Source organism: Pagrus major, chromosome 10 (assembly GCF_040436345.1).
Source record: "Pagrus major chromosome 10, Pma_NU_1.0".
In the NCBI taxonomy this organism is placed as follows: Eukaryota; Metazoa; Chordata; class Actinopteri; order Spariformes; family Sparidae; genus Pagrus; species Pagrus major.
In genome coordinates this window covers 19,481,567-19,769,924 of record NC_133224.1, presented here as the reverse complement: position 1 = coordinate 19,769,924, position 288,358 = coordinate 19,481,567, and the positions used below count along the sequence as shown (strand labels likewise).

The 288,358-nt window shown below is 41.3% G+C and overlaps 4 protein-coding genes, 1 long non-coding RNA gene and 1 pseudogene across 15 annotated transcripts; 5 read left to right on the top strand and 1 right to left on the bottom strand.

Moving 5' to 3' along the window:
* The first annotated feature begins 4,700 nt into the window (after positions 1-4,700).
* Positions 4,701-25,904, top strand: LOC141003371 (interferon-induced very large GTPase 1-like). Its single transcript, XM_073474695.1, has 12 exons — positions 4,701-4,731; positions 4,824-5,084; positions 5,404-5,664; positions 7,382-7,642; positions 7,961-8,221; positions 10,407-10,567; positions 10,842-11,028; positions 11,475-11,633; positions 12,894-12,971; positions 17,172-17,432; positions 17,751-18,011; positions 21,132-25,904. Exons 1-12 carry the CDS (start codon positions 4,701-4,703, stop codon positions 25,808-25,810), a joined length of 6,861 nt encoding a protein of 2,286 aa, XP_073330796.1. The 3' UTR covers positions 25,811-25,904.
* An 8,345-nt stretch (positions 25,905-34,249) lies between these two features.
* Positions 34,250-56,852, top strand: LOC141003370 (up-regulator of cell proliferation-like; annotated as a pseudogene).
* An 11-nt stretch (positions 56,853-56,863) lies between these two features.
* LOC141003227 (uncharacterized) lies at positions 56,864-99,067 on the top strand. Its single transcript, XR_012179699.1, has 2 exons — positions 56,864-57,840; positions 98,862-99,067. It is a non-coding gene; the product is annotated as an uncharacterized lncRNA (long non-coding RNA).
* LOC141003979 (interferon-induced very large GTPase 1-like) lies at positions 79,243-99,067 on the top strand. Its single transcript, XM_073475481.1, has 7 exons — positions 79,243-79,273; positions 79,366-79,626; positions 79,945-80,209; positions 81,924-81,953; positions 82,063-82,184; positions 82,503-82,763; positions 92,625-99,067. Exons 1-7 carry the CDS (start codon positions 79,243-79,245, stop codon positions 97,304-97,306), a joined length of 5,652 nt encoding a protein of 1,883 aa, XP_073331582.1. The 3' UTR covers positions 97,307-99,067.
* Positions 99,068-104,909: 5,842 nt separating this feature from the next.
* Positions 104,910-112,672, top strand: LOC141003225 (up-regulator of cell proliferation-like). Its single transcript, XM_073474512.1, has 2 exons — positions 104,910-105,068; positions 107,057-112,672. The coding sequence occupies exons 1-2, from the start codon at positions 105,026-105,028 to the stop codon at positions 111,730-111,732; spliced, it is 4,719 nt and encodes a 1,572-aa protein (XP_073330613.1). The 5' UTR covers positions 104,910-105,025; the 3' UTR covers positions 111,733-112,672.
* Positions 112,673-117,116: 4,444 nt separating this feature from the next.
* nlgn2a (neuroligin 2a) lies at positions 117,117-238,645 on the bottom strand. 11 transcript variants are annotated; one of them, XM_073475033.1, is made up of 10 exons: positions 238,138-238,471; positions 234,142-234,165; positions 211,698-211,746; positions 208,709-208,718; positions 182,297-182,423; positions 124,870-125,055; positions 121,003-121,268; positions 119,711-119,864; positions 118,323-118,689; positions 117,117-117,954 (listed from the first exon to the last, which is right to left on the bottom strand). In XM_073475033.1, the coding sequence occupies exons 1-10, from the start codon at positions 238,241-238,243 to the stop codon at positions 117,117-117,119; spliced, it is 2,127 nt and encodes a 708-aa protein (XP_073331134.1). In that variant the 5' UTR covers positions 238,244-238,471. The 11 variants fall into 11 exon arrangements, with proteins under 11 accessions (XP_073331134.1, XP_073331139.1, XP_073331132.1 ...); XM_073475038.1 differs by lacking the exons at positions 208,709-208,718; positions 211,698-211,746; positions 234,142-234,165 and adding exons at positions 201,916-201,932; positions 218,098-218,113; positions 235,376-235,392 and having other exon boundaries at positions 182,297-182,446; positions 238,134-238,444; XM_073475031.1 differs by lacking the exons at positions 208,709-208,718; positions 211,698-211,746; positions 234,142-234,165 and adding exons at positions 198,925-198,965; positions 214,632-214,641 and having other exon boundaries at positions 182,297-182,446; positions 238,138-238,507.
* Between the last annotated feature and the right edge of the window lie 49,713 nt (positions 238,646-288,358).

Below are 288,358 nucleotides of genomic sequence, written 5' to 3'. Positions count from 1 at the left end.
TTAAGAGCGGATTTACAAAAGTTTAGTGTTTTAATAAAGACAAAGTTATCAGAGCTCGCGCGAACATGTCTTACTCTTCCATCGCTCAACAGCGCCCCCTCCACTCATCTTTTTAACCATTGCCCAAATATCATTAAGTTTCATTTCTCTGCCTATGGAGGAGCAGAATCGTGAACACTCCCTATATTAGTATCAGTTATTACATTCCATTCACATAGGGTGACAAACAAGAGCTCTCTCCTCAATTAATTCTTTCATCACTTCTCCGTTAGTATCTGTATGTTCACTTCCCCAAAGAGTATTGTGGGCATTGAAGTCTCCACACCAAATTTCTCTCGTGTCCTTCCTGATATCTCCTGAAATGTTTGCATCGTTTAGTTCTTGCAAGGGTTGTAAATATTTATGACTTTAACATCTCCTCTGGGACTACACATTTCTGTCACTATGCATTCATACTCATTTGATACATTGATTCTTCTATAGGCTAAAGTGTCCTTAATAAATGTTACACATCCTCCACCTTGCCTTCCAACTCTATCATATCACACAAAACTATATCCTGGCATGACAAAGTCCAAGTGTGGTCTTAACCATGTTTCTTGTATGCAAATAACATTGGGTACCACTTTCAAATCAGCCACAACTTTCTTGAACTCTTGCCCATTGGCATTTAAGCTCCTGGCATTCTATTGTAGAATATGGATTACCATAAGGATGATACCAATTACCTTGAGACAGTCCATCATAATTTCATGTATCAGTTCAGCTGTAATTTCTTTAAACCCCAGGATCTCTACAGCTGCCTCAACAATTGTCTTGATTTTATTTGTCTTACAGATGAAAGCAACAAAGCAAATTTTGTCCACAATCAGTGTTTCTTCGTTAATCTCCTCTGTATGGATTTGGTGCAGGAAGCAGAAGCTCTTTTTGTTGGTTCTCAGAAAGCCTTGCGCTATTTATCATGTGCACAGCACTGGGTCTGGCTAGCTCACTTTCCTTTACTTTTTTAACTGCGTCGGCATAAGAGACCTGGTTTGTTACTTTATATTTTTGTGCCTCTCTGGCTTGCCTTTGAACAGGGCACCCTCCATAAGCAGCACTATGTTCACCACCACAGTTACAGGATCTGATTTTTTCATCTTGGCCACACTTTCCATATTCATGTTCACCTGCACGTCTTAGTTTTCCTTTAAATTGTCCTGCAGTGTGTCCCATTCTCTGACACTTGGAACATCGCAATGGTGCCTGGATAAACTCTCTCACATCATAGCTCAAATATCCCATTCTTACTTTCTTAGGCAAACTTTTTTCAAACTTGAGGACTACTGACAGGCTGTCTGATTTCACGCCCTTTCTTTGTGTTTGCAGCCTTGTAGTTTTCACCACCTTTCCCCCTTTTACTTCTTGAGCTATCTCATCCATCGACATTGCCAAAGGTACATCGTAAATAACACCTCTTAGTTTTGCTCTTTTTCCTGGGACGTGAGCACTGATCTTTTCTCCATTTAATGTATCTGCTCTGAGGAACTTATCTCTTTGCATCTGATCTTTTGCAAAGACCAACAGCCTCCTGTTACTCAAGTATGTACCATCTTTCTACTGACATCCTGCCACGGCATAGTATCACTATCTCCATCTGATGGTTGCAGTCACGGTACAGTTCGTGCTAATCCGCCCATACTCCGTTCACCATCACCATCACCATCATTTTGCTGCTATTTACAGCAACCTGACGCAAATTCAGATAAACAGATACAGGACAAGTTTATGTATATTAGTATAGAAATAACTTGGCCTATATTTTTAGTAATTTATGTAGCATGGAGCAGTTGAACTTTCATTTTGTTATGCAACCCTGTGTTGTATAATGACGATGAAATTATCTTGTACCCATCAGCTAATTTTTTATGAATGTCCTGTGTACAGCACTTTGTTAGTGGCCATTCAGGACAGGTGTGGCTCCTAAGTGATGAATCCATGTGACTCCAGATCAAAGGAAGAAGATTTCTCTACAATGGGTTGTCCTTAATTTCTCTAAATTCTCAGCTTTGGTACATCTGGCTTGGTACATCTAACAGTACCAACTCTCCTTGGAATCCTGCCAGGTCAGGCAAAGGGGACAAAATGCACAAAACTATTGGGATGGGGAAGGCTTGACTGAAAAACTTCCCCCATCTCAATATTTTTGGAAATAGATGAATCTGTAATACATCTGAAATGTATTTTTCAAATGTAGGCTTTCCATACACTAAAACAGAAATATGACTCAGCATATTTTATATGCCCTTGAATCTCTCATAGTGGGTTGATTACAGTAATTATTTTTGTTTTGGTCAAAATTGTAGTCTGGCAGGCTGCAGAGTGCAATTAACTGTTAATTTATACAATTAATTTTTGTGTAAAGGGTTGTTGGGTGTTTAATAATAATAAACTTTATTTATATAGCACTTTTTAAAAACACAGTTTGCAAAGTGCTTTGACAAAACAAAGCAAAATTGTAATGGACAAACGAAGTGATAGTTAAGCAATTTGAAACAAATAACTGAAGAACAGAAGTAATGAGAAAATTAATAAAATAAACAAAATAAAGAAATGGAAATGAATCAAATAGGTAAAATAAACAAAACAAATAAATTAGTATAATAAACTGAAATGGTAGGAGCAAAAGCAAAAGGACGACATCACATAAAGGCAAGTCTATAAAAATGGGTTTTAAGAAGTGATTTAAAAAAAGTTACCGATCCTGCTAGCCTTATTTAAATTTATCTCCTCAGGCAGGGCATCCAAAGCCGAGGGGCCCTGATGGCGAAGGTTTGGTTTTTAGCCTCGACTTTGGAATGGTTAGAAGGGCCCCGCCTGAGGATCTAAGGCAGCGAGCTGGCTCGTAGGGAATTAAAATGTCTGTTATATAGGTCGGAGCCAGGCCTGAGTGCTTTAAAAGTGATCAGTAAAATCTTAAAATCAATTCTAAAATGGACGGGGAGCCAATGAAGGGAAGCTAGGACTGGGGTAATGTGATGTTGTCTGTTAAAACCAGTTAGAAGCCTAGCTGCTGAATTCTCTACCAGTTGGAGGTGAGAGAGTGACTTTTGATTGATACCGGAGAGAAGGGAGTTGCAGTAATCTAATCTGGAAAAGATGAATGTATGAATGATTTTTTCCAGGTCGGGGGGTGAGAGCACATGTTTGATTTTTGAAATGGATCTTAGTTGGTAAAAACAGGACTGGACCAGTTTGCAGACATGAGTGAGCTATGAATCAAATTGGACACCAAGATTTCGTGCAGTGGGTTTTATGTTGACAGACAGGGGACCATGGGCTAGCTGAAAGAGGCTGATATGATTTGGGGGGCTGAACAGTATGATTTCAGTTTTTGAGTTATTGAGTTGTAGGAAATTTAGAGACATCCAACGGTTTATATCTTTAAGACAGTCTAACACAGCAGCTAGGCTTGTTGGGTCACCGGGCCTCAGCGGAAGGTATATTTGTGTGTCATCTGCAAAGCAGTGGAAAGAAACATTATGGTGTTCGATAATCTGGTCGAGTGGGAGCATATAAATAGAAAATAAAATCGGACCTAAAATAGAACCTTGCGGTACATCACAGGTAATGGGCGTTGTAGTTGAAGAGTAATTACCTGTGGTGACCGAGAAGGTTCTGTCTAAAAGGTAAGAATAAAACCAACTAAAAGCAGTACCCTTGATGCCGACCCAGGTTTTCAGGCGGTCTAGTAAAATGGCATGATTAACAGTGTCAAAAGCTGCAGTTAAATCTAAAAGGATTAAAATTGCGCTCTCTCCCCCGTCCGCTGCTAAAAGAAGGTCGTTGGTGACCTTGAGGAGGGCAGTTTCTGTGCTGTGTAGAGCTCTAAAACCAGACTGGAACTTCTCAAAGATATTGTTGTGAGACATAAAAGCTAAAAGTTGAGTAGAAACTACTTTCTCTAAAACCTTGGATAAAAACGGAAGCTTAGAAATTGGCCTAAAATTGTTAAGAACCGAAGGGTCAAGGTTTGGTTTCTTTAAAAGGGGTTAGACCACAGCATGTTTAAAGGAGTGCGGGAAAGTGCCACTTTTTAGGGAGCTGTTAATAATAAATAAAATACTGGGTCCAACTGTGTCAATAACCTATTTAAGAAACTTCGTAGGGATAAAATCAAGGCTGCAAGTAGTTTGTTTCATGTGTGACATGAGTTTAGTTAAAAAGGGCAGTAAAACCGGTTCAAAGCAGCTAAAATAACTATGAATGTCCCTACTGGTCTGTAAAATTCGGTCCAGGGTGGTAATGTTTTGCCTAATATTGTTGACTCTGTTTCTAAAATAGTTTAAAAAGTCCTCACACCTTTCTTGAGAGGCATCAATAAGAGGAGGGGACGAGGGGGTGGTTACTGACTCTATGACTTTAAATAAAATTCTGGGGTTTAAGGGTTCTTTCTTCTTACTTTCAGGAAGAGGAAGTTTGAATTATCTGGACCATGTGTGAGGTGCCTGACTGTCCCCACAATGGAGTAATCTGATGAGGAGGTAAACAGTTATAAAATATAATATAATAATAAAATTATATGCCAAATATGTGTTTTCAACTATTGTGAATGGGTTATGCTACCAATATTGTCTATACTACACTGCCATTATTTTTCATTTAATAAGGACATCCATGGTGCACCTGATTCCTTCTCTGAGCCATGCTGTGAGGCAGGAATGGACGCTTCACCAACACCACAGTCTGACTGTAAGTGTGTCAATAACTGATCCAATTTAATGACTAAGTACATGCTGTAGTGTGGAGATATACTGATATTAATTTCTCCTCTCTTTTGACAGATGTCCCTCCCCCAGAAATAACAGTTCTCAGTGTTGGTCAGGAGACTGTTTCCTTTGGTATACCACTCACCGATGACTCTGTTAAGTATACACTGGAATTAGACTACTCCTGCGACACACAGAGAGACAGTTTGATCAGAGACAACTCCAGCACTGTGGAGGTTGAGGGACTGATTCCTGGGACTGAGTATACTTTCAGCATCACAAAGATTGCAGACAATGGAAATCGAAGCAAAGCAACCTCGCTGTCTGTCTTCACAGGTAAATCTGAAAAACAAATGAATACAAGGAAAATCAAACAGAGCTAAAACTACAAAGTGTTGTCTGAATGGTCTTTGTACTCAACATATGCAAATGTGCTTCTTACTAAGAGGTAAGCTCTGAATTTATGTTATGAAGGTTAATTTCAGAATAAAGAGGTGGTAAAATGTTCTTCAAAGTGCATGAAGTGATTATATGTGTCATTGTCTTTTACCACACCTCTTGTGCTTGGCAGTCAAACTGCACCTCAAAGTGCAGGCAAACACTGACAGAACATGAATTTTCAGTTATAAGTGAAACTATGACATTATTCCCACAGAGCCCAGCCCTCCTGTGCAGATTGCAGTCTATCAGGTCAGCAGTGAGTCACTCTCTCTGCGATGGGATCCCCCTGCTGGTGAAGTGGAGAGTTACCTTGTAACGTGTTGCCATGAGGGAGAAGTTGTGCAAGAGATGACAACGGACACAAACGACCGGACTCTCAGCGGCCTGAGTCCAGGGGTGTGTTACTCTCTGCAGGTTTCTGCACAATTTAGGAATGGAAGAAGAAGCAAGCCAGCTGTAACATCTGCTAACACAAGTAAGTTAAAGGAAATCACAAATGCATTAAAAATTAAGAATTATTTTTCAAAATAAATTCAGGAAAAAGACTCCTGCACACTGTCCACTTCACTTTCAATTAAGTTCATTAACAACGTTTCGGTACTTAGACCTTCATCGGGTTATCTTACAAGAGATTATCTTTTTTTCTAGGCAGTTCCTACAGTACATTTTCTTTGAAGCTGTAACCTACTTTTGTATTATATTTATACTGTTATATTATTTGTATTGTGTACATACGTGCATTGATTGATATATGAACTTTACCTGTTAGGATGTTTTTTTTAAAAAAAAACTTTTGTCATTCAGTGGCGTAGATTTGTTATTCCAGGTGTGTTTGATGGCATATTGAGGCACGTCTTTCTGCGGTGAGGCCTGATTGGGCCACGCGAATCCACAACCCTACTTAAGACAGCCTCCCCCATTGTCTTGTAAGACAACCTGATGAAGGTCTAAGAACCGAAACGTTGTTATTAGACTTAATTGCAAGTGAAGTGGACAGTGTGCGCAAGTCTTTTTCCTGATTTTGTTGGCCCTCGGTCTTCTCCTACGCACCTGTTGACCTTAAGGTGTGCAAAAGCTGCACTTTAAAAATAAATCCAGTTGGCTTTCTTCGTAAACCACTGGGTGTAGAGGTCCTCCATGGATGGTGGCTGGTGATGTGCTGTGCAGATTTCACCAACCTCTGTAGAGCCTTACTGTTGAAAGTGGTGCAACTGCAAAACCAGGTGATGAAGCAGCCAGTCAGGATAATGTTAGTGGTGCCCCTATAGAAGTTGGAGAGTATGTTGGATTCCATTTTGAACCTCCTCAGTCTGCGGAGGGAGAAGAGCCATTGTCTTGCTGTCTTTGTGTTAGTGTTGATGTGATTGGTCCAGGTCAGATCCTCACTAATGTGAAACCAAAGGAACCTGAAGCTGCTGACTCTCTTTACCATCTCCCATTGAAGGTGACGGGAGCATGTACAACTCCCCGTCATTTTCTGTAGTCCACAATCAACCTCTCTGTTTTGCTGATGTTAAGATGGAGGTTATCAGGGGCATCAAGAGTTCGGGGCTCAGAGTGATTCATGATGGTGGATTTAGTGATAATGGACAGTAGCTGCTCAGGCAGAGGGATCTAGTCTTTTTAGGGACAGGGACACTGGTGTTTTTTTTTTTTTAAAGGTGTGGACTACAAACAGGAGCAGTCACAGGTTGGAAATGACTGTGAAGCCATCCACTATCACACAAATTAGGGTTTGTGCAAGAAAAATGTTTAACTCACTTTGGAATGGATGATGGCATGACTTGTAATCTTACTTATGACACAATTACTTCCATGTAGTGATGGCAAAAAAGTTAACAAGCAATTTTTTTCTACTGATATTTTTGGGAGTTCAAAATGTACCAGGTCTACACTGGTACATACTGCTTCCAGGAAACAGCCACAGCTTGGCAAGCTGAGTCTGACATTAACAAAGGTTCTCGTCCTCTCCTGCATTCTCATTACCAAAGAAACTGCCAGAGATGTAAACAGAAGATTTCCAATTCATATCGGTGATTTGTTGTACCCCTACTTAACTGTATAACAATATCAGTTATAATACTGTGTGACAAGTTCAAGTTCCAAGTTCAGCAAATGGCTGATCCAAGTTAATGCTTATTAAGACATGCTATAATGTGGAGATATATTGAGATGCACTTCTCTTTTGACAGATGTCCCTCCACCAGAAATAACAATTCTCAGTGTTGGTCAGGAGACTGTTTCCTTTGGTATACCACTCACCGATGACTCTGTTAAGTATACACTGGAATTAGACTACTCCTGCGACACACAGAGAGACAGTTTGATCAGAGACGACTCCAGCACTGTGGAGGTTGAGGGACTGATTCCTGGGACTGAGTATACTTTCAGCATCACAAGGATTGCAGACAATGGAAATCGTAGCACAGCAACCTCGCTGTCTGTCTTCACAGGTAAATCTGAAAAACAAATGAATACAAGAAAAATCAAACAGAGCTAAAACTACAAAGTGTTGTCTGAATGGTCTTTGTACTCAACATATGCACATGTACTTCTTACTAAGAGGTTAGCTCTGAATTTATGTTATGAAGGTTAATTTCAGAATAAAGAGGTGGTAAAATGTTCTTCAAAGTGCATGAAGTGATTATGTGTGTCATTGTCTTTTACCACACCTCTTGTGCTTGGCAGTTAAACTGCACCTCAAAGTGCAGGCAAACTCTGACAGAACATGAATTATCAGTTATAGTGAAACTATGACATTATTCCCACAGAGCCCAGCCCTCCTGTGCAGATTGCAGTCTATCAGGTCAGCAGTGAGTCACTCTCTCTGCGATGGGATCCCCCTGCTGGTGATGTGGAGAGTTACATTGTAACGTGTTGCCATGAGGGAGAAATTGTGCAAGAGAAGACAACGGACACAAACGACCTGACTCTCAGCGGCCTGAGTCCAGGGGTGTGTTACTCTCTGCAGGTTTCTGCACAATTTAGGAATGGAAGAAGAAGCAAGCCAGCTGTAACATCTGCCAACACAAGTAAGTTAAAGGAAATCACAAGTGCATTAAAAATTAAGAATTATTTTTTTAAAATAAATTCAGGAAAAAGACTCCCGCACACTGTCCACTTCACTTTCAATTAAGTTTATTAACAACATTTTGGTACTTGGTACTGATGAAGGTCTCATCAGGTTATCTTACAAGAGATCATCTTTTTTTCTAGGCAGTTCCTACAGTACATTTTCTTTGAAGCTCTAACCTACTTTTGTATTATATTTATACTGTTATATTATTTGTATTGTGTACATACGTGCATTGATTGATATATGAACTTTACCTGTTAGGATGTTTTTAAAAAAAAAAACTTTTGTCATTCAGTGGCGTAGATTTGTTATTCCAGGTGTGTTTGATGGCATATTGAGGCACGTCTTTCTGCGGTGTAGCCTGAATGGGCCACGCGAGTCCACAACCCTACTTAAGACAGCCTCCCCCATTGTCTTGTAAGACAACCTGATGACGGTCTAAGAACCGAAACGTTGTTAATAAACTCAATTGCAAGTGAAGTGGACAGTGTGCGCAAGTCTTTTTCCTGATTTTGTCGGCCCTCGGTCTTCTCCTACGCACCTGTTGACCTTAAGGTGTGCAAAAGCTGCACTTTAAAAATAAATCCAGTTGGCTTTCTTCGTAAACCACTGGGTGTCAGGCCAGGACCAAATGAGGACTCAGAAGCAGAGGATAAAGATATCAAGCACACTTTATTGAGGTCAAATTCTTCTTTCAAAGAGAGATTAAATAAACAGGCTATGAAACACTGTCTATCTGTAAGTAATCTGACTATAATGACAGAAGTCAAAATGAATATCCCAAAGAGGGAAAAACACATCAAGGAAGGGGAACACTAAATAGAAACAAACAAAACAGAATACTAGACTAAAAATAAAAACTCTCACAATGAGGAAAACAAGGAACTAGGTAAATAACAGAAAACGCTCCCGAAGGAGGAAAACCAAATCTAATCAAAAGGGTCAAAAGAAAAAGGCTCACCTCAACAGGGGCTCTACAATATCTAAACTCTCTAAACAAAAATCACTCCACAAGCGGGAGGAAAAACGGTGACAACAGAACACAAAAACGAAGCACTAAACTTAGAAATTATTAATAAACAAAAAATCACTCTTTAAAGAGGAAAATGACAACAACTTACGTGGCAAGATAATTCTTTCTATGGAAATTGCGGACTATGACGAGGAAACAAGGCTTAGGTGCACGGACAAAAACGAAACACTTCGGCACAAGACAAAGGGAAGATGCCGACTAAATACACATGAGGGAAATGGGGAACAGGTGGAAACGATCAGGGATCAGGTGAGACAATCAGACCGGTGACACATGAGGAAGGGCAAGTGACCTGAAACGAGAGGAGAGGTAGATTTCAAAATAAAACAGGAAGTAAAGAGACAAAAAACCCAAGACGAGACAAACCTCACCGCGGTGTGACAGTACCCCCCCTCTAGGGCCGACTCCTGACGGCCCAGGCTGGTCAGGGTGGTCCCTGTGAAAATCCGTGATGAGAGTCTCATCCAGAATGTGTCTAGGCGGGACCCACTGCCTCTCCTCGGGGCCATATCCTACCCAGTCCACCAGATACTGTTTACCACGGCCCCGGTTGCGAACTGCTAGTAACTGCTTGACCTTGTACACCGGACCGCCATCTATCACTTCTGGGGGCGGCGGCGGGGCAGCGGCTGGGACCATCGGGCTCTCCTTAGCGGGCTTGACTCGGCTTACATGGAAGGTCGGGTGAACACGGAGGGATCGGGGCAGGCGAAGGCGGTCTGCTGCAGGACCGATGAGCTTTGTGATCGGAAATGGACCCACGAACCGCGGCGCCAGCTTTCTGGAAGGGACTTTGAGATGCAAATCTTTCGCCGATAGCCACACTCTCTGTCCTGGCTCGTAGGCAGGGGCGGGCCGTCTCTTTCGGTCCGCAGCTCTTTTGACCCTGTCTCCTTGGCGGATCAATACCTGCTTAGCAGCGGCCCAGATGCGGTGACAGCGGCGAACCATAGCATGGGCGGAGGGTACCGACACCTCCAGCTCGTTGTCTGCGAAAACAGGAGGCTGATAACCAAACACACACTTGAATGGTGAAATACCTGTGGCCGAGGTGGGCAGGATATTGTGGGCATACTCGACCCAGACCAGGTGTTTGCTCCATGTTGAGGGGTTCTGAGAGACCAGGCACCGGAGGCCGGTTTCCAGTTGCTGGTTGATGCGTTCGGTCTGGCCGTTGGCCTCCGGGTGATAACCCGAAGTCAGGCTGGTCTTCGCTCCGATGAGCCGGCAGAACTCCCTCCAGAACCGAGAGATGAACTGGGGGCCCCGGTCTGAAACGATGTCCTTGGGAAATCCGTGAATCTTAAAAACATTGTTCATCATAATCTCCGCCGTTTCTTTGGCGGAGGGCAGTTTAGGTAAAGCAATGAACCTAGCCATTTTGGAAAACCTGTCCACCACTGTGAGGACAGTGGTGTTACCTTGAGAGACCGGGAGCCCCGTGACGAAGTCCACCGAGATGTCGGACCACGGTCTGGAGGGAATGGGAAGAGGCTGCAGGAGACCCATGCGTGACCCGGAGGACGTCTTGTTGCGGGCGTAGACCGAACATGCCTCTACGTACTCCCGGACCTCCGGCTCCATGGAGGGCCACCAGAACCTCCGGGCGATAGCGAACATTGTTCTTCGAACACCCGGATGGCAGGAAAGCAGCGAGGTGTGGGCCCAGTGGATCACCTGTGGGCGCAATTCAACCGGGACAAACAAACGATTCTCTGGGCACCCACTAGGTGACGGAGCCTCACCATTAGCCTGCTTAACCTCATTTTCTATCTGCCAGGTCAGTGCTCCAACCACACATAAAAGTGGGAGGATCGTTTCTGGGTCCTTGGCAGCAGGCTCGGGGTCAAAGAGACGGGACAGTGCGTCTGGTTTGACGTTTCGGGACCCCGGCCTGTATGAAAGAGAAAAAGAGAATCGGTTAAAAAATAGCGCCCACCTGGCCTGGCGAGAGTTGAGTCTCTTGGCTTTCTTGATGTATTCTAAATTCTTATGATCTGTCCATACGATGAATGGATGGTCAGCCCCCTCGAGCCAGTGTCTCCACTCCTCCAAGGCGAGTTTGACCGCCAGCAACTCCCTGTTGCCAACATCGTAGTTTCGCTCCGCCTTGGATAGCCGCCGTGATAGAAAGGCACAAGGATGCATCTTACCGTCCTGCTCTGATCGCTGTGAGAGAATTGCCCCGACCCCTTCGTTGGAGGCGTCCACCTCGACCACGAACTGCCGTTGAGGATCTGGCAGGGTGAGAATGGGAGCCGAGGTAAAGCGTTGCTTGAGGATCCGAAAAGCCGCATCCGCGTCTGGAGACCAGTGGAACTGCACCTGTGTGGAGGTAAGAGCATGGAGAGGAGCAGCTATTGCGCTGAAGCCTCTGATAAACCGCCTGTAAAAGTTAGCAAACCCAAGGAATTGCTGAACCTTCTTGCGGCTATCAGGTGTGGGCCACTCGACCACAGCGCTAATTTTAGCCGGGTCCATCTGTACTCTTCCAGGGGCTACAATGAAGCCCAGGAAGGAGACAGTATCGGCATGAAATTCACTCTTTTCAGCCTTGACAAAGAGTTGGTTGTCTAATAGTCTCTTTAACACCTGAGTTACGTGGTCTTGGTGTTTAGTCAGGTTCGGGGAGTAGATAAGTATGTCGTCTAAATAAACATACACGAAGTGGTCAAGAAAGTCTCTCAGTACGTCATTTATCATGGCCTGGAATACGGCAGGAGCGTTTGTGAGACCAAATGGCATGACTTGGTACTCATAGTGGCCACTGGGGGTGTTAAAACCGGTCTTCCACTCATCCCCTTCTCTGATCCGCACCAAGTGATAGGCGTTGCGAAGATCCAACTTGGTGAAGACCTTGGCCTGTTGAAGCTGGTCAAACACAGATGACATGAGAGGAAGTGGGTAGCGGTTTTTAATTGTTATGTCGTTGAGTGGGCTGTAGTCAATGCAGGGTCGTAGTGAGCCATCTTTTTTGCCCACGAAGAAAAAACCGGCTCCGGCTGGTGATGATGAGTGGCGAATCAGCCTGGCTTTCAGGGAGGTCTCGATGTACTCCCGCATAGCTTTCCTCTCAGGCCCAGAGACCGCGTACAGGCGGCCTTTGGGGATGGTGGAGCCTGGAATTAGCTCTATGGCACAGTCATAGGAGCGGTGAGGAGGAAGTGATAGGGCTTTGGCTTTGTTAAAAACCTCTTTGAGGTGGTGGTAGCAGGATGGCACAGAGCTCAGGTCCGGGTAGTTGGGATCTGTGGCGGGATTAACAGAGACCATATTAATGTCTGCGTCTTCCTCCTCCCGAACTGAAAGGTTCATACAGTCGCGCGCACAGTCCCCTCCCCATCCCAAGATCTCTCCCGTTCTCCAATCTATATGGGGATTGTGACGTGATAGCCATGGCTGTCCCAAAATTAGAGTCTGTGATGGTGAAGTGAATACATAAAAACGAATGTTCTCCTGGTGATCGTTAATGCACAATTTGAGAGGGGTTGTGATGTGGGTGATTGTAAAAAGTTCATGTCCATTAAGAGCCTTAGCTCTGATGGGCCTAGCTAGAAGTTCCGTGTTAATGTCCAGTCGTTTTGCTAATTCCCAGTCCATCAAGCTTTCATCAGCCCCCGAGTCTATGAGTGCCTTGAGTTCAGTGGTGGTGTGGTGCATTACCTGGACTGTCGTGAGAATACGTGAGGGAGTGCCTGCGGTCTTGAATTCACTCACCACCGTGGTCCTTTTGGCCGGGCAGGTGGAGACGAGATGCCCGGGTTCACCGCAGTAGAAACAGCGACCCTCCTGTAGACGCCTCTGTCTTTCCTCCGGTGATAGTCTGGCTCTCCCCAGCTGCATGGGCTCTCCCTCTCTTTCTGGGAGAGGATAATGAGGCTGTTCTGGTGGAGATCGCCGGGTGGTCGGCCAGCCAGGTGTTTGCGTGCGTAGGGGTCTCTCCATCGTTGTGGGTCTCAAGGTGCGCTGCTGCCTGAGTTGGCGAGTTCGGTTATCCGTCCGGATCGCGAGGGCGATGAGTGAGTCAAGGTCCGGGGGAAGATCCAAAGGAACCAGAAGGTCCTGAATAGGAGCCGCCAATCCCTTTAAGAACACGTCGTATAGAGCCGTTGTATTCCAGCCAATTTCCGGCGATAATGTGCGAAATTGGATGGCGTAGTCACACACAGAGTTGTTGCCCTGTTTCAGTCTGCTCAGCTCCCGAGCCTTTTCCCGGTTGGTAGTTACCGGGTCAAAGATTTTCTGCAGCGCCGTCTCAAACCCGGTGAGGGATCTGCAAACAGGTGAATCTTGGGCCCACTCTGCCGAGGCCCAGGCTTTGGCTCTGCCGGCAAGGTGGGAAATCATGAAGGCAATCTTTGATCGGTCAGTGGGAAAAGCTTGGGGATTTAGCTCATAGTGTATGGAGCAGTCTATGAGGAAGGCTTTACATAAGCCCAGTTCACCAGAGAATCGTGTAGGTGGAGCTAACTTACATGTTGCTCCCATGACGGTCATAGTAGGAACGGGATTTACTGGTGGGGTGGCTGCTACTGCCGGAGGCTCAGGTGCTGCATTCGTCTGCACTAGATGATCGTGCAGGCCCTGGAGTTGAGAGGATAGAAGCCCAAATCTAATCAAAAGGGTCAAAAGAAAAAGGCTCACCTCAACAGGGGCTCTACAATATCTAAACTCTCCAAACAAAAATCACTCCACAAGCGGGAGGAAAAACGGTGACAACAGAACACAAAAACGAAGCACTAAACTTAGAAATTATTAATAAACAAAAAATCACTCTTTAAAGAGGAAAATGACAACAACTTACGTGGCAAGATAATTCTTTCTATGGAAATTGCGGACTATGACGAGGAAACAAGGCTTAGGTGCACGGACAAAAACGAAACACTTCGGCACAAGACAAAGGGAAGACGCCGACTAAATACACATGAGGGAAATGGGGAACAGGTGGAAACGATCAGGGATCAGGTGAGACAATCAGACCGGTGACACATGAGGAAGGGCAAGTGACCTGAAACGAGAGGAGAGTTAGATTTCAAAATAAAACAGGAAGTAACGAGACAAAAAACCCAAGACGAGACAAACCTCACCGCGGTGTGACACTGGGTGTAGAGGTCCTCCATGGATGGTGGCTGGTGAGGTGCTGTGCAGATTTCACCAACCTCTGTAGAGCCTTACTGTTGTAAGTGGTGCAACTGCAAAACCAGGTGCTGAAGCAGCCAGTCAGGATAATGTTAGTGGTGCCCCTATAGAAGTTGGACAGTATGTTGGATTCCATTTTGAACCTCCTCAGTCTGCGGAGGAAGAAGAGCCATTGTCTTGCTGTCTTTGTGTTAGTGTTGATGTGATTGGTCCAGGTCAGATCCTCACTATTGTGAAACCAAAGGAACCTGAAGCTGCTGACTCTCTCTACCGTCTCCCATTGAAGGTGACGGGAGCATGTACAACTCCCCGTCATTTTCTGTAGTCCACAATCAACCTCTCTGTTTTGCTGATGTTAAGATGGAGGTTATCAGGGGCATCAAGAGTTCAGGGCTCAAAGTGATTCATGATGGTGGATTTAGTGATAATGGACAGTAGCTGCTCAGGCAGAGGGATCTAGTCTTTTTAGGGACAGGGACACTGGTGTTTTTTTTAAAGGTGTGGACTACAAACAGGAGCAGTCACAGGTTGGAAATGACTGTGAAGCCATCCACTATCACACAAATTAGGGTTTGTGCAAGAAAAATGTTTAACTCATTTTGGAATGGATGATGGCATGACTTGGTTGTATTAAAACCATCTATTTTAGTACTTCTTGATTTAAGTGCAGCCTTTGATACAGTAGACCATTCAATTCTTTTAGACAGACTGCACAACCAGGTTGGAATCTCTGGTACTGTTTTTAACTGGTTTAAATCTTATCTCACTGACAGAACATTTTTTGTGAGTATGGAGGGATACTCATCAAAGAGCCACAAAATTACCTGTGGTGTCCCCCAAGGCTCAATTTTAGGTCCAACACTTTTTAACCTATACATGCTGCCACTTGGGAATGTCATCAGGAAGCACGGCATAAACTTCCACAGTTATGCTGATGACACACAGCTGTATATCGCCGTGTCTCCTGATGACCCAGGGCCAATTGATGCCCTTTTTAACTGTATTTTAGATATCAAGTCATGGATGGCAAAACATTTTCTTCAGCTCAACCAGGACAAAAACCGAGGTCTTATTTATTGGTTCTGAAGCTCAAAGACAGATGATTAATACAAAATTGAACGCCCTGGCATTACAACCAACTAACCAAGTAAAAAACCTTGGAGTTATTTTTGATTCAGACCTCAGTTTTAACCCACACATCAGAAACATAACTAAGACAGCTTTTTATCATCTAAAAAACATTGCCAGAGTGAGACCATTCCTTTCCAAAGCCAGTACAGAGACATTAATGCATGCTTTTATCACCAGCCGCATTGATTATTGCAACGCTCTACTTTCTGGTCTCCCAAAAAAGAACTTGGCTCAATTACAACTACTGCAAAACTCTGCAGCACGGGTGTTGACTAAGACCAGAAAGAGAGCACACATCACACCCATTTTAAAGTCTCTGCACTGGCTACCTGTCTGCTTCAGGATTGATTTTAAGATCCTTTTATTAGTTTTTAAAGCTCTTAATGGCCTTGGCCCAACTTATTTATCAGATTTGCTTTTATCGTATGAACCCTCCAGAACCCTCAGGTCCTCTGGTAACAACCTTTTAACCATTCCAAAAGTGAGAACAAAAACTCACGGGGAGGCTGCCTTTCAATACCGTGGTCCACGTTTGTGGAAGAGCCTCCCAGAGGACCTGAGGGCACTGGAGAATGTTGATACTTTTAAGAGCAACCTTGAGACCTTCCTTTTTAGGCTGGCTTTTAGCTGAATTTTATTTATGTATTTATTGGTTTTTTATCCTGTTTAAACCTTGTTTTATTTGATTTATCTATTCACGTTTTATTCATTTATTTATTTTAATAATCTTGTTTTATCTTGTTTTACTTTATTTATGATTATTTTTTATTTCTTTGCTTATAAACAGTTATAGACTTTTAAACCTATTTTAGTATTTTATCATTCTTAGTTAGTTTTAGAGTTTTATTATTTTGTCTTTATTTTATTTATTTTACTTCCTCTAGTGTCTCCTCAGTGAAATACATCGATGATAGCGTTTCCTCGGTTCCACAATACCTGTTGTTAGTGCCCTGTTTCATTTATCACTGTTTAGTTATTTATTATTACTCACTTTTTATTTTGTCCTGTTGGGTTTTAAGTAGCTGGGTGTGGCTGTGTATGTGTGTGTGTGTGTGTGCGCGTGTGTGTGTGTGGGGGGGGGCTGTTGTTTTTTTTAATTGTTGCTGCTGCTGTTTTTAATTTCTGTAAAGCACTTTGAGCTACATTACCATGTATGAAAAGCGCTCTACAAATAAAGTTTGATTGATTGATTGATTGTACATCTTATTTATGACACAATTACTTCCATGTAGTGATGGCAAAAAAGTTAACAAGCAATTTTTTTCTACTGATATTTTTGGGAGTTCAAAATGTACCAGGTCTACACTGGTACATACTGCTTCCAGGAAACAGCCACAGCTTGGCAAGCTGAGTCTGACACTAACAAAGGTTCTCGTCCTCTCCTGCATTCTCATTACCAAAGAAACTGCCAGAGATGTAAACAGAAGATTTCCAATTCATATCCGTGATTTGTTCTACCCCTACTTAATTGTATCACAATATCAGTTATAATACTGTGTGACAAGTTCAAGTTCCAAGTTCAGCAAATGACTGATCCAATTTAATGCTTATTAAGACATGCTATAATGTGGAGATATATTGAGATGCACTTCTCTTTTGACAGATGTCCCTCCACCAGAAATAACAGTTCTCAGTGTTGGTCAGGAGACTATTTCCTTTGGTATACCACTCACCGATGACTCTGTTAAGTATACACTGGAATTAGACTACTCCTGCGACACACAGAGAGGCAGTTTGATCAGAGACGACTCCAGCACTGTGGAGGTTGAGGGACTGATTCCTGGGACTGAGTATACTTTCAGCATCACAAGGATTGCAGACAATGGAAATCGTAGCACAGGAACCTCGCTGTCTGTCTTCACAGGTAAATCTGAAAAACAAATGAATACAAGAAAAATCAAACAGAGCTAAAACTACAAAGTGTTGTCTGAATGGTCTTTGTACTCAACATGTGCACATGTACTTCTTACTAAGAGGTAAGCTCTGAATTTATGTTATGAAGGTTAATTTTAGAATAAAGAGGTGGTAAAATGTTCTTCAAAGTGCATGAAGTGATTATATGTGTCATTGTCTTTTACCACACCTCTTGTGCTTGGCAGTCAAACTGCACCTCAAAGTGCAGGCAAACACTGACAGAACATGAATTATCAGTTATAGTGAAACTATTACATTATTCCCACAGAGCCCAGCCCTCCTGTGCAGATTGCAGTCTATCAGGTCAGCAGTGAGTCACTCTCTCTGCGATGGGATCCCCCTGCTGGTGATGTGGAGAGTTACATTGTAACGTGTTGCCATGAGGGAGAAATTTTGCAAGAGAAAACAACGGACACAAACAACCTGACTCTCAGCAACCTGAGTCCAGGGGTGTGTTACTCTCTGCAGGTTTCTGCACAATTTAGGAATGGAAGAAGAAGCAAGCCAGCTGTAACATCTGCTGACACAAGTAAGTTAAAGAAAATCACAAGTGCATTCAAAATGAAGAATTATTTTTCAAAATAAATTTAGACACGTAGGGGCAACAAGAGGATTGTATTAGATTAAATCAAATACAATCTTATAGAAATAAAACTCTAAAAGTGAAATTAAAGTAATATTAAGACCCCTGCACTCCAGTAGTGCACCAACACAAAGACCTTCTCAGGGCGATGTGGGTTTGTAGAGACATTGATTGATGGTCACTAAAGTATGGGTGACTGCCATCATGTAAAACCATGAACATCCAAAAATCCTAAAAATTAAGTTCTTATTTCAGTTTCCTTGACAGCCAAAGATGGTAAGTTATACCTCAATGATATGTAGCAGCAATGTCATGAGCAGGTCTGTAGTGGTACTGAAAAGTAAAGGCTGAGCAAACCCTTACATTAGCTATTTCATTAAAGAGAGCCTTCATTGATAGATGGATTTTTTACTTTTTATTATTGTTTAAGTGTGATACTGTCCTTTGGCTGCTGTGACTAAGGACTTTCCCCATTTGTGGGACAAATAAAGGATTTCTGATTCTGATTCTGATATTTTTCCCAGGAAGTCCATTATTCAATTAGACTTGAAACAATTGTGTGTTAAGCCTATGCAAATCCACTCAGACAGACTTGAGAGTGAGGTCTGTACTGATCCAGTTGGCTTTCTTCGTAAACCACTGGGTGTAGAGGTCCTCCATGGATGGTGGCTGGTGATGTGCTGTGCAGATTTCACCAACCTCTGTAGCCTTACTGTTGAAAGTGGTGCAACTGCAAAACCAGGTGATGAAGCAGCCAGTCAGGATAATGTTAGTGGTGCCCCTATAGAAGTTGGACAGTATGTTGGATTCCATTTTGAACCTCCTCAGTCTGCGGAGGAAGAAGAGCCATTGTCTTGCTGTCTTTGTGTTAGTGTTGATGTGTTTGGTCCAGGTCAGATCCTCACTATTGTGAAACCAAAGGAACCTGAAGCTGCTGACTCTCTCTACCGTATCTCATTGAAGGTGACGGGAGCATGTACAACTCCCCGTCATTTTCTGTAGTCCACAATCAACCTCTTTGTTTTGCTGATGTTAAGATGGAGGTTATCAGGGGCATCAAGAGTTCAGGGCTCAGAGTGATTCATGATGGTGGATTTAGTGATAATGGACAGTAGCTGCTCAGGCAGAGGGATCTAGTCTTTTTATGGACAGGGACACTGGTGCTTTTTTTTAAAGGTGTGGACTACAAACAGGAGCAGTCACAGGTTGGAAATGACTGTGAAGCCATCCACTATCACACAAATTAGGGTTTGCGCAAGAAAAATTTTAACTCACTTTGGAATGGATAATGGCATGACTTGTACATCTTATTTATGACACAATTAGTTCCATGTCATGATGGCAAATTCAAAATGTAGCAGGTCAACACTGGTACATACTGCTTCCAGGAAATAGCCACAGCTTTGCAAGCTGAGTCTGGATCTCCATGAGCAGGGTCTCTCTGAGCTAGGTCTGTCTGCATTGGACCTCTCTGAACTGGATGTCCCTGACTGTATCCTCTGCTTCCTAGTAATAATCAATGTATAAAATCACAGCTATGATTAACATTCAGACAAATGTTTTGTACCGATAACAAACTCAAAAGTTGGATTAACTTAACAGTGTGCATCGTGTCAGTAAACAGTAAACTGTGTGCAGTATGGTTCAATTCAGCACATCATTTCAGTAGACAATGACAGTTAACAGTGTGCAGTACTACCAGCAGTCACAGAATACAGCTAATGATAGCAATACGTACAAAAGCAGACAGGTTGTAAGTCCTTAGCACTAAAACGGACTATAGATACTGTGATTACCTTAGACCTCGCCAAGTGGTTCCTGGAAAAAGTGTTCACTCTCTGTGTCTTTGTCTTGTGTGTTCTTCCTAGTGCAGGGGTCTGCAACCTGCGGCTCTGGAGCCACATGCGTCTCTTTTGCCCCATATATATATGTATATATACATATATATATGTATATATATATATATACATATATATATATATATATGTATATATATATATATATATATATATATATATATACATATATATATGTATATATATACATATATATATATATATATACATATATATATATACACACACATATCTATACATATATATATATTTTATCATCATCACTGCTTTAGGCCGACAGTGATTCTTGAATTCTCCTTAAGTAAAAATGCGTAGCCTACACACAGAATTGTATCTGTTCAAAAGGTTGTTCAAAGTTACACTGACAAAAAACCTTTAAATCCAATTAAATATTTTGTTTCCTAATAAATTACAATAATTGGTGATGTCAATGTTCATCACAACTGTTTAATGACAAAATAGTAGAATTTCATGGAAAAAAACAGCCATGGAAATAAACTCAAAATAACTTTTTATTGGTTGTACAAAGGATAAATATCATACTTTTAAATGGTATCACCCCTTATCACACTCTGCCTATAACAATATGCGGTGTTTATTCCCAAATATACTTACAGTATATTTGATTATGATAACACATTTTCCTTACATTAATACATTTTTAAAAATTGCAAGGATCTCATTTTATTATAAAATTGGATTTATTGTCTTAACATAGAACTAGATTTAATATAATAATAATTGCTCTGGACCCAAGTGTTACATGGATGGGCAGATTTATTACAAAGATTCAACAAGAAAGTATTTGAGTAATTTGGTGCTTTTACGTTTGAATTTCTTTTGTAATCCTATTTTGACGTATCTAGCATACTTCAGCTCCAATGAAAAGACGAGATGCAAAATTGTGCAGCAGGCAGAATTTCCTAACATCTCAGCATGCAAAGATGCATTCATTCAAGTGTCAATAAAACTGGACACCTATAACATAATAATTTATTTTATTTGAAGCAAACTTCATGAATGTTTTTTTGTGAGAAAGTAGAATGTGTTCCACTCATTCCATCACAGAGAGATGAGAGCTGTAGAAATCATTGGAACTGAAAACTGCTGTGATGTACATGTTCTTTAAACTTTTGCCTGCAACTGTATGTTTCATGAAATCATCTACTGTATGACTGGTTTTAAGGAACAAACATCTTCATATCCACAGAGACACAAATGAAGAGCTTATTGGAGGATCTGGGGTTGGAGCAGCTCTACAAAAAGAAGCTGTCGCTGAGCACAGTACTTCAGATTGAGGAGAAGACCATCACTGATGAACCTGCCAAGTGCAATTCAGACCTTCCATGGTATTTTCTGAAGAAACTGATGATGGTTAATGTGACAGCTAGGAATGTGAAATGTGTATCTGGTTGTGAGTCTGCCTGTGATGGTGCATCAGGAAAGACAGAATTAGATCTTGATAATCTGTTCAGTAGTCAGCAATCAGATGATATGTTGAACCCCCTCGACATAATCACTGCTCTCTTCCTGTGCTCTGATAGTTTTGTACAGCAGGAAATGGCTCTAAAAATGTCCATGTGTCAGTTTTCTGTGCCTCTGCTGCTCCCTGATTGTGACACAAAGCAGTGCACACTCATGCTTTGGGCCATGAGAGACATTGTTAAAAAGCACAGACCTCAGTCACTTTCAGAATCCAGGGGCTTTATTGAAGACAGAATTGTTGTCTCTGAACTTCCAATGATATCTTTTGTGAGACTGGGTGAGTGCTCCTTGTCCAAGTCAGAGATCCTCAACAAGCTTCTGAGCAATTCTCAGCAGTACCATGACACCTTTGTTCATTCTAACATGGAGTGTGGTGACAGTCCAAGGAAAATATCCAATGGATTGGCTGAAATTTCTTGGTACCTTCCTTGTGGGAACAAAAACATGGACATTTTCAGTGAGCCAGTAGCTGTAGCTAACCTTCGTGGGGACATTGCTTCATTTGAAACACAATTTTCTTTTTTGTGTCAGACATCTGCAGCAGTATTTGTGTTCTTTGACAGTCTGGACTCTGACTGTGAGCTGCTTATGAACCAACAACACAAGGCAGAGATCTTCTTGGTGGGTAACCATCAAAGCAATCACTCCAGTAAGGATGCTCTTAAAAAGGTAGCTACCAAGTTGAGCTTGACTAACAACAATATCCTTCTGAAAGCTAAGCACATGAATGACGCAGACTTTGTCAAAAAATTGCGAATCACAGTTAGAGATGTATTTCAAAGCTCAAAGAGGAAGATGAGAATCGAGCAGATGGCTGACATTGCCCGTGATCTGAAAATCCGGGTTGATGAAGACTGTTCAGAGTGCCAGACTGCCAAGAACAATGCTGATGCCATCACTGCAGAAATTCAAGACATCCCGAAATATAAAGAAACTCAGCTACCCTTGCAAGGCCAAATATGGAAAGAATTGACTGGTTTAGAGAAGGAAGAATTTCGGCTTCGAAAAGTTGGGTCAGAAAACGTAGAAAAGTACAAAAGTGATCTTCAAGTACAGAAAGAAAAACTTCGGAAAGAACAGAACTCTTATGACATGTCAAATGCAATGACATGTTTCATCAATGCAATATCAAGCTCAGGGACAGAGAGATCCTATTTCCTGAAATGGATGCGAATGAACCTCGATAACTTGTCTCGGGAAAAACTGTCTGACCTCAGGGAGCAGTACAAAAAGAAATACCAAAATTCTGAGAACAAAGAGGAAATCAAAGAGATTGACAGACAGCTTTCCAACAGCTCACTGGGGACTGAACACTTCTTCCGTGAAATGGGTCAGATCTATGAAGCTTCACTTTCCCTTCCAGAAACTGACCAATCACGTCAACAGTTACAGCATCTGCCTAAACTATGTGCAGGATTGTTGCTTGATGGATTTCCCCTTGAGCTTGTAGATGGAGATGCATCCAACATACCTCTCAGATGGGTGAGTGATGTTCTCTCTCAGCTCAATGACCTGGTGTCTCCTAAGAACAAGATACTGGTGGTCACAGTTCTTGGAGTTCAGAGCACAGGGAAGTCCACTCTCCTCAACACCATGTTTGGAGTGCAGTTTGCAGTCAGCAGTGGTCGATGCACTCGAGGTGCCTTCATGTTGCTCATCAGAGTCAATGATGATGTTAAAAAAGTTCTCAACTGTGACTTCATGGTGATCATTGACACTGAGGGCTTAAAGTCACCAGAACTCGCACAACTGGACAACAGCTATGAGCACGACAATGAGCTTGCAACACTTGTTGTGGGGCTGAGTGATATCACCATTATCAATATTGCAATGGAGAACTCAACAGAAATGAAAGACATCCTACAAATAGTGGTGCATGCTTTTCTCAGGATGACAGAGGTGGGCAAAAAGCCCAAATGTCAGTTTGTTCACCAGAATGTGTCAGATGTTTCAGCCCATGAGAAGAACTTACGAGACAGGAAACTACTCTTGCAGCAGTTAAACGAGATGACGCAGGCAGCAGCCAAAATGGAAAAGAAAGAGGAGAACAAGAGCTTCACTGATGTGATGGAGTACAGTCCAGACACTGGGAACTGGTACGTTCCTGGTCTCTGGACTGGAAACCCACCAATGGCACCAGTCAATGCAGGGTACAGTGAGGCTGTTTATGAGCTCAAGAAAAACATTATCCAAATGTTAGGAAGTTGTGAGTCGTCTGCTAATAATATCTTGGAGTTTACAGAGTGGGTGAAAAGCCTGTGGAATGCAGTGAAGCATGAAAACTTCATCTTCAGCTTCAGAAACAGCCTGGTGGCTGATGCATACATGAGGCTGTGCACAGAATTCAACAAATGGGAATGGGAATTCAAAAAAGAGATGTACATCTGGGTTACAGAAGCTGAAACAAGAATTTCCAACTTTGGCACAGTTGCTGGAAAATCTGAGACATCTGACATGTCAGATTTTCTCACTCAGTTAAAAAGTGAAGCTTGTGTTGTGTTGTCTAAATGGGAAACAAAGACTCTTGAAAAGCTGGCAGAGTACTTCAAGCAAACAGAGGGTCACGTCTATCTAGTTGAAGGATACAGAGAAGACTTTGCAAACAGTGCAAAGAGCCTTCGACGAGAAATGGAGAACTCTGTAATCAATCAGCTCACAGCTGCAGCTGACATCAGACAGGGAATGGCAGAAATTGACAGAATCAAGGAGAAGCACACAAAACAGATAGAGGAGAGAGTATGTGCATTGATTGAAGAATGTCGGCAAAAAAAAGTCAAGATGACAGACAAAGAGCTGGATGAAAAATTTGATAAGATGTGGAATAAAACACTGAATGAACTATCATTTCCGAAGCAAAAGGTCACAGATGTCATCGCAAGAGTGACCTCCGACTTGAGAACAAATCTATCACACAGGGGTGGTGCATCTAAACTGTTGTGTCAAAAAAGTCTGCAAGATTGTGGACAGGGGCCTTTCAAATATACTGTGGAAGGATTGTACGAACAGTTTAAACACGGAGTCAGAAAATTCTTCAATGTTGAAGATCACGTAATGGCTTTACAAAAGATAGCTGACTGCATCATCACGGACTGCACAGAGATTGTGAATGACAAAGTGAAAAGAAAAAACAATTACCACGACACTTACATCCAGGAGATCCTACACATGATTGATGAGAAGCTGCAAAACAATCAGAATGTGAAGATAGAGATCGAGTTTGAAGTTCCTCTCAAACAGCACATCTGTGGATTTGCAGCCAGACAGTTTCAGGAAATGCATGAAGATTTCCTGTGTGAGAATGATCCCTACAGATGTCTGAATCAAAACAAAAAAAAGTTTTGTGATGATTTTAAAGATGTGTTCCATGAACGAGACCAGTGCCAGAAGAAAGCAGAAGAATTCACAGAATGCTGCTTGAGGCCTGCAGTGGAAGACTTTATCAACCGTTCCTTGGGTCCTGATATCATTGGTGAAATGAAGACAAAGTTTGAGTTCAGCACACGGATGTTCTTCCAGTATTCAATTTTACTGGATTTGCTCTCAAAGCAGAACTTTATGAAGTATCAGAGGTACATTCGCTCATATGAGAGTTATGCAAACAAATGGGTTCTTGATTGCATCTTGAAACATTTCTCAAATAGGTCTAAAATGTTTGAGTTTGAAGATCAACATCTCCAGTCAAGAATCAACAGCATAAATATTGCTATCAACAAAGCTAAAACAGAAAAGAGTGGCAGCCTGAAGACATTTGTTGAGAATGTCTGTCAGAAACTTGGTGATAAACTGGTCATTTCCCAGGATGCTCTTGGTGCTTTCATGATCCTGAACAATGCTGACCAGGAACAGTTTGCTCACTGGCTCACTGAGTGTGTGAAGGACATGGAACAAGCTCTTAGGAAGAAGTTCAAAGAAACAAGCATCCAAATGAAACTAGAATCTCTTCATGTGAATCCTCAGAACGAGCTTTTTTCAGAAATGATCGGCTGTGGTAAACAGTGTCCATTCTGCAAAGCACCTTGTGAGGCAGGAGGAAGAGAACATACAGAGCACCACACTTCTCTACATCGACCAAAGGGTCTGGGTGAAACTACCTGGCATGGAACAGAAAAACTTGTCATTGACGTTTGCTCTTCTTCGGTGGTCAGTGACACGCATTTTCGCTGCAATGCCACAAATGGTGAATCGCACCCTTACAAGCGTTACAGAGAAATTTTCCCAGACTGGAAAATTGCTCCAGATGCAAGCCTTCAGGCATCAGACTACTGGAAATATGTGCTGGCAAAGTTCAATGACAAGTTTGCAGAAGCATATTATGCAAAGCCTGCTAATATTCCATTAATTTGGGAAAATATCACATACGAGCAGGCAGAGGAGAGTCTGAAAAAGACATTCAACATCAAATGAGAGTACAAACATTCCTCACATGTACAAAGGTATTCATTTACCTTTCATAGATATTTAGAAGAGTAGAGAATCAGAAACAGTCACATACTGTATATAAGATGACAAGCTTGAAGATATTGTCAGTACACGCAGACATTTTGCCACTATGTCTTACAATGTGGATATAAGAGGAAATCATTGCAATACTGCTTAACTTTAGCTGAGGTTGCAATAAACATGTTTAATCAAAATAATCTGCTGTAATAATCACTGTTTGTATGTAATGCTGACTGCATCAACATTTTCAAGAGCTATTTTACACGCTGAGTCATTTAACATGTGAAGAACATACAAATATTTCCAGTTTGATCTGAGTTTGAATCTATAATCTTTGTGTGATCGATGAATGTCATTGTATTGCCACTGAAAAAGATGTGCACAGTTAACCAAGTCAACAGAGTGACAGAAAATTGTTTTTCTTTTTGTCAAATATCTGATATATAGTCTTTCACTGTTTATGTGGAATTCCTGATGTCAAATATTTACACTTAGTGCACTTTGTTTTAAAGTCAGTCTTTACACGGTCGGACAGAAAGTTGTTTTGCTGATTAAGGATGATAAGTTTGTTTTTGTTTCTGTGATATTTCTGACGTCAAATATTAAATTTTTTCATTATACACGAGTCAGTGGTATTACATACTACTGCATATTGCATTGCTGTAATCAGACAGAAAGTTGTGTTTTTAAAGTTAATGTGATTATTTACTCCATTCATTCAATTTGTTTGTGTCTTTTATTTTATTTTTTTTAAATCTAATTGCATATGTGATTTTCTTCACTCAAAATCAGAAATAGTCACAGTGTATACAAGATGACAAGGTTGAAGATATTGTCAGTACATGTAGACATTTTGCCACTATGGCTTACAATGTGGATATAAGAGAAAGTCATTGCAAATATTGGTCATCTTTCACTGAGATTGCAACAAACATAGTAGATAATAATAATCTGCTTTCACTGTATGTTAAGGTTGACCTCATCAATATTTTAAGAGCTTTTTGTGTACTTGGAGTTTATGTAATAGTTAAGAACATACAAAATATTTCCAGTTTGATCTGAGTCTGAATTTGTTACCTTTGTGTGAAAGGCAACAAAATGACAGAAGCAAGTTTGTTTTTCTTTTTTCAAATATCTGATATGTTTACTGTTATTGTTTATTTCTGTGAATTATCTGATGTCAAATATTTACTTTTACAGTGACAGTAAGTCAGTCTTTATGTGGTATTGTCAAAAAAGGACAGGAAGTTGTTTTTATAAAGAGTGATTTATTTTTTGTTTCTGTGATGTATCTGATTTCAAATATTTACTTTATTTTATACATCACTCGGTTTGCATGTGGTATTAATTATTAGAACTTAAAAAAACATGGTATGGGACTAATCTGATGCAAAATATTTCAATGTGTTAAACGATCATTCAGTCAACATGTAGCTTTCACATGACAGGGTCAGGGTTAATTTGTAGTGGGTTAAGATTAGGGTTAGTTTGTTCCTTATCTAATACAAGGTACAAGATAGATTTGTCATGTTTTAAACAGCATTTAATGAATGATTTTCCTAAATCTGAATTCAGAATCTCTTTGTTTATGTTTCTGTGAAGTATCTGATTCTGAATATTTACATTGTTTAAAGAATTAAAATGTCACTCATTCTCTATGTGATAGTTAGCATGTATACGTTACTCACTCCTGTTAACTGATTCAATAAAGAGACAAAATTGTCAGACTGGCTATGAATGTCTTTAATGTTTCCCAGATCAGAATCACAGCATACAGTGTATAATAACTTCTAAAGTAAACAGAATATCATCACCTCATTTATTTATATAGTTTTACTATACTTTTTTAAAAAAATCATCTTTTTATATATTTATACATTGTACATATACAACATTTATTTATGTTGAGTGTGTCACTGTCTTCATGTGTGTTTGCCACTGTGGGATATTAACCATGTACTTCCATTCACCACTGACTTGACACAGGATCTCTGAATAACCTCAGTGATACGGAGTCATCTTGTTTTGCTTGGCTGACTGCAGGTTTGGTTCATGTTGAAATGAGAATAAACAGAAATTCAGCCTCAACAGTGCAGTGAGTCACTTTATACCATAGACCAGGCTAAGTGTGAGTCCACATACATTTAGTCTGATCATGCTCAGAGTCTGAAAGTGTGCAGGACATTTCAGATTTACTCAACATTTAATCCATCTCTAGACTCTCATGAAACTCTTCACTGCTACATCACATCACTGTGAGGTGGACACAACCTCCATAACCACAATGCAACACAGTGTGTGGAAGGGAAAAGTCAGAGCATCTGTGTGATCTCATTACTCTATGAGGATGTGAGGCATCTTATGGTATCAAAGCCCTCGTGTCTGTCCCACATGTGATTAAGTGGCTACATGCAAACACTGCTACATGTGAGGTGAGCTAACATTTAATTGACTGCACTTGTGTTTAGTGTCTGAATTTAGAAATCCTGACCATGAATCACTGGCCAGTTCCCTCCACCATCTTCACATTAGTTAGCTGTTAAAGGTTGGCTTTTATCAGTGCTCTTAGTCTCTGAGATGTTTCCATAAATACTCTGAAGTCACACAGATCAAACAGTAGATTCATCAGGAGTATAGTTGGATCAAGATATATTTCAAAATAAAAGTGTGCTAAAGCTTAAAAAAAGGTCACAAAGCCACCGAGTAGTTGATCCTTCTCCACCCCAGAACAAAGAGCAATGACACCACAGACTTTAGCTTTAGTGTTCTAATTAGAAAATGTAATATTCATTGGAAACTAGCAAATGCTAACTACAGCATTTAGGCCATCTGCAGTGGAGATGAATGTCTGCTACAGTCACTTTCTTGGTTCAGAATCATGGTGCTACAGGATGCTCAGACAAAGTCTAATAAAAGTAATTTCTAATGGCATGAAAAGTGATCTGCAGCAAGTATTTTCTTTTACTCACTAATGAATTTCAAACCTCACGCTAGTGGCCATTTTTTGGCAAACTGCACCTGTTGTCTTTTGTTGTCACAAAAAAGCATTTCATTCATTCCCTCAAAAAAAAAGAAAAGAAAAGAAAAAAGGAAAACAAAGAAGAAACTTAATATTTACAAATATTTTGTCTGTTTGATTCTTACACTTAAAAATGTACAGTTTTGATCCTCTTCCAGATGTTCTGTCTGTCTCTGTCCTGCCACCCAGTTTGGTATTTTTCTTCACACATCCATTTTCCTCAGAGTGGGCAGACCACAGTGAATCTGTCACAATAGCGCCCTCCAGTGTTAGCTTATAAAATAGACAAGGAAAAAGAACAGGGCAAACTTAATACCTTTGTTTCTGTTCTCACCTCCAGTGGTGTCATTGTAGCTGTGTTGTGGTGAGGTTTACTTCACAAGCCCTCACTGCCCCCTTACCTTCAGGAGTGAGTACAAAAGGGTTCACATGGATCTGATCAGACATGTCAGATCATCCGTAGCAAGGTGTCCTCCTGGCAAACATTGTGGGTAGAAAGATGGCCGTGCCTTTTAATGTCCTAATTTACTAGAGATCAGTTCATCCTCCCTTTTGATTTCTACATTTAAGGCTGTGAGTCTTTCCACTCTCTTCCCAGAGTCTCATTTCCACAGTGCGCACCTGTTCTTGTGCTGCTGTCCATCATCTGTTCCACAGCATTTATCCACCTGCAGCACAACCAAGTCAGTTGTTTTGTGTTTTACATTGTACATCTCCCTTCCAGTGGGAAGTGCTACATCACATCACTGTGAGGTCGACATGGCTGCCTCTATTAGTGTGGGCTGGTAGAAATAATAGGTGGGCAACTTAGGCGGTGTTGCTTACTTCTAAACTGAGGCTGAAATGGATCTGTGCCATGAAGCGTGTTTGACATAGCCAGGATGTGTCTCTGTTACCTGGCCTCAGCGACCTAGACATAGGGTGATGTAGTTTGTAGTCCTAAAACCCAGAAATCGGTTAGCATTTTTGCACATCTGGTTCCTCCTTCTTAAAGTCAGTGGGGTTTTTTGAATTGGTTTTTGCTTAAATGCCTGAAATAATGTCTGTGGTTCCCACAGGCTTAAGACATTTACAGGTTTTGTTCTATTACATAAAATACATTATTAAATGTCCCACAAGTTAATTGTAACGTTTTTATGTGTCTTAAAAAATGTCGGTTGCTAACAAGTGGCTATATGAGACTACAGAGGATGTCACTGACGGACTATAATACTATGGACACATTCCTATTTCAAGCTCCAGGTGCTGGCCACTGCACACGACTCACGGACCGAGTCGGGGAAGGTACAAGTTATCAGAGGATAACGAAAGGGAGGGGGATAGGGGGTTTGTTTGTTTATCTTCAGGGCAGATGTTTTTTCTTTTTCTACCTATGTCTATTGTTATTTTTTATGTGAAATCAGTGTTATGGTTTGTGCAGAGTGTTCTTTGCAGTTTTGGTTCTTGATTGGTTTGGCAGTCGGACAGCACCCTGAATGCTTATACAAGAGTAGGAGTATGGCTAACTTTATAAGGTTCATCAGTTATAACATAAATGGATTGCAGAACCCAGTAAAACAGAAAAAATGCTTGACTTATCTTAAATCTCAACAATCTTTTTACAGGAGACCCATCAGGTTGACTCAGAGTTAATTAATTTTAAGAGAGACTGGGTTGGCCAGATATTTCATAGCTCTGACTCCAGCAAAAATCGTGGGGAGGCGATACTTGTACACAAAAAACTAAAGTTTGTAATGATGAAGCAACATAAAGATAATGAAGGCAGATAATATGTGAGGTAAATGGACATTAAATGGAATTAAGATTAATTAAAGAATTAAAGAAGAGCCATACATTTTCTATAAGATAAACAAAATGCTGGGGGATATATTGGATGGACATTTAATCATCGCAGAGATCCTCTTAGTCCTCTGCTTTTTGTTTCATTTGTAGAACCACTCGCTGCAGCAATAAGAGCAGACAGACATTATGGGGGTCTGGGCTGTGGGTTATGAACACATTATTTTTGTACACAGATTATATTTTATTACTGATATCAGACCCTGGTAAATCTAAACCTCTAGTTTTAAGCAGGATTGAGTCATTTTCAGAAATTTCTGGGTACAAAATTAATTGTCACAAGTTGGAGGCCATGCCTGTCTCTAGAACATGTTTTTCATCAGTTGTTTCTGCTTTCCAATTCCAGTGGATTCCAGAGGGAGTGAAGTACTTGGTGATGAAATTGAGTGCAGATTTAGGGAATATAGTTGAAATTAATATGCAACCTACATGCACCAATCTGGACAGGTGGAAAATGATAAATCTTACCCCCCCCCCCCCCCAAAAAAAACAGCAAAACTATATATTATTTGTATTATTTTATTATATATAATCTTAAATACAAAGGTAACAAGAACAGAGAAAAAAACAAGATAAATAAATGAAATACAGTTTATAAACACCAATGTACATTGCACAAGTCCTTCATCACAGGATCTAATAACCATGCTTGAAAAATCCCTGAAGAAAGCTTAAAAAAAATATTGTATTGTATAGCACTATTAGTATACATGTTATTCACAGCATTTACAAAAGTAAATGGCTCCTCATCAGACTCCAGGACCATGTCTGTGGCTGCTGTGGAAGTATCTGACTCCTCATTTTGGCCAGTGGGTGCTCCAGCTCCAAAATATTTCAGAGGTGCCCCTGAATTTACAATTAAGATACAATGTGTAAGTTAGATCACACTTACATCACACATGCATCAGTTACCCAATTAAAATGACCATAATGCACATTTTATTAACATTTGTTAACATCAGGGCTGGTTTTTGCTATGGGCAATGTGGGCGACCGCCCAGGGCGCAATCTATGTGAGGGCACACGAGCGCCCTCAAAAAAAAAAAAAAAGACAAAACAAAACTCGCCAGTTTTCTAGACTACCGCTCATTTCCATGTCAAGTTAGTGGAGTGGGCGCTGGGGCGCCCTCATTGTCACGTCAACTTGCTGCTGAGAGTCACACAGGTTGTGTGTGTCAGAAGAGGTGAGGGGGAGAGGGATCAACTTGCGACTGCAGAGGTTGGATCAAAGCAAGGGGGAGGGGGGAGGGATAGACTGATGATCCCAGGCCACACAACACAAACTGCTTCCAAATAAATTGTATTTCTTTCCTAAAATTAATATAGACCCATATACCTACATGTAATTAATTGGGTTATGTGAAAAATGTAAAAAAAAAAAAAAATCTGTGCATGCATCTACTTGAATTTGTTTACATCACGTGACTCTGGTTGTTTGACGGGCGAACGGACGGTGTTGGCAAAAGGTAATGATGTCGAGTCTTCATCTTCATCATGGATCAAAGTAAAAGAGCAAAGAAGCCATCAGGTGCCCAGTTCGCCCAGGGCGTAAATCTAGCCAGGACCGCCCCTGGACAGGATGCTGGCAAAACTGCTGGCAATCATGGACAGTGTCTCTCACCCCCACACAAAACTCTGGACAAACTTAAGAGCAACTTCAGCAACAGACTCATTCAGCCCTGCTGCCTAAAGGAACAGCACAGGAAATCATTCCTACCTGGTGCCATCAGACTTTATAACGCTCACTCCATAACACACAAATAATGCTGTTTAAATTATTATTACCGTAAATACCGCACCTTGTCCTCTTGCACTGTATGTTCCACTTAACTTTTCACTTCGGTACCTCAGTATTTTATTTTATTTACCTCAGTATTTTATTTTATTTTAAAGCTACTTAAGCATTTTATTGTAAATTGTATTGTATTGTTTTTTGTATATTGTATATAGAACTTTATTGTTTCTATATTTGCCCTTGTATTTTGTTTGTATTTGTACTTGAATTTACAAGCTGCTATGATAACCTAATTTCCCCTCAGGATTAATAAAGCTATCCATCTATCCATGACTGAAATGTGCTTTATTTGGAAGCAATTCGTGACGTGATTGGCTTTGGCCTGCTAATTGCATTAGTTGTGCACTATTAGATGAATCCCCTGTTTCACCCCCTGTTTCTCTTGGCCACACTTTCCGTATTCATGTTCACCTGCACGTCTTGCACATCTTAGTTTTCGGACCAATTCAGGGCAGAGTAATACCGGGTTCTGGGAACGCCGGAGCTAATAGGAAGAAAAGGTGTTTTTTCCTATTATGCTGTTTTACCGCTGGATTGGGGGCCAACTCAGGGCCGAGTGGAACCAAGTGGAGACAAGGGGTCTCTTAAGGTGCTGCTTTTTCAGAATTTGTAGCGTAAACAAACTGAATTCACGGTGACGACCTTAAGGATAAATATAAAGTGCACTGGGACGAGTGACAATGGGAGGTAAATCCAGTAAAAACCAGGAAGCTGGCATAGGAAACCTATTCTATTTTAGCATACTTTCCTATTTCTTAACTTGTTTTAATGTTTTGTTTTAATGTTTTTTAAATGCTTTTACTGTAATTGTATGCGCCTGTAAAGCACTTTGAGTTGCCTTGTGTCTGAATTGTGCTATACAAATAAACTTGCCTTGCCTTTTCCTTTACATTGTCCCGCAGTGTGTCCCATTCTCTGACACTTGGAACATCGCAATGGTGCCCAGATAAACTCTCTCACATTATAGCTCAAATATCCCATTCTTACTTTCTTAGGCAAACTTTTTTCAAACTTGAGGACTACTGACAGGCTGTCTGATTTCACATCCCTTCTTTGACATCCTGACACGGCATAATATCACTATCTCCATCTGATGGTTTCAGTCACGGTACAGTTCGTGCTAATCTGCCCATACTCCGTTCACTTCTCTCGCGCGATCTCGTGCTCCAAACAATAATAATAATAATAAACTTTATTTATATAGCACTTTGTAAAAACAAAGTTTACAAAGTGCTTTGACAAAACAAAGCAAAATTGCAGAGGACAAACGAAATAAATGGCATTTATAGTTAAACATTTTGAAACAAATAACTGAAGAACAGAAAAAATGATAAAAATGAATAAAATAAGCAAAATGAAGAAATGGAATAAATCAAATAGGTAAAATAAACAAAACAAATACATTAATTTAATAAACTCAAACAGGAGCAAAAGCAAAAGGATGACAAAAGGACGACATCACCCTATAAAAATGGGTTTTAAGAAGTGATTTAAAAAAAGTTACCGATCCTGCTAGCCTTATTTAAATTTATCTCCTCAGGCGGGGGTTCCAAAGCTGAGGGGCCCTGATGGCAAAGGCACGATCACCTTTGGTTTTAAGCCTCGACTTTGGAATGGTTAGAAGGGCCCCGTCTGAGGATCTAAGGCTGCGAGCTGGCTCGTAGGGAATTAAAATGTCTGCTATATAGGTCGGAACCAGACCCACGAGTGTTTTAAAAGTGATCAGTAAAATCTTAAAATCAATTCTAAAATGGACGGGGAGCCAATGAAGCAAAGCTTGGACTGGGGTAATGTGATGTTGTCTGTTAAAACCAGTTAAAAGCCTAGCTGCTGAATTCTGTACCAGTTGGCGCCTCAATGTTCACTTCACAACTCAATGCTCAACACACCCAAATCAAAGCTGATGCACAGTGTTTCCCATTTGTCTAACTTTTAATATGAAAACACATTATCATCACCATCATCTTGCTGCTATTTGCAGCAACCTGACACAAATTCAGATAAACAGAAACAGGACAAGTATATGTATATTAGTATAGAAATAACTTGGCCTATATTTTCTGTACTCTATGTAGCATGGAGCACTTGAACTTCCATGACCTTCCATTTCGTTATGCAACCCTGTGTTGTATAATCATGATTAAATGACCTTTTACCCATCATCCATTTTTTTTATGACTTAATGTTGTCACACCGCGGTGAGGTTTGTCTTGTCTTGGGTTTTTGTCTCGTTACTTCCTGTTTTATTTTGAAATCTAACTCCCCTCTCGTTTCAGGTCACTTGCCCTTCCTCATGTGTCACCGGTCTGATTGTCTCACCTGATCCCTGATCGTTTCCACCTGTTCCCCATTTCCCTCATGTGTTTAAAGTCGGCGTCTTCCCTTTGTCTTGTGCCAAAGTGTTTCGTCCTTGTCCGTGCACCCAAGCCCTTAATCATCGTCATAGTCCGTTTTGCCAAAGAGAATTTATTTGCCACGTAAGTTGTTTTCTGCTTCCTCTTTAAGAGTGATTTTTTGTTGATAATCTTTTCTAGTATAGTGTTCATTTTGTATTTTGTTGTTACTGCTTTTTGTCCTCCCGCTTGCGGAGTGATTTTTTGTTAGATAGTTTTAGATAGTAGTAGAGCCCCTGTTTAGGTGAGCCTTTTCTTTTGTCCTGTTTTCTTAGATTCGGTTTTCCTCCTTCGGGAGCGTTGTGTGTTATTAATCTAGCCTTTTTGTTTTCCTCCTTGTGAGAGTTTTGATTTCTAGTCTAGTCTTCTGTTTTCCTTGTTTCTAGTGTTATTGTCCCTCCCTTTTTATGTGTGTTTTCCCTCTTTTGGGAAGTGTTATTCCTCCCCGATATTTTAGCCAGGTTTCGAAAGGATAGTAAGTGTTTCATAGCTCATTCATTTGTCACTCTTCAAAGAAGGAGCCGATTTCAATAAAGTGTGCTTAAAGTTATATCCTCTGCATCTGAGTCCTCATTTTCGTCCAGGCCTGACAAATGTCCTGTGTACAGCACTTTATTAGTGGCCATTCAGGACAGGTGTGGCTGATAAGTGATGAATCCATGTGACTCCAGATCAAAGGAAGAAGATTTCTCTATCAGACTTTTTAGAGACTTTAATTTAATTTACATACATTTACATCTGGCTTGGTAAATCCAACAGTACCAACGGCAACGCTCCTTGGAATCCTGCTAGGCTAGTGTTGGTCAGGAGACTGTTTCCTTTGGTATACCACTCACTGATGACTCTGTTAAGTATACTATAATTTATGTTATGAAGGTTAATTTCAGAATAAAGAGGTGGTAAAATGTTCTTCAAAGTGCATGAAGTGATTATATGTGTCATTGTCTTTTACCACACCTCTTGTGCTTGGCAGTCAAGCTGCACCTCAAAGTGCAGGCAAACACTTATAGAACATGAATTATCAGTTATAAGTGAAACTATTACATTATTCCCACAGAGCCCAGCCCTCCTGTGCAGATTGCAGTCTATCAGGTCAGCAGCGAGTCACTCTCCTTGCGATGGGATCCCCCTGCTGGTAAAGTGGAGAGTTTCCTTGTAACTTGTTGCAGCGAGGGAGAAATTATGCAAGAGATGACAACGGACACAAACAACCTGACTCTCAGCGGCCTGAGTCCAGGGGTGTGTTACTCTCTGCAGGTTTCTGCACAACTTAGGAATGGAAGAAGAAGCAAGCCAGCTGTAACATCTGCCAACACAAGTAAGTTAAAGAAAATCACAGTTGAAATAATAATGAAGAATGCATTTTTTAAATAAAGTCACAGGCTTTGTAGTGTAGGAGATACACTAATAATAAATGTAATTTATTAATCACTGGCGATTAATAAAACACTCGTTAATGGGGCACCACCTCCGTTGTTTTGTCTATTTGAATAATCCGGAGGTAATTAATCAAATTCGACTGGACAAGTTTAACTTGTATCAATTCTAATCAATTTCAGATCAATTTATTCAATCTCATAAATGAAGTAGTGAATTCTACACATATCCATCGGTTCTCCACATTAAAAACAAACCTGCACAGACAACGACATACGGTTAAATATATTTATTGACTAAATAATTCAGGTAAAATAAATGAAATGGCACTTTAAATGAATAACAACAGGTAACAGGAAATGTGAAATAACTAAGTAATGGGTTATTAGTGGAATATGGGCTGATGGTGAGATCACGAGTTAGGTTGAAGCATTTAAATATTACGGTAGTAATTTTAATACTAGCGAGACCCTAACCGAATTTCTCTTAAGCTACAAGATCAGAACCAGAGCATTAGACACCATCTCATGTATCATGTGTGAATCCAGCTGTTGTGAGTGATGGAGAGCCTACTTTCTTAGCAGAGTTGCGGAGTCCGCGGCAGCGGATTCCCTCGGGTGATTTGCGGCTCTAGCTGGCAGTCCCGGTCCAATGGCCGGGGGTCAGCTCGTCCGGTATCAGTCGGTTGGGCACCTCGGTCCGTTGTCTTAGGAAGAGGGCAGCTGGTCCCGTACCGATCCGGTGCAGATCTTGGCTCAATGCCCAGCGGGATGGTACCGCTAGCGAGTGATGGGGGCTTGTCAAAGAGTCTGTCTTTCGTTGGAAACCGCTTGCACAGTCTCGGACACAGCAAGTTGCTGTAGTGTCGTGATGATGATTTTGATAAAGATGTTCTTCTTCGTTTCTTCGAGTGGTTCTCAGGCTCTGACTTTGTAAACTAAATCTAACTTCTTGAATAAAATAACTGAGGATGATACGTTGATCAGGCGGATCTTCCGTTGTTAGTTAATGCAAGATAATCTAAATTAAGTTCACTTCTTCAAAAGCAGGTTACGATACTTAACTGTATAAAACAAATTAAAACAGAACTTCGTTCTGGTACAAACTTAATAAAAGAAGCTAATCAATACTGCGAAAAATATAAAAGTGAGAAAAATCAACGCGTGAGCACTTCTGCTGAGATCGCTGTCTTGGAGCGTGTTTCAAAGTAAAGTAAAGAGCTTAAAAAATAAGTTACAAAAGAAAAACTTAAAACAAAAACTTAAACTAAAAACTCAAACTCAAACTGGACTAAAAACTAAAAACTGGACTCGAGAGAAGCGATGTCTCCCTGTTTTTCTATCTCCAAACGGCAGGCATGTCGTGGGCGGGGCTTACCGGCTTTTGTCTCCAAGATTTAGTGGAGGTGTGAAGATTCACAGAAACTCACTAAACTAAACCGTGCTTCACCTTTCACAGAATCCCACCATGGCTTAATAGATGTACTTTGTCTATCATGAAAAGGATTATGACGTGATTAAAATTATGTATACATATTTCTAGCTTAATACTTGTTAAACAAAGACATATCAGAGACATTTACTGGTTATAACCATGAACATATTAAACAGAATATTTCTCGTCCAACTGTACCAGGACTCACCATCAGGAGGTGCTGTGGTTCCACCGAACACAGTACAGATTAAACATTAAAACTTGATCTCAGTCAATCTTAATCGTAGAGAAACGGAAAAAAGATCAGTTTTATGAACGTCTTTTACTGTTTCTTAATTGGTTAGAATTAAGAGAGTGAGATACTGACTTAATGGTTAATTAGAAATGGTCTGAAATCTGGCAGAATACAGAGGCCATTTGAATGGAATGTCCCACAGATAGTATCCAGATGTGTCGTAAATAACAGACATGGGAGTGTTGGCATAGAACAACAAGTCAGAAGGTTTCCAGTGTCCTCTCTTCTAACGTGTGGATTAGAAGTTAGAGAGGAAGAGAGAGACAAAAGGGGGAGAGAAATACAGTAAAACAAAGGGGATGAGAGCCATTCGATGTGTTACTTAATTTCCACATGTAAAGACTCTATATTGACACCTTCTGATGACCAGTTCGTTCGTCCCTCCTGGTGAACTGGCAGAGGACTCAACATGACCTGTGGGAAGAATTTATCTGTTTGGAAGGGAGAGAAAGTTCATCCAAAGGCTTTGGGTTGTAAATTAATTGAAAGTGTCCTCATCTGAAGTATATATGAACAAAGAAAAACACTGTCCTCTCTGCCAGGAGATAAGATGGCAGGCTTCTTCCTGTGAATAATCTTCATCCAGATGAAAAGAGTTAACAAGAAAAACAGGGCCTCAGTGTAATGCAGAGGCGATGGACATGTGTTCCTACAGTAGCAATAAACACGTTTCTATCACGAGGATCAAATGACAGGAATATATTGCATGAAAGCAAATACAGTCCTACAGAAAAAACTCAAAAAGTGACATTATTGATATCAAACACATAAGTAGTCCACAACAAAGAACTTCTCAGGGCGATGTGGGTTTGTATAGACATTGATCGATGGTCACTGAATTCTGTATGACAGCATGTGGTACCATGAACATCCAGAATGTATAAAAATTAAGTGTATTCTTATTTCTTCCTGACAACCAGAGATGGTATGTAATACCTTAGTGACATTTACCAATACTGTCACTAGTAGGTGTGTAGTGCTACTGTAAAGTAAAGGATGAGTAAACCCATATTTTAATATCACAGATCCATGAGGGCCTTTATTGATGGATAGAAGTCCCTATTTCATAACAAATGTCAAGCTACACCTGCATGATCCTTGATGTAGATCAATGTTAGAAATACTATAGAAAACTCAAAACCATAATTAAAGCTGCAAGCAGCATTGAGTGGGCCCTCCCACCTTTGTACACGTTAGGGTGCGTGGCAGTCGTGGCCTCATTGCTGGCTCTCAGTATTCATGTGCTTTGGACACCGCACAAATGAGTCCTTGAAACGAAATAGCCAGGGACATGGGTGAAGGCTACTTCCTGCCTATCAAATTTCAGTTACATCAGTAAAACTCAGAGTGAGAGCTACTTTGTTAAATTTTTGTAGGGGGCGCTATCAAGGTATTTGTCCATTTGTCATTTGTCCAAATGCAAAGACCCACATCAAACATTAGTGTTTCTACTGTTGACATGTGTTCCAAGTTTTGCAAGTTTTCAAACATCCCAAGCCCCTCAGCGATAACTGTCATGGCCAATAATACATTGCCATGACAATGCTGTTTGATGAAAAAAACAAACAAAAAAAAAGATTTTTGAACAGAAACATTGTTAGGCTCTCGAGTCTTCTCTGACCATATCTGAGGTGAATCTGTTTAATCTGCCTGGAGTCATTTGTAAGAGTATAGCACCTGCAATGTCCTGTTACCAGCAAAAATATGCATGAAGTTGTCTTCATAACTCTAAACAAACACATGAAGTTTGAGGCAGATTGGATAAAGCATGTATAAGATACAACAACTTCCTGTTTCATAAGGAAAACCTCGAAATGTGCCATGTTGCTACGGCCATGCTGTCCAACAAAAGTCAGTTTTTGGCGTGATGCATCATCATTGGTTTTCTGACCAAATTTGAGGTGGATCTGGTCAAAGGGCCACGAGGCTGCTGCGTTGCTTCATCCAGAGACAGTCTTGCCTTTCTATTTTACTGTGCACTATCTTTTACTTTCCATCCCTCCCTCCCTCTCTTTCACACTTGAGGTGTCTGCTGTTAGATGCAACATATTTATATAGATGGTTTGTATTAGGAGAGTATATTGGAATGTTAGCTGTTGTTTGGGCCTTCCTGATTTAGAGCTGGTCAAGGTAAACATATACCAAATGGTAGGTCAGCAAGGTCCTGGAAGTCCTGGGTCAGAGTTGGAGAGACATATGGTGGCTTCGTAAAAGAGGTGTTTCTATTCTTATTTGTCCCTCTCTTAAACCATATGTGGTAACTAAGTGATTGACCAGAACAAACTCGGTATTTAAGGAGCTGTCTGTATACGTTCGGGAGAGTCTCATTATTCGGCTGGAGGCTCTCCAAGTAAAGTGTTACTTGTATACGATACTGAACTTATTGTAATAAATTTGTTATACAACTAAGACAGTGTCGGCGGAGTTTCTCTTCAAACATCTTCAACTGCATCACCACAGAAGATACGACACACTCCTGCTTTCTTGCTCTTTCATTGGGGGTAAAGGTAAATCATGTCATCATATTTATTGATAATTAGCAAAGGCAAACTCCATGTAAACAGATTCAGCAGGCAGGAGCTGCACTGCAGGAGCAACACTGCCTATGTGGACACAAACATGCAAATGAGCAGCAGCAGCTGAGCAACACCGCTGCATCTCCATGTCATGTCCTGTAGTCCACAGTCATCTGCTTTGTTTTGCTGACACTGAGATGGAGGGTATTGTGGTGGTATCAAAAGGCTGAGGGCTATAAAGCTCTATGATGGTGGAGTTGAGTGCTACTAGACTCTCATGCCGATGGATTTAGTCTTTTCAGAGAAAGGGATAACGGTTGTCTTTTTGAAACGTGTGGACTACAGACTGGAGCAGTGACAGGTTGAAAATTACTGTGTTGGCATCCACAGAGTTCAGTTTGAGATCAACAATGAATGGATTCCTCTGGAGACCACATGCCTTTGCCCCATTAGAGAGCAAAGCTATGGACTCAAGCTCCCACAATCCTTAATGTCTTGGCACCTAGGTGTCCACTCCACTGTCTCTCCTCCGGTCCGTAACCTACCCAGTCCACTAGGTACTGTCTGCCCCGGCCCCGGTTGCGTACCGCCAACAACTGCTTAACCTTGTACACCGGGCCCCCATCAACTACCTCGGGTGGCGCGGGGGGGCGTGGCGGCTGGAACCATAGGACTCTCTTTGAATGGTTTCACCTGGCTGACATGGAAGGTCGGGTGTACGCGGAGGGACCGAGGCAGACGGAGGCGTACTGCTGCGGGGCCAATGACTCTGGTGACAGGAAACGGACCCACGAACCATGGTGCCAGCTTCTTGGAGGGAACTTTCAGGTGCAAGTCCTTGGCTGAGAGCCACACTCTCTGTCCGGGCTGTTACGACCTTAAGCAAAGGGGTATGAGGAAGTAACATAAGAACCAGATTTCAAGGTTTAACAACAAAGGATTTTTATTAAATGAAGCTTCAGATCGTCTTAACTAAAGGAGGTGGGCACACCTAGAGGTACAGGGGATAAACACAGACCCACCGCGCCGGGACGTAACGGCGGGGGCCGTAACACCCCTCCCCTTAAGACAAATAATATATACTTTTTTTTTTTTTGTTAATCACAAAATTACCCCTTTTTTTCACAAAAACCCGCCAGTGTTCAAAATCTCGACAGTGTATCCGCTAACACGTTGTCCACCCCCTTTCGGTGTTGAATTAAACCCACCCCTTTTGGCAGAGTGTTACTCTTAGGACCCTGCTGTTGTTCTTTTCAACATTACACAATTCGCTATTATATGGCCCGGCTTACGGCAATAGAAACACTCTCTCTCTTCGTTCTTGGCACCTGGCCCATCAGATACACTATTCGGCCTGGGCCGGGTACCGCGCGACGCCTCCACGGGAGCCGCCGAGTATAAGGTTTTGTGAGTCAGCACAAACTCATCAGCTAATACAGCAGCGGAGGACAATGACACGACTTTTTGTTCATTCAAATAAGTAACGATACGCTCAGGCAAACACTTCTTGAACTCTTCTAAAAGCACCAACTCACGCAGAGAGACGAAATCGTTAGCTTTACATGCTGCAATCCACTTATCAAATAGTGTGCTTTTCTCACGAGCAAACTCCACAAATGTGTGCTGACTAGATTTTTTATGGTTTCTAAACCGTTGGCGGTAGGCTTCAGGGACCAATTCATAGGCTCTTAATATGGCAGACTTTATAGATTCATAATTTAAGCTCTCCTCTAAGGAGAGCGCAGATATAACCTCCTGTGCCTTGCCGTGAACTTTACACTGAAGCAGCAGTGGCCAAACCTCAACGGGCCACTGCAGCGCAGAGGCTATGCGCTCAAAAGCACCGAAATAGTTATCCACTTCGGCCTCCCGAAAAAGAGGCACTAAAGCAATATGCTTACTGATGTCAAATTGCTTATCTGAACTGGTGGAGGGTGGGAACGTACCTGGACTAGCACCGGCAGAGTCACGCAGCGCGTGCGCCTCCAGCTCCAGCTGGCGCAGCCTCACGGCTTTGTCAGCCTCTATCTCCAGCTTTCGCACTTCAAGCTGGTATTGTAGCTGTGCCTTCCTCTCTTGGGCCTCTAATTGGAGACGAGCAATACGGACTTTCACCCTTGCCTCGTCTCTAGACCCCGAGCTAACTGAGGAGAGAGGATCATAGCGAGGCAGGGTGAACGGCGTCTTCAGCCGCTCACCTGCCCCTGTCTCTCCTCCTCCAGCAGCCACAGCACCCTGAGGCTCCACCTCAGGCTTCGGGTCACCCTCGCTTTCGCTCAGGGCACCCTCCTCAGACAAGGCCCGGCCAACTGATCCGGGTGCCACCAGGACACCCAACTCCACCAATTTCCCAACTAACAGAGCCTTCAGCTCCTTCTTAAGTGCCTCGCAGACAAGATACCGAAGTGGAGCGCTATCTGTGCCAACTCATTCTTCTTACATTTATCAATCTGATCGAGCGAGGGGTTGGTCAGAAAAGCCTCCACGTCAAACGCCGCCATCCTTTATTTATTTTTTTTTACCAACATGACAAACACAAAACAATCTGAAAGTTTAAATAATATTTTCCTTTGTTTTCTCGGGTAGTTAAATGTATCCCGGACGAGTCCCCATTTATGTTACGACCTTAAGCAAAGGGGTATGAGGAAGTAACATAAGAACCAGATTTCAAGGTTTAACAACAAAGGATTTTTATTAAATGAAGCTTCAGATCGTCTTAACTAAAGGAGGTGAGGTAAAAGGGAACTGAGGGCGCACGAGTGCTGTTCAAAATAACAAACAAATATAACAAAAAGAGAACTCTAAACAGAGCCTATAATCTTCTAACTGGAAAACCAAAACGGGAAAGAAAAACCTCACTAACTAATCTACTATTAAACAACAAAATACACATCAAACAGCACCCCTAACTAGTGAATGTAACAAAGGAATATCTTCGTGATGAAAATCAGTGAACAGAATAAACAACTAAACCCTGCCCAGTCCCAATACATCAAACTACCAACCTCCACCGTTTTCCACGATCTAACACACGAGAGTAGTTTTAACCGAGGCAAGCTCATCACCGAGACACCACAACAAAGCCGCCTCGATGCTCAGGCAGCTGCCATTTAAATGCCCGCGCCACGGCAATTGTCTCCCGCTGATTGGTCGGCCCGAGCGAGGGTGCAGCACGGGTCGCACCAATCACAGTCCGGTTCCCAGGCTCCAGCGTCACCTGCCGCACGTCCCCAGCTGGCAGCCACACCTAGAGGTACAGGGGATAAACACAGACCCACCCGCGCCGGGACGTAACGGCGGGGGCTGTAACAGGGCTGATATGCGGGAGCCGGCCGTCTATTTCGGTCTGCCGCCTTCTTGACCCGATCTCCCTGTCGGATCAGCACCTGGCGGGCCGCTGCCCAGATGCGGCGGCAACGTCGGACCATGGCATGGGCGGAGGGGACCGATACCTCCAACTCATTGTCTGGAAAGACTGGGGGTTGAAAACCATAAGCACATTTAAAGGGAGAGAAACCTGTGGCAGGTGTTGGCAATGAATTATGCGCATACTCAACCCAGACCAGGTGTTTGCTCCATGTTGAGGGGTTCTGGGAGACCAGGCACCGGAGGCCGGTTTCCAGTTGTTGGTTTAGGCGTTCGGTCTGGCCGTTGGCCTCCGGGTGGTACCCCGAGGTCATGCTGGCCTTAGCTCTGATGAGCCCGCAAGACTCCCTCCAGAACCGGGACACGAACTGGGGCCCCCAGTCAGAGACGATGTCCTTAGGGAATCCATGAACCCTGAAAACACTGGTCATCATGATTTCTGCCATCTCCTTGGCGGAGGGCAGCTTAGGCAGGGCAATGAATCTGACCATCTTGGAAAACCGGTCCACCACTGTGAGGACCGTGGTATTACCTTGGGATACCGGGAGCCCCGTGACGAAGTCCATGGATATGTCGGACCACGGTCTGGAGGGGATAGGGAGTGGCTGCAGTAGGCCCATGCGGGACCCGGAGGACGTCTTGTTCCGAGCACAGACTGAACATGCCTCCACGTACTCCCGAACCTCCGGCTCCATGGATGGCCACCAGAACCGCCGAGAGATGGCGAACATCGTCCTCCGAACTCCCGGATGGCATGAAAGCAGTGAGGTGTGAGCCCAGTGGATCACCTGTGGGCGCAAGTCAACGGGAACAAACAAGCGATTATCTGGGCACCCACTAGGTGACGGGTCTCCACCATTAGCCTGCTTCACCTCATCTTCTATCTGCCAAGTCACCGCTCCAACCACACGGGTTAGTGGGAGGATGTTCTCAGGTTTCTTGGCAACAGGCTCGGGGTCAAATAGTCGAGAGAGGACGTCTGGCTTGACGTTCCGGGACCCCGGCCTGTAAGAGAGGGAAAAGGAAAAACGGTTAAAGAATAGCGCCCACCTGGCCTGGCGAGAATTGAGTCTCTTAGCTTTTCTGATATACTCTAAGTTCTTATGGTCAGTCCAGACTATGAATGGATGGTTGGCCCCCTCCAGCCAATGTCTCCACTCCTCTAGGGCGAGTGTACTGCCAACAGCTCCCGATTACCGACATCATAGTTTCGTTCAGCCTTGGACAGTCGACGTGACAGGAAGGCGCAGGGGTGCATTTTACCATCCTGTTCCGAGCGTTGAGAGAGGATGGCTCCGACCCCTTCATTGGAGGCGTCCACTTCTACCACAAACTGGCGTTGTGGATCTGGCATGGTGAGGATGGGAGCAGAAGTGAAACGCTTCTTGAGATCCTGGAAAGCCCTCTCTGCCTCTGGCGACCAGCGGAACTGCACCTGGGTGGAGGTAAGAGCATGGAGGGGAGCAGCTATTGCGCTAAAGCCTCTGATAAACCGCCTGTAAAAGTTAGCAAATCCCAAGAACTGCTGAACCTTCTTGTGGCTATCTGGTGTAGGCCACTCAGCTACAGCGCTAATTTTAGCCGGGTCCATCTGTACTCTTCCAGGGGCTACAATGAAGCCCAGGAAGGAGACGGTGTCGGCATGAAACACACTTTTCTCTGCTTTGACATACAGACTGTTCTCTAACAGTCTTTTCAGAACCCTGGTCACGTGGTCTTGGTGTGTGTCAATGTCTGGGGAGTAAATTAAAATGTCGTCTAAATACACGTAGACAAAAAGGTCAAGGAAATCTCTCAATACATCATTAATCATGGCTTGGAAAACGGCAGGGGCGTTGGTGAGTCCAAATGGCATGACCAGATACTCATAGTGACCACTAGGGGTGTTAAATCCAGTCTTCCACTCGTTCCCCTCTCTTATGCGAATCAGGTGACAGTCTTTGATACAATCCTCCCCCCATCCTTGGATTTCTCCAGACCTCCAGTGTACCTGGGGGTTGTGGCGAAAAAGCCACGGTTGTCCCAATATCAGAGTGTGAGTGGATGCTTTGAATAAATAGAAGCGAATATGCTCCTTGTGGTCCTTAATCTGCATGTGGAGTGGCTCAGTGATATGGGTGATGGAAAACAGTTCATTCCCATCTAGAGCTCGGGCCCTGATGGGCTTAGCTAAAAGTTCAGATTTTATGTCCAATTCTTCTGCTAAACCCCAGTCCATCAAACTCTCATCGGCTCCTGAGTCTATGAGTGCCCCAAGATTGGTGACAGTGTGATGCAATAACTTGACTTTGGTGAGAGTGCGTGTGACGGGGCCTGAAGCCGTGATTTGACTCACCGTCTTGGATCGCTTGGCTGGGCAGGCTATGACGAGGTGACCCGCCTCTCCGCAGTAGAAGCACCTTCCTTCCAGTTGTCGTCTCTGTCGCTCCTCTTGTATCAGTCTGGCTCTGCCCAGCTGCATGGGGTCCCCCTCTTCCTCCGCAGGGGGGTGATTACGCGGCTCCGACGGGGAGCGGTGGAGAGCTGGCCAGCTCTGTGTTTTTGCGAGGGCGGGGCTCCTCCGGTCATCACAGTCCTGTCGCTCCGGTGTCGTCTGAGCTGTCTGAGTCGGTTGTCCGTCCGGATTGCGAGAGCGATAAGATCGTCCAAGCCTGCGGGTAGATCTAGAGGGACCAGGAGATCTTGGATCGGGGCTGCCAGCCCCTTTAAAAACACATCATAGAGAGCCGTGGAGTTCCACCCGCTTTCTGCCGAAAGAGTGCGGAAACGGATGGCGTAGTCACACACGGAGTCGCTGCCTTGTCTCAGCCCACTCAGCTCCTGTGCTTTCTCCCGGTCGTCCGTCACGGGATCAAAGGTCCGTTTTAATGCCGCCTGGAAATCTGTGAGGGAGTTGCAGATCGGAGAACGTCGGCCCCACTCTGCCGATGCCCAGGCTTTGGCTCGCCCAGTCAGGTGCGAGATCATGAATGCAATCTTCGACCGATCAGTAGGGAAAGCATGGGGGGTTAATACGAAGTGAATTGAGCAGTCTATGAGAAATGTCTTACATAGTCCTGGTTCACCTGAATACTGCGCTGGTGGAGCCAACTTACTTCCTGCTCCGGCATGGGGCGTGGGCGGAGCGGTTACGGGAGCCGGGTTGGTGGGTCGAGGAAGTTGCGCAATCAGCTCGTGTAGTTGGGACGTGAGTTGACCCATATGCGCAGCCATCGCCGTCTGGAACTCTTCCTGTCGGGAGATGCGGGCTTCCTGAGCTTGCAAGAGCCCTGTCAGCTGTTCTGCCTCTGCTGAGTCCATACTGGCCAGAGTATACTGTCAGGCCTGGACTAAAAGGAGGACTCAGATGCAGAGGAATATGCAGATCAAGCAGGTTTTATTTCTATGATTTGCTTCTCGGCTCTTAAGATCGAGTGATACACAAACAGGCTATCAACTCTAATTTCTCTGGGAGAAGGACAGGGAGAACAAAAAAATAAAACAACAGAAAATCACTCCAAAGAGGAAACAAAAAAGGCTGAAAACTGATCTACTCTGACGAGGATACTTAGCTATGAAAATTTAAACAACAAAAGGCGCTCCACACAAAGGGAGGTTCAGGGATTACAAAATTAGGCTACACTACTTCTAGGAAACAAATATAAACTATCAACAAAAAACCACTCCAACAGAGGGAAACAAAAGGCTATAAATCAAGACTAGCTTTAACACTGCTCTGGAAAAATTACAACTCAAAATCACTCTTCTTAAGAGGAGAAAAGAAAAACAAGAATACCAACTTAGACACTGCTGTAGAACACTTGACGAAAACATGGACCATGGGAGCTGGAGACACACGAACGAACATGATACTCTGGCACAAGACAACGGGCAGACGCAGACTTTAAGCACAAGAGGATAATTGGGGACCAGGTGAAAACAATCAGGGATCAGGGGAGACGTCAGACCGGTGACACAAGAGGAAGGGCAAGTGACCTGAAACGAGAGGAGAGTTACTTTTCAAAATAAAACATGAAATTCACAAGACAAAAATTCCCAAGACGTGTGTGACACTTCCAGTGCGTTCATGATGACAAACATGACACGAGGAACAAAAGAAACACAAAGGCAAACTCGCCTCCTGGCAATGTGAAAGGAGTTAATCGGCTAATTTTAGCAGGTTTTCCCGCATTTAAAAACGCTTGTACTTGTGCTTGTAGTGTTACGGTGGGGGTTTTCTTAGGAGATCAGAGGCAGGAAGTCAGGGAGTAAGGATTTTATTTTGCAATAGAGTTCTCTTTGAGGGAAACATAGATGAGATGGCCGGGCGGGCAGGCAGGTACCGTACGGAACGGAACAATCTGGCACCGGAGTAGTGGAGAGACCAGGGTAATATAGCAGAGGATGTGATGAGCTGATGAGAGACAGGTGTGCCTCTCCACTGCACACACAGACACACACAGGGAAAGGAGCAGGTGAGGGAGAAGGGAGGTGGAAAAAACACAGAACAACAGAAAAATAACCTGACTGCCACAGTAGCACCGTGACATGTAGTCTATTAATGTGGAGTATGAATTAAAGTTCTTTGTGGGTTGTTCAAAGTTACAGTTTGCAAAACTTTTAGCTAAAATAAATCCTTTTGTTTCACAATAAATTGCAATGATTGGCAACATAAATGGTCATTTCAGCTGTTTAAATTACTACTGGCTCTATTGGCCGTACCAAGTCTACAAGTCCAATAGTTTTAAATGGTGTCACCCTTAATTACACTTGTTATATATAAAAACATAAATATAAAAAAAACAAGCAAGCAACATTGAGCGGGCCCTCGCAATTTTTGGTCACGTTGGGGTGTACAGCAGTTGTGAATTTGGATGGAAAGTTTTCACCTCAAATATTTGAGAAATTGTGGAACCCTGATGAGAATACAGTGATCGATTCAGATTCTCTCAGTTGTTTGTAGACATTTTCAAATATAGCTACTAGTTTCAATAGAAGGTTTGTGGTAACTAAGTCTTTATTTATGTGGGGTCTGTCTCTTTTAAAAGATGTTTTATTTGCCATAAAACTTGGGGCTGTTTGAATATCTTTTTCCTTTCCTCTCTTTCTTAATAGCATTCCTTTTTTTGTTGATTGGATTTCAATTTGACTCTACAAAGTGGCTCCAAAAATGACTTTACTCTCTTTAATTTTAGTTAGTGTGTTTCCACCCGTTTTCCACCTGTAAATCTGAAAATGTCTCTGCCGACAGTTTATAATCATATGGATTCTCTTATATATTGTGTTGTGACTGAGAGCCTGACTCACCGTGCATCATGGAAAGTGACAAAGATATCTATTTTGCTCGAAATTACATCACATAATCACCATCAGTGAATAGCGGACCCTGTCTGGCTCTCACTTGTGGAGAGGGGTGCTGTTTACTGGGGGGAAGTTCACCAAAGACTCCAAAGTAGGGTGGGCTGACTGGGTCGGTGACTTTTCTACATTCATTTTGATTAATTTATTTTCTATATAAGTTGTCAAAGACAGTGACTGCAACAACACAATAGTGGAAGGCAACGAAGACATATGAGTTTAAGTTTTTTGCTCAGAATTGCGTCACATAATCACTGCCAGTAAACTGTGGGAGCTGCCGGGGACAGACGGAAGTGTGACGAAGAGTCAGTAGGACAGATAGAGTGACAGGTAAAAATTTGGTCATTTTTCCTCATGTAAGTTGCCAAAGACACTACCTGCAACCACATTACTGTTGTTTGGTCTTGTACTGTTGCTTTAGTGGGTTGAAGTGTGGGACACTTCTCTTTTATTATGAGAGCTATCCAGTGAAGGATGTTTTGTTGTCAGACTGTGTACGCCATCAAAACGTCACACCCCTGTCCTGTGCTGCCAGCTTACCCTTACACACAGGCATCGATTGCGGCTCTCTCCACTGGTGGATCAGAGTTGGAACAAAACTGTCCCCCCATTCCACCTCTGTAACTTTCATACAGACAGCGAGGCGGAACAACGGTGCAATATTCCCGCCTTGAAAATCAGTGTGAATGGGGCTTCTTGAGTAACTGAAAGCAGAGAGTGATGGTTTTAAAAAATCAACACACATCATCTTACTGGTTTCAGGTATACTGTCAGACATTTTGGTGAAGTTTCTTTAAAAAGTAAATGGAATAAAAAAAATATGCAAACATTACAAATCACAGCAAGATATTTAATATTACTGCCGACATACCGTCTGATCAGTCTGAACAAAGATCAAATCACAATTACCATCTAGAGAATGTCTATGTCCATTTTGGTAATATTTAAAGACAGACTTGTGGAGATATAGACAGTCACCTCTTCAGTTCAGTTCATGCAAGATTTTTAATGATTTTTTTAAGTTTGCTAAATTTTGTTGGGGGTGCTATCAGGCCATTTTGCCCAATTCTGAAACTCATCAGATATTTTCAGGCCGGGACTGTGATCAAGCATGTGAAATTGGGAAGAGTCAACCATGTACAACAAGTTACAACAATTTCCGATCTACAGTCAAAAGCTTACAGAAAGTGTATATCATGGTAGTTTTCAGTTCTATGATTTCTACAGCTCTAATTTTTCTGTGATTGAATGAGTGGCACACATACTACGTTGTCACTAAAAACATTCATGAAGTTTGCTTCAAATCTAAATTTATTATGGGTCTTCTGAAAATGTTACCAAATCCGCTGGTTCAAAAATATACATACAGCAACTTCAACAATTCATTTTGGTGATTATAGAAAGTTGTGTGAATCAAATGTTCTTTGTAGCATGGCCTCTTAACTTCTTCTGACTGATTATGATTGATAATGGCTGGTGACTTTTCTGAGACCATTTTAATAGGACATGTTTGATATACTCACTAGACTCAGCCACAAACAGTACAATGCGGAAGTCTAAGGAGATCTGAAAGAGCACATTATTAGTTTGAACAAGTCAGGAAAGTAATTTGGAGCCATTTCAAAGCAGTTACAGGTCCCAAGATCAACTGTGCAAAAAACTGATTGTAAATATAAAGTGCATGGCACAGCCACGATCAGGAAGAAAATGCAAACTGCCGACTGCTGCTGACAGAAAACTGGTCAGGTTAAGAGTCAACGAAAAACCACCAAAAAGCAAGTCTGAAATGAAGCGAAAAGGCAGGTGACAGTGTCCAAAGTCAATTATGTTTTGCATCAACATGGGCTGAGAGGCTGCCGTGCAAGAGAGAAGCCCTTGATCCAAACGTGGCACCTTAAGGCTCAACTGAAGTTTGCTGCTGATCACATGCACAAAGAAAATCCCTTCTGGAGGAAAACTCTGTGGTCAGATGAAACAAAAAGAGTTGTTTGGCCACAGTGACCTGCAATATGTTTGGAGGCCTTTCTCCCCAAGAACACCATACCTACTGTAAAGCAAGGTGGTGGTAGTATTATGTTGTTGGGCTGTTTTGCTGCCTGTGGATCTGGCGCTCTAAAAAAAGTAAACGGAATAATGACAAGGGAAGATTATCTCCAAATTATTCAGGAAAAACATAAAATCATCAGCCAGAAGATTGGGTCTTGGGTGCAGTTGGGTGGTTCAACAGGACAATGATCCCAAACACGCGTCAAAAGTGTTAAATGAAATGGCTATGTATATTTTTGAGCCAGTAGATTTGGTCATATTTTCAGAAGACGCATAATAAATTTATTTTATTTGAAGCAAACTTCATGAATGTTTTTTGTGACGAAGTAGAATGTGTTCCACTCATTCCATCACAGAGAGATGAGAGCTGTAGAAATCATTGGAACTGAAAACTGCTGTGATATGAGAGATGTTCTTTAAACTTTTGCCTGCAACTGTATGTTTCATGAAATCATCTACTGTATGACTGGTTTTAAGTAACAAACATCTTCATATCCACAGAGACACAAATGAAGAGCTTATTGGAGTATCTGGGGTTGGAGCAGCTCTACACAGAGAAGCTGTCGCTGAGCACAATACTTCAGATTGAGGAGAAGACCATCACTGATGAACCTGCCAAGTGCAATTCAGACCTTCCATGGTATTTTCTGAAGAAACTGATGATGGTTAATGTGACAGCTAGGAATGTGAAATGTGTATCTGGTTGTGTGTCAACCTGTGAGGCTGCATCAGGAAAGACAGAATTGAATGTTGATAATCTGTTTAATAATCAGCATTCAGATGATATGTTGAACCCCCTCGACATAATCACTGCTCTCTTCCTGTGCTCTGATGGTTTTGTACAGCAGGAAATGACTCTCAAAATGTCCATGTGTCAGTTTTCTGTGCCTCTGCTGCTCCCTGATTGTGACACAAAGCAGTGCACACTCATGCTTTGGGCCATGAGAGACATTGTTAAAAAGCACAGACCTCAGTCACTTTCAGAATCCAAAGGCTTTATTGAAGACAGAATTGTTGTCTCTGAACTTCCAATGATATCTTTTGTGAGACTGGGTGAGTGCTCCTTGTCCAAGTCAGAGATCCTCAATAAGCTTCTGAGCAATTCTCAGCAGTACCATGACACCTTTGTTCACCGTGATATGGAGTGTGGTGACAGTCCAAGGAAAATATCCAATGGATTGGCTGAAATTTCTTGGTACCTTCCTTGTGGGAACAAAAACATGGACATTTTCAGTGAGCCAGTAGCTGTAGCTAACCTTCGTGGGGACATTGCTTTATTTGTAACACAATTTTCTTTTTTGTGTCAGACATCTGCAGCAGTATTTGTGTTCTTTGACAATTTGGACGCTGACTGTGAACTGCTTATGAACAAACACCACAAGGCACAGATCTTCTTGGTGGGAAACCAGCAAAGCAATTGCTTCAGTAAGGATGCTCTAACGAAGGTAGCAACCAAGTTGAGCTTGACTAACAACAACATCCTTCTGAAAGCTAAGCGCATGAATGACGCAGACTTTGTCAAAAAATTGCGAATCACAGTCAGAGTTGTAGTTGAGAGCTCAGAGATGAAGATGGGAATCGAGCAGATGGCTGACATTGCCCATGAACTGGAAATCTGGGTTGATGAAGACTGTCCAGAGTGCCAGACTGCCAAGAACAATGCTGATGCCATCACTGCAGAAATTCAAGACATCCTGAAATATAAAGAAACTCAGCTACCCTTGCAAGGCCAAATATGGAAAGAACTGACTAATTTAGAGAAGGAAGAATTTCGGCTTCGAAAAGTTGGGTCTGAAAACATAGAAAAGTACAAAAATGATCTTCAGGTAGAGAAAGAAAAACTAAGGAAAAAACAGAACTCTTATGAAATGTCAAATGCAATGACATGTTTCATCCAAGCAATATCAAGCTCAGGGACAGAGAGATGCTATTTCCTGACATGGATGCGAATGAACCTCGATAACTTGTCATGGGAAAAACTGTCAGACCTCAGGGAGCAGTACAAAGAAAAATCCAAAAATTCTGAGAACAAAGAGGAAATCAAAGAGATTGACAGACAGCTTTCCAACAGCTCACTGGGGACTGAACACTTCTTCCGTGAAATGGGTCAGATCTATGAAGCTTCACTTTCCCTTCCAGAAACTGACCCATCACGTCAACAGTTACAGCATCTGCCTAAACTATGTGCAGGATTGTTGCTTGATGGATTTCCCCTTGAGCTTGTAGATGGAGATGCATCCAACATACCTCTCAGATGGGTGAGTGATGTTCTCTCTCAGCTCAATGACCTGGTGTCTCCTAAGAACAAGATACTGGTGGTCACAGTTCTTGGAGTTCAGAGCACAGGGAAGTCCACTCTCCTCAACACCATGTTTGGAGTGCAGTTTGCAGTCAGCAGTGGTCGATGCACTCGAGGTGCCTTCATGTTGCTCATCAGAGTCAATGACGATGTTAAAAAAGTTCTCAACTGTGACTTCATGGTGATCATTGACACTGAGGGCTTAAAGTCACCAGAACTCGCACAACTGGACAACAGCCACGAGCACGACAATGAGCTTGCAACACTTGTTGTGGGGCTGAGTGATATCACCATTATCAATATTGCAATGGAGAACTCAACAGAAATGAAAGACATCCTACAAATAGTGGTGCATGCTTTTCTCAGGATGACAGAGGTGGGCAAAAAGCCCAAATGTCAGTTTGTTCACCAGAATGTGACAGATGTTTCAGCCCATGAGAAGAACTTACGAGACAGGAAACTGCTCTTGCAGCAGTTAAACGAGATGACGCAGGCAGCAGCCAAAATGGAAAAGAAAGAGGAGGACAAGAGCTTCACTGATGTGATGGAGTACAGTCCAGACACTGGGAACTGGTACGTTCCTGGTCTCTGGAATGGAAGCCCACCAATGGCACCAGTCAATGCAGGGTACAGTGAGGCCGTTTATGAGCTCAAGAAAAACATTATCCAAATGTTAGGAAGTTGTGAGTCGTCTGCTAATAATATCTTGGAGTTTACAGAGTGGGTGAAAAGCCTGTGGAATGCAGTGAAGCATGAAAACTTCATCTTCAGCTTCAGAAACAGCCTGGTGGCTGATGCATACATGAGGCTGTGCACAGAATTCAACAAATGGGAATGGGAATTCAAAAAAGAGATGTACATCTGGGTTACAGAAGCTGAAACAAAAATTTCCAACTTTGGCACAGTTGCTGGAAAATCGGAGACATCTGACATGTCAGATTTTCTCACTCAGTTAAAAAGTGAAGCTTGTGTTGTGTTGTCCAAATGGGAGACAAAGCTTCTTGAAAATCTGGCAGAGTACTTCAAGCAAACAGAGGGTCACGTCTATCTAGTTGAAGGATACGGAGAAGACTTTGTGAACAGTGCAAAGAGCCTTCGACGAGAAATGGAGAACTCTGTAATCAATCAGCTCACAGCAGCAGCTGACATCAGACAGGGAATGACAGAAATTGACAGAATCAAGAAGAATCACAAAAAACAGTTAGAGGGAAGAGTATATGCATTGATTGAAGAATGTCGGCAAAAAAAAGTCAAGATGACAGACAAAGAGCTGGATGACAAATTTGATAAGATGTGGAATAAAACACTGAATGAACTATCATTTCCGAAGCAAAAGGTCACAGATGTCATCGCAAGAGTGACCGCTGACTTGAGAATCTATCTGTCACACAGGGGCGGTGGTGCATCTAAACTGTTAAGTCAAAAAAGTCTGCAAGATTGTGGACAGGTGCCTTTCAAATATACTGTGGAAGGATTTATCAAGCAGTTTAAACACCAACTCAGCAGATTCTTTAATGTTGAAGATCACGTAGTGGCTTCACAAAAGATAGCTTCCTCTCAAACAGCACATCTGTGAATTTGCAGCCAGCCAGTTTCAGAAAATGCATGAAGATTTCCTGCGTGAGAATGATCCCTACACATGTCTGAATCAAAACAAAAAAAAGTTTTGTGATGATTTTAAAGATGTGTTCCATGAACGAGACCAGTGCCAGAAGAAGGCAAAAGAATTCACAGAACGCTGCTTGAGGCCTGCAATCGAAGACTTTGTCAACCGTTCCTTGGGTCCTGATATCATTGGTGAAATGAAGACAAAGTTTGAGTTCAGCACACGGATGTTCTTCCAGTATTAAATTTTACTGGATTTGCTCTCAAAGAAGGACTTTGATAAGTATCAGAGCTTTATTTGCTCATATGAGGAGTATGCCAATGAATGGGTTTATGATTGCATCTTGAAACATTTCTCAAATGGGTCTAAAATGTTTGAGTTTGAAGATCAACATCTCCAGTCAAGAATCAACAGCATAAATATTGCTATCAACAAAGCTAAAACAGAAAAGAGTGGCAACCTGAAGACATTTGTTGAGAATGTCTGTCAGGAACTTGGTGATAAACTGGTCATTTCCCAGGATGCTCTTGGTGCTTTCATGATCCTGAACAATGCTGACCAGGAACAGTTTGCTCACTGGCTCACTGAGTGTGTGAAGGACCTGGAACAAGCTCTTAGGAAGAAGTTCAAAGAGGCAAGAGTCCAAATGAAACTAGAATCTCTTCATGTGAATCCTCAGAGGGAGCTTTTGTCACAAATGATCGGCTGTGGTAAACAGTGTCCATTCTGCACAGCGCCTTGTGAGGCAGGAGGAAGAGACCATACAGAGCACCACACTTCACTACATCGACCAGAGGGTCTGGGTAGAGTCAAATGGGCTGGAACAAAAAACTTGTCATTGACATCTGCTCTTCTTTGGTGATCAGTGAGGCTTGTTTTTTCTCCATTGCCACAAAATTCGAATGGCACCCTTACAAGCGTTACACAGAAATTTACCCAGACTGGAAAATTCCTCCAGATGCAAGCCTTCAGGCATCAGACTACTGGAAATATGTGCTGGCAAAGTTCAATGACAAGTTTGCAGAAGCATATTATGCAAAGCCTGCTGATATTCCAATAACTTGGAGAATTATCACATACGAGCAGGCAGAGGAGAGTCTGAAAAAGACATTCAACATCAAATGAGAGTACTAACATTCCTCACATGTACAAAGGTACACATCTACCTTTCATAGATATTTAGAAGAGTAGAGAATCAGAAACAGTAACATACTGTATATAAGATGACAAGGTTGAAGATATTGTCTGTACATGTAGACATTTTGCCACTATGGCTTACAATGTGGACATAAGAGAAAATCATTGCAATACTGCTTAACTTTAGCTGAGGTTGCAATAAACATGTTTAATCAAAATATTCAGCTGTAATAATCACTTTGTATGTAATGTTGACTGCATCAACATCTTCAAGAGCTATTTTATGCGCTGAGTCATTTAACATGTGAAGAACATACAAATATTCCCAGTTTGATCTGAGTTTGAATCTATAATCTTTGTGTGATCGATGAATGTCATTGTATTGCCACTGAAAAAGATGTGCACAGTTAACCAAGTCAACAGAGTGACAGAAAATTGTTTTTCTTTTCGTCAAATATCTGATATATAGTCTTTCATTGTTTATGTGGAATTCCTGATGTCAAATATTTACACTTAGTGTACTTTTTTTTAAAGTCAGTCTTTACACGGTAGGTTTTGCTGATTAAGGATGATAAGTTTGTTTTTGTTTCTGTGATATTTCTGACGTCAAATATTAAATTTTTTCATTATACACGAGTCAGTGGTATTACATACTACTGCATATTGCATTGCTGTAATCAGACAGAAAGTTGTGTTTTTAAAGTTAATGTGATTATTTACTCCATTCATTCAATTTGTTTGTGTCTTTTATTTTATTTTTTTTAAATCTAATTGCATATGTGATTTTCTTCACTCAAAATCAGAAATAGTCACAGTGTATACAAGATGACAAGGTTGAAGATATTGTCAGTACATGTAGACATTTTGCCACTATGGCTTACAATGTGGATATAAGAGAAAGTCATTGCAAATATTGGTCATCTTTCACTGAGATTGCAACAAACATAGTAGATAATAATAATCTGCTTTCACTGTATGTTAAGGTTGACCTCATCAATATTTTAAGAGCTTTTTGTGTACTTGGAGTTTATGTAATAGTTAAGAACATACAAAATATTTCCAGTTTGATCTGAGTCTGAATTTGTTACCTTTGTGTGAAAGGCAACAAAATGACAGAAGCAAGTTTGTTTTTCTTTTTTCAAATATCTGATATGTTTACTGTTATTGTTTATTTCTGTGAATTATCTGATGTCAAATATTTACTTTTACAGTGACAGTAAGTCAGTCTTTATGTGGTATTGTCAAAAAAGGACAGGAAGTTGTTTTTATAAAGAGTGATTTATTTTTTGTTTCTGTGACGTATCTGATTTCAAATATTTACTTTATTTTATTCATCACTCGGTTTGCATGTGGTATTAATTATTAGAACTTTAAAAAACATGGTATGGGACGTATCTGATGCAAAATATTTCAATGTGTTAAACGATCATTCAGTCAACATGTAGTTTTCACATGACAGGGTCAGGGTTAGTTTGTAGTGGGTTAGGATTAAGGTTAGTTTGTTCCTTATCTAATACAAGGTACAAGATAGATTTGTCATGTTTTAAACAGCATTTAATGAATGATTTTCCTAAATCTGAATTCAGAATCTCTTTGTTTTTGTTTCTGTGAAGTATCTGATTCTGAATATTTACATTTTTTTAAAGAATTAAAATGTCACTCATTCTCTATGTGATAGTTAACATGTATACGTTACTCACTCCTTTAACTGATTCAATAAAGACACAAAATTGTCAGACTGGCTATGAATGTCTTTAATGTTTCCCAGATCAGAATCACAGCATACAGTGTATAATAACTTCTAAAGTAAACAGAACTATCATCACCTCATTTATTTATTTAGTTTTACTATACTTTTTTCATCTTTTTTAAAATCCATTATTTAACATTTTTCTTCATCTCAAGTCTTGGGTTTCTGAATTCAACAAAGAATGTAAAAACAAGACAACAGGTGCAACTTTGCAATGGAGACCAAGCTGAAGGTTTATGTTGAGTGTGTCACTGTCTTCATGTGTGTTTGCCACTGTGGGATGTTAACCATGTACTTCCATTCACCACTGACCTGACACAGGATCTCTGAATAACCTCAGTGATATGGAGTCATCTTGTTTTGCTTGGCTGACTGCAGGTTTGGTTCATGTTGAAATGAGAATAAACAGAAATTCAGCCTCAACAGTGCAGTGAGTCACTTTATACCATAGACCAGGCTAAGTGTGAGTCCACATACATTTAGTCTGATCATGCTCAGAGTCTGAAAGTGTGCAGGACATTTCAGATTTACTCAACATTTAATCCATCTCTAGACTCTCGAACATGAAACTCTTCACTGCTACATCACATCACTGTGAGGTGGACACAAACTCCATAACCACAATGCAACACAGTGTGTGGAAGGGAAAAGTCAGAGCATCTGTGTGATCTCATTACTCTATGAGGATGTGAGGCATCTTATGGTATCAAAGCCCTCGTGTCTGTCCCACATGTGATTAAGTGGCTACATGTAAACACTGCTACATGTGAGGTGAGCTAACATTTAATTGACTGCACTTGTGTTTAGTGTCTGAGTTTAGAAATCCTGACCATGAATCACTGGCCAGTTCCCTCCACCATCTTAACATTAGTTAGCTGCTAAAGGTTGGCTTTTATCAGTGCTCTTAGTCTCTGAGATGTTTCCATAAATACTCTGAAGTCACACAGATCAAGCAGTAGATTCATCAGGAGTATAGTTGGATCAAGATATATTTCAAAATAAAAGTGTGCTAAAGCTTAAAAAAATCTCCCAAAGCCACCGAGTAGTTGATCCTTCTCCACCCCAGAACAAAGAGCAATGACACCACAGACTTTAGCTTTAGTGTTCTAATTAGAAAATGTAATATTCATTGGAAACTAGCGAATGCTAACTACAGCATTTAGGCCATCAGCAGTGGAGATGAATGTCTGCTACAGTCACTTTCTTGGTTCAGAATCATGGTGCTACAGGATGCTCAGACAAAGTCTAAAAAAAGTCATTTCTAATGGCATGAAAAGTGATCTGCAGCAAGCATCTTCTGTTACTCACTAATGAATTTCAAACCTCACGCTAGTGGCCATTTTTTGGCAAACTGCACCTATTGTCTTTTGTTGTCACAAAAAAGCATTTCATTCATTCCCTCAAAAAAAAAGAAAAGAAAAGAAAAAAGGAAAACAAAGAAGAAACTTAATATTTACAAATATTTTGTCTGTTTGATTCTTACACTTAAAAATGTACAGTTTTGATCCTCTTCCAGATGTTCTGTCTGTCTCTGTCCTGCCACCCAGTTTGGTATTTTTCTTCACACATCCATTTTCCTCAGAGTGGGCAGACCGCAGTGAATCTGTCACAATAGCGCCCTCCAGTGTTAGCTTATAAAATAGACAAGGAAAAAGAACAGAGCAAACTAAATACCTTTGTTTCTGTTCTCACCTCCAGTGGTGTCATTGTAGCTGTGTTGTGGTGAGGTTTACTTCACAAGCCCTCACTGCCCCCTTACCTTCAGGAGTGAGTACAAAAGGGTTCACATGGATCTGATCAGACATGTCAGATCATCTGTAGCAAGGTGTCCTCCTGGCAAACATTGTGGGTAGAAAGATGGCCGTGCCTTTTAATGTCCTAATTTACTAGAGATCAGTTTTTCCTCCCTTTTGATTTCTACATTTAAGGCTGTGAGTCTTTCCACTCTCTTCCCAGAGTCTCATTTCCACAGTGCGCACCTGTTCTTGTGCTGCTGTCCATCATCTGTTCCACAGCATTTATCCACCTGCAGCACAACCAAGTCAGTTGTTTTGTGTTTTACATTGTGCACATCTCCCTTCGAGCGGGCTTACACAATCTCTGACAGGAGCAGCCAGGCAGAGGTCCTTTTATACCTGACCTTATCAGGAAAATGTGTGATTCTAATAAACATTATGTATTTCAAACTAATTGATGAACTGAATTCTGCATCACAGCAGGGAACACAACTTTGTACTGTGTAATATGCCATGTGAGAAAAGTTGCAGCAGGTCTTATGGGGATAATTCCTGGAAGCTGAACTTTCATTTCCGAGAAAGCACATGATCATTCAACTGTTGATGTAAACCGAAAGTGAAAGAATCTTCACCCATCCCTATAAAAAGAGCAGTCCGCACTGCGGAGAGAATTTCATCACTGGCCCATCTCTTGTACAAGTGAGTTTATACATGTTTGTTTTCAGTGATTTTTCTGTCATGTGTCTGATGGGAGGATGTGAACAGACTATTATTATGTAGATAATATACAGTAGTAGTCTACTGTAGGGTTTTCAGGGCTTCCACTCTTATTCAAACTTGGCATGCAGCAATTTCAGTGTTTTAACCGATTTCTAGTATCAGAGGCTCAGAGATGAGCCAGCGTCTGTGTGAATGGATCAGCTGGAGGCGCGGAGCGGGGCGTGTCGATCTGATGGTGTTCACTGTCTGATAACTAAACAGGTCCTTCACTCATCACATAAAAGAGAAATGACCCGCAAAGCAACGTTACAGGACCAAACAGTAACGTGTTAACTGGTCGTGTCTTTGGCAACTTAAATGAGGAAAAAAATAGCCTACCGCAGTTATAGTGGAGAAGTGTCTGTCATCCTGTCTGTCATCCTGTCTGTCCTACCGACTCTTCGTCACATTTCTGCCTAAAAAACAGCGTCTGTCCCCGGCAATAAGCTTTAACTCAGTTTTAACCCAATAAGCTTTAACTCAGTTAAAGCTTATTGCCGGGGACAGACGGCAGAAATGTGAGTATTGTTTTCCTCTTATGAGTTACCAAAGACACTATCAGTTACCACATTACTGTTGTTTGGTCCTGTAATGTTGCTTTGTGGGTCATTTCTCTTTTATTTGATGAGTGAAGGATCTGTAAACACCATCAGATCCACACGCCAGCTCCGCCCCTGACTTTTTCCATTTTTTTGTTTCTCTCAGTGATTTTTTGTTGCACCGCATGTTTCTCACTGTCAATATAGTGATCACTTCCATCACGCTAAGAATTACACTTAATACATTTTTTTTCTCAAATTTTGTCAAAGTTCTCACTACTTATCAGTCTCGTAAGACACGGATGTAAAGTGCAACTTGACTGGTGCGTGGAAGCATCCAGCCGCAAAGTGGTTATTCTGGTTTAAACTAAGATGTACAATCTGGTACTGTGGACCACATAAAATGCGATGCAAAGTCCTTTGAACAGCTGCTCTTCCTGAGAGCATGCACAGCTAAAATCGAAAACTGAAATCTGGACCTGTAGCCTTTTACAAGTTCAGCAGACAGGGCAGGCGTGTTTTAGAAAAAATGTATATTCTGTTTTGTCCCTCATGAGTTTGTTAGAGTTCAAAAACGTTCCGTAGTCTCGAGGGGGAAAATTCTGAGTATTATGCATTGAGAACATTGCTTGACATTTGGGGCATTTCCAACAGGGCTGCAGGTTGGTGGAGTACCTGAAATGCAAAATCTTTCCATGAAACCATAAACAATACTGTCTGCACAGGACAAAAGTATTTTTGCAATGTAGTGTTACTGATTTATGGCCATGTATGGTTAACCAAATCTTTTTTGTAGGATGTGGGTCTGTATTTGCAAGAATAGGTCAAGTGATGCAAGAGGGGAGGGGGTGGGGGTCTTTTCATAAAGCGACACATATATCTAATCACCAAAGCGATTCATTTTCAAACCCATACAGGACTTGTATGATGACTGGGTGTGATTAAATCAATGCAGTCAAATAGGCTGCATGGTATTTTAAAGTTTGTGTTGTATTTATAGTAATATTGTATCTCATTACTTTCAGTGAGAAGCTGTTTGAATAATCTGGAGCAAGCGTGGGATGACCAACACTGTGAGTTGCCCTCTTTTGACGACAACAGTCTTGTCATGTCAGCATAAGGCAAGTGTCTCTGCATTTGGACACGACTAGAGCAACAGTGTGACCAAAAGCAGAGAGGGAGAAGTTCTGCAAGAGACCATGGACACAGACAGCATGAAGACACGCAATTCTGCACATGCATGAAAACATAGTCATAGAAAACTAAGCAGTAAGCAGCAGTGGAAAGAGTATTTCTCTATCCTCTAGTGAAATCATTGTCATTTTAAAGAAAAAATGAGTCAAGTAAAAGTAAAATAATTTTGTAAAAATATTTGAGAAAAAGTAAGTCAGTTAAAATGTACTCTGAACATAACGGCATCACATATTTAAAAAACAGAAAGGTAAAGAAGGTACAAATTAAATAACTTTTAAGCTACAAATCCAGCAACTGTGGATTGTGGACACCTGTGGAGCTCTTCAGGCAGTTCCAGTGAAACTGACCTTGGTCACCGTTCTAAATTAACGTGCTATATCCTGTATCTACAGAGAGCTGGCTGCAGACACCTTGACATTAGAAATAAACAAAAACCAAAAAATCTTTTTTACAACACAAAATGTAGTCCTTCAGTGCATCATCCACTGAACACCACAGGGTGGCATTTGTAACACATAAGCAGCAAGAAGTAGCCTACACTCAGGGCTGTGGTAAATTATTAAGTGTCCACTGGCTAAACGGTCTGTAATAAGTGATGGATAACACATAGAAGCTGGGTAAACCCTATGTTGGATTTAAAAAAGCTGGTTAAACCGACTTATTGTGTGTTTACTCCCCATGTCAGCCCTGATACACTGTCCCTCTAAGCTCTAGTATGAAGTGATCCTCCCACCTCCCATGCGCTATGACATGTGACAGTGACATGGCTGGTTAGTTATATCAACTGTTTGTCTACCGTATGCAATGTTATTGACTTTGAATCTCGCTAGCATAACGTTAGCTTTTCAATGAGCTGAGCTGAGCTGAATAATTTATCTCTTGTTGCTAAGTGGTATCTAAGGTCATGGCCGTACCCAGCATTGAGGTCACCGAGGTCTGGACCTCGGTATTTTTTTCCAAGTACACATCATAAAAGTCCAATAATTACCTAAACGTAACTCTACTTGAAAGATGCAAAAATATTGTACCGCACTAAGATAACCAATTTTATCATCTGACCAGCGGCACCGGAATAACAAAGGTTAAGGTTAAGGTTACTTTATTGGTCTCCACCAGGGAGAAATTTGTCTCGGAGATAGGGAAGAAGTTGCAGCACAAAAATGACATACAATAAAAACAACATGCAACATGCAACTTGTAAGGTGACAAAGTAATACTTTGTCACTTCTATGTTTCACTGACCGCAGCATTTAATTCGGAGACTACTAAAATGATTCTCTCTATGTATGTAGGCTAATAAACCACCATTCAGTACTTAGAAGTATATGTTGTATATCTAGTAGTGTGCCAGAGTTAAATCCTAACTCAGAGGATGAGTCAGAGTCTGAAGACACAAGTGTGGTGAAAAAGGGCAGAAAATACTGTTTTCATGAAGAATGGCTGGTTAAGGTATTTGAGTGGTTAAGGTATCTCAGAGAGACGAATTCCATGAACTGCAAATTTTGCAGTCGATACCCGCACCCGGGGAACACGAAATTTGCAGGTAATGCTGGCACTACACAGTTAAAACATAACACATTGGTCAAACACAGTGCTAGTCTAAGGCATAAAATATGCTGTGACCTGTACTCCAATGAAAATGCAACTCCACTGTCAGTTGCATTTAGAAGGCAAGAGGCTGTTAATCAGTTCGCTGAGGAGGCCGAATTAATATTTAAGTTTAACACAGCCTTTTTCATTGCCAAGGAAGAACTACCCTTTACCAAATATAAAGGCCAACTCGACCTGCAAAGAAAGAACGGCTTGAAACTGAACTCAACATATAATAATGACACAGCATGCGCACAATTTATTGGAACAATCGCAGAATGTTGTATGAATGAATGTATGTTTGTTAATATTGTACTGTAATGACAGTAATGGTACTGTCTGTACTGGTACTGTCTACTTTATTTCTCTTATGTTGCTTCTTAAAAAGTTCACAATAAAATGTGACAGAGAATTTAAAACAAGACAAAGTATTATCAGTAATACAGTAAAAATGAGAGGAAATGTGAATATTTGCTTTGCATGTTGATTTACGGTGTGCGCCCCTAAATTTTGTGATTGTGCTCCTAAAATTTTCAGTTAGGGGCCACTGTGCTCCTAGAAAAAAACATTAGTCTGGAGCCCTGCATCTACTGTAGATCTTCCTTTACGAAAACCACTTTGATATGTGCTTAGCAGGCCTCTTTGTTCTAAATAGTATGTCAGTCTATAAACAATGACCTTTTCCATCCATTTACTCATGTGAGACGTTAACGCTACAGGTCTGTAATTTCCTGCGTTGGCTGGGTCTTTACCAGGCTTAGCAAATGGCAGTATCAGAGCATTTTTCCAGCTGTTAGGCATTACACCTTCCCTCCATATCTTATTAACCAGGTTTAGTATAATTTCCAGCACTTCATCTGGGAGTTGTCTGAACATAGCATAGCATAGTTCTTGATCTTGATCTTGTCCTGGAGCTGTATATCCACTTCTCTCTGATGCCATTTTCAACTCATGTAATGTAATATCCATATCAAGACATGATCCATTACCATCCGTCTTCTTTGTAACATCATTATTTTCTGTTTATGGATTTCATCTAAGTGGCTTCCATTATGTACATTTGCAAACGTCTCACCAAATAGCTGAGCTTGTTTGAAATTGCCAGATATTCTCCATGGGATTTTAACAGATTTCATTTTTCCACTCATCTTTTTTTTTTTTTTTTCCCCATGTATTTTTAGTGGGCATTTATAATACAATCATACAGACATAATAATTACAGAACACGTAAACAGAGACAACAGAAACAGAACATAACAGGTTGACAAAAAACACCCCCCACCCCCTGGTGAAGACCCACATGGAAAATATCACGAGAACCCTGCTATGCATAGGAGACCGATTGTTGAGTTGGGTTCGTATTAGCAAGGTACTGTATAAGAGGTTGCCAAGTTGCGTCAAAATGTTGGAGTGTGTCTTTCAGAACAAATCTTATTCTTTCCAGATGGAGTGTATTAGTTGATTCCTCTAGCCACATCTTAGATGTTGGTGTATTTACACTCTTCCATAATGTAAGAATCATTTTTTGCAATGGAAGATTTGCATTTATCACATATAGGTGATACTTCTGGATATATATTATGTAATTTTTCCTTTGAGAAGTGGAGTATGTGTATAATTTTAAATTGAATAAGACAATGTCTTGCACTGTGTGAACAGGTGTTGATCTTCTCAAGGGCTCTGTCCCATAGATCATCTGTGATCGGTTTGCCAAATTCTTTCTCCCATTTGCGTCTATGCGTGTGGGCAGGGGGGGGACTTAATGACAGGAGAGTATTATAGATACGTGTTATCAACTTTGGTTCATTTATTGGCAATTTTAAACAGTCATCTATTAATGAATTTGATTCGGTCTGAAAATCCTCCAAATGTCTACGTATGTAGTCCCTGATTTGCATATATTGAAAGAAATTATTATTTCTGTAGGAGATACACTAATAATAAATGTAATTTATCAATCACTGGCGATTAATAAAACACTCGTTAATGGGGCACCACCTCCGATGTTTTATCTATTTGAATAATCCGGAGGTAATTAATCAAATTCGACTAAACAAGATTAACTTGTATCAATTCTAATCAATTTCAAATCAATTTATTCAATCTCACAAATGAAGTAGTGAATTCTACACATATCCATCGGTTCTCCACATTAAAACAAACCTGCACAGACAACGACGTACGGTTAAATATGTTTATTTACTAAATAAATCAAGGTGAATAAATGAAAGGATGATTCAAACAAACAATAATGATAACATAAAATGTAGAGACTAAATGATCATGGTAATGAATGGATGGAGATGAGCGTATGGTAAAATCGCGAGTCTGGGAAGCATTCAAAGATTACGGAGTAATTATGACACTAACGAGACCCTAACCGGATTTCTTATTAATTAAAGATTACTATGAATCAAAAGAAAAGAGACACCACCAACTAAAGAACGTGCGTGTGACTCCAGCAGTGTGCATGGGTGTTTAGCCTACTTTGCCTGAAGACTGGGAGACGTTCACCACCTTGGACCTCTCCGGAGCTGATAGCTTGACCTCGGCTTGAGGTGCCGGTCCAAGAGCAGGAGTTGAGTCGCGGATCGTCTGCGGCTTGCAGATGCCGGTCCAAGAGCCGGAGGGATGTCGCAGCTCGTCCGGTCTCCCAGTGGGTTTCTCTCGTCCTCTGCCCAGCGGGATGGCACCGCTTGTGAGCGTTGAAGGCAGGCCGGTCTCGGCAAAAGTCACTCGTTGCAAACCGTCACACGGTTTGTTGATGCAGGCAATTACTGCACAACGCTGGTGGTCGGAATAAAGTCTTCTTCTTGCATGGAGTGATGACTCTGAACTTTTGATCGAACTAATTCAACTTTCTTGACGAAAATAACTAGAGAATAACGCTGGCCGGGCGAGTTCTCAGTTATTACTCAAAACAAGACGAATTAAGTCAAATTAACTTCTACTGAGTAAAATAATGATACTTAACAAAAACGAAAGCACTTCACACAACATCAGTGCGTCCTCAAATTAGGATATTGAGGTAAAAATCGCACGTGGTCAATTGTGCGGAGATTTCTGCCTAAGAGCATGTCGCAAAAATACAAAAGGTAAAGATTTAAAAGTGAAGTGAAGAAAAATTTTAGAAGAGAGAGACAGAATGGCTGTCTCTTGGTTTTTGTAGTCCGAATCAGCAGGCGGTCCGAAAGGGGAGGGCTGACGATTTTCACTGTGGATCATATCAATCGCCTACACTTACGAAACTTGAATTAATTAAACCGATTCAATGTTTAGCGATCGTGCTTCACCTTTCTCAGGACCTTACCATGGCAAAATAAATGGACTTAATGAAATAATATGACCTGATTAAATTCGCTGAACGACTAAAAGAAATTAACACTGGATCAAACATGAAAACACTTAAAGATACAGTAGAACTGATAGAATCTGACCACATATAAGCATTTCTTATAGTTCTAATACCTGTAAATGAAGAAACATATTACAGACTTTTAATCAGGAAAACGTATTAAACCATAGATATCTTTCCGACAGTCTAATTCCTTTGTACCCGGACTCACCACTGGAGGGCACTGTGGTTCCACCAAACACAAGACACATTTAAACATTAAATTTGATTTCAGTCAAATTTCATCACAGAGAAACGGGAGAAAGATCAGTTTTATAAGCTTCTCTTACTGACCCTTAATCTGTTGGAATTAAGAGAATGAGATCCTGACTTAATGGTTAATTAGAAATGGTCTGAAATCTGGAGGAACACAGAGACCATTTGGGTGGAATGTGACCACAGATAGCATCCAGATGAGTCGTAAATCCCAGACCTGGGAGTGTTGGCCTGGGACACATCAGAAGGTTTCCAGTGTTCTCTCAAGCTAATGTGTGCTTTAGAAGTTAGAGGGGAGGAGAGAGACACAGGTAGAGAGAGATACTCTAAAACAAAGGGGAAAAGAACCATTTGATGTGTGAATTAATTTACATATGTAAAGACTCTGTATTGACACCTTCTGATGACCAGTTCGTTCGTCCCTCCTGGTGAACTGGCAGAGGACTCAACATGACCTGTGAAGAGGATTTATCTGTTTTGCCAGGGAGAGAAAGTTCATCCAAAGGCTTTGGGTTGTAAATTAATTAAAAGTGTCTTCATACGAAGTATTTATGAGCAAAGAAAACACTGTCCTCTCTGCCAGGCGATAAGATGGCGCCCCTCTCCAGAAAAACAGAGTTGATAAGAAAAACAGGGCCTCAGCATCAAAGAGAAAGGAACACAGGCATGTGTTCCTACATTTCCCAATACAAATTTCTGCTGTATTTGAGAAAACGAGGCAAATACACCTTGTATATACAGATCTCTAACACATTTAATACCTTTCTGATTCCACTTAGAAAAGGCCCCACCCAAACCAGACGGGGCAAAAGAGGGGTTTCTATCTATGGGTAATGCAGAGGATATGGATTTAAGATTATATTATCTGCACCAACCCCCGCCCAACGGTGACTACAGGCCAGGTAAAGAGGCAGCTGGAAAGACTACATCAGCGAAAGGCTGCAGGCCCTGATGGCACTACACCCAGGATCCTGAAGACCTGTGCCAGCCAGCTGTCTCTTGTACTGGGACATCTGTACAACCTGAGCCTGAGTCTGGAGAAAGTCCCAATGCTGTGGAAGACATCCTGCTTGGTTCCAGTCCCCAAGAAGTCGAGACCATCCGACCCGGCAGACTACAGACCAGTCGCCCTCACATCTCATGTGATGAAGGTCCTGGAGAGACTGGTCTTAGCCCAGCTGAGGCCACAGGTGAGGACGTATCTGGACCCTTTGCAATTTGCCTATCAGCCTCATTTAGGAGTCGATGATGCTGTCATCTACCTGCTGCAACGAGCCCATCTGCACGAGCATCTGGATGGTGGAGGAAGCACTGTGAGGATCACATTCTTTGATTTCTCCAGTGCTTTCAACACCATTCAACCTCTGCTACTGGGTGAGAAGCTGCAGGTGATGGGTGTTGACAACACATGGATCTCCTGGATTACTGACTACTTGACAGGCAGGCCACAGTTTGTCCGTCTGGGCAGTGTCCTGTCTGATGTGGTGGTCAGTGATACAGGAGCTCCACAGATGCCTTCACAGCCACTACGGATCAGGGGGGAGGTGGTGGAAGAGGTGGACGACTACAAGTACCTGGGAGTGGTGATTGACAACAGACTGGACTGGAAAACTAATACCGAGGCTGTGTACAAGAAGGGGATGAGCAGACTCTATTTCCTGAGGAAGCTGAGAGCCTTCAACATGTGCAGCAAGATGTTGGAGATCTTCTACCAGTCTGTTGTTGCTGGCCAATTTTCTTTGCTGCTGTGTGTTGGGGCAGCAGCATCAGAGTCAGTGACACTAACAGACTTGATAAAATCATCAAGAAGGCTGGCTCTGTACTCGGTCTCAGGCTGGACTCTTTTGAGACCGTGGTGGAGAGGAGAACGCTGAAGAAACTTTTATCCATCATGGACAATGATCAGCACCCTCTCCATCACACAGTAGACAGACAGCGGAGTACCTTCTCTCACAGGCTGCTTCAGCTCCGCTGTCGAAGGGATAGATACAGGAAATCTTTCCTGCCACATGCCATCACACTGTATAATAACAGCTAAAACTCTGGTCATAACATACAGTCTCTACGCACTTTATACGTTTTTACACTGTTCTGCACCTCATCTGTTCACTGCACCTTATAGTTTATTTTGCACTACAATTAATACTGCTTATCAACACTGCTCATTTATACATTTTTATACATATTTTTTATATATATACATTTTTTATATTACATTTTATATTGCTATGTTAATATGTCTAGGTTGTTCTTTTTGTTTTGACATTTTATATTGCTATGTTAATATGTTAATATGTCTAGGTTGTTCTTTTTATTTCACTGTGTTGTCATTTGTCTCTGTGTGTAATGCTGCTGCTACGCCTCAATTTCCCAGCTTGGGATCATTTAAGTATATCTATTCTATTCTATTCTATTCTATTCTATAATAGAATTGCAGCCAGTGAATATGGATGGCATTCCTCCTGTTCCATCAGTAGCCAATTAGGTGGGGACTTTGTGGTGTTTAGCCAGAAAATAAAAGTCTTAATCGCTGAGGCCCAGTAGTAAAACAAAAAATTTGGAAGTGCTAATCCTCCTGTAGATTTAGGTCTGCAGAGATACTTCTTACCTATTCTGGGAGCTTTGTGTCCCCACAAAAAAGGAGTCTAATTGTTTAAAAAAGTTTTTTTTAAGGAATATTGGGATATTTTGAAACAGATATAACAACTGTGGGAGTAAGACCATCTTAACCGCATTTATTCTTCCGATCATCGAAATTGGGAGTGCATTCCAAAACAATAACCTAGAGCACAGTTTTTCTATTAAAGGAGGAAAGTTTTCTTGAAAGAGAGAAGTATACTGAGAGAGAAGAGAGAGAGAGAAGTATCTGTATACTGTCTTGTCACTTCTATTCCTAAATAGGTGAATTTTTCCGAGGAGATTTTAAATGGGAGATTAATCAGGAATGCCAGATCATCCCTGTGAACTGGCATTAAGACACTTTTTGTCCAGTAAATCCGATATCCTGCGAAAGTACCGAATTGATTTTTATCTAAAAGTACCAGAATAGTCATTTGTGGAAGTGTTAAATAAAGAGGAATATCATCTGCATACAATGATATTTTACTAATTGTTTCTTTAGTGGTGTATCTATGTATCTGAGGGTCAAGTCTGATACTTTGAGCAAACGGCTCGATAGCAAGAGCAAAGATTAAAGGGGAGAGGGGGCATCCCTGCCTCGTCCCTCTACATAACTTAAACGGAGAGGATAGTGTTCGGTTGGTTAGGATTTGGGCTGTAGGGTTTTTGTAGATAAGTTCAATTAGTGACAAAAAACCATCTCCGAGATTGAATCTACTGAGAACTTCAAATAAGTATCGCCACTCAATCTGATCAAACGCCTTTTCGGCATCAAGCGCAAGTATAACGAGATCAGAGTGTGGTTCTCTTCTTGTATACATGATATTAAAGAGGCGTCTCAGATTGAAAGTAGAGTTTCTGTTAGGTACAAAACCTGTCTGGTCCGGGTGAACTAACCTCTCCAACAGGGGGCCCAGTCTATTAGCTAGTATTTTGGCAAATAGCTTCCCGTCAACATTCAGGAGTGAAATAGGGCGATAAGCACCTACTTTCTGTGGGTCTTTTCCTTTCTTATGAATTACCGTGATCACAGCTTCAGTTAAAGTCGGTGGTAGAGCACCGCTTTCCTGAGCGTGTTTGAATACTTTTAATAAATAAGGAGATAACTTTTCACCATACATTTTATATAATTCTCCAGGAAGTCTGTCAGGACCTGGTGATTTATTACCTTTTAACGAGTTAACAGCAGACTGAACCTCTTTAATTGTGAGCTCAGCATTTAGCGATTTACAATCTTCAACACCTAACCTGGGTAGGTCACATTTGTCTAAAAATGTATTAGTAACCTCAGACTCGGAAGTGGATTTAGAAGTAGTCAGTGTAAAATTTGAGGAAACTGTTATTAATATCTTTGGGTTTTGTGAGTATTGTGTTATCACTTTGATCTGTTCTTCCAGGTCTTTTAATTTGGACATGTTTTCTTTTCTCCTTGATGCTTCAAATGAGATTATGCTACCTCTAATATAGGCTTTAAACGCCTCCCAGAGAGTGGAGGGAGATGTCTCTGGAATATCTTTCATCTCAAAATACAATGAGATTTGATCTTTTAGATAATCACGAAATCTTTTATCTGTAAGCAGGTGAGGATTTAGTCTCCAAGAGGTATGCGGTTTGTCTATGTGGTCTAACCATACTGAAAAGGGAAGTGGGCTGTGATCTGAAATCACAATACTATGATACCGAAAATCCACTACAAAAGGTGCCAGTTTGGCATCAACTAGGAAGTAGTCTATCCTACTATAAGAATTATGCACAGGTGAATAAAATGAATAGTCCCGGCCTGAGGGGTTCATCATCCTCCATATGTCTAGGATATTTGTATTATTTATATATGTATTTAGGAATTCACTTGAGGCATTTTTGGGAGGTTTCTTTGTGGAGGATCTATCTAGATATGCATCCAAAACGGTGTTAAAATCTCCTCCGATTATTAAATTAGTCTGTGACATATCTGGCATTAATGCAAAGATTTTCTGAAAAAATACAGGGTTATCTGTGTTAGGTGCGTACATATTTACTAGGGTGAGGGAGATTTTCTGAATCACTCCAATCACTATAACATAGCGACCCTCTTTGTCGGTTATTGTTTTTTTCTGCAAAAAAGGTACACCTTTTCTAATTAAGATTGCCACGCCTCTTGCTTTGGAAGAAAAAGCCGAGTGATAGATCTCTCCTATCTACTTTGTCCTGAGCCTGCCATGTGATTTATTAATCAGATGGGTCTCTTATAAAAATACAATATCCGAGGCTAGTGCCTTAAGATGGGACAAAACCCTCCCTCTTTTGACTGGATTATTTACTCCACGCACATTCCAACTGGAAAAAGCGAGACTTTTTTTCACCTTGGTGTTATCATTCATAGTATCCCGCGTATCGGTAATACGTTTTTGTAAGGGTTTCTTGTCCCTCCCATCCCACTGCAGCGTTAACTACTGCAGCTTCCTTCCCCGACCCAAATCTCCCTCCCCATGTCAACCTAAACCACATATTAACAAAGAAACCAGATAAACTACTCTAGCCAATTCAAAGTGAATGGCGCGAGCCTTCTTAGGGAAGCCGGAAAAAAAAAAAAAAAAAAAGCTGATAACTAAGATTACTTCCACACCTACTGGTGGCTTGATGTTAGCTTCAAAATTGGACCATTAGCTCTGAAACTTAATAATAAAGAAATTTCAATATGAGAAAGGGAACGAAGGACCACACAGGGGTATACATGCGCACACACACCCCCATTTATACAAGCGCATCTATCATCATATATCACATGTACCTGGGAGACGCAGAGTAAAACACAAATGCAGTCCCCAAACCTGAACGTCAATTGTACATTTCAAAGTGTTTTTTAAAAATTTTTCTTTAACCAGCACATCTTATGCAGCATATACACAGAAAAAAACTTTGGAAATTATTAAAGTCAAATGAACACATCTCTCTCTATTTTTTTTTCTTCCCTTCTTTCTCCTTTTTCCCCCTCCGCCATCTAAAATTGAAATCACCTTTGTTTATAATTTGACGGGGTAAGCATCCAAAGATTAAACAACGTCTTAAGTCCTAGAAATTAACATATAGCTGTTTAAACATAGCTGTAGTTTTAGAAACAAGAGGTAAGAGTAGGTCACACTGGGCAACACACTTAGACATTAAGCTGAATCTAATCATAGAACTAAATAAAATGGATAAATGAATAACGCCTATACTGACAAAGAGAGATTCTTGTCGGATAATAATAATACAGTATCTAGATTATAAAGGATATATAGTGTAGTAACCCACGACTTTCACACCTTGCATGTTTGTTCTTACCGTCATGTAGTAAGACACCAGTTGTGTGTGTATGCGTGTGTATCTTGGCAGTTTTTTTTTGGCAGGTAACAGTTGTTGTGCTAATGTTAGCCACCGAGGCTAACTAGCATTCCTGAGATCCATGATTTATCAGTCCGCAGCAGCTGTAGATGACCCTGGACCAAAGAGTCGCTCCGCGTATTCTTCAGCTTTTTTAGGGTCTGTGAAGGATGTCTGTGTACCATTGTGTGTGACCAGGAGTCTTGCGGGGTAAAGTAGGCCATACCTGAAGCCGGGCTTGTTGCGCAATAGCTCCCTGGCACGGTTGAATAGAGCCCTTCGCTTAGCCACAGCCGGAGGGTAGTCGGGGAAAATTTGAATCCTCTTGCCTCTGAAGTAAAGTTGCTTTGCCGCGCTGACTTTCCGTAGAATGTCCTCAAGCACATGATAATAGTGTAGTCTCAGGATGAAGGGCCTGGGGGACTCTCGAGGGTCAGGGCTTCTCCGGAGGGTCCGATGCACTCGGTCAATAAGTGGCTTCTCGTCCAGAGATAGCACATCTTTTAGAAGGTCAGCTACAAAGTCGCGCGGCCTGGATCCTTCTACCCCCCCGGGAACTCCGATGATTCCAATGTTGTGCCTCCTAGATCTGCCTTCTAAATCCTCACATTTTTCAGTCAGTTTCCCCACTTCGGAGTTCAGTCGCGTTACCTGGCATTGGAGAACAGTAACATCGTCGGAGTGATGTGAGGCTGACTTCTCCAGCTCTTTAATAGTCTTCTCGTGCGAGGCTGTGGCTCCTTCAAGTGTTGTAATGGATGTCCGAATTTCCTTTTTAGTTGTAGCCAGCTCCTCTCTCAGCTCAGTGCAAACAGTTTGTATGCGTACATCTATGGAGGCACATATATCGTTCTTGATCTGAGTGACTTCATTTCGCAGGTCAGCGATAGCAGCTAGCATTGCACGGTTAGGTGGGTCCGCCTCGTCACTCATATCATCAGGCAGAGGTGTGTCACTCGGGTCCGAGGGCTGGTCGGGGCCTGCTTCTTGTTGGTCGTTTTTTCTAGTTTTCCCCTTTTTAGACATAGTTTCCTTACATTTGTCTTTATAATGCACTTGTGTGTATCTTCTTGCGTCGTTCCGAGGATCTTAAGAGCGGATTTACAAAAGTTTAGTGTTTTAATAAAGACAAAGTTATCAGAGCTCGCGCGAACATGTCTTACTCTTCCATCGCTCAACAGCGCCCCCTCCACTCATCTTTTTAACCATTGCCCAAATATCATTAAGTTTCATTTCTCTGCCTATGGAGGAGCAGAATCGTGAACACTCCCTATATTAGTATCAGTTATTACATTCCATTCACATAGGGTGACAAACAAGAGCTCTCTCCTCAATTAATTCTTCCACCACTTCTCCGTTAGTATCTGTATGTTCACTTCCCCAAAGAGTATTGTGGGCATTGAAGTCTCCACACCAAATTTCTCTCGTGTCCTTCCTGATATCTCCTGAAATGTTTGCATCGTTTAGTTCTTGCAAGGGTTGTAAATATTTATGACTTTAACATCTCCTCTGGGACTACACATTTCTGTCACTATGCATTCATACTCATTTGATACATTGATTCTTCTATAGGCTAAAGTGTCCTTAATAAATGTTACACATCCTCCACCTTGCCTTCCAACTCTATCATATCACACAAAACTATATCCTGGCATGACAAAGTCCAAGTGTGGTCTTAACCATGTTTCTTGTATGCAAATAACATTGGGTACCACTTTCAAATCAGCCACAACTTTCTTGAACTCTTGCCCATTGGCATTTAAGCTCCTGGCATTCTATTGTAGAATATGGATTACCATAAGGATGATACCAATTACCTTGAGACAGTCCATCATAATTTCATGTATCAGTTCAGCTGTAATTTCTTTAAACCCCAGGATCTCTACAGCTGCCTCAACAATTGTCTTGATTCTATTTGTCTTACAGATGAAAGCAACAAAGCAAATTTTGTCCACAATCAGTGTTTCTTCGTTAATCTCCTCTGTATGGATTTGGTGCAGGAAGCAGAAGCTCTTTTTGTTGGTTCTCAGAAAGCCTTGCGCTATTTATCATGTGCACAGCACTGGGTCTGGCTAGCTCACTTTCCTTTACTTTTTTAACTGCGTCGGCATAAGACACCTGGTTTGTTACTTTATATTTTTGTACCTCTCTGGCTTGCCTTTGAACAGGGCACCCTCCATAAGCAGCACTATGTTCACCACCACAGTTACAGGATCTGATTTTTGCATCTTGGCCACACTTTCCATATTCATGTTCACCTGCACGTCTTAGTTTTCCTTTAAATTGTCCTGCAGTGTGTCCCATTCTCTGACACTTGGAACATCGCAATGGTGCCCGGATAAACTCTCTCACATCATAGCTCAAATATCCCATTCTTACTTTCTTAGGCAAACTTTTTTCAAACTTGAGGACTACTGACAGGCTGTCTGATTTCACGCCCTTTCTTTGTGTTTGCAGCCTTGTAGTTTTCACCACCTTTCCCCCTTTTACTTCTTGAGCTATCTCATCCATCGACATTGCCAAAGGTACATCGTAAATAACACCTCTTAGTTTTGCTCTTTTTCCTGGGACGTGAGCACTGATCTTGTCTCCATTTAATGTATCTGCTCTGAGGAACTTATCTCTTTGCATCTGATCTTTTGCAAAGATCAATAGCATCCTGTTACTCAAGTATTTACCATCTTTTTACTGACATCCTGCCACGGCATAGTATCACTATCTCCATCTGATGGTTGCAGTCACGGTACAGTTCGTGCTAATCCGCCCATACTCCGTTCACCATCACCATCACCATCATTTTGCTGCTATTTACAGCAACCTGACGCAAATTCAGATAAACAGATACAGGACAAGTTTATGTATATTAGTATAGAAATAACTTGGCCTATATTTTTAGTAATTTATGTAGCATGGAGCAGTTGAACTTTCATTTTGTTATGCAACCCTGTGTTGTATAATGACGATGAAATTATCTTGTACCCATCAGCTAATTTTTTATGAATGTCCTGTGTACAGCACTTTGTTAGTGGCCATTCAGGACAGGTATGGCTCCTAAGTGATGAATCCATGTGACTCCAGATCAAAGGAAGAAGATTTCTCTACAATGGGTTGTCCTTAATTTCTCTAAATTCTCAGCTTTGGTACATCTGGCTTGGTACATCTAACAGTACCAACTCTCCTTGGAATCCTGCCAGGTCAGGCAAAGGGGACAAAATGCACAAAACTATTGGGATGGGGAAGGCTTGACTGAAAAACTTCCCCCATCTCAATATTTTTGGAAATGGATGAATCTGTAATACATCTGAAATGTATTTTTCAAATGTAGGCTTTCCATACACTAAAACAGAAATATGACTCAGCATATTTTATATGCCCTTGAATCTCTCATAGTGGGTTGATTACAGTAATTATTTTTGTTTTGGTCAAAATTGTAGTCTGGCAGGCTGCAGAGTGCAATTAACTGTTAATTTATACAATTAATTTTTGTGTAAAGGGTTGTTGGGTGTTTAATAATAATAAACTTTATTCATATAGCACTTTTTAAAAACACAGTTTGCAAAGTGCTTTGACAAAACAAAGCAAAATTGTAATGGACAAACGAAATAAATGGCATTTATAGTTAAGCAATTTGAAACAAATAACTGAAGAACAGAAGTAATGAGAAAATTAATAAAATAAACAAAATAAAGAAATGGAAATGAATCAAATAGGTAAAATAAACAAAACAAATAAATTAGTATAATAAACTGAAATGGTAGGAGCAAAAGCAAAAGGACGACATCACATAAAGGCAAGTCTATAAAAATGGGTTTTAAGAAGTGATTTAAAAAAAGTTACCGATCCTGCTAGCCTTATTTAAATTTATCTCCTCAGGCAGGGCATCCAAAGCCGAGGGGCCCTGATGGCGAAGGTTTGGTTTTTAGCCTCGACTTTGGAATGGTTAGAAGGGCCCCGCCTGAGGATCTAAGGCAGCGAGCTGGCTCGTAGGGAATTAAAATGTCTGTTATATAGGTCGGAGCCAGGCCTATGAGTGCTTTAAAAGTGATCAGTAAAATCTTAAAATCAATGCTAAAATGGACGGGGAGCCAATGAAGGGAAGCTAGGACTGGGGTAATGTGATGTTGTCTGTTAAAACCAGTTAGAAGCCTAGCTGCTGAATTCTGTATCAGTTGGAGGTGAGAGAGTGACTTTTGATTGATACCGGAGAGAAGGGAGTTGCAGTAATCTAATCTGGAAAAGATGAATGTATGAATGATTTTTTCCAGGTCGGGGGTGAGAGCATATGTTTGATTTTTTAAATGGATCTTAGTTGGTAAAAACAGGACTGGACCAGTTTGCAGACATGAGTGAGCTATGAATCAAATTGGACACCAAGATTTCGTGCAGTGGGTTTTATGTTGACAGACAGGGGACCATGGGCTAGCTGAAAGAGGCTGATATGATTTGGGGGGCTGAACAGTATGATTTCAGTTTTTGAGTTATTGAGTTGTAGGAAATTTAGAGACATCCAACGGTTTATATCTTTAAGACAGTCTAACACAGCAGCTAGGCTTCTTGGGTCACCGGGCCTCAGCGGAAGGTATATTTGTGTGTCATCTGCAAAGCAGTGGAAAGAAAGATTATGGTGTTCGATAATCTGGTCGAGTGGGAGCATATAAATAGAAAATAAAATCGGACCTAAAATAGAACCTTGCAGTACATCACAGGTAATGGGCGTTGTAGTTGAAGAGTAATTACCTGTGGTGACCAAGAAGGTTCTGTCTAAAAGGTAAGAATAAAACCAACTAAAAGCAGTACCCTTGATGCCGACCCAGGTTTTCAGGCGGTCTAGTAAAATGGCATGATTAACAGTGTCAAAAGCTGCAGTTAAATCTAAAAGGATTAAAATTGCGCTCTCTCCCCTGTCTGCTGCTAAAAGAAGGTCGTTGGTGACCTTGAGGAGGGCAGTTTCTGTGCTGTGTAGAGCTCTAAAACCAGACTGGAACTTCTCAAAGATATTGTTGTGAGACATAAAAGCTAAAAGTTGAGTAGAAACTACTTTCTCTAAAACCTTGGATAAAAACGGAAGCTTAGAAATTGGCCTAAAATTGTTAAGAACCGAAGGGTCAAGGTTTGGTTTCTTTAAAAGGGGTTAGACCACAGCATGTTTAAAGGAGTGCGGGAAAGTGCCACTTTTTAGGGAGCTGTTAATAATAAATAAAATACTGGGTCCAACTGTGTCAATAACCTATTTAAGAAACTTAGTAGGGATAAAATCAAGGCTGCAAGTAGTTTGTTTCATGTGTGACATGAGTTTAGTTAAAAAGGGCAGTAAAACCGGTTCAAAGCAGCTAAAATAACTATGAATGTCCCTACTGGTCTGTAAAATTCGGTCCAGGGTGGTAATGTTTTGCCTAATATTGTTGACTCTGTTTCTAAAATAGTTTAAAAAGTCCTCACACCTTTCTTGAGAGGCATCAATAAGAGGAGGGGACGAGGGGGTGGTTACTGACTCTATGACTTTAAATAAAATTCTGGGGTTTAAGGGTTCTTTCTTCTTACTTTCAGGAAGAGGAAGTTTGAATAATCTGGACCACGTGTGAGGTGCCTGACTGTCAACAATGGAGTAATCTGATGAGGAGGTAAACAGTTATAAAATATAATATAATAATAAAATTATATGCCAAATATGTGTTTTCAACTATTGTGAATGGGTTATGCTACCAATATTGTCTATATTACACTGCCATTATTTTTCATTTAATGAGGACATCCATGGTGCACCTGATTCCTTCTCTGAGCCATGCTGTGAGGCAGGAATGGACGCTTCACCAACACCACAGTCTGACTGTAAGTTTGTCAATAACTGATCCAATTTAATGACTAAGTACATGCTGTAGTGTGGAGATATACTGATATTAATTTCTCCTCTCTTTTGACAGATGTCCCTCCCCCAGAAATAACAGTTCTCAGTGTTGGTCAGGAGACTGTTTCCTTTGGTATACCACTCACCGATGACTCTGTTAAGTATACACTGGAATTAGACTACTCTTGCGACACACAGAGAGACAGTTTGATCAGAGACAACTCCAGCACTGTGGAGGTTGAGGGACTGATTCCTGGGACTGAGTATACTTTCAGCATCACAAAGATTGCAGACAATGGAAATCGAAGCAAAGCAACCTCGCTGTCTGTCTTCACAGGTAAATCTGAAAAACAAATGAATACAAGGAAAATCAAACAGAGCTAAAACTACAAAGTGTTGTCTGAATGGTCTTTGTACTCAACATATGCAAATGTGCTTCTTACTAAGAGGTAAGCTCTGAATTTATGTTATGAAGGTTAATTTCAGAATAAAGAGGTGGTAAAATGTTCTTCAAAGTGCATGAAGTGATTATATGTGTCATTGTCTTTTACCACACCTCTTGTGCTTGGCAGTCAAACTGCACCTCAAAGTGCAGGCAAACACTGACAGAACATGAATTATCAGTTATAGTGAAACTATGACATTATTCCCACAGAGCCCAGCCCTCCTGTGCAGATTGCAGTCTATCAGGTCAGCAGTGAGTCACTCTCTCTGCGATGGGATCCCCCTGCTGGTGAAGTGGAGAGTTACCTTGTAACGTGTTGCCATGAGGGAGAAGTTGTGCAAGAGATGACAACAGACACAAACGACCTGACTCTCAGCGGCCTGAGTCCAGGGGTGTGTTACTCTCTGCAGGTTTCTGCACAACTTAGGAATGGAAGAAGAAGCAAGCCAGCTGTAACATCTGCCAACACAAGTAAGTTAAAGGAAATCACAAATGCATTAAAAATTAAGAATTATTTTTCAAAATAAATTCAGGAAAAAGACTCCTGCACACTGTCCACTTCACTTTCAATTAAGTTCATTAACAACGTTTCGGTACTTAGACCTTCATCGGGTTATCTTACAAGAGATTATCTTTTTTTCTAGGCAGTTCCTACAGTACATTTTCTTTGAAGCTCTAACCTACTTTTGTATTATATTTATACTGTTATATTATTTGTATTGTGTACATACGTGCATTGATTGATATATGAACTTTACCTGTTAGGATGTTTTTAAAAAAAAAAAAACTTTTGTCATTCAGTAGCGTAGATTTGTTAGTCCAGGTGTGTTTGATGGCATATTGAGGCACGTCTTTCTGCGGTGAGGCCTGATTGGGCCACGCGAATCCACAACCCTACTTAAGACAGCCTCCCCCATTGTCTTGTAAGACAACCTGATGAAGGTCTAAGAACCGAAACGTTGTTATCAGACTTAATTGCAAGTGAAGTGGACAGTGTGCGCAAGTCTTTTTCCTGATTTTGTCGGCCCTCGGTCTTCTCCTACGCACCTGTTGACCTTAAGGTGTGCAAAAGCTGCACTTTAAAAATAAATCCAGTTGGCTTTCTTCGTAAACCACTGGGTGTAGAGGTCCTCCATGGATGGTGGCTGGTGATGTGCTGTGCAGATTTCACCAACCTCTGTAGAGCCTTACTGTTGAAAGTGGTGCAACTGCAAAACCAGGTGATGAAGCAGCCAGTCAGGATAATGTTAGTGGTGCCCCTATAGAAGTTGGACAGTATGTTGGATTCCATTTTGAACCTCCTCAGTCTGCGGAGGGAGAAGAGCCATTGTCTTGCTGTCTTTGTGTTAGTGTTGATGTGATTGGTCCAGGTCAGATCCTCACTAATGTGAAACCAAAGGAACCTGAAGCTGCTGACTCTCTTTACCATCTCCCATTGAAGGTGACGGGAGCATGTACAACTCCCCGTCATTTTCTGTAGTCCACAATCAACCTCTCTGTTTTGCTGATGTTAAGATGGAGGTTATCAGGGGCATCAAGAGTTCAGGGCTCAAAGTGATTCATGATGGTGGATTTAGTGATAATGGACAGTAGCTGCTCAGGCAGAGGGATCTAGTCTTTTTAGGGACAGGGACACTGGTGTTTTTTTTTTTTTAAAGGTGTGGACTACAAACAGGAGCAGTCACAGGTTGGAAATGACTGTGAAACCATCCACTATCACACAAATTAGGGTTTGTGCAAGAAAAATGTTTAACTCACTTTGGAATGGATGATGGCATGACTTGTAATCTTATTTATGACACAATTACTTCCATGTAGTGATGGCAAAAAAGTTAACAAGCAATTTTTTTCTACTGATATTTTTGGGAGTTCAAAATGTACCAGGTCTACACTGGTACATACTGCTTCCAGGAAACAGCCACAGCTTGGCAAGCTGAGTCTGACATTAACAAAGGTTCTCGTCCTCTCCTGCATTCTCATTACCAAAGAATTTGCCAGAGATGTAAACAGAAGATTTCCGATTCATATCGGTGATTTGTTCTACCCCTACTTAACTGTATAACAATATCAGTTATAATACTGTGTGACAAGTTCAAGTTCCAAGTTCAGCAAATGGCTGATCCAAGTTAATGCTTATTAAGACATGCTATAATGTGGAGATATATTGAGATGCACTTCTCTTTTGACAGATGTCCCTCCACCAGAAATAACAATTCTCAGTGTTGGTCAGGAGACTATTTCCTTTGGTATACCACTCACCGATGACTCTGTTAAGTATACAGTGGAATTAGACTACTCCTGCGACACACAGAGAGACAGTTTGATCAGAGACGACTCCAGCACTGTGGAGGTTGAGGGACTGATTCCTGGGACTGAGTATACTTTCAGCATCACAAGGATTGCAGACAATGGAAATCGTAGCACAGCAACCTCGCTGTCTGTCTTCACAGGTAAATCTGAAAAACAAATGAATACAAGAAAAATCAAACAGAGCTAAAACTACAAAGTGTTGTCTGAATGGTCTTTGTACTCAACATATGCACATGTACTTCTTACTAAGAGGTTAGCTCTGAATTTATGTTATGAAGGTTAATTTCAGAATAAAGAGGTGGTAAAATGTTCTTCAAAGTGCATGAAGTGATTATATGTGTCATTGTCTTTTACCACACCTCTTGTGCTTGGCAGTTAAACTGCACCTCAAAGTGCAGGCAAACTCTGACAGAACATGAATTATCAGTTATAGTGAAACTATGACATTATTCCCACAGAGCCCAGCCCTCCTGTGCAGATTGCAGTCTATCAGGTCAGCAGTGAGTCACTCTCTCTGCGATGGGATCCCCCTGCTGGTGAAGTGGAGAGTTACCTTGTAACGTGTTGCCATGAGGGAGAAGTTGTGCAAGAGATGACAACGGACACAAACGACCTGACTCTCAGCGGCCTGAGTCCAGGGGTGTGTTACTCTCTGCAGGTTTCTGCACAACTTAGGAATGGAAGAAGAAGCAAGCCAGCTGTAACATCTGCCAACACAAGTAAGTTAAAGGAAATCACAAGTGCATTAAAAATGAAGAATTATTTTTCAAAATAAATTCAGGAAAAAGACTCCTGCACACTGTCCACTTCACTTTCAATTAAGTTCATTAACAACGTTTCGGTACTTAGACCTTCATCGGGTTATCTTACAAGAGATTATCTTTTTTTCTAGGCACTTCCTACAGTACATTTTCTTTGAAGCTGTAACCTACTTTTGTATTATATTTACACTGTTATATTATTTGTATTGTGTACATACGTGCATTGATTGATATATGAACTTTACCTGTTAGGATGTTTTTTTAAAAAAAAAAATTTTGTCATTCAGTAGCGTAGATTTGTTAGTCCAGGTGTGTTTGATGGCATATTGAGGCATGTCTTTCTGCGGTGAGGCCTGATTGGGCCACGCGAATCCACAACCCTACTTAAGACAGCCTCCCCCATTGTCTTGTAAGACAACCTGATGAAGGTCTAAGAACCGAAACGTTGTCATTAGACTTAATTGCAAGTGAAGTGGACAGTGTGCGCAAGTCTTTTTCCTGATTTTGTCGGCCCTCGGTCTTCTCCTACGCACCTGTTGACCTTAAGGTGTGCAAAAGCTGCACTTTAAAAATAAATCCAGTTGGCTTTCTTCGTAAACCACTGGGTGTAGAGGTCCTCCATGGATGGTGGCTGGTGAGGTGCTGTGCAGATTTCACCAACCTCTGTAGAGCCTTACTGTTGAAAGTGGTGCAACTGCAAAACCAGGTGATGAAGCAGCCAGTCAGGATAATGTTAGTGGTGCCCCTATAGAAGTTGGACAGTATGTTGGATTCCATTTTGAACCTCCTCAGTCTGCGGAGGGAGAAGAGCCATTGTCTTGCTGTCTTTGTGTTAGTGTTGATGTGATTGGTCCAGGTCAGATCCTCACTAATGTGAAACCAAAGGAACCTGAAGCTGCTGACTCTCTTTACCATCTCCCATTGAAGGTGACGGGAGCATGTACAACTCCCCGTCATTTTCTGTAGTCCACAATCAACCTCTCTGTTTTGCTGATGTTAAGATGGAGGTTATCAGGGGCATCAAGAGTTCAGGGCTCAAAGTGATTCATGATGGTGGATTTAGTGATAATGGACAGTAGCTGCTCAGGCAGAGGGATCTAGTCTTTTTAGGGACAGGGACACTGGTGTTTTTTTTTTAAAGGTGTGGACTACAAACAGGAGCAGTCACAGGTTGGAAATGACTGTGAAGCCATCCACTATCACACAAATTAGGGTTTGTGCAAGAAAAATGTTTAACTCACTTTGGAATGGATGATGGCATGACTTGTAATCTTATTTATGACACAATTACTTCCATGTAGTGATGGCAAAAAAGTTAACAAGCAATTTTTTTCTACTGATATTTTTGGGAGTTCAAAATGTACCAGGTCTACACTGGTACATACTGCTTCCAGGAAACAGCCACAGCTTGGCAAGCTGAGTCTGACATTAACAAAGGTTCTCGTCCTCTCCTGCATTCTCATTACCAAAGAAACTGCCAGAGATGTAAACAGAAGATTTCCAATTCATATCGGTGATTTGTTGTACCCCTACTTAACTGTATAACAATATCAGTTATAATACTGTGTGACAAGTTCAAGTTCCAAGTTCAGCAAATGGCTGATCCAAGTTAATGCTTATTAAGACATGCTATAATGTGGAGATATATTGAGATGCACTTCTCTTTTGACAGATGTCCCTCCACCAGAAATAACAATTCTCAGTGTTGGTCAGGAGACTATTTCCTTTGGTATACCACTCACCGATGACTCTGTTAAGTATACAGTGGAATTAGACTACTCCTGCGACACACAGAGAGACAGTTTGATCAGAGACGACTCCAGCACTGTGGAGGTTGAGGGACTGATTCCTGGGACTGAGTATACTTTCAGCATCACAAGGATTGCAGACAATGGAAATCGTAGCACAGCAACCTCGCTGTCTGTCTTCACAGGTAAATCTGAAAAACAAATGAATACAAGAAAAATCAAACAGAGCTAAAACTACAAAGTGTTGTCTGAATGGTCTTTGTACTCAACATATGCACATGTACTTCTTACTAAGAGGTTAGCTCTGAATTTATGTTATGAAGGTTAATTTCAGAATAAAGAGGTGGTAAAATGTTCTTCAAAGTGCATGAAGTGATTATATGTGTCATTGTCTTTTACCACACCTCTTGTGCTTGGCAGTCAAACTGCACCTCAAAGTGCAGGCAAACTCTGACAGAACATGAATTATCAGTTATAGTGAAACTATGACATTATTCCCACAGAGCCCAGCCCTCCTGTGCAGATTGCAGTCTATCAGGTCAGCAGTGAGTCACTCTCTCTGCGATGGGATCCCCCTGCTGGTGAAGTGGAGAGTTACCTTGTAACGTGTTGCCATGAGGGAGAAGTTGTGCAAGAGATGACAACGGACACAAACGACCTGACTCTCAGCGGCCTGAGTCCAGGGGTGTGTTACTCTCTGCAGGTTTCTGCACAACTTAGGAATGGAAGAAGAAGCAAGCCAGCTGTAACATCTGCCAACACAAGTAAGTTAAAGGAAATCACAAGTGCATTAAAAATGAAGAATTATTTTTTTAAAATAAATTCAGGAAAAAGACTCCTGCACACTGTCCACTTCACTTTCAATTAAGTTTATTAACAACATTTTGGTACTTAGACCTTCATCAGGTTATCTTACAAGAGATTATCTTTTTTTCTAGGCAGTTCCTACAGTACATTTTCTTTGAAGCTCTAACCTACTTTTGTATTATATTTATACTGTTATATTATTTGTATTGTGTACATACGTGCATTGATTGATATATGAACTTTACCTGTTAGGATGTTTTTAAAAAAAAAAAAACTTTTGTCATTCAGTAGCGTAGATTTGTTAGTCCAGGTGTGTTTGATGGCATATTGAGGCACGTCTTTCTGCGGTGTAGCCTGAATGGGCCACGCGAGTCCACAACCCTACTTAAGACAGCCTCCCCCATTGTCTTGTAAGACAACCTGATGAAGGTCTAAGAACCGAAACGTTGTTGATAAACTCAATTGCAAGTGAAGTGGACAGTGTGCGCAAGTCTTTTTCCTGATTTTGTCGGCCCTCGGTCTTCTCCTACGCACCTGTTGACCTTAAGGTGTGCAAAAGCTGCACTTTAAAAATAAATCCAGTTGGCTTTCTTCGTAAACCCCTGGGTGTAGAGGTCCTCCATGGATGGTGGCTGGTGAGGTGCTGTGCAGATTTCACCAACCTCTGTAGAGCCTTACTGTTGAAAGTGGTGCAACTGCAAAACCAGGTGCTGAAGCAGCCAGTCAGGATAATGATAGTGGTGCCCCTATAGAAGTTGGACAGTATGTTGGATTCCATTTTGAACCTCCTCAGTCTGCGGAGGAAGAAGAGTCATTGTCTTGCTGTCTTTGTGTTAGTGTTGATGTGATTGGTCCAGGTCAGATCCTCACTATTGTGAAACCAAAGGAACCTGAAGCTGCTGACTCTCTCTACCGTCTCCCATTGAAGGTGACGGGAGCATGTACAACTCCCCGTCATTTTCTGTAGTCCACAATCAACCTCTCTGTTTTGCTGATGTTAAGATGGAGGTTATCAGGGGCATCAAGAGTTCAGGGCTCAAAGTGATTCATGATGGTGGATTTAGTGATAATGGACAGTAGCTGCTCAGGCAGAGGGATCTAGTCTTTTTAGGGACAGGGACACTGGTGTTTTTTTTAAAGGTGTGGACTACAAACAGGAGCAGTCACAGGTTGGAAATGACTGTGAAGCCATCCACTATCACACAAATTAGGGTTTGTGCAAGAAAAATGTTTAACTCATTTTGGAATGGATGATGGCATGACTTGGTTGTATTAAAACCATCTATTTTAGTACTTCTTGATTTAAGTGCAGCCTTTGATACAGTGGACCATTCAATTCTTTTAGACAGACTGCACAACCAGGTTGGAATCTCTGGTACTGTTTTTAACTGGTTTAAATCTTATCTCACTGACAGAACATTTTTTGTGAGTATGGAGGGATACTCATCAAAGAGCCACAAAATTACCTGTGGTGTCCCCCAAGGCTCAATTTTAGGTCCAACACTTTTTAACCTATACGTGCTGCCACTTGGGAATGTCATCAGGAAGCACGGCATAAACTTCCACAGTTATGCTGATGACACACAGCTGTATATCGCCGTGTCTCCTGATGACCCAGGGCCAATTGATGCCCTTTTTAACTGTATTTTAGATATCAAGTCATGGATGGCAAAAAATTTTCTTCAGCTCAACCAGGACAAAACCGAGGTCTTATTTATTGGTTCTGAAGCTCAAAGACAGATGATTAATACAAAATTGAACGCCCTGGCATTACAACCAACTAACCAAGTAAAAAACCTTGGAGTTATTTTTGATTCAGACCTCAGTTTTAACCCACACATCAGAAACATAACTAAGACAGCTTTTTATCATCTAAAAAACATTGCCAGAGTGAGACCATTCCTTTCCAAAGCCAGTACAGAGACATTAATGCATGCTTTTATCACCAGCCGCATTGATTATTGCAACGCTCTACTTTCTGGTCTCCCAAAAAAGAACTTGGCTCAATTACAACTACTCCAAAACTCTGCAGCACGGGTGTTGACTAAGACCAGAAAGAGAGCACACATCACACCCATTTTAAAGTCTCTGCACTGGCTACCTGTCTGCTTCAGGATTGATTTTAAGATCCTTTTATTAGTTTTTAAAGCTCTTAATGGCCTTGGCCCAACTTATTTATCAGATTTGCTTTTATCGTATGAACCCTCCAGAACCCTCAGGTCCTCTGGTAACAACCTTTTAACCATTCCAAAAGTGAGAACAAAAACTCACGGGGAGGCCGCCTTTCAATACCGTGGTCCACGTTTGTGGAAGAGCCTCCCAGAGGACCTGAGGGCACTGGAGAATGTTGATACATTTAAGAGCAACCTTGAGACCTTCCTTTTTAGGCTGGCTTTTAGCTGAATTTTATTTATGTATTTATTGGTTTTTTATCCTGTTTAAACCTTGTTTTATTTGATTTATCTATTCACGTTTTATTCATTTATTTATTTTAATAATCTTGTTTTATCTTGTTTTACTTTATTTATGATTATTTTTTATTTCTTTGCTTATAAACAGTTATAGACTTTTAAACCTCTTTTAGTATTTTATCATTCTTAGTTAGTTTTAGAGTTTTATTATTTTATCTTTATTTTATTTATTTTACTGCCTCTAGTGTCTCCTCAGTGAAATACATCGATGATAGCGTTTCCTCGGTTCCACAATACCTGTTGTTAGTGCCCTGTGCCCTGTTATCACTATTTAGTTATTTATTATTACTCACTTTTTATTTTGTCCTGTTGGGTTTTAAGTAGCTGGGTGTGGCTGTGTATGTGTGTGTGTGTGTGCGCGCGCGTGTGTGTGGGGGGGGGGGGGCTGTTGTTTTTTTTAATTGTTACTGCTGCTGTTTTTAATTTCTGTAAAGCACTTTGAGCTACATTACCATGTATGAAAAGCGCTCTACAAATAAAGTTTGATTGATTGATTGATTGTACATCTTATTTATGACACAATTACTTCCATGTAGTGATGGCAAAAAAGTTAACAAGCAATTTTTTTCTACTGATATTTTTGGGAGTTCAAAATGTACCAGGTCTACACTGGTACATACTGCTTCCAGGAAACAGCCACAGCTTGGCAAGCTGAGTCTGACATGAACGAAGGTTCTCGTCCTCTCCTGCATTCTCATTACCAAAGAAACTGCCAGAGATGTAAACAGAAGATTTCCAATTCATATCCGTGATTTGTTCTACCCCTACTTAACTGTATAACAATATCAGTTATAATACTGTGTGACAAGTTCAAGTTCCAAGTTCAGCAAATGACTGATCCAATTTAATGCTTATTAAGACATGCTATAATGTGGAGATGTATTGAGATGCACTTCTCTTTTGACAGATGTCCCTCCACCAGAAATAACAGTTCTCAGTGTTGGTCAGGAGACTATTTCCTTTGGTATACCACTCACCGATGACTCTGTTAAGTATACAGTGGAATTAGACTACTCCTGCGACACACAGAGAGGCAGTTTGATCAGAGACGACTCCAGCACTGTGGAGGTTGAGGGACTGATTCCTGGGACTGAGTATACTTTCAGCATCACAAGGATTGCAGACAATGGAAATCGTAGCACAGCAACCTCGCTGTCTGTCTTCACAGGTAAATCTGAAAAACAAATGAATACAAGAAAAATCAAACAGAGCTAAAACTACAAAGTGTTGTCTGAATGGTCTTTGTACTCAACATATGCACATGTACTTCTTACTAAGAGGTAAGCTCTGAATTTATGTTATGAAGGTTAATTTCAGAATAAAGAGGTGGTAAAATGTTCTTCAAAGTGCATGAAGTGATTATATGTGTCATTGTCTTTTACCACACCTCTTGTGCTTGGCAGTCAAACTGCACCTCAAAGTGCAGGCAAACTCTGACAGAACATGAATTATCAGTTATAGTGAAACTATTACATTATTCCCACAGAGCCCAGCCCTCCTGTGCAGATTGCAGTCTATCAGGTCAGCAGTGAGTCACTCTCTCTGCGATGGGATCCCCCTGCTGGTGATGTAGAGAGTTACATTGTAACGTGTTGCCATGAGGGAGAAGTTGTGCAAGAGATGACAACTGACACAAACGACCTGACTCTCAGCAACCTGAGTCCAGGGGTGTGTTACTCTCTGCAGGTTTCTGCACAACTTAGGAATGGAAGAAGAAGCAAGCCAGCTGTAACATCTGCTGACACAAGTAAGTTAAAGGAAATCACAAGTGCATTCAAAATGAAGAATTATTTTTCAAAATAAATTTAGACACGTAGGGGCAACAAGAGGATTGTATTAGATTAAATCAAATACAATCTTATAGAAATAAAACTCTAAAAGTGAAATTAAAGTAATATTAAGACCCCTGCACTCCAGTAGTGCACCAACACAAAGACCTTCTCAGGGCGATGTGGGTTTGTAGAGACATTGATTGATGGTCACTAAAGTATGGGTGACTGCCATCATGTAAAACCATGAACATCCAAAAATCCTAAAAATTAAGCTCTTATTTCATTTTCCTTGACAGCCAAAGATGGTAAGTAATACCTCAATGATATGTAGCAGCAATGTCATGAGCAGGTCTGTAGTGGTACTGAAAAGTAAAGGCTGAGCAAACCCTTACATTAGCTATTTCATTAAAGAGAGCCTTCATTGATAGATGGATCTGTCAGTCTGTTTCATAACTGATGTCAAACTAAGCACAATCATTATGGCCTTTATTGTGGATCAATGTTTAAGATAGATCAGGGTGGATCGGATCAGTCTCTTTCGATTGAGGTGCTTACATGAGTTATTTATATTCTTGAGCATTTATTCTGATTATTAGTGGATATTAGTGTCCATGTAAATGCAGCTAGTAAGCTCAAACCATTTTACATTAATTAGCTGAGCTCTGTGATTAAATACTTTGTTAGGTTGTGAGGACAGCCCAGTCACAGGTTCCTTTGTTTAAGACTTTTGTTAGAGCCCAGACCGGCCCTGTTAGGAGTCACACCCCTATCTCAGCCGCTCATCCTCATCATTAGAATAGTGCAGTGTAATCTGAGTTAATTCTATTTCTTATCTCTTATTATATTGTTTATTTTTTACTTTTTATTATTGTTTAAGTGTGATACTGTCCTTTGGCTGCTGTGACTAAGGAATTTCCCCATTTGCGGGACAAATAAAGGATTTCTGATTCTGATTCTGATATTTTTCCCAGGAAGTCCATTATTCAATTAGACTTGAAACAATTGTGTGTTAAGCCTATGCAAATCCACTCAGACAGACTTGAGAGTGAGGTCTGTACTGATCCAGTTGGCTTTCTTCGTAAACCACTGGGTGTAGAGGTCCTCCATGGATGGTGGCTGGTGATGTGCTGTGCAGATTTCACCAACCTCTGTAGAGCCTTACTGTTGAAAGTGGTGCAACTGCAAAACCAGGTGCTGAAGCAGCCAGTCAGGATAATGTTAGTGGTGCCCCTATAGAAGTTGGACAGTATGTTGGATTCCATTTTGAACCTCCTCAGTCTGCGGAGGAAGAAGAGTCATTGTCTTGCTGTCTTTGTGTTAGTGTTGATGTGATTGGTCCAGGTCAGATCCTCACTATTGTGAAACCAAAGGAACCTGAAGCTGCTGACTCTCTCTACCGTATCTCATTGAAGGTGACGGGAGCATGTACAACTCCCCGTCATTTTCTGTAGTCCACAATCAACCTCTTTGTTTTGCTGATGTTAAGATGGAGGTTATCAGGGGCATCAAGAGTTCAGGGCTCAGAGTGATTCATGATGGTGGATTTAGTGATAATGGACAGTAGCTGCTCAGGCAGAGGGATCTAGTCTTTTTATGGACAGGGACACTGGTGCTTTTTTTTAAAGGTGTGGACTACAAACAGGAGCAGTCACAGGTTGGAAATGACTGTGAAGCCATCCACTATCACACAAATTAGGGTTTGCGCAAGAAAAATTTTAACTCACTTTGGAATGGATAATGGCATGACTTGTACATCTTATTTATGACACAATTAGTTCCATGTCATGATGGCAAATTCAAAATGTACCAGGTCTACACTGGTACATACTGCTTCCAGGAAATAGCCACAGCTTTGCAAGCTGAGTCTGGATCTCCATGAGCAGGGTCTCTCTGAGCTAGGTCTGTCTGCATTGGACCTCTCTGAACTGGATGTCCCTGACTGTATCCTCTGCTTCCTAGTAATAATCAATGTATAAAATCACAGCTATGATTAACATTCAGACAAATGTTTTGTACCGATAACAAACTCAAAAGTCAGATTAACTTAACAGTGCGCATCGTGTCAGTAAACAGTAAACTGTGTGCAGTATGGTTCAATTCAGCACATCATTTCAGTAGACAATGACAGTTAACAGTGTGCAGTACTACCAGCAGTCACAGAATACAGCTAATGATAGCAATACGTACAAAAGCAGACAGGTTGTAAGTCCTTAGCACTAAAACGGACTATAGATACTGTGATTACCTTAGACCTCGCCAAGTGGCGAAAATAGTAGAATTTCATGGAAAAAAACAGCCATGGAAATAAACTGAAAATAACTTTTTATTGGTTGTACAAAGGATAAATATCATACTTTTAAATGGTATCACCCCTTATCACACTCTGCCTATAACAATATGCAGTGTTTATTCCCAAATATACTTACAGTATATTTGATTATGATAACACATTTTCCTTACATTAATACATTTTGTAAAAATTGCAAGGATCTCATTTTATTATAAAATTGGATTTGTTGTCTTAACATAGAACTAGATTTAATATAATAATAATTGCTCTGGACCCAAGTGTTACGTGGATGGGCAGATTTATTACAAAGATTCAACAAGAAAGTATTTGAGTAATTTTGTGCTTTTACGTTTGAATTTCTTTTGTAATCCTATTTTGACGTATCTAGCATACTTCAGCTCCAATGAAAAGACGAGATGCAAAATTGTGCAGCAGGCAGAATTTCCTAACATCTCAGCATGCAAAGATGCATTCATTCAAGTGTCAATAAAATTGGACACCTATAACATAATAATTTATTTTATTTGAAGCAAACTTCATGAATGTTTTTTGTGAGAAAGTAGAATGTGTTCCACTCATTCCATCACAGAGAGATGAGAGCTGTAGAAATCATTGGAACTGAAAACTGCTGTGATGTACATGTTCTTTAAACTTTTGCCTGCAACTGTATGTTTCATGAAATCATCTACTGTATGACTGGTTTTAAGTAACAAACATCTTCATATCCACAGAGATACAAATGAAGAGCTTATTGGAGTATCTGGGGTTGGAGCAGCTCTACAAAAAGAAGCTGTCGCTGAGCACAGTACTTCAGATTGAGGAGAAGACCATCACTGATGAACCTGCCAAGCGTAATTCAGATCTTCCATGGTATTTTCTGAAGAAACTGATGATGGTTAATGTGACAGCTAGGAATGTGAAATGTGTATCTGGTTGTGAGTCTGCCTGTGATGGTGCATCAGGAAAGACAGAATTAGATCTTGATAATCTGTTCAGTAGTCAGCAATCAGATGATATGTTGAACCCCCTCGACATAATCACTGCTCTCTTCCTGTGCTCTGATGGTTTTGTACAGCAGGAAATGACTCTAAAAATGTCCATGTGTCAGTTTTCTGTGCCACTGCTGCTCCCTGATTGTGACACAAAGCAGTGCACACTCATGCTTTGGGCCATGAGAGACATTGTTAAAAAGCACAGACCTCAGTCACTTTCAGAATCCAGGGGCTTTATTGAAGACAGAATTGTTGTCTCTGAACTTCCAATGATATCTTTTGTGAGACTGGGTGAGTGCTCCTTGTCCAAGTCAGAGATCCTCAACAAGCTTCTGAGCAATTCTCAGCAGTACCATGACACCTTTGTTCACTCTAACATGGAGTGTGGTGACAGTCCAAGGAGAATATCCAATGGATTGGCTGAAATTTCTTGGTACCTTCCTTGTGGGAACAAAAACATGGACATTTTCAGTGAGCCGGTAGCTGTAGCTAACCTTCGTGGGGACATTGCTTCATTTGAAACACAATTTTCTTTTTTGTGTCAGACATCTGCAGCAGTATTTGTGTTCTTTGACAGTCTGGACTCTGACTGTGAGCTGCTTATGAACCAACAACACAAGGCAGAGATCTTCTTGGTGGGTAACCATCAAAGCAATCACTCCAGTAAGGATGCTCTTAAAAAGGTAGCTACCAAGTTGAGCTTGACTAACAACAATATCCTTCTGAAAGCTAAGCACATGAATGACGCAGACTTTGTCAAAAAATTGCGAATCACAGTTAGAGATGTATTTCAGAGCTCAAAGAGGAAGATGAGAATCGAGCAGATGGCTGACATTGCCCGTGATCTGAAAATCCGGGTTGATGAAGACTGTTCAGAGTGCCAGAGTGCCAAGAACAATGCTGATGCCATCACTGCAGAAATTCAAGACATCCTGAAATATAAAGAAACTCAGCTACCATTGCAAGGCCAAATATGGAAAGAACTGACTGGTTTAGAGAAGGAAGAATTTCGGCTTCGAAAAGTTGGGTCTGAAAACATAGAAAAGTACAAAAGTGATCTTCAGGTAGAGAAAGAAAAACTTCGGAAAGAACAGAACTCTTATGACATGTCAAATGCAATGACATGTTTCATCAATGCAATATCAAGCTCAGGGACAGAGAGATCCTATTTCCTGAAATGGATGCGAATGAATCTCGATAACTTGTCTCGAGAAAAACTGTCTTACCTCAGGGAGCAGTACAAAGAAAAATCCAACAATTCTGAGAACAAAGAGGAAATCAAAGAGATTGACAGACAGCTTGCCAACAGCTCACTGGGGACTGAACACTTCTTCCATGAAATGGGTCAGATCTATGAAGCTTCACTCTCCCTTCCAGAAACTGACCCATCACGTCAACAGTTACAGCATCTGCCTAACCTATGTGCAGGATTGTTGCTTGATGGATTTCCCCTTGAGCTTGTAGATGGAGATGCATCCAACATACCTCTCAGATGGGTGAGTGATGTTCTCTCTCAGCTCAATGACCTGGTGTCTCCTAAGAACAAGATACTGGTGGTCACAGTTCTTGGAGTTCAGAGCACAGGGAAGTCCACTCTCCTCAACACCATGTTTGGAGTGCAGTTTGCAGTCAGCAGTGGTCGGTGCACTCGAGGTGCCTTCATGTTGCTCATCAGAGTCAATGACGATGTTAAAAAAGTTCTCAACTGTGACTTCATTGTGATCATTGACACTGAGGGCTTAAAGTCACCAGAACTTGCACAACTGGACAACAGCCACGAGCATGACAATGAGCTTGCAACACTTGTTGTGGGGCTGAGTGATATCACCATTATCAATATTGCAATGGAGAACTCAACAGAAATGAAAGACATCCTACAAATAGTGGTGCATGCTTTTCTCAGGATGACAGAGGTGGGCAAAAAGCCCAAATGTCAGTTTGTTCACCAGAATGTGTCAGATGTTTCAGCCCATGAGAAGAACTTACGAGACAGGAAACTGCTCTTGCAGCAGTTAAACGAGATGACGCAGGCAGCAGCCAAAATGGAAAAGAAAGAGGAGGACAAGAGCTTCACTGATGTGATGGAGTACAGTCCAGACACTGGGAACTGGTACGTTCCTGGTCTCTGGAATGGAAGCCCACCAATGGCACCAGTCAATGCAGGGTACAGTGAGGCTGTTTATGAGCTCAAGAAAAACATTATCCAAATGTTAGGAAGTTGTGAGTCGTCTGCTAATAATATCTTGGAGTTTACAGAGTGGGTGAAAAGCCTGTGGAATGCAGTGAAGCATGAAAACTTCATCTTCAGCTTCAGAAACAGCCTGGTGGCTGATGCATACATGAGGCTGTGCACAGAATTCAACAAATGGGAATGGGAATTCAAAAAAGAGATGTACACCTGGGTCACTGCAGCGGAAACAAGAATTTACAACTTTGGCACAGTTGCTGAAAAATCTGAAACATCAGACATGTCAGATTTTCTCACTCAGTTAAAAAGTGAAGCTTGTGTTGTGTTGTCTAAATGGGAGACAAAGCTTCTTGAAAATCTGGCAGAGTACTTCAAGCAAACAGAGGGTCACGTCTATCTAGTTGAAGGATACAGAGAAGACTTTGCAAACAGTGCAAAGAGCCTTCAACGAGAAATGGAGAACTCTGTAATCAATCAGCTCAAAGTAGCAGCTGACAACAGACAGGGAATGAAAGAAATTGACAGAATCAAAGAGAAGCACACAAAACAGATAGAGGAGAGAGTATGTGCGTTGATTGAAGAATGTCGGAAACAAAAGGTCGAGATGACAGACAAAGAGCTGGACAAAGAATTTGAGAAGATGTGGGATAAAGCAGTGAATGAGGTATCTTATTCCAAGCCAAAGGTCACAGATGTTATCGCAAATGTGTCCCACTACCTGAGAACAAATCTGTCACATAAGGGGAGTCATGCATGTGACCTGTTGAGTCAAAAGGGGCTGCAAGATTGTGGACAGGCATCTTTCAAATATAATGTGGAAGGATTTTTCCAGCGGTGTCAACACAAACTCAGCAAGCTGTTTAACTGGAAAGATCACGTAATGGCTTTACAAAAGATAGCTGACCACATCATCATGGACTGCACAGAGTTTGTGACTGACAAAGTGAAACCAAAAAACAATTACCACGACACTTACATCCAGGAGATCCTACACATGATTGATGAGAAGCTGCAAAACAATCAGAATGGGAAGATAGAGATCGAGTTTGAAGTTCCTCTCAAACAGCACATCTGTGGATTTGCAGCCAGACAGTTTCAGGAAATGCATGAAGATTTCCTGCGTGAGAATGATCCCTACAGATGTCTGAATCAAAACAAAAAAAAGTTTCATGCTGGTTTTAAGGATGTGTTCCATAAACGAGACCAGTGCCAGAAGAAAGCAGAAGAATTCACAGAACGCTGCTTGAGGCCTGCAGTGGAAGACTTTATCAACCGTTCCTTGGGTCCTGATATCATTGGTGAAATGAAGACAAAGTTTGAGTTCAGCACACGAAGATTCTTCCAGTATTCAGTTTTACTGGATTTGCTCTCAAAGCAGAACTTTATGAAGTATCTGAGCTACATTTGCTTTTATGAGGGTCATGCCAACAAATGGATTCTTGATTGCATCTTGAAACATTTCTCAGATGGGTCTACAATGTTTGAGTTTGAAGATCAACATCTCCAGTCAAGAATCAACAGCATAAATAGTGCTATCAACAAAGCTAAAACAGAAAAGAGTGGCAACCTGAAGACATTTGTTGAGAATGTCTGTCAGGAACTTGGTGATAAACTGGTCATTTCCCAGGATGCTCTTGGTGCTTTCATGATCCTGAACAATGCTGACCAGGAACAGTTTGCTCACTGGCTCACTGAGTGTGTGAAGGACATGGAACAAGCTCTTAGGAAGAAGTTCAAAGAAACAAGCATCCAAATGAAACTAAAATCTCTTCATGTGAATCCTCAGAGGGAGCTGTTGTCAGAAATGATCGGCTGTGGTAAACAGTGTCCATTCTGCAAAGCACCTTGTGAGGCAGGAGGAAGAGACCATACAGAGCACCACACTTCACTGCATCGACCAAAGGGTCTGGGTGAAAATACCTGGCATGGAACAGAAAACCTTGTCATTGACATTTGCTCTTCTTCGGTGGTCAGCGACATGCGTTTTTGCTGCGCTGCCACAAATGGTAAATGGCACCCTTACAAGGATTACACAGAAATTTTCCCAGACTGGAAAATTGCTCCAGATGCAAGCCTTCAGGCATCAGACTACTGGAAATATGTGCTGGCAAAGTTCAATGACAAGTTTGCAGAAGCATATTATGCAAAGCCTGCTGATATTCCAATAACTTGGAAAAATATCACATACGAGCAGGCAGAGGAGAGTCTGAAAAAGACATTCAACATCAAATGAGAGTACTAACATTCCTCACATGTACAAAGGTACACATCTACCTTTCATAGATATTTAGAAGAGTAGAGAACCAGAAACAGTCACATACTTTATACAAGATGACAAGGTTGAAGATGTTGTCTGTACATGTAGACATTTTGCCACTATGTCTTACAATGTGGATATAAGAGAAAATCATTGCAATACTGCTTAACTTTAGCTGAGGTTTCAATAAACATGTTTAATCAAAATATTCAGCTGTAATAATCACTTTGTATGTAATGCTGACTGCATCAACATTTTCAAGAGCTATTTTATGCGCTGAGTCATTTAACATGTGAAGAACATACAAATATTCCCAGTTTGATCTGAGTTTGAATCTATAATCTTTGTGTGATCGATGAATGTCATTGTATTGCCACTGAAAAAGATGTGCACAGTTAACCAAGTCAACAGAGTGACAGAAAATTGTTTTTCTTTTTGTCAAATATCTGATATATAGTCTTTCATTGTTTATGTGGAATTCCTGATGTCAAATATTTACACTTAGTGTACTTTTTTTTTAAAGTCAGTCTTTACACGGTCGGACAGAAAGTTGTTTTGCTGATTAAGGATGATAAGTTTGTTTTTGTTTCTGTGATATTTCTGACGTCAAATATTACATTTTTTCATTATACACGAGTCAGTGGTATTACATACTACTGCATATTGCATTGCTGTAATCAGACAGAAAGTTGTGTTTTTAAAGTTAATGTGATTATTTACTCCATTCATTCAATTTGTTTGTGTCTTTTATTTTATTTTTTTTAAATCTAATTGCATATGTGATTTTCTTCACTCAAAATCAGAAATAGTCACAGTGTATACAAGATGACAAGGTTGAAGATATTGTCAGTACATGTAGACATTTTGCCACTATGGCTTACAATGTGGATATAAGAGAAAGTCATTGCAAATATTGGTCATCTTTCACTGAGATTGCAACAAACATAGTAGATAATAATAATCTGCTTTCACTGTATGTTAAGGTTGACCTCATCAATATTTTAAGAGCTTTTTGTGTACTTGGAGTTTATGTAATAGTTAAGAACATACAAAATATTTCCAGTTTGATCTGAGTCTGAATTTGTTACCTTTGTGTGAAAGGCAACAAAATGACAGAAGCAAGTTTGTTTTTCTTTTTTCAAATATCTGATATGTTTACTGTTATTGTTTATTTCTGTGAATTATCTGATGTCAAATATTTACTTTTACAGTGACAGAAAGTCAGTCTTTATGTGGTATTGTCAAAAAAGGACAGGAAGTTGTTTTTATAAAGAGTGATTTATTTTTTGTTTCTGTCATGTATCTGATTTCAAATATTTACTTTATTTTATACATCACTCGGTTTGCATGTGGTATTAATTATTAGAACTTAAAAAAACATGGTATGGGACGTATCTGATGCAAAATGTTTCAATGTGTTAAACGATCATTCAGTCAACATGTAGCTTTCACATGACAGGGTCAGGGTTAGTTTGTAGTGGGTTAGGATTAAGGTTAGTTTGTTCCTTATCTAATACAAGGCACAAGATAGATTTGTCATGTTTTAAACAGCATTTAATGAATGATTTTCCTAAATCTGAATTCAGAATCTCTTTGTTTTTGTTTCTGTGAAGTATCTGATTCTGAATATTTACATTTTTTTAAAGAATTAAAATGTCACTCATTCTCTATGTGATAGTTAACATGTATACGTTACTCACTCCTGTTAACTGATTCAATAAAGAGACACAATTGTCAGACTGGCTATGAATGTCTTTAATGTTTCCCAGATCAGAATCACAGCATACAGTGTATAATAACTTCTAAAGTAAACAGAAATATCATCACCTCATTTATTTATTTAGTTTTACTATACTTTTTTCATCTTTTTTAAAATCCATTATTTAACATTTTTCTTCATCTCAAGTCTTGGGTTTCTGAATTCAACAAAGAATGTAAAAACAAGACAACAGGTGCAACTTTGCAATGGAGACCAAGCTGAAGGTTTATGTTGAGTGTGTCACTGTCTTCATGTGTGTTTGCCACTGTGGGATGTTAACCATGTACTTCCATTCACCACTCACCTGACACAGGATCTCTGAATAACCTCAGTGATATGGAGTCATCTTGTTTTGCTTGGCTGACTGCAGGTTTGGTTCATGTTGAAATGAGAATAAACAGAAATTCAGCCTCAACAGTGCAGTGAGTCCACATACATTTAGTCTGATAATGCTCAGAGTCTGAAAGTGTGCAGGACATTTCAGATTTACTCAACATTTAATCCATCTCTAGACTCTCGAACATGAAAATCTTCACTGCTACATCACATCACTGTGAGGTCGCCACAACCTCCATAACCACAATGCAACACAGTGTGTGGAAGGGAAAAGTCAGAGCATCTGTGTGATCTCATTACTCTATGAGGATGTGAGGCATCTTATGGTATCAAAGCCCTCGTGTCTGTCCCACATGTGATTAAGTGGCTACATGTAAACACTGCTACATGTGAGGTGAGCTAACATTTAATTGACTGCACTTGTGTTTAGTGTCTGAGTTTAGAAATCCTGACCATGAATCACTGGCCAGTTCCCTCCACCATCTTAACATTAGTTAGCTGCTAAAGGTTGGCTTTTATCAGTGCTCTTAGTCTCTGAGATGTTTCCATAAATACTCTGAAGTCACACAGATCAAGCAGTAGATTCATCAGGAGTATAGTTGGATCAAGATATATTTCAAAATAAAAGTGTGCTAAAGCTTAAAAAAATCTCCCAAAGCCACCGAGTAGTTGATCCTTCTCCACCCCAGAACAAAGAGCAATGACACCACAGACTTTAGCTTCAGTGTTCTAATTAGAAAATGTAATATTCATTGGAAACTAGCAAATGCTAACTACAGCATTTAGGCCATCTGCAGTGGAGATGAATGTCTGCTACAGTCACTTTCTTGGTTCAGAATCATGGTGCTACAGGACGCTCAGACAAAGTCTAAAAAAAGTCATTTCTAATGGCATGAAAAGTGATCTGCAGCAAGCATCTTCTGTTACTCACTAATGAATTTCAAACCTCACGCTAGTGGCCATTTTTTGGCAAACTGCACCTGTTGTCTTTTGTTGTCACAAAAAAGCATTTCATTCATTCCCTCAAAAAAAAAAGAAAAGAAAAAAGGAAAACAAACAAGAAACTTAATATTTACAAATATTTTGTCTGTTTGATTCTCACACTTAAAAATGTACAGTTTTGATCCTCTTCCAGATGTTCTGTCTGTCTCTGTCCTGCCACCCAGTTTGGTATTTTTCTTCACACATCCATTTTCCTCAGTGGGCAGACCGCAGTGAATCTGTCACAATAGCGCCCTCCAGTGTTAGCTTATAAAATAGACAAGGAAAAAGAACAGAGCAAACTAAATACCTTTGTTTCTGTTCTCACCTCCAGTGGTGTCATTGTAGCTGTGTTGTGGTGAGGTTTACTTCACAAGCCCTCACTGCCCCCTTACCTTCAGGAGTGAGTACAAAAGGGTTCACATGGATCTGATCAGACATGTCAGATCATCCGTAGCAAGGTGTCCTCCTGGCAAACATTGTGGGTAGAAAGATGGCCGTGCCTTTTAATGTCCTTATTTACTAGAGATCAGTTCATCCTCCCTTGTGATTTCTACATTTAAGGCTGTGAGTCTTTCCACTCTCTTCCCAGAGTCTCATTTCCACAGTGCGCACCTGTTCTTGTGCTGCTGTCCATCATCTGTTCCACAGCATTTATCCACCTGCAGCACAACCAAGTCAGTTGTTTTGTGTTTTACATTGTGCACATCTTCCTTCCAGTGGGCTTACACAATCTCTGACAGGAGCAGCCAGGCAGAGGTCCTTTTATACCTGACCTTATCAGGAAAATGTGTGATTCTAATAAACATTATGTATTTCAAACTAATTGATGAACTGTGTGAATTCTGCATCACAGCAGGGAACACAACATTGTACGGTGTAATATGCCATGTGAGAAAGGTTGCAGCAGGTCTTATGGGGATAATTCCTGGAAGCTGAACTTTCATTTCCGACAAAGCACATGATCATTCAACTGTTGATGTAAACCGAAAGTGAAAGTCACCCAGCCCTATAAAAAGAGCATCAGCATGTGCGGTGCTTCATCTGCAGGACACATTGTTCCAATGCAAAGCTGAAAAGAAGAAACTCCTGAATACAAGAAGAGAATTTCATCACTGGCCCATCTCTTGTACAAGTGAGTTTATGTTTGTTTTCAGTGATTTATCGGTCATGTGTCTGATGGGAGGATGTGAACAGACTTTTATTATGTAGATAATATACAGTAGTAGTTACTGTAGGGCTTTCAGGGCTTCCACTCTTATTCAAACTTGGCATGCAGCAACCTTAGTGTTAACGTTAAACCGTTAGTTTACCATCAGCTCCTCCCACGTACATTATGTGCGTCGCTTTCTCTACTACACAATCTCGACTACCAGTGTAAATGTAGTTGTGTGAACCAGAAACAATCCAAATGTGGACATGTTTTCCATGTAAATCCCGTGAGGAGATCCGCCACAGTGGTAGGTAAAAGTTTGTATTGAAAGTGGTCATGTAGTTTTCTGAAGAAATAAATTAAAAAAAACTTCAGAGAGTTTCTGCCGCGTTTTGTTATCAATTGCGGGCGAGCTGTCTCTCGCCATAGTCTAGACCAGAGGCCACTGATAGGCTGACCGCGGTCCGGGTCCGGACCCAGACACCGTCCTATACGGACCAGCACCTCTAATTGATAAAATGTTGAGAATTATCACAGTTTGACGGAGCGTTTCTATTTTTACTGGCGCAGCTTTTCCAGCCTTTACGGCACAGTTTTAGCGGGCCCCGCGACACTAACCACCACCGACCAATTGCATGCGTTGTAAATCATCTCACATGACGCTACTCAGCCAATCAAATCGGCGCACTCAGAGAAGCGGGGCGACTCTTGTGAGTGGAAAAATACACCGTCAGAGGAACACGAGTCAGAAAAGATGTCCACCTGGCAGTGGGACATAGTGACTATGTTTTTTTCATTTGTTAACATTGTTGTGAGATGAGAAAAGAACATCAATTTATTATCAGAGTACTTATTTATAACCCCTTCAGTTCAAAGTGAAAATTGACAATAAACATTGTTGAAATATAGAATTGTACATTATTTAATTCTACAGTGAGTTGTTGACTGCATAGGCTACTAAATACAACTACTAGGCTTCTTCACATACTGTACATGACATTGAATCACAATATATGTTAGACATTATGATGTTCTGGACCTTTGCTAGAGGACATTTTTAGATTCTATCTGGACATCTTTGAATTTTAATTGAATACCCCTAGCCTAGACTGTATTTCCATCGGGGCAGAAATAGAGTCTAGGCTCTCATCAAACTTTGTCTTTTTAATTTTTTTTCTTATTTTTTTTAAAAACAATAACTTACTATATCCCATTAATTCCTACACAGGCATATTTGAAAATTGTCTTAAAAAATCTCAGCAAACTCAACCATAATTTAATGAATTTATTTTTTATGATTTTCAAGTATTTTTCACTGCAGATTTTTTTTTGTAGGCCTAATTAAATATTAAAGACGTGAGATTTGCGGGATGTGACGACCTCTGCTTTAGACTATGAATGTCTAATTCTTTCGCAGATTAGTGGAGTTATTCAGCTGTTACTGCTTTAATCCACACAATGCCACACTACCAGGCCCAGACTGTGCAACACATAAATTATGATCATGAATTTCTTTCAGAGACAGAAAAGAGAACATTGTCATAATCAATGTCTGACCCACTCTTAAGAACAATTATTGTTATATCTCAGGAAAGCCCGCAGGGACTTCAAATCTGGCACAAATGTCCACTTGAATCAAAGATGAACTGATTAGGTTTTGGTGGTCAAAGGTCAAAGGTCATTGTGACCTCACAAACACATTTTGGCCTTAACTCAAGAATTCATACACTAATCCTGACACAATTTCACACAAATGTCTGGGGGGATAAAACAATGCAGTTATATCCAAAAAGGCAAAGGTCAACTTTGCTCTGACATCATATTGTTCAGCAGAAAGACATTTCTAGCCAACATTCAAGCCGACATTATTCTGTGCCATGGGGCTAAAAATTTTCGAAAAGCACCTGCGTTTAAAATTTTTATCTTCTTTGCAAAAACATCCGTTCAATATTTGAATTATGTCAGCTGTTATGGCCACAACTTTGTGTTCTGTCAGAATCAGATTTATCATCCATGGATGTGAACACATACAAGGAATTTGACATTTTTTTTGTTTCCCTTAGTGATATTACACACTAACAGACATACAGCAGTAGTCCAACAACCTCACTGGTTTTGCTGACTCAGCTGATTTTTGTTGCACTGCATGTTTCTTACTGTCAATATAGTGTTCACTTCCACCACGCTTGTTTTTAAACGCTACTTATCAGTCTGGCAAGACAGGGATGTAAAGTGCAACTTGACTGGTGCGTGGAAGCATCCAGCCGCAAAGTGGTTATTCTGGTTTAAACTAAGATGTACAGTCTGGTACTGTGGACCACATAAAAATGCGATGCAAAGTACTTTGAACAGCTGCTCTTCCTGAGAGCATGCACAGCTAAATTAAAAACTGAAATCTGGACCTGTAGCCTTTTACAAGTTCAGCAGACAGGGCAGGCATGTTTTAGAAGAAATGTATATTCTGTTTTGTCCCTCATGAGTTTGTTAGAGTTCAAAAACGAGGGGGAAAATTCTGAGTATTATGCATTGAGAACATTGCTTGACATTTGGGGCATTTCCAACAGGGCTGCAGGTTGGTGGAGTACCTGGAATGCAAAATCTTTCCATGAAACCATAAACAATAATGTCTGCACAGGACAAAAGTATTTTTGCAATGTAGTGTTACTGATTTATGGCCATGTATGGTTAACCAAATCTTTTTTGTAGGATGTGGGTCTGTATTTGCAAGAATAAGTCAAGTGATGCAAGAGGGGAGGGGGTGGGGATCTTTTCATAAAGCGACACATATATCTAATCACCAAAGTGATTCATTTTCAAACCCATACAGGAGAGTTAGAGACTGAATTGTATGATGACTCTTGTGATTAAAACAATGCAGTCAAGTAGGCTGCATGGTATTTTAAAGTTTGTGTAGTATTTACAGTAATATTGTATCTCATCACTTTCAGTGAGAAGCTGTTTGAATAATCTGGAGCAAGCGTGGGATGACCAACACTGTACCCACAACTGAGGTAAAGAACTATATACTGTCTTATAACAGATGAGATAATGAGTTGATGCATTATATTACATTTTTATTTTTTATCATTTATCAAGGGAATCAGTGATATTCAGTGATAGTGAGATTCATGTGTCGAGCTTCGCTGTGAAGACGTAGAGGACACTCTATCGACACCATGTTCCATGACAGCAAGGGACACTGTCAACAGACAGCAACTGATTAAGGTCAGCATTATGCAACCTACTGTTCAGCAGAAATGCACCAAATGAAATGTTCTTTAAGTAGCTTTAAGTAAACATTAATATTATCAACATAATTTTTGTTCATTTTTATTTCAACAGTGCCTGGCCTCTGTTGACGACATCAGTCTTATCATGTCAGCATAAGGCAAGTGTCTCTGCATTTGGACACAACTAGAGCAACAGTGTGACCAAAAGCAGAGAGAGAGAAGTTCCGCAAGAGACCATGGACACAGACAGCATGAAGACACGCAATTCTGCACATGCAAGTGAGTCAGAGAAAAACATAGTCATAGAAAACTAAGCAGTAAGCAGCAGTGGAAAGAGTATTTGTCTGTACTTTGTCTGAAATTATTGTCATTTTAAAGAAAAAATGTACTCAAGTAAAAGTAAAATAATTTAGTAAAAATATTTGAGAAAAAGTAAGTCAGTTAAAATGAACTCTGAACATAACGGCATCACATATTTAAAAAAGAGAAAGGTAAATAAGAAGGTAAAAATGATGCTTCTGTTAAATTAAAGAACTTTTAAGCTACAAATCCAACAACTGTGGATTGACATTGAATCACCCTTATGTTCAATCAATACATAAAATCCATAAATGAATGAATAATAAATGCATTCAATTTATAGACAGCAATTAACAGCCAGAGAGCACAAGTAGAAAATTACCACAAAAGAGGCCAAAACTCAGACAATTTAACAACAACGACCAACAATACATGAAAAGAGCCACAGTCCCCCACAATCTGTTGTAGATTCAATGTCTGTGCTTTATCATTCTTAAGACACCCAGCCTCTCTGTTGAATGAGGCTCTGCAGCCACAACTGTGGCAGAAGTTATCAAAAGTCATCTTCTCTAGAGAGAGAGAGACCAGCAGATTTTCTTTGCTGCAGCTGTCCTGATTTTTTTTTATGTAAACACTCTGGACTTCATGAAATAATACAGAAACACTTGATGTTTGAAGAAGAATTATACTGCACAGTGTGGAGACAACCAGATACAGAAGCAAGGAAAGTTTCTCAAAAGGAAAGATAAACACACCTTATGCCATGGTCTGAGTGAATACTCAACTCTGATTGGCTGGAGGATGTAAATTAACTTTTGAACTCTTCAGGCAGTTCCAGAGAAACTGACCTTGGTCATCGTTCTAAATTAATGTGCTATATCCTGTATCTACAGAGAGTGGCACTGGCATCAGCTGGCTGCAGACACCTTGACATTAGAAATAAACAAAAAATATATATATTTTTTACACACAAATGTAGTCCTTCAGTGCATCATCCACTGAACACCACAGGGTGGCATTTGTAACAAATAAGCAGCAAGAAGTAAAAAAAAAAGCTGGTTAAACCGACTTATTGTGTGTTTACTCCCCATGTCAGCCCTGATACACTGTCCCTCTAAGCTTACTGGTGCAGCCGGCCAGTCATTTGTTCCTGAACATTTTTACTGATTTAGGGACAGTGACATGGCTGGTTAGTTATATCAACTGTTTGTCTACCGTATGCAATGATATTGACTTTGAATCTCTCTAGCATAACGTTAGCTTTTCAATGAGCTGAGCTGACTAATTTATCTGGTGTTGCTAAGTGGTATCTAAGGTACCGCCTACTTACTGGAGTAGTGAGCAACGTTTCTATTGCATAATGATTGTTTCAGCTACTCATCAGGTGTTGCTAGGTGCAAAACTTTATCATTTGATTGCAAAACACAAAAATTATACATAAATGGTCTAAATGTTTTTTTCTTTGGCAAATGGCCATCGTAGAAGTGGGACAATGCCCTTCAATGTGTCCATAATCAGGAATTTGGGTCTTCTCCACGTCCTCCCGTACATTCCTGAGAGTGGATACCTCCTCGGGTGTTATCCCTTACATCTTTATAGTTCTTCAGCGAGTCAGCTAACCAATGGCAGCTTTCCAAGTACAGTAAAGACTTGGTAATTGCAGAACATCACATACAAGTGCCCAAATAACGGACCTTAGTACCGTGACGAGAGTGATTGTAGTTCGTAAGTAGCTAACAAGTCATTAATTCAATTTCAACCATTCTGTATTATTTCTTGGTAGTAATTTAATCATGTGGGCATATGTACAGCATACAGTATATTAAAACCTAATTTTATACGAGTGATTGTCTCTGGAGGTTTGTAGCCAACTTCAGCTTGAATTCAAAGACAGGATACATAATTGTGCATGTTATATTAATACACCTATGACTGGTTTGAAATAACAGACATCTTCATATCCACAGACACACAAATGAAGAGCTTATTGGAGGATCTAGGGTTGGAGCAGCTCTACAAAGAGAAGCTATCCATGAGCACAATACTTCAGATTGATGAGAAGACCATCACTGATGAACCCGCCAGGTGTAATTCAGATCTTCCATGGTATTTTCTAAAGAAACTGATGATGGTTAATGTGACAGCTAGGAATGTGAAATGTACTCCTGATTCAGCCTGTGATGGTGCATCAAAAAATACAGAGTCAGATTTTGATGATCTGTTTGACAGTGAACATTCAGACCATATGTTGAACCCCCTCGACATAATCACTGCTCTCTTCCTGTGCTCTGATGGTTTTGTACAGCAGGAAATGACTCTCAAAATGTCCATGTGTCAGTTTTCTGTGCCTCTGCTGCTCCCTGATTGTGACACAAAGCAGTGCACACTCATGCTTTGGGCCATGAGAGACATTGTTAAAAAGCACAGACCTCAGTCACTTTCAGAATCCAGGGGCTTTATTGAAGACAGAATTGTTGTCTCTGAACTTCCAATGATATCTTTTGTGAGACTGGGTGAGTGCTCCTTGTCCAAGTCAGAGATCCTCAATAAGCTTCTGAGCAATTCTCAGCAGTACCATGACACCTTTGTTCACTCTAACATGGAGTGTGGTGACAGTCCAAGGAGAATATCCAATGGAGTGGCTGAAATTTCTTGGTACCTTCCTTGTGGGAACAAAAACATAGACATTTTCAGTGAGCCAGTAGCTGTAGCTAACCTTCGTGGGGACATTGCCTCATTTGAAACACAATTTTCTTTTTTGTGTCAGACATCTGCAGCAGTTTTTGTGTTCTTTGACAACTTGGACTCTGACTGTCAGCTGCTTATGAACAAACACCACAAGGCAGAGATCTTCTTGGTGGGAAACCATCAAAGCAGTCGCTTCAGTAAGGAAGTTCTAAAAAAGGTAGCAACAAAGATGGGCTTGACTGCACGGAACATCCTTTTGAAGACTAAGCACATGAATGATGCAGATTTTGTAAAAAATTTGCGGAAAACAGTCAGCAATGTGGTTGAGAACTCAGAGATGAAGATGGGAATCGAGCAGATGGCTGACATTGCCCATGAACTGGGAATCTGGGTTGATGAGGACTGTCCAGAATGCCAGACTGCCAAGAACAATGCTGATGCCATCACTGCAGAAATCCAAGACATCCTGAAATATAAAGAAACTCAGCTACCCTTGCAAGGCCAAATATGGAAAGAACTGACTGGTTTAGAGAAGGAAGAATTTCGGCTTCGAAAAGTTGGGTCAGAAAACATAGAAAAGTACAAAAGTGATCTTCAGGTACAGAAAGAAAAACTCCGGAAAAAGCAGAACTCTTATGACATGTCAAATGCAATGACATGTTTCATCAATGCAATATCAAGCCCAGGGACGGAGAGATCCTATTTCCTGAAATGGCTGCGAATGAACCTCGATAACTTGTCTCGAGAAAAACTGTCTGACCTCAGGGAGCAGTACAAAAAGAAATACCAGAATTCTGAGAACAAAGAGGAAATCAAAGAGATTGACAGACAGCTTTCCAACAGCTCACTGGGGACTGAACACTTCTTCCGTGAAATGGGTCAGATCTATGAAGCTTCACTTTCCCTTCCAGAAACTGACCCATCACGTCAACAGTTACAGCATCTGCCTAAACTATGTGCAGGATTGTTGCTTGATGGATTTCCCCTTGAGCTTGTAGATGGAGATGCATCCAACATACCTCTCAGATGGGTGAGTGATGTTCTCTCTCAGCTCAATGACCTGGTGTCTCCTAAGAACAAGATACTGGTGGTCACAGTTCTTGGAGTTCAGAGCACAGGGAAGTCCACTCTCCTCAACACCATGTTTGGAGTGCAGTTTGCAGTCAGCAGTGGTCGATGCACTCGAGGTGCCTTCATGTTGCTCATCAGAGTCAATGACGATGTTAAAAAAGTTCTCAACTGTGACTTCATGGTGATCATTGACACTGAGGGCTTAAAGTCACCAGAACTCGCACAACTGGACAACAGCCACGAGCACGACAATGAGCTTGCAACACTTGTCGTGGGGCTGAGTGATATCACCATTATCAATATTGCAATGGAGAACTCAACAGAAATGAAAGACATCCTACAAATAGTGGTGCATGCTTTTCTCAGGATGAAGGAGGTGGGCAAAAAGCCCAAATGTCAGTTTGTTCACCAGAATGTGTCAGATGTTTCAGCCCATGAGAAGAACTTACGAGACAGGAAACTGCTCCTGCAGCAGTTAAACGAGATGACGCAGGCAGCAGCCAAAATGGAAAAGAAAGAGGAGAACAAGAGCTTCACTGATGTGATGGAGTACAGTCCAGACACTGGGAACTGGTACGTTCCTGGTCTCTGGAATGGAAACCCACCAATGGCACCAGTCAATGCAGGGTACAGTGAGGCCGTTTATGAGCTCAAGAAAAACATTATCCAAATGTTAGGAAGTTGTGAGTCGTCTGCTAATAATATCTTGGAGTTTACAGAGTGGACAGAAAGCCTGTGGAATGCAGTGAAGCATGAAAACTTCATCTTCAGCTTCAGAAACAGCCTGGTGGCTGATGCATACATGAGGCTGTGCACAGAATTCAACAAATGGGAATGGGAATTCAAAAAAGAGATGTACACCTGGGTTACAGAAGCTGACACAAGAATTTACAACTTTGGCACAGTTGCTGGACAATCTGAGACGTCTAACATGTCAGATTTTCTCACTCATTTAAAAAGTGAAGCTTGCACTGAGCTGTCTAAATGGGAGACAAAGCTTCTTGAAAATCTGGCAGAGTACTTCAAGCAAACAGAGGGTCATGTCTATCTAGTTGAAGGATACAGAGAAGACTTTGTGAACAGTGCAAAGAGCCTTCGACGAGAAATGGAGAACTCTGTAATCAATCAGCTCACAGCAGCAGCTGACATCAGACAGGGAATGGCAGAAATTGACAGAATCAAGGAGAAGCACACAAAACAGATAGAGGAGAGAGTATGTGCATTGATTGAAGAATGTCGGAAACAAAAGGTCAAGATGACAGACAAGGAGCTGGACAAAGTATTTGATAAGATGTGGTATAAAGCAGTGAATGAGGTATCTTTTTCCAAGCCAAGGGTCACAGATGTCACCGCAAATGTGTCCCACTACCTGAGAACAAATCTGTCACATAAGGGGAGTCATGCATGTGACCTGTTGAGTCAAAAAAGGCTGCAAGATTGTGGACAGGTACCTTTCAAATATACTGTGGAAGGTTTGTACAAGCAGTTTAAACACCAAGTCAGCAAATGGTTTAATGTTGAAGATCACGTAATGGCTTTACAAAAGATAGCTGACCACATCATCATGGACTGCACAGAGATTGTGACTGACAAAGTGAAAACAAAAAACAACTACCACGACACTTACATCCAGGAGATCCTACACATGATTGATGAGAAGCTGCAAAACAATCAGAATGTGAAGATAGAGATCGAGTTTGAAGTTCCTCTCAAACAGCACATCTGTGGATTTGCAGCCAGACAGTTTAAGAAAATGCATGAAGATTTCCTGCGTGAGAATGATCCCTACAGATGTCTGAATCAAAACAAAGAAAAGTTTCGTGCTGGTTTTAAGGATGTGTTCCATAAACGAGACCAGTGCCAGAAGAAAGCAGAAGAATTCACAGAACGCTGTTTGAGGCCTGCAGTGGAAGACTTCATCAACCGTTCCTTGGGTCCTGATATCATTGGTGAAATGAAGACAAAGTTTGAGTTCAGCACACGGATGTTCTTCCAGTATTCAATTTTAATGGATTTGCTCTCAAAGAAGGACTTTAAGAAGTATCAGAGCTACATTTGCTCATATGAGAAGTATGCCTACAAATGGGTTCTTGATTGCATCTTGAAACATTTCTCAAATGGGACTACAATGTTTGAGTTTGAAGATCAACATCTCCAGTCAAGAATCAACAGCATAAATATTGCAATCAACAAAGCTAAAACAGAAAAGAGTGGCAACCTGAAGACATTTGTTGAGAATGTCTGTCAGAAACTTGGTGATAAACTGGTGATTTCCCAGGATGCTCTTGGTGCTTTCATGATCCTGAACAATGCTGACCAGGAACAGTTTGCTCACTGGCTCACTGTGTGTGTGAAGGACATGGAACAAGCTCTTAGGAAGAAGTTCAAAGAAACAAGCATCCAAATGAAACTAAAATCTCTTCGTGTGAATCCTCAGAGGGAGCTTTTGTCACAAATGATCGGCTGTGGTAAACAGTGTCCATTCTGCAAAGCACCTTGTGAGGCAGGAGGAAGAGATCATAAAGAGCACCACACTTCACTACATCGACCAGAGGGTCTGGGTAGATACAGATGGGATGGAACGGAAAAACTTGTCATTGACATTTGCTCTTCTTTGGTGGTCAGTGACTTGCGTTTTTGCTGCGCTGCTACAAATGGTGAATACCACCCTTTCAAGCTTTACACAGAAATTTTCCCAGACTGGAAAATTGCTCCAGATGCAAGCCTTCAGGCGTCAGACTACTGGAAATATGTGCTGGCAAAGTTCAATGACAAGTTTGCAGAAGCATATAATGCAAAGCCTGCTGATATTCCATTCATTTGGAAAATGATCACATACAAGCAGGCAGAGGAGAGTCTGAAAAAGACATTCAACATCAAGTGAGGTTCCCAACATTCATCACATGTGTACAGACGTGCACATCTTCCTTTCATGGTTATTTAGATTGCTATTATTTGATATGAAACAGAAGAGAATCAGACACAAGATGACAAGGCTGAAGATATTCTCAGTACATGTAGACATTCTGCCACTTTTACAGTTACAATATGGAGATTAGATGAAATCACTGCAGATACTGCTTGTCTTTAGCACAGATTGCAATAAATAAATAATGCATATAATATAATCAAAATAATCTGCTTTTACTGAACGTTGATTTTGACCTCATCAATATATATAAAGTGTTTTTGATACTTTGAGTCTATATACATATTAGGAACATACAAAATGTTTCCAGTTTGATTTAATCTGTTTGAATTAATGATCTTTGTGTGACAGATGAATGTCATTGTATTGCCACTGAAAAATTCAATGGAAAGTTAATCAAGGCAACAAGTGACATAAAAAGTTTTTTTTTTCTTATATCACTTATATTTTTGTTCTTTAATGGTTAGTTTTATTGAACTATATGATGCCAAATACTTTTTTTTCTTTACATGGCAGAGTGGAAAGTTGTTTTTTCCTGATAAAAGATGATGTGTTTTTTTGGTTTCTGTGACAAATCCAATGTCAAGTAGTACATATTTTTATACATCACTCTGTCTGCATTTGGTATTATTGTAACAGGACAGAATTATATGTGACTATTAAGTAAAAATTTAGAATCGGTTTTAGTTAAGTATCTGATGCAAAATATTTCATTGTGTTTAACAATCATTCAGTCTAAATGTCAACATTTGAGTTTATGTTTCTGTGAAGTATCTGATTCTGAATATTTACATTGTTTAAAAGAATTAAAATGTCACTCATTCTCTATGTGATAGTTAACATGTATACGTTACTCACTCCTGTTAACTGATTCAATAAAGAGACAAAATTGTCAGACTGGCTATGAATGTCTTTAATGTTTCCCAGATCAGAATCACAGCATACAGTGTATAATAACTTCTAAAGTAAACAGAAATATCATCACCTCATTTATTTATATAGTTTTACTATACTTTTTTTTAATAATCATCTTTTTTAAAATCCATTATTTAACATTTTTCTTCATCTCAAGTCTTGGGTTTCTGAATTCAACAAAGAATGTAAAAACAAGACAACAGGTGCAACTTTGCAATGGAGACCAAGCTGAAGGTTTATGTTCAGTGTGTCACTGTCTTCATGTGTGTTTGCCACTGTGGGATGTTAACCATGTACTTCCATTCACCACTGACCTGACACAGGATCTCTGAATAACCTCAGTGATATGGAGTCATCTTGTTTTGCTTGGCTGACTGCAGGTTTGGTTCATGTTGAAATGAGAATAAACAGAAATTCAGCCTCACCAGTGCAGTGAGTCACTTTATACCATAGACCAGGCTAAGTGTGAGTCCACATACATTTAGTCTGATCATGCTCAGAGTCTGAAAGTGTGCAGGACATTTCAGAGTTACTCAAAATTTAATCCATCTCTAGACTCTCGAACATGAAACTCTTCACTGCTACATCACATCACTGTGAGGTGGACACAACCTCCATAACCACAATGCAACACAGTGTGTGGAAGGGAAAAGTCAGAGCATGTGTGTGATCTCATTACTCTATGAGGATGTGAGGCATCTTATGGTATCAAAGCCCTCGTGTCTGTCCCACATGTGATTAAGTGGCTACATGTAAACACTGCTACATGTGAGGTGAGCTAACATTTAATTGACTGCACTTGTGTTTAGTGTCTGAGTTTAGAAATCCTGACCATGAATCACTGGCCAGCTCCCTCCACCATCTTAACATTAGTTAGCTGCTAAAGGTTGGCTTTTATCAGTGCTCTTAGTCTCTGAGATGTTTCCATAAATACTCTGAAGTCACACAGATCAAGCAGTAGATTCATCAGGAGTATAGTTGGATCAAGATATATTTCAAAATAAAAGTGTGCTAAAGCTTAAAAAAAGGTCACAAAGCCACCGAGTAGTTGATCCTTCTCCACCCCAGAACAAAGAGCAATGACACCACAGACTTTAGCTTTAGTGTTCTAATTAGAAAATGTAATATTCATTGGAAACTAGCAAATGCTAACTACAGCATTTAGGCCATCTGCAGTGGAGATGAATGTCTGCTACAGTCACTTTCTTGGTTCAGAATCATGGTGCTACAGGATGCTCAGACAAAGTCTAAAAAAAGTCATTTCTAATGGCATGAAAAGTGATCTGCAGCAAACATCTTCTGTTACTCACTAATGAATTTCAAACCTCACGCTAGTGGCCATTTTTTGGCAAACTGCACCTGTTGTCTTTTGTTGTCACAAAAAAGCATTTCATTCATTCCCTCAAAAAAAAAAAAAGAAAAGAAAAAAGGAAAACAAACAAGAAACTTAATATTTACAAATATTTTGTCTGTTTGATTCTTACACTTAAAAATGTACAGTTTTGATCCTCTTCCAGATGTTCTGTCTGTCTCTGTCCTGCCACCCAGTTTGGTATTTTTCTTCACACATCCATTTTCCTCAGAGTGGGCAGACCGCATTGAATCTGTCACAATAGCGCCCTCCAGTGTTAGCTTATAAAATAGACAAGGAAAAAGAACAGAGCAAACTAAATACCTTTGTTTCTGTTCTCACCTCCAGTGGTGTCATTGTAGCTGTGTTGTGGTGAGGTTTACTTCACAAGCCCTCACTGCCCCCTTACCTTCAGGAGTGAGTACAAAAGGGTTCACATGGATCTGATCAGACATGTCAGATCATCCGTAGCAAGGTGTCCTCCTGGCAAACATTGTGGGTAGAAAGATGGCCGTGCCTTTTAATGTCCTTATTTACTAGAGATCAGTTCATCCTCCCTTTTGATTTCTACATTTAAGGCTGTGAGTCTTTCCACGCTCTTCCCAGAGTCTCATTTCCACAGTGCGCACCTGTTCTTGTGCTGCTGTCCATCATCTGTTCCACAGCATTTATCCACCTGCAGCACAACCAAGTCAGTTGTTTTGTGTTTTACATTGTGCACATCTCCCTTCCAGTGGGCTTACAAAATCTCTGACAGGAGCAGCCAGGTATATCTCTCCCCTTCCAGTCCTCCCCACCACCCAGTTAGGCAGTAATAAAATAGAAAACAAACAAACAGGCTAAAGCTAGAGCACAAGCAAAGACAGCACCGGTGACTAACTTCTCCCATACTGGATGTAGGCTACCATGTGTTCCTGTGGGCTCAAATAACAGCACATCAGTTCAGTTAACATACAGTATTACCCATGATCCATGTTTGAGATCTGTAGCAGAAAATCAGAGTGGGGCGTCGCTGAGCTTCAGGCCTGCTCACTCTCTCTCGAAAGAAAAGAGCAGAACCAGAAACAGCAGTTGTCAACTGTGTCACTTTTACCCTGTTTCGGAGATCCGAGCCCTCTTTTCATCTTTCAGCTCTGCGCTGCAGGGCGTTGAGACCCGCTGGTTACCCTCAGTGTGCTTAGAGTTTAATTTACAACTGATGAGCTCACACAAAGTGACTAGCTTAGTGAATTAACCCTTGAATGTGAGGATAACAGCAGAGCTGAGCTGAGGTCAGGAATTGTGGAGACCAGCACTGACACAGTGAAGTCAGGTGTTTTGTGGTCACAGCAGGGAAGTCATCACCGCATTATGGGCGTCAGTTTTCAATACAAAGCTAGTGGACTGACGGAGAGAGGAGAAGGGAGGGAGTAAGTGATGTTGATACAGAGGAGGGTGTTTGGGTACGCAGCAGGAAGGAGCTCATTTTGGAGTTTTGCGGATGATCCTGCCTGTCTGCCTCTCTATCTCTTTGCTGTCTAATTAGGGCCCACCTTTGCCCATTTGAAGCAGCCCTGAAACCACATACACACAATCATACACACAGACACTATTTCTCTCTCAGGCAGACATCAAACAGAATATGCATGTGCTGGAAATAGGGGTGCAGACAGGAGAAGGAGGGTGTACGTAAAAGAGCAAAAGCTGCCCATCTCTGCTTTGTTTCTCACCCTCGCTAAAATACAAAAATAACTCTGTAGAGGCAAGCTACAACAACAGATTTGGTACCTGACGCACCCTACGAAAACAATCACCTAAATACAGATGGAAGGAAAAGTAGCTACTGTGGGATGATGGGCTTGCTGTTGGCACGCTGCATCATTTGGTTGGGGAAATACCATGAAGGAGAGAATAATTGGAAAGTATGTTCACAGTTGTTGCTTTGACTCTAACATCTTCTGAGATTTGTGGCAATGCCTTTTTTAATAAATGGGTGTTGGGAGGTGAAGAGGATTCCTTAGGTTACTACAAGTTTTTTTGTGTTGTTCTTGTTCTGTGAGGTAAAACAAAAAACAAAATATCCAGAGTGGACCGATATGATTTGATTAGATTTGGGAAACGTGCATTGACAGATACAGTGTTCTTTCCCCCGTCATCATCTTTAAAAATAATTCATGCATAGATCCCCACTGAGAAAACCCATTTATATACTTTCTCCTTTGTACACATTTATATATAACTATATATAATATCATTTCTCTATATCTATATTTTCAGCAAAAGATTCTTTCCACAAAAAACAACAATTAAACAAATGTTTGGAAAAAAAGGAACAGAAGATGAAAGAAAGAAAAAAAACACAATCGAGGGCCAGTTTGGCACTTTGTCATGAGAACACACAGCATCTGTTAACTGACAGTAAATAGGAATACTCTAGAATTTTCTTGACTTTTTTTCTCCCTTGATGAGAAAGCAAACACAGTAGTACACACTTGGCACCAAGAATGCTGGTAGAATGAAAGTATCAGATATCAGTGTTTTCATAGCTATATGATTACTGTACGTACTCTATGCCCCCTCCTACAGCTCAGTAGTTTATGAATCCTTAGAGCAAAGGAGCGTTGGGAGAGGGAGAGAATCACATGTAGAATGAGAGGAACAAAGCAGGAGTAAGACACAGATGTAGAAAAGTGAACGAGATATGCACATAACACACCAGGGAGAGAAAAAAGAGAAGACAAACAAAGTAAAAAAGGGAAAACAGCAAGGGGCAAAAATAATTCGTCCCTTTGACAAACATCAGGGGGGCTTGAGTCAGGAAACAGTAGACCATCTTTGAAAAGAGTACTTCTAAAAGATCTAAGTCAACCCCCAAACTGATCATCTGCTGCCGTGCAGTTCAGTTACTTCTCCACACGCCACCAGTGGAGCTGCTCAGTTTGACAGCACATGATGGAAGAGGTGGAGTTGTTTTTGGAGAAACAAGAGAATAAGAGAACAGAACAAAGGCCCACATCCAGAGGCCTCCCTTCTAGATCAGTGGCAGAGCCAGTCTTCCTGGTCCTTAGGTGGCACTGTGTCGGGCCAGTCCCTACTATACCCGAGTGGTGGAGTGGGGATGGGGCAGTGTGTTGTTGTGGCCGGTGGAGGGGAAGGTGTTGAAGGCATGAAGAGGCTGCATGCTGGTTATAGTACTGGGGATCATGGTGATGGTGTTAGGTGTCATCAGTGGCACGTCGTCGGGGGCACGGCGCAGTGCCAGTGTGTAGTCAGGTGGGCAGGCGGGCCTTAGGATGTCATGGGGTCGGAGTGGCTCCATGTCATGGTGAGCATCATGCTCCGAGTGCTTCATCTGTAGGGACATGATCTCCTCCTCCTGGCTGTGAGCCAGGTCGTTGGCAGGTCCACCCCTCTGAGGAGACAACCGATGGCGTCGCATCTCGTGCCGCTTGTCACGCTTGTAGTAAAGGGCGGCAAAGGCCAGAATGTTGAGGAAGAGGAGCGATGCCCCCACAGCGACCGTCACACTCAGCTCAGTGGAGTAGTCGCGGGTGTCTCCGGGGAAGAGGTTCTGGTGTGGGCGCTCTGAACCCTCAGGCTCTGGATCAGAGGGGAAGGTAGGGTAGATGTGACGAGGGGTGGTGCGAGGGCCTGGTGTTCTGGGCCAGGTTCTGCCGGTTCCCGAGCCAGGGCCTGGCGGCGAGCGGGTAGTGGTGGGGAAGAGCTCTTCATGCAGACTATGGAGGTGGGGGACTAATTCCAGCCAAAAGGCCACCTTGTTGGCCCGGTAGTTGTCTCTAACACGAGGTTTTAGGCCAATGTGGAGGTACTGCTTGTCCTTAGAGTTGAACTTGGTCCAGATAACCTCTTCAAAGCGGTTGGGCTTGGTGTGAATGAATTTGGTGTCCTGAGGGACTGGCAGGTTGGGGTCCCTAGTGGAGGACAGGGAGGACATCTCAGTAATAGGTTTCAAAACAAGGTTTTAATCAATCTGATTAAAATATTTCTTCATTGAGTTGACATCTAAAAACTGAATACATACTTCTGTTTTAAGTTCTCATTCATCAACATAGAGCAAAGCAAGACAGGGCACTCAACTTTTAAAACTCTACCAACATTTGGTCAGTGTGATCAGCCCCTAACCATAGGTACACCTCTCTTATTTACAGGGAAGCAAAACCTTCAGAAAGACACTTTAAACTCTGCTACCTAAGAGGCACTACACTAGCTGGTTAATGCTGCAGTTGCACCAAAGAGCAAAAAAGAGACTGAATAAAATATAACAATCAGCAAAGCTTACCCAGTCTTGGCGAAGTTGGTCCAGTAAGTCATAACCACAGCACTCAGCATGACATCATTCTTCGAGAAGTTGCACGGGAACAGGTCTGTGGCACCGATCATGGGCACGCCAAACACATACGGTATCTCATCTCCGTGGGCAGCATCGGCCCATTCGGGTCGTGTCTCGGTTTGGCAGTGGTGGTAGAACGTGTAAAAGTAAACCGGAGACTGAAACTCGGCGTGGAGTTTCGCGGTGGCCACTGCTGGTGCCACCCATTGGTGGTCTGTAAACAGAGCTAAGAGGGTCTTCCTTCGCATGTCCCCATTGTCCCTGTCTGCCCAGTCTGTATACATGAATTTAATGGTCTCCCTCAGGATGTCTTTGCCTGGAGGTTAAGACACAGGAGAGGAGAAAGAACAAGGAAAAAAGAATAAAGGGAAAGGGAAAAAGAGAAAATTGTGATAAGTTAAGAGGAAAGTATTGACAGGGATAGAACACTTCCAGAGGTGAGAGTAGTAAGATGTAAAACAAGATGGAGAATAGAATTACACTTTGCTAAAATGAACACAAATGCTAGGAATAAAAAAATGAAAGCGGTGTCTGTTTGTATTTATGTGTGAGAGATATAGTTGAGAGATAAACTGAAAGGACAGACTGAACAACACAAAGGGCAAGATAGAAAATATGCCTCTCAGAATGAGTGACAGGCACTTGAGAGGGAGCGTGACTGCATTATCCAAATGTGTCTGTATTTTGACTGTGGCCCGCTGTGAGGGGTTTGCAGGCTGATCTGTTAGGAACAACAGCACTGTGATTGGGAGCTGGCTGCCTGGGGGATGATGAGAGACAGCATTAGTGCCCACAGAGCCTCAAAGGCCAGAGCACAGACCCACCATGGTGAAAGATAATCTCAATGATAGGCGTTCTGTTTAGTATGCCTATCTTGGTTGAAACACGTTCCTAGGCTCACATCTGATGTCTTTTCTCATTCTTTGACCACGTTGTGTTTTGAAAACTTGCATCTCTACTGAAAGTATTTTTTGTCAAGAGCATTATGATAATGTCAAAAAAACAAAATAAATTAAACACCTTTTTTTCATGTAGTGTGCAATGTCACATCTAGCTCAGGTATAGAAACATATTTATCGTATTATCTGATATGTAAAGGTCATCACCTTATAATCATAACTTGTGCTGTTTACTTTGACCTATGATCTTTCTATTTTGAAAATGTTCCTTTCATTTCAGTCTTGTGTGTGTGTGAATTCAGGAAGATATCTAATGGAGATTCTAATAAGCATAAACAACTATGATTCACTGCAAAGTTCTGTCTTCTGAGAGGCAGTAGAGGACATAATATGAAAGACTTTAAAGCCTTAAAGGAGTATAATGTTGGCATTCCTTACCCTCAGGGTAGCCATAGAGGTTGTCTACAAAGTTAGAGATGGTGTAGTCAAAAGCTGCAGCCGAGATGCCGTCATTGTCCTCGCTGTCGTCCACAAACTTCAGACCCTCTCCCTGGTTCACTCCTATGAGGATGTCATAGTTGAGGAACTCCCCCTAGTGGTTCAATAGGGGAAGAACATGTTGAGTGCTTAAATTGTATTTGATGAGCAGGATTTTCAGTCTGTCTCAAATCCAAAGTCATCATTACCATGAACGTTGTTGAGTTTTGTTTTGTGTAATAATCTGTCAGGTCAAATCAGTTTTGTTCATATTTATGTTTTTATATTTGTTCATATTTATGTTTTTATATTTGTTCATATTTATGCCAAGAAACATAAATATGCAGGGTCTCTTTGTATTAATGAATACCACAAGCTAAATTTAAGACAGAGACAAGAAATCTTGTTTTCTGTTTTAATACCTTCATATGTTTTCATCAAATACATTAGTTTTGATCCATCATAAAAAAAAGGGACCTCAAAGAGAACTTCTACAAAAACAGTCCTGCACAACCTTTAAGCGCTGACCTTGTGGCTTTTTTAAAGTTGACATTGTCAATTAATACTAAACAAGAGCTCATTAAAGGCTTTGGGATGTGGCTAATTTTTCCCATCAAATCAGCCAGGAACCTTTTGAAGCTCACCTCTGACTATTTCTTACAGGCTATTAATTATTTTGGGGATCTAATGACTTCCGCTGTGAGTCATAACAGCAGGTTCACAGACCCAATATGGGAAAGCAATATTAAGACAATTAAAGTATTTTACAGTGAAGGCCGATTCATGTCCATTTAAATTGTGACAAGACTTGCGGCTGCCCTGTGTTATATTTAAAAGCAGTGGTTCACAAACCTGGAGGTCATGAAATATGAAATAAGGATGTATATTTTTGTAACAATCACTTATCTCTTCTTTGTTCTTAAAAATACTAAATAGTTTTACCTAAAGTATGATTTGATTTCCATGAAACTTGGATGAAGGATGGGTCTGGGCCCAGAATAGACACCATTACATTTTGGTGCGGGACTGGAAAAAGGGATGGATCCAGGATCCAGTGTTTTAGAGGGCAAGTTCACACCAGCTGGTGATCGTCACTGCCAGATCCTAACACTGTAATAACCTACCACACCAAGTTCTTGGTTCTTGGTGTTCTCCTCTGTCTTGTGTGTCATCACAGCTCACGTCACTCTGCTTGCACAATACAAATACAGTACAGAGCAGTGCCAGGTTTGGTATTGGTGCCAGACTCTTACCTGCTGCATGAGGATCTCAGGATCATCAGGCACCACGTCTCCGTCCACCACAGGGCCAAAGGCGATGTGGTAACGAGCTGGCTGGATGTCCTGGTCCACCAGCTCCCTGAAGTTCTTGCGCCTCAGGCAGTCAACAAGGTCGGCCGTCTCTGTGTAGGTGCAGCCTACCTTCCGGGCCAGGATCTTGGTGTACTTAAGGGGCTGGTAGTTGACAGACCAGCTGGAGATGGCAGTTCCACTCTGGGCTATGGCCCTGTGGAACAGACCTGAAAGAACAGATGGAAAAGATGCAGTGTTTATATTACTCTACTATGGAATCATTTTGGCCTTTTACTATCCTAAAAATATCGTGGTGATCTCACTAAATGTAACATGCATTTTCCCCAATTCTTTGCATTTTTGCAGGCAAGCTCTGTGAAGTTGTCTGACTAAAGAAGTGTAAACCACTTTCTTTTTTTCACCTTATTAAAAAGAAAACAACCAAATTTTAACTGTTTTCACAGGAGCAAAGCTGGGAGACACAGGATAGGACTACAGACCCGAAGCATCTCAGATAGAGCATGCTATAGTGCTGTAATACAAAAATAAGAAAGGAAAAAGGCAGAAATGTGAAAAAGCTCATCTGAGACGTCAAAAGAGCCATTTTCATGTCATGTGCTGGCTTTTTCTTCTCTCAGACTCTCTCTAGCTGTGTTTCTCCCTGCCTCTCTTCCTTTTTGTCTGCCTCTCCTTGCCTCCTTAGTTCTGCCTGTCCTGTGCTGTTTGAACCACTCAAGTGGCTCGTTAAGGGGCCGCCTGCCTCACCCGTTTCCTCTTGCACTCCTTTTTTCTTTCTCTTCCCTCTCCTGGGCTGAAGATTGGTCAGTTAATTATTGAGCTCAGCCGCTGAGCCCACTTTCTCTGGGAAATCAATTACAGTAAGAAGTAGCTTGGAAACAGCTATACCTACATATCTGCACTGAGAGAGGCAGACAGAGAGGTGGGTGGTAGGTATTATTTAATTCGGCTTCAAAATCAGTTTCTTTGTGACTTCCCAAGTGCCTCTTGCCTTTCCTGCACAGTAACTCCCTCTATTTGGCTTCCTTTCTTTTCTGATGTGCCATGTCAGGGCATTTTCTGGGCTCTTTCTCATTTGCCTCTTTCAACAATTTAATTACTCCACCTCTTCTTACCTTAAACACTGTTAAAAACATACCATGGCTACTGTCTCCCCCTCCCTGTCCCCACCCTTCATCATATCAGTATCACAACCTTCCCTACATCCTGTCTGCCACTTCCATCCTGCCATCCATCCTGTACGTCTCTGCTGTCGGGCTTGATTTGTTACGCTGTGTTGTTGACATGATTGGTGTGCCTCAAGGGTGGGGATGACAGACTCCTTACCTGGCATCCCTGGTGGGGGAGAGGGGGGAGCATGACAGACAGGCAGCGTCTAGAGGGCTGATGTTACACCGTTAGATGCTGATGAAGACGAGGACGATGATGACGATGATGGGGTGATGACAAAGCGAAGGCATGAGAATGGACAGGTGGCAGTGTGAGGGGGGCTGGTTGTCAGCAACAGGAGACAGGGGGTTAATACAGGCTTTCTCCACCGTTAGGGTCCCTCTGCAGCTAAAGTGGGGCTCCCCTGAAAAATTAATGATTGAACTACAATGACTGACAATAGTACAGGTTGTAATCTAAAAATAAACAAAAAAGCATTTCTGACTTTTTGAGTGGAGAGAGCCAGCGTACAAAAAGTCTGGCTGTCTGAAAAATAAAGTAACTCAAATTTAAAGTGCAACATTTTAGAGAATACATTTCTTAATATACTCTTTCAGAACTAGGTGAGGTGATTCATGCCACAATAATGTCTGTATGTCACATATAGACCTGGAGCTGGGAGGGAATTAGCTTAGAATAAAGACTGGAAGAAGGGGAAAACAGCTAGCGTTGCCTGCTTGAAGTTCAAAAACAGCTTTCCAACAAATCTTAAGTTTACTCATATATATCTTGTTTGTTTAATCCGTGCACAGAGTCTCACTGTAACAGTGCCTTCTCAGAGTGGAGACGTAGTGCAGAAACACAGGGCAGATAGATTCAACTTTTGCAATACAAAACGTAGTTACAGCGTCTAAGTCCCCCTAAAAAGTGTTTATTACTCCTCTTTAGAACTGTGGACAGGCTAGCCGTTTACCTCTGATTCCTGTCTTTAAGTAAAGCTAGGCTATCCATCCTGACTCTGGCTCCATACTTAATGCACAGACAAAAGAGTGGTATCAGTCTTCCATTAAAGTATGAGTCTAATATAACAACTGGGGTCGACTGCTAAGTGGGTCACTCGTCAATGAGGAAAAATGGCTGGGTATGCCTCGGTTCATATGAAGGGTTAACAGTGGTAATATCAGTGGTAATTATAGAGGTTGTGTTAAATGGACACAGTGACACGGCAGCAGTGCACAGATGCTCACTCAAGCTTTGACACCACACATTTGTTATCAAGGCACATCCATGCAGACAGAATGAGTCAGTTAGACACGTGTCACACGTCTGCTTGGTGCTTCAGACACACACATATACACACACACACACACACACACCACAGTTATTGAAACAGATCTATGGTTGTGTGAACACACTCTCTCTAATCTCTCTCCGTCTTTTCACCCACCATTTCTTCCCTGTTTCTGTCCTTTGCAGTTTGTGTGTGTGAGACAGAAAATGAACAGAGGAGAGGAATATTGAGGTAGAGTCCTCGAGCAGCGTAGAGAACAGAGAAGTTACGATTGGAGGAGGACAGCTTCAAGAACAGCATGATCAAAGGCAGCGAGTGCGTGACCATTTGGCTGTGGGTCGCCAGCTACACTGATCTCAATTCAGATCAAAGTCGATTGGTTCGTAGGCCTCTCTCTTTTGGTGGTGCAATGTTAACACTTAGCCCTCAGGGTGTGTTGTTGGTAATGGGGAGCATGAGGTCAGATGGATATAGGTTTTCGACCGAAGGAGAGACACTTTGCTGCAGAGCAGTGGACTGTTAACAGAGCCAGGAGCATGTGCCAAGTCAGGTAATGTTGGATCTCCAGTGTGATTTATACTCCATAGACATGAATGACATAACGTAGATCAAACCTGGACTCGCTCATTAGCCACATGACTGCTTGAATTCTTCAGTTCACAGGACAAGCAGCGTTTTCCTTTGAGGATAGAGGTGTCAAGCGAACATCACAGGACTTAACGATTTCTGGGCTGGATGCTGCTAGCTGAGTTTCCATCTGAGGACATGGGTATGGCAGGACCTCAGTGCTTTGATTTGTATCAAATTTTGCATTGGATAAATCATGGCTCATCCCATAACTCAAGGATAAATGAGTTTCAAAATACATATCTTGACTATACTGAGCATAACAAAAGTAATTCCAGCAACAAATACAGGAAGATACATTTTTTGTTGAGCATCTCAGAGGGTATATCGGACATGGCAGGTTTGATTACCTGTTTCCAGCTAGTATATAGAACAAATACACAGAGATAGTCTCTAAATACGCATTAGGGCTACTCTAAAAGAGAGAAACATTATTGGATCAAGTGGAATTCATGTAAGCAGACACAACCCATTAGTCAAGAAATTTGTGGTTCGTGAAGTGATTCCAAGGGCTGGATCCAGGGTACTGGCAATCGCAAAAAATTCCAGATATTGCAGGAATCCCATTATCAGCGGGAACCTTGCGCTTATGTGTTTTTCTCTCTATGCTAATGCTTCTACTGGAAGAAAACACACAAAGAAAACAACAAGTGACAAGTGAATGTGAGGTGACAGATAAAGAAAAATGGATGTTTTACCAAGAAAACAAACAAGCAACACAACACAGCAGAGTCTTCAATTACCCTCCGAATGGTGCGAGAGGATGAGGAGGTTGACGCATGACGCTCCAGCTCCAGAGCCGAAAATGGTGATCCTCTCCGGGTCTCCGCCGAAGTGGCCAATGTTCTCGTTGAGCCAACGCAGAGCCTGAATCTGGTCCAGCAGGCCATAGTTCCCCTTAGCAGACTGATCACCGGTGCTGAGGAAGCCTGAGGATGAGGGAGGGATGAGGACAGGTGGGGAAAAGAGCAAAGGAAGGAGGATGTAGAGGAGGAGGGGGTGCAGAGACAGGAGGAGGATAAAGAAAGAAGAGAGCGACAAGATGATGTTAGCATCAGAATCTTTAGTATTTAGTACCGTCTGGTAAATGTTCCCTACTTTGGCATGTAAATCAGCTTCTGACTGGCTGCATGACTGCAGAGAACGAGTGTGTGTGTGTGTTTGAATGTCTGTGTGTGTGTTCAACACCCTCATTCATCAGCAAAGAGTGACAGACGGTACACAGAGACAGCAGAAGGAGAGGGACAAAATTGCTTTTTCAGCTCCTCTCTTAATGACGTTTACTCTGTCTAATGGCATTGAGCAGGGTCCTCTGCACAAAGCCACTTACAGTACAGCAGCCTGCACTCCGAGAAATATAGGTGACCTTAATCTGAATCACACCCATAACTGGATTACAAGTGATGACACGTCGTGCTTGGAATTTAGGACTGTACAATGTCTTTCTTCCTTTTATTTATTCTTATTGTTATGGATGTGAAATTTTCAGGAGCAAGAGAAGATACCCCTTATTTTAACAGTGGACCATTTTACCTATAGGCTTTTGCACAGCAGATATTTTGACTTGCATTCATAACTTTAATGATGGCTCTGACATTGTGACAGTGAGCAAACATGCACAAGACCAGGACCCCATAAACAGAAGCAGCTAAACAGAATTCAGCCAAGATTCATGGCGCCTTCCCAACTGTGACGTGTCAAAATGTCTTCCAGGAACAAGGTCTCTATATAAGAAATCAATATGGTATTATATTCCTTGTCCTATTGTGCTTGTCCTATATCATAGAGGAAGATGTAAGTTATGTAAATCCCATTCCTACATGTACTTGCTTGTGAGCTATACCTGTATAGCACAGATGCTTAATTTGCATTATGTGAGGTTCACTCTGACTACACCTACTCTGAACATCTGCACATGCAGCTCTGCGAACACATTATGTACAAATTATTCGTACAATACTTTGTCCAACCTTACTGAGTTTAATCTAGGCAATTTCTTCACTGTCATGATTGTTGTTTTATGAGTTGACAAAGGACATGAGACGCTGTTTACACATCACATTTCGATTGTGGAATAATAAAGGAGTGAACATCCCTCAAAGCTTCTCTGTGAGACAATCGTCCATTCATCAGAGCATTATAATTAAAGCTCACCCTTTCTGTTGTTAGTTGACATTTGCCTCCCATGATTACTGCTGAGCATCTTCGATTGTTCCACCAAAGACCTACATCTTTTCTATTTAAGTACCCATTAATTGTCAGCCTCTCAGATCCTAATGAGACTCGTAATTAGAGCTTCATTAAAGGCAGGTGCACAGGAAAGGTCATCCATTAAACCTATACAGTAGAGGTTAAACACTTGTATACAGCTAGATGCTGGGATTTGTTGTAACACAACTCTACAGTATGTGGTTTGCTGTGTGCTCCAAATTAGTCTTCGAGATGCTTTATCAAGATTTCCAATTAAACCCCACATGACATCACAGGCAATTAATTACTTGTCCACACCTTTGTTCAGGGCTAATTACATTGTAAAATAGGCTTAGGTAGGTAGCTGGTTTAGAGGATGTTGACAGGATATGTGAGTCAGATATTCCTTTTAAGATATTTATTCAGCATCCTGGCAGAAAGTACAGCCAGGTTAATCTGTATTTGTAGTAGTGGGGTTAAGGATATCAGATACAGAAACTGAGATATGCAAGTAAACAATACTAAGTTCAACTGAAATGACATGTTTACTACACAATAGAATTATATAAACACTATTCAAAAAGAGCCGGCTAATTCACAAAATAATAACCAATGAATAATTCTTGCTGCAATTATACAAATGATATTACCAGGAATATGATTTTTTATAATGTATAAATGAAAACTGCAATGACAGGCATTAGTCTGGCTGGACCTCACTGAATACAAACAACTCCTCTTAACAAGAGCCAGCCTGCTGCTTTGGCTATGGATGAGGCGCCATCTTGTGGAGACACCACGACAGTTAACCTGGACTCTCTTAATATTATGGAAATAACAGAGCACAATTGCTTCAAAACTGTAATGCAGAACAATACAATACACAAAGGTCGATACATACAATTATGGCATGAATGAAAAGGCTGTAATTGAGACTGACGAGTAAATTATAGTCATAACAGCTAGAAGCTAAAGTATTGCACATGACGCAGTTTTAATTAGCAATTAAGCTTGCTTGCAGTTACTGAAGACAAAAAGACAGAACAAAATGGACGCAAGTAAAGACATTTAGCTTACTCACTTAGCCCTTGTCATCAGCAACACACACCAGGAAAACAAGGAGGGACAGCTACTCACTGAAACTGGATTATAAAGTAATAAAAACGTCTTTACATTAACAACATGGTGGGAGGTGTCTGCCAGCGCCCAACTATTATTTTGGGCACATAATTTGTTTTTCACATATATGTTTATACTGAATTTGCTGCACTTATTATGTTAAGGGCTTATACTTACTGGAGTTACACCACATAACCTAATAATTTCTCTCTTCACACTGCAGGTACAACCTAAATCAATCAAAATTAATCACCTCCCATGCTCAATGAAAACAAAAGGGATCGAAGCACATTATCAGTGAGCACATCATGCATTTAGTGGCTTTAACACTGCTCTTTAAAGGGGCACTATGGAAAGAAGAATATTTATTAATACCTACAATATTAATGAGGTAAGAAAACAAACTCAAAAATATTTCTTTGTTCCGTAACTCAATAAACAAGCTGTTCTCAGAAGAAAATAAGGTCTGCAGAACACTGTTCGAAGCTAAAAAGGTGGCAGGGTCCGCCAAATATAAGTATTGTTGTTTAGGCAATTTTTTTTTTTTTAATCAGTCAATTGATATCTTTCTCTTCTGATTAAAATTTCTTCCACAAAACTACATAGTGCACCTTTAAACACCACAAATAAAGGTGACACAAGTAAGCTGCAAGTAGGCTTATAGGTGCATTTAATAAGCCAAGCACAACAAGGCAAACAAGCTGCCTTATGTCCTACTGTAACCACCATGATATATTAAACAATACCAGTTATGCTTATGAGGTTATTATTTAGCGACACATAGCCATACATTGATGTTACATTGAGCAGTGCTCATATAAAGTCCAGTTCCAGTGGAAACACTGCTCATGATTGTTGTGCAAATTTGTGAAGAAAGATTGTCTATTGCTACATTTTGCTCTTTAGTTACTGCTCTTGCACAAATGTCCGCTGTGCTGGTGGGACTTCAAAATACTGAAGCAAGCCAGTACAGCGCCAGCAGACAGCCAAGATCCTGACGTTATCTTGTTACAGCCAAAGCCGTTGTCTTTCCTGCACCTTCACGCTGCGTCCATCTGACTGTGAGTCAGTGTACAACAGCGGGCCACTTCACCCGTCCTCCCCATCCTCTATAATCTGATAAAAGGCTTGAAAAAACAGAGGAGCTGGTTAAAGCGCCGCAATGCAAGATGAAAGCGCGGCTCTGCATGAATAGCCTTTAAAATGGCTGTGGTAAGGAATGGTGGTTAGAGGGGGTGAGAGAGACAGAGACAGAGAGTAAAGGAAAAGGAGAGAAGGATAGTGGGTGTTCTGTGAGTCCCGGATAGAGGCACAGTGTTTCATCCTGCCTCCAAGACACCAGGGGTTGGCTCACACACACACACACACACACACACACACACACACACACACACACACACACACACACACACACACACACACACACACACACACACACACAGGGACACTGATCAAAGGCTGACACTACAGAGAAGAGTGCCTCCTTTTCTCTCCATCTCCCTCTCTCTTCCACACACACACACACACACACACACACACACACACACACACACACACACACACACACACACAGACTCACACCACGTATACATGCGAGCACACAAAGACAGAGGAATAATGCAAACATATTCTTTCATCCCTTCTCCTCCCATTCGCAAATGTAAACAGGGAACACATGCGCGCACACACAAAGCCTATGTATAATCATTCAAACATGCTAGCGCCCACACAGTCTTTGCACGTCCATTTGTCTGTGTATTTCGAGCAAACACAAAATAAAACTCTTGTGTATCTATCCTGCAGTCACAATAGAGCAGCAATGAGCCTTCTATGTGCCATTAGAGAGCCGTGAGATTATGCTTATAGAGCCTTGTACAGGTTTGCTGTGTGTATGAAGCCATATGTGTTGTCGTGATTTGTGTGTGGACGCAGAGGTGCATGCATGTGTGACTTTGAGCGCGGCCATACATGTGATTATGATTTGTGTGTGAACGATGTGGCTGCTGGATGACGAACAGAGCTTCTAGCACACTATATCCCACGTGAATTCATTGTCAGAGGTTCGCATAGGTGCCAGAGCTCCCTTTCTGTGTGTGTGTGTGTGTGTGTGTTCTTGGCAGCATAGTAATTATTGTCTATCAGAGGAGTGTGTGCAGCGTCCAGAGAAATGAACAGATGTGGGCAGCTAGGAGCCTCTGAATAATGTATAGGACACACACCTTTTTAACATGACACACACACACACCTCAGATTGAGCCCACTTCTTTCGAAGGTGATGAAAGCCACCTGCTTGTTAGATAGGCCGCACAGTCCTAAATGGTATCTGAATGTATTATTACAATTACAGCATCGTATCTCACTGTTAACGCCACCACCGCCAAACTGGGCAGTACTGTCATACTGCCGCCACGCTTTGCAATTTTCCAGAGGGTCACGCTGAATGACGCCAGTGAGGGTAGGAAGCATTTGGAAGTGGGAGAAAAAGGGAAATAAGAAGCATCTCCCTTTTTTCAGTGAGCTTAAAAAGAGCCCCCCCCCCACACAAACACCACACTGGCTTAGACACAGCGATTGGCCCTGGGTGATTTGCTCCACTCTTGTCCCTCTGTCTTATTGTGCGCTTTCTCTCTCTAAAATCATTATTACTATTGCCTGGCTGTGACAACCAAATTATCTGTGAAATTATTCTGATTCTTCGCCCTCATACTGGGCAGGACCCCTCTCAGTGCGCGCATAGGAAGGTGGATGTGTCTAATGTAAACTCTTTCCTGAGCAGAAAAACAATTGCATTTTGAAGATGTGAACAATCAGCTGAGTGAAGGGGAAACTTGCTTGTTATCAGTAGCAGTCAGCCTCTTTTTCTCATGCTGTTTGCCTTTTTTCTGTATTTTTAAAAACATTACCTTGCTCTTTTTCTCATCATCGAGTCTTCCACTTCTTCTTTTCATCTATTTCTTTCTGTAAAAGTCATTTTTGTTTTAGCAGAGTAACTGTAGTGGGTTACTGATGCTGTGGTGACACTGCATTTAGATATTTTTAGATACGTTCATTCTGCAATTACCTCTACATATAGTACTACCCATTGTTACTGGCATTCCCAAAATACATTCAAATAACATAACAATACACAATGGATTCCCAGGAAGTATTGCATGCATTAAATGTCTGCACATGCTAACACGTTTTCTACCGCTGCTGTTTCAGAGTAAAAGCGCTCAACTGGCGAAACATGGGGCGGAGAGAGTCACAGGAAAACCCAATGTTTGCCACCACGGTTAGTAGGGTTTTATTGAGGACAAAGTAGCTGCTCAAAATGTGTTTGCTATCAAATTAGTTACCAACAGTAACCGCAGGTGTCACCAGCTCAAACAGCACTGAAATCTTGAGAAATACAACTTTAAAGAAAATGCTCTGGTGTTAAATTTGAAATCGTCAGAACAACTTCTACATTTTTGCACTGTTTCCTCTCTCTCTTTCACTGGTTTTCCTTCTCATGGATGCTCCTTCATTCGCTCTTCCTTCTTTTATCTCCCCGGTCCCCTGTGGTTCAATCCTTCCGTCTTGCAGGGAATGGTCTGGGGCTGAGGCTGCTTGCTTCTGAAGTCCTGTCCTGCATGTGTGTGTGTTTGGACGTTAGCGGGTGCACTGTCAGTGGACTCTCTTTCAAGCCCTGTCACTCTCTCGCTCCCCTTTTAATGAAGTGGTGAGGCCAATTGTGTGTGTGTGTGTGTGTGTGTGTGTGTGCGTGTGTGCTCACATCAATGTGTTTTGATGTCGTCTCAAGCTGTGTGTTGCCATACTGTATACTCTATGTGGCACGACAACACAGAGATACCGCAAAAGCAAAAGAGAAAATGTGTGTGTGTGAGTGTGCGGACGCTGGAAACCAGGAAGAGAAACCAGGCCAGCTCCCAGCAGAGTACGACCATGTGCACACAAGTGTTTCTCAGAGCCTCAGTCTACATTTACATGTTTATGTGTGTGTGTGTGTTTTAGCATGGTGGAGTGTGATTGCTTTTGTTTTTGTCACAGGCCAGTCCAAGTGTGTCAGAGGGATACAGCGGAACACATACACACACACACACACACACACACACACACACACACACACACACACACACATGCACACACACTTATGCACAGAGGGAGGATGACAGAAGGGAAGAAGGATGAGAGTGGCTGACAGAGACAGAATGAGTCACAAAGGGACAAACACAGTGAGAGGAAGTGAGATGGTACATTGTCAGGTGTGTGTGTGTGTGTCCACAGGGACAAGAAGAAGGACCAGTATCTATTTCACTCTCCTTCTTTAACTAGAGTCTTTATAGAGTGGCGGTGTGTTTCTATCGATCAGCTTTTGTTGCCCTGTGAACACATTTACAGCCCCGAGGAACAATAGCTCACCGACGTGATCACACACTCCCATCATGAGCCTTTTCATGTGTGCGTGTGTGCTCAGAATTGCAAAGCCTTCCCCTCCCCTGTCTCTCTCTTAAAAAAAAAAATGTTTCCCCCATAACTTCCTCAGCCTCCCTCCGTACCTCCACTCCTGTTTATCCATCATTTGGCTCCCTTGGGTGTTGCTGTCCCTGGGGGGGTTTCTATCCAGTCAGAGGGTAATGGCGGGTGAAATAGGGGTGCCATGGGCCAGATCGGACACGATGTATAGCATAATGTGTGTGGGTGTGTGGATAGCACTTGTGCACAGGCACGGTAATTGTTTTAAGTCATTTCTGTGTTTGAAATCAATTGAAGATCCTCCTGTGAGTGTCATTATCGCAGTATGTGTATGTTGAATCCATCTATGAGACTCGTGATGTTATGTGAGATGTCATCCCATGTAATAATATTATTTTACCCAGGTACCATGACGTGGCACATTACATGGTGGTGCAAGTGATAACACGAGTGAACAAAAATCATTTTCAATATGGATTTTGCCTCCACAATCTGCACATTACTGACGCTGCCTACACCAGCAGCCAGCTCCGAGCCCATTTAACAATGTGATTTGGGTTGCTGGATTTGATTTAGAGATAATTAAGGGTAAACGTTCAGGTTTAATCCAGTGTCATATAAAACATATTTAAATCTGCTAGATGTAGATGTGGCCACCTAAATATGCCAGCTTTTTTTCCATCAAGATCCATGGGTTATTCCCTGAGAAATTAACAGAAGTAATATAGCGCCCCATGTCACAATGTTAAAGAAAATGAAAATATTATTGGATCTGTCCCTTTTTCCGGATCCGGCCCAAAAATGTATGTGGTCTATTCTGGATAGAGACCCATCCTCCATCCACGTTTCGTGGAAATCCATTTTGTAGTTTTTGTGTAATCCTGCTGACAAACCAACCAAGAAACAAACGGACACGGGTGAAAACATAACCTCCCTGGCACCTACCTGGTGCTTAAAGTTTAACTTGAAATGTTGCTTATTTTAGTCAGTTTTATTTAATGCTACCAAAAGTCAAAACCCAAACTTGCAAGGGTTTCAAAGGGGCACTTCACAGATTTAGATTTGCCCTTCCTTAAAGTTTGGGGACTTTAAGACAGATTATACAAAGAATGGTCAAAATCAAAGCAGCAGAGGCAGAAATATCTTGATTTTTACTTCCTAGAATGGGTAAAGCTCCAAAAAGCAGTATAAAACACTTTAGTGTCAAAGCTCAAGCTGAGATAACTGTAGTTGTTAAAATGTCCAAAAATTAAAAAAATTTGAAACAAAAAAATTCAACAAGTGGCTAATTCAGTTCCTCTAAACTGGTATCTCCGTCCAACCCGACTGACAATAAACCATTTATACAATGCTCCGGAGCAAGGATGGAGGGAAAATAAGTGGAGATGAAGGGAGGGGGGGGAAGAGGGAGCAAAACAAGAGCTAATGAATCCCCAAACTGCCATCCACGCCTGCTCCAGCAGCAGCAGCTGTGCGGTGGTTAGGATTTACCGAGCAAAACAAACAAACAGCAAAAATAAATGGATAAACACTCATTGTGCGTCTGGAGGGGTGTGTGAATGTGTGTGTATGTGTGTCTCGGACTGTGCTTGTCTGCATACAGGTCTCTTATTTGTATGTTTATGCGCAGATGTTGGTGTGTGTGAGTCTGCCTGTGAACGTGCGTGCGCGCCATCGTCGTCTCTTCATGTTTTTGCCTTCCACGGCTGCTGCTGGAAATGAATGGCTGTTGTGTCTGCGCATCTGTGGAGCTAAAAGTAGACCTCTGCTATTCCACTACGCGCTGGCAAAATGCTGCAATACTTCAAACAGAGCCCATGCTGGGTTGGCCTAGATACTGTAACTCTTCCTCACACAGCACTCAGTTTGCATGGCGCTGAATGCAGCCAGCACGGTGCAGTTTAGCTGACCATGGGTTTTGTTCAGCTGGCACTGTTCTTGCTTTTTTGGCATCATTTTCACTTGACCATTTGTCATCGTTCATTTCAAACATCTCCGAACAATTCTCAGTTTGCAACTTTACAAACGTGTGATAAAGAAGTGTGGTACACCATAAATAGAAAGTAATGAAGTTTTTCTATGTGCTGCAGTGACAATCCTGGATAGAGTAAGGTTTAAGGTTTGAGCAGCAAGACTTCAGCCATACAAGTTTCATATCACAACATGTTCAATGAAAGCGGCTGCTCCATATCTGCAGTATTGGAGAGGAGTTTGGATTCATTATTCAGCTGCTAACCTCCCTCTCAACTCACAGAGCCGGCCTCACGCTGGGAGAGAGTCTGCAATGAGAAGCCCGTCTCTCTGCTGTATGACTGATACCAAACCTCAACACTGCTAACTTACCACCACAGTATACGCATCACTCTTACACACACACACACACACACACACACACACACACACACACACACACTAAAACTGCCTACACACAGCTGTACACGCATATTTATATGATAATCCTGTCCATCAAAAGTAAAAAAACCTAACAGACATTCATGGAGATGTCTGATGTTTTCACTTTCATGGCAGTGTAATTAAAATATGCAAATGATATGATAAAATGCATTTCACTCTGATGGTGACAATGCCAGTTATGCTGAATGCCTTCAATATTGGAATGGTATTGTCAGATAAGGCACATCAAAAGTTTGGATGACATGTGGCGTGTGTGCGTGTGTGTTTGTGTGTGTGACGAAGAGGATACTGAGCTTTATCTCCAGCACATAAAGAAACCAATCTGACTCCTGCCTCATGAGTGTGTGAGGACAACTACTCAAATACCTCTTGATCGCTCATCCCGCACACAAACACCTCCACATACGCACACGCACTCACACAAGCTTTCGACTATTTTGACCTTCCACGTTCATGTGTACCGAGTAAACAATTTAGATAAACAATGTTCGAGATAAATTTTTTGCACTGCTATCTCCTGCTGCACACATTTGGTGTGTATTTGTGTGATGTGTTTGCTGCAGGTCAGAATTTCAATGTAAAATAGTTGTTGACAGGTGCAAACCGTGGGTGACCAACAAAACCCACATAGATCGGCTGAAGTGGAAACACAGAGTAGTACATTCCTCTGTTGAAGAAAACCATGTACCTCCAGTTTTCATAACATGAACTGATGGATTCCTTGTTTCTTTATGGGTGGAAAATATTGTCTACTTCTTGAGAGAAATGGACCACTTCAAAACCCATTGGATTATCTGAAAAATGTACTGTCACAAAGATGAGAACAGGTTTTTCCAGCCATTAGCATCCATTTGGTGTTTTTATAACTCTAACATTGGTGCATAAACATGGTCTCCACATCATGATAGTTTAAATCAGGGCTGGCCAAAGTTGGGCCCGGCGGACATAATTGGCCCACCATAATGTTTAATTTGGCCTGCCAGATGTTTCTTACAAAAAAATGAAAATTGATCAAAACGATAATCTTACCAATTGCTGTTGCCATTTTTTTTGGTGAGGTGAAAATGCTCTTTTAAATATGTAAGATCCCTGATTATTAATTATTTTTCATAATCTGAGCATGTTGGGCAGAGTTACAGGAAGTCATTACAATAAAGGAACTCAGCATCCTAGTACTACGGAGGCCCAGAGGGACAAATGAAGAAAAACAAATTAGGAACTTAAAATTCACCTGGTTTTAAGTCTTAAACACAGGAGAGAAAACAATTTAGATCAGACTTACAAAATAAATCCACAGATTGTTTTCCTCACTTGCCTCTCAGGGCTAATTTTTTAACAATACAACACAATAAATGCCTGCTTTTGGTCCATGGTCCACCATTAGGTTTCAGTTTTGGCCCTCCCAGGGAAAAAAGTTTGGGCACCCTTCGTTTAAATAATACATGAAAAACAATAACAACAACGAATGAAGTTGTATGAAAATTTTAGTTTAACTATAAATCTCAGCACTAGGCAACAATTTCTTTCCCACCTCCAACAGCCTCATCTATAAATGGCATCAGTGGAGGAAGTAGCATTCAGATCCTGAAGTAGTAATACCAAGTAAAAGCCCCACATTCAAAATTATTGTGAAGTGTTATCAGCAACATGTTTTGAAATTTGTTATTCAATAATTATTACTGATGCATTAAGGAGCATTTTAACACTGTACAAGTTGGATCTTATTTAAACTACTTTATATAGTCTAATCTATAATGATACTTAATATTAAATATGCTTATATGGTTTTTATATGCAAACATATACTAAAGCTGTCAAATAAATGTAATGGAGTATAAGTATAAAACAAGAAACAACATATGGAAATATTCAAGTAAAGCATAAAAACCTCCAATCTGTAGTAAATGTGCGAAATGAGTTACATTCCACCACTAAAAACTAAAAGCATATTTGGAATATGGAAATCCCATCACAGTGACAGGATGACTCAGGGTTGGTGACATGGAGTGGTGGAGAAGCCAAAGGCTACTGGGCTATCAGCTGCTATTTCAGAATGCAATAAAAGGCAAACAAATAACCGTGCTGAAGGCTTTCACAGAGGTGGTGTTTTCTCTCTTCACACCATCACGTACAAATGGAAAACACTGCTCCCCTGTGCGACGCCAGATAACACTGTTTGTCAACCTTATGATTTGCGCCTGGGCCTTTGTCATATCACTCATTGTTCTGAATGCATGGAGGTAATGCCACGGAATGAAATCGCTCTGAAGGAGAGGAAGGAGGCCACGCTCGTCTACAATATGATCAACTCACAAGACATGTCCGTCTTGTGAGGCAGTGTGTGACCACTGTAACGTTTTCTGCTTCGAAAAGCGGAGCCCTGATTTATCAGCAGTCTGTACAAGGCGAACCACAGTCGCTCATACCAAGGTAATTTACAGAGAGAACAAACTGAGACTTTTCCGTCTGAACAGGCAGTATTGTGCAAATTTAAAGAAGTGCTCCCTGTATAATGCGACATCTCAAAAAGCATTTTGTACAAATAATAGTTTCTAGATGTTACCATTTACATTATTAGCTTGCTGGCCTGTAACCTTGATTTGAAGCATGGACGTGGGAAGTTGGGGTGCTGAAGGGGCTGCAGCACCCCCTGAAACGTGGCCTTATAAAAACCACCGATTTACAGAAAAGTGTGAGACAGACTCGCAGCAGAATGAGAGAGAGTGCTCATGCAGACGAGCGAGAAAGAGGGAGGGTGAGAATATGAGCAAAAGTGTCCATGAGATATTAAAACATTCTCAACAAAGCTGTGGTTTATCAGTCAAGTGTACGAACGATACTGCAGACTGGAGTCTCTGTTGTCAGATCTGCCTCTTTGTCAGTGTTAACAGTGTTAACACTGACAAAGAGGCAGATCTGCGTTACATTTGCTTGTCTCTGATGCACAAAGAAAGCAATAACTTGACGTACCTCACAATGCATGCAACGCATTTACGAGAAGGGGCAAATAATTAGGAATATGTCAGAGACAGTGTTCACAAAGTTTACAAAGTTTCCCCTAACTCAACAACTCACAAAATTTAGAGATTTTATAAGGGACTCTTCATCTCCTTCATGTTGTTGACTGCGTAGTTGCTGTGACATTCTGAAATTGTTGCCAATTAGATGTTAGTTATCCTTGCCATTCAAATCAATACGAAAACCATAATGCACCATTTATTATGACGTCTGCACCCAAACTGTGACTGACTTCCAGGATCCCTGATTTCAACTCTAACTGAGAATGTTCAACCATGCTTATGAATTTAATAGTAAAAACAATTATGAGCCAAAGATTCTATAATGATAAATAATAGATTCTATTGGGGCCAGGGCTTTGCATATATTTACATACACCTTCAAGTAAGTATAAGTGTACAGTGGTAAGACAAACTGCTTAGGAACATTACACCTCATGCACTATGTAGATACATTGTGTCCCTTGTGTCTATATCCTATATGAGAAAGCCGGACACATGACATGATAACAATCCAGCTATCTTCAGAGCTGGGTAGTTACTAGGGGCAACAGTGGCCAGGGACTGCCAGAAACTCTACTCATCAGCAGAAAATTCAAGAAAAAACTAATAAAAGTGTCTTCATGTCCTCACTGCGGACACACTACAATGGAATGAAGTGAACAACCTGTGAGGCGAACAGGCACAAAGAGAAAGCACCTGTCAGGCAGCAGTACGAAGGGTACCTTGATTGGCAGTGTGCATCTATTCCCTCTATTTTCTACCACTCTCTCGCTGTTATCTAGTGTATCTGTCCCTCCAATTCAGCCAGTTGTGCCAGGACAAGCCTGTGTATTAACAGAACTTGGTGTGTGTGTGTGTGTGTGTGTGTGTCCCAGCACTATACAGTATAGTGGAATCTCAGAGGCTGTTTCTTAGCCGCTGACATCACAACTTCAGTAACAAGACTGTAGAGTAGATTAAATCTCCTTTCGTTTTTCTCACTGAGGACTGACTCAATTGTTCGGCTGCTACATGATACAACACATGATAAGTGTCTGAGCTGGAACGCAAGGACGTCGCCCTATAAATGTAGTGCCGTGTTCAGGAGAAAATTCAATTTATTATGCAGGGATAAAATGATACACATGGTTTAAAAAAATAAAGATGAATTTCTTTAAAAAAAACCATGCGTTCAATAATTGAAAAGCACAGGTGTTTAACATGGAACGCGTCTTCAGATTGCTATCAAAGTGCAGCTCTTGTAACATTGTAATTAGCTCAATTGATCGCTAGTTGCAGTTGGACTTGTACCTATGGATTTATTAAAAGAACTGGATGTCCATACATTCTATTTAAAGTTGCTAATTCAGTGTCAGAACCTGCTCTTCAGTTCCCCTTCCAACCACTCTTTCACCACTCTCTTGGGGCTTTTTCACTGGCACTTTAAGCAGTTCTTAGTCAAACCATTGCTGCACTAATTTGTTTTTTCATTTTACTGCTGTGAGTTGAGAAAATCATGGCTGCCCGAGATGGACCATCTCTGGATTGGGGTAAAAGTGCAGCCCGCCACACCTCCAAGCGGGCTGCAGTGAAGTCACGGTCAGCTAGCAACAACCCCTCAACAAACCTTTTTTGTTCCCTTCATATTTTATTTGAATGGCTAATGCTAAAGGCTTAGCACACTCTCCTCTTTGTTTCTTTTGTAATGTCTGTGACAGTCGGTATCATAGTTATTGCTTTTCTGGTGAGCCAGCCAGATATTGAACTGACCAAAATTATTAAGATATTTAAGTCAGCAAGCAGGATTTATAAATTCTGCTCATACAGCCTAATATTTCAGCAAATGACATTAACATTTTCAATGCCAACTAAAGTTCTCTTATTTAAACCTCCAATATTTTATCTGTTTTTTGTTTGGGCAGAAAATAACCTCAGAAGAAATGCAAATGGAATAATTTCAATTCTATCCACAGTCTGAAAAAAAAACAAAACTTTTTTTTCTTCGATGAGCTCACTTCATTATGCAAAAACTGAGCCACAGTCTGAAGTCAAAATAACATTATAATAATGACTTGCTATTCAGAGTTTCATTACTCAGTCAGTCAGTCAGTCAGTCAGGGTATAGGAAAAGTCTTCCTTTGCCAGAACATCTCATGTGACCTTCATGTGATTTTCATTGTGGCTTCAGCACCATAATCACAGTGCAGTCCGCGCTATCAGAGCTTGATTGTATCTCTGGAAACTCTGAGATGCTTCCTTCATGTTTATGCTTCTCGGCCTCCTGTAATCTTACCGGATATGCTTGAAAGGTCAGCAGCAAACAGGGTTTAGGCTCATGCTTTGAACACAGAGACAAGGTATAAAACCTGAGCGGTGGGTAGCTCTACTGTGCTCTCCCCATGGTAAAACAATAGCTCAAGCTGGTGCAGAGATCTCACACTTTGTCTGTGTTAGAAAGAGATGTAGAAATAACGTGTAGAGTCCAAGAAGTGTGTGTATAGCATGTAGTTTAAGTATTGTAGAGGAATAGAGAAAGATAGAGAGGAGAAAAAGGATGTGAAAGAGGAGTCAATGTGTAAATCTGTGTACTGTGAATAAACAGACGGACTGATATGAAAGATGTCCAAAGCCTTGATGAATAATTCATACAGCAACATAACAAGATGCAAGCAACCTGGAAACCCTTTACTGTGTAAAATTTGCCTTACAACGTATTTTATGGTTCTGCACACCAGAAATGCCCATTATTCAGACGATTTTAAATCAGCGCAAAACCTTCATCGAAAACCAAGCTACGGAGTCTTTAAGTTTATCAGACCATAAAAGAAGCAAATTAACAAAAATGCACCTACAGATTCCACTCTGCTGCACTCGAGGTTTTGACAATTATTTACACTTCAGCACAGAGCGGAGGGATTAAATCTTCTGACCCGTCCAAAGTCACAGTGTGGCCGATCGATTCGCTTCTTTTTGTGCCCAGTGGAGGTTTTGCCAGCTAATATTGGCAGGGACATTGCTTCTGCTGGACTGCCACATAAATGAAGATTTTAAATAAGAATCTTTTTTTTTCCTGCTGGCAGAGAAAAACACTTTGAATGTACACCGACACTGAACCAACTTCTTGCATCCGGGTTGGGCCAGGTTTTGCTCCTAACAAAGCAGAAGTCTCACTGGGGAAAAAAAACTAGAAAAAGAAGCTCACAGTTCTTCTGTTTTCTTCTACTTACTGCCTCACAACCTTCATTTTTTTCCTTCTTAACCCCCACCTCACAGGCCCGACCAAAACCATCAGTCTTTTAGGCGAGCTGCCGTCTATCACCCTCCCGCAGCATGGGACTATTAGACTTATCTTAGCCAGGGTTGCTCCTAATTTGGCAGCCTCAGAGCAGTGGGTGTAGTGTGTTGAAAGTTATCAGAGTGAGGCCAGCTCCCTATTTGGCAGGCAGGGGGGCAGTGCCACCAATGTCTGTCTGCCAGGTTGATTAATAAGTAGTGGCAGAGCAGCTACGCTAACAGACTGGCCTGCCTGGGCGCTTCCACAGCTCTGCTAAATTAATGCCACACAAACACACAGACACACACACACAGGAGATGTGTTTACTCACACAACTACACACAATGATACTCCTTCTGTCTCTCTCTCTCATCCACACATGTGTATACACACACACACACACACACACACTCAAAACCACAAGCAATAATGCAGCACAACACACGCTCGCTGATAATACACAGACATACTGAGTTGTAAATTAGCATAAACATGAGGGAACACATACATTGACACACAACCCTTCCTCCCTCATACCCACCCAAATACACACAAACACACACACATACTAAAACAGCCTCTTCTCTGTCATCTCTTTCAGCAGCGAGCAGCTTGAGTGACAGCTCATCAGAGCGGTGTTATCGCATTATTGTGAACGCACCATTTCTCTTAAGCAAAGCAGGCAGCCAGGCATAACAGAGTGCTTCCTCCTTCTGTTGCCATTAGTTACCGCCAGCATGGCAGAGGAGGGGCCGAACAAAGCACACGTGCAGCGTAACATATAACAGCAGGTGTGACACAGAATTATAAGTGAAATGAAGCAGGTGAGAACATAAGTGTGGTTCAGTTTGCTCTTGTTTTTGTCCCCTGTGATGACATTGGTTTGTCTGTTCATTCGTCTGTCCGTTTATCCATCCATTTCTGTCACACGCAATAGCCCCGACGGCGCTGGATGAATGAAACTTGTGGAAAAATGACGCGTTTCAGTGTTGTGTTCCAGCGTTTAAAAAAATGACAAGTCAGACAAACTTGACACATTGGTAAATGACTGGCGACTGCACGGGAGTGGAGCATTCATCTTCAGGACAACGTTCTCACTGTGGCCTTGTTTAATTTTCCTTTTGGGTTTCATTTACGCTATCACCATAGTTCTATCCATGTACAAGTGACAATGTTATATAATCTAACTTAAAGTCCCTTTCCACTCAGAAATGTGTTTTTTTGACACGTGGACATACTTTGGGATCACAGCTAGTTTGCAAGCCAATCCTGGCCCGATATGAAATGATGGAAACATGTTGTGTCCTGCAGTTAAACTTTTGAGATATTTACACATTCATAGCTTGGAAGTTTTTCAATGACAGAGAAGGAGAACATGTCAGCAGGAGATCTTTAAAGGATACCTTTATACTATATAAAAACATCTGTAAAACACAAATGGCATGTGTTATAGCTATATAATATGCTAATGTATTTTAAATACATTTTTATATATTTTGTCACAGAAAATGTTAAAAGAAATACAGCTTTTGCTCTAGAACCAATCATGTTTGTTTTCAGTACCTTCAGAGTACAAAAACAATTAAATTTTCTTTTTCATGATGATTTGTCAAAGCGAATACATCTAATTCATCTAAATATTTAATGCTTTCACTTAGATTAGATTGAACACCTAATTTACTTATAAGCCACAGACTAAAGAAAATGACAGCTTGAGTTTACCCCAAACAAGCAGTTAGTCCGACCTGAGATGTCGCTGTTAGACATAGATAGATAGATTTGCTTTATGAAATATGATAGCAAAGCGACACAGTACAGAAAATAAGCACAGCACAAATATCAGATAGCATGGACCACAATGTCTAAGCATGTATCAGTCATGACAGAAAATGAAAACAAAAATAAACAAGTTTGCCACAAATACATTAGTTAAGTTTTTATAAAAAAAAAAGAAAACTGTTTTCCCACACAGCTGGGGACCACAGCTTTTAGCAAATATCACTGAAATAGGAGCAAATTATGCTTTTGTCTGGGACTATTTTCAGCTGTGGAATAATACACATTTGGTGCATGGGTGACAAATGAGTTCAGAAAAAGGATTTTCTTTCAATGGAAAATGAATTTTAATTATTGTTATGAAATTATACCAAATAAAACTTTGCTCTGCGTGAACTGTTAACTGCATTTTGTTGACATAACAAAAGGCACTTTAAGGACTGCCAGATGCCTTCTAATGTTTCTTTCTCTTTCTACTCTGTAACCCTCATCTGCTGCTACTGATGCAGCAGCTGGAGGTCTTTTTTCTCCACTCCCTCTGTGGGCATTCAGTGCATGTGTGTGTATGTATATATCAATGGTAGTATTACCATAAGCTACAGGTGTAACCAGTGGTGGGTCTCTATCAAGGTGTTTGCTTGGAGACTAAAAGGGGGCAAAACGCAGGCAGGTGGTCTGAGACGCGGTGGGATGCACAGATACTCACTTATTCATGGACACAGCATGAGACAGTGTGGAGTACAAACATACACGCAACTGCAAAATACTGCCTCGCTGACTTTAACGCTCACATTTCTGGGCTTGGATACCTGGAGTGTGTGCATGCATTTTTTTCTTTTGATGTGAGTGGACCACTCAGGTGGAGCCTGTGAGACGACTGTAATTCTTGACACACACGCACGCACACGCACACGCACACGCACACACACACACACACACACACAACTACGCTGTTTTCTCTGTTCTCCCTTTGGTAAAAGATGAGTGCTCTCTTATTGACCTTGCGTATGTGTCGGGGGAAGGTTGTTTGACATTGGCTACCGACAATTCCTGGCTGCGACAGGAGAGCCACATCAACTCATCCTCGGCTGTTGTCAAGCACACTGTTGCCTGGCAACTGGCCAAAGGTAGCACGTCGCTGGAGACAGTGAGAGGGACAAAGTCCTGTCTGTCTGTCTCACTATTTATCGTTTCTTTCTCCTCTCATTTGTTCCAGTCCTGATGTTCTATTTTGTTATTGTTATTTGCTATTGTTTGATTAAGTCTGGTCTGATGCTCTTTGTACCCATCTCTTCCTCTGTCTGCTTTCCTTCCTTTCTGAGTCTTTCAGAAACAACAAAGCATTTGTCAAGTGTCAACACAGTGCCTTCAACTTAATTTTTTAGACATTTTGTATACCATGTAAGTGAAATAGACAAAGGGGACAATGGTAACTGTCGACCTATCAGAGAGTGACTCCAGTAAACAGTGCCTAAAGAAACTCAATTATAAACTTTTAAAACTGAATTGAGAACTTAAAACATTCCATAAAGCAAACAACAAGAAACAAGACGAGAAGACGACATGAAAACTGCAATAAAGTTGAACTTGAATAAACTTTTACTGTTTCTATTTTCATGTCTACGTAGTAAATGTAAAAATAAAACATGAGCGTGAGCCAGAGAAGGGAGCGAGACATCCTGTGCTGGTATAAATTCTGACTTTGCTGCTATATTTGTTGACTATCCCTCCTTTCATCACTTATATTTTTTTCCTCTCCTTCTCTTTCAAACACAAACACAATCCTCTCCAAGCTGTTTCACGCTCTACTTCCTTTCCCCCCTCTCTCCTTCCACAACCCTCATTCTCTTGAGACAGGAGCTGGTTTTCATTTAGCAACTGTTACGAGAATCAGGAACCTAAGAAATTAGATGTGGAGAATGCGGAGGATCAATTTTGATAAAACTGCTTCATTGTAGAAAATGCTTTTGAAGCTGGGTTGATGCACATCTGTCACCGATAAACTATCGAATTTTGAAAATATGAAGCTGGAATGCCTCATATGCTGTTTAATTAAAAAAAGGTGGTGTTAAGATTATCTTGTTCATTAATATGCATGTAATCTGTGAGGATTTCACTTTCTACATGTGGATCTTATTAAATTATTTTCATTGTTTTCATATTTTGTCAACAAGATAATATCTCAAGGTATTTCCTGGTCAAATTAAAGCATAATAAGATAAGATAAAAATACTTTCATGTATTAATTTGGTTGATGAGCATTTTATTCATACGCATTTTAGTTTTTCTAAAGTTTTGAAAGTGCTACACAACTGTGCCGCAGGTGAATTAACAGATACCGTCAAAAATGATGATAAATAATTAAGAAAAGATCTCAAAACACAAAATGTTTTTTGACATTTATTGATATGCACTAGCAAAAACATGGACACCCTGTCCTCAGTTATGAAATGAAACATTTTGTCCACTTCTATTTCGCTGTCTTCACTACATCCTTTCCTGTTTCCTTGCTTCCCTCTCCTTTTCTTTTTCTTCCCCACTTCTCTCTTCACATCGTACAGACTTAACTTTCTGAATGCCTGGCTGTGTTTGCGCTGAGGGCAGCACTTTGTCACGTCCCTCATACATATGCAACACACACACTCCAGGTAAGACAGAGAGAGAAAGAGAGGGTATAGGGAAGAGAAAGAAAACTGAAGTGGGGTAATGAGGAGATGGAAAAGGTAATGGAGGAAACAAATGGAGAAATGGAAAGGCACAGAGGAGGAGGGCGACAGCGGGATATATGGAGGTGAAGAAGACGGAGAGAGATTAAGACGGAGAGAGCAAACATTTGACTAGGACAAAGAAATGACAGTGAGGGAGGGAGGGAAGGAGACAGAGAGAGAGATGGAGTGGACAGGAGTCAAAGCCATTAACCTGCAGGCTTGGTGCCGCTGCTGCTGCTATGAGTGTGTGTGTGTGTGTGTGTGTGTGTGGTCGGTTGGTAGATGGAGACATAGTTGTATCCCTGGGCCAGGCCAGCTAGGTCTGTTGTCAACCTAACCCCTCCCGTGCTCTCTACCAACCAAGATGGATGGCCGGCAGTGCTGGCTAATCACGCGCTCCGCTGGCTGGGACACACGCACCTGAGGCCAATGGACACATGCAACCGTAACAGGTACTATACATCCCTGAGGACAAGTGTGCGCCATGCTGTGCTATTATAAACCAGACCTATGGTGCTCGTGCTACTATATACACTAATATGCTGAGACAGTAATGTATTCCTGTATGCAGGCCACCGGGAGGCATACAGTGCCATGAACAACAGCATCTGCACTGGCAACTGTGTGCGTGCACTTCTGCAGAAAATAACCTAAAGATGTCCAGCTGTGGTGTTAAATTAATAGCCAACTATTTGAATGGTGGATTTATCAGTGCTTTTATGTGAATATTTTCTGGTTTCTTAACCCCTCTGACAATGAACTGAATATCTTTTGGGTTGTGGACAAAACAAGACATCTGAGGATGTCTTCTGAGCATTTTCTGACATTTAATAGTCAATCAACTAATCAACCTATTAAGAAAATGAAAGACAGATTAATCGATCATGAAACTGACTGTTAGTTGTAGCTCGAAGTAGATAAGAGCTTTAATCTGGGCACCACACCTGATTGAATTACTCGATCAAACAAATAAGAAAGAGGAGAAGAAAAAAATGAAGGAGAAGAAGAAGACACTGAGGAGGAGAAGAAGCAGATATAAGTGCCTTACTTTCTCACTTCACGTAACACAATAGTCATTATATGTAGGGTGTGGAGGTTTCAGTATTACTAACATCTGTTCTGAGCTTTATTTGCAACAGAAACTCCACAAGAAGAAAAAGAATTAATACAAAGAAAAAAATGCGCCTTCTGTTCCACAAATATATCCACTCACACTTACACACTTGTCCCTTCCTCCCACTACCACAGAATAATATTGAGTTTGCTACTGATGTATCTGCGCAGAGAGCTTTCAGAAGAGGCTGATTTCCCTCCTCCTCCTCCTCCTCCTCCTCCTCCCTCTCCCTCTCATCCGCACAGATGAGAGATACAAAGTCCTTCCATCCGTCTCTTATTTCAACATGTCAGAACTTGGAGTTATTAGTCTGCTAATTACCTCTCAGAATCCCTCATTTAACACCAGAATCCAATCACTCTCTGATTATAATGAGAAAATTATGATAGACCGCATTAAAGATAGAATATGGGATTGATTGGTCCGCAACGAGACCGGGGGCAAGGAAAGAGTGGGAGAAGTGGAGGGGATGGAGAGAGAACAGAGGCCGGGACAGAACGTCTCAGAAACAAAAGAAGGAAAGGAGACGGATGAGGATGCTGGATGACAAAAGTTAGACAAGCCATAGAGAAAGAAACGAAAGAAGATGAACATGTAGTTGCATCTTTGATATCACAACAGAGTAGTAAGTCAAAGAACACAAAAATAAATAAGCACCATTCCAAAAAGCACTCAGAAATCATCGTTTTGTCATCATCGTGTGTCCATTGGAGACGTTTTCACCATATACGTGTGTGTGTGTGCGCTAACGTGTGGGCTCAAGCCTTGGGACTGAATGGCAGCAGATTGGTTGTGGCGATTTAATCACCGATTGTAATTATAGAAAGTATATTCACACTTTATCCTGGCCATTGGCAGGGCTTACACATTTACCATATTCATGAGGAGGGGGACTACATGTACGCGTGCACACACGCACAAAAGGGACGCAAGAAACACCCACAACCTGTCTTTATCTGATGGTCTCGGGCTAATGTCTCAGCAGCTGAATAACAGTCGTAACCACACACACACACACACACACTCGCGCACACACACACATACCTTTCTCCCTGAAGTTATAGATTTCCCATATAGTAATGAGAGTCGGTTATCTCTGAATTCTATAATTCATGTGTGTGTGCATATGTGTGAGGCTGGAATAATATTAGCACGGTGTGTGTCTACAATGGGTGCAGGGAAGGAGATTAAGGTTTGTAATGGCCGCGCAGGAAATTAATCATGTTTTAATGACAGTGTCCATGTTAGGGACGGTAGAAATTGGCGAAGGTGATGCTGGGAGTGTTAATGGACACGGAAGCGTACGCGGTGTGTGTTTGTGTGTGTGTGAGAGAGACAGAAGTATTAGAAATAGTTTGCATGTTTTCAGTCTTGAATCATGCAAAAAAGGTGTGATGACATAATGAGCTGTTCCCTGTTTAAGCTGTGAGCTCACACACTGGAGACAATACTGACAATCTGCACATCGATCTCCCTCTCACCATCCTGCTGAAGTCACCATTTTAACTGCAGCTGATAATGACGGCCCCCTACTCTCGGTCTCCCGCTCTGCACCTCCTTTCCTCCCTCTCACGGCCTCCATTACTCCCCCCCCCTTCATCTTACAATAATCTCGAGCACATCTTGACCGCGCTGAAAAACCTGCCGTCGTGGACGTGCTGCCAAAAGCAGGCGGGCAGGCAGGCGTGAGGGTTGGGGGGGGGTGGCGGATGGAAGTGAGACAACGTTGAGATAACATTGGGGAGGTGTGAATGCAGCGTGGGTGGTTTTTTTGGGGATGGGTGGGCGGCGGAGGTGGCAATGCTGGGTACTCGTCCTAACAAAAGGCTTTGTGCTCTCATTGTTTTCCTGGCAGGGCAAGCAGGGTGTCTGTGGAAAGGGCGATAAGAGCAAAAAAAGCATGATTCCATTAAATAATATCCCTCTCCGACCGGAACCGGAGGTGGAATGTGTGTGTTTGTATGTTTGTGTGTGTGTGTGAGAGAGAGAGATGAGAGCATAAAGCCATCTTAATACTGCCGTTTTCTTTGGGGAGTTCTTTGGGATACAATGTACATCCACATTTTCATTAGCACATAAGCAGGATTAGGTGTTGTGTGGACGGTATGTCAGTGCTGATAAGATGACTTGACTGGCATGTTTCATGGGATTACACTGTGTGCTAGCCTCAACCTCGTTTAGATAACCACTGCTGCTGCATTAAAGTGTGTGATTTTTCTTCTAAACACACACGGCAGGGCTCCAATTACAAACAACATGCCAAAACGTGTGTGATAGATGATATGTAGTTTTTATTTCCTGCCCACAAAATGATTTCCGGTGCTGCAGCAGTTAAGCTCAGCGTGACCCTGTTGGTGATGGTTATTTAGAAATGGGCTCGCACCAAGATGGCTATCAGACGCAGATAACCACAATGATTAAGATGCTAATGATAGCCTAGCCATATGTCGGCGATAGCCCGTGACAACACCCGTTAATCTTGTGCACCGCCAGGCGAGCGTCCTTAATCCGCAACAGGTTCGGATGAAACACTTCCTGTGCTGTGGCCTGACACTGTAGCAAAGATTAATGACCTCACTGTATGGATTGCTTCACCGGGTTGTCTTGTGATGTTGACCGGAGCATGCTAAAAGGAGGGAGAAGATGCTGAGCCAACAAAAGGAGGCAAAGGCAGTCGATGCGTCATTAGACTTGCTAATTGTTATTGTATCCCGGCCTGAGTTATACCACCATTAGAAGAGGAGGGAAGATCACACTCTAAACAATGTGATTGTCTCTTTGAGAGTTTGTGTGTGTGTGTGTGTGTGTATGTATGTGTGTGGTTGCTGTTTCTCAAACAAAAGAGATAAAAAAAAAAAAAAGCGACTGTAAACAAGTGGTGGAAATTACAGTGCCTATAAAAAAAGTGTTTGTGTTTTATTGTCCTACAACATTGGGTCAAAGTGGATTTAATGTGTTTTTTTAATGATCAACAATATAAAGACACTTTAATGTGAAAGTGGAAATAGATCTCTACAAAGTGAACTAAATTAATGACCACTTCACAGTGCAGGTTTTGCAGCAACACTGACTGAACAACTGACCTCCCAGGTACAGAAGTACTGATACTGCAGTTAATCAAACCCCTTGACTACACACAGGTGATCTTCATTGAACTGACAACTGACACTTTTTTTTTTCTTCTTTTCTACCCCGCTGATCACCGCATGACCCATCAGATTTATCTTGTAACTCTTCCTCGGCCCCCTTAGAACAACTGGATCAAACTACCTTACTGTATACAAAGTAGTACTTTGAATGCCACGATGCATCAGGATTAAAGGATAAGTTCACCCAAAATTGAAAATTCTGTTATTGTTTACTCAACCTAATGCCGATGGAAAGTCGGATGAAGTTTTGTTGTTCATTTGTTGTAAAATGTAAAATAATAACTGAAACTGTACAGCTCGTCTGGAATAATCTAAGTCTCCAGCAGCCCCGAGACTTTATTTACACCTTTGACACTATGTTTTCAGCTTAGCAGCTAACAGTAAAGATTTCCGCTTAATAATCTAAAAGTGTCAAATGAAAGTCAATAGGGGCTAATTTTATGCGGAATGAGAACCTTTGATACTCCAAGTATATTTTGATGTTAATACTTTTATTATGATTGATCTGAATGCAGGCTTTTTACTTGCAATTGAGAAGTTTTACATAGTTGTATTCATATGTTTACTGAGGTCTAGTTTTTTGACAAGGATCATGGCTAAAGCTGATAAAAAATAAGAAAAAATATCATTCTTTCATTTGCCCTTGGAATGGACACACACACACACACACACACACACATAAACACCCTTTTGAAAGATTAATAATGTCTTGGTCCTGGCAAGAGGGACTAGATAACCAAAGAGACATGCAGAAACACAAAACCCCTCAATGTGCTAATTGCTTTTGCCGACTCCACTTGTCTGCTCATTCCTAACATCCGATCTGTCAGTGGAGGCCAATGGGGACTACACGGGTTCTTAGGTGTCGTTTTATAAATGACAACAACAAATAACAACATGCTTGGCCTCAGGAGGGAGGGAGACAGACAGAGGCGATCAGGATGCGAGAGCGGCGAACAAGCAAAGTAAAATAAGGAGAACATGTCGGTTAATGAGAGGACCTGCCGTGGCGGGTAAAAACAGCTTTTAGAGTTAGAGAGTTTGGAGGAAGAAACATGGTGGTGTCTCATTAAGAGGAGCTTCATCACGTTCACAAAGAACAGAACAAGACGGGGCCCACGCTGAACATTGTCAACTCCACACTCACTTGGGATTAGAGAGCTTGGTCGGCAAAACAGTGTTTCAGAAGCGGTACATCAGAGTGTTATACTGAGTTAGGACTTAATTAGGAAAACGTTTTGACCAGAAAAGGCTCTTTTTGATTACAATATTTATGCCTAAGTTGTTGCAGTTTGTTGCAGAACAAAAACTACCATCTCCAACCCGAGAGGGACGACTAGAGCTTTGTCTCTGGGTGGTATTTCAATGATAGACATCAGCTTCTCTGTGATAAACAGCTCTAAGAGACTCTCTCTCTATTTGTCAAGTCACACAGCACTGCTTCGGGTGACTCGGGGTGATCTAGTGTCTGGTGGCTGCGTATGGTGATGAAATTTTGACAGATAGTGCAGGGCGTCTCCCAGCCCGACCCATCTGCACTCTCTGCCCTGATTATGAGGCAGTCACCTTGTCGAAGAACACACACACACACACACACACACACACGGGCGAAATGTCAGAATGCACACAGCTTGTCATTGGTGAATTGAAGTGGACAAAGTACAGCGCTTTGCCTCAATTTTGTTGATTACACCTCTTTCCTATATTCACTCCCCTGAAAGTGGGTCTCTGTGATGCTATTTTGCCAGTGAACGAGTGAGCCCGTCACCTGGAGAAAGACGGAGAGAAAGAGAGTGGGAGGGAGAGGGAGATATAGTATGTCATATGCCACTCAAGCAGCCAGCGGAAAGTTTTTATTAATTCATCGCTTCCAAAATGAAGCAGTGGGCAAGGCTGAGGGGCAAACAAATTCCACTCTCTCAGCAATATTATTATCATTACTAATAATGTGGGATAATTACAGCTATATACCGCTATGTATCTCCCTCCAGCACCTCCCTCCCTCCTTCACTCCACTCCCTGCTCATACCAGTAGCGACCTGAATTAATAAATGGAAAATTAAAACGCGGTGCTTCCGTAGGCGATGTCAACAGCTCAGGAGTTTGCCAGGTCTCTCTGCCGCCTTGCTGGATCGACAGTGGCAGCAGCTTCGCCCTGTTCATCCGGGGCCTGATTCATAATTAATGGAGGTTATAATTGCAAAGCCAGAGTGTGAGAGACAGACAGCGAGCGAGGGAGAGGGAGAAAGAGATGGGAGCAATAATGAAAATTAAAAAACACACACACACATACATGTGCACAGTTGACATTTTACACGCCATTCATTTAGCCACCCTTCCAATTCTTATGTCATTAACATTTACGCACACAAGCACATACACACAGGCACACACACACACACACCGTTCAGCAAATGGCTAATGAAATCACTGTCCTCCGCTCCTCTGTTTGAAGGTCTCTTAAGCAATGGGTGAGAAGGTGAGCCGCTGAGTGCAAAGTTTAAACTTTGTTCTCAAACACTAAATCCACAACTCATTTGCTGTCTTGGGTCAGAGAACTTTGTGTTCCAAATAAGGAAAGATTTTTCTGCTCCAAGTGTATTTTTTGTGAGAGGGATATGATTAATCATAGTAAATATACAGTACATTTTCCCCCAAATCTAGTGACATTGAAGCTAGAGCCTGATCGATTGTCGATTTTTGAAGCCTATGCAGATATTTGGGTAAAAAATTCAGAAATTTCTTTTCAGTGACCCCTTAAATGTCAAGTACTTGTGACATATGTAACTGAAGCAGGATATTTCAAGGTTTAGCATTTATTGTCTAAAATGACATCAGTGCACTGAAGCAGTAAACTAAACTGGGATTTAAATCATTATAAATTACCCAAAGCATATTTTTCTGCATTATTATCGCTAAAAAGTTTTAATTAAGTTTTAATATTGGCCCACATCTGATATATCTGTGGTAGGCCAATATCGGCCTCTAGCAGCGACCTCTAGTGGCTGTAGTAATTGTTACGGCTGCAAAGGAGGAAGCTAGGAGTAGTATAAAGGGCAAAAAGTCTGTACAGGGTTAAACAAGCACACGACTTTGATTCAGGAGACCGCTGTTGGTGTCCAGTGAGAAACCAGAGTCAACAGTGAGTCAGTCAACTTTCTAACATAGTTAAGTTATGTCCAGACATAATGTAAGTATGTTTTTGCCTTTCATGGCTTTATTGCTATTAGAGCTTAAGTGGCAACAAGAAACGGGATGAGAACTGAGCTAGGGTCCCACATGGGTATGTTTTTAACTGAAGTCACAGAAGTAATGCAGTTGTTTTAATCTAAAACACAGTGTTTTCCTAAATCTAGCCAAGCAGTTTTAATGCCTTACCTAACCAAGTCTTTTTAGTGCCTTAACCTAACCAAACTGTGACTGTACGACAAAGTTCATTTTGGGAGTGGTTGGTAATCGACCAATTCAGTCATTGTGGTATAAGGAAGTGTTGTAACATTGGCCAACCAACTTAACATTCAAATTGTAGTTGAATGATTCATTGTCAACAGGATGTGATATAAGCCTGACTGAACTGCAGGAACCTACAGTACCCATCTCAACAGGTGTCTTTTGAAAGCCATAAGTGTGACTAAAACTGGAAGCTTTAATTGACTTAATCAGGATCCATTAGTTGTTGCTGTGGTAACAGCTATTCTTTCTCGCGTCAACAGGCAGAAAAAATAACGACATAAATATCCTTGGCTGGTGAGTGTGATCCCATTCCTTTGAAGACATGTTGTGTGAGGATCACACACTGATAGGCCTCTACAGAGACCATACTGGACACTGGACCTTCTTTTATATTCATGTTGTCATGTGGGTAGTGTGTAGAATGATCACTTCCAAATGATATGATGCTGCATGCTCAGTCAACTTGTTTCTGCCAATAAAGAGTACCAATCCAATACTAGTGATCCCTTTCTTCAAAATTTAAAATCTGTAAACTTCAATGTGTAGAACTAATTTTAATCCTTTAAAGTAAGGTAACACAATATTGGGGATTGCTGTGGTGCTAAAAAAAGCACTGGTAGTCTGTCCTGATTAAATGAATCTGACGGATATTGGAAAATGAATGACACTGGTTAAAAAACTGTATTTAATCATCGTCAGTAGTGACTCTGATACCAGTCCCCTGAGTCAAATGGGCCAGCATCTCTGCTGGAAAATGTGTCCTTTTTTCGAAAGTGTGCAATCCCTCACGCTAAAAAATTACACAAGCTGCACAAAGAACCAGTATAAAGTAAACCAAGTGGTTCTGATGCCTTTAACTCCTATGGTTTGACTGACTAACAATACCTCAGTATGCTTTAAATGAACTAGCTTTTACCGTACAAAGTCTGACCACCTCTAAAGGCATTTATTCATATTCTGAATGGCCACACTCAAAGGTGGACGGAAAAGCCGGCAGTTGCGGAGAAAGGCAAAATACATCCTAAAAATGGGGATAACATGTACACTTTTGGTTGAACAAAGAAAGGAAAAACAAGTAGCTGTATGAACACTACAATTCAAACGCTGCTTTCTTAACACTAAATCTGCTGTTAAACTGGATTTATACTTCTCAACAAGAGGTTACCGGAAGTCTTGCTGTAGATATCTGGTTTAGGTTTTGATGGATGGATGGGTGGATCTATAGTTTCATTATGTTCTTTTACTTAACTGTGCCAATCATTTCTAACTTTATTTTGCCCTGTTCTGCTACTGAAGAGGACACTACTCCTGTGCAGTTACCATGTTTATGTTCATTCTCTCCTTACACAAAAAAGTAATGTATTACACATCACTCGTTACTTTTAAAAAGAAAATCTGCATTACGGCATGAGATGCACTGCAATGTAATCGCTAGTTAAGAATAGAACTCTTTAAGCACGTTATATGACCTGAACTGTGTTTAAAGGGCCGAACACACTCATATAAACTCACTCGAGTCCTTCGCTTACTGAACAATGGCTGTATAGTAGACTAGTCCAGGTTATTTGACAAATTTATCATTAAAGCAGTGGTTATACCTAAATGCCTATCAAATCGTTCGTCAGACAACCTGTTACCCCTCAGTGTCAGCACTGTCCCAGGCTGAATGGTCTCTCCACTAGACAGCTTCACTGTGTTGCAATTTATGGATATCAGGAGAGGTCAGTCAGCTGACTGTTCCACAAGTGTGCAAAAAAGGCACATTTGACGATTTTTTTTTCTATCCACACATTATGCAGATAACTGAAGAACCTACAGAAGTAACAATATGTCTGTTTGATAAGTAACTGTAATGCGGTTACTGAATTAAGGAACAGTAATGCATTATATTGCAAAAGATGACTTCGCTGGATGCGTAGTGTACATTTCTGTGGTGGCACACATCAGCTACGGAGCGAATGCACATAGCGGCTTTAGGTACAGCATAACACTTAAACACATAGGTAGAAATCCAGCTTTAGACCATCTGAGAAGCGCTTTGTTTAAAGCATACTAAAGCCCTATCTCATTATATTAAAGATTTTAGATTGGAATCATAAATGTAGTTCAAGGCCTCTGGTAATTATCAGGATTTTTAAAATTAAATCCACAAATACAACCCCCCCACACACTCAAACAAACACCATAATGTCAAAAGAAAAAGCCACTGCTGTGAAAACGTGTTAAGACAAGAACGGTGGTGTGGTTTGGATTGGTTAATTATCACCACTAGAGGAGGTGTCATGAAATCGTGAACCTCCAGTTTAATGCTGTTAAACAATGCTCAAGAAAGTGAGCAACTGCATGCTGGAAGTCTTTTTTGAAAGTCAACAACACAGCTCTTCGACTTCAGTCAGTCTCCTTTTGGAGGCTGACACCCTTCCATTTGGATTTTTCGGTGACTCATTCTATTATCTGCATCTGTATTTACTAAATGCCAGCAGGGAGAAAGCACAACAATAAACTTTGACGCCTTCACTCTCAATGAAAGCAAGGCTAGCCACTGCGAACTACTGAAGCTGGAGAGATGTAGAACTTTAGTGAGGATATGAATTAAAGGTAGGCCTGCACGATATGAGGAAAATCTGCGATGTGCGATAACACTGTTCAATATTGCAATGACGATATAACTTGCGATAAATAAACAAACATTGAAGTTTGCATATTATTAACTATACAGTTAACAATAGTGTTTCCGCATTAATAGGTACACTGCTAACATAGACCTGAAACATTGAATAGCCAATGCCCACTGAATAAAGAATGAAATTAATTATTTCGCACATGCTTTTATTGAACAAACTGCACATGAATACCCAACCAATTAAGCAGAACATTAATTTAAATAAGACATTATACCTATATGAAATTAAAGTTTAATTTCCCCTGCTCCCTTTAAACTATTTTCTTGTAAACTCAACCAAAACATCTCTTACCATGCAGAGTTGAAATGAATAAAAAATCCAGGGGGAAACAACTTAAATAATTAAATAAATATAAATTAAACATGGCACTTTAAATTAACTGTAATATCTCTCATCACAATCATCAAGGCCCTAGACTCTGCCTAACAAGGTGCAGAGATCTATAGTATGAGGGACAAAACTGAAATAGAGTAGGGCCAGCCCACTAAATCAAGAGAAAATAAAATCAGGAAAAAATATCTATCCGTTAGGGCAAGTTACAACCTTAGTTATTCCCTTAACACAAGTTCTTGGCCAAGAAAACCAGCATGTTAACTTTGTTAGGTTTCAGACGTGTACGGTGACATGTTACCACATTCCCAGATGTGCTGATGTGCTCACACAGTACCTGTCTTTGTAACACGTTGTAACAGTCAGTTATTTAATGTAGCGGCACTAGGTGGTGCTTCCTTTTGTGGGTAATGTAACCTGTACGATGAAGAAGAGTAGGTGTACTTCCGCTCCTCATGAGAAAGGATACTGCTAACAGAGCGAAGACTTCCCTTTTTATTTTGTGAAGTGTTGGTAGAAGAACCTCGGCCTGTGTTCATTTGCATGTATGCCTGTAACATTAGTGCCGTAGAGACCTGGCATGGTATGGTCAGTGTTCTGAATAAAAGTGCCGTGCGGAAACCCCCACATGTTGCCTGCCGTCTCTTGAGTAACCGGAGCAACCGCACTAAAGTGGACCATCACCTTCCCCTTCACCAGCCCACGTTACAACGTCGTCTCTCCTGAATCCAAAATAAGTTCATATAGCAGAAGTGCCGTTTCTTTTCACCACAAGGTCTTTGTCGACCACATTTTCATCGCTTTTTTCTCCTCCCTCAGCCATCATAACCTGGCAATCACCACCAAACTGATGCCGATTAATTTTGTCAGGGTAGCTAACGGCTAGCTGGGGCTTCATCTGATTGGCCCTTGTATCCAGGGCTCTGTCTGATAGGCTAAATGTTGGCATGCTCACGGTGCATGCATGGCGCATGTAAACAAAATGATTTTTCTTATTCATCGCGTGTCAGGCAGTCTTTTGCGATGTGTTTATCGCACATGTGCATATCGCGATGACGATGAAAATTCGATTTATCGGGCAGCCCTAATTAAAGGGATTCATAATTCATTAGCAACCTTGACTAGGGGAGACAGAGTTGATGGGAGCAATGAGGGAAGGAAGGACAGAGTGAGAAAGTGAGGATGGAGGAGGGGAGCGGAGCTGGAGGACATTGATTTCCGTCATGTTATGGTCAGGTGAACACGTACGTGACTCAGGCATGGCTGGCGTAGTTCCCATTACAGCCTCGTCTCCGTGATTAGAAGTCACAGTGGAGCATTGGAGCCTGTGGTAAGGATGTAGATAGGATGTGTGTGGAGGATACAGTTTGAGTGCTCTATGCAGCAACATAGATTGAGTGCCTCTCCCTGATTCTGTGACAAGGTAATCAGCAGGTACAAGTAATTGGGTCAATCTTTCCTCTTTATGGCACCCACTCTTAGTATGGATGGCTGAATTTTGATTAAGAAGCACTTGAAGCCACCCAACTCTGAGCTGTTCGATCCTTTAGATTTCACAATAACACTATAAGCTACATTTCTACATGTGTATATGGGTTAACAGCGTTGCCTGCGTTGCGTGTCGGCACAGTGTTGGCCAATGATGTGGCACCTGCAAGAACTGTGACAGTTCGGCTTGTGGCTGCTAGTATTTGCTTAAACAAGTTTCCAATGTTGGTGGACATTGGAGGTTGATAGTAATGACCAGATCTATCAAGTTGAGATCGAAGTTCATTCTTGTCCTGGAACAGAGTAGTCAACACAGCAACGTGCTCGCCTCTAGTTCTACCTCTAGCTGTTCTGGAGCTTTCTATCGTATCACATGATCTTCCTCAGGAGATGGAGATGCCCAGTTGTCATGGAATTCCATTTCACATTTTTCTGAGCAATTTATGAAAAAAGGTTTCTTCCCCAAGTCTGAAACAGCTGTTGTAAAATCAATCTCGCCACACGGCCCATGAAGTAGTTGTTCTGGAACTTTCTGGAATATGGTCATCCTTGTTCGGATCAGAGGAATTGCAAATTGAGCATCTTAAATTCATTTACAACACGGCAACTACAGTTGCTACATCTACATCTTAGAGAGATGATGTGATGTGATCAAAATTCTACAATACCAAGTGGACCTTGTGGTGAAATTGTTTTGTCATACACATTCAACAAATGTTCTCCTTTTCAGTGACACACATTGACTTTACTTGGGCCAGCCTCCCCGGTATATTTAGTGACCAATTTCAGCATTTTTTAACCTTCATTTTATCCCGTCTACTGACAATCACACATGCTCTGCAGAGAAACAAAGCTGCGACTTCTCCTATTTAATGTATGCCTACTCATGCCCCACCACCCACTTGTTCAGGATCAAGCAACTTCCATTGCAAAGTATCTGCTTGCAGTGAGTGACCATTCCCATCATCCATGTACGTATAACACAAAGTTAAAAGAATGTTAGGACATTTCCTTTGGGATACATAGTTAAAGAACAATATCAGCATAAAATGTATGACACATACTGAAATGTTTGGTGTTTCTATCAACAAGCCAAATCCAACACTGAACTATAAATCAATTCTTGTACCAGAGGCTCCCATAGTGGGGCCATGAAAACAAAAAAATGAATTGTCCTGGTGTGTTATCTTATCAGGATATGATGAATTGTCCTGGTGTGTTATCTTATCAGGATATGATGAAGTGACATTTCATCCCAAATACAGGTGTATGTTTACTTATTTATCTTTACCTGAGGAAGACTCGCCGTGGTTGAGATGATGTCGATCATGTCCACAGAAAATAAAACACGGTAAAAAGTGGTTATTGATTGACATCCTCTATCCTTAGACCTTCAATTCTGATAAAGGAAAACCTCCCCAAAAACCAGGGGAGAAAAAAACGGAAAAAATCATAGCCTCCTCAAGTCCTTGACACGTTGGCAATCTGTGATCATTCTCCCATTATTCCACTTTACTGCTTTGAATTGTATTTGGTTAAAGTAATGAGTTACATACACAAAGGTTGAGTGATTGATGGGTAGACAGATTGGCTAGTACATGCATTTGGAAAAGGAGTGTCTGAGCATTCATTCACTGTCAACAACTGAACCAAGGCGAACATAAAAACCCCTGCGCCATCTCGGCTCATTCCCCTGAGTGGCCTGCAGAGAGACGGAGAGCCGGCGGATGATATGACACTCCTTTGTATTCTTTGACGAGTGTCTGGAGCGGTTATCTTTCGGTCCTCCTGCCCCTCTTCTCTCCCCTTCCACGCAGATCGATCTCTCCACTGGGACACCTGAGGCAATCAGGAGGTGTTGATTGGTGTCCCTTCTGCTCGCCTGATCCGTCCCTTCCATTCTCGTCAACTCTGATACTTCGCATACACTCCCTTGCACTCCAACTCTGCTACTCTCATTGCCATCCACCATCAATCCTCTTCCCTCTTTCTCTTTGCAATCACTCTCACTGTAACTCTCTCCAAGGCTCTCTTCTCTCTTTGTCTCTCTCTCCAACCTGGGTTTCTTTAGCCCTAGACTGTATGGTCTCTTACAACTTATTGTCTTGCAATGCTCAAGGACCATTGAGCAACATTGACTTATGACACAAAGCAGAAAGCTTCTTCCACATACTCAGTCAATGCATTTATAGTTACTTGAAAGTCCCGGGATTATAAGAAACCTGCTTAACACAGCTCTATTTCCACTGGAGAACCATGACTTTTTGGTAAGGTATACCCTTACCTGGGTATCTGATGAGGCTTCTTAAAGTACACACATGCAAGACAAAGACTTCAGACAAGTACAGTAATGAAAGAAATAATCTTGTGCCACCTTTTATCTGTAATAAGTAAATCTAAAGTATGACTCAAGTGAAATGGAGGTCTAAAGTTTGTTTCTACAGCTAAACAGTGGGTCATTTGTGAAAATCAGGACAATGCACTGGGTAGTTGCATTTAAAACAAAAAACAATATATCTATTTTAAAGCGATTTAATGGAGTTCAAAGTCATGGGCACACTCTACTATTGTTCCCTTGTCTTACCTACTGTACAGAGATGAAGATAAGGAAAAGAAATTCCCCCTTGCAGGTTTGTCTGCAAAAAAATAATAGACCAAACTGAAAATACTAAACCAGATTTCATATTGGCCTTTGTACAGTGTCTAACTGCTCGATATTATTACACTACAATGACAATAAATTGTGAGAAAGTACAGTCAATACAGTATTGGTTTTCCTTCATACACTCTTACACAAATTTATCATAAGTTAAATAATCTAAACTTGGTAATGGTAAAGAAGTATTACGGTACGGAGAATGAGTCAGGTGTGCATTCTGTTTTCGCTGCTGTAAAACAGAAGCCCGAAAACAAGCCTGTCACAAAAATAACAATCAAAATCCTTTGAACATGACGGCAATGAAGTGTAGTCACAAGGGCACCCAATCTGGCAGACCAGAGACATGACCCAGAAATACTGGATAAAAGATACTTTCTGCCTCCTGTGGGCTCACACCCAAGCTTCATCGCTGGATATTGATCCTGTGTGTGTCAGTGTGGGCGTACATACGTGTCTGCCTGCTTGTAGTAGCTGTCAAGGATATGATGAGGCTTAATGGACAACTGATTCAATGTGCAGTCTAAGCATCATTAGCCAGATATGTTGACTGCATAGAGTTCTGCAGGGATGATGTATTTTTGTATTTTTCAATTGCATTTTGGAATATTGACGAAAATATGCTCTGGAGCAAACACAAGTTTATGATACTTACAGATAATCTTCACAGATGAACACCACTTTAATGATTGTTGAAGCATAAATGCAATCAGCAGAACAATATTGCTGAGCTATACACTCTACTATACAAACTTTGGACTGATCAATCTACAAGTTAGAGTAGACTGAATAGTTTGTTAGAAGTTAGAGTGGTTTGCAACTAAAGTCCACCTTTAAAGACGGACTAATGAGTAGATGAGTCTCCATGTTCGGCATAATGATGTTTAATGTCATTGACAACTTCTGTAGTCACATTTAGCAGCTTGTTAGGATTCTAACGTTAATGCTTTTAAAATCACGAGTGGGGTATTTACTGACCTGTTTTAAGCCATAGGATAAAAGCTTGCGTTAACTACAGACCTTATTTGAGGCATCTAATGAAAAACCTGTTCAGAAAACCCATCGACTTCAAGACGAAGGAACCGGAAATGCAGAATCCAAATTTATTTCTGGGTTTTAGGACTCATTCCTGTGGCACTTTGTTGCCATTGACCTTTGAGTAGCTCAAGAAAAACAAACTATTTATTCTCTACAATGATCAGAGATTCAATGCAGGAAGGGTTTGGAAGTTTTACAGATTTGAATATCACATAAATACAATATGCTGATATGATGATCTCTGTTTTGTGTTACAACAGCTGTGACTTGTGTGTGTGTGTGTGTGTGTGTGTGTCATCTGCAAGTGTTGCCATTCTGTTTGTTGTCTGTTTGTATGTTGGATGCATAAGCAGGGTGAAATGGTGCCCTGGTCTGTCGTCCTCCAAGTGCTTGGCTCTCCTCCACCCGGCTGCACTGTCAGTCAAAGTAATGGGAAGAGAAGGCTGGGGCTAAACAGCTGCTAATGGGAGATGACTAGGGAAACCTTAGCACTGTCCTCGATAACCACTAATGCAAACCAATGAAGAGGGAAAACCAAGCAGCGTCCCGACTGATGCTAACTGCTAATTCATAGTAATGAAGAGGGAAAACTCCAGTGATGCTAACACAAACCAGTAAAGATAGAAAAATTAACACTGTCAGAGCGTATGTTAGCTGTTAATTTAAACCAGGGAAAATGTGACACTTGCTGGTGCTGCTGCGCAAGCTAATGAGGCTGGGAAGATAACAGTGGCATCGCCCTCAACAATGGCTGCTGATGACAGCAATTAGTATGATAACAATCATAATGTGATGTGCTACTGATTCCTCTGAGGAACGGCTCTTTGCTATTGCCCTCTCCAACAAGAGGTCATAGGTCAGGGACAGGGACAACAAAGCGCATCCTCTTCATTTTTTTTCACTTTTTTAAAGGGGGTGTTTAAGGGAGAGGGAAAACAAGACCTGATGTAGAGCAGCGACCAGGTGGACTTTGGCCGTCCAGAGTTCCAGAAATAAAACTTACTTCAATTTTGTGAATAGAGAATGTTCGGTGACTGGCGGCTGAAGTGCTTACAAAGCTCGGATGAATATGAAATATCTATTTCTACAGTAAAAGATAAATGCCAATGTAGATAAAACAACAGATTCAATGTTTAGAAGTGCATTTTCGTAACATAACATCACATCAAAATCTCAAATACTGTTGTGTGCACGGCTAACAGAAAGCAAAAACATTTCAAACTGGTAAAAATCAAATCTGCTCACTTTCAGATTTTGGGTCAATTTTGGCAGAATACTGCGACTGTGGCACAGTGTTCTTATCTGCAAAGATGAATTTTGATTTTGCAGCTCTGATTTGTGTCTTTCAGCTGCTTCTTCTCCAAGACTCATGTGTTGTATTAAGAAACGAACTCTGTGCCAATATGGCAGAAAAAACAGGATTTCTCAGTGTTGGAATGTAGTCAAGTACATCTACCCAAGTACTGTACTTGTACTTCACTTGAGTATTTCCTTTTTCTGCAACTTTATACTTCCACTCCACTCCATTTATTTGCCGAATTTAGTTGCTGGTTACTTTGCAGATTGCATACTGTTTCAGAGCCAAAGCAGCACAGTTTAAACTGATTCATTAATTAAATCTGCAGTCAGATAAAAGAAAAGAAAAGATAATCAGAAAAAACAGCTTAATATCAGGTCAGATAAACAGCCTGGCCAACGGGTAAATATACGTATAGTTTACTTTTACTTGTACTTTTGATATTTAAAAATATTTAATATCAGATACAAGACCTTCACTTCAGCGCTATTCAAGGTGCAAGGTAGAAGGTAATTTAGTCTTCATTATACAACACAGGGTTATATTAATATAGAAATATACATAAACACGTAGTGCATCTTTTGAATCTGCATCAGGGTGTTTGTAAACAGCAGTAACAAGATGGTGATGATAATGGTCAGCATCTTCATATCAAAAGATCTAACATGGCTGCTTCAAACAGTACAAGCATCGGCCTTAAAACACCTCCAAAGCTCTTGAATTAACATGGTATGTTATTTTGTGATGACTTATGATATGATATATTTAGTTTCTTTAATAAGTGCAAAAAATAAAGTGTAAAAATGAAAGGTTATGGTTTTACTGGGGGTTATTTGCCAGACTTTTTACTGGCCAGGTGCACTGAATTCCTTCCCTCCACAATTTTATGTTAAGCTGAGCGTCTTCTGGCTCGAGCTTCAATTTCAATGATTCAGTTATATTGTTCTTTTCTTAATAGAAAATAAATAAGCATATTCACCGGGATTTAAAATCATTCTTTTAAAAGTTATGGCCATAATCTAAACCTCTAGGTTCATGTTTTTACATTTTTCAAGAGTTAACTCTGTTTCTATGTTGAGGAAACGTGAGAATATCATGAAAGTAAAGATTTTTAAAAAGGACTTCACACTGGGGAAATCGCAGCCACCATGCAACTAAGACATTGGTGTCTCTAATTGTGAAAAACAAAGACTGAAAGATAAAAGTAAATGACTCACTGTCATTGTTATGGTGAATAATAATTGTAACAATCCCAGGTTATTGCAGGATGTTCTCTGCAGTCGGTTCCATTTAAAAAGCACAGTGAGAGAGAACTCTATAGGGGATATGCTGTAGGATGTGATGTTGCAACGAGTATTGAATTAAGCTCAACAGTGATTCCACTCCATGTAAAAGCATCCTCTTTATTGGATCTAATTGTATATGAGCTGATGCATTTTTTACAAGGTTGTATCCTTTCCTTTCATTAATTGCTAAAGGCTAAGCCCTTGCAGAAAGCACAAGTGCTCAGTGCCTGCAAATAAACGCGTACAGGTAAATCGATTGGGAATATATTTCAGATGGGAATGAGTTTAATCGGAGAAAGAGTGGTTGAAGTTTGCAGCAGCTAGATTTAGAGGCGGATGATAGATAAGAGAGAAAAGGACACAGGGAGTGCTAAAGATTAATGAACAGATGGACCGCTTGTAACGCAAAAAAATGAAGACGAACGATCCCCAGGTTCAGAACGAACAGATCTTTTCATTAGGAAAAGTACAAAAACAGGAGAGAAATTGAGGGAAAAAAAGATGAGGCGAGTGACGGATGAGGAACAGAGTAAGGGTGATGGTGGTGGTGGTGGTGTGTGTGGTGTGGCGCAAGAGGGGAGAGGAGGAGACAGATGAACTGATAGAGACGGAGACAGAGGGACAGCTATTAGGGTTTGAGACATATGCATGGCAACGAGAGAGGACAGGAAGAGCTGGTGATGGATGGGAGGGCCAACGCGGGGTTACAGGGGAGGAAGAGAAGATGACAACGGCTGGACGGGAGCACGAGATGGAAGAGGAAGAGGACGGCGAAGAGGGCAGGGGTGTGATCACAGTGAGAGAGTGAGGGTGGATCAGGAAGGAGTGAGAGTTGAGGGGAGCTGCCTCTTAGAGAGACAGAGAGGAAGAAGGGTCGGAGGAGGAGGAGCAGGAGAGGAGAGGAAGGTGTATTCACTTGGACAGGCTGTCATAACGGGAGCTGACTGCTCACCCTGACGCTCTGAACTGGCCTGACCCACAGTGCTGAGGACGCAGGGGGCTGCAGAATGAAAGGAGGGCATGGAGGCAGGAAAGGGGTGATGGAGATGGAGAAGAAGGGAAGGTGGGGATGGAGGAGGGAAGGCAAACTGTGAGGGAAAGGAGGAGGCTTGACTTTGAACCACTCTGACCTGCCTCACATAGGACACCACAGAGATGGAGAGAAGTACATAGAGGGGTGGACGGGCGAAGACGTGGGGTTGGGTTGTCTGAACTGACCTGCTTACTTTGTGGCAGGGAAGGAGAAAGAAAAATGGAACGGAGGGAAGATTTCGACATAAACACCAATACAGATATACAGTACCATATTATTTGGCATATGTTTTTATTCTGTAACATTTGAAAGGCTAAAGGTGGGAGACCCTAATGCCTCCTTTCCACACAGTTTTGTTTTGTGTCTGTAAATTATGGAAGTACAGCCCGAGTTTTAACACAAGGAAATGCATTTCTTCACGGAAGAATAGATATGCCACCACAAACGTGCAAGAGAAACAACTTTTCTATCCTGCGTCACACAATGCTCATGGTCTGTCCAAAACTGTTCAGTGTACTACAGGCATATTCCGATATTCCAACCAATTTAGAGGGGGAAAAATCGGTCTTTGCATTTAAAATAATCATAGTAAAAATAGTTTCACTTGATTTTTGTCTTAACTGACTTGTTTTACTCTTTGTTGACAACTGTATCAAAGTTCTGTTGTCCATTATTTTTGCAAATCTATTACAGATAATGAATTTCTAGGTAATTAGTGGCTGAATCAGGGGATTTCAGGGAATTTTCTGAATTTTGAACCAATGTTCCTCCAGTGGCTCATCAAATTCAGACGAGCTTTATTCAGTGGGCCACAATTTCCACAACAGCACCAGTAGTAGAGCCACTACTGGCTGTAATAACTGTGAAGTATAACAGAACATGATACCCATATAGGTGTAGTTATATACTTGAACGTGAACGTTAACTCTTGATCTCTGGGATCTTTGGGAAACCGACCAACCACTTGCAAGATGTGTGATGCAGCTGAAAGCTCATAAAAACTGGCAAGTGCAACTTTGAGCTTAGATTATGTTGTTACACAAAATTGTAATAGAGTATATATAGAGTATAATACAGAGTATGAATTATTTTACGTAGTTAAGCTGTACATGTGGAAGCATGCATACTGTATAGTACACGTATGTAATTCAAAGAGGTTGCAGGGTGTGCTTTACTACACAGTCACTGCTGTTTCCGTTATTTACGGCCTCACAGATTGTTTCAACTCTCGAACTTTAATGAGTTTTTATGTGAAGGTTTGATTATTAACCATTTCTATGAGCACATTTAAGGGATAAGCTGAAATCATATCTGCCTTGATCACTTGGGCTCTCTAGTCAGTAACACTAATTGCTCCTAATTATCAGAGAGAGCTGCGATAAACAGTTTGTTATAAATAAATAATCAACTCCAAAGCCTCACCCATGCAGTAAAGCAGCTGCTTCATGAGTATTGACATGATTTTATTTATTATAGTGTCTTTTTTATTATTTTTTAAATCTGCAATTAACTGACGAGTTGTAACTACAATGCTGCCATCGCTTAATAAATTGTATTTGGTGCCCCAAATTCAATTTGGAATAATGACTTTACAAACTTTTTTTGCAGTGAAACAGCTCAGTTACACAACTGAGAATACAATGACTCATTATAAAGGAAATTCAATTAGAGACAGTGGGATATGTTTGTTGGATGTTTCTACTTTCAAGGGGCTAATATTAGAAGTAAAATCTTATTTTTTCATTATAATTAATGACTGCAGAAGTCATTAGAAACACATAACAGAATAACAGATTTTTATTAATCTCCTCTTTCCACAGACAAAAAACATTTCTGGAGAATTTTTATTATTTTTTTTAACACTGGAGAGGAACACATGGGGAAAATGGAAGGAGATGCTGACATTGGAGTTATTTAGCTACAGAGATCCAGCAGGGACGGAAGCAGATAGAGGAAGAGATGGTGAAAGATGGAAAGGTGTGAAGTCACACCGAGGAATAAAAAAAAAACAGGAGAAGGATGGAGAGCTGGAGGCTGGCTGCAGGATGAAAAGGTGGGGTGGGGCTGACTGAAGCTTGGAAGTGGAGGAATTCCTGGCGGAGCTCTCTGCTCCTCACAACAACAGAGGAGAAGGAGGATAGAGCCTTTCCTTTTCTCTCTCTCTCTCTCTCTCTCACACACACACACACACACACACACACACACACACACACACACACACACACACACACACACACACACACACAAACAGACAAAGACAACAATTTTGAGGTACTTGTCCTTCAATTGAGCATTTCTATTTCCTGCTACTATATACATCTATATCACTACATTATTATCACTATATTGTACATTTTACAGCATAATATTTAACTTTAGTTACAAGTGACTTTGCAGATTCAGATGGACACATTCATTCATCAATAATTAATCAACAATCAAGTCATAAATTATTTGGAAATGGGCCATTCTGCACTTTCATTTTTGGTACTTTGAGTATATGTTGATACTAATACTTTTGTACTTTTAATTCAAGTGGAAACAAACAATTTTACCTACTGTATTGTTTCCGAGTGGTATTATTGTTGCTGTTGCTGTCGGAAGTGAGTTGTTACTACCAACAAAGGACAAACGTTGATTTTATTCATTCATTTAGTCTATAATGGAGACTTGAAAGCAGATAGAAATGGTGCCAGGCTGCCAGGCTATCCGGCTGTATCGCTGGGAGTTTTTTTTGCACACAAAATTGTTGAGTGAAAGTGAGGTTTATAGGAAACCAATCTAAACGCTGATGGTGTCATTCTTCCATGGCCATTACACTGTGAAATTAACATTTACTCCATTTTACTTGTAACTGAGTACTTTTACCTTGTTGTATTGCTACTTTCACTTAAGTAAAAGATCTGAGTACTTACTCGCCTACTGGAAACACTTCTGCCACAAGGCAAAAATCTGTAAGTGTGTGAATAGAGAGCGGTACATAATCAAAGTCTCAGCTAGCACCCCCCACAGCTGTATTCATCTTCCCTGGGAGGTGCAGAGCAAAGAGCTGAGGAGGACGATCGAGCGCTCCCTGCTAGGAAATCAGTTTGGGAATCGAGATGTTCTCATAGCATGAATGTGTAGGCGCACACACATACTCACACACACACGGCCCATATGAATAATGTTAGAGGTGTAGGAGCTCCTTGGAGTATTTTACATCAGCTATATTCATGTCATGTTTTATCCATGGTATATATAATGCATAATTGAACAGTGTGTAGTATGCAGCAAGTGTAAGGAAGCAAAATGTTCCGCATATGACACTTAAATGGTTTATGTCATGTTGGTTTTGAATGTGTCCTGTGTGTGTGTGTGTGTGTGTGTGTGTGTGTGTGTGTGTGTGTGTGTGTGTGTGTGTGTGTGTGTGTGTGTGTGTGGTTGTGTGTGTTTACTGGTACAGCTGTCTGTAGGAACATACTTGCAGTTAAGCTATTTTGAAATGAATGCAGGGAGTAAATGTCCTGTCTCCAATTAGCTGTCAAAAATAGATCTCTCCAACTCCAAAGGTAGCAGTATTTTGAGGATCTGCTGACATCTACAAACCTGCAAGTGAGCCAAAAAGGAGGGAGGAAAAAATAAATAAATAAACCAATCCCCTCATCTTATTCCCATATAGGGCTGCACTCAATTTACCGCACTCATATTGAGGACGGGATGTAAGAACACTGCCAAGTTGTCAGATCAGGTGCCAATTCCAATTTGCTTTTTCCACCACTCACATCTGCTCAAAGCCCACTCTCAGCCAGCTCGTTTCCGCAAAGTCACCCAGACATCTCATGTTTACATGTGTAAGGCAACACCCGCCGTTTGGTTCTATTTTCAGAAAAATACAACAAACAGTCTCAACGCTTTGTTCATATACAAGGAGTCTCTCCTTTAGGATGTGCAGGAGAAAAAATATCTTATTTATCCAATTTCCCTCATCAGTAGAACTGAAAATTTTCCGCCATTCCTGTATTCTTCTACTTTGTTGACCAATTAATGGGCAAACTTGTTTGTTACCTAATTAAAAAAAAAGCACAAGCTAGCGGGGATATCTGGAAGGTGGTGACGGAGGTCAGATGGAGCGAAGTAGGTAAAAGCTTTGCGGAGAAACAACAAGAAGACATGCTTTGTGCAGAAAGAACAACTGTTCTGAGATTTTCGGGTGCCAGCATGTATTCTGCAAACATAATTACACTCTCACCCCAAACCACACTGATAGCGACTTAGTCTCCAGCATTGTAATTGAACAGAAGAGGCTTTTTAAGAAGGACACGAGGGAGCCTACCGACTGTTTGTAGGCAAAGACCAGAGACTGAACATGCTTAAGAACATGTATCAAACACCCATGTTCGTGATCCAGTTCCAGTATCGCGCCGTACTTACGCTCTACAAAAGACACTTGACATTATGAAACACACAGAGCAAATTAAACTCTTCACACTTCTGGGTGCTGCTCTGAGATTGAATATTTGACACACTAGTCTTTTAATCAGTGAAATTCCCACAGAGAGGAAAGCTGGTGCCGTGGCTTTGCGTGGGAGTCGCTGGATCATACATCACAAAGTCTTCTTGTGGGTTACACCCCAGGGTGCCGTAGCACTAATGCTTCAGACAGCGATGTATATGGATGGTCACATAGCTGCAGGCTAGAATACATTACAGACAACTTTCCACTGTGTCTCAGTGGATGTCTGTGAATCACAAGAAATATATGGAAGCAGATACTCACTCAACTTCGGCTTGAATTTTTCAACACGCATATGGTACAGAGAATTCACAACTTTTACAGCCAAGAAATAGTCCAGTTATCTGACAGACACGTCTTCATCAGCCTGTTTGTCCTGTGAGCCACTGTGTCTGTCCTGCTACAAGTCGGTAGACTGTTGGCTTAGCTCTTTGTCTGGAGTTGCTTGAGTGTAAACTTCCAAACCAAACCGAATAAAGAGCAGAACACAGCTGAAGTCATTCCTCGGACCTTTGATATAGTAGCATCTTAGCTCCCATACAGTGCATACTTGTATCTCAAAGGGTAGGTTTCTTAACCTGTAACCCCACAAAACCATGTACAAGCAAATGCCTTTGGAAGTAATGCTTGGTTACCACTGCAGTGGGTAAGTTAGTTAACTGACCATGCTAGTGTTGTTAGCTTACATTAGCGCAGGTAAAAAGTCTGTTTAATTCATTCCTTACACTTATTTTTGGTTTTGGAAACAGACACCAGCCTCCAAACTCTTGAGGTATGGAGAATTTTTCTGATTTGAGACCCATATACACCAATTCCACACGTGAAGAAATCTTAACAGGTCAGTGAATGCTCTATTGGTTGTTGCAGGGTCTGGTACTGTACCTCACTGTGCATAAACACACACACACACACACACACACACACACACAAACACACACACACACAGAAGCACACGAAGGACAAAGTGGCTTACTAACTGTATTCATTACTAATTCAACAGTCGACTGTAATGGGACTGTTTCATGTATAAATATTCACTAAAGACAAGCAGAGGACACTAAAGAGGCCATACAATGCTGGAGCAAATGCATGCACATGAATTACCAGCACACCTCAGACCCTCCTTTCACTTTCAGACTGAGTGCTGCAAATCAGCGTGTTCAGGGTTATATTCAAACATACTGGAGCTACTTCACTAAAATGTAAGCTTGTAATAGGTTTTGTATTTCATTCATGCTCCTCATGTCATGGTAATTGCAATGCCACAAGGCTTTGTGCAACAGTTTCAAGCAGCTTGGTGCACTTTGAAATGTTGTTGTGTTCCAGAAAAATGGCACGTTTTGACACAGGAGCTCATGCTTGTTGCGGCACCATCTCAACAGATTACAGGACGTCCTATGAAAACATAAACTACGCCCGTGTGTCTGTGTGTGCACCCACGTGCAGCTATCGACGAGACAGCCCCGAGGCACAAATAAATGTTCATTATCATCAGCCCGTCTTTGTTTGCGAGCAGCCGTGTCAGAGCTGCAGAGAGCGAATGTGGTGGGTGGAGGAAAGATACACACCCGGCCACAGCCCTCCCTTTAGGTGCATGAACGGGGCTCGTTTAGGCCCCGCTGATTGGCAAGAAGTTGGTTCCCCAGGATAGGCTGGTTAATTAGTTAATTAGCTCCAGCAGCTTCTTAATGAGATGCCTACACTGCTTCATCCTTGATCAGAGCAGGAGAGCTGGGGTAACACAGGTGGATCACACACGCAAATACACACTACACCCACTTTGTACACACTTCATTCCATCATGAGCTGACACACACATGAATATGTTGAGCTGGGGAATATGTGCAAATGCACTTTCACACACATACACACACATTAAGCACCTTAGAGATCCACGTGAGGTTTTCATTTAATAGGCCAGGTGTTGTAACAGGCTGAGAGTGAAAGTGTGTGTAGGTTTTCAGGACAGTTCATCTATGTTAACATTTAATTTGGAGGCTCTTGAATTAACAGGCTGGTCTAAAGTAAATGAAAAGGATCTTATTTGCATACATGGATACTTCTGAGTGTGTGAAGAGAGAAAAAAAACTGCAATGGACAGTCTTTCAATGTGTGTGTATGCGAGTGTTTGTGGTAAATGACTCTATAGCTTGGTCTCTGTGTGGAAACGGCTTGGAAATGGTCCAGGCCGAGAGGTGGCCTGGCTGGGGAGGGGGAGAGGCAGGAACTTCTCTGGGTCTGTATGTGGGGCCGCGCACCAGAGAGGAGGTGGAGCAGCAGAGGAGAGCAGGTGTAGCCCGGCTCTCACACTGCTCACAGCATCTGTTACTGGGCCAGTGAGGTACCGCGGCCAGCCTGTGTTTGGCATGTGTGCGTCCGTGCATGTGTGTGAGTGGAGAAGAGTGAAGTGCACGCATGAGTGAACTCGATTTCTCTCACTACTCTCCTCGCTCTGCCTTCGTCCGACTCACTCTCCCTAGGCCCGCTGCTGTCTCGGTTTATTTTGTGTGTGTGTGTGTGTGTGTGTGTGTGTGTGTGTGTGTGTGTGTGTGTGTGTGTGTGTGTGTGTGTGTGTGTGTCTGCTCATGTCAGGTGTCCTATAGCCTCTGACATTATCATGCTTTCCCTCCTGTCAATCACAGGTGACCTGGCCAACCATGTGGCTGACACGAGGCAGTCCTGTCCTTGACTTCTCCCTCCATGTAATGCAAATTACTTTTATTACCATTCATATAGCCTGTGTGTGTGTGTGTGTGTGTGTGTGTGTGTGTGTGTGTGTGTGTGTGTGTGTGTGTGTGTGTGTGTGTGTGCATATGTGTTAGTGTATGTTTAAAGTATGAAACACGCTCTCCTGGCCCCAGGTGCTGTGTTAGCTAGGCTTGATGGGTTAATGTATTAGCGATGGCAGGGTGGAGGTGTAGAGGAGTGAAGGTTAGTGGGGATCCAGAGGGCAGATGGGCCGTAGCGCCCAGCTGTGCCCCAGGAGGACCCGGTGTTTCTGGAAACCAAAGGGATGTGGCAACAGGGCAGCCTGGCATGGAGAGGCTCAGGCTGGAGTAATGGGCTGAGGAAGTGGCAGGCAGAGAGGGGAACAATGAGGAAATGATGCAACTATAAAGCAGGGATACTTTGTGCGTGGTGGTGGAAGCCTAGTGTATAAAATGCTTAAGTGAGAAACTTACAGCCATTAAATGACAAATATCGTCACGACTACTGAGTCTGGGGCTTTCCCTGACATTCGCGCTGGTGATGGCCAATAGATTGCTTTAGCGGATGATCCTGCCAAGCTCACTTTACAGTATATATCTTGTTCCAGATCTCGCAGCTGAGTCTTTGAGGTGTTGAGCTCCTTCTACTCTAGTATTTTCAGACTTATTATTTGTTTAGTTCAGTGCTTTGGTTTGTGGGCATTCTGACAGAAGATTTCCTTCTACAATCTAAACACTTTACTACTTTACATTTTAAAGCTGCCATAATAGATTTGGCTACTTGGCAGCAGTGGGGAAATCAACCACACAAATTGTCCCTACGTAATCTAATTATTTCATCAACTACTTGTTAGTATGAAGCGTTTATTTCTTCTGTCTTAATGCAGTCACTTTCTCATCTGCTTTAGAAATTCTGTAAATCTCCCACATATATAAGCAATAAAAAGAAGACATCAAGGGTGTCACTTTGTGTTGTAAAAATTTGGTGGGGACATAACGGATGAGATAAAAATCAATCACCCTTCAAAACATATGTGATTTTAGGCAATATAATAGAGGGATCTGTACAAGGTCAGAGTTAATAAAGGTGGGAAAACTGCATAGACGTGCATCAAAAGTGCATAGAAATTAATCCACTTAAATTTCTCCATTAAGGTTTTGTGTGAAGTAAACATGTACGTAACACTGTGATCCTGCCCTCTCACTGAAGTACATAGTACATAGTGCAGAAACAAGTGATAGACACCATTCACCCTATGACATGACACTGTACTATCAGAATGATTTGGAAGCTGTTTAAGGAATAAAAGTTACTTAATTTGGCTTTGGATATCCATGGCTGTCAAATTATGGGCCAAGAATATTTAATTTATATGCTGTCTTAACAGTCCTTACCTTAGGAGCTGCCCTTAGGGCTAAGATAATTTGTTGGCAGCTTTTACCTTTACCTCTAGAAATTAATCTTAGTCTTAGAGAGAAAATTTGATGAAAATGTCATCACAGTGTGGAGTTTCTTGAAAGTTTTATAACTTAGCCCTGCTTTGGATGGCTTAGTGAATATCACCACAGGTTTTCTTGCTGCCTACACTTGGACAGAAGCGGTGTTTAACAGCCACTACACAGGTAGAAATCCACTGCAGGAGAGGCAAAGACACAGACGGCAACCTAGACCAGGAGGTAATGAAGCCACACAATGAGGTAATTTTGTCAGGGAGCAGCACAGAAAACCTCTCCTTTTTCTACTCTAAACCTCTTGGCAGCTGCTCTTTCTCCCTAATACGTGGCCGCATCAACTTCACACCTGTTCTCTCAGGATTTCGAAGAATCGTTCAGGGGGAATGTAGGATATCACTCAAGAAAGCTGAAGTTAAAGAGTGAAAAGGAAGATGGGATTTAAATTCAAATACTTCCACATAAAAACACTCCTCTTTATATAAGATAGTATCTTTAATTGATGACATCTGAAAGCGTAAAAGTGGTCAGTGGTGGATTTATCTGTTACAACTAAACGTGTCTGTGAGCTATATGTGTTCACAGCAAACAATGCACACACTTCTGTGTGACTAACATCAAGAGGAACAAACACAGCCTACAGTGCAGTGGAATATTAAGCACTGTAGCATCCTGATGCCATATGTTGTTTATTGTCTATGCGTGTTGGCTGCATGCAAAGAGAGCTCAAAGGCTGTGTTAGTTTTAGTCCACACACACGCACACACACACACACACACACAGAGAGACATCACACCGAGTCACAGCAGATACCAGCACAAATGCTGACTGCTTTTCTTTGCTTTGTATTTACGCTCACTAACAGCCTGTCTTTATGAGTGTCAATCTGAACATTAAGAAGCACAAGATGCTATTTTGGCTCCCCAAACAAGTCTGCCATCCTCAAGGGAGAGCTAAGTCTCCCAGTTAGCCCCGCAGCGCCGCGCGATGATTCAAACGGCTGTCATCCCTCCGTAATGATGATCCATCCCTGGCTATTACCAGCCCATGGTTCCTCACTTACAGAGCTGATTGTTTGACATGTGAAACATACATCAGCATAATCTGGCCCATAACTCAGTTTTTAAAGTGAGGGTGAAGTGAAGATTAAATGAAAGAGAAGACGAGCAGGGGACAAACACGGCAGAGAGGAGACGAGATGATGGAACAAAGGTAGTGAGAGTTGTTTCGAGGAAGAGAAAGACAGGAAGGCAAACGTGTATCAAGGAGAAAACAAGAGAGGTTCATAGATGTAGACAGAGTAACAGTGAGTGGAAACGAAACATTTTGTTTTGGATCATCGGGGAACCAAACTGCAATGCCTACCTAATAATTAATTTCTCTGTCATTCTGTCAGTCACATTAGCTTCATTACACCGGACAGAACATTCCTAATATCACACAAAGAGGCTTTTCACCATCCCAACAGATTCACAAGAGGATTGAAAACTTTGTAATGTTTAAAGATATATAAAGACCACTAAGCTGGGGTGTCAATCAAAATCGTAACTTTGCTCAACAGCTCCCGGCTGTCCCAGAAAAGGAAGAAAACAAGAAGAATAAAAGTAGTGAAACGATTTGCTGCTTTCTGCAGAGTCCCATCTTCAACCCGTTTTAATAATTGGGGCCTCCTCTATAGGAATTTGAGACATTTGATTCAAGGAAAACAAGTATATCTAGGAAAAATACTGCAGAGCTAGCCTCCTAAAGCTTCCTGAACGGTTTGGTTGTCCGGCCAGTCGCACCTGAAGTAGATCCTTAGGCTGTTAGCTACAATGGCTAATCTATCATTTCTTGTGGTAACCATTTTTTATATATGATGTGAATTTCTCAGTCATTATATCTGGATGGTGTAGCTCTTTATATATAGTCTCTTGCTACAGTACATGTATCCAGTCTTTGGTTATCAGCTTCACATATTTACTATTTTTCAGCTTATGATATTAGCCAGTTGTTTCTTAATACTGTAGTCAAATCTTTTTTGGTAATACTTTATAATAACCATTATTAATAAACAGTACGTCAATGGTTAATTAAACTTTAGTTTACAGTTATTTCACTATTAACAAGCAATGAAATGCTTTATTAATCATTTATTAAGCAATTGTTTATTGTGAAGTAGCAACTGATGTTTGTGATACTTCGTAAACAGTTAATAAAATAAATACTATGTGGTTCATCTATAAAAATTATTTGGATGGCCACCATAAAGTTGCAACTGATGTTTTTAAACCTTTACTATTGCTTAATAAATGGGTAAATAAAGCATTTCAAATAACATTTAAGTAAAGTTTAATTAACTATAATTTTACCATTTATTAATGATGGTTATTTTAAAGTGTTACCACCTCCTTCAGTAAATGAGACCACTCCTGGGCGGTTCATTTATGGATGGATGCTATCATTTTGGGCTTCTCTCTCTGGAAATGCCCCTTATGATAAATCAAGCTGTATTCCAGTGAAAGAAGCTTTTTCCAAGCAAATAAAAACATGCAAAGTAAGCTGATGATGGCTCATAGCTCAAACATGTTTGCTTTTTGCCCACAATAAATAAGAAAACTAGTTGTCTGTGAGTGCCGGAGTTTTGTTTGCTCATATTCTACATTATTACACTGCCAGTCTGCTTTGAAGGAGACACCATATTTGAATGTTTAATAAGCATACTCTGTTGTATAATGTACCTGGATTGTGTTTAAGAGAGGATGAGTCTAATCTATCAGTACACAGTACATGTGTTCATTATGTCCTTGCAGAAATAAGGCCAAAACTGATAGACACAGAAGGATAGCAGTGTTGCAGTGTACTTAACTGTATACTCAACAAGTTTCTGAGGTGTGAATCTACAGGAGAGGAGGAGGGGGGGGGAAGAGAGCGTATCAAGGCCAAGGACACACAGAGGACAAGCAGCGTCTGGGGAGCTGTCCGAAAACATGTCTGTGATTCTGTTAATGTGTGTGTCAGTGCAGGTGGGCGTCCGTGTACATCTCACCTGCCCACGGGAATGTGTGTCAATCTGTAAATGTGTGTGTGTGTGTGATGTGGGCCAGCTGAGGTGCTAATCCCCGCTCAGAAAATAGTGCGGCAGCCTGTCCTCTTTCTCAAAGTCACACTCTATACCACCCAACACACACACACACACACGCACACACTTAAGACACCACAATCCCCCCTTTCTCTCCCCCCACATAGAGTCAAGAGGACTTTGCTCATCAATTCTGCTGGAGGTTGCTATGGAGACTGAGAATAGTGTGTGTGCGTGCGAGTGTTTGGGAGAGGTGTGTGTCTTAATATCTTCTCTGGTCCTGTCAGGTCGCCTTTCACACTGCTGTCTGGTCATGGGACAGCACACACACACACACACACACACACACACACACACACACACACACTGAGGACCCCCTGCTGAAGCGTCGAGCAGGCATTTTTCACTCCACACTCCCTGAATACAAAATCATGAATTTTACAAAGTAACAGTGTGTGAGTGTGTGTGTGTGAGGCAGAGCCATTTTAGAGAGGATTCGTCCTGAGTGCAAAGCATTCCAGCCTGCGTGTGTGTGCGTGTGTGTGCGTGTTAAGCCTCTGCACTGAAGACATATAACGCAGTAGATGGCATATCTGCTGCGTGCATGTGCTCAGACAGCAACACAGAGCCTATACAGTGTAATTGTGCTCTAGATGAATGTCTGCTCCAGTGCACACTCCGAAGCCGCTCTGCAGGTTTTATTTTTAGCATCACAGGCAAATGCAGCCCCTCTCCCCCCCCCTCCCTCTCTCCTGCTCTCTGCCATCTCTCTCCCGCTGTCATTTCCCTCATCTCTCAAAATCTCTCACCCTATTCTGTGTGTGCGTATACTGGCCATAGCACACACACACACACACACACACCTCATGTTGCGTACAGTATGCCGAAAAATGTGTTGCAGCATCAAAAAAAAAAAAAAAGAAAATGCTGGAAGCTTTGTACCGCGCTGTTCCACCTCTCCGCTCTCATCATCATTGTTAATGTCTGAATGAATGCATAGTCTCACTTTCATCTCTCCCTCCCCCGCCTCTCACAGAGGGATATAAAAAGCTCATTTGAGTGGAGGTGACGTACGTATGTACTGTAAGCATGTCTGTCGCCAAGACATCCAAGGCAAGGTCAAGTGCTCAGTGGCCCGGCGAAGCTTTTCATTACATATTGAACTCACAACGCAGAATTCCCCGCAGAGACTGCCTGCTGCTTCCCCCTTCCCTCCGCTGTCCGCTGCCAGAGAAACTCGCCTGTCTGGATGCAGACAGGTAAATTTTCACATTAGCATATGGATGGAGTCAGGCGTGTTCTGCTGTGTGAATGATTCCATGGTGGTTAGCATTTGCGTAGCGCTGGCAGGGCTGGAGGGGCGGCTGTTAAATAAGGGTGTTTGGCGGAGACGGAGAGAGAAAAGATCACGTCTCTCAATCAGCCGGCTGGGGAAAAAAAGAGACTGAGAAGGCTGATTTCTCTTCCCTGACCTCTATTACTGTCATTCTTGTCTTTCTGTGCTTGATTTCTTTTGTTTTTTTTCTTAAATGCACATATTCATATAAGCACAATGCATATAAGAGAAGCAGGTTGGCAGTGATGATTATATATAACCCCCAATGCTTTGAGTCCTAAATTAGTCTGTTTCACAATTAAAAGCATGATGCAGAAATATATATATATATATAGTAAGTAGAGAGACTGATTCCTTCTCTCAAAACATGCTTCTTTGAATTATTTGTATCAAAGGGCAGGAAGTAACTGTCCTGGCTGGGGTTGTAACTCTCCAAATGGGATGCTCTGAAGGGTTTGAAATGGATGCATTGATGGCCAAGCTGCCACAGGGGGAAATGAGATCTAAACAGGCAGCAGAAGTAGCAACGCACTGGGCAGAAAAAAGGGGAGAAGAGTTGGAGTTTGGGATGAAGGGATGGTGGAGCAGCTGACTTTGTTGTCCTGAATGCCAAAGTAGTGATAGCGGGTGGGGAGACAGACTAATTTGTATGCTATACTGGTTTCAAATATTCGTATAAAATGATGAAACTTAAGAAAACCAAGAAAAAAGCTATCTGCGCTCGTCAGTGCTGCGCGTACATTTCTCTGCACTCTGAGCCACTCTACAATCTATATGAAGGTCGTATCAAACCGTCGTACAAAACAAGGCTCCCTTTACTTCCAGCAACCAGTCATGCATCTCAGTTCATTTAGAATACAGACTGTATCAAGGATATTTTGTCATTCAAGTGAGATTTTCTCTCACCTCATCTCTGTGATGTGCACAACAACACTCACACAGCAGGGATACTCCATGTCACAGAAGCTTGAACAAGGGTCCTGTAGTTAGCTAGCTGATTTCAGACACTCAAGTTTCCTCTAATACTGTCTCCCTCTCTATTTCAACTAGCATTTCCGTATAACTAGCCTCGCTTCCTGTGTGAAAAGTACAATATTACAGTTCTGAAACATGTTCATTACTTCATCCAGATTTCAAGTCAAGCAACAGAGACTCTCTTTTGCAATCTGTTGCTTTCCAGATAGGCTTTGGGCAAGGCCAGTTTTAAAAGGCCAGCTTTAAGTCTTAATTAGCAGCAGTGCATTTAAATTAACTCCAGCTGTAATCATTTATATGATCAGGGTTATTAAATACCCTGCTAAATTGAAAACATACGGCGCTGGAAAACTTTCCAGCCCTCACAGTAATTTGTTAACCAAGACCACAAAATCTAACTTCTGCACTGCTGACGGAGGCTATAAAAGAGCAGATCAATCAATTTACACCTATAACCTCCAAGAGAAGCAGGAGGGGGGTCTGACACAGATAATCTCATGCAAAGATAACCATTTCAGTTTGGCAGGCAGGCAGTGTCGAGTTTGCATTTCACATGACCACATCTAGCTCCTGTATCAATAATTCCTGCGTTGCCCTTCCAAATCAGCATGTCAGGTTGCTGAAGCAGGAACACAAACACAGTAGGAACCTTCGCAGTGCATCCACAGAGCCGACATTGATATGCATGAATGCGCGCAGCTACACGTGCTCGACGCACACCACCTCTAAACACACAAACGCACATTTCTATCCCTCATACTGGCTTCTCTGTGCCTCTCTTCTGCGGAGGGAAAGAGCCATCCATCATATAGGGTGCATGGGGCGAAAGATTACTCACATTTCTCCCAATCACGGCCAAATTGCACTGGATGGCTCTCATATTTGGGAGATAGCTGCGGCTTTCTCTTTGCATACAAATGACAAAGTCTCCCTCTCAATTTGCTTTCTCCTTGACTCAAAGAAAGTGATGAGAGTGTCGCAGATAGGGCGCGGAGAGAAGAAAATGCAACAGATGCCGGCAGACCTGTGATGAAATTCACAAATTCACAAGAGGAGATAAATAAGATGCAGTCCTATCTCATGCACATCCAGTGACAGGAATAATCTCAGAGAATCTAGTACCATTATCTCACTTCTCTTCGTTGAATCAAATTCTGTGAAAAAACAAAAAAACTTTGAGGAGCTGCTCATACTTCTGACTCATTTTATCCTCTCTGAAAACTAAACTTCTGTTGGTAATCCACTTATTTGGATTCCTTCTGAACAGGATTATTTTTGTCCATGTACAACTCTATATACTCGGCTCAAGCTGGGATAAAAAGACTCTGATACAAAGGCAGTCTACAGTCTACAGTATGATGAGTTGTGCTCAAAAATTACTCTTATTTTGACGCCTGTTTTGTGGCAATCAGCATCTGTCACAAATGAATGAGATAATAAACTGATCTGATAATAAACAGAACAAAGTCACATGAAAGGAAGATTCTGCCTTATTCCATTTGGGTCTTATTGTTTGCCATGATTTCTATCAGTCATGATGACACTGTAGTCGCCAGAGTAATTCCTGTGAGATATATATGAGAACACTCACCATCGCTGGAACGAAGCCAGATGAGGCAAGAAACACATGTGGTCTGACAAGTTGTAAACAAGCCAACAGTTTAGCCAGAACATTGAAAGCACTTCATTAGGAGGTAGAAAAACACCCAGACGATGTTAATAACTTGTGAATGTTTGACCATCTGTGGTGAGTCCAGTAGGCCAGACTTCTATCAAATCAAGGTTGGATACCTGTAACTTAAAAATGGTTTTAATGGGATTTTTAAAAAGATAGGAATGATTGGCATAAACAAAAATAAGACTCAGTAAGCACACTGGAATGTAAAAGCAAAGAAACACACTCCTGTCTCACACTGGTTTCACAGTAGCTTCATGGTTCTCTGGTTGTAGTCACGTTTTACATTGCATTCCGTTATCCACTTGTAGCAAAAATGCTGATGAACCCAATAAAGACGCATTGAGAAGCAAACACTTAAGGTAATTACATGCAAATGAAAATCTGTCATCATTGTGCAGGCTGTGTAAGTGCTCCGAAAAACAACACAGAAACGTCCTTTAAAAAAAAAGAAAGAAACAAACCAAATCAAAGCGAGGCAGCCGGTTCTGCAACAGCTTCCAGCAGCCCACTCTCTCTTCGGCTAATGAAATATCTAATGCACTTAGTTTCCTTTAGTTAGCACCTGCCTCCTTAGAGGCATGTTCCTCCTCTCCAAGCTAAATTACTTGGTCTCAATGGAGCGAGACAGAGCGCGGTGAGTAACAAAGAGGAGAAGTCGAGTGTATTTTCAGGGAAAAGGATGACGAGCTCGTGCTGGAGAGCTGAGGTGACAGATGATACTTTTTTTTTTCAAACCTTGCTATAGCAGGGTTCCACTACACTTACTGCACTCGGTCTGTAAAGCCACCTTCACTACTTTCCAAATCCCTCACTTTCAGTGTGCTGTGTGTGGTGGTAACAGCTCAAGAGTGCATCATAACCAGGACTGAAACACTCTGTAAAGGCATTTTCCTTTTTACAATCCCTGCTCTTTGTGGAATGAATTATACAGCTGCGACATAGACATCTAGAGGTTGGAGGCGCCGGGCGAGGGCACACAGTTAAAATGAGGAATTGTGAGGTGCATTTCTGTGTCAGTAAAAATGCCAGATCTGTATCTGATTTGCATGCTCGTTCCCGTCTCTGCATTCTCTCCCGTAAAGGCTTTTCTATAAGAGTTACTGGCCAAGTATAACTTGAGACTGAATGGAGGACAAATAATAGAGCAGTGGTCACATGGTGAGAAGGTCAAAGGTAGTGCAAGACCGTAAATCTACTTAAAGTGTAAGGTTGTGAGTATTGATTTGATATGTCTGGTAACATAGAAAGAAATATTATATATTATAATAAGGTGCTGATAGAATATGTTAAATCTTAATGATCATTGACTTTTTTTGACAAGCTGTGAAAGGACTATGGGTAATTACTCACACAAACTTGCAAAACTAATTATTAGAACAATGAACAAAAACAGAGTTTATGTTTTTTTCTCCGAGCAAATTGAATCTTTCTTATTTTGTGCTTTTTGGTCTACGGTAATTATCTGTAATTTATCTTCTTCAGACAAAAAATGTTTTTCAATTATCGTTGGGATAAAAAGAGGATAGAAGCATATCCACAAACACAATACTCAGATATGTTTGTGTAAAAAAGTACTGGTGACATGAATACAGTGCATCTTTGGTGGTAGGGCGGGTTAGTGTGTGACAGTTATCAGTCCTTTTGTGAAACCTCGGCTTTCAAAGAAAGCAAAACAATTACACAATCAGAGTGTTTCGACTGGAATAATCAACAAAGGAAATCCATGAGAGAGTAAGCTCTCATGATCAACGCCTGCACTGGTTGTCATTAGATTGATGAATTCTGTCGATGTCATCCATCAGAGTGTCCGCCGAGTGAAATCGACTTGCACGTGTGCACAAATGACTGTTTTGTGTTTGGTGGGAGGGCGGAAAGAGAGAAGATCTTAGATTGAATATATTATTATGATTCTAGATAACATGATTATCTTGCTGCGAGGGGAGTGTATGCAGTGATTTCGTGAAAAAAATAAATAAAGAAGATATCCGGCTCACTTACCGAGCACGCCGAGCCGGTAGTTCATGGTCACCACGATCACGTTGCCGTAGGCGGCCAGGACGCTGGCATCAAACATGTTTCCGGTGCCTTCCATGTAGGAGCCTCCGTGAATAAACAGCATCACCGGCTTCTTCCTGCGGTCACGAATATCTACACACACATACACGCACACACACACACAGGAGAGAGCGGGGAAAAGTCAATAACTGTATTTACGCCTCTCATATTCTCTTTGATCACATATTGTGTAAGATCATAATATACTGAGCAAACAGCAAATTGCACTGCCGGATGAAAAAAGCCTGAGACTGCACTGTTCCCTGCAGCTGGATGTCAGCTCTTAAAAAAATGAGCTTGAGGTAATTTAGATTTCAGGCAATGATTCTGGCGACAGGCGACAACGAGAGACACCAGTACAGGAATCTAATCAAATGTTTCCTTGTGATTAGAGCGATGATGCTCGAAGAAAAATCCCTGGCTAGTGTAGCATATTAAAGCTAACCTGTACATCACTTCCTCTGACTGTCTTAATTTTACACTGAGGCTCAGATTGACCAAGACATGTGCAGTTGATCCCACCTGTGTAAGGTTATTAAAGCACGACAACGAGGGCGGGTACAGATAGTAAGTTCAAACTGAGAACGTGCAAATGTGACGACAAAACTGTGCACAGAAGCTCATTTTGCTGCGAGAGCTCATCGTGTTGGTGTCAAAGCTCAACCCAAAGAGCACTCTGTTGCGAGGGAGAGGTGTTTTAACAGTGTATAAAATGGTGCTCTGGGACAACACAGCAAACACACCGGGCACCACAAGTGCAATTCACAGATAAAAAAAGCCCCAGTTTGACATGAGGAGCCATATTAAAGCCAAGTCTGCAAGGAGTAAAGCGGATGTCTGGAGACCATTCTGTGCACAATCAACCGATAATAAAAGGCCACTAGCTCTTAATATATCATGTCTGCTGTGAATTTCCATAATTTCCTCATTTTATTTTGCACCTTGGAACTTGGAACCCCCATAAATGCAAATTGCAACTCGCCCTGAGCTGCCGGGACAGCTATATCAACCTATTTCTAGGTCAATTCCCCTGTGGGGAATTTCCACAAAACACAGCTTTCTTGCATGCTATCATTTTAGCTCAGGCACAAATTGTTAGTCGATCCACCTTAAGGTAAAAAAAATAAGAAGATAAGTGAGAAGCTTCATATGAAAATGGCATTTCTATTACTGGAACACATGACATAAGTTTCAGTTTAGAGTTGGTTCTGTAAATCCACTAAGCAAATACTTTGTAAGTGAATACAGTTCAAATTGAAGACTATCTTTTATTAGTGGTAAATTACACTGAATATCAAATACCCTGTAATTGTAGATTTTTTGGGGGGGATCAGGGTCTTCAGTAAGTGAACTGTCACTCATTAAAACTATGGTGATAAATTCTGGCATCAGTCTTTAAAAAATGCACGCAGATCATTTCAAACTGCATGCAGTCAAAGTCAGCCATGAGATGCTTCATCGCACGCCTGCTACTACAGCGCTGTGCGCAGGGAGGATGGTCCCTGATGGGCCCTCGTTGGCCTTTGAACCAGTCTCCCAGCTGACTGGGAGCAGCGATACTCCTGCCTGCCAGGAACCTACGGTAGCATATGGCACACAAGACTTAGAACTGTGGCACAGTGACAGCCCCTGTTGGCTTCTGTGCATGTGTGTGTGCGTGTTGGTGTGTGTGTGCGTAGGCTTGGGGATATGAGAGAGCAGTAGTGCAGTAGTGCAGAACAAACACATAAATAACCACTAGAGCATCTGTTAGAAGGGAAGAGAGACGGAGGTTGTATATACATATATATACGTATATGTATATACGTATATATGTGTATATTATATATATATATATATATATATATATATATATATATATATATATATATATATATATATATATATATATATATATATATATATGAATATGCGTGTGTGTTTGTGTGTGTGTGTGCGTGTGTGTGAAGTACCTGCTGAATCATGCATCACATTTTTCACACAGCACACACACCCTTTAACACCAGCGTACACGAGGGTATCACACACACATGCACTGGATATTTAATACACAACCATGATGCTGAAGTCAGTGCATCAGTCAGGCACACACACTCACGCTGGGGAGAGAGAAATTTACAGGCAGCTGCAATGGAGAGTCGCTATGGCAACTGCTTCACTTCCACTTGTTTCTGCCTCTCCTCCCTCTCCCTCTCTCTCTCACTGAGTCTCTCACTCTCCCTACATGACCCACTCTCACGTGGACAAAGTCTCATTGACTGTTGCTGCGGCAACATATCGCTCTTGTGCATCTCTAACCCCGTGATGCCCTTCGCCACGTCTCTACCTGAATCTCATTTCATTAGTGGCAAATGACAGCATGCGCACTTCCCATTCACGCAGCTCTGCATTCGGCATCAGGAGATGAAGACTGACAGCCACTGGCATCATGGGAGACAGAATGCAGATGCACTGATGCACCCACCCACACCCACATAAGAGACAAACACACGCCAAGCAGGCTGTCACAGTTGACCTGTAGACTCTGTGTCCATGGATCAGTTACAGGGCGAATCGTTCTGGCACAGTGACAGACAGGACCAAGGCCCTTGGGGGCTACAGGCTTTCTCTCTCTCGCTCCTCCTGTCTCAGGCTCTCTGTCTCTCTCTCTGCCTCTGGCTTTGTTGTGTTTCCACCGCGACAAAAGTTTAGCATGCACTGCCCGCAGATGGACGGGTGGTTTGGTACACAGCCTCGGGAGTCACATGTGATCCCCATGTGGGATGAACTACAAAAAGCACCAGCAGACCTGTAGGGCTCCATCATTTATCTCTTCAAAACATGTACACGTAAAGCAGCAGAGTGCTTTAAAATGAATCAGATCGTCAGTTCTACGGGGAAAAACTGTGGTGTATAGCATTTCTATCATTTACTTTTCATCCTCACAACATTTCATACAAACAGAACAGGTGCCGTACATGACAACCTGACATCCCCTATACCATGTGCTGTGCCATGGAGGCGCTTTGGGACAGATTCCAGAATATACTGCTCATGCAAAGCCACAACAAATCCTGGACATCCTATGCTAGATTATTGACAGATGGTAAACACTTCCACATAGATAGACAGAGGGCTTATTCATTGCGACAAGCCTGGGCATGCATTGTATTGTGTTGCACTATAGTTTACATGTCTAACTAAAGGAACAGCAGTGATGGAAAGTAACATTTACTTCAGTACTTATGACCTATGTGCAATTTCAAAGTATTTTACTGATGTGAGTATTCAATTTTATACCCATCTGCTTTTCCTCCTCTACAAATAATAGGAAATATTATTGTATACTCCACTACATGTATCTGGCTGTGAAAACTAACTTGTAGACTTTTTACATACAAAACATCTGACATTAACATTGAACTAAAGCATTTGACCTCTTAACACTCTCTTACTCACTCTAGCGCTATGTTAAAGGTGAACAGATTGCTAATAGTATGAAAAGTTTATGTCAACATAAAATAAAAGTATTAAAAGATGAGACTTTTGTCTTTTCAGTCATTTAAACAGTGGCGTCTCACACCCTTATATGGAGTCTAAAGGTTTGACATTAAACTGATGTTTTTATACCATTAACAGGTCTAGTAGACATTGTTCTGCAATAGGCTTTCAATGTCTTTACATTTACCTACTTAAATATAGTAGCTTTCATTAGTAGCAGCAGAGCCCGCCATTATTTTGTGGGATTCAAATGGTTAGATGTTCACAAGAGATTGCATGCATGCACTCCAGTGTTACTAGACAGGCGTCCAACCAAATGTCACACAAATCTTAACTAATTTTGGTTCATGGAGATTAAAAGCTGACGGTGTCATTAAACCTCTGGAGATGAAGAGGATACAACTAGGGACGTAATCAAAGAGCACCAGTCAAACCTGAAACTGTGGAAAATAATGTGGAAGCGTGATGGAAATGTTGCATTTCTGTTTGTCTCATGTGTTGATTTGAAGAAGTCTCATCATCAGATCAGATGTTTGTAGCTGCTGCTATCATCAGTCTCTACCTTGAAGTTCAGTGGACGTTGAAGTCATGGTTAACTCACTAAGTCTGCCATTTCACTTTGCTGCTCAGCTATGTTTAATCAGTTTCTTTGTAAATATTTCATTGGAATCTTTCTTTTTTTTTTTTTTAAATAAAATTGTTATTAAATGTGAATTCAAACAGATAAATGGTAAGGCATTAACTGTTGGTCACTAATGGCTCCCAGTGCTGTACCAGAGTCGTATTTTCAGTGTTAAAGTGTGAAGTTAGTGCCACTGACCATCACAGCTGCTGCTGCTTCAATAAAAAAAAGCTTTTTACATGTTTTTTTTCTATTGTGCCATTACAACATTTTTTAAGTAGAACGATGTGAATTACTGCTGACAAGGAATATTAAATAACTGTCAGGCTCTGTTCATTTATCAGAACAATAACAAGACCTCAATGACAACACAAAACACTTAAGACACGGGGGAAACAATGACTAACCAAAAACCAAAATTGAAAAGGTGAACAAAATTAAATAAGTGAACAATGCCAATCAAAACATTGGCTCTGCTCAGCAAACAACAACAAAAACAAAGCAAGATGGCAGAGAGCAGCGGAGGGCTGGTACCCTGAGGAGCTTAGCGTGGATGCTGATCCTTTCAAGCAGAACGGAGACAATGAGACGATTAGGCCTAAACTTGTGTCGAGTGTTCCAGTTTAGCACACCGCCCACCGGTTGCCCTCAGAGACGCCACCCTCTGGTTTCCCAATGAGAGGCGGGCTCCATCGTCTCCACCCTGTTATCTGCTGACTGATTAGTCACAGGGATGATGCGTGGTCCACGCACTGTGTGTCACCGCTGGGTGTTGATTTTACGAGAATTGATGTGTGCTGTCAGCAATCATTGACAGATCCAGCCGAGAGGGAGAGAAACGACTGCTATGAACTTAGGCCTTACATTGTACATTTATATTTTTCTTGCTGATTTGTTATTAACAGCTGAGGGTAAATCGAGGATTAACCTCAGCCGCATCCGGTCTGAGTTGGTTTTTCCTGGGGGCGATAACAGCGGAGAGATGTGTGAGAACACGGTGTTTAAGAAGCATATATTACTCCTTAACAGAAGAGAGAGCGCAGGAGCCTGCCGAGATATCATCTTGCCATACGTTAAACTGAGCATGGAGAGATGGAAGCGAAGGGCCCTCTCCTCACAGAGAGCCATAATTAAAAAGATATTGAATCATGTCGGGTTAAAACGACAACTCAAAAGGGAATAACGCAGCATGCAGAATTTTATACATTCTCCAAATTAGCATTTTCATTTCCCCACCATATAGGCTCAACTTTTTCCACTATTTCTATTTTCATTTTCATTAGTATGGAGAGGTCAGCGAGTGTGTGTGTGCACAAGCACATGTGGATGTGAGGTGGAGATAAATATTGACCTTTCACGCTGAGGTTCCAAGCTGTAATAACAGGGAAATTGCTCACAGCAAATGATGAACTGTCATCTGTGTGCAAATACACAGCGGCTCTTTGTACTAGTGGTCCAATTAACAGAAAGGTTAGAGAGTGGTGAAAATATTGTAACAGTGTAATGGAAGGAATACATTGGTGGATATTTTGTTGTATTTCTGAGTCCTGTATTTTTAGTCATGATGGATTGGAATTATTACAAGCAGCTTATCTTCAATGTGCAAGTCAAGCTGTGTAAGAAATGTGTGGATATACATGGACAATGTATATATATGGAATGAGGAACACATCCTCATCATTCAGAAGACATTTATTGAAGATAGAGCTGCAACGATTAATTGACTAATTGATTAGTGGATCAAAAGAAAATGTAAGATCTAAGATAATCGATTAATCATTTTCAGTCATTTTTCAAGCAAAAATGTCAAACATTTGCCGGTTCAAGCTTCTTAACTGTGAGGATTAGCTACGTCACTTCTTCATTTCTGACAGTGAACGAAGAGTCTTTGGCTTTTGGACTGACAAAAGAAGCAGTTTCAAGAAATCACCTTGGGCTCTGGGAAACTGTCAGCAATTGTTTGACAATTGTGAGGATAATCAGCAGATGAATCAATAATGAAAGTGATTGTTAGTTGTAGCCATAATTAAACAACTTGAAAGTTTAAGATCCAAACCCGGCTAAAACTGTCCATATAAATCACATTTGCTCCTTAATCAGAAGAAAAATCTTAAAAAGCTTCATTTGTTTAAAAAAATATATATTTAGATCATCTGTCAAATATTATTGATTGATCAATACTGTATGGGTGCCAGTTTAAAGTGACTGATCTGAATTTAAAAATAAAGTTGGCACCAAAGATCTTATATTGCAAAAACAGGACTTGAGTGAGTCGTGAGCAACCTGAAATGAACTGCATTCAGACACAAAAACACTCACAGACTGTTCTGTCATCTAACTATGTGGCTGTCTATCTCAAATTAGCGTGTGTGTGTGTGTGTGTGTGTGTGTGTGTGTGTGTGTGTGTGTGCATGTGTGTGTGTGTGTGTGTGAGAGTCAGTAGGAGGTCAATAGCGGGCTGATGTGATAGAGGGCTGGAGGTGGATGCGGACACGGGGTGATGAATGGGATGTGATGAGATGCAGAGCAGCAGAGCTGGCCTATAGGCCACCGAACAGGGCTAAGGCTTAATCGTTAGAGCACAATGGATCAAGGCAAAGGCCACGCTGATTGCATCTGGGACATGTGTGTGTGACCATGCACTGGTATCATAATACTTCTGAGAACCAGCTGTGGATACGAGTAGAAAGGTTTTTCATGGGAAGTAAGGACATTTCAATAAGGCATGACTTTAAAAGGAATCATATTACATTTGTGGAAAGAATATGTGTGTGTTTTGCTTGTTTTTACTCATTAACACACAGAGTGATGGATGACTTTCCTCTTGTAACGTCCCAGCAGATATGTTCCATCGAACATCAATACAGAAAGAAAATCAACCAGCATGTTAAACTTGCTTACCGTGTCACTTCTATTTATAATTGTTGTCAAACTTACATTACTGTAGCAGAGAAATGTAGCTGACACCAGGTACTGATTTAAAATCTCTTCTTGGACGGTGCATTCAAGTGCTCACAGAATGCTCTGACACTCAACACCTGCTGCTAGACAGTATTGCATTAACAAAATACCCTTTCCGAAAATCAAACCCAACATACAAACAAAAGAAGCAAACAAGAACCGGCCCTGTAGGCTGTGATGACTGTCTTGCCTTTGAAGGTATACCTGCTTGGCAGCTGGCTCTCGAGTGCAAGTCCCACTGTACTGCGAGCCTCTTAACACCCTGATCAAAGTATGCATAATTATATGAAGATAATTAACAATTATATTGCCCTGTAAAAGATTATTACATCTTTAAGCTTTTTGGATCAATCAGGTCTATTGTTAACAATATCTAAACCCTACAAACACCTGCTGTGACACATTATTAGCGTCTGATATACCGCTGAATGCATCGGTCCACTGCTTTCCATTTTGCGCATGGACATATGGTATGTGCCTGCCTGCCTGTCAGGGGTTTATGGGATAATCATATTAAGGGGAATAGATACATGCACTGACAGAAAAGCTTTGCCCAGTGTGTGTGCTAGTAGATATCCATGGGACATATATATGTAGTACATGCGGTGCAGCTTATTGGATAGTTATACGTGGAATAAAGGCTTAAATGTACTTTTGTTGATGGCGCTGACAGTTATAGGTGTGACCAGAACATAGTATCCTGTAGTTTGTGAGATTGTCAAGAAATCGGATTTCTACTAAACTAGGAGGAAGGCTAGGTCTCGGTCCAGAATAGATCCAATTAACTTTAGGTACAGATCCAGGAATTCTATTCCCACTCTTTTGACATTGTGAGATAGGGCGTTATTGGACATTTTTGTTCATTTCTCAGGGAATAATGCATTGATGGCTGGCATCTATGAGCTATGTAGTGATTTTACATGAGTTTTCATAGAGTAGTGTTTTTTCAGTTGCTACAAGGCAACACATTGGGATAGAAACCTGCAGCTCGTCCACAGCTAAATGAATAATATGACTCCATCTGCATTGTTTTGTTGTCATAGTGGTCGGCTGTTACAGATGTGTTGGTGGCTTTATTTATGGTTCAGCAGTTATGGGTGGTTTAACATTTCGAGTGATACAGGACTCAAAGGGGACTTGGCGGAGGTATATGCTCTACTAAGGGCCTTTATTTTTGAATCATGCTGAAGCTGCAAGTCGGGGTGGATGTTGGTCGTACAAAGTGCACAGCTGTCACACCAACCATACATTACATTTTGTCACTACTTAAACTGTTCTGTGTCGTTGATCAAGGGGCTGAATCAAAGCAATACCAAGGGCTTTTGTGTGCCAGTACTTGCGTTTTTACACAAAAAGTGTGATTTATATGGAATTAAACCAATAAATCGTAGAGAAGCTAAAAGCTCCACCACCTCCACCTCCACACTGGTCTTTGCACAAACTGAGGAAACACACACAGTCAGCACACACCAAGTGCTCCTCCTTGTTGCCTCTGTTCTTTCTGTCTGCCTGAGCTTATAACACTGGGGCTGTGGGGACCAGCATGGAGTTTGGATGATCCTAGCTGCTGTTCTGTTTGTACTCTGTCTACACCAACTCCACCGCCTGTGACAGCAAACAGCAAACACCCACCTCGCAGCTCAATATGCTTCAGACCAGCAACCCATCCAGCCTGAAAATAAAACAAACAGCTCCTGCTCAAAGGTATCACATGTGTCTACAGTGTCTATGTGGTACGCTATAGCAATTATCTCGGCTAACTATATACTTAAAACGTTGGCCGAACCGAATTTTGGCTCGGTTTAATGGCAGGAAAGTGCATTTCAAAACTGAGAAAAGCAGTCAAAACCCACTAAAAAGAGACAAACTTGCTCTCTGTCAAGACATTAGATATAGCGAGCTACTTATTAGTGCAGTTGATGCGACGTGCCGAGACATCTGCACCCTTTACTCCTTTGTATTTCAACAACTCCTCCGTCTACTTCCCGTTCCTCAAATCAGACAGCGACGCTTCTCCTTTTCCTCAGCAGATTAAGTGTGGGCGAGGTGAAAAGAAGCAGGCCGAGGGAAAAAAAAAAGACGAGTAGGACCGCCGGGAATATCCGCCCTGGCCTGTCTTACAACAACATGCTCTTATTAGACTCAATAACGTCTCCAAAATCACTCCTCTGTAATTTTCTCTCGCTGTCCATCTATCTTTTTTTTTTTCTCTCTCTCCACTCTCGCCACCTCTCTGCCTCCCACTCCTGCCACCAGCAAGTGCTCTCTCCTCTTCCTATCTCGCTTCCTGTTGCTCTTCATCTATCGCGAATTCTTGATCTTTCGCTCTTCGATGCTCGTCCTCCAGCAGTCGCCGCCGCCCTGGCCTCTCTCATCCTCTGTCATCCTCTCCACTTGTTTGTTTTCTGATCTCCATTTTCTCTGTGATAGCCCCTTTTCTTTTCATCTCTCGCTCTTTTCTCCCTCCGTCTTAATCTGCCACTGGCTTGCCTCTCGCTGCGAGAGTCTATTTGTAACCTCTCTCATACCTCGGCTCCGAGCCCAGCGTGTTCAAGCTACTTGTTTTTATCCCAATTGCACTGAGTAGTCTTTCATTTCTTTTTCTTCTCTCGTTTCTCTCCCTATTTGTCTTCCTCTATCTGCTTCTCATCTCTCTGTCATAGGATTTTGTTGCACTTCTACTGTTAAATTATCTCTCTCGGCCTCTCCGCTCTCCCATCAGTGTTATAAATAATGGTTGGATTAGGCTGACTTTTTGTTTTGCTCACTATTAGGGAGCGGATCAATTCCACAAATTGAGTGGATGGGGAAGCGAATACACACACACACACATCCAGACACACAAAGCCCCTCTGTCCTCCAAAATGCCACAGTGACAAAGACGACACAAACACAGACATTGTCCTTGTTTTCCCACCGCTGCCTCTCTCTTTCCCCCCATGACCGTCTTCTTCTCTTCCGTTTTCCACATCCTTTTCTTTCAGCCTTAAGCCTTTTGGACTTCAGTTGACCTCTCCTCTTCCTTCCTTTCCTTTTACTTTTCTTTAGCTCCACTTTCTTTATGCTTGACTCTGCGTTTGTTTGACTGGTTTAAACACTGAACCCCACGATTTCTCAAAAAATATAAACACAATAATCAAAAGTTACTACTGGTACAACTGGTACATGCGTGCTATCATCATTATCATATTCGCTATCGTTATAGTATTGGATCATGAGTTCACCGGCCTGTAGGTGTGTGTATAAAATATTTCCCTCTACCTTTTTCCCCCTCACAAGAATATATAGAGAAAATACTTTTAACTGAGGATATCTTCACAGCTCTACATCTACAATAACTGAATTAGGTTTGTTAAATATTAAATATTTAACAAGAGTATTGGGATCTACAGTAGTTTGAGTAAGAAGTATAGCAGGGAGGAATGGGAGTTAAGAAGTTAGTTTCTTTCTCTATATATTAGGTACATATGGTAGAAAAATTCATGAACTCAGTTTCACACTATTGAGTTAAATTACTTGAATCACCAAAAGAGAGCAGCAAAATGGATTTTTATACAGTGCCTATGCTGCAGATGATTACTAAAGTGTAAGGAATGACTGTCAATGAAAGGCTCTCAAGCGATCATGCATGTCTAGAAAACCAACAAGCACTTCTTTGCCTTAGTTCTCACACATTTGTGTACAGTCTCTGAATAAAGTGTAACCAGCCATGTTCCAGCGGTCCTCCTCTTCGCCCTCCTCATCTGTCCTCATGTAACCTCTCATTATCCCCAATCCACCTCCCTCCTTCTCTCTCCCTCTCGGCCTCTCTGCCCTCCCTCCTGTAACGATCTGGCCATTACTGGGGCTGCCGTTCCAGCCCTGGTTTCACAGGGTGTCTGGGGTTTAATTGGGACTGAATGAGCGCAAGTGTGTGTTGCTGTGAAGCCTCATTGATACAGACTGCGATTCAGGGGCACCCCACTTATAGAGATGTACTATAGGGGTCTTTACAAACAGACACACACACACCCAAGCACATTACATCCTCAAACACATTTCGACATGCATACAGGACTTGCACAAAAGAGTTATAAACATGCAAATGCGAGGATGTTTAAGTTTTTGTCTATACTGAAACTGCTTACCTTTTCTTTCCATCTGCTTTGGAGTGAACCCTAATCTCCCAAGTTGTTTTATTTTAATCAAATGTGCATACATATGTTTTGTATTCGTCCCCCTAATGGCTAGAGCAATAAGTCATATGCCAAACTTGAGAACTCGCAGTTTCGCTTTAAAACACTGCATCATCTCAATGTAAAAATAACCTCCTCAGTCATTCTTCATTTTCAGGTAAAATCACACAGAAATGTGTGAATATGATGCCAGTAACTATTAGGGAACTCATCTTTCATCTATTTGTTATCCAACGTCATCAGTGATCATAGTTGTGAGCTCACCAGCAAATCCTGGGAGGTGTCTGCTCTCATTAATATCTGTTTAAAGGGTAACTTCACCAATTTTACATATTAAAGTGTGTTTCCTGGTCTTGGGGCACACTTCTGCATGTATGAAAAAACGTAGTATAAAGGCTTTTGTGGCTCCAGATTACATTCAGCTTCGAATGTAATCTTTATACCCTTATTCTATTCCACACACTCTTTTTCCTTTTAAAAAAACCTGGCACCTACATTACCCACAATGCAATTTAGCCACTGATTGACATCACTGAAGGCAATTTATCAGATTACATGCAGGTTCCACAAAAGGCTTTATACTAAATTCTTCACAGATGCAGTAGTAATCTCAAAGACCTGTGAACACACTTAAATGTGTAAAATTGCGAGTTACCTTTTAAATTTGTTACCTTGAACATTTCAGGGGAGTGCAGGGATCTTTTGAATGAATAAACTGGATTGTGTTTGGAGCAATAGTGAAAACCAGTGTGGTTTTCATGTAGATGTAAAGGAATTCTACTGTTTTCACTAGGGGACTTCTGATGGAAATTAGGGAATTTAGTCTATTTCTGGCACATTTTGACAAGAAAATGAAAAAAAACTACAAACTACACGATTCCAGATACACAGATTGATACAAAGACAAACTAAATTCAGCGATCTGCACATTTTCATGGTTGTACCTTAGTTTGTTTTGATTGATGGCTCATGTTTAGTTAACGCTTAAGGGTTTAAGCACCTTTTCTTTTTCTTAAATTACAGAAGACCACACAGTAGACAGGTGGGACACTATTTGGTATATGAAGCTGTAGAGTATATTACCTTGTGGATGTTATGTCTTCTTTTCTATTTGTGAGCGTGTGATTTCCAGAAGGAGGAGGAGCAGAGAAACAATAAATTGGTTGTAGAAAGTCTCCGCTGTCGTCTCCATTCAGACACCAGCGTTCCCATTAAGTAATGCTGGCAGCTCTGCCACTACCCACCGCTCTCCATCTCATATATAACAATACTTCCTTAATTGGAATGCTGCTCCGACAGACACAATACAAGCCAGGTGGAAACACACAAACACAAAGCGAGAATGAGACAACACACCCTGAGAAAAGCGGCGGCTAGTCAAAGTGAGTGGAAGTTTTGTAACTCAACAAAGCATCTTCGCTCGACATGTAACACAGTGCAGTACGAGAGCGTTCGTTCCCTCAGCAGGCCTGCAGTTTGAGCTGTGATCTCTGGGATCCGCCATACACATCGCTGCCAAGAGCCCGGCTTCGCTTCTCCACGGGGTGTGTGTGTAACTGTAGATGGGAACGTGGCATGAAGTCGTTCATCTGTAATCAAACATTTCTTTCCGTTTGTGCTCCATGTCACCCCAGGGGGGATATGGATTATCAGCAGCCATTTATCTCGTCTTGCCTGTCCTGACAGTTAATCTGATGGCGGAGTTGCAAATTCTGCTTCTGCTACAAAGCTGTCAGACCTTCAGCTCCGATTGGTTTCTGCAACTTGGATCCGCCACGCCCACATTTTCCCTGTATCCATGGAACTGAGCTAAAATGGCCGCTGGCAAACATCACCATCTTAGAGTTTAAAATCAACTTGGAATACGATGGAAGTTTTCCACCTGCAGTCCCACTTGATTGTGCCCGTCTCCTGTGGTGATCCAAAATTAACTTTTTTTAGTGCAGAGTAAATAAATATACCTGCCAAGAACATTCCTACCAGATCAACTATTTTTATATATTCTGTATGACAAAATCACTCCACTACATCGCTGCCTATCGTCAGCGTGTTTGAGTAAGGCATCGAGCGTGTTTGAAATGATTTTCTTTACGTATTAATTAGTGTTGATTAAGTTACCGTTCCTGCACTCATTTCAGCTGCCACTGCTGATTTTATAGGTCCAAGAAATGTGTGTAATTGCTTTCCTTTGATGACATCACATAGAATTATTTTTACACTGTTTACTTTGATTATTTCAGCCACTAGAATCATAGATCGCAGTTAAAGACAAATTAATTTACATAATTGAGGCATTCAGACGTCATCAAATATCAACACTCTCCCCTAGAAGTTTAAATATGACTAATTATTTCATATTTTAAAGGAAATGTAATTGCTGAGTGACGGAAGTGCTGCTTCTGCTACTACTATCACACAGACATCATGTGAATGGTTCACACAAGAGTGAATAAGAAACTTGGCAGACACTTTCATTCTAAATGTATCGTCAATGTGCTGATAAAAACATAACATAATCCAGGCAATACTGTGTTTCTCTCTAGAGATGTGCCACAAATTAGAAGAATAAAAAAGTCATTTCCAGGAGGCAGAGTGGCAAATATCAATTTAAAAAGCAGGCAGCCGGTGCTGCAGTTCACTATTTTCTAAAATAAAACCACTAAACACAAATCAGACGTAATGCAGAGCAGAAGCAAACTTTAACGATGTGTTCAATATGTACAGTGTAAAACAATATTTTAAAATGTATTTATTCAATTTAATGTTTATTTGTATAGGGAAAAGTATGAAGCGTTAACTGGTGCCACACACCACAGCAATTATAGCCTGAGCTAATTTGCAACGTCTGTCCCCAGATGGGTCTTTTAAATACATAAAACTCAACAACAAATGCACAAAAGACAGTTCAAGCATGAACTGTAACAGTACACTAAAACAGCACCAGATCACTCATGACTGCGCGATCCAGTTTGAGTTCTGCAGGTACAGAATTCCATGTGTTGATCCCCTGAACAGAAACAGCTGCTCCAATGAGGATTTACGTAAAGGCACCTCACGATTCCCATTGGATGATCCGCATGTTGCTGAGCCTGAAACTCTGAGTGGACCCACATGGTCAATGAGCACTTGAGGAGCCTATTGTGGAGGCATTTTATAGGTTTGATAAACTCATCAAAACATATTTAATTTCTTAAGAACAGGGCAATAATGTTTTCATTCACACTGCACTATGCTCTTCTGGAATAAAAGACAGAATTATAGGTGCACTGCCTTTTAGAATAACCTTCAAATAAATGCCACATGGTCTTATTAGCGAATCTCTTTCGTCATGTTCCAAACCTTACAGTAATTTCCAGCAGCGGAGGCCTGCAGCGGGTAAATTGGGAAACTTCATCCCTTCAAGTTTTGAGATGGCAGCAAGGGATGAAAGAGGGTGACTACTAAGAGGTGATTAAAGAAGCCGGGCATGTGTCCATAGCTGCATCCTGCTTTAAAGCCTCCCCCATCAAACACTGTACCACCGCCTCTTCATCCGTCCAACTACCCTCACTTACAGGGCAAATACAGTGTTTGTCGCCATATCTCTAATACATGATTATGTTAATGTTCAAATGTCATGGATTTATCACCTATTCTCCAAGTGGAATGCGGCAGACCTGTTCCTGCTAAAGTACTGAATTAGGGAGAACATCATCAAAGCCCTCACCAAAGGCATCACTCCATAATACTCCCCTAATATTACTGATCTGACTTGTGCCTGCTGGGAGGTCTTCACTGCAATACAATTTGACAATTCCAATCTTCATTTGTATCAGTGAGCACTTTAAAGTTTATTGATTTGGATTAAATAGACCCATAATAGCTCTTGGCTAGCTCCAAGCCAGCATCAGCCTATTCACCGAGTTCCAGGAGTGGAAGAGGAGCCGAGCCAGCCTTCACCGTTGCTTCCCTCAGTCCCTTATAGCCATTACACATGGCAATAAACCCGGCCAAGTGCGAAACAAAAAAAACTCTGTTGAGCTTTTTCCCAAGCGCTAAGCTAGCTGACAGGCGATGGTGCGCCAACTAGCTCTCTCATCCCTCGTCTCTGTCTTTCCTTCTCCGCTGTCCCGCTCTATCTCCCGGTACCTTCCATTCCTTTTCATCTCCATCTTTCCCTCAGCCTCCCTCCATTCACTCCTCTTCACTTTCTTTGTCTTGTCAAAGGGTTTCAAGCTCAGTGAAATGCTATATGTCAGCGCGCGACTGAGTGGGTGTATTCGACATGATATTGACACAACCTTGACACAACGTGGGCCGAGCATCGAGGTAATGGGGAGGCAGCGAGCTCCAGCAGCAAATAACCGACAGGCCCGGCGAGAGACGCAGCGATAGTTTGAGACAAGAGATTGAGTCTCTGTAGTAATGTTAAAATAAAGTTGGTTTGACAGTGCTGTTGATCTTTTTCCTGTAGAAGATTCTGCTCAGTCCTGCGCTGGCCTCTTTTGTGCCGCGCTGAGCCGCACTGTGCTACTTTATCCTTTGTCCCGCTCGTGTGTGTGGTTGTCCTGTTTTGTTGTTTTATTTAGCATCTGCACACAGCGAGCGGTTCGATTCTGCTCTGCTCCTTCTCTCTCTGCTCCATCCTCCTGTCATCATTTTTCCATATACTACTCAATCTTGTCCCGGTGCCACCTCATTCCATTAAAAAAATCCTCTTACAAAGTAATTTGTACTCAGCGCATAAGAATGTAGGAATGGTGAAATAAATAATAGAATGGATGCCGGCCCCCACATTTTTCATCGCTGATTGCTCGCGGCCTTCTTGTCCTTTTGTATTTCACAATTTGGAGATTTGGCTGTTAGAATGTGCATTGTACAGTACATTGAATATTACTCTGTGTCTGCGGTGAAAAGCCTACAGGAAATGGAGAGATTTAGCAGGAGAGCATCTCCCTGGGTGCTCCTAATCATATGAAAAAGATGAAACGTGCCAAGTCTCCGTCCTCGCATGGCGCTGTTTTCCAAAAATGAGGGATTGTGAGCGAGCGCTGTGATAGAGGGGAAGCGTTTGAGAGCGAATGTGTATGTCTGACAGTGCGAGCGGAGAGAAACCGATATGGAGAGATGCTGCATTGCCCAGAGGCCAGCATCTGTTAGCAGAGTTATAACCACGGTGGAAACACCACATAATACAGACAGACAGAGGGAGGTAGAGGAGGACGAGGAGGAGTGGTGGGGGCTGTAACAGGCTAAAAAAGAGGAGGAAATTGAGAAAAATACCTTGATGCAGACTAAACAGAGTGGAGAACAAAGCTCCAGATAAACTCTTATTATTCCTCCACACCATCTACCATCTTGCCATCCAGGAGAGAGCATCGCGAACTGTCTCTTGCTGAAGTGTCTGTGATGGAGCCACTCCGGCTCTCTGGCGTCTTTCATCTAGCTCGCCATCGACAAACACAAAGCATCGGGACGTCACTTCCTCCGCTGCTCCCATCACTCTAACTAATGTCCCTCTCAGTCTTTCCACGTCTCCCTCTCTCTTCGAACTTCAACCGCTGCAGAATAATCTCCGGCAGCCGCGAATGTGCAGTTTTCCTGGGAATACTGTGCTACATCCGGGCCGCTTTCAGCTATTATGCCACACATTCAATTAAAAGGCATTAATTAAAAGCTGATTCAGTAAAGCGTGCTCACTCATCCAGCCGGTGCAGAGGCACTTTTTGCCGAGCCAGAGTTACAGGCAGTTAATCAAAAGCCTGTTTGATACAGAGCCATTGTTTTGCTTGGAGAATACAGTGGTCAGCAGGGACAGTAAGTTTTACAGATAAAGTTTAACAAGCGTTCAGTGCTTGGTCTGTATTAATTTAAGAGCCTGCCTGCTGTGGAGTTAAGGATTCTTTATCCAGAATATGCTGTTTACAATATCCTGGATGAGCTGAATCATTTCTTTATTAAAAGAAACACAAGTGTGAATGCTGACTGTGCTCTGCTGGGCTGTAAACACCAAAGCCTGGCTATTGTTGTTTAATTTATGTATAATGATTTGAGTCATTAGTGTTTGTGGGTAAAGCAATATTCAGAAACAATATCATATCATATCATAGTATCATACCCGCTGGTGAGAGTGTTGAGACGTTTATTTTAATCGTTTTTTTTCCTTTCTTTTCCTTCTACATATAACACAGTTGTGTAACGTTAACGCTGAGGGCTTTTGCTGACGACGCTGCACGCATATTCTTTCTGGACTAACACTTTATTCTGTTTGACAGACTGTATTCCGCTGCAATGAACTAATTTGAGCTTAAACACTGCAATGCTTTACCACTCTATACTTTCCTGTGTGAACATCAAAACTATTATGTTCGGATACAAAGTCGGCGCAATTCAATTTGACGCGAACCATTTTTGCAGAACTTCACCATAAACAGAAGCTATACAAATACACAGCATTAAAAACACTAACAGAATGATACTTAACATTAGTAGTATATACAGCAGGTCTCTAACACAGTGGCTGCAAGCCATGCAACATGGCGCAGTGCACCGCTTTGAGCCATCCCGTTTCTTTTTTCATTTTTGACAAGGAACGGTTGACTCATTAAGTCAAGCTGAGGAGTTATCTATACAAACTACTAGCTACTGTCTATCTACTGTCTCCTTTTAGTGCAAAAACCTAAAGTTGTCTAGAGAGATCATCAGGGAGCTGAACATTTCTGTTGGCAAAACTTGCTGATGGCTATTTTGTATGTCATTTCCAATAGAGGAACACCTAAACATGTGCATATTCTGTTTAAAAAGCACAAACACTGGAAGATAGGCTATCTTCGCAAATTCACCTATCTATTATGGGGTGCATAGCTGATAGGTACGCGGTTTGTTTACATGACGTAACAGAATGCACATTTAACAGATTTCGTGTGACACTGTGTCACATCGGATGCTTGCGTGCAGTTGTAATGATCTAGTTTGAGATCAGTAAACAATGTGTTTCTTCAGCGACGATTCCTTGTAACCCACTGGGGGAATAAGAACAGCTTTGAGTCAAGCTGTCTACCTCTGTAGACTACATGAATTTGATGTGTATTCTTATTCGTGATTGAAGAATTTAATTTAAATAATAAAAACATTTGATTGTATTTCCACTGATAATAACCTGAAGCCTAAAATACAGGCTTGCAGTAACGTAAACAAACCGTCAAAGTTGCACTATTTTTTTTTTGAAAGAAACAACAGATCAAATCATCATAAGTATTATGAACGGTGTCGCTTGTATTAACAAGCCTACAAATATTAATCACCCAACTTAAGTATGGATAGACTGATTATCAGCTTATTGATTATCAGGGCTGATATCAGCATTTTTCAGATGATGCGTATATGGATTACTGCATATACTGCAAATGAATATCGGTTCCAAATATCAGTTCCTGGTCTCCTTGATTACTTGTAGTCTGTATTGGTATCTGCCCTAAAATAAGACATATCAGTCGACCCCTTGTCTCAGGACGGTTTAGCGTTGTAGGTGATAGTTTTGGTTTTCTGTCCTCCCTGCCCCTTTAACAAACTGATCAGCTACTTATGTAACAACACGTAGCTGATGTAGGTTATCTACACACCAGCTATAGGAAAAACTTTTCTCAGTTAGCCACAGGCTTGTTTGATTAAAGAAATAACCTTTACTTGAGTCCATCCGCCATAAAAAATCCTGTAATTTCTCTGTAAATACTGTGTAATATGAAAGGAAAGGTTTCTCCCACTAGTTCAACATTTCATTTTCTTTCAAGCTGGCGATGCTGAGGTTCAGTATTCTTTAGCCTTGGTAGCCTATTCTCCTTTATTTGTATTATGCAGCAAACTATATACCCTACTGATTCAGTCCAGTGTGCAGCATGTATTAATCACAGTAAAAAAATGAAATAAAAAATCAAGTGACTCTGTAACCTCTGCAGTTTGGGAATGTAACAGAATTAGTGCCTTATTATCAGATACACAATTCTGTCTAACAGAATCACTGAAGGTAAATCTGAACCTTTCCCTGCTTTGTTTGATTAATGACACCCAATATTATACTGTAATTAAATACCCAGTTGGATGGTTCATATTCTTATCATCTCTAGTCATGAGGAAAATTGACTGCATTATTGGAAAAAGCCAAAGCCTGCTTCGATCAATCACTTCATTTGTAAGCTTCATGTTTGAAGAATTAGCGACTTCTTGCCTTGAAAGGAGGATAAACATTTCAATCAGGTATTAGACAGGGTAATGAAAGAAATAATCTTTACGATATTAAAAGTAGCCATCACTGCAAAAGAGCAGTGACGTAATCTTCTTTTTTCAACCTCCGTCTTTTGTTTTTCTTTATTTCCCATTTATTTTTAGTTTAAGACACCAAGTGGCCAGGGGAAAGGTGAACATCACCGTGGGGGTCCTTCATTTTAGGAATATAGCACATGAGGAGCCTACAGAGACTGCAGATCACCAGAATCTAATGAAGTACTGCATAATGTTTGCCTCTCAAATACCAGCTTCCAGAATCAATCTCCCCTTTTCCTCATTCTAGAATAACAGTAATGAAGCAGTGGAGAGCTGAAGACGACAGAAGATGGTTGATCTAATCCCCCCACTGTGTGACTGTCTATGCAATTTTGATATGTTTACTACGTTTATACTCATAATCATGTTTTTAGGTAACGAGTAGGGTAAGGGATTACAAATTACAGTTACTAAGCCCCATAATACTCCACAACTTTGACACTTTGGTGTCTGCTTGCTCAACGTCTCACCAGAAGTGACATGAAGGGTTGATATTAGTTTGGCCCCTCTGTGTGTTCAGTGACAGACTGGGCTGGATAGCTTAGCTCCAGGGCTTGAGGTGTGTGGAGGCGGTTAGTGGTTCAGAGACGGAGGGTTTTGAACCAAGCAGCTGAGGTCAGGACGTCTGGAGAATGGTGGGCAGTCACCGAGGTTAAGTAATCTTCTGAATGTCGGTGAATTCTCACATATTGAAGGGCTGTCTGCTTGTAAAAGCCCAGTGTGTTCTCTTCTATTTGTACATGTTTTATACATGTGGCCCAAAGACTGTAAAAGATGATATTCACCTCAGCCAATGTCTGCTCACCTTGCTGCCAGCTGACAAAAGATACAGAAGTATCCGCTGCCGTACCGCCAGAGTACAGAGCAAAATAGTGTCAGGGGAAGTATCCCAGCAAAAGAAAAGCTAACAGCTGCTAGCTTGGACGTTGCAGTTTAACATAGACACTGTGATTTTGACATCCAGTGAGTCAGACTGCAGATGATCCATCATGTAGGTGTAAATTACTTTTGCTGTTGAGTAACTGGCCATGTAATGTAGTTACTTTCTTTAATGAGTAATATGTAATTGTTTGGCTTTCAAGCAACTTGCCCAAAACTGCGTACTATACCTTAAGTCATGCAGTAACATAAAACTGCATGCCTTCATTGCAGTGAATAACTAAATATTGCATTGTTTTTATTTCATATCTTCACAAATCATCTTTCATTGGGGTTTCACTCTGCACTACACAGCTCAGTGCATGGTGATGTAAATTGTAATGCTATACAGTAAACTGTGTTTCATCTGCGTCTGTCAATTGGGTTTTGATGGAACATTTCCTTTTAAAAGCACGTCCGTGTTTGTATTATGTACCCTTGTTTATATTACTCTGTGTGAGTGTGTGTGTGTGTGTTAGCGTGTCAGAGAGAGGTGACATTGTTTCCTGGCAGAAATATGTTCCAGGTTTGGGGCTCAGGTGGCTGTGGTTTGTCTCTGATCAGAGCTGACACACAGGATGGCACAGAAACACACTCTCGCTGTCTCTTTCTTGATTTAGCTCAATCTCGCCCTGGTTTGTAATCCCCTCCTCTCCACACACACACACACTTGCACAGAGCTGCGCTGTAAGCTCTATCAATCTTTCTGAACAGCGACACTGAGCAGCACTGCGGCCCAATAGCCTTTGCTCTCACACCTGATGCAGAGCAGAGCGAGCCGCGCTGCAGCTGAATGAAGTCATCTGGCCGGGCAGAGGACGCCGCTTTAATTTTTTGTTGCTCTTCTCGAGTGTGCAGTATGTACTTTTTTACTTGAATAGAATTGCTTCTGAATAGGTTTGAGCGTGGCCTAGAATATACAGCTTCAAAGCATGCCAAATTTGAAAAAGCTGTTGATACACAGCTGAAAGAATGAGGACAAAATGGTGGACCAAACAGATGAAGCTGGCCGCTGCTGTTAACGGATAAAAGCTGGACATGTATTTTCTAGGTTACCTCATTGAAAATGACATGTCATGTTAAGACGCTATTTTGTTTTTTAAGAAAACAATTAAGGAGCCATCTGAGGAGAGATTTTTCCAGGTCAACGTGCGATTATAACAGTTTCTGCACACTGAATCTGGTTTCTCGCACTGAAGTCTTCATTCGTGCAACATTTCAAACCACTGCAGGTCTTTGACAGGTAACAGTGCATCGCCTCAGGGTGGAAGATCGCACGTATCAGGGCTTGGAAGCAGCTTGGATTCCACAGGCTTGAGTACGTGTATGAATCACTTCCACCAGGCAAGATGTGACAAAAGCTCACACTGTAAACAACTGCCCTTTGTGCTGTCTTACTGTATTTTTACACAATGCAGCCATTGTACAGTAGCAGTGCCACTATTGCTTTGGAGTCTATCTTGACTCATAATGGACTCGTTCTGCTTCCAGATGAGTCTATAAAAGTAAATTAGCTCTATGTCTATTTTCAGGCGTTGCAAGTTGCATGTAGTGTTCTGTTGATGGCTTGCTTGAAACACACTTTACAGTGAATACCAGCAAGCCCATAGCTACCAATGAGGACAGTCGGTTCATGTTCTCATATAGTTGTAGGAGTTACAACAACCAAAGGAGCAGCTTACAGTTACACATGGTGGGTTTTGAAGGCTGCCTCACTAAATATACTTAAAGGTCGCCTTGAGGCATTTTTAAGACACATAAAAAAACACTCCGCTTTCATAATTATTTGCATCTGATATTACCTCATTAAATACTCTTAAAATTGTATCTAATTATTCTGCTTCGCTGAAAAATCAAGAAACTATAAATATGCTAATGTTGTTTGTTTGAAAAGTGCAACTGTTGGACACAAGATGGGCCCTACTTCACTGAACAGTGAGTTTTCATTTTGTGCACTCCAGTTGCAACAACTGGTCGATTTATTGTTAAGTTAAGCAAAAGAAAACGAGTTGCCGACTGTCGATCACTCATTTCAGTTATTTTTCAAGCAAACACGTCAAAGAATTGCTGGTCCCAGAATCCTTAACGTGAGTATTCGCTGCTTTTCTTTGTCGTTTATGACACTACAAGAAGACACTACGTGAGATTTTGTAGACTAAAAGACTAATAATTAATGGTGATCGATAATGAGCGGATTAATTGATAATGGCTAGAAAATAATGGCTAGCTGCAGCCTCCTCATGCACAGGAGGCTTCACCTCGCCACCTCACTCTCGCAAGAACTTTTGAAGGTTATTTAAGATGAGCACAGAGAAACTTTCCTCCTTCAGCGGTTGAATGTGAAAAACAACCTTCTAGAGTAAAGCTCTGCACAAACATCATTCTGCATAGTGAAACTCAAACATCCAAGTAAAATAACAATAAGCAAGATACATTTTTTACTCCCTTTGGATAAATATACTAAAATATATTAAAATATGATGGAGGGAATCAGGATTTCTCCACTAGAGTTATATCCAGGGAGTGTGGAGTGGGCTTTGGAACAGCATTTACACCACCATGTATGGACATAAGTTAAACTTTTTTGATCGTACACATAAATAAATGAAGAATATTAAATGATCAGAGCATTGTATTGGCTGATTACAGATCTTTTCAGGGGAGTGAATGGGGTTGCAGGGGGGTATTTGAAGTCATGACCTATATTTTTTAAAAATTGGACAGGAAGTTATCTCCAATACCTGTCCTGTGGGAACATGTTACCTGTTGCAAGCTGCTGTATCTTTCTAAAGGACATTCATCTCTACATATGATTGTGTCCATGGGTCCCCTATCTGATAAGAACTTTGCTTTAATAGTCATATGTTATGTCATTGTGTTACATATGGATGGAATTATAGTGAAAATAAATTATTCCCATTTGTTTTGGTGACCCCTGTTGATCCCTCTGAAGGACCCCTGAGGGACCCTGGACCCCACTTTGACGAGCAAGCTATCTGTCTTTGTTTTTAGTACCTGTAACCGTCTCCTTCTGGTCTCCGTTCACTGACTCACTCCAGTCTTTCCCCCGTACCTGCTGTGAATTCCATTTCCAGATCATGTTGTTGGGTTAGTGTAATGAGATTAGCAGCTCCCGATCAAATGAGGTTAATTGTACTCCATGATGAGGGATGAAAGACGTGTATTTAAAGGAGGGGGGGGGGGGAGCATCTCGACTGGGCCCGACTGCTCCAGCTCAAAAAAGTTGTGTCTGTGCCAGCGCGTTTGATCACCAAGAAAATCCTCTCGTGTCAAACTTCCTCCGACTCCCAACTTCAAAAAATACCCCAAATCAAAGAGCATCACGGAGCAAGAAAAAGATTCACTCGCACAACCCCTCAAAATAGCATAAAGAGAAATATGTATCAAAATATCATCAGTCATCTTTTTCTCCAAGAAACAAGTCCAAAAGAACAAGTGGGGAGGAGGGGGATGAAAGTGCAGATAAAATCACCTCTTCAGTGTATGTGCTGCAGGTAGGAGATAAATTAACAGCAGGCTAGGAGTTCTGTGTCCTGCCGATTGCGCCCAAATCTTCCAAAGCGGGGCACAAACGTCCTTGGATGTCCCCTCATGTTTTTTTTTTTCCCCCTTGCTTGATTTGATGTTATCATCATTGACTTGGAATGAGGCTAGCTTAATATTTGTGTAGGTCCTTACTCAATAGCAATTTCATCCTTGAGCTGGGGATTGAGGCGCAGTAATAATGCACCTCATTGTGTAAGCGGGTCTCAATAGGTGCTTTGTTGTGTGGTGACAATGCTGTTAGTCGGCCAATGTATTTTCAAGGGCACGGTGGCGATGATGATGGTGTCCGGGGCTCTCTCTTGTTCGAGAGCCAGACAAGGACCTCTGGAAAACACACACAACCGTCTGCAGATGACTTTATAATGAAGGGTATCTGGGTTCCATTAGCCAGGCCTTATGATCCTCCGAGGTTATATAAGGCTAATGATTTGCATAGAGAAGACAGCTTTTTAATTGCAAGGCTCAGCACATACACTTACACCAACACATCGGTATGCATCTCATACCCAAAGTCCCACCTAAGAGATGTCTGACGTGTGTGCGTGTGTGTGTTTTCCACTCTACTGCATGTGTACACATCCCCCAAAAAGACTTCAAAACAAGAAAAAAGGAAAAACATGCAACAAAAATACCTTCGTCTCGAGGCTTGTTCATTGAAGATTCATCATGTTTTTTTGTGAGCGGACCTAGGGTTAAGAAAAAAAGGGGGGAAAAAGAGAAAAGAGAAAATTCAAAAAAGATTACTGGCAAAAACGGAAAAAAAAAGAATATCAAAAAAAGAAAAGAAGAAAGAGCAAAAAGGACAAATCAGCAAGAGTTCATGGTTGCTTATCGTTTTGTTTTTTTTCAGTTTTTTTTTTCCTTTAAAAAGAGTACAAAAGCAAAAACAAAAGGCATCACAGACACAGATTTATCACAAGAAAAGACACAAGATCAAAGAAAACTGTTTTTGGACGTGGTTTCCTTCTCTCCCCCTGCAGAAGAAAACGGCTGCCATTGTTTATGGTCCCCTCTTTCTCTCTCTCTCGCTCTCTCCCTGAAACCCTGTTTGTTCCCTGAGCCTGACTTTGTTTTCGGGAGCTGGCTGGGTGGTTGGGTGGGTGGTGGGTGGGGGGGGGAGGGTTGGTGAAGAGGTGGAAAAAGGGGAATGTAGTAAGTAACAAGGCCTCTGTGATTTGAAGAACAGGACCCAGCCCCTTTTTCTACCACCAGAATATGACCAGAAAAAATGTAAAGGTTCTTAAAAAAGAACAGGCAAAGAAGAGGACACCTATAGGAAGAATGGCAGGTTTGGGTCCTGATGCTCAAACCCCAAAATTTTAAAACGCTGACCTTTCAGCAGTGAAAGCACATGGAGCATTTTAAAGGGCTGTTGCACATCATTAGTCAATTACAGCTTTTTTAGATCGACACACTGAACACAAAGACACCTTTAATTAGACATACGCATCAAGACAATGACCCTGTAATGGTAAAAGGCACGTTAAACATGTTTCAGATAAAACAGGGCACAGGTGCTTTTGTGTTTTGGAGTATGTGTGTGTGTGTGTGTGTGTGTGTGTGTCTGTCATTATTTACTGGTTAAACCAAAGAGCTATTCCCCAGGCGGGTAAATAATTACATAGCACAACAGCAGAGTGTCAATTTGAAATGACAAGTAAGCGTGACGCTAATTGCGCAGAGGAGTGCAGGTAAAAGGTGAATGTAATTTGATCCCCATCTGCCCACTGGCTGTTTTTGGTAAATTAAAAGAGTGGCGGAAAGAAAGGAGAAGAAAACAGAGAGAGGGAAACAGGAGAGAGAGCGGAACAAAGAGAAAAATCTCTGCCTCTTTTCCTCCCTCCATTATCATCTCCGAAGGTTTATTATTATTATTATCATTATTATTATTATTATTCGTTAATGAACCGCTCGCGTCACATTCAAGAAACCTGACTCTGACCAAGTTTTTTACGACACTTCTTCTCAGTGCAGCGTTTTAAGAAAACTCGGACAAAATCAGCTCTGATCTCGGTATCTCTTTCTCCTCCACACACCTGTGATTTTTCCTGTTCATGTTCAGATATTGCAGAAAAAAGTCACAAGTCACCTTTTTGGATGTAACACAACCTATATGCACACCGTTCACCTCATCTTTTCAGGCAGTGAATGTTAGTAGAAAAACACTCTTCACCCAAGCATTCAGAAAGTAAGTACAGAAAACGCTCTTCACCTTTCATCGCTTTCATCTTATAAATCCACTTTGGGAACTTGAGGTCTCTCAAAAAAAAGAAAACTGGATTTTATTTAGTTGAATCTTTGAGAAAAATAACTTCTATAACAGCACAAACTGACTCTGAGTCCGCTCTTCATCAAGGTGTTGAACAGAATGAGTACAAGCATCGCCAACAAGATAGCTGAATATTTGTCAGTAATTCATTGAGAACTAGACACATGAATGGCCAGCCTCAACACAGAAAAACATGCATTTCAAAATAAAAGCACAGGATTACACTGTTACAAAGAAAAGAGTTTGGTTTGGGCCACTTGGACACTCAGGCACAATGTTTTTTCTAGATAAATGCTAGCATCAGCATGCTAACTTACCATTGGTAAAGCGTTTGTCATTTTCACCACCTTGTGTGTTAGCATGCTAGCATTTGCTTATTATAAACCCAGCTGAGGTTAATGACAATTTTGTCAACCTGCTGGTGAACCTGTAGAAAAGTTGCAGCATCACCACAAGGATTCATTATCTGGGAACCAAGAACTTCATAGCAAATTTAGTGAGAACCATTAAGCACATATAGATATACTGCACCGGATAAGTGATACATTTGACCTGCTGGTAGCGCTGGGTGAAAAGTCATTCCACCATTAATGTAGTTAGGCTTCATCCTCTGGGGACCATGAATGTCTGTACAAAATTTCATGGCAATCCATCCAATAGTTGTTGTGATATTTTAGTCACTGCCACCAAAGCTAAAAATGACCAGATGTGCAAAAATACAAACCAAAGATAGAACCAAAGACCAATACGAATATTGACAAGTAAAATACCCTGATGAAGTATTAGGTAGTGTTGCCAAGTTTGTTTGGGTTTTTTTACACTTAACTCTCTGTTACTTTAGCACATAGTTAGATGCTGGGTGAGGTAGCAAGAGTACTCTTCCCTTTCTTGATGTTTGGGACTTTACATCCACAAGTAAAAACTGCACCTGGATACAGTAATAATTATTAGAGGTACTGTTAGAGGACTGTTGGCTCAATGCTACACAACAAAATGTCTTATGATGGCTAATGTGATAAGAACTTTTACATCCTTTTCCTTTTACAAGTAGTTTATCACCTGAAGAGTCTCGTCCCAGTACATGACCTTGTGCAATATTTCATTAGTGAGAATAATTATATTATATTCTTTTTGCGATATTCAAGTCTGTATTTGTATTAGTATTTGTATAATTCACACAGTACTTTTAATGAAGTGTATATTTGTGTTTATTCACTCAACTATTTGCCTTTCCTTGCCTTTCCTGTTATGAGCTTACTCAGAGGGACACTCAAGAATGTAACTGCTGCCATGTCTTTGTGCAAATGTCAGTGAAAATCTAATCTAAAAGCCATGGTTACGATACTTTACAGTAGCAAACCTGAAGGCTGAACTTTATAATATTATAAAATTATATATATATATTATTATCATCATATAATATGTTTAAAAACTAGAGAGCAGGTGTTTGAATATAGTGGTTCTTGGCTGACTTTGAGAATGATAGTTTTACAAGAATTTAGAAAAAAAAATCGTTTTCACAGCCTTTGCAAACTCATTCTTCTGTTGGAAACCATGAAGAAGCTAGTAAGCAGACCTTGAGTTCATTTCTTTCTACTTAAACAGATGGGAAAATGATATACATTTGCTATCTTCATGTAGAATAATTGTTGTTAGTGACACAGACACACACCAATGCATGTCAAAACTATCTACTGAAAAGTTTGTCAAGTTACAACAAAGTTCTAAACAGTAACCTGCCCGTCAAAGAAACCCGACTCAGAAACACTCTTTATTGGGGGGGGGGGGGGGGGGGGGGGGGGCACAAAATGGGGAGAGCAAAAATCAAGCAACCATTAGCGGCAACATGCTGAGGAAAAAGTGTAAAAGCTGAGCTTGATTGACGTCTTTTTTTGCAACGAGCCGAGAAGTGTGAATCAAGCCGGAGAGGAAGAAAAATAGCTGGTTTTCTTGACATTTTAAGACTCTTTTCCCAATCAAAGGAGCTGAGGCGACAGGAGCATGTGCAAGAACCAAACTCCCATCAACCCCCTCCTCACCTTAAACACACACATCTATCTGTAGATGACAAAAAATAACAGCAAATGCAATTATAATACACCCAGATTGGACAGAATAGTTTGTCTGACTTCTTCAGCACAGGGCTAGAAAAGGACATCAAGCAAACCATGGTATTTTCTTTAGATCTTTAAAAAAGAAAGGCTTTACCAGTTGTTTACCAGTTACCATGCAAAAAAGTAGCTTCTTCAGAATATTTTCGAGCTAAAGTTGTTTCCACCATCTCTGCTCCATACTCTCCTCATTTTATCCTTCTCTCTGTGAAACTGCCGTCTTCACTCTCTCCTTGCGTTCGGCCCTGTCTGGATCGCCGGCCGACTGCGGCTCACTTTGAAGCCGGGTTACGTAAGGCTTCACTTCGGCTCCACTTCTCCCCACGGCCACACACACACACACACACACACACACACACACTCAAGTACGCATGAACATCACACTTATACATCCTCATTCACAACACATGCACGCAAAAAAGACATACAACGTGGACTGGAATGCGAGAGGTGTGATGATGCACATTCATACTGGAGGTGAGATGAATTTGAGTGACAACAGCGAAAGAGAGAATCAATAGTTGTGGTCATTTTAATGCACCGATTGAACTATAATTTTGGAGCTCTGTCTGTTATCAATGGATTGACAGGTGTATAATTATTCTGCTTTAGTTGGATGTATCAGTAAGGATAAGGAGCCGAGTACAGGGTTGTGACATCAGTGTCAGGGACAGTGTGGACGTTGTGAGGACTACAGGTACCTGGGAGTCTTCAGAGTCTACTAGAAGGGCCCTACTTTTTGATGCCCACGAACTCGACTCAAATAACTACCCATAAGGCCGGTGGCGCTGTGTGGGTGGAGCTGGATTCTCTTGTGGCGGTGTCAGCGAGGAAGACGGTGTCCAAGTTACGTGTCATTATGCCCACCCACTCCGTGACGCGCTGGTCAAGCACAGGTGACTCATTGCACCACGAGGCACCGCAGGGCGCCACAGGAAGTCACTCCTGCCTGTGGCCATCAAACTTTTCATCTCCTCCCTCAGAGTCACACACTGAGTCAACAGAGTGGCCCTCGGACTTATTCCACCGCTGTCAGCAGCTACAACCCCATCATTTATTTATGATTCAGAAATCATGAGCAACAATGACTTAACAGTACAATCATTCACCTGTGCAATATTCTGCTGTACTATTGTATCATTACTGCATTTATGTATACTGTTCTTGCATTTGAAGACATTTATAGATCCCATTCTTAGCATTATTATTATTTACACTGTTGTTACATATTGTAGTACGCTACATTTTCTTTTTTCCCTTATATATTGTAGTTGTTTTACAGTATTTATTAACATTGTAGGATAATGCACCTACAATTATCGTACTCACGTCTTTTTTTTGGTATTATTTCTCTATGCTTATAGCTGTGTACTTCTATTCTAGAATAGGAGCAACTGTACTGTGTCCCAATTTCCCTCCAGGGATCAATAAAATATTTCTGATTCTGTATTTTTTTCCTTTATGATCCTGCTGTGTGCTCCCTAGTACTCTCTTTGTTCAACCACAACAGGGAGCTTTCCACTTACAGGGTGGAGAAAGTGCTTTTCATCCACTATTATTATTCACATTATTACAGCAAGCTGTAATTGTGAAGGAAAGAACATTCCTGCAGGCTGTGAATAGCTTGAGCTCACTTTTTTAACAGCATGTCAGCTCTCAAACCATCAGGTGGAATTCAGAGAAATTCATAAAAATAAAATAGTCAATCAGCACATGCGTGTATACTGTATATATCCTGGGGAAAACTTAACTTTATGTGAGGCCCTTTAAAGGGTAACTCCACTGATTGAACATCTATCTGCTGTCTCTCTCTGGCTCCTACATTACCCACAATGCATCCTGGTCATTGAGTGACATCACTGGAGCCAATTTATCAGATTAAATGCAGCATCCTCTGGAGCCACAAAAGGCTTTATACTACTTTTTTCACATATGCAGTAGTACTCCCTGAAGACTTGTAAACACACTTTAAATGTGTAAAATTGGAGGAGCTACCCTTTAACTTAAACAAAAGAAATGTTGCTAAAAAATTTTTTTTTTTTCTTTTTTAAATTCTGACGGTTGGTCCCACCTTCTAACAAGGTTTGTCAGCCAATAGTATAACGCCGTTGATATCATGTGGTATCTCAGCCACCAACAGTCTTGGTTATTGCCAGTTTGTGGAAGAAAATGTAAGATTGGCTGAGTTCTACAGTACGCACCAGGATACAGTACTGCCCTAATGTTATCTAACTAGCATTAGCAACATTAACGTTAGATAGCATTGGCAATTTTAACGTTTGCTAGCTAGCATTGGCAACGTTAACTAACGTTTGCATGCTAACATTAGCAACCTTAGCAAATGTTAGCTGAGGTTAGCTAGTGCACAAACTGGCAACCACTTGAGGGGGCAGTGTTGTAATGTAAATGCAGTGGAAATGTAATGTTCTTGTCCGAGACATTCTACTGGATGAGATATAGCCACCTGTTTTATCCTCTAACATGCGTTAATATAAGATGTTATCATCATCATCATTATGACCATGACCATTATTTGTATGAATGATGAGAGGTGCTGCTGGGTATTGATGAGTTTTTCCCTGGTCATGTGTAGCAGCAAAAATCTGTTTATTGTTTTGACCATCAGGTGTATTACTTTATGTTTTTAGATAAATATTTGACAAATCCTGATATTAATTTTGCAAATCTTCCTTGACAGTACTGAGATAATGATTTCAAATGTTGTCATCCAGCCCTGTAACACCATCTTGACTCGTCTCATTTGGTTCCATTATGTGACTTGAGGCAGACAGTCGCCCGTACACAAAAAGAGGCTTATTTCTCTGTGTTTATGGACATGAGCAAGTGTGTGTTTGTGTGTAACAAATGTTTGTGCACCGGCGCGGCAGTAAGTAGGTGTTGAGTAGCTCATTTAGGCAAAGTGTGCCAGTCCGGCATGATCTACGAGGAAATGGAAGTGCGCCTGACAGCTTGTGAGTGAGCGTCGACCATGAATGATGGACGCTTGTTTGGAGCTGTACAAAAGACTGTATATGTGTGTGTGTGAGAGAGAGAGAGGAGAGAGAGGATAGAGATGGGGACACTGTCATTGTCCTAGAGCTAAAATATTGCAGCCGAAATGCAGTTAATAACTCAATAAGATTTGTGTACGAGTGTGTGTGTATGGATGCGAGAGCAGGTTGTAGATGAGTAACTGAGATGAGCAAGATGTGGCGGTTGCTGTGTGAGTCGTTCACACACAAACACACATAAACACACACACACTCTCTATTTCATACATTGTAAGCAGAAGTTCTGGTGTGTGTGAGACGTAGACAATCAGGCAGGCAGACAAGCAGAAATACTCCACTGCCAGTCTTCTGCTTTATTATCACACACCACTGCTCTCTCACTCACTTAACTGTGCATGTGTGTGCGCAGGCACGTGTGCGAGCAGGTCACAGATGAGCAGCTAAGATGAGTAAGCTGCGACCCCCCCCCCCCCCCCAAAAAAAAAAAAAAAACCTGTGAAGTTCATTCTCGGATGACTGGCAGTTAAAAAAGGAGCCAGCGGAGCCTCTGTCCTTTCAGGTAATGTTCGACGTTCACCCTTCAGAAATATGCTGAAATGGATTTATATAGTCGTCATTAGTCACCCTGTCACTACACGTTTTCTGCCGCTCTTGTGTCATTAAGTCTCAATACAATCGGCTCCCTCAATTAACTGACGTGATTTGCATGACTGTTTAGCAGACAATATCGCCAACGCGGAACACAAAATGTGAAGATCTTAACCCGGCAAATGAGAGGCACTTTAAAATGACACATGGCTGTATTACCTTTAATGTTGGAGGAGTGTAAAATTAATCAAATTAAAGCTAGAGAATATTACAGGTGCCTTTGTGCTCCTGCTGTGTGAATCCTTCTGTTCTTTTTAAATCTGATGATGCAATGCTCTGGCTCACTTTGTCTTCCCGTTGAGTCACAGGATTTTGTATGATGACTAAAGGGGCTTTCTCCTTCGAGCCTGTCCATCTCACTCAACACACAGTAACCTTGCCTGTAGCAGCATTAGGTGAATAATAGGATTTTGGGGGGGAATCACAGTTATAGGACAAAGACGGATGAGACTGTCATGATGCTGTCCCTGCTTGTTCGTGCAGCAGCTGCAAAATGACCACAACAAGTTAAGCAGCCTGGCAGGTCTACCAGAGGGCAGCAAAGGCATGACAAGGGCTAAATATCTGATCGTGGTATGGACTTTATTTATCACTTTCCTTGGGCTCGCCCTGTTCCTGCATTTTGTGGTGTTTTAAAAGGGAAAAATACATTTTAAAAAAAGAACTACAACAGAAGTGCAGCCTCATACATGAAAACACTGGCTACATCTGCATATATCAGAAGTGTTTGATAACTTCAGGATTATACTGCCCATCTCCTACTTCCTCAGTTCAGCTTCCTTTCCACCCTTGTTTTGGGCTTTAAGAAGTAGATCTGTTATGGTTGAGCAGGCTTCGGCGTGCTTTAGACTCACTCTACTTTCTTCTCCGGAGAGATATGCACATATAAAAAGATTATTTAAATACGTGTGGAAGGTTCTGCAAATATATCAGATGTATTTATATCTGTATACCACAAGGGTTTCTGTTTGAGGCATCAACTGCTGGAGTAAATAACTGATGCCAGTTGCTCTAACCAAAAATAAAACAAAAAGGGAAACATTTCTGGAGATAGACACGGATGTTGACATTCATAGGAGCCATATTGAGGCATGTATTTATAAGGTGTTTACAGAGGGAGAGGTGTGTTGTGTCACGTTTTGGTGCTGCAATGGTCAAAATGAATATTGATTCTGAAAAGTCCTGCGCATTCGTTGCATTCGATCACAACTGCTGGAGCTGATCTGCTGCCATTCTAGCATTAAAGCACAGGGGTATATTTATTGACAGCTGAGCTATACTTAATAATTAATGAGGCATTTCACTTGTATTTTTCTATGTGCTGCAAAACTATTTTTTTCCTGTTTTTTTTTTCACTTCCCTTCTGACGTCTGACGAGCAGAAAGGAACAGAGTTTTTCTCTGCTAATAAACTCTATAGACCAAAATAAAAACGATGGCATGCTACAGCACCATTCAGACATACACCGATTACACTGCTTGCCGACTGCCTTTTCATATACCTAATACTTAGTCTGACGGTGGACAGTACACCTACAAACTGAAAGTGTCTGTTCTGTATAGCAGCAGCAGAGTTGCAGGAGTCACATTTCTCTTAACACAATATTAGAGTACGAGGAGTTGACCAACAGGACGATGGCGGAGGAGCAAAAGCACCTATTTGGCAATGTCTTTCTCAGTGTAGCAGCTACCAACAATTCAGGACAAAACATGACTTTATTCATTAATTTAGTCTATAATGGCCTTTATTTTCTTTATTCAGCCTTTATTTTCCTGGGAGATTTGGTGCCAAGTGGCAGGCAAACTACTATAATGAAAGTGGGGACATAGAGAACCAATCCAAACACCGATGGTGTCAATCTATAGCCGTTACATTGTGCAATTAATGTTTACTACGTGAATATACATTTGAGCAAAAACGAGTTTAATGAGGAAAAAGGAGTTGGTTACCTCACTGAGAAGTTGGAGGTGTGCAACCTGTCACAGTTCTTCATTTAACAGCTTCTTCTCCTTCCATTAGTCCCTGTAATATTTTAAACTGATCCACTGTCATAAAATGTCACAAATGCTAAATTCGCTGTCAAACAAATAGCAATTCCTGCAAATACTTCATAATAAAAGCTAACTTGTGTTAGTTAAATACTTTTATTGTGATGCTACCGGAGCAGGAAATGTTTGGTTTGCATTAGTAGTAACTTAAAATGGTTACCAGTTTATTGGCCTGATGGAAAATTTCCTCACCATGGCATCCCAAATATATACTACATATCTAAAGCATAATAAATAAGCTGCAAATGTGTGCTTAACATCAAGGTTTATTTGGTCTTCATTTTACAACACAAGGGTTGTAGAATGAAATTGAGTTTAAGTCCCTTTATACGACATAATAAAAAAACTAACTAACTGGAAGTCTGACTTCATTAGATCCAACAGTGGAGTGTCAGTAGCGGAGGGGCAGCTGAAGAAGCGTGTTAGCGTCCCTCCAAATACGTGATTATGTGCTGTTAATATGTTTTTATGTATCTGAAAAGACTGCAATGTATTTACAGTAAACGTATCTGAACAGTGTGGATATATTTGTGTGGCATCAATCATATCATAACCTCAAATGTTTCATTGCTTGTTGAAATGTATCATAAAAGACAGGAATTCATTCATTGCAATAATTGTGTTAGCTGCTGCTAAGGTATTTCTGTTCAGCACTTGTGCTCATTCTCACCCTTTTATTTTTATTTCCCTCACCCTCTCCCTCATTCTTTTTCTGTCTAGCTTTTCTCTACAATTTATCTTTTTTTTTTCCTTCATTCTCTCCCTTTTCATTCTCGAGCTTCAGACTGAGAGTCTGAGAAATATCTTTCCAACCTGGCTGACAGCGAAGAATTAAGTCGACAGAAAGAAAAAAGAAGAAAAGGAAAAGAGAAAGAAGGATTGAGAGGATGCTGACACAGGGTTTTCAGAAATAATGGCTGTACAAGAGAGACGGAGAAAGAGAAAAGCAGTGTGAGCTTTAGAAAGAGACAAGAAGATGAAGGAAGAGGAGAATGAGGAAGAGAGTAGGGTTGTACCGATCCGATCACGTGACTCGGAAATCGGGGCCGATCACGCCACTGAAGACTCGATCGGGACTCGGACGTTACGACCCGATCAGAGATCGGTTTTATATATATTTATTTAGTCATTATTTGTATTAGATTGTTGATATATGGGCTATTGGTGATTCAAAATAAAAAAAATAAAATGAGTATTTACTACCACCGTTTACGACATGCGCATGCGCAGAAGACCAGCACGCCAGTTTGTTTTGAAGCGGAGTGGCGAGTTGTGGCGCACCATGTCTGCTGTGTGGAAGTATTTTAAAGTGAGTGACGAGAACGATGCAGTTGCAAACTGTCAGATATGTAAATTTGGGATATCGAGGGGTGGTAAGGACAAAGCTTCGTTTAAGTTAAGATGCTGTTTGTTTTAATATGAGACTATTGAGTCTAAGTTGCACTACGTTCTAATGTGAAGAGTATTTTTTCTGTTTTGACTGGAGAATGTTCAAGCACTGCTTGCATGCAAAATTGTGTATGATGTGTTGTGTATGTTACTTATTAAAATATAATAAAAAATGAGGGACATCCTGGATAGTTTTCTTCGATCTTTTTAATTTTTTAAATGTATTATAAGAGTATCGGATCGGGACTCGGTATCGGCAGATACTCAAAAATCAAAGGACTCGGACTCGTATCGGGGGCAAAAAACCCTGATCGGAGCATCCCTAGAAGAGAGTGTTATTTGTAAAGGTATCAAGGTTGGGAGAGGAGAAAAATGAGAAGAAAAAGCCTATGTGCATGGGGGGGTGTTGTGAAAAGGAGGAGAGAGGGGGGGGAAAATACATGCCGCTCGAGGGTATTTTGAACAGCAGAGGAATGGGAGGTGAAAACAAGGTGGGGGAGAGTGTTTAAAGTGAGAGAAAAGAGGAGGGAAAGAAAAGTTTGGAGGGAAGAAGTTAGGAAGCAGAGGGAAAATAAGAGAGGTGCACCCAAAAACCTTAAGATAAAGAGATGACAGTGAGAAGCTGAAAGAGATAGAGAGATTATGTGAAGCAGAGAGAAAGAGGTAAACAGAGATGTAGAGAGTAGCAGGGAGGCAGATGTAGTGACATTTACGGACTGGTGATGATCGAGTAGGCATGAAGGTTAAAGTCATTTTCTCCCCATGTAGCCAGACATACACACACACACACACACACACACACACACACACACACAACACACACACACACACACACACACACTTGTAGGCTTATCTGCTCATGCATTCATGCATACGCTACCTCCGAAAGTGTGTCTTTTAGAGTTTAAATTCCAGTCTGAATCTGGATTACTATATACTCACGAGGGAATTATTAGATGATTTTATTACTATACAGACATTATAAAATTATTATTAGATTGCCAGCTACCTCTCAAGCTGTCAAATATAAATTCTTCTCTTCTCAACCAAGAATATTGAACATGATTTGAGGTTACGAGCTCTTGCATTAACTTTTCAAAAGGTAGCCAAATAAAAAAAAAAGAAATCCAATAGTTACACTACTTCATATGTCAAGTTGAATCCCCGGTGTAAACACTGCACAGAACTTCTAATAAAGAACACTGACATGCTCTTGTATAAATCTCTGGTTTAGTAGTGATGTGTATCTCCAAGGGTAATGACCCTTGACAACATCAGGTCTGTTAGATCTTCCACTGAACAAGGTTTGAGAGCATGTTTTTGACTATATGCCCTGTGGGAGACGTAGGTTTGAGTGATTGGATTTTACATCAAAAAAAAAATTCTGACAGAGCGAAATTTTCCAAAAAATACAATCCCCGATTTAGATTATAACTTTCACAGAGAAAGTGTTCTTTTGCTGCTAATGAATACCCAACAGATTGTCTTCTTCTACACTAGTGCAGAGCCCTAGTGTAATTCAAATCATGCTGTTCAGCACCGATTATCTGGTAATGAGAGGGGTTTCATATCCAGTGTTAGGCCTCCTGAACTGCTCACAGTTGGATCTGGATGATTACACCAGTACATTCTGATCCGGACTACAACAACCAATGAGAGAGGCATCTAGGAGCAGCTGATGGTGCTGTCAGGCAACGGCAAACATTCTAGCCCTTGGGGCTAACGTTAGCTAGCACACTGAGGTTGACAGAAACTTAAAATCTCACCTCTAGATCTTGGCCCCCACTCATACAGACTTGTTTAACCTTCACCTTTTGTTTTTTATCGTTTTATTGTTTAATACATTACTACAGCAAGTTGCTGCACCACGCTATTCTCTGATTTGTTTAAGTCTGCTTCCCCATGAGATTGCGTGTGAGCCAGAGCACTGAAGCCACACCCCAGCTGCTGCACAGGGCTGTGTTTGCTATTTTTTTAAATGTATTAATATTGAATGCGTCCAAATTCGACACTGCCAACAGACCTGCCAAGTGTGAAGCAGATCAGCTCAACAGTTCCAGAGATAGCAAAATAACATACAGACAGACAGACAGAATGATTCCTTAAAAAAATCAAGAATCTAGGTGATCACCTCATGTTAGTTTCAGACAGCAGCTAGCTCAGTAGCTGTCAAGTTTAGCCTAAACAGCAGTGAAATGGTGACCTAAGTTTTATAATTCACACAGTTGAACTCTGAAGCACATTTTATTTATTCAAGACCAACTTCCGTCTCTCTGCAAATTTATGTTGTGTAATACTGTGTACACCACAAATAATCCCAATTTAAAACACACTGAGCTGTTTCCCTCATGTTCAGCGCAAGTGTCAGAATGTGTGTGTGTGTGTGTGTGTGTGTGTGCTGTGCCAGTCAATTCCCAGTCTCAATAGCGTGATTCTTTCTGCTCCAGAGGTGATAGATTACTGGAGAGACTCATGATACCCATGATACCCTGAGGCTGTCAGAACATGTAAAAGATAAGGGGTAAGCTCAGAAAAGCCCGTTTTTTAACCATTTTGACATTTGCAGTTTCGTCTGCAGAGCTGTATGCGCTCTTTATTGGGCTAACCTTTGAGGAGCGAAGAGTCTTTATGTTGTCTGACATATGAGGAAGGTGGAGAAGGTAAAGGGAAACAAGAAAAATATGGTGGGAGGTTGTTATGTTGAGCTATCAAAATGCTGACAGGCCTCAGCTGTTCTGTTGCCATTTCATGTTGTATTTCATCTCTGAGGTAATCTCTGCGGTACATCGTCTTGCCTTGCCTTCGTCTATGAGAAACATGGATGAACCAATCTGTGTTTGAACAGTCATTCAACCCCTGGGCTATTTCTGTCCTAAACAAAGGCTTGTTGGTGATCTGTACAATAACCCTCCAGTGTGATCCAAGATCACTGTCGCTGTTTATCTGTCCATAGGGGCTGTGAACTCTTCCCGCTGCTTTAACACCAAAGCAGTTCCTATTACATGTAACACAGAGGTCTCCTGTGCTCTGTCCTCCCTCCCCCTCTCCTCTCCTTTTCTCAGCTACTAGTATCAGATACTAAACTGATACCAGGCTGCGAAGAGTGTGTCAATACGAAAGGGTAATGGCTTAATATGAGAAAGCAAAAAAACGTATTTTTCCTTTAAAACATTTTTTAAATAACTTAGCTGGATCGAATTATTGTTTAACTTTTATGATAAAACCACTTGTATGCTGATGTATGCTGCAGACAATACTGTCTGCTAAATGTCTTAAATGTAAAGCTTGAGACGTACTAATTGATATTACCCTCTACAGACAGTTTAACGATCAGAATAGGCACGGTCAAAAGAAACCACAGTGTCAGCATGTCTTTATGTGTTTTTTAGGACTGGTCTGGGAGCGTAGGCACAAGAGTGATGCACAAAGCTTGTTTAGGTCAGACCCTGTGCTATCCTTCCTCCCTGCCCCCATCTGAATCCATCTCCTCTTCTCAGGCCAGCCTTGTAAGAGCTTATTCCACCGCGGGCTGCAGCACTGGGACATTACTAACCAGTGAGTGGATGAGGCAGAGCTCCTAATGCTGACAGAGTGGAACACTGAGGGAGTGCCAAGATGGAGGACAGGAGTAATTTAGGTCAAAGGCCCAGGAGGGACACCAAGATGCAAACATGCCCAGATTTCTTCTCTACTTTCTTTGCGTCCTCCCTTGGCTCTTCATCTGTTCGTATCCTAACGCGTACCAGCTGTGCACATCCCATTGAAGGGAAAGTCTGCTCTTAAATACGCCTGCGAATGTTGAGTTAAGAAATCATGAGAGATTTTACCATTTATACTAATTTGTTCCACTGAAGTCTTCTAAAATGGGATCGAAATCCAGTTAAACTTTTAAAAATAAAGGAGAGTCCTGGGAAATATGCAGAGCTGACAACAGTGATATAACAGAATACATGTTATTTTAATGCTTTTGGACAGTTCAATCGCCAGCTCTCTCTCTCAAGCCACCTTATCTCCCCGTAGCTACATCACACCAAACCACTGACAGTGTAATCTCTTGTGTCATCTCAGACTAAACCTGGAGCTGCTGCATTTACTGTACAATCAAGTTAGGGCTGGCTCTGTGGACTTTTGATTGATTGGATATTTCCATAAAGGAAATCTTGATTGAGAGTTTGGGTTGAAGTGCCCTCAAAAATGGCTCATTTTTGTCTATTGTGCTAGTTTTTATATCTTTTAAAAACTTTAGTCTTATAAGTTTTAATTAGTTCACCATTTAGTAGTGTTGCCTGACTGTCTGGTGAGAATTTTCATACTTTTATTGTACCAGTACTTCCTAACCTTTTTGTCTTATGAACACTATATTATGTTCGCAAGACATTTTCAGGTTCGTAATTTTATCAAGAGTTACTACTAGAATAGGTTTACATGCTTTAATGCTAAAAAAACAGTCAGTGTTCTCATACTGTCAAATACTGCAGCTCTGTATTACCCCTCTGTCTGAAACACTCTGTTTTAGCTCCTGTCTCTTTAAGGCCCACCCACCGGATACCCATTCTTCTGTGATTGGTCAGCTCACACACGGCTGACCCTGTGCCGCTAACAACAACGACAGAGCAGCTGTGCTAAATCAATTCTCATCTGTCAAACTAGCCGCAATGTATAAATTGTGCAAAGGTGCAACATGCTGGTGTAGCATGATGTCACAAAGTCACAGAATTAAAGGCGGGACAACTGACGAGGCGTTTAAGGAGCAGTGTTTTCTGTGCGAGAGAGGAGCTGCTTCAGCCTTTTTAACTTTCAAGACCTTTTAAAGGCACAAGAACCTATGTAACATATACACTGAGGGGGAAAACGAAAATTGCACAATAGGTCTCCTTTAAAACAAAGCAATGTCCACTTGCTAACCCTTGTCACTGGATGTATATCTACCAGTTGTGACAAGTTAAATCCAAAAATGTGCTTTTTAAAGTCCTGAATAGAATAAAGTATATATAAATTCACAAGTAAACGGCAAAATTGAAAGGAAAGTCTAAAAAACAGCAACATTTGATTTTAATCATGTCGCAGATATGTTTTTTTCAGATTTATCCCCTCCTCTTCCTTTTAGTGTGGACATTTTCTGCCTCCCTATACAGTAAATAGTACATATAGAATTCAGAGCCAGCCAATGAGTGGGAGAAAGAGTGTGTGCATGCGTCAGGACCGGCTCCTCTGACGCTGTCCGTGGTCCTGAAATGGGAGCTGACATGAGTGTGCAGTGCGTGCTGCTGTTCTTCTTGGCATTTTATTTATTTATTTATTTTTTGCCTCGTGAAAATGGAGCACAGTCCAAATGAACCTCGGATTGTCCGACTGACTGCACAATGCGTGATGGTAGTAAGTACTTGGATGGAGACCATTGACTGTACACTATTTTTTTGCAGTGCACTGCACAATTATTCAAATTCAAAACAAATGCATTTCAGTAAAAGCACTTAATCTGTGGAATAAAGCTCCAGGCTGATCTAAAATTGTGTGGCATGATTTCAAAATAATGTAGCAGCTAAATATAAAATTGTGATTTGTTATCTCATCGTGCTTTCTGTGCTTGAAAAATCTGTTTGGTTTTTTTTTGACACAACTGGCATTTCCTTATTGTTTTCTTATTGTCTGGACTGTGCAGTTTACTGTGCACTTGCTTTGTTTTGTGAGAAGCGTGGGCGTAATAAACTACAGCTACTTTTTCTCATTGCTACAATCTCCTTCTGACATTGATTTATTGTTTGTGGCTGGGTGCATTTTCTAAGTGCCTGGTTTCCACTTTTTTCTCTTATATATTTTGACTTAAAGACCATAATAAAGACCAAATCAATCAATCAATCAATCAATCAATCAAAAACTCCCTTACGTACAGCACACTGTTTGCAAAGCCTTTGTGATGTACAGTACGCTGAAGAAAATTGTGAATCCGTATCTGCCAGCTCTGCTTATGTTAAATTTAGCAGTTTATTGTTTGAACACAGTCGCATGCTTCCCTTTCTGTAAAGATGTGATTCAGACTGCATACGTCAATCCACACGTGAAATCACGTGTGGTAAATCATCTGTGTGTGTGTCAGTGGCCCAGGTGCTGGAGCCGCACACATGATGAAATCACAACTCGGAGCGTTAAACTGAACTTCCAGTCATTAATACTCAGCGTCAGCTCGAACCCAGCAGCTACTCTGGCTAACTCGTGATGAATTGCGTCGCGGCGATGCATTGACTGCTCTCCTACATGAACGTATCAGCAGACTTGTTCCACAAGGAGAGGGGGGGGGGGCTTACCTCTGGATAACCTCCTGCTCTCTCTGTCTATTCCTTCATCCCTCCATTCTTTTAATCTCTCCTCTTTTCTCTTTCACTCTCTCTGCCCTTACCATTCAGTGCTGTGGGAGGCACTGTGAGCAGCGAGACCTGGCAGAGGGAGCTCAGTGTGTGTGTGTGTGTGTGTGTGTGTTTGCAGGAGGGATAATTTGCATTCACTGCCATTGGCCACCTCAGCTTCAGAGGCCCTGAAGAGATGGCCCTTTGAGCTGTATTGAAAGAGATGGGGTGTGTATGTGTGTGTGTGAGAGAGAGAGATGGGAGGTAGGTAAAGAATGAGAAAAGGCAACATACCTCATGATGCAGAATGAGCAGTGCATGTGTACAAGCATGTGTCCTTTTACAAGCGTGTAACACGTGTGTGTATGTGTCAGTTTGTATCAACAAGTGTTTGCCAGTGTGTGTGTGTCTTCACTAACTTAGCCTTGGGGCAAACCAGAGTCATTATTAATCCCCTGACCACTGGATTCTACTCTTTGCTGTGCGCTGGCTCTTTAATCTTTCTATATCTTCTTTTCTCAAGGTTACTTTAATAACAAGTACACTTAAAGTCTGAGAACCCGACCTGTTTCCAATTTCCATGGACAGAAGCAGCAGAGTCAGATACGATCCTGTTAAAGGTCTAGTCTGTGCTGTAATCCCTCAAAAACTAGCAGTATTACCTCCTTTTCTTCTATAAAGGTGAAAATAGCTGATATCCAGCCAAAAGAAGAACAGAAGATTCCTATTTAAATGATAAAATAAGAATGCCTCATATCACTTCCACTTAGTTCGATACTACTGTTCAATAATTCTTGCAACACTGCACTACCCTGTTTCTATACTCAGGCTTATCTCTACCTCCCAGCGCAACAACATGGAAACAGGATAGCTGACCACGCTGGCCTGAAAATGGCTGACTCAGCAGTTCAGAATGTGAGCTGTATCAATAAACTGGAGGATTAATTATAAACGGCAAATACAGGCAGAGCTGAGGACAATTTATGGCCGTGCGTTCCTGCTATACATTATATCACAGACCTGAATCCTGTGTTGAAGCTAGCTGAGGTTGTGCTCAACAGCATCACTATTACAGCACTTTAAATATATTAACAAAACCAGTACACCAAAAAAATTAAAGCAAGGAGGAAGAGTCCACATTATCCCTCCAACAGATAACTCAAGATTCAGTTACCGAACAGGAGAATATAGTTATGAGGAGATAATCTTTCTTAATACGTGAATAATAACAATCTGTTATTTTAACCTACATGCACTTAATTTTAGGCCACTTGGGGGCAGTAGAAACAACACTTTAAAAACAAAATTGACATATTATCACTTTGTTAGCAAATATCCAGAAGATTCGGAGCAACATGATCATTCATCCTGAGTCCTGAATGTAAGTCCAATATTCATTCTTATTTTAGCTTGTTTAGTTTTAGTTTCTGGTTTAATTTCCGACCAGCACCTGAGGGAAACATCTGGCTCTAGCTGATAAATGCTCTACAGTGTTCACAAACTGGGAGCTAACTTTGGCTGTGGGCAGGTGGTGTACAGTGAGTAGAGACGTGGCAATGCTGAACCAAACAGTAAGGTTACCGGATGGAAAACCAAAACAATGAAGTAAAAGATCGAAGGTCTGTAGAGCTGAGAGGAAAATCCAGTAGAAGTTTTTCTTTCATGTTTATTAATATAAAAATATAGATTAGAGCAGCCATAATCGCAGATTTAATCTTTAACGGTTTAAGTGAAAGTCTTTTTGACAGGTTTTAACAGATCTTCTCGGAACATTTTAAGAAATGAGAACAGAAAAGGTCAAGAAATATCCAAAACTGAGGTTCTAATTCACCCATGTTCCTATGCATTACTGAACAGCTAATCCACCTGTGGTTGGGAGTTTTTTTTATAATGGAATGTTTAATTAAAAGGACCTGATACATCAGACTTCAAATCCCATTAAATGTTCTTCTTCAATCCCCCGAGTTAAATCAGATGATATCCCAGATTGTGCTGGAGCGCCGCTACAGAAATCAAGCCAGAAGAACATAGCTAGTCAAAGCCTCGGAGCTTTTATTTAAGTACTGTTGTAAAGTCAATTCACTCTCCTGAGGATAAAATGATCATTTAAATGGACCGTCTACGGCTAAATCCTATTTCTGCCTCCATTGCTCATCCAAAGCACATGGTGATGACTGGGATGCTGTGAGAACTTCAGGCGGGAGGTGGGGGATACACTTAGGGAAAAAGGCATTGAGGCAAAAAGGAGAGAATGTTAAACGAAGAGAGGTTGGATGAAAAGCGTGGAGAAGATAAATCATATGAGCTGAGTGAGAGGAGGAGAGAGGAATATGGTAGAGGACAGAAGAGTCGATCAAGATGGTGACCCACATGTATGTGACAAAAACACACTGTGGAGATTATTAGGATCATGTGATTGTGCATGCACGTGCATACACACGCGTACACACACCAACCGAATACTAAAACCAACCCACGCATGCATCTGTACACTCTCTCACACACACACACACATACACACTAGCTCCTCATTTCCTCTCTTCCTCTCCATCTCTGTGGCTTAGAGGCTATAAATAGCTGGAACTGAGCCCTTGCTAATTCCTTCATTCAGAGTCTAGTGGAGAGGCAAAATGCATGCGGCCTTTGATGCGCGCCCTGACAGGAAGATACAGGAAGTGGTGGATGGTTGCCAAGACGACCCCCCATCCCCACCCCACTTCCCCCTTTCTTGTGTCTTCGATCTAAATTCTGCACTCCTTCCCTGCTCCCTGCTCCTCATCCTCTCTTCATTTCACTAACTATATTGTTGCTTCTCAGCCTCCATCAGGGGCTCACTGACGGCTTCGAAACATGATCGATATCAAAATCCGACAGTGTACTCCATCTCAGTCAAACTGCATTATGAGATGCTAATTATGCTGTATCTGCTTGCATTTACAGTAAGTAAAGACACAGAGAGAAATATGTAAATAATTTCTCCAATTACATTCGTTAACAATATCTGCAGAGATTATTTGAACACAGCTACATTTCAGATGCTCCCAACATGCTCACAGCAAATCTCATTCTTTCTCAATATCAAGCTTAAACAATGATTTAACCATCAATTTTTTTGAGAGTTATAACGTATTTAGGATCAGGAGAACATAACAGGTACACATCATATAGGATTATTTTAAGAGTGACACATTTTAAAGGTGGCGTAGGCGATTCTAGAGAAACACAAACCCAAAGCATTGGTATTTGACGACCAGGGAATGTGTCTCAACAATTAATCTTTTCCCAGAATCGCCTACTCAACCGTTACATTTTACAGTTAAGAGGGTGGTGTGTTATTAGAGCCGTTTCAATGCAAAACCCCAGAGAAAAAGTGTAAATGATGGATTAAACAGTGTGTTTATCTGTTGTAATGTAAGCTGCAATTGTTAGCCTATCCTGCTAACTAGCTTACCAGCCATTTCCAAAGCCAAGGAGCATTTCATTTACTAATTACATTATAACTACATCTGATTTTTGACCACATATTTTGAGTGTCGTATTGAAAGTTTACACACTATACACTCTCTAGACAATTTGTTGACCATGACGTCAATACGATGTGATACATTTTGTGACAATATGCTGTATCCACCCTGCATTTAGACATGTTTAAAAATGTTTTGTATTATGGTAAAAGAAAAAGAAAAAAGACACTGTACTTAAACTATAAAATACTATACTAGTATTATATAAAATATACTGTATACTAAAATACTGTACTATAAAATGTTGGCAGTTAATTTTCTATAGAAAAGAAAAGCAGTAAGAACAATATAAACTGTATAAATAGGAAATAAAAACTCCAAAGAGTTGTCACAACATAATATTCAAAAATCAAACCTAAAGAAATGTGAAGTTGCAACCTATCCGTGGTTTGCAAAAGCTTACTTTGCCAGCATCTATTCTTGTAATTGGGTCGAACGGTGTCGCCATGTTTCAAATAATGAGCAGAAACTCGGTAATGGTGTTCTGTACTGTGCCAAACAAATTGATCCCTGCTGAATTACTGACCACCTTAAGTGACTTTTACTGAAGGCAAATCTCACTTCGGACTTCAGATTTAAAAAATTTTAACAACCATGTCCAATTATATAATTGGACTGCATCCCACCAGGAGGAATTTCACAGATAATCTGCTCTGAAATCCAAACACACCCTGCCAGATTTGAAAATAAGTCCGTCACACACTATACAATATTAAGACGATCTATTCCTGACAGAGCTCTTTCACACCCGTCCACCCACACACACATACACACACTCACACACTCCGATGTGCCACTGTATTCTGATACGGGTTTACCTCAACTCGTCTCTTTGTCTGCACGGTTACGATTTGTCTTGTAAGACCCGTCAGCTCCTGGACACATTTCTAATAACCTTTCCTCCATTTCAACAGTCCATCAAACTCACAGGCTACACCAGTTAGCAGTCAGCAATTTAAAAATCCGCTCCTCTCCTCCTCTCAGCTCATGTCTAATATTGGATATAGTAGGTCTGTGTTCAAAGAGCTGATCTTACTGTCCAGATCTTTGCATATTAAACAGAGTTTTGTCTCTCCTGGGGAACTGTCTTTGCATCTTTACCGATATGTTGAACGTTTTCTGTCATAAAGTAAAACTCCACAATCTTTTTCATTTTAAGTCTTAAAGACTATATATAGAGGTACTTCAACAAGGGAAAAAGGATTTGCAGTTTTAGTCTTTAAGATGTTTTTCCAGTCATCAAAGATGCTTCATCGGTTCCCAGGGGCGTGTGTAATCTCATTATTGTCTTAACATCAAGTCAGTCACGTCACATGTTCTATACAATCTCCCCATCTCTGATCTAACAAACCAATTTTATGTTAAATATAGATTAATATATCTAATCCTTTAGTTATTTGACGTCTTTTTTAGTGCTTTGGCATTTAATGCTCTAAAAATACAGTATCGACTACAGCTTCAGTACCTTACACTCATATTTACACAAACTGTCAACTTACACACCACACACAGGGATTTACATCCATGTGCACACACACAAAAGCTCCACACACTCTGACTTCACAAAGGGCTATCTGCAGGTTTCTGAGAGCTAAATGTAATGCTATTTAAGACCTTTAATGCAAGCTGGAACTGGATTTAAGACCAATTTAAAACCAATTACAGACGTTCAAACCATGTAAAAACGGTTATGAATGAAAGCTCTGGAGGTATAAATGGGGATTACATGCAAAAAGATCCCCAGATGTTGAACCAGGTTTATAAACGCACATGTGATAAACACTACTGTGCTTGGCAGAGGACAACTGTTCAAAGGTTTACCTAGCAGGGCAGCTGGATTCACAGGATCACATGCTCAAGTCCATCTTGAACATTGGTTCAACCATTGGTTCAATTGTTGAAAACAACAATGGTTGATCCTCAAGAGGTTAGTGTAGATGCTTCTATAGCATAATCTATATCAGAACTGGAGAATATTTTTCATTGGTCGAAAAGCAAAAAACCAGCTCGAAAGCCTTTTCTGGATGGGTAAGATTTTTAGGTAGCCGAATAATCCAACATCATTCATTAAGTTTTTCACTGTGTTCATATTTTTGTTGGCTTATTTTCTCTTGCCCTAACAATTAGCAGCCAGTGAAGTGTCCAACTCCCTCATGTCACTTTCATCTAAGATAAAAGCTGTGGCAGCAAATGCAAAGTAGTTTTATGTTTTTCACACTAATACAAAAAATATATAGCGATTTAAGGGCTTTTACTGTCTCTAATATCCATCAATGTCGCTTGGTAGCTACCTACCTACGAAGGAGATGACATCCCAAAGGAGTAGTGTTTATAAACAACACTACATCTAGTGCCCTTTACTTGAAGAATGTAATTCAAGTGAAATATGTCTTACTTTTATTCAGAATCCAGTTCCTTGCCTTAAAGGACAGGATCACTGACGTTTGAAGCCCCAAAACTTTTTCTTAATTTTAGTCCTTGTCAGAGTTTTCACCAACTTGCCAGACTTGTACTCTGGCTGTCAGTGGCCTTTTCTGGGCATGTATAGAAATATCCTAGATGAATGGAAAAGTTCAAAGTGAGTGACCGACCCTGGCTGATTTGATTCTCCCTCAAACTTCACCACCTCCCAGTGTAAGACAAAGCATAGCCTCAGAAGGAGCAGGCCAGTTGCTGTCGGCTCCACAGTGCCTCAGGACAGAGCAGGCACAAAAGCGAAGAAGGACTCAGTCGGGTTTGGTTTGTGAGGGTCGGACCACAGGCTGGTTGAGGCCCTTTGTTCTGACCTCCAGTCCTGTGAAATAACAAGTACCTGGAGATGCCTGAGTTCAAATCTGACTATACTCCTCAGTCTGTCCTTGTCTTTTTATTCAGGGCTGTGTTTTGTCTCCTTCAGTTCTGGTGAGCGTGCTCGCATCAAAGAAAACTTTTGGGTGTTTGATAAAAGGGGTGTGGGTGAGAGGGGGAGACAGACAGAGTTTCATGAGTCCCTTGGGATGGTGGGAGTGTTTTCTGCCTGCAGAAAGATGGTGATCTATTTTTTCCCCATTTTTGTTTTTTAGAGGGTGTCAACTGGTTTTGGCAGGAGAAAGAGGCGACATAAAGAGAAAGATTGAGCAAAATAATCAAGGGTTTTCTGGCATCAGAAGTAATATAGATCACATTTCCACAGCTGCATGCTGGCACCTCTCTCACTCTTTCCATTATTTATCTGTTTGTTTTTATCTCTTATTTATTTATTCATCTCTAGCCCTTTGGCAATGCTGATGTCGCAGCGCAGCCCTCGGCCGCCCTGTGCAATATTGTGTTAGTATCGAACCCTTCTTGATGAATCTTCTCGGAAAATTGAAATATTGCAGAATGGGGAGATGTGGGAGTTTGAGTTTGATGCATGGAGATAGATGATGTATCGGAGGGAATAATTTATAAGGCCCTCGGCTCGCACCCTGCAGCTCATCCAAAGAAGCATGGTCGCTGACAACGCTGAGGTTAGCGGTTCAAATCCCAGAGGAACATCTGGCAAATCGGATGCATACCCTCCTCGAACAGGACTAATTGAAGAGAACTAGCAGCTTAAAAGGCACTTTGTACCATCTTATTAGGGTTAAACCTCAGCCTACCACCAAGTTCTTCAACATGTGGTAGAGTCTGTCTCAGCTCGTTTAACATCTGTTTGTCTGTTTGTCTAATTCAACCCCTTACTAAGGAATTATTGATCTTAAAATGGTGTCGTACCCAATCACAAGCAGGATGTCAGCGTGTCAGTCTCCCGTCTGTGTTCACACCGGCTGCATTTTGTTCACACATTCAGATGCCCAATTCTTTGTGATTTCTTGTGAAGTTGACCTATGGAAAAATGTCATCTGAAAGCTTGTCTTGGGTTGTGTAACATGCATATTGATGCTTTAAAGTGGTTTGCTAAAGGGTAACTGACGGGCAACAGCCCTAAGCCAACCAGAAAGTGTCACACGGATGAGTGTGAAGTGGTTCGGAGGAAAAAAGGAACTTACAGCCGCAGACAAAAACTGCAATTCTGTTCAGGAAATGGTTTCCCGTGTTAGAGAATAACTACAGGAAATATGGAATAGAGTATACTCTCAAGGATAATCAAAGGAAAACTGTGATGAACCATTTATCTGGTTGAAATAGTTGTGATGAAGTGGTAAAACGCCTGTGGCAATGACGGGCTGTCGAGGACTGAAACTGCAGTGTTGGAGCGGAGAGTTAGAAGGAAGGGTGTTGAGCCGTAAGGGGGTAAAAAAAAAAAAAGGCCAGTCAAGTGATGGAAGTGCTGAAAGGGAGACTGGAATGTGTTAGAGTGAAGAAAAAGTTCAAGGTGGGAATTAGTGCCTTATCATTATACTGATAGACATACTGTGCCAATAATAGGTTTCAAAGAAGAATCAACTGCTCAACACTGCGTTGTTGTAGACGTTCATCTGAGATTTTAGCACACGTCTGTAGACTAGTGACATCATTGCCCATCAGGACATCATCAAAAAAATATGATCAATCTCCTGCGATTAATCAATTCAGCTATTCATCTACTTTTTGGGATTAGTCGATGACTAATAAAATCTAGCAGGCATAAAATGCCTTAGCACATACAGAGACAGATAAATACAAACATAAAGATATTGATGATATCAGTCTAATGGCTCTATTAACTGGATCACAAACGCCTTGGCAAGGGGGGTTTTAAATCAGCTATTTCCACGTGCAAGTGGGAAAAGATCAGAGATATAAATGTAAAGAGCTCGAGGGAGGCACAAGTGGTTTCGCAAGACACCACACAGCCAGTGAAGATGGTTGGTGGAGTTGGTGTAGAGGCTTCACCATGTGTGCTGCTCACTCTCTTCTATACCCTCCGCCTACCTTCACATAGCGCAGCTATATGAAACCCTGTGTGTTGGTAAACATTTACGGCGAGTTCCCGTTCTCTGGGCCGCTCCGACTTATCTACCATGACGTCTTGTTCTGTGTTAACGGCTGCTGACTGCTAAGAGAAGCATGCGGTTTGTCTGTGGGCCTGAGGCAGCAGCAGCAGCAGCAGTAGCAGCAGAAGCAGCAGCAGCAGCCGGTCCTTCCCTCCCTTCCCCTTGTCCATCGATCCACCGTGACTCTGCAGGAGCCAGATGAAAACCTCTTGCTATGATTTATGGGATGTCATCTCCAGGGGAACCGGCGGTGCCCCTCCCTCCTTGCTTTTGGTGAGGGAGCAACCTGCCTGAGGGCAAAATCAATTCCCCTGGGTCCTAAGGCCGGACATTTGATACGACCACGGGGACGAGGAAACAAGCTGGGTTTAATGTAAACACTTTACATTATAGTGGTATTCCAATAAGCAGCAGTTTTTCTTATGGAGTTACTAAGAAAGGAAAGCCAGGACCATCCTACATTTAATTTAAACAGTAACACACATAACTACGTTATATTTTCATTACTTGTTAGGTGCAAGTGTCACAAAGAGTATTGTGTACTATGTGCTTGCATGTATAAGGTGCTACAATTTGTCTTTTGTATAACTACATAAATAATGATTCATTAAGTCTGGTGAAGAACAATGTTAAAACTTAAGACTGATGATCAAAGAACCAAGAAATATTATTCCAGTCTCTAAAATATTCATACGCTGAAAGTAATAAAATCTAAAAAGCACTAAAATCCTCATTTACATTTTAGATTAAGCTTCTGCTAATCAAAAAGTAACAAGTGTAATTTTTTTATTACTGTGAGGTGATTAGTTTCCTTTCTTGGTTTGTTCCCAAAGTATTACAAATTCAGAAACATATTTATTCTCGAGTGCCACGGAACTAATGAAAAAAAAAACAACACATGGCTAGCTTAGCAATTTACTAAGTACTTAAGTATTAATTAAGGAGCCATGGGTTAGCACCAAATGTTAGCGTATTTGTTTATCTATGAACAAACACACACATCCATGTCAGAGTGTCCCACTTTTCTTCCATTTGCACTGATGGCAGCATTAAGAAGTAATTCTGGAGGCTTAATCCACTTAAAATTAGAGGAGGTTTTTAAGGATTCTGTCTTAAGGGTGCCCTAAAAAAGGATACAAGTAAGAGGCCTCAGGAGACTCTGAGAGCAGCAGCATTCATGTTTTAACAGTAAGAAGAAAAGAAGTGGAATCAACTACAAGGCCAGACAAGATGGAAGAGGATGAATGTGTTTGTGTGTTCCTATGTGAGAATGTTCAACTTTGTGTTGTGTGACGTGACTTAAGTTGACAGTCTCCATGGACAGTGAGTGGTGGCGGATCCGCTGCCCAAAAGCTTCATGGCCTTTTTATCCTTTTCCAGTCTCCTCTTTTCTCCTCTCCTTGTTTCCTCTCCCACCCTCTCATCCCCTTTCCTCGTGTCCTCACCACTCCTCTCCTTCCTTTTCTCCTTTCTTTGTTTCCCCCACCATCCTCTCCTTTTCTTGATTCCACTCATCTCCTTTCCTCATTTCCGCCACTCTCTCTTCCTTGCTACCCTAACCCTAACCTCTCCTATTCTCCCCTCTCCTTGTTTCCTCCCACCTCCCTCTCCCCTCTTCTCCTTTTATGGTTTCCTCTCCTCTCTTTGTCTAATCTCCTTATTTCCTCTCCTTCTCTCATCTCTTCACTCTTCTCCTCTCATTGTTTCCTCTCCCCTCTTCTGCTTTAATTGTTTCCTCTCCTCTCCTTTCTTTGCCTTCTCCCTTGTTTCCTCACGTTCTCTCCTCTCCTTGTTGTCTCTCCTCTCTTTCCCTCCTCTCCTTGTTTCCTCTGCTCTCCTCTGATTTTATTGTGTCTTCTCCTTAACTTATTGCCTTGTTTCTCTCCTCTCCTTTTCTCTTCTCTTAACCGCCCCTTCTCTCCTTGTTTCCTCGTGTTCTCTCTTCTGCTTGTTTCCTTGCCTCGTCTCTCTTCGCCTCCTCTCCTTGTTTCCTCTCTTCTCCTTTCCTCTTCTCTCCTTGTTTCCTATTGTTCTATCCTGTCCTCTGCTTTTCTTGTTTCCTTGCCTCTCCTCTCCTCAACTTATCGCCTTGTTTCCTCTCCTTTTCTCCTCTCTTAACCTCCGTTTCCTTGCCTCTCTTCTCTTTGCCTCCTCTCCTTGTTTCCTTTCCACTCCTCCTCTCCTCTTCTTGTTTTCTCTCCTCTCTTTTCACCTTCCTTCCTTGCGTTGTTTCCTCTCTTCTCTTCTCTTCTTCTCTCCTCTCCTTGTTTTCTATCGTTCTTTCCCCTCTTCTGCTTTTCTTATTTCCTTGCCTCTCCTCTCCTCAACTCATCGCTTTTTTTCCTCTGCTCTCCTTTTCTCCTCTCTCAACCTCCCCTTCTCTCCTTGTTTCCTCTCATTCTCTCCTCTCTTCTGCTTTTCTCATTTCCTTTCCTTCCTTCACCTCCCCTCCCTCCCCTGCAGCACATGTAAAAAAAAAAGACTTAAAATCAATTTGCTGAGGAGAGGCAGGAGGAACGGAGGAGCAGAGAGAAAGACAACCCTGGGGCTGTTGGAAAAGTGCTGAGGTTAGCAATGTCATGCCTGACTTGACCATAAATATACCAGCAGTGATGATGAGCGATGAAACAAGTTCATATGCTGCCACATGTACTTAACAATAAATGAAGACATATTTATCCAGACTATACATGTGCTATGATATTTTTAAATCATTAAACATCTGCCCACACGCTCACTGATACAGTGGAGTATTATGCTGACAAAGTTGGCTGCATGATGGGTGATGTTTCATGTTGATGAATGAAGGTCATTATAGGAAGGTATTTTACACCTGTGTGACATTTCCACACACTGCACTGTACACCAGTGGGTCAGTGTGTGTATAGCTCTCTGTGTTGTGGCACTAGCATTTCCACCAAGTCGTACATCTCGGAAAAACAGGGAAAAAACAAGCAGTGTGACAGTGTGAAATGACTCAAGACCTGATGTATAGTGTTCTATATGTGCCCGAGGAGCTATAAGTGGCAATGACGGGCTGTCGAGGGGCTGAGGCTGCAGTGTTGGAGTGGAGAGGCGGAAGGAAGGGTGTTGAGCTGTGAAGGGCTAAAAAAAAAAGTCCAGTCAAGTGATGGAAGTGCTGAAAGGGAGACTGAGATGTGTTAGAGTGAAGAAAAAGTTCAGAGTGGAAATCAATGCCTCTTCACTTTGCTGACATACACACCAATGTCCACATATAGACAGTAAGAGAGACATACTGTAGATGAATATGAACAAAAAGGCACATGCACGCTGATTTATATTATCAACGACCATGATGAGGTATTGTTCAATTTATATGTTTAAACTCCCATTAATGTGTGTGTGCTCATAAAAAAATACCTTTTTTTCTGCTATAGACAGATTGTTTTAGTTTGATTCCACTTAAAAGTTGTAAGTGCTCAGCACTTAGAATTACCATGACCTGGATGACTGATAACCTTCATCAACACTTAAAAGTTGCTTTCTCAAGACATACACTCAAGATCAAACCAAGTGCATGTTAAAAACACTTACTGCAATATGAGTCTTACAGTCTTTTCTCTGAGAAAGGTGCTGTCTTGGCGCAGCTTTTATTAAAGATATAAAAAATGAAAAGACAAATGTAAAACATGTCTTACACCCTAGGCGAGGAGAGAGAGAGAGAGGGGTGATGGAAGCCTCTACTCTTCAGATCACACCTGCCGACCAAATGGAAATATTTCTCTTTTATTACTCACGCACCTAATAGTGCCCGCGCAGACAAAAACGTCTGCGGTAAGATCTAAGTTGAGAGAAGAGGGTTCTTGACGGTATGAAAAAGTAAGAAAAGTCAAATGTCACCTAATCTTTTTTCTCATAAAGCACCCTGAAGCTGCTTCAGTCCTGCCCTTTGTTCTCCTACTTTATAACACCTTGAATGGGATGTACTGTAAAACCAGGGAAGGGTAATTGAAAAATGATTTGACCCTCCATGGAATAGTTTGCATATTGTTTCGTTTTTATAAAAGGCCCCTCACATACATACCCCAACATTCACTGTCTGCATGAAGCAGATGTAATATTTATGGTTTTTAAAGTCGTGCATGAACCTTGAAAAGAAAAAAAATGGTTCCAAAAGTGGTTCTAATTGACCATTCGCTAAACCCCTTCCCCTGAACAGTTATTGTCCAGTCATAGCTTATGAACTAAAACAAGGCACGGCAGGACTGTCAAGCTTTGGATTTTTTCCACATGTTGAAGTGGGGTACATGGGTTTGTAGAAAGAGCAATACCCTGGATAAAAGGAGTGTGGATGGTGGTTTCCTCCGTTCCTCACCTCTCCAACACAGAGTAAAAGTATAAAGAATGGAATAAACAGTGTGTTTGTTCATTCTAATATAAGCTGCAATCGTTAGCAAGTCTGGCTAACTAGCATAATAGCATATGTGCAGAAGTAACCTGTGTTACTTTCAGAGACCCAACCATGAATATAGAACTTCCACAGTGTAGTATTCCCCCACTGACATCAATGGATGCTACTATACCTGCATGTAGGCAGGTATAGTAGACGGTAGTAACTCTGACCTGCTATGAATTGGATTTAGGTAAGTTAACACTCATCATCAGAAATAGTGTTGTGTTCACTCGGGCTCATTATAAAAGCCTTTCCCTCTAATATAAAAAGTGAAACACACCATTTAAAAAAAAAAAAAAAAAATAAAGAATAAATATGACCTCTTACTTGCTTGTTCAAGTATGTAAAAAACATGTTAAATTACGATCCAAACTTAAAACACTGAAAGAGTTAGTGCTGGGGATATGTCGCTATTGCGTTAGTATGGATCCCAATACTTTTATTGCAAGAACCCTCCCTGCACTGCCCTTTTGATTAGTCGGTTAGGGTTAGGATAAGAATAAGAATATCAGGGTAAGCTTATCAGAGGAGGAGTAGAAAGCACTAGCGAATGAGAGGCAGAGTAGGACGGGTAATGGCAAGAAAAGCAGTGGGATCCATAATCATGCATCAGCTTTCACCTCAGTGTTTTAGCATATTATGTATGTAGCCATCAAGTGAATATTTCAGACCTCCTTACAGGGTTCTCATTTCAAGACAAGTCAGTTGGAAACATTAAAAAGTCATTTCCAATCAACTCAAGGTGGCAACGGAAAATCTGACAGCTGACAGTTGTCATTTCAGCCAACAAAAACACCGGTCACCGGCTAGAAATGAGAAGTCTTCTTTTTCTACCTTTGAAAGAAGAATGCGTTGTTGAAAAATGTATTAAGCATTTCGAGTGGTAAATCTACCCCAGTCATACTTATAAACTCCATATGTACTGTGCGAGTACAGAAAGCTTGACAGGCATAGCAAAAGTAACTAAGGGAAAGGGGCTTAGCGAACAGTCAATTTTCACTGTTACCCACTAAATCCCTCATTTCCCAGCCTCCACCTTCAACCCTTCAATTAACACAATCCACTTACCATCCTCCGTGGGCACGTAGATATTGAGGTAGAGGCAGTCCTCGCTCTGGTTCTGGATGTAACCAGCTGCAACGTCCAGGTTATCTGTGAACCACACGGGCAGCATAATCTCTGGGAGCACGCCGTGGACGTTCTGAGGGCACACGGGGGCAAACTGGGTGGCGTTGCGGATCTCCTGCCAGGATCCCGGGGCTTCCGGTGGCTGAAAGCGGCGGTCGCCGATTGGCGCTGTGGCGTAGGGGACGCCCAGGTACTGCTCTACGGGGCCCAGGATCTCATTGTTCAAGTCTTTCTTGATGCCTCTGAGCTTGCCGTAGTTGGTGGTGACTATGGGGTGTTTGGAAGGGTCCATCTTCTGGCTCGAAGCCAGGCTGAAGAGCAGGATGAGGCCTAGCACACCCATTAGGCACCAGTCTGTCATGAGACTAAGGGGGCGTGTCCTGGACAACAAACCCCGCCGGCTTTGTTTACTTCGAGCAAGAGGAAGGGGTTGCATGACTGGATTCATACTGTTCTACCACCTGCTTTAGTCTGATTTGGAGTATTTCTGTCTTTTTCCAAGACAATATGGATTATAACCAACAGTCTGGATGGTAAAGCATAAGAGGGAGAGAGGAACAACGAAAGCAGGCAGACTCTGAAAGTCTAAAAGGAGCTTTGTTGGAGGTTTGATCCAGACCAGGAGTGCTGACTGAAGGTGAGATGGAGGGCGAAGCAGTTGTTGGGGTAAAGAAGGGTCCTTGGGGTGCTGGAGAAGGAGATCGGACCTTGGCCTGGCTGCCAGGTCAGTGTTGATTGTGAGCAATGGCGATCCGAAACGCTTCCCCAGCCATGGTTCTGTTGCGTTCCATCCCTATTGGTCTCCTATAATCCAGATCATTTGAACAGCCACTGAATTCTGCAGAATGAGACAGGGGAGGAGGAGGGAGAGAAAAGAGAGAGAAGGCAAAGGGGGGTGAGGGAGAGAGAAAGATAACAGATTATAGCTTATCTGAAACAGAAAAATATATTCCATTAAACATTGTCAGTGCAACACTTTCCCTTCAACTGTTGCCGAGCGAGAAAGATTTCCTGAAATGAAAGCCGTGGAAATGAAACGAGACCCAGCAAAGTATTGTTGATCAAGTTAACAGGCCTCATTTTGGGAGCATTTCATGTGATGATCAACGTGTTTCGCTTCACTTGATTACATCACAGGCAGCAAAACGCACTTCTCCAGCATGTAGAGAAACCTTGTGATCACATTTGACTTGCTCTGGTTTTCGCAACATAATCGGACCTGCGGAAATCTCATGCGTACGCCACGATGAGTGCACATCTCTACATGACTCCCCCTATCTATTATGGATGAAAACTCTAAATTGGACTTGTTCACACTGTCCTGGTCCGACCTGTATGAGGACATGCACCAAATCCCTCCTGGTGAACTGTGTTTAACCTGCCAGCTTACTCCTAACAGGCCCACATCTCTGCAAAGAGCTAATAAGGTGTAGCTGATGTAGTCATGCTGCTACATGAAGTCTTCCTGCTACTGATGCCTCAATATTTACGGTTATTAATTTCTTAAAGGCTGCAGCTCTGGTTCTGAAGTTAAAGTACAGCCGAGCATGCAGAAGAAGAGTCAAGGCCAAAGATTAGGGCGAGCCTTTCACTGCCCAGCAAGGTCAAAGGTCAGTAATGTGCGCCCGTAAGCAGCTTATAACAGCCCGGGACACTTTCGGGCTACATGCAGAGCACAAAGACACACACATGCGCGCAGTAAGCCTTAAATGATCCAAACATGAATGAGTGCCCACACACTGTACACTCATTCATGTAATCTACTGCGCAAATGTGCAAATCCTCATGTAACAGACCCAGTCAGAAATGCATGAGGCATGGAGGAGATTATACAGTCATAACATTGTTGGGTGGTGTTATGTAACGGTAGGGGACACACACCATAGCAGTAATGAAGACTGTACAGGAAAAACTGAGAAATATCTTTTATGTTCTCACACACACACTATTTCAGCCTTATCTGATTTTCTAAAATTCACCATTACCTCTCTCTCTCTTTCACACTCTCTCTTGCTTCATCACCGAGCCATAATTGTCCCATTTAAAGTCATCATTAACCGTATTATTGCATCGCCTGCACCCACTGAAGCGCCTCTGTGTTTTTGTTGTCTTTTTTTCCCCCCTCTTCCACTGCCAATAAAGCCGTTTGAATTTGAAAGTATGGGAGTTAGGTGTCCTGAGGCAAGACTGCAGATAATTAGAGTGTATAGGCGAGCAGTCTCACTCACACTGATGTAAGACGCGCAAATAAGGACGCTCATTCATGTAATAATAAAGTTTTGTCTGTACAACAAGCTCTTTGAGGGGAGCGTAGACCAGATTGTGCTGAAAAACTGTGGTGAAAACAGATTTTAGTTCTTCCAGAGAGCTGTAATTACGAGCGATTCCGTAGCGTCCGTAATCGCTCATTGTCTTCCTTTGGTACAGTGCGTTCAGCCTAAATATATTGGTGTCTGCCTTTGTTCCTTCAGTGTGGACTTTGTTGTTCTGCCCACGCGCCCATGTGTGCATCTGGGAGCGTATCCTCTCATGGAGAAGCGGGCAGCAAGATGTGTGCTCTAATTAAACCATGGAGAGTCTGGAGGCCAGCCTGCTTCGCACTGCACGCAGGGACGAGCCCTCCACCCACGCACACCAACATCTACCATTCAACTTTCATCCTCCAAAACACATTAAAGAGACTGGGAAATAGAGAGCAGAGATGAAGAGAGAGCGGGGGGAAAGGGAGCGGGGACACTGAGAGACAATCGAGAGATGAGAATGCAGAAGGAGAGGAAACAGGTTAATGAAAAGCTTCTTTCTGGTCAGAGCAGACCTTGAGCAGAAGCCACAGGAGGCTCCGCTTTCAATGACCCTGAAGTCTCTCAGAGAAGTGGACATCTAATAGAACCACATCAAAAAAGCCCAGGGAGGGGGCCATCAGCACTCGTCTAAACCTAAACTTGTACCTTAAGTTAGGGTGGGTGCAGAGGGAACCAACACAAGCTAAAATCCCTGGTAGAAATCCAAGGCCCTGGCAGGCATGAGCGTGCCTGTAGGGACCTCCAGAATTTCGGGGTGCATCTGAGTGTTTAATTGCTAATTGGCTCAATTAGAGGGCCTAATAGGTCCAGCTTTGCTGTGAGCAGTGGGAGAGCTTAAGTGATTGATGAAGCAGAGACGGAGAGACGGAGGAGGGGGACTGGCGGGAGGAGGGTGTAGCATGGAAACAGAGCCATATAGGACACATCCATGGAGTGGGTGGGGTGTTTGGAATGCAGGTAGCAAACAGTATCACACTTACAGACACAGATTTAAAGAAACAGGCTATCCCGATACACACATACTGCTGCACACTCATCCATGATTCATGTCATCAGGAGAATGTTTTCCCTCAATCCCGCGAGGCAGCGAGAAGGAGGGGGACCACACAGGTCGTTCAGTGGCAGACCATCAGTATACACCTCATCTTTCTCTGCACCTGGCCTTCATCTCCCACTCTCCCTCACTTGATATTTCTCATCTAAATGTTCACAGGCGAGAAAACCTCTGGAGGACAATCCAATACAAAAAAAATTCTATTTTCCAATTCTTGACCAGCCTGTTTACTGCAGGCTGTATTGCTACAGGGCAGTGAGACTCTTGCTACATTGCTGATAAGCTCAAAAAGGTGCAAAACAACGATTAAAATTTGGTTTTACATGGCTAAATATTATTCAAATTGGCTACAAACTGTGACCTTAGCAGATATTTTTATCCACAGCAACATGCAACCTGCACACAATGTGGCGCTCGACATCATTCTTCAGGAATCTGGCACCGTTAATGGTCACAGGACTGAAACCTGCAACCTCTTGCTCTCATAGACTGCTGAGCCCTTCATCATTATGGTTAAACTGGGGCCACAGGCTGTGTCAAACACTTTAATCTGAGCCACAAATTTCCAAGTGATACAATTTTGTGGCTTAATTTGTCGACCTGTCTCCTGCCTGTTAACAAATTCCAATAGATGGTGCAGTAATGTTCTTATTATTAGGCCCTCAGCTAGGCTATAACAGTGTCACCATTGCTCAGTACAGTCGATATCCGTTCTGCTGCTGTGAAAAGAGGAAAGTCGGCAGTGAACGCTGAGCATATAACGCAGAACGGACAGCTAAATACTTCTCACTAAGGTGGAGAGGAATGCAGAATGACGGATCTGTCAGGAGTCTGTTGAAGAGTGCAACATCACACGCTTTTCCATTTTGCCAGCATCTATACTAAAAGGACCGTCTTCAAAGTAAAAGGGAAAATAAGGCAGCTTAGTGTCTCACGAGCTTGCAAGCTCAGCATGATAATGCATGTTTACAAAGCAATGTACGATTCAGAAGCAGGTAAACAATTCAAGTCATATTTTTTCTCACAAGACAGCAAATCATAGAAAACTGTTCATTAGAGGGTAGTTTTAAAATGATTTAAAGCTGGAGGAATAGTTGGGAGCTCACTTCATCAAACTATACAGTCACTTAGTGCAGGGACGGCAAAAACAGACCTGACTATTTAGCCGCAAACAGAATACTCTTTTTCATTTTTTGTTTGGGAAATTCTGTTTCTTCCTTGCAGAGAGTTACATATTGATATTGATTGGTCTCATATAGGGGTGTCGCAATATCCCGATATTCACAATTACCATGATGTTAAAAATTTGAATGTTGATATAAGACGTTCGGCCTTGTGCATCTTTTGTTATGAGTACATCTGGTTGCCTTTTCATTTGTAATTGAGTAGCTGATAGCAGTTGTTATTTTTGTTTTTAGAATTATGGTTACACTCTTTCTCCAACTCCCTACACTTGTATTTTGAGGGTCATTTATTTACCCAAAAAAAGAGAAAAAACACACAGCAATCATAGTTAAAGATAGATTTGATTGCAAGCAATTTCTTTTTTTTCAGATTTCTAAAGATATCACAATAATATTGCATATCTTATCTTGAATTTGTCTGGCCATGATAACTGTGTAGTGAAAATCTGATATCGTGTCAGCCCCAATCTTGTATCTGTATGCCCAATAAACGCTAGACCACGAAGAAGTCAAGCACTAGCCCAAAAAAACACAACCTGCAAAGTATAAAATGCTTTTTTTTTAGCTTTAGAGTTGGTACTGGGCGGATTTTGTTTGCTTTGGTGAGAGTCAGGCTAGCTAATCCCCTGTTTCCAGTCTTCATGCTGAGCTAAGCTAACTGTCTCCTGTCTGTAGCATGTTTAAACCTCAAATATATGATTTTTTTCGCGGCTTAGGGGGCAGTTGAAACAATCTACACACACAACATTACCATATTATTTAGCTCTAGTTTTGATGTCCAACAAATATCTTGCTCTTTAGCTGCTTAAACTTCCACTTTATCATTTGTCTGCCAGGGCCAAACAAAAACACCGAAAGTAACCCATAATAGCAAATTTGCGGGCCAAAAGCAAAACAAAACAATTAGTTAAAATTGGCTTTACAGCACGAACTGCAGATCAATCTTCCCATCTAACTCTTGGCAAGAACATTTTCCCAAACTGTCAAGGAGTTCTTTAAAAATGGAATCTAAACACACTGCTCAACGTAATGCTCAATTAACTACTGCCTTTGTTGTAACAGTTGAACTCATTACAGTGAGGTAATTATGCAGGGTTAGATTTATTTGACACGGTTTGGGAAAAGTAAGTCCTCTGTGAGACGGAGTCACAACAAACAGGTCGACCAATCTATTAGAGGTTTATCACCTCTTGATGAAACACAAGACAGAGAAAGTGATTTTTCTTTACAGTGGCAATGATCAGGGAGCACTGTGAGGACATGTGTTGAAGCTCTGCCATGTCGTGAAGCTGTTTGCAACACTTAAGTTAAATAATGTTGTAATTGCATCTAAGTGATCTAGCCGCAGCAAAGATGAAAAGCTTTACGATTTACTGCACGGGTAATTACATTGCGGTAGACTTTGCAGGTGGTGCTATTATTGTGTCCTTTTCTAGTCTATGTGTGAACAATTTTCTCCCTCATTAATTACAACAAGTCTCACCAGAGATCGTAAATCCATAAATTATGACTTGTCTTTTATTCTGCGGATCTCTACTTCAAAACTGACACCAGACTTTGATGTTGTTGCCATGAGGGGGAGAGCTGCTTCACTGCTCATATCAGGACAAGAGTTACACAAAGTGCTTATGATTTCATGTTTTTTAACAGCAAGCCCACTTTGTTATCTTTAATAGCTGCGAGGAGTGTTCAGTAGCACTTTTATGAGAGGCTTCCTCCAATTAACCTGCCGTTAATCCTCCATATGAAGGTCATGTCTCTGCTCATGGTGACTGAAGTGTGATCAGTGAGTGTGATTGAAATTGCACTTCATCTGGGAGGAAATAAGCATTATTCCTTTATGTTTCAAAGGGCTGAGTGCGGATTTGGATTAGACAGGCTCGTGTAATTGACTCGTGTATACATCAAATATGGTGATTTGTGGAATGTGGTTTGAGGCTTGAGCCTTTTCATATTCGACTACACTTCTGTGTGTTTTATATTTAACTCTTCTGCTTGACTTTACAAAGTTGGCTATTTTAAATTATTCATGAGTTCCAGTACTGATATTAAACGGCACAAAGCTTTCTATGTCAGTTAACAGAAGAGGCAAAATGTCTCAAATGTTGCACTAAAACATGTTGCCTAAACACAGAAGCCATGGAAGCACAATACTTTAGATAAAATAGCCTGAAATTGGCTAAAGTGTTTGAAAAATGAGACTCAATCTGAAAGGGATTTAGAGAGCCAGTCTGTATAGACAAAACCTTTGAATCAGACTCCATCCAAAATGTGGTGTAAGTGGATGGACCCAAGTCAGGGAGTACCGCAAGACTGGCAGCAGCATAATGTGCGGCCAAAGAACAAATCGCTACAATCAAAAACAGTAGCAATACTAGTGCCTATATGATTCCTGCACACCTGACCTTCAGAATTATATACATAGTTCTCTACAAAACCCTGTTTTTCATCAAACAAATGATGAATTCTGTCTAAATGTAAGTAACCATACAAGAATTATGTCTATCAAAACAGACTTTTTAATTATTACATTTCATTTAAATAAAGAATCATCTCACTAAATGTTTAGGGATGTACAAAAAATCAGTTTTATTGAATATTTCTTTTGATATACCCATTTTATGCTTTTATCTTAAAATTGTTTTTACTGCTACCATCTTGTTTTTATCACCTGTATTATTCTATTTTATGTGTTTTGCCTTTATGCTCTTCTGTGAAGCACTTTGAGCTGAACGTTATGTATGAAAGGTGCTACATAAATACAGTTTATTGTTGTTATTATTATCTAATATGAACAAAAATAAAAGGTCCTCATAAATCTACACGATGCAAAATAGACACATGAAAAACCTCACCAACCCTGATGACAAAAATCACTTTTTAAAACACAGAGATCAGCACAATCAGAACCTGTCTGAAGGAAAATTGGACCCAAACACAACTTTTGACAGAACACTCAACCAATCACCAATGACCCATCAATTTGCAGGCATGGTTGAAAAGAGTATCAAGGCATGTCATTTTTCATTCATACTGTCAGTATGCTGGCGAGTAGGGTGATGTGTTAAAATTTTCCAACTGTCCGTCTTTCCAACAACTGGCGATGCCAATATATTTGATCAAGTCTGTGCAAAATGATCAACAACAAAAATCAACTGAAAACACAGCAGATGATGGACTCAGTCCCAATTGTTGATAGACAACACATTTGTCCAATGGCACATCTTTATTAGCAAGCTGCTCTGGTAGCTCCTAGATATCATAAAAAATCCCAAGACTCATGTCAACAGAAGGAAAACTCATGTCCTCGGTCTTGGTTCGGTTACTTGGAACCCAAAAGACCTGTCAAGCCCTGAACCAAACAACTTTTAAATACCTGACGATACACGGTGCTCTGGACACATTTTGGTCCGTACTGTGTTCAGGATTGAATTGGGCTGTTCTCTGTTTTTTCTCATTACACACATGGCTGTTCATTTGGTTCTAGAAGTTCAATGTGGCTCTTTTGCTAAAAAGTTTCCACCAGTGGACAAATCAGCCCGGAGATCGCAGTCTCAGAATCGAATCCATCAGCGTCCTGCCACATAGCTTACCGACTACAATCTAAATCCCACTAAAACCAATTCCACCCAATTCAACTCCAATACAGTCGCAGAATCACCCACTAAGACCTCTCCTATAATTGCTTGCCACCTCTCCTTCCGTGTTGGGTTGCCAGTCAGTCTGTCGGTACACTGGGTTCAACTTAATGATAGATAATAACCTGACTTCGCCAGGCTGCCGGTGCAGGCTAATAGCTGGAGTTCAGTGTTTGAGGTTGCTGGACGGACGAGGTCAACAGATGGAGACGGATCAAAGCAGTGGCATACATAAAGTGAATCTACACAAAGATATACAGTACATTTACCTTGTCAGTGTGCAGCCGGGCACGAAAACACACATGCATGCACCCACGCGCACAAATACATTACGCTCATTATCATCTCAACGCTTTCAAAGGCTGACAGTATTTGAATCAGCACAGCTCATTTGTTTTCACATTCGCTAATTAATACATCAAGGCTGAGACATGAAAATTGGACATTTGAAAGTCAATGTGTCCCTTTGACTGCGTGTGTGTATATTTGTGAGCGCATACACACATCTGTGTATACACATTCTCTAAAAATGTGATGTTATTTGGAGAATTTCTTTTTGAATATCTGCGATGTGTGAGCTTTTATCTGTGTGACAGCAGTTTTGATGTGTTGATCGCAAAGTAATTTTGAGGGCATGGTGGAGTGGATGGTGAGTGGTTGAACAGAAAAGGGCGGTTTCATCTCTGCCACATTAATGCCAGTAGATGGGTTGGACGTAAGTGTGTGTGTTTGTATGTTTGCCGTCCTGCTGACAGCCTCTGTGTGGGCTCCGAAAAAGAAAAGAGCCAGCGGGCAGGTCAGTGCTCACTCTGGCTCTTGTCAATCCCTTATTTTCATGATTTTTCATCCCTACTCCTCTTTCTGTCTGCATGTGGGAAAGAAGGAATCAGTGTCAGGCCAGGGTTCAGCAGCTACAGCTGAAGTGGGAGGTCTGTTGAGAAGATGGAGAAATGGATTGTCGGACCGATCAATTAACATTTAGCTCTTCTGCAAAATTATGACCGCAAAAAAGGAGAAACAAAAATTGTTCAGTCATGGCGGTGATCTGACATTAGATAAAGTCAAGAAAATGCGCTGGAGTTAAATGTCTAAATCTTCAAATTTTTCTGCATTTTTATGCTGCAGGGTTAGAATATCACCTATTATCAACGCTCCAAAGTGTGAGGCAGCTCATCATCACTCTAGTACATGCGAGTCATTATCTAGTTAATATATGCAGCATTTTTAAATTAACACTTTCATGATGCATCTCTAACTTACTTTCAAAACCGTCAAGCAAAATGCTTTATATCTACGATCAGACTAATTTGCTTTCTATTTAACGTGTTGCGCTCTTAAGCAACCTCACCCACCATTGCATTGCAGTGGCATAGTCCTGCTGAAAGCAATCAATAAGTTACACAATGTTATAATGTAATTGTGTGGATGCCACTGCAGTAATAGCAGCTCGACAGGATTAGTCTACATACTTTATATACAATTAAGATATACATCCAAATCTTCTGTCAACATCAGGACAAAACTTTCCAGCCTCACAAAGGCATAAAACTTTCTGCCATATTGAAGAAATCGTATCGAAATATACTGTTTCTATTCAGCCTCTCTATCTTTAAACATTGTACATTGTCTTCCCTCCCTCCCCAGACTCTATTCTCTTATTATAGAGACTAGACTGGGCTGACAGTGGAGAAGAATGGGCCGATAGACTGCCGGCTACAATACAGACACAATGGGAGGATGCGGAGACGGAGGGAGGGCTAGACGGAGGAGGAGGAGAGTGTAGGGGCTGTCAGTAAACTTGTTGACAACACAGAGATGCACACACATGCTCATCAATGGTGGGTAGCGGCGGTACGACTGTGAAGTGCGCTTGTGTGCGGGGGAGGGGATGTTGGGGTTGCGGACCACCGGAGCGCAAAATTGGAAACAATGTGTCGGCAAGAGTTAAAAGCAAATATTTACAGGGCTTTAATTTGTATTGGGAGCAGTCAGTTTCCGGTGTGGGTCAGCGAATCTATGGCAGAGCTGAGGAACACGGAGGGGCATGGGTGGTAATTAGACAGACAGTGGTAGATTAATCACAGGCTGACAGCCTTGCAGCCACACGTAAACACATTCACAAGCTATACGCAGCCCAGTCACTTAGTTTGGCAAAATACTCAGGACGTTTTCCACTCGCCCAAAGAGGCCGAGTGTATCCAGCTTTTACAGACCGTCTTATTTTTCCGTTTAATAAAAAACACGCACTCACAAAGACTCGCTACCTCATCATCGTGCACTTACTACCTGCTTCTCTCTCTTCCTCTGCCTCCTCTATAAATCACAAGCTCTAAAATCCTTCCCTTGCTTAAGGACAGCTCCCTAGCTGCTCACCCCCCCTCCACAAATGCTCAAGTGGGAGCTTCCAGGAGAGGCAGAGGACAGCGTGTGGTCCTGTCCCCACAGGAGAGACCTCTTCCATAGGCTGGAGGACGCTGTTACAGCTCAGTGAGACATGAGAGGGGAGGAGGGAGATATAGTAGTTGGCTGCAAGCACCGCCATTAAACACGTTCCATATATCATAAATATTTTACGGTCTCCTAAGTGGTTTTGACCTTGGATCAGAGTACTGTAGGTTAAACCACAGTATGGGAGAGACACAAGCAGAGTTTTTAAACTTTTAAGAGTTTTTCACAGTAGTAACTCTTTTTTTTTTTTTTATAGTCGAACACCATCAAACATTACAGTACACTAGTCATGATATATCTGGTGAATACTGAACAGGTTTAAATAAAAATATTGGTAAAGAAAACTACCTTTGATTTCCAGCACACTGAGAGTAATTCGTTTGCAATAACGGCTGTGTGAATCTTTCCGTTCAACTTTGGTGAACTTTGTCGATTGTGGCGACGACCAATCGCAAACTCTGCATGTTTTTAATAAACTGCGTGAGGTTATTGTCCCATTAGTGACAAAGCCTACTATCTTGCTGGGCTGTTCACCCCTTGAGTAACTCTTCAGTGAATTAAATTTGTACATTTTTGAGAACAAAACTCCAGTAAAGTGTAAACAGAGAAGAAAGAAAGAAGCTTAAGAGTCTCATTGTCACTGACTGGCATTAGTCCGGCTGGCTAGCTGTGCTAGTTGGTCGCCAACAATGGTGGTTTACCAATTAGCCCTGCGAGACCTCCCAGTGTCTTGAACTCCTGGAAGGAAATCTTAAGCGATGATGTGTAGATGAATTTTGCTGCGCCACTTTAACTCTGGAAGAATTTCTGCTAAATGTCAATAATGTAATGTGATGTGAATGGAGAGCAAGACCTAAAATGGGGGTAAATGGAGGGTCACCTTTACAAACTGGGTGAATGGGACACTCCAGTGCACCAATGGGGAGAATTCAGCCCGAGGCAACATGGGACACAGCTTCAGAAAATGGCTACAGTGTGTTTGTGAGACGGGGTGAACGGGGTCTAATTGAGCAAATGAATGCTCCTCAAGGGAAAATGACACATAGCATACAGAGCAACAGTGGCAGAACAGAGGGTACATTAGGACAAGTGGAAGGGGAGGGGGCTGCGAAATACTGCTCCCCAAGCCAGGCTGGTGAATGTCAGTCGTAGCTTACAGCTGCTTACTTGACAAGCAGAAAGGCACTTGGACTTTGTTTACAGTCAGGCAGAGACTCGCGACCTGGGACAGATAAAAGCTTTCCATTAAAATATTGACTTAGAGGATTACGGAGGTGGGAGAAGTTGCGTAAAGTGACAGAAATCTGCAATTTTCCAACTGAGATGCCGCCGAGGCTCCGGAGAAAAGAGATATTAAGACATCAACAGATTAATTGAAAGTTTAATCTGTATTTGTAGAGTACAATACAGCAAATACAGAGAACAAAGCTGTGTTCACAGTAGCTTTGACTGCAAATGCCTCTGCGTAAGCTTTTTTGTAGCTATATATGTGAAAGCTAAAGCTATAAAGTATCTTGCTAGTCTTATTTGTGTGGACCGTTTCTTTAAATATTACTATTACTCTTTTACTAGTAAGACTGCACAATATACAACAGGTAAAGTAAGGGGTCAACAGTATAACACTATCACAGTAATAACAGTGAAGTTATAGTCTTATCTTCAGTAATAGGTGTATATACTGTGGCTACACTGTAATGGAGACTAGTAAAGATTCTATTGAAGACACTGAGGTTGTTATAAAAGCAGGACGGCAGGGCCAACTGAGGACGTGACACTGAGAAATGAAGTCCGTGTCATTTGACTGGTAATGACCAGCTATGATCCTTGAGCGAGAGTGATATACATAAAGATGAATGCCACAGAGAGTGATAAAGAGCGTAAGAAGCAGCGTTTGGAGGGCTGCCATCCTGATCTCGTTGTCCCTGACAGATGGCCAGTGAGACATGAGCAGCTGATGTGTACGATTGTCTGCCTCCCAAACAAGAGGCCACGTCAACAGTCGCTGCCTCCCTCACTCTCTCCCCGTTGTTGTCCTCCTCTCTCCACCCGGTCTATTTCGGTCTTCAATTAATTTAATTCAATGCAGAGTACGAGTCTGTGCTGCATCCTTCTAAAGCCAAGGAGAGGCTGCGAGATAAATATCAAAAGAAAGGGCATGGTGAGAATAATCCTTAGATTATAATCAGCATTATTAATAACAAGTTGCAGCAGCCAAACACTCTTCCTCTCTCCCCCAGATCTTCCTCCCACTTTATCTCTCTCTTTATTTCTCCCTCCCTCCACCCCTCCGTCGGCTATTAACATGAGCGTTGAATATTCATCCAGCGCTTTAATCTATAGCTGAGCTCATCTAGAAGAGCCGTGTTTATTTTACAGCTGGGGGAGAGCTGAAGGAGGAAGATGTGCTCATAAATATACTGTACATGATCAGCACCCGTAATATGGACTATGCTGGGTGTTTTTTTTATACCCACAGGATCTGATGTGCATGATGATGCTGTCAGGCTGAACAGTATGTTCTATATGGGTCATGTGTGTACCGGTAAGGGCTGCAAATACAATTATTTTTCCATTTCATTGACTGTAAAATATTTATGTGAAGTGTCAAAGTGTCAGTGACAAACATGAAAAAACAAACATGAAAAATATCACCAAGTCGAATCCAGATATATTAAAGTAACGGTGGTATGGAGGAACACAGCAGATCCTCATATGTGAGAAGCTGGAATAAACTGTCATTGCTTTTTTTTGTATGTTCACTTTCGCCAAGTCCAACACCCCATTAGTCTCTGTTACTAAGCCTGTCAAGCTTTCCATTCTCACATGGCACATAAGCAGTTTAGCAAACAATAGGCTAATTGTGCCTGATTTGGTTCATAAAAAAAATCTTCTTCTTCTTTTATAAACAGAAGGTCCCTCTTGTCTGCAACATTCAGTTTTGCAGCTGAAACGACAGCTACCATTAGAAGATATTATTAGCTTTAGCTACCTCGCCAATGAAGCTAACATAGCCTCCATTATTAGTTTAAAAACCAGCTGAAAACCATGAAAAGGTCTTAAATAAGCACTTAATGGCTTATAATGGCTACATACATCATAAAGAAGAAGGCTAGCTAGGCCAAGGCTATAAGGTTAGCATTCTCACAAAATGATGCTACATATAGAAGAAACGGTGTTGCTCGTGTATTGCATTGTTGCGCTCGGTATCCCCTGCAAATGTAAAATCAGACTATTATTTCCCTGTCTGGATGCTTGGCTTACATACTGGGACGAGCAGAACAGTCCATTTTAACGATGCAACAGAAAAGCTTTGATAATGGGACTTACTGATTACTCACTGTTATATTTCTGGTAATGAGTTTGTCTGGGGTTGCTGGAGTGTAACATTTCCCAAATCCAATAACAAGCACAACAGAGTCGCTAATGCTTCCAACGGATTGATATACTGTAGCATCCAAAGCTAGCTGTAAACCGGGATTCTTTTTCTTTTGTGTTATGTAACCCAGCAAAATAATGTAGCAAATGATATGCTAACTCTTGACCTTGAAAGTCAGATTGTCCTTCAATAAGATAGTCAGTCGGACATGCTAATCAATTCGTTGTCGAAAATTAAATTAACCTGCATTGATTTTGATTATCGATTAATTGGCTTCTGCAAATGTTTAAGAAAAGAAAACGTTTCTTTACACCTTTATGGCAAATAGATATACTTAGATAGACCAAACTTATCGATTGAGAAAATAATTGCTAGCTGCAGTCTAACATGCTTACATCATAGAATGGTTGATAAACTATGATAGGACATTTTAGCACTAGTACAGATGCCATTGTGTACATGTATATTTCTGTACATCAGTGATGAAAGTATTGATAAAATACCCCATTCAGTCAGTCAGACTGACTGTTTTTGGACTGGCAGTAGCAAACAGAAGGACTTCCTGCATCTCTTCAGCTGCTGCAGGGTTTGCTTCAGAAATGTACGCCCGCAAAAAGTTTCCCTCTGCTCCTGTTTCTCTGTCTTTCTTCCTCACTTTCCTCCACTCTTGCTCTCTTTTCAGCCGATGCTTTCTCCCTCTCCGATTCCATCTCAGACACTATGTCTTCTCCCTCCTCGCCATCTCTCCCTTTCTGCTGCGGCACAATGCTTATAATCTGTTCCCTCCCCTTCCCCCCTTCCTCCTCTCTTCAGCCCTCCTCCACTGCTGCTACTGTACTTCAATGCGTGTGTGTGTGTGTGAGTCTGAAGCATGTTTGAGGTGTCAGAGCATAGTGGCACAGTTGGATATCGAACGCCGCCACCTCTCTCTCCCTCTCTGTTCGTCAGTCTTTTCTCTCTCTAACTCTGCATCTGAAGAATCGGGAGTCTTTGCCCCTCGGCTCCCGAAGAAATAATGAGGTGCCAGCACAGAGTGGCAGCTCCACCGCTGAACAGCGACTGAAGACCGACTGAAGTGTGAGGCATGAGGAGGAGGAGGCCTGAGAGACTTGTTCCACTTGGTGTTGGGGGGGGGGGGGAGGCAGGTCAAGTACAATCATTGGTGGCATGTTGCAGCAGGAGGCCAGGGGCGAGGGTGTGTGTACATATGAGCACGTTGTCACACATATCCCCATTTTGTTTTCTTTGTCTCCCAGCCTGCGACTTTGCTCCCACCTCTGGGATCCATGACGTTCCTGTGCACCAACTGGAGCAATTACAAGAAAAGATTCTTCATGTGTGTGTGTGTGTGTGTGTGTGTGCATGTGTGTTTGCGACTCGTTAAGCTTCTACATATGCACCCTGAGACGCAGTGCAAAAAAAGTAGGTTACTGTTTGGTTTTTTTTTTGCTTCCCCAGCCTCAGTTTTGCTGCCTCTCACTCCTTCTTTCCTTCGCTTCCTTGCTACAGCGGCATGAAAAATGAATAAGACAATGCAGCTTGTTTGATCCTCTCACACGTAGCCTGTGCTGTAATTTGAGATGGGTGGGTGCCACTTTTAAGAGATGATGCAAAGCTAGATGCTGCAACTGCGGCCATGAAGCCCATCTCCGTCTCCCTCCATTTTCCTCCTATAACTGTCTTGCTTCTTTTTTTTTGTGCCTCTGTTTTAGCTGGCTTCCTTTGTTTTTCTCTTTAGGCCTCACTCTCTCTTTTCTTTCTCCCCTGGGTGCAATTTTCCCTGAGATATATTCGCCGCTCAATACTCATCTACTTTTCTCCTAAATCTTGGCGCCCGTGTGTGTATTGTGAGTCCCCTTTTAGTGTGTGGGCAGGCAGCAGCAGCCTTCTGACCACAAGGAGAGGACAAATCCCCTGCTCATAAACCCATAATCTTTATAGCTCCCGACAAGAATAATTGCCCTTTCAGGCCGACAGTAGGCGCTACCACTGCTATAAAGTGTGATCCCCATATTTGATTGCACAGTTTAAATTGACAACTTAATTCAATAGCTAAATAATTTGATGTAAAATCTAAGCTAAATCAGTCATTCTAACCTTGGACCATATGCTAGTCTGCAGACTTGTGCCAAATCACAACCGAGCAGCGAGTGCTTAACAGCAAAATGTCGTCTTAATACAAAACCACACTGTGTCCTTCACAGAGCAGCTCAGAGCGGGATCACCCAGACTCAGGGACAGCAGCCACAATGGCCCAGTCTGAAACACCAAATGACACCACTGAAGTCGGAGAGCGATCCTGGATTATGTCTGCCGGTTTCTCTGAGGCTCTGTAATTAATTACAGCGGCCAATAATAATTAGGGCTGGGCACCAGCGAGCAGTCGCTGAGCAGAATGTGGAAAACTGGCTGTTGATCTGGTGTCTGTCTACGGCCTCTGAGCCCTGTGGGCGCTGCCATGCCATGCTAGCACCTGCTCTCAAACTGCGGCAGCTAACAGCTTTCAGTGTGTGTGTGCGTGTGGGTGTTGGCAAGGGAGCTGGGTGACACGGGCTGTTAGGGAAGGGAGGGAAGAGGGGGAACAGCGTGCTCTGACAGGGTGGTTGATTCACAACAATACGCTAGCGTCAGCCACTAGCCTCTTGGGCTTACTGAACTGTGGCGCTGTGATTCATCTGCTTTATTTCACGAGAGCTGGATAGTTTTGTGACTGGAAAACAGGCACTTCCTCATACACACATGTTGAGTGAACAGGTGTGTGAACAAACAGTGCATACACAAGGGCCATAACGTAGCAACCAAGTGCATAATAGCACACATTATGTTCAGGTAGCAACAGTTCATTGTTCACACGCAGTCTGGTACAATGTGATCTTCAGTGTGCTTGTTCTTACACAGATGTTGACCAGATGAATGTGAGATTTCTGAGCTGAACGCCCACACATATAGAATGAAAATAACACAATGCATTATATATGAGCATTCAAGCTGTTCACACAGCCATTGTGGGTACACACAAGTGGTCCCAATGTGCAAAAAATGTCTTTAATTGTGCACTTTGTTCGTGCAGTCTGTAATTACTGATAAAAACAACCATTTAATTTGTGCACTATTTGAATTTTACATGTTTTTAATTTTAATAACATGTGTTTATGCACGTGGGCTCCACTGTGCATATATTGTTGTTTCACGAGGCAATATATGCAGAATTTCTGCAGAGACTAGCTTACAAGACTATCTATTTCAGTATTTATTACCACCCTCTGAATATCTGATTAAGTTCTAGCTTACTATGCAGTTTGCACATCTGCACACACTTGTGTTTATTCTGTATCAATGTATACAGCTAATTATGTGAAGAGCTAGTGATGCACACTGGCCCATCTGCTTGTAACCTGTAAACCCGTCACATTTAGGCTGTATTTTTTCATGCATTCTTTTATTTGCTGCGTTCACTTCACAATGCCTGGTTGTTGTCAGTGCTCTGCCAATCGCTTTCTCCTGAGGCTGATTATAATTGGTATTTTTAAAACCCTGCAGCCTGGCAATCATCAATCAGAACACTGATTAAAATAACGCAGCATACTTTTTACTTTTTAGTAAGTACTCAGCTAGAGTAAATGCAATATTTCAACAAAAGAATGTGTTTATGTCTTATCCAAGCGTAGTATATGATTATATAACAATCACCACTCGTAACCACACATTAGAATGACAGCATAGCTTTTGATCATTGTATTAAACGTATGAAACAAGCGATAAACTGGTCGTCAATGATGCAGCTCCACATTAGTGATCTCTACTTTGCATCTCAGGAAGTTGTTGACAGAGTTTAAAGTCGGTTCCTACTTTTCTATGTAAGTTTGACGTGTCAGCTGTTGCACAAGTTTCCCTCACAGGGAGATCCCACACATGATTTATGGGTGCTGACATCCACATCTCCAAAAAAAAAACTTTCAGCATCACTGGCTGGCGTGGTGTGCTCTTATAAATGTCCCATTCACACTTTGTGCCAAAACCGAGGCTATTGCCAAAATATTCAGTTCTAATCACACCACACTTATACCCCCACGCGCACCCCCTGCTTTCTTTCCTGCCTCTCCCTGTGAGATCTACACCACCACCCACCCGTCGGGCCACGCTCACCAGCAGCTGGCAAGCTTGCTCGAAGGCACATGGCGCACTCGTTTGCATATCACTCGCCTGATGTGTTCACAGTCGCGAGGGTGCTCATTTGTTTTGCCAAATTAGGAGCTGGTTTTTTTTATAGCTGTTTTGGATTCTGTTTCTAGCCGTGGGATTTTCTCCCCCTTTTAGCCGCGATCCTGCTGTGGCACATCGAGTGAGGGAGAGAGAGGCAGACCCAGAGACATTTGGAACATTTGGTTCGCTCTGTGAACACCATTGCAAAATACTGTAATTCAGATTGAGGCTGAACAGCATGGCCTTCCTAACAAACAGCGAGTGTGTATGTATATCTGTGTTAGCATTTTGCCACCACCCCACCCACTCACACATGCCTACCTTCTGCTCCAATTCATTCAGCCAGGACTCGCCTCAATGTTCACATTACAGCCATAAATACATCTTGTATCGTAAACAATGTAGTTCCATTCAACATGCATTTAAAAGGGCATACAGCACTCCTCGGTGGCGCTTCTATGGTCAAAGACTGTTTTAATTATACATAAAAAAAAGCCAGAGGGCAAAAAGTGTGACGTTTAACGCTGCTCTATCAAATGGGTTAATCGTCACTAAAGAAAACATGATTTCAATTACCACGCTCAAAGACATGTGTATTATGTTACATTGTCACCCCTGAGTCTTTTTTTGTATAGCCCTAGGAGATACAGCTATTGCCATTACACTCACAAAGTGTATGGTGATTAGATCACCCATAGGATATCACAAACAAGGAGTCATGAATTATATACAAATATCAACACATTGTGTCTTGCTCTGTTAATGGAAAGGATTCCTTCTTACCACTACAAAGGTCAACTTCAGATAAATGACTCAATTTTGAATTTTGGATGTAAAAATGATCACAACTCTACTGTATAATTTAAATAAAGTCAAACTGATAATGGATTTTTATCTATTTTTCAAAGTCTAAAAAATGTGATGACATTGCATCAGCCATATTAATTTTCTTCAAATAAATGTATAAAGTGAAGGTTCATTTTTGCCAAGGATATGTTAAATATGGTTACCAAGATAACAATAGATTTGTCACTGTGGTATTTATCGTCAACACGAATGTTCTGAAATCTGTATTTCTGCTGATTTATCAGTTGGGCCATATAACTTCATTCAATTATTCTTACGTATTGTACTTCACTCAAAACAAATAATATACCATATTTTTGGTTAAACCTTGCAATATGTAAGAATTTTAGTTAAAAACGTATTATTCAAAAATTCAGAATATGCAGAAGTAATAGTTTTGCTGTCATGACGTCTATGTATTGTGTTGCAGAAATATCTAGTTAGCATGCTAACCAACACGCCCGTCCTGCCCTAGTCCAAATCTCCCCTACTAGCTACGCAAACACCCACAGCCCACTGGCCCCCGAGCTCCCAGCCTGGGCCTCTAGCTGCATGTCTAACTGAGCTAACAGCAGCTACAGTTAGCAGCAGTTAGCGGTCCCTCTGGTGACATCTTGCCCCCTGTTTGTTTTGAGTAAGAATTCGACAGGGGGCCAATTCTTATATTTGCATAAGATAAATCTGCAAAACTTGTGGTTTGCTGCATCAAACCTTCTAGGTCATTTCTAAGCTTGGCAATTATGTGCAATTGAAATGTGACACCTTCTTCTTTCTTATTCTCCTGGGAAACAATAAATCTTTGACACAAGTCAATGAGCTAGCTCGTATAACATTAACCGCGATAACAGGGATTAGCATGATATTATGACAAATGATTCAAGAAGTTGAGCTTTGGAGTGCAGCCGGACACAAATGATAACTGAAGTATAAAAAGCGTTTCCATTAAAATTAAGATGTCATGTGCACCAAAAGATTTAACGCAGCTGTCTTTCGGTGGTATTGCCTTGGAGAAATAAAGTAATAGAGTTCTTTATTAAGATAGGAATCTATCATTTCTCATTATTTAGTGTCAACTTTTGCCCGAAGACAAAGAAATCCCAGAAGAAATCCTGGTTTAACAAAGGTTAAAGGGAAAATCATCCAGCACTCAATTAAGACCTTAAATACTGCAGCCCATGGTAATTAATGTATGACTAGACTTTAATTAGCAGGAAGACTGCCTACCATTAGTCACTGTCATTCATACTCAGTCTGTCTGCATATAGGTGGATGGTGTCAGTGTAACCTAGGACACTACGCAGTATGCACATTAGACCGCTGGGTCACCTGAACGCTCCCATGTGTGTGTTTTTGGAGTCCTTAGTTAAAAGCAATCACGCTTAACCAGGTCAAAGCTGGAAGATTGTGCGTCTCTAACTCACATGTCTAGCTGTGACAGCATATGCGGGTGTGTATAAGAGTTAGTGTGTGTGTCCGCAGCATGGGGCATGATGGACCAGCGCTGAGAATAATTAACTCCTATGACCCAGTCACTGCAGTGACGGGGCAACCGCTGTGACTGGAACGCCTGTCAAATAGACTGGTCATCACACTCCTCAGGCGGCCCCCGAAAGAAGAGGAGCCTTAACACACACACACACACACACACACACAGAAATACATATGCACATACACACAGACAGACCGGCAGGCTGAGGCACATACAGAACAAACAGCTGTCATGTATTAATCAACACATTAACCACTTCTATAGGCTGAATACACACACACACACACACACCATGTCACACCTGTAAAATTGTCTCCATAACCCACCATAGAGCTGCTATATATACATGCGTACTTGTCTGCTTAGTACACTTGGCACACACTCATTCACAGCATGCTGCAGCAACAGTATGGACGTGCTCACACACACACACACACACACACACACACACACACACACACACACACACACAGGCATATGGCAAGAAGCTGGCTGTTCGTTAGCACCCCTGACATCTCTGACAAATTGACTCCTTTATGTGAGTGGAAGTGTGCGACAGAGTGGGTGGGGGGTGTGGGGTGGAGGCAGGGAGGCTGCGAGAAGGTGGATCATCTCTTTCACACGGTCCGGAGGAGAGAGATATTATTCTGAGATACACACACACACACACACACACAAACTCCACCTGTGACATCAGCGGCATGCAAAAAAAAAAATGTGCTTCCGCAATGACGAGCTAAGATGGAGGAGCTGGAGAGGGAAGGAGGCGAGGAATGAGCAGAGAGGAGGGGTGATGGAGGGAGAGGAGGATGGAGGGAAGGGGCAAATGAAGGACAGGAGGAAAAGAGGAGGAGGAAAGATGTCAGAGAGACGGATAGAGTTTTGAGGATGAAAGGAAGCAGGGAAGCGAGAGAGTGAATAGAGAAAATGCTGCGGAAAAAGCAGATTGATAAAGAGGCTATTGAGAGGAGATTTAAGGGGGAGAGCAGCAGGGATGTACCGCAGGGTGACTCCATCTCAGCTCTGTTTACCATGCTGTTTAGTTATGAGAGAGTTTGCTCAGTTTTACTGGGCTGATATTAAACCTCATGATAGGAGCTTGTAGCAGGAGGTACAAGAAACTCCTAACTTGTCCCGGAACAAAATGTTCTTTGGGCAGAGATACAAAGTTAAAACTGTTTTTAAAAGAAAAGCTACTTTGGAAGATTTCCAGTTTACTTCCTTTTTTCCCTTTTTCATATCAGAGCAAATGTGGTTAGTCACCAAAATTCAGCTTACACACAAAAACACATTCTTGTGAAAGCTTGTGGAAATGGGAATGAACTGCAGTTGGGGTATGGTAAGGAAACTCAAAACAGTGATTATGGTAAAGGAAAAAAAAAGAAAAAACCATGAAGATATAGCAGCCCCTCCACCAGCTTGACCTCCTCACTCATAGCTTCCACCTCGCTAGTCGCTACATAAAGGATCCACTACCTCCTGCATTGGCAGTGAACATTGGCAGTGGCTGTCAGTCCTTAGAGGCACAATCATCCAATGTTTATGTAATTCCTTCGGCTGTTTTGCTCGACAACATTTGTTTGAATACCAGAATGGCATATGGAAATGAAATCTCATGCATTTTTTAAAGCAGCCAGCAGTATACATCTATGAAGCATTTGTCCCAGCTGCAGTATTTGAATATTACAAAGAGGTTAGGGCTGTAGTCATGTTGGGTACTGATTTTGAAAAAATAAATCAATTCACAATTCTTCCACAATTATAAATCTTTTACAGATTCAAAAAATTCTTAATTCTTAATAATAATAATGATAACACATTTTATTTCTAAGTGCCTTTCGAGTCACCCAAAGACACTGTCTTTACAAACCAACCAATAAAACAGTCAACACTTAATAAAACTTCAATGAGAGATCAATTAATATCGAGTAAACAGTTTGATGGTGGTAGTGTCCAAGGGCTTGGTGTGCAAGTAAAATTGTGTGTCGTCAGCATAGCATTGCAAATTCAGGCCATGACGACGAATTATACTTTGTCGGAGAATGTGAATAATGAAAAAGGCCCAAGAACTGAGCCCTGGAGGACACCATGAGAATGAAACGATGTGGAAGGCCTAAAGTTCTGAATGGAGACAAACTGTTGTCTATCTGTGAAGCAGGACTTGATTCTGGATAGTGAAGTACCAGTGACACTAGGTAGTGATTCTAACCGGTTCATCAGAAGACTCTGACAGGCCGTATCGAAAGTAGCAGTAAGATCTAAAAGGATACTGAGGTAACCAGTGTCAGCAGCTAAAAGCAGGTCATTGGTAACCTTGATTAAAGACAGTCTCTGTTCTGTGTTTTGCCCTGAACCCAGACTGAAACTCTTCCTAACCGTATCAATGACACCTTATTGCACACACTGAGTTATTAAGAGATGAGCTTCAGTGAAGTAAATAATCTTCAATCACCCCAAGCCTGACGTTAGCAAAGCAGAGCACCAAAATGAAGTGCTAGCAAACAAGCCGGCAAACTAACACATACTGCAAGACTTTCATACTTTGATCAGGTAAACAGAATAATTCCTGACCTGCAACTGCTCAGCGTAGTGTACAACAGGGGTTTCTCCAGAGCAGAGCATTCTCATCATGCGGGAAAGGGATATAAATAAAATAATGTCACATACCACTCATTCTTTGTCTGAAAATAAATCGACAATCAATTTTGAATCAAGAATTGATCCTGAATCAAACTGTGACAATGAGAGTTCTCAGATGGAGGGTGCAGGTTTGAGTGTTACTGGTAGCAGAGATAGTTTATCACGTACAAGAAGCGTGTGTTGTACACAAGGCACTATGTGCTTTTGGTTGCCATGCAACAGTAATCTCCACTGAAGTAATAAGTCCAGGAAAATAAATCTATGCCTCCAGGTACAACTATAACTAAATTTCTCTGTCACACTGATGTGGCGTACAGCATAATTTAAGGCGAGGTCTGTTTAGCTTGGAGCATTTGCCAAAAACCCACTCTGTAAATGTTAACTGGTCAGATATGTCTCATTTTGGAATAAGATATCTCATTTTGGCGTGCCCGTGGTTTTGCTGATTATCTCATCTTCCTCTCATAATGGGCTCAGCTGTCTGCTCCGTCTCTTTTTGTGTCTTAATCTTTTCTTGTTTGTAAAGTAAGATATGCTTTGCACCCCTGTGCTGATGACAATAAATTTGAGCGCTAAAAAAAACAACCTGAGGACGACAGAGATAAATGAGACAGAGGAAATGGATGAGGAATGGGACAGCCTCACAACTCTTAACTAATTCCTTCAGCGGGGGACAACACAGAGAGCATGATTCATATCCGGCATTATGAGGGGAATGATGAATCTACTGCCGTCAGCCGTGTATTGTCCTCAGCTCGCCATAAAAGACTAAGAGTATTCCCAACATCCAAAACAAGCTGTAAGGTGTAGCCTGTCGCACAAATGCACTGTTGATGCCACACTGTTGAATATGTTCATGTACAGAGGAGGAAAATTCAAAATGGGTCCCATTACAGAGCAGGCTGTCTGTGCAGTGAGTAGAGAAACTTACTGGATGACAACCCATTTAGCTGGATTAATATTCAAGAGGGATGCAGGTAATAGAAACCAGCAGCTGCTCGACAAAAATGCAGGAATTTGCCCTTTATGGGTGAGTTTTTTAAAAGCTTTTCCACATACTTAGATTTATTCATTTTATATTTTTTATTTTATATCAGAGAATCACGTCACATAATGTTGTGCAAATATACATGTAGGTACATGCTGAAGTGACGTTTGCTAGAATTATACTAGGCGACAACCCATTATCATGCTAGATGTGTTTACAGCTGTTAATTGAGTGGCAACACTATGCTGTGTGCGTCCAACACCTGGACATGGGATGCAAAAATTGATGCAGGCAGTCTGGCATAAATGTTGTTTACAAAGATCAAACTCTGACAGCATGTAATTCTTCTTTCTTCTCTTACAAAAGTTAAATTCATAAGCTATAAAATCCATGCACCCACGGTCACTTCAAAACACACGTTTTTTCTGCTGCAGCCTCACTTGGCCTATAGTTTATGGTGGCTAATGTTAGCTAGCATTTCATAGATACTGCTGTGTAACTGGTATTACTAAGTTAGTTCACTGACTTTGTGACTCTTCCCCACATGTTCAACTGTTAGGTAGATTTAAGCATTTATCATTTTTGTCATAAATGTTACCAGTTGTGGCTGCAGTGGCTGCTGTTTAGCAGATGCTATTAGCAAACATAGCCTTGCCTTAGGAGTTTTATTAAGTGTACAGACAGAAAACACTTTCATCAGGAGTATATGAATAATTACCAGAGCATGACCAAAAAATATAGTGCTTCTTTTTAAAAAAACAGCAAGTAATCACTACAAAAATGTGCTTTTTGACATCTTGAAGGTTATGCAGGAACTACACAAAGCAAACCTTTATAAGCTATGCTTGTAGAGGAAACATGCTTCGAATTTATTTTGAATAGAAGCATGAAAGATCAAAATGATAGCTAACATGTTTTGACTTAATTATGTACATTGGGACTTTTCAAAAATACAGCTTTATAGGTGTCGAAACCGTTTTCAGTGGCGCTGCTTCAGGTATCATGATGGAACTGCAGATCGGAGCCTTTAATAATTTAGAAACATCTGTGAAATCTTGAAATAAAAGAAGAAAATCTAATCTGATTTTCTTCTCTTTGATCACCTAGCAGTTTGCATTTTGAATGTGCGTTGTGATTTCTTTAAATGAATATTGATATTTAGGATGCTTATCAGTCACAAACACTTTAAAATATGTAATCTTTCTGCTATGGTTTTGGACTTTAGCTGTCTCATGGCATTAACTGACTTTTAGAAACTCCCTCCAGGTTATCACCTCCAACTGCCCTCTGGTGTTTTATTTTAAAGGCAGTAAAATAATGATGCAATGACGAGCAACACATTCATTTTAATTTCTCCCCTCTCTGTGCCCCCATCACGCCTGTACTCTATGCTCTACAACGTCTAGGTTTCTTTATTAAGGTTTTTCGATGAGGAAGCATGGCGAGGTCAACCGGGGTAAGGTTCGACTTTTCCCCATCTGTTTGGGCAGTTCCTCCTCCGTCCTCACCTCCTGAGGTGGCCCAGGGCTGTTTGGCGGTGGTTGGTTTGGGGCCCGTGGCTGGCTGGAAAAGTGTTTGTTTGTGGCTGCTGCTGCTTATTGCTGATGCTGTTTGATATCTTGGCTGGAGTCTTATCTGTTTAGCTGCCGAGGTGCTGCGGTTGCTCTGATATCTTGAAAGGCAGCTCGGTTTGGGCAGCTGTCAATGTCTGCGCCTTCCTCCCTCTCTCTCTTCATATCTCTCTCTGGCTCTCTCGCTAAATCTCTCTTAGCCTTTTTAATCATTCAGATCAAAACAAGAGTGGCAGGAATCTGATAGTAAAATAATTGCAAATGTACAACTTCAACTGTGATTCAGTTTAATGTGTCAATGCAATATTGGAAAAGATTCAAAACGCAAAAACATCTTGAAAGTAGATGCATCTGGTTATTAATTTCCCTTTCTATAAATTAGTGTTTGACTCTACAAAAGAAAACAGAAGATATTAATCAAGCAAAAATGTGTTTATATTCCTGAAGTCTTATTCTCAAGACTGCCTGTGCACCCCGTTATCTAGCCCTCTAAACATGACCAGCTGTTGAGATACAACCTTATCAAGATTCATCTATTTGAGGCTTTTGTTTGTGCAGAATCAGGACTTTGTGACAGCTACTGGCAAGCAGGGAGACTGAACGGTTATAGGCTCACATAAAAGGCAATTTTCTATATTGAATTTTGATTGTTCTTTATATGGCGAGGTTTATTTAGTGGAGCACGGCGGATGGATGCTGCCTCTGGGAGCACCGTGAAGTTCATAGCATGCTGACGCCAACACAGAGATCTTAAACAGCAGGGAGCTAATGTAGCATATGGTGGACATGGAGGGAAATTAACAAAGCATGTGGCTCATAGGACATGAAAGAGTAACACAGAGTCACAGCAGCCTGGATGAGCGGCTCTCTGCTGCAGTCTTTTGGTGGATAATTGTGAATGCTGTTGGGTTCTACACAGGGGTTAATTTGGGATTTATTATGTGGGGGGACTCACTGGCCAAAGGGGACTGATAGATGAAAAAATGCAGCGGCCAAGAATATTTTTTACCAACCAAATGCTTATTGGGTATGACTTTAGTATTTAATTATTAAAAATCATAGCACAGCTTGAAGAGATCGCAGAGGCACTTGGGGACCTGTTATACAAGTTTAATAATTTGATTATGAAGATTTTTTTCAGTAGAATTTGGTTTTTAGCGGCCTGTGTAGAAATGAATGTGATATTATATAATGCTGCAGTGGAAGAACAAGAGAGATGACAGATGTAGGCCTATGTAGAAACGTTCTCATCCTAAACAACCTTTATGTCCAGGGACCATGAGAGGGGCTGCTGCTTCCTGAAGTGATTTTCCTCAATGTGCTCAGATTTCATTTTGTTCTTGAAACAATATCTTTGATGAGAAACACATGATTCTTCCAGGTAATGTAATGATCATTTAGGTTTAAATTAGGAGCAGCGCTTTCAATTGTCATTTTGGCATGGTGGATAGCTTAATCCTACAATACCCATGAGTGGAGTGGCAGTGAAATCAAAACTCTTTGTTGTTGCAGTTTGAAAAAAACAAAATTCTGTGCCATGATTGCAAAATTCAACCATGCTTGACCCAGAAAATTGTAAGTGAACTGACTGAAGCTGCTGATTATAAAAATCATTTTCTCAACAGTCAAATGTTTGGCGCCCACCCACCTTCAGTGGGACGTGTAACGGAATTTTAAATCTGGTTATCGGGTGTTTCTTACTGAAATGCACTTTGGGAATCAGAGTTAACTTCTCCCCCCCCAAAATGATATTTTCTAGTGCAGTTGTTCAAACTTTGGACTGATGATTTAACCAGGAGAGTTGCATGCTGATCCAAGTTGCAGAAGAGCTGTGACTGCGAGTCATGTGACATTGCCTATGGCTGGGGTGCCGAACCTTTTACCCTTCAAGGCCCGAAACTGAGACTTAATGGTTGACTACGGACTAAAAGCAAACACTCACTGAATTGTATTGTTAAGAAAATGGTATGCTTAATTGGCTGAATTCCTCCACAGTGTCCCTCTGCCCAGCGTGCTCAGGTTATGAAAAATGAAAACAAATAAGGGATCCTACATATTTAAAGAGCATTTTCAGCTCACAGCAAAAACAGTAACAATTATAATTTCTTAAAATGAATGTTTAATATTGTTTGTTTGCAAGAAAAATCTGGCGGACCAAATCAAACCTTATGGTGGGCCACACTCGGCCTGCGGGCCCCACTTTGGGTGGCCCTGGTCTATAGGAAAAATTAAAGGGACGTTTACTTACAGAACCATTTTAATTTAGCTTGTTAGCTCATATTTACTATATCAGTTTTGACCAAAGCGTTGGACCAAACGACCAACATTGCCATCCTAACAGCAAGACCACTAACATGGTTGTAAATCAGGTCACTTCCTGTCTTTATTCCCAAAGAGTCGCTGTTAGCTGAAAATGACATGATCTGAAAAATCTCATTGCTCATAAATATGTAATCAAAGTGATGTATGCATACGACCATTATAGTACATACCATAGCTGTGTAATTATTCAAACTGTGGGCAGAGCCTTGCTCGGCTTCACATTTCCGGGCTGCAGTGGCAGACAGGGCTCCAAACAAAGCAATCAGCTGGTTAAACGTTATCAGAGCACCTGGAGAAAATGAGTGGTAATGCCCCTAACATTTCTCCCCTTATTTCTCTCTCCAGCTGATCAAAAAGCCGTCACGCCACATTGCGCCCCGTAATGGTTTTTTGTCTGGACTCCTTGGTATTTAAATGAACAAAAGGACCAGACTGTGGCTGAGTATATTATGTCTACATATGTGTGTGTAGGAGTGTGTGTTCACATTTAGGTATACGTGTGCTAAAGAAAGACGGACAACGCTGCAGCTGAACTGAAAGATTGACTCATCGTGATGAAGAGCGACGGGCGGAGGCAGACAGAGAGGAAGTGGAGAGGGGACACTATGGACAGGGTGACTGATCAGGACACATCAATAATTATCTGTTTACTTGCTGCAGGCTCAGAATTTAATATAGCCTCTTCATCCCTCTGGTAGTTAAGAATTTTATTGGATATCAGGGTTATTATTGTTTGTGTGTATGAGTAACAGAAGAGGAAATATTAAGAAAAAGGCTACTTTAAGTCGTTGCCTGTGCAGCTTCCAAATGAGTTTGCACATACACATCCAGGTTGATGTTTTTGTGTCTGTGTGTCACAGAGTTTGTTCCATCAAAGCGTTTCTATAAATAGCAGCAACACCGCTCGCCAGCTACGCAGCGTGATGTGTTATATAACCTCGTCGAAATGCATACTGAGACCACATCAGCATCAACAACTAGGCTGCTACCTGTTCTAATGCTGCAAGGCTCTCTCTCTCTCTCTCTCTCTCTCTCTCTCTCTCTCACATGCACCAACACACAGATTACATGGTCTTCTTCATTATTCATGTGGCATTTCTGCCTTTACTAGAAAGTATACAGGAACAGAGGCGGGGAAGAGATACGAAGCATGAAATGGAAAATATTTACTGCAATAACTCCTTCAGTTTGCTTTTACCTTAATATGCCACTGAATAAATCTTAAATACTAAAAGAAAACAAAAAACTTTTGTAATCATTGGATTGGATTTTGGAATAGGGATAATCATGACTTTAATTATTGTGGATGAGATTGTGAATACAGTCCTAAATACTGTCCTGTGTCTCCTAAACATCACCTTTTCATAGTCAAAGAAAATTGCAGTTTTCAAACAAAAGCCTCAAATAGTTTCTCCTCTTTCCTGTACTGCTTTTATCCACCTAGATTGTTTTGGTGTGAGTTTCTCAGTTTTGGAGATATCGGCCATAAAGATGTCTGCCGACTCTTGAATATAATGAAACCAGATGGCACGCAGCTTGTGGTGCTCAAAGCGCCAAAAAACACATCTGAAGAAAAACTCAACGGCAATGTCTCTTTCCAGGAGTCATGACCAAGTTACTCAAGATAATCCACAGACCTTGTTGTGAGTAGTTCCACGTAGGAACTATTTTATTTTTACCAAACTGCACGCACCAACCGTATCACTGCTAAAAAGGAAGCATGCATCCACTCATGGACGAGAGGCTTGTGTTCGAGACAGCACGGGTTGTAAACATGAATGGCGTCCTCCTCGGCTAAGGTGCAACATTAGCCAGCTGAGTTGGGCTTGCCTGTCGTCCATGAGCAGATGCATGCTTCCTTCTGGGCAGTGATATGGAAAGAAAATAGTTCCTCTAGTTCCTCGTTCACAACAAGGTCTCTTGATTATCCTGAGTAACCAGGTCGTGATTTCTGGAAAGAGACGTTGCTGTTGAGTTTTTCGAATACATTTTTTTTTGGCACCACAAGCTGTGACAAGAGGGACATCCATTTCCATTACTACGGCTGATATCTCCAAAACTCTGCAACTCACACCAAACAATCTAGATGGATAAATAGTGCTACAGGTAAAAGGAAAAATATGTATTTTTGATTTGAAGGTGAACTATTCCTTTAAGTTAATGTTGTTGTCATATAGTAAAAAATGCAAAAAGGCTGTGAGAGTTTTTCCAACATTAATTTTGTCCATTATTTTGTCCTGAAATGCCAAATTCTTTACACCTTTTCACATCTTTAAATAAACCACTACTGTATCTATGAGGCAGCACTTTAATTCTAATTTGCAACAGAGAGATTATCTAGTTCACTTCTCTCATCATTATTATTTCTTTTGAAGAAAAACATTTCAGGATTCAGTGACTTTCATTTCATGTTCTTAGTGAGCCAACGCGCACTGTGAGGATTAACTATGCACATCCATAAAGCACTTTGAAGCGACCAGCCACTCAGAGACATGGGGTGACATACACATACATGCTCGTACGCCCCCTCTTTTATCACCCCATTGGCCACTGCATGATTCCCTGCTTACGTTTAATCCAACGAGGTGTGTAATGGCTGCAGTGACGGGGGCTGTTTAAACTGACTGCTGCGGTCACGGCTCAGGAGAATATGGCTCATCTGCGGGAGACGCAGGCTCTGGCGACAGTACCATTCCTCTTATCTCTAACCACTTAGCACTGATCTAAAACAGGCCGATAGGGGGAATCGAATTGGAGTAAATGTCACCACTGGGTCGTTTAGGAGCCAGAGGGAGTGAAGACTGTATTTACTGTAAACGACTGTGACGAACCCCTTCTGAGATAACACATGTATCAAGATGTGTTCATGTGTCTTGATGGTATCTTTTCATATATGGACTTACACGAGCGTGTATTTGCATATAATATGTGTGTGACTTTGGTCGGTGTAGCGTAGACAGATGCCGCCATCAAACAACCCCCTCCCCCACGCTGTCTGACTGGATGACAGCTCCTGCTGACTCGGCAGTTACACACATACACACAAACTGAGAGACAAACTGAATAACTAAACTGGAGGAAGACAAGCAGAAGTGAACTGTCTCACAACAAGTGGATGGATTATTAAGAGTGTGTAGTCATGTGGGAGAGATGTGGCTGGGTGAATGCAAGGGCAAGTGAGTCTATGTGGATGTGTGTGTTTGACTTTGCGCAAGTGTACCCTTATCTTGTGATTTCCTTATCAATTTTGGGTTTATCCAAAACTTTAATTGAATCGCTTCATGTTATTCACCTCGTATTTCAAGCGCACAGTATGTAGTTTCTGCCACTCGGGGTCTCATGGGAGTTGTTGTCTTCATTGTTAAACAATTACCACTGCAGATGAAAATCTATCCGACAAGACTTAGGCAGAACAGTTCACAGACGAGGCCAGGCTTTAAACTTTTATGTTGTGATTTGTCAGGTTTGCCGACTTCTTTCCTCGCTCTCTGACTCTCTCTCGACAGGGCGACCAAAGGAAATTGGCCGTTACCTTGGGTAAACTTGTGGATTTCTTTGGGAATGGTTTGTTACAGAGAACCATCTGGTACAGCGGCGCTATAAACTGCTGTTTAGACATTTTAAAGAAAAAATCCTACTTAGTCTATCTAAGCAAGCATGTGCTTTCTTTGTTTCTGTGCACTGCATGTACAGCAAATTGGGAGAAAAAAACAGGGAAATCTCTCAAGACAGGAGTTACAAGTGTTCCAGATGTTCCTCTTACCGTATCTGTCTCATCTCAGTGTCTCGTCCCCTCCGATACCTCGGTGCTCTGTGTCCTACTACCCTCTCTGCAGTCCACCTCGTAGCGTATTGTAGCCTTAAATCTCTCTGTGACCGCTGTCATCATTTTCTTCTCCTCTGACAACCCCCATGACATGCACCTCCACCTCCACCTCTCACCCTATTTCCCCCTCTCCCTCTCCTCCCTTCTTTCCTCTTCTATTTCCCTGCCGTCGCGGTTCAGCGCACACACACGGAGCCTGACACGCCGGACCACTGACCGCAATCGCTTCGGCTGCACCTGGTCAGGGCACACCACACACTCAAAAACACACACCTCAACCCAAGCTCTCCACCTAAAGGAGACTAAACGTGGCAGTCCTGTGCTCTTGTAGCAAATGAAACCATATTTATGAATACAGAGCGAGCCTTTAATCAGTGTCACGTTAATGATCAATAATCACTTATCCGTGAAAGGACTATAAAACACTAAATGCATGTTTTGCCTAGTATGAAGCTTTTTTTATGTGGGCTATTTTCACAGCACCACTAAAGTGAATTACTCTTGGTGTTATATCCTACTGTAAGAATCATAAATTAAAGAGACGCAGGCAAATTATTTAAATCATAAATTAAGTAAAATAATGTCGCTCAAAATTGCTGCTTCTGCTCCCCCTCCGCCTGTCATTATTAAACCAGCAGCTACACAGAGTAAGCATCATAATTCAGCTCAACTTACAGGCCTTTCTTAAGTTTAAATAACTTTGATGAGACTCAGCAGGAGATCCATTACAACAAAGCCTAACTCATTCTTGTGTCACAGTAAAAAGCCTGTATCAAGGACCAAACTCCAACCCACTTCAGCTGTATACTTGGCTCTGATGCAAATGCACACACATATCAAATGACAAAACAGAGCAAGCTTCCCTTGCTTCGATGTTCTTTTCATAGCATTAGGATCAAATATGTCACCAAAGCATGACTGTGTTTACAGACACAGTGAGAAGTGGGGAAGTGCAAATGAAAAAAAAATAAAAACACAGGAGAGTGCGGACGAGATCAATAAAGACATGTGTTTATTAGATTGAGGCGAGCGGTGACAGAGCCCAGCCCGGGAGTGGAACACTAGCGTGTAATCTTGTACTGTTTTCTCTCTCCCTGCGGAGCGGCAAACTCACTCACTCTCGCCTTGGGCCATAAAGAAGCATGCAATAAACAGCCATCAATCTGGTTTGGGAGTATTGACTGGGATGGGGGAGATGGTGGAGACTGGCTGATGGGAAGAAATCGAGGACCTCAGAGAGGGTAATGTGATGCAAGTGGGCTGCAGTGCTGCGACGCTGCTGTTATTAAAAGATCTGAGGGACTTTGAGCGCACGGACAGATCTGATCTATTGTAAGCATCCTGTATTATGCTGTGCTCTATATCGACATATCAACTCATGCATTTCACTCTTGAACAGCAGACAGTCTTCAACAGTATAGCTGTCTAATTAGTGCACTGCTAAATTTGATACATTTGTTTGTTGATGTCCATTGGCCATTAGTGTAGATGCCAGTATTGATGCTCGTGATTATTCGTCAGCTAAATGCACCATTGGTCTCTTTAAACATAGCCAAAGGGCCATTTGTAAAAAGAGGCTTTTGGCATGCGGACTTCTCACATTTTATTTGTGTAATGAATACGTGCTGTATTATTCATTTGTTATGCTTGGTAACATTCCCAAAAGTAACTGAGCTGGAATGATAATAGAAGAATCGGGTGATTGAGACAAATGGAGCTCCGTTGCACAATGTACAGTAACAATACATCAGCCACAAGCAGCAGGCATGTTGTTCCAAGGAGGATTGATGGAGAAAACAGTGTCGAATTTGTTCTCTCCTTCATTACGATGCTCATTCTGCACAGCAGTGCGCCAACATGTCTGCGTCTGAGTGACTGAGGCTTCAAAATTGTCTGGACTCAGGCCCGTGGTATGTACACGGATCTGGAGGAGAAGCTGCAGCTTGTGTCATCTGCCGGTGTTCGCAATCAAGTCTTTAAAAAAGGGCGGATACACAAACAAAATGTCACTAAATGAATTAGAAAAAGAAAGGGGAGGATCTAACCTTTGCGAAATTGCTATTTGTGTGGGCCTGTGTGACGACTTCTAAATGGGCAGGTGATTTAAGGTGAACCTGGGCCCCCAACTTTGTTTCATCTCAGTTTTCAAATTCTGTGACACTGACAACACAATGCAGTGAATACATAATTCCTGCTTTTACCTCTTGAGAGGTATTTTTCTTCTTCAGTTACACACGCCTAAATATTAGGACTTTCTCTGGACCTTCTGCTTGAGTATTACTGGTCAGTATTACTATCTCACAAACAGGAGCTTTAGCCACAAATTACACAAAGAGGAAATGCATAAAGAATGTTGTATAATGTGCCAAGATTTAAACATTTTGTTGAATGAATGAACTGGAATCTGGACCCTTGCCAGAAAAAATGCAATCAGAAATTATGGTAAATATCTTTTCACAAGTGTAATAATCTTCATCAGAACACTAATGAAAGCCGTGTCTTTATGTAACTATTTTGAATTATGTTAATAAAATACATTCACAAGGGAAGGCTGAATTAAAATGTGAATACGGAGATAGAAAAGCACAAAGTGAATAAAGGTACCCAGTGAAAGCATTAGTAGGGAGTCAAAGAATCAGAGCTAAAAGTAGCTACTAAGACAATTAGCTTAAAACAATTACACATCTTAAACAAATCAGCCTTGAGTCCTCATGTCTGAATCTTGTTTTCCCTTTATATTGGCAAAGCATCTGCCAGTATGGAGAGACAATTTAATTAGATTGTAAAGAAATCAAATTGTTTCAAGAGATTGGAATAAGGAGTGATCTTATTTGCCAAATTGGTACAGTACTAGAACACTTATTACTTTGAAATTTCAAACCAGGTGCAGCTCTACTGGAAGCAAGCAGAGTTTCTTTAAAGGCTGCTCTTTTTAACCGATGACTATGTTCAAGCAGCTAACAAAAGTCACATGCTTAATGGGCTAATTAAGAGCTACATCACCTATTGAGATGGCATAATGAAGTATGTACCGTTCATTCATCTTGTTTGACAGTGAGTTTCTATGAAGTGCCGCTGCAAAATGAAAAAAAAAGGAGCCGAAGAGAAAGCCTCGCATCTGCAGGCCTGTCAGGATGCTGCACACTTATGATGGGATTGGTACTGAAAGGCTCCAATCCACCAGCGATCTGGGCCCATTCAGCATCTGGTCTGGCTGTACGAGTCTTTCCTTGAGAAATCATGGCGTGACCAAGGAACATATCCATATTGTCAGTTATGTAGGCTAATGTTTCTTTTAAATAGGGCATCTGTGCAGGTGCCTGAGCGACCCCATCTGCCCTTTGTGTGTGCGTGTAGGTGTGAGATTATTCTTCAAAAAGATCCAGTGCTAGAACAGACAATGGCCCCACGCAGATACACCTCCACACAGGGGCCTTGGAAAGTCATTCTTACATGCACACGATAACAACCAAAAACATGCTGTTGCATAATCATGTTGACTTTTTCTTGCTTCTCTTAACCTTAACACAAGGTTCTTTGCTAGTATGCACCCAGAAGACATATCTTTATTGAAGCGTTTCACAGTGCAACTTCAACCAGTACTGGTACATACTAAGATGGCTCCAGAAAATCCAGTGGTAGATGATCCCCAAGCAAATCTTTTCAAAAATCAAGTTGATATTGATATGTTTCGGTGTAGGGAATGTCGCAACTGTGATTATAAAAGGAAAAGAGCTTTCAATTTTGATCACTGAATTCAAAGGAAGTATCTGCAATATCATTGTTGTAAAACACCACTATCTTTTTAAAAATCATTTGAAAATGTAAATGACAGTTGCCATGGCATAAAAGCAATGATCTGTTGATCTTTACAAACCCAGATGTGGGTCTAACAATCGTGTATTTGGATTTGGATAATTGACACATCCCTATTTAGATCCACATTGTTTATGACAATTTGGGACTCCATTTTCTCTGCTTTGAACAGCTTTTGGACCTGCATGTGGCACAAGGAGGGTGCTTAATTAGCAATGCTTTTACGACAGTACAGTTAGCATAAGCCAATCAAGATCCGGCCTTGCATGTATGTTCATGTAAATACACAAACACACACACACACAAATCAGATATCTGAAACAACACACACATGCACACGTTTACATATCTTTGTCGGCACATGGCACGTTCTCCAGCAAAGTTGCCCTTTCGCCTGTTCCCCTTCACGTCTGCCCAAAATGTCTCATTGAATATTTAATATGTGCACCAATCTAATGATGGCAGGGACCCAGAGCGTGGCTCTAATTATTCAGGCTTCCACGGCTGAGTCATCGAGGCCACCACAGAAGGAGCCAAAGCCCCTCACCTCCATTTCCCTCTGCTCCTCCTTCCTCACCCCGCCATCTCTGCTCTCCTCTGTAGTTGTCACTTGTAACCTTGTGCTCTCTTCTCTCTGGTAAAGAACCTGCTCCAGTCTCCCTTTGCGGTTTCTTCTCTCTGCCTCTTTAAGTCTGTCTGCCTCTCAAAGACATTAAATGCTCATTGCATGTCTATATATAGTAAATTGATGTAGGCAGAAAGCAGAGTGTGTTGCAGTATGGGAGAACAGTATTTAAATGACTGTGTCACCCTGCTGTTAGATGTGGAATGCTGCCACAGCATTGGCACAAAGCACCTCGATGAATATGCAGAGCAGCCACAATGATGTGTAATTTACACAGAATGTGTGTATGTGTGTGTACACTTTGTGTGTGTGTGTTTACCAGAGTGTAAGGGCCAGTAAAGGAGAGTATTTTGCTGAAATGATGCCATTCTTCTAAATCCCGTTGGTAGAGAGCAGCTCATCTATACAGAGTGATGCAGAGCTGAAAATAGACATATAGAGCTGGCCTGAATAAAAGATGACAGGACAGCACAGCCTTACCCCCACAAAAGCCATTCTGAGTGCATGTGTGTACAGTGTGTACATGTGTGTTCGCGCACAAGTGCTAGCATGCTAGCACTTAGCATGTGCAAGCGCGCGTTTGAAGCATCCCTCGTCGTGTGCCCCTGAGCTAGGGTCTCCTTTTTGCTCTCCCACATATATGCAGATATATAGTGTATAAAAATAGAGAGGAGGACGTCTCAAAAGTCTCTTCCATCCATATTAGCACGCATGAGTAATTCCCTTTCATCTCCGGCTGACCAATCAAGTGCAGTGAACCGGGAGAGGATAATGACAATAATGGGGTTGTTTATTTCTTTTCTATTTATGCTTGTTTCAATTAAAAGCAGCGGACATGACAGCAAATTAAACAGAATGACAGCTTATTTTTCTGGTTCACCGAGACTTCATCTTCCTTCTCAGTTGACTATCTTTTCCAAGTTTTTTCTCCTATCACCTGGAGCCGCAGAGAGCACCACTGAATGTTTATCCATTCCTCTCCACACATGGCCAGCTCGGAGTCGACCATGCTACAAACTTGAAAAGCAGCGTGCGGCAGCGGCGGCTGCTTCCCTCCTGGCTAATCTGTATGCTTTCCAATTGGGAGGCTTAAATCCCCCAGTCTGCCTGTGTGCCAGGGAAAACAAAGCCTTCACCTAATAACGAATCCCAGCCATATTTCACACACCACTTTGATTTCGCTTTTGTTACCCAAGCACGAACTCGCTGGCTGCATCGGGGATTGAGGGGGATTGGAGTCAGGGGACAGAGTGTGTGTGTTTGGTTTGTTTATTGGGCACGAATTAAGCAGGTAATTATGCTGATGTTTGGATGCAGGGCTTTGTGTATGTGTGTATGTTTTTCGGTGTTTCTGTCGTAGGCCCTATTTTGTGAGAAACTTTGCTTCATTTTAGCATTAGTGACCCCAATTGGACTTCAGCTGCAATGAGTAATAAGTAGTTTAAATGTTTCTTAATTAGGGTTACATTAAGGTTACAGTAAGGGTTTATTACAATGCCCTCAAGCATCTTTTTACGACGCCTTGTCTGTGTGGGTACAGGCTGCACACTCGTCCACATCTGCCAGCATGGTTTCATCTGTTTGGTACTGTATAAACAGTGGTGACCTTTGGCTCAGTCAGAGCATCTATCTCCACAGACTTGTGCCATAGCTGTGCCTCTGTGGTCCCAAATGATTTCCCTGCTTCCTGACAAAATGCCCAATCAGGCTGTTTGCCAGGCAACAAATGCTCTTTGAGCCAGAAACAACAGTTTTAGATATTATGTGGCTTAACTACAAAATGCTCATGGATTCATACATGTATCCAATTCCTAAATGGATGGATATACTTACTACACACTATTGTCTTTGCTTTTTGTTTACACTGTTTTTGTTGGCCTGCCATTCTGCAGCACTGACTGAATGGTATATACTTCCTGTCTCCTGCGGCCGCCTCTCCTTGTCCATGTAAAAAACAATATACAATTAGAAACAGTATAAATTGATATGTTTTATGCCTTATTTTGCAACTTGAATATAACTGCTAGCTTTATATGGTCACTCCAGATCTCCAGGTCTTGTGAGACCGTGCTGCCGAGACACAGAAAAGTCTCGAACAATGTTAATTTTCTTCTAATTTGTCTAATCTAATCTAAAAAAAATGCCATTTTAGTGTCAGAATGTGCACTACAGAATGTATGTGGCTTGTGAAAAATGGGTCCAATATTTACATCCGTGACTACTGGGGCGAAAGAATAGTCATAATCTGTGCTGACATTCACTACCCACATGGAGTAAACAGACTCAGGACCAGCAGCTAGTGTCCTAAAGGGGCAGGGCAGTGGCAAAACCCACGTGACACAGATACAGTAAATGACTCTTATTAGTCTGCAGTCTCACTCTGAACCAACCTTTGTTTAAACCTTGTTACCATCCTGCTTTCGCATGTTGGGATGCTTCGCTAATTAGCACCAAATTCAAAATACAGTTAAGGCTGATGGGAATGTCATTAGTTTTGCAGGTATTTGATAATACTGTTAACCAAAACACTGGACACGGACTAAATGTTAAGGGATCACAAAAGCTATTCCAAACTATCGTTAGGCAGACACAAATTCAAATCTCATGGCATATATTCATGGCAATCCTTCCAATAGTTGTAGAGATATTTCATTCAAAATGACAAATGTGGTAGCACTGCAGAAAAAGTAAGGTATACGAAGTGGAGGATCAACCAACCGAGATTGCTATCCCTGGCATTGTAGCAAAAATTGATGGAATTTTACAGGCCTGCCTGGATCATCCCAGTAGAGCTTCAGCTCCAGGTCAAGTAGTTGGTACAGCTCCCAGTAAATAAGTAATTGTCTTAGTGTCAGTAAGAAACTGGGGAAGTTTCATGGGGATATCTATTAGTTGATGATTTTTACCCTATTCATCATTTTCTGTCAAAAATGTATAGAATTGTATCATACATACATGTATGATGAAAATGCATTTTTTATCATCTTCTGAGCCATAAATCTCCACTTCAGTGGCACTTACCAACCACAACTAGATTTTCCTGTTTTAGTCCAAACTATATTCTGAAGGTTTTTACAGACGAGTTTGTTCATGTATCAGTCATAGCCTGATTTATAGAACATTTCATTTCTAAAAAATTGGGAGAAATCAATTTTTTAATGGCTGCCAGTGTTTTCTGATTCATGGAATTAAATAAGATAGACCAAAAATTCCTTCTGTGTTTACAGTTGACTCAATGTCATCAAAATAAAATAAGAATTTAGACAACAAGATTTCTTTTAAGTGAAAGTTAAGTCTTAAATGTGATAATAACCAAATTACCCTATTCACCTGTAGTGTGTCCTCTTAAGGGAAATTCTACTGCAATACTACTACAATCTTGTATGAGCAAAAATTAGATGCAAACATTACCAGAAAATGTCTAATTTAGTTATGGTAAAATAGAGCAGATCCACACAGAACACATGTAACTTCTGCAGATGAAGGACTTAAATAACTCCCTCTGCTTTCAAATCCTCATTTGAAATTTCTGCTGTAAATTATTTAGCCAGCAGGATGTTCCTTAACCTTTCGAGACCCATATCAGAAAGCATCTGCTGGATTGTCCTTGAGCAATACACTGTATCCCGACTAGCTCCAGGGTGTTTTTCTGTAGCTCATTTTGACCTCTGTCCTCACTGTGGACCGAGTTGGACAGCGAGACAATTTCCCTACAGGGATCAATACAGAAGGAGTCTTACTTTTCAAAGATTTCCCTATCTATTTAAATGTCAACACTTATAGAGTAGACGGTTAAGTCTGAAAATAGGGGATGTCACTTTATCCTTTATCCTGCCAACAGCTCTTCAGAGGGCGTGTTACCTTACAAAACCCACTCAACTGAACTTAATTTATTTTTCCAACTCTCTCGATTCCTCTTCCTTTAATGTTATTGTGTAGAGCTGTGCGACAGTAAGCAAAGCAAAGTTGCAGCTCAGACTTCACCTCTGCATAACTATTACAAACTGTTCCTCGCTAGCTTGATCTGTACTTTGCTAGTCTGTTGAAATCCAATTTGGAACTGGAGTGAGCACGATAACATTCACCCATAAATAGTCTGTGGTTGTACAGCTGAAGGTTTTTGGATGATACTGACATTGACTGGGAAAAGAGATACTCCAAGATTATCCTAAAATGCTTTGACAGTGTTTAATTCTTTACTGTCAAATTATGCTCTCAATCTGATAAAAAGTATTCTCAGATCTCCAGGTTTCAATTAAACTTAGGAGTAGAAATGTTTGCGCCTTAATGGACAAAACATTCTCTTTCTTCCCCTCCCTCTACTGTAACACTTTGTAGTGAAGAGAAAGCCATGTTGGGAAAGAAAAGAGCGCATGGTGAATCTATTATTCCAGGAGACTTCAAATCTTTTGCTCGGGGCAAATGTGAAGTCGCAAAAGCCTGTTTTGAGGAAGGCTGGCGATTCTGTGCTATTTTTAGTTTCTATCTCCCCATCCCCCTTCTGCCTCCTCCCCGTCTCCTGCCCTCCTCATCCTCTCCTCTTCACCTCTGTCCATCCCTTTATTATTCTGAGGAGGGCTCCTCTCAACGCTGAAACACCCCTGTGCACACAGGTATTACTGAGGCCACACAGTTCACCTCAACACCCCCATGTGTGTCGATGTGTGTCTGTCAGTGTGTGTGTGTCAGAGTCTCTAAGAAGGAGAGCAAGAGATACGGAGTGATTCAGCTTGACAGACAGGTTTTGTCATACAATGCTTTAAATCATATTCCCCCTACACCAGCTCGCCCAAACCACTTATTCAAAGCTGATTTTGGTCTAATGGAGGCTATAGCCTGGGTTCAGGAGTTCATTCACTAAAACGCTCAACTAGTGTCCACCCACCAGAAAACATATCCTTTCAAAATGCCTTTAAGCAAGGCAATAATCCAATACATGCTGCATTAAGTGTTAGCAAACAAGACTAAGAGACTACAGCTGTGCTAACAGCTCTGTGAGCCTGTGAGGGCTTTGAGCTAAAAGCTAATATCAGCCTGGCCACAATGACAAAGCTATCATGGTGATGTTTAGCACGTACACACTAATATCTACGTGGTCTAATGCGCTAGCATGCTAAAAGTTGCTAAATATGGCTTTAAACAAAGTACAGTTGAGATTTATGAGTCTACTTGACCCAAGCATTAGACAAATCAAAAATTTTACCAGATGATGGTGCTAAATAAATGTAGAGAGATCACCAAAGCTATTAGTTTGAGAAGAACACGAATGTCTAAACCAAACAGAATGGCAGCCCTTCCAGTAGTTGTCAAGAGATTTCAAGAAAGAAAAATGTCACCTTCATGGTGTGGGTGGATAAAAGGTTAAAGGATCACTAAAGTCAGTGTGGATCATCTTCTGGGGACTATGAATGTAAAACATTTCATTCAATCCATCCGGGGTTGAGATGTTTCAGTCTGGACTAAAGAAGTCTGACTAACTAGACGTAGACTGCTGGAATATGCCTTCAACTGGCCGACTATTTGTTTCTATTGGAAACAACAACCTCTGAGCTAGCAAAATAGCAAGCTACCCTAACCTGGTCGCTAATGGTACAAATGTAAACAGGCTACAGTTGTAACCTATTCTTTTGAGGGAATGTAGCTCACCTCCCCATGTACAAGTGTTCTACCAGAAACTAGTCCCTTTGTCAACACTATTTTACAAGGGCCTTGTCACTGCATCCTGGACTTTGCACCACCCAAGACAACTGTAATTGGTTTAGAATGGAAATACCATCAAGCCAGAGACAAGGACCAAAGTGGTGAGCGAGACAACAGAATGACATTTCCATCCTAATAATTGCCTGGGTCCATTTTAGTTCCTTAACATTTCACATGGTCTTGCTACTTTTGTTGTCGCTTATGCCATGTCACATCGAGAAGCTATTTCTCACAGTAAAGAATCAGGGGAGTCTAAATACAGCAGGTTGTGCTTCCTTATTAATTGATTTGGCTCTGCTTTTGAAAACATGTAAAGGCCTGTGGCAAATTAAATAATAGTCAGGTGATTCCTGTCCACCCCCGCAGCTTGATTTTCTGGAACCGAGCCTAATGTATTGTACTCAACTCCCTGATACATATTCTACTATAAACAGTACTTGTACTGGGGTTAGAGCAGGACAGTAGTTGTGACTAATTAAGGACAAAATAGAAAAGAAAAATCTCTTTCATATTCAATCGTTGTCATAGTCATACATTGTTGATTCATGATTTAATCATCAAACATTTTAGACTTCACTAAGCCCTACTGGGGACACAAATGAAGGACATCAGTGGTGGGGTGCTGGACTAATATAAGTTAATTATTCATGAACTTAATAATTATTTAAGTATGGAAATTAAGCAGATAGAAAATGTTAAAACTTATTGGGTTTCTCTTCAGGTCAATTGATAGTGTCGCTTAGAGAGAGGGAGGGATGAGGAATTGAAGGAGGTAAGGGGTTACGAGGTGCCTGATGGTATGGATAACAAAGCAGGGGGAGAAAGGGCTAAGGCGGGGAGTAATTGTTATCAAAGAGCTGTGTGAGGGAGTGTGATTATTGGTTTGGGAGTTGTTTAGAAGAGCGAGGAGGTTGGATGTGGGAGGCAGGGTTCAGGTGTGCAGATGTATTGGTCAGGCCCTGCTGCCTCTTAACCCAGGACCCCTGCCATCCACGCCACCTGAGCCAGCCCCACCACATTATCTCTTTCTCGTTTATTTGCTCAAAGCTAATTTAAGCTCCGTCTGGACCAAAGCACTGCAGAATGTCATTACAGCTACATAATGAAAGCTTCCTTTTAAAGCAAGTCATTTGTAAGTATGCTTGTTATGTTCTTAAAAGGTAATTAATATCAGAGAATGACAGATGAAGTGCAAATGCAACTCACTTTAAAGTGAGAGTATATAACTTTTGCTGAGCAGCAATTACTGTGGCCACGCACAACAATCATAAGCTAATGGTAGATGCTAAAATGTATAGCATTAGTAAAAGAGTCACAAAGTGTGCAAAATAATAACCCAGTACCACTGCTATATTCACCTTAGGTTTGACAGCAAGATAAATGAGAAATACTGTATCATTGCTTTTGAATTACATTTTTCTTTGTAGGAGGAGGAAAGTGTACTTTTGGGCTGAGATGATTCGTCACCCGACTCGAATACTAAAAGCAAAGAATTTGCATCAACACTTACATCATCTCAGCAGGAAGCATTCAGTCTATGGATCCAGTCCAACACAAGGTAACATTAACGTCAACGTCAACGTCAACGTCAACGTCAACATACTGTTTTAAATGAAGGCTAGCAAATAATTTGTGTTCAATGAATTGATATGTATTGGCTAGTTAAGAACGTATATTACTCTGGTGGCTAGTGATGATGTCCCTGAGTTGGCTAAGTTTTGCTGTTTTATGGACTACACTGTTATTTCATAAGACGGCCTAATGATGTACATTATTTACCTGCTGACCTTACTCATTGCAGTCAATAAACAATGTGTTGTTCACTTTAAGAGAGCTGTCTTATTTTCTCTTTTGTGTATTCACTATTGCTCTTTAATAAAGCATAAGTATTTCTTATCAGACAACTCAATTAATCGTAGGAATAATGGGTAGAATACTTACTGCAACCCGAGCATTAAAAGGTTTTTTAACCTCACTATAAAACATGAGTTTACACATATTAGCAGCATCTTTACACAGATCTATCTGATTTGATCTTGTCTGATTAGAGATTTATTGATTAAATTATTTTTTTACAATTTGATAATCAATTAAACATTAAGCAAAACACAAAACATGAATTGGTTCCAACTCCGTTAATGGAGTTTTAGACTGTGGGTCGAACAAAAACAGACAGCTATAGATGGAAAAGTGTGTGCTTTCAGTATTTTCTGACATTGCTGATGACATCACACGTTAGGAGGGCATATTTCTGCAATGATCTTGAATGTGTCTCATTTGCTGCAGTGAGTATACCTGTGCTATACATGATTTACTAAAGGTTCAGTGTTTAATTAGTGAAATACTGGGATAAATATAAAGATGTCTGATCAGCTGAGATCTGATTCAAGCCAACATATTTACTGCTCGGCGAGTCGTGCTGCATCCGTCCTTCCATCCATCCATCCGTCCATCCATCCATCCATCCATCCATCCATCCATCCAAAACACTCATTTACAGCCTCTGAGTCGATCTGTCTCCTTCTGTTTGCTGTCCTTGGTCTCTTTCTCTGACTCACTCTCCACTCATCTCTCTCCTCTTCTCTCTCTTTTTATCTAATCCCTCTCCACATGCACTGCTGCATTGGCTCCAGCCTTCTTAGCAGCAGAGTAAAAAAAAGGGGTGGGGGGGTGGGGGGAGAAAGCTGGTAGCAAGTGGCGGGGGGGAAAGGCAAAGACAACTAAAAGAAAAGCTGGGAGTAAGACAAAAAGACCAAATGATTGCAGTCGGTCAGATAAAGGAGGGAGATAAAGCAGGCTAAGACACAGGCTGGATGAGAGAGGGAGGTTGCGTCATAGCTCCAATCAGATATGACAGAGAGAGAGAGAGAGAGAAGAGAGAGGAGAGAGAGAGACAGGGAGGAGAGGATTGATGGGTTTAGGAGGCGGAAAGCCATAAAGAGGCAGAGGTCTATTAAAAGTGGAGTGTTGGGACGTACGCGGGTGCAGTGGTGATTTAAATTAAATGTGTGTGTGTGTCTGGCTCTGTGTGTATGTGTGACAGTGGTCTTTGTGCATCTCTCTCTATGTTATAATTGAGTGTATTTTTGTCTGTTTTGTACTTTAATGTGTGTCCATGTTTGATTTTTTTGAGTTTTGAGTTGGTCTGTTGTGATGAAGAACGAGAATTTTGGGTTCGAACACACAACTCCCTAAACACAGAGGGGGGGCAGAGAGCAGCGGGTGAGAAAGAGAGGTGATTGAGGACAGGCAGAGATGGAGGGATAGAGTGGTGATGGAGCTGCAGAGCAACACAGTGCCACTCCGAGTGGCTCCCTGCCAGCTGACCACAGCTCTCAGCCTATTTCATCCACCAGTGCCGACTTTAGGAAGAGTAATGAGAGTGTTTACATGCATACTGTACTCCGGCAAGCAGTTCTTATTCTGATTAAGCTCTTATTTTGAATAAACAGTATGTGTGGGCCTGCAAACATCCTATCCATCAATATCCAATGCACCTACATCAATATGTTTTCCAGATTAAAGCAAGACTGATACCACAAAATGACCATTATTGTCATCTGATATCACCTCACCACTGATTTATTGATAAACTGTATTATGTTCAAGGAGTTTCGGAGGATTTAGCTGATCTAGCGATATGGTTGCAGATTCCAACCAAATGAGTATGCACTGCCTCACCCTCCCCACGATGGCTGCTAAAAAATTCAAAAATACAACACACCCTCTCTAGGGTCAGTGTGTGGTTCGTTCATTCATGTACATTTAGGTGATTATTAACCAATGAAAACATTATTATGAATATATATTCCATCTCTGCACAGAAGCTGTACACACTGGACCTTTAAGATAAGTAATAAGAAACAAATAAATAAAGTTTTTTGAGGGTTGTGTACAACAGTGTGGCCAGGGAGTTCTGATAAGTTTATATTTCAGCTTTAAAATGTTCCACTCAGGACTTATTTCTTACACAATTCTTTGAAGTAGCATTTTAGTGTCTATGTCATTGTTTTATTGTTTTTACTGACCGCAACTTCATTGTTTTTTCATGCTCAATAGTATGCATCTTCTATCAGTAAATAAGACCTGACAAAAACCTACTGCACACTACCTGCCTAGCACCAAACTAAAGTTAGCAGCTAGCTGCTGAACAGAGTGGAGCGTTTAGCAGCTAAAAAGACATTTCCCTCAAAGTTGGTGGAGAACAAAACAGAGGTAAAACATAATGAATATTGGAATTTAACAGGTGGCCAGAAACATGACTTAAAATTAATGATATTTAAAGAAGAATTCTGTCAAAAATAGAAAACCAATAAATGTTTATTTTGCCAAATGATGAAACATGTTATTCTAAGCTACTAAAATAAATTATCCAACAAACCATTAAACCTGACTCACCTATGACAGATTTAGGCATTTTTCCAATGTGCTTGAAAACCACTTTTAACTGAATTGTGAATGGATTCAATTACTGTATATCTGAAGCTTATGAGTCCAACAAACCACAAGTGCTGTACAGTACAAAACCTGTCCTTGATTTTAGTTAACATTCTTCTTTCTAGTCTGTATACTTTTGCATATGTGTGATTACAGATATTGGTTTTTCTGAAATCAGATTATTGTAGCCCCAGAATGACATGTAATCAATGTCCTCCCAAACCTTTGTTGGCAGAGGCAGGTCTCAGCTGTCCTCGCCAGCATCTGCCCTTCAGTGCCTACTGATGCCCAGCCAAGCCTCGCACCAGCCCGTCCTCCCCTCGGGTCCGTTCTGCTGATGGCAAGGCCGGCTAATATCTGCTTATCTCGCTCCCACACTGCGCTGTGACACAGGGACTATTGGTAATATCTGGCTGGGAAATGCCGAGTCAGGAGAAATGGAAGCCGGGGGGGAGAAAGAGGGATGGCAATATAAGAGAGTCATCCAGAGAGGAGGAGGAGGAAAATGCTGTCTGTCACAAGAGAGGAGGACATGAAGGAGTGGTGGGCCATTTTGTACCTAGCTCGAAGCCAATATCAAGTGTTTCTTTCCAATTGTGACATGCCTATCACCTAATGGGTCAACATATGGAAACATATCACTGTAATTTTGAAGTAAAGTGTGAAATTGATAATCAATACATATCAGAAAACTGATACAAGAGTCAGTGATTGGCTTCATAGTAACACAACCATTGATCTGACTCACAGTCTGCATTCAATTCTGAATAAAAAATGATACGACTAATGCTACTCACAACTGGCTACAAGTCCTTCCAGCTACTGACGTCATGTACTGTTTTATTTAAAAGAAAATGTCAAGTTCAAAAGAAGAAGAAGCTGGAGTAAACAAAACCAAAAGTAAATAAGTTGTACTCCCTGGGCACTAGCTAAAAATGTATCCAGTTTTGGAGTGGCAGAAGATATATGGTGCGTTCACATATTTAATCTGACGCTCTACACTGAAAAGAGAGAGTGGCTGTTCAAAGTAGTAGAGCGTGCTCTCTTTGTGTGAATTAATCTTAACGTTTCAACTGTCAGAAATTGGATGAAAGAAAATTGTACCTTTCGGACTGACTGTGCTCGAACGCACCAATGATTTTCTTCACTTCCATTGTTAAAAAAGTAAAGATAGAAAATCTCAATTGCAGTTGATTGAAATCACACTGGATCATGTAGTTAGATCTGTATCAAACTGTCAGGGAAGGCTAGATATACCCCCCTATTCTCCATATATTTTAGACATCCTAATCTCTAGAAATGTTTTGTAGTACAGCTGTTATGATTAGCCACATAATCAATTAGGTGACTGAAAGAAAACTAATCACTAGTTTTGCAAAAATATCAAACAACTCTTCAATGCCAGGATTTGCTGCTTTTCTTTGTCATTTATGATTGAAAGCCTTGGGTTTTGGACTTTTGGTTGGACAAAAGAAGCACTTTGAAGACGACTTTGGGCAATTTTATTTGACATTTTATAAATGATTGATCGATCAATCACGACATGAAAATAATGATAATCAGAACAGTTAGTTGCCTTCAAATATTAAATTACCCTGATCCAGGATGTCTAACCTGCCGTCCACATGTCAGTTATTTTCATTGTTCCAGACAGGTCTCTTATTGACTGCTGTTTCCTTGGTTGCAAAAACAACTGGGCTGATTGGAGTTTTGCAGGTGAGGAAAATGGTAAAGTAAAAGTCTGGATGAGATTTTCAGTGACAGAGGTGCCTTTTAATTGTCTTACAGTCTTAAATCTGCGTTTTTCCTCGATATAAATGACAAACTGTTAACTGCTCTCTGCAACCCATTTAACATGAACTACAATTGACCTATTTTAAGATACTGGATTAAATTACTTTTTACGGTTGTGTTCAAGCTTTCAGTTACAAATACAGAGAGGGAGCAGAATGAGAAGTACCGGTGTACAGTACCCACTAACATTTAATTGCCCTCATCAGGTTTTCATCAGACTCCGCTCCCTCTCCACCCCTCACTATTCCCAGGACGGCACTGGACAGCCCGGAGCTTGTTAAACAATAAGTTCGCCACTGGTATTGCTGAGCGCCCTTCAACCTGAAGAGCCAAACCTCTGCCCACCAGCCACTCCGGCTCCTCTTCACAGGTCCTCCACACAGGTCCTCCACACAGGTCCGCTGTGGCCGAGGGGCTGCTGGAGTTGTCATTATCATCTTTACACAAGGAGGTAAACGCCTGCTACTTCCTAATCAACTGGGGCCATCTTGACTCCAAGCCTCTCTAACTCTTTTCTCAACCACTTGTGGGCTAACAGGTTTGGCTTCAAGAGCTGGGTAGGAGTGTGTGTGTGTGTGTGTGTGTGTGTGTGTGTGTGTGTGTGTGTGTGTGTGTGTGTGTGTGTGTGTGTGTATATGTGTGTTTTGGGAGGTGTAGTATTTGCGCTGGTCTTTGTGTAGGTATGTCTCACCAAAATGTGTCTATATTGAGTGGTATGCTACCCTTCCACCATGCATAGTTGAGGTTGTCTGCATCTGTTTGGACAAGTGCCTGGATATGTGTGTCTTCTGTGTGTTGAGGGTCTCCCAGCACCTCTGTAAGTGTGTGACTGTTGCTTCAGCACAGAGCTCTGCTCCAGTTAATGAAGACTGGCAGAGCTAGCTCCATTTGGGCAACCATGAGGGCACTCAATTCACCACACAGTGTGGAGACATCTGTTTTATGAGGCCCCTTTTTAATCAGAGACCAAAAAAAGTCACATAAATCCATGCACATGGTTGCTAAGTCGAGAAGACGGCACACACATTTTGCTTTTTTTGTGTCCTCGGTTCAAATGAGTGTGTTTTGTCCTCACAGAACTTCCTCCTCACAGAGCTCTGTCTGGCCCCGAGCTCTGTGATCGATTGTGAGGTTACTGTGAGAGCGACGAGCATTCAGTCTCCCAGGCGCCGCAGTGGCGGTGACCCAGCGGAGTCGCTCATCCAAAACTCATAAAAAAAGCACACTGCCCAATTACTTTAATAGAGCGGAGCCACAAAGAGCCGTGCAACTCGTAAAGAAACAGAACAATTAATATCAGTGATAATAAAAGTGTAATGAAGAAGCAGGCCCACCTGATGAGATGGACCATAATGCGCTGATTTCTTTGTTATGTGAAGCAATTCATTAGACAGTTAAAGCTATTTTTACGGAAAGAAATGAGAGAATTTCGCATGAACTGATTTTATTATTCATTCAATTATTTAGAGAACAGCGCCATACTGCAGTGTCTAATTTCTGAGCTCACTGTGCATGACAATCGAGCTTTGATGTTCAAATAAAGGCTACACTTCGCCTCAAAAACGACAGTATGTACAACCTGCTGTTTCACCATGCTCACATCAAAATGCTCGCAGCTTTTCTCCAACATCAGTATAATAACCAGCAGTGTGTGTTATCATAAATGTGTTCCACTTTGGCGGAAAGGCGCAGCGCACCCTCAATGCAGTCATTGTGGCCCTCCACATTCTGTACATGCACTCCACTTGATGTCTCTATTTATTTTTTGATAACATTTACATTACCAACCCACTCTGCACCGTGTGCTGTTACAACGCAATCTCACTACAGTTTGTCTCTCCATTAAATGTGTTGATGCACTTTATGTAAAAAAATAAATAAAAAAGCAATTGCAAAAGCAA

Excerpts from the sequence above, each read along its gene's own strand:
- LOC141003371 (XM_073474695.1), top strand. The coding sequence starts at position 4,701 with ATGGACGCTTCACCAACACCACAGTCTGACT. Across the intron at positions 5,665-7,381 it reads TGTAACATCTGCTAACACAA|ATGTCCCTCCACCAGAAATA; the intron begins GTAAGTTAAAGG and ends CTCTTTTGACAG. Across the intron at positions 10,568-10,841 it reads GAGATGAACTGGGGGCCCCG|ACCGAACATGCCTCTACGTA; the intron begins GTCTGAAACGAT and ends TTGCGGGCGTAG.
- LOC141003225 (XM_073474512.1), top strand. The coding sequence starts at position 105,026 with ATGGACACAGACAGCATGAAGACACGCAATTCTGCACATGCAA. Across the intron at positions 105,069-107,056 it reads ACGCAATTCTGCACATGCAA|ACACACAAATGAAGAGCTTA; the intron begins GTGAGTCAGAGA and ends TCATATCCACAG.
- LOC141003979 (XM_073475481.1), top strand. The coding sequence starts at position 79,243 with ATGGACGCTTCACCAACACCACAGTCTGACT. Across the intron at positions 80,210-81,923 it reads ACATCTGCCAACACAAGTAA|ATGTCCCTCCACCAGAAATA; the intron begins GTTAAAGGAAAT and ends CTCTTTTGACAG. Across the intron at positions 82,185-82,502 it reads CTCGCTGTCTGTCTTCACAG|AGCCCAGCCCTCCTGTGCAG; the intron begins GTAAATCTGAAA and ends TTATTCCCACAG.
- nlgn2a (XM_073475029.1), bottom strand. The coding sequence starts at position 238,645 with ATGAATCCAGTCATGCAACCCCTTCCTCTTGCTCGAAGTAAACAAAGC. Across the intron at positions 125,056-182,296 it reads CTACCGGCTCGGCGTGCTCG|GCTTCCTCAGCACCGGTGAT; the intron begins GTAAGTGAGCCG and ends CCTCATCCTCAG. Across the intron at positions 119,865-121,002 it reads CTGAGATCCTCATGCAGCAG|GGGGAGTTCCTCAACTATGA; the intron begins GTAAGAGTCTGG and ends TTGAACCACTAG.